The sequence below is a fragment of the Salvelinus namaycush genome, chromosome 28 (assembly GCF_016432855.1).
Source record: "Salvelinus namaycush isolate Seneca chromosome 28, SaNama_1.0, whole genome shotgun sequence".
Lineage (NCBI taxonomy): Eukaryota > Metazoa > Chordata > Actinopteri > Salmoniformes > Salmonidae > Salvelinus > Salvelinus namaycush.
The window spans coordinates 23,315,549-23,603,906 of NC_052334.1; the positions used below are offsets into that span (position 1 = coordinate 23,315,549).

The 288,358-nt window shown below is 43.4% G+C and overlaps 9 protein-coding genes across 12 annotated transcripts; 3 read left to right on the forward strand and 6 right to left on the reverse strand.

Moving 5' to 3' along the window:
* Positions 1-30,995: 30,995 nt before the first annotated feature.
* On the reverse strand, positions 30,996-46,279 carry ppm1aa (protein phosphatase, Mg2+/Mn2+ dependent, 1Aa). Its single transcript, XM_038967047.1, has 6 exons — positions 45,959-46,279; positions 40,805-41,650; positions 40,491-40,608; positions 40,232-40,343; positions 39,797-39,854; positions 30,996-34,970 (listed from the first exon to the last, which is right to left on the reverse strand). Exons 1-6 carry the CDS (start codon positions 46,067-46,069, stop codon positions 34,941-34,943), a joined length of 1,275 nt encoding a protein of 424 aa, XP_038822975.1. The 5' UTR covers positions 46,070-46,279; the 3' UTR covers positions 30,996-34,940.
* A 1,537-nt stretch (positions 46,280-47,816) lies between these two features.
* On the forward strand, positions 47,817-58,357 carry dhrs7 (dehydrogenase/reductase (SDR family) member 7). 2 transcript variants are annotated; one of them, XM_038967939.1, is made up of 7 exons: positions 47,817-48,056; positions 48,626-48,778; positions 48,968-49,074; positions 53,359-53,598; positions 53,701-53,823; positions 54,077-54,292; positions 58,217-58,357. In XM_038967939.1, the coding sequence occupies exons 1-7, from the start codon at positions 47,933-47,935 to the stop codon at positions 58,226-58,228; spliced, it is 975 nt and encodes a 324-aa protein (XP_038823867.1). In that variant the 5' UTR covers positions 47,817-47,932; the 3' UTR covers positions 58,229-58,357. The 2 variants fall into 2 exon arrangements, with proteins under 2 accessions (XP_038823867.1, XP_038823866.1); XM_038967938.1 differs by lacking the exon at positions 58,217-58,357 and adding an exon at positions 57,351-57,900 and having other exon boundaries at positions 47,819-48,056.
* pcnx4 (pecanex 4) lies at positions 56,758-68,275 on the reverse strand. The gene is given in 21 exon segments (XM_038967940.1): positions 56,758-58,753; positions 58,756-58,944; positions 59,129-59,316; positions 59,454-59,716; positions 59,718-60,184; positions 60,187-60,383; positions 60,385-60,476; positions 60,549-60,608; positions 60,611-60,647; positions 64,906-65,047; positions 65,050-65,254; positions 65,406-65,522; positions 65,678-65,705; positions 65,707-65,776; positions 65,882-66,065; positions 66,068-66,404; positions 66,552-66,725; positions 66,842-66,967; positions 66,969-67,395; positions 67,398-67,561; positions 68,056-68,275. Coding segments are annotated over 20 exon segments (3,462 nt in total). The 5' UTR covers positions 67,498-67,561; positions 68,056-68,275; the 3' UTR covers positions 56,758-58,694.
* Positions 68,276-95,948: 27,673 nt separating this feature from the next.
* lrrc9 (leucine rich repeat containing 9) lies at positions 95,949-116,790 on the reverse strand. The gene is made up of 33 exons (XM_038967720.1): positions 116,734-116,790; positions 116,423-116,641; positions 116,041-116,181; positions 115,864-115,927; positions 115,702-115,772; positions 114,563-114,745; positions 113,969-114,124; positions 113,847-113,869; positions 113,661-113,789; positions 106,441-106,572; positions 106,028-106,207; positions 105,687-105,804; positions 105,457-105,592; positions 105,138-105,278; positions 104,868-104,992; positions 104,562-104,750; positions 104,314-104,433; positions 104,010-104,201; positions 103,779-103,904; positions 103,466-103,606; positions 103,136-103,313; positions 102,714-102,934; positions 102,444-102,566; positions 102,212-102,342; positions 101,983-102,091; positions 101,691-101,830; positions 101,045-101,181; positions 99,991-100,208; positions 99,144-99,212; positions 97,953-98,078; positions 96,850-97,033; positions 96,381-96,540; positions 95,949-96,246 (listed from the first exon to the last, which is right to left on the reverse strand). Exons 1-33 carry the CDS (start codon positions 116,788-116,790, stop codon positions 96,207-96,209), a joined length of 4,479 nt encoding a protein of 1,492 aa, XP_038823648.1. The 3' UTR covers positions 95,949-96,206.
* Positions 116,791-117,842: 1,052 nt separating this feature from the next.
* LOC120023120 (reticulon-1-A-like) lies at positions 117,843-163,697 on the forward strand. Of its 2 annotated transcripts, XM_038967092.1 has the most exons (9): positions 117,843-118,267; positions 137,393-138,109; positions 138,350-139,033; positions 159,718-159,925; positions 160,058-160,196; positions 160,630-160,699; positions 161,357-161,403; positions 162,661-162,719; positions 162,876-163,697. In XM_038967092.1, the coding sequence occupies exons 1-9, from the start codon at positions 118,048-118,050 to the stop codon at positions 162,916-162,918; spliced, it is 2,187 nt and encodes a 728-aa protein (XP_038823020.1). In that variant the 5' UTR covers positions 117,843-118,047; the 3' UTR covers positions 162,919-163,697. The 2 variants fall into 2 exon arrangements, with proteins under 2 accessions (XP_038823020.1, XP_038823022.1); XM_038967094.1 differs by lacking the exons at positions 117,843-118,267; positions 137,393-138,109; positions 138,350-139,033 and adding an exon at positions 148,449-148,754 and having other exon boundaries at positions 162,876-163,694.
* LOC120023275 (ATP-dependent RNA helicase TDRD9-like) lies at positions 162,720-206,727 on the reverse strand. The gene is given in 35 exon segments (XM_038967311.1): positions 162,720-164,371; positions 164,539-164,730; positions 164,826-164,964; positions 168,356-168,452; positions 168,743-168,852; positions 168,938-169,008; positions 172,295-172,462; positions 172,676-172,933; positions 173,091-173,180; positions 173,302-173,517; positions 173,856-173,949; positions 173,951-173,965; positions 174,568-174,741; positions 174,902-175,002; positions 175,113-175,220; positions 175,765-175,881; positions 175,963-176,016; positions 176,140-176,248; positions 178,619-178,788; positions 189,543-189,674; positions 189,894-189,972; positions 189,974-189,989; positions 190,117-190,221; positions 193,292-193,349; positions 193,428-193,512; positions 193,635-193,754; positions 193,892-193,995; positions 194,090-194,254; positions 194,359-194,439; positions 194,645-194,767; positions 195,982-196,203; positions 196,694-196,761; positions 199,475-199,527; positions 204,568-204,744; positions 206,705-206,727. Coding segments are annotated over 35 exon segments (3,993 nt in total). The 3' UTR covers positions 162,720-164,272.
* Positions 206,728-216,007: 9,280 nt separating this feature from the next.
* Positions 216,008-231,076, reverse strand: kif15 (kinesin family member 15). Its single transcript, XM_038967592.1, has 34 exons — positions 231,039-231,076; positions 230,595-230,781; positions 230,394-230,470; positions 230,273-230,310; positions 230,079-230,176; positions 229,808-229,987; positions 229,458-229,667; positions 229,163-229,288; positions 228,940-229,062; positions 228,693-228,795; positions 228,407-228,525; positions 223,038-223,247; positions 222,688-222,865; positions 222,332-222,473; positions 221,999-222,140; positions 221,608-221,793; positions 221,377-221,505; positions 220,953-221,058; positions 220,517-220,682; positions 220,210-220,360; positions 219,975-220,060; positions 219,801-219,879; positions 219,514-219,600; positions 219,309-219,413; positions 219,068-219,190; positions 218,809-218,955; positions 218,565-218,660; positions 218,298-218,462; positions 218,072-218,175; positions 217,900-217,966; positions 217,748-217,785; positions 217,484-217,616; positions 217,006-217,137; positions 216,008-216,861 (listed from the first exon to the last, which is right to left on the reverse strand). Exons 1-34 carry the CDS (start codon positions 231,062-231,064, stop codon positions 216,814-216,816), a joined length of 4,107 nt encoding a protein of 1,368 aa, XP_038823520.1. The 5' UTR covers positions 231,065-231,076; the 3' UTR covers positions 216,008-216,813.
* Positions 231,077-232,028: 952 nt separating this feature from the next.
* Positions 232,029-241,641, forward strand: LOC120023522 (transforming acidic coiled-coil-containing protein 3-like). Of its 2 annotated transcripts, none has more exons than XM_038967547.1 (17): positions 232,029-232,111; positions 235,762-235,939; positions 236,243-236,373; positions 236,493-236,539; positions 236,650-238,402; positions 238,562-238,610; positions 238,696-238,897; positions 238,991-239,049; positions 239,152-239,282; positions 239,502-239,583; positions 239,665-239,826; positions 239,897-239,964; positions 240,041-240,084; positions 240,188-240,348; positions 240,877-240,983; positions 241,084-241,204; positions 241,333-241,641. In XM_038967547.1, the coding sequence occupies exons 2-17, from the start codon at positions 235,763-235,765 to the stop codon at positions 241,396-241,398; spliced, it is 3,360 nt and encodes a 1,119-aa protein (XP_038823475.1). In that variant the 5' UTR covers positions 232,029-232,111; position 235,762; the 3' UTR covers positions 241,399-241,641. The 2 variants fall into 2 exon arrangements, with proteins under 2 accessions (XP_038823475.1, XP_038823476.1); XM_038967548.1 differs by having other exon boundaries at positions 236,755-238,402.
* A 5,500-nt stretch (positions 241,642-247,141) lies between these two features.
* Positions 247,142-270,156, reverse strand: LOC120023276 (fibroblast growth factor receptor-like 1). The gene is made up of 6 exons (XM_038967312.1): positions 270,144-270,156; positions 268,568-268,840; positions 258,239-258,325; positions 257,830-258,114; positions 256,707-257,060; positions 247,142-247,932 (listed from the first exon to the last, which is right to left on the reverse strand). The coding sequence occupies exons 1-6, from the start codon at positions 270,154-270,156 to the stop codon at positions 247,502-247,504; spliced, it is 1,443 nt and encodes a 480-aa protein (XP_038823240.1). The 3' UTR covers positions 247,142-247,501.
* Positions 270,157-288,358: the final 18,202 nt, after the last annotated feature.

Genomic DNA, 288,358 nt, shown 5'->3' on the forward strand with positions numbered 1-288,358 from the left:
CCAGTGATGATCCATGGCAAGAAGCCTCCAGTGATGATCCATGGCACGAAGCCTCCAGTGATGATCCATGGCAAGAAGCCTCCAGTGATGATCCATGGCATGAAGCCTCCAGTGGTGATCCATGGCACGAAGCCTCCAGTGGTGATCCATGGCACGAAGCCTCCAGTGATGATCCATAGCACGAAGCCTCCAGTGATGATCCATGGCAAGAAGCCTCCAGTGATGATCCATGGCACGAAGCCTCCAGTGATGATCCATGGCAAGAAGCCTCCAGTGGTGATCCATGGCAAGAAGCCTCCAGTGATGATCCATGGCACGAAGCCTCCAGTGATGATCCATGGCACGAAGCCTCCAGTGATGATCCACGGCAAGAAGCCTCCAGTGATGATCCATGGCAAGAAGCCTCCAGTGATGATCCATGGCAAGAAGCCTCCAGTGAGGATCCATGGCACGAAGCCTCCAGTGAGGATCCATGGCACGAAACCTCCAGTGAGGAGTTATGGCACGAGGCCTCCAACGAAGGCCGTCAGTCTGGAGCCTCCAGCGACGCCCTCTAGTCCGGAGCCTCCAGCGATGCCCTCTAGTCCGGAGCCTCTAGCGTCGCCCTCTAGTCCGGAGCCTCCAGCGTCGCCCTCTAGTTCGGAGCCTCCAGCGACGCCCTCTAGTCCGGAGCCTCCAGCGACGCCCTCTAGTCCGGAGCCTCCAGCGACGGGCTTCAGTCAGGAGCAGCCAGAGTCTCCCTCCTGTCCGGAGCAGCCAGAGTCTCCCTCCTGTCCGGAGCAGCCAGAGTCTCACTCCTGTCCGGGACCCGCTGCGAGGGTCCGGCGTCGGCGGTAAGGGTCCCCGCTCCAGAGGCGCCACCTAAGTGGGCCAAGACTAAGGTGGAGCGGGGTCCACGTCCCGCACCAGAGCCGCCACCGCGGTGAAATGCCCACCCAGACCCTCCCCTATAGGTTCAGGTTTTGCGACCGGAGTCCGCACCTTTGGGGGGGGGGGGGGTACTGTCACGCCCTGACCTTAGAGATCCTTTTTTTTCTCCTTCTCCCGACGACGTTCGTTACAGCGCAGGAATACACAATAGAGGTTTTTAATACACCCAAAACAAACACGTATACAAAAACACTGGGCTGTACCCAAACAAAAAAGCGAGGGTAAACCTTGTTGACCGACACGGGACGATACCCGTAATACACAATATACTGTATATATAAAGCACGCAGCATAACAGCTGAACCAACGCATAGGTACTCACACCACCAATGGACATGGGAACAATAATCGAGAAGACAATGGAAACCAAAGGGCACATATATACAAATACTAATCAGTGGGAATAGGGGACAGGTGTGCGTGATGAAAGTTCCGGAGGGATCCGTGACAGAAATAAAAGATCCCAGACATTTTCCATATGCACAAAAAGCTTATTTCTCTCAAATCCCTGTTAGTGAGCATTTGTCCTTTGCCAAGATAATCCATCCATCTGACAGGTGTGGCATATCAAGAAGCTGATTAAACAGCCTGATCATTACACAGCTGCACCTTGTGCTGGGGACAGTAAAAGACCACTCTAAAATGTGCAGTTTTGTCACAGACGTCTCAAGTTTTGAGGGAGCGTGCAATTGGCATGCTGACTGCAGGAATATCCACCAGAGCTGTTGCCAGAGAATGGAATATTAATTTCTCTACCATGAACCGTCTCCAATGCCATTTTAGAGAAGTTGGCAGTATGTCCAACTGGCCTCACAACCGCAAACCACATGTAACCATGCCAGCCCAGGACCTCCACATCCTGTTTCTTCACCTGTGGGATCATCTGAGACCAGCCCTCTGGACAGCTGATGAAACTGAGGAGTATTTCTGTCTGTAAAGCCCTTTTGTGGGGGAAAACTAATTCTGATTGGCTGGGCCTTGCTCCCCAGTGGGTGGGCCAGTCTCCCAAATGGGTGGGCCTATGCCCTTCCAGGCCCACCCATGGCTGCGCCCCTGCCCAGTTATGTGAAAACCATAGATTAGGGCCTAATGAATTAATTTAAATTGACTGATTTCCTTATATGAACTGTAACTCAGGAAAATCGAAAAAATTGTTGCATGTTGCGTTTATATTTTTGTTCAGTATATAATTGTGATATCATGGATGGTCAGTCCTTGCACCCATAGCTCTGTCTATGAATTTGAAAATGGTTACATTTCTACAGCCCCAACCCCTCAGCTGTTTACAGAAACAGTGTAGATTGCCCCTTTAATGACTCCGAACACGCATTCTCAGTGGAAAATAATAATTGATCTTATGCCAAACAGACAACCTTCAGACAGTCCAACTGGTTTTAATCGGATATAGGAGTTTTGTGCAAGATGGGTTCTTTACAGGTTTTAATTAACCACGTCATGTCTTCCCACAGGTAGCCTATTCAATTATCACAAGTTTAGTGAAATATACATGTTGTGGACATAGGCCTACATGCCATGTTTGTTGGGAATGTGATTTACTGCTTGTAGGCTACATACATGAGTATATTTTGTTATTTTGAATGTTTGCGATGTCTAGTTCAACATATAGAGGGCCGGAGGATATCGATTCATGGTCATCTCGTCTCACAATGGTGTGTGAGTGCAAACCAGAGCGGCTCATCTCTTTTCAGTTCAAGTTCAAGTTTAAGTTATTTGGCAATGTTTTACTTTACAATAATACACGAACAGTGGCGATTTTAGCATGTAAATCTTGGTAGGGGGAAAAAAAGTGGGATGCATGCCAGAAAAGCCACTACACAACATTAAACAATACATTAATTGCACTATAACGGTGACAAATGGTGCCCACAAACTGTTAGGGCCTACATAAAGCTGTCCCAACAGCAGTCCCAACATCTTACCACTGCTACACCTAACTATCAGCGGAATCTTGTCTGGCAGCGAAACAGTTCACTCAGCCTCATTTACTGCCTTTAAAAAAAACATAGCTGATATGAATGACTTGCTTAAACAAATGTGGTTTCTTCTGACAATTGAGATGTACAAACTATGGCATAATGGGACAACAAGTGGATAAGAGGCCATCTGTAATTTGATATTAAGACATTAATGAGCCAGCTAGGACGGACGTAGTCAATATAACGATTTGTTAAGCACTTTTGAAATGTACAGCAATAGATTTCAGAACATAGGTCGTTCTTACAGTGTTCTCCCTGTACACCAAGTCAGAACCATAGGATAAATAATGGGGGCATATAAGTAGACAATGAAAGCTCTTACAATATTCGATGATTACATTTCTCAAAAACAGGTTATAGGCTACAATTTCACCACCAAGTCAGAACAGTAGGCGAAATTAAGAGGTGAAAATAGACCAAATTATTAGGGTGAGGCACATGGGCTACTAACAGCTTACTACACAACATACACTTCATCTTACTTTCTTAGCTACATTATACATATCTCCCTGGCATATTACATAATTTATGCAGCGGCATACAATACATTTTTGGACCTTGTTGTGCTGTGTTCACTTGAACAGGAAGGTGGTGCGGTGGTCCTTTTGGGCAAATTTTGTCATCAAACTTTGTCATCAAAGCCTGACATTCTCTGGATTTATAGTGAGTCAAGACAACTAGGAACTCTGGGGAAAAAAAGGCTGAATCATGACGACGTCAGTGATCTTCAGGTCGTAGCTCTAGAAAGAGTCCCGAGTTCCGAATTGACAATTCCGAGTTGGATGAAAGTTCAAAACCTATTTTCCCAGTCGTAGCTCATTTTTCCAGAGTTCCCAATTGTCTTGAACTCACTAAAGTCAGATTTTGCAGTTCCAAGTTAACAGTTGTTTTGAGCATGGCACAAATCATGCTTCATTGACAGCATGGCCAATGTTGAATATTTATCATTTTAAACTAGGAAAAGAGACCCTTAATCTTAGACTTGGGATCATACAGCAACTCCACTGAATAGCAGGCTAATGATTGCTTTGCAATGCTTGCAGTTATAGCCACTGATTCCTTCCAAACCAGTCATTGTTGAATTTGCGATTTCCAACTTGTTGTGTAATGTTTATGTCTAAAGGCCGATGAGCACCGATCTCTTCATATGACAAGGATTACGAAGGATTTGCCAGTAAATTGTTGACTTGATTCATGATGATGACTGCTTGCTAAGATTTTGAAAGTATGATGTCCAATCAAAGATCATATTTCGTTAATCTAGCTGAACAAAGTTACATATAAATCGAATAGACATACATTTTGGACAGACGTTTATTAAGACGAAATTAATTAATTAACCTGTAACCAGTTGCCTACAATTTCAAAGTGAGTATATAGACCGAAGGCTCCAATAATTTCTCGCTGGCCCATGGAAGGAAGATTTAACAGCAGCCTATCCCGGGGGTCAGCCTAAAATATACACAGTTAACAGTGTTTGCCTGATACTTTGACGTTAAGGTTGATCATGACCTTTATTTCGAGTGTATGATTTATCTTACATTTTATACGAAAGTTAAAGCTGGCTTCCTCTATCATGGGAGTTCTCTTTCTGTCTGTTTTCACGTTAATTGGTGGTTGCAATGGGAGCCGTAAATCAAGCACTACGGAGTGTATTAATGAGTTGGACCACCCAAGACACCATTTTATCCCCAGTTTCTTGATGGACAATGTAAGGATACTCGAGTCTTGCACGCTCTGAAAACCATTAATGAACATTCACAAGAGCAATGGTCTCCTACTGTCACATTTCCAGTACAGGCCTGTGGTGGGGTGCAGGCCTACAACTGTATTTCACAAAGCTGAAGTATTTTGGATACAAAATTAAACTAATTTGTTTATTATACATGCCATATGTTTGTCAAAATCATGAACGGTGTGCAATTGCACTGAACGACAATGCAAGAGGGATGGGCCTAGTGGCTGTGCAATAAACTGTTTTGTAGATTTTTTAAATATTTTAAATCGTGGGGAAATGTGAATGCCATTGCCATACCATGCAATATTTGAATGCGTGATATTTTACAAAAACACCAAATGTCCTTGGTGCATAATTGGGCTCATTTCAAACGAGGGAACACGTTGTTTAAACTTATACAACTCTAAATACAATTGGTTAACCGTTTCAGAAGAAAGCCTTTGGTCCGTCTGCTGTCAGCTTCTCTTTTGTTTTGTTAATAGGATTATTATTTTTATTTTTTAAATCGGCCAAAAATATCCTAATAAAGGCCTAATAAAAAAGATATAATACATATCTATAAAAGGCCGAAACGTTTTATTGCTAAAACAATTTGACATTACATTTTTAGTCAGACGCTCGTATCCAGAGCTATTGAAAGCTATTTATCCTCTTCAACCCCAATGCGTATCTCCTGGTGTTTCTTCAGAGTGCTGAGTTGTGAGAATGCTTTCTCACAGACATTGGAAAGTTGGGGCAGTTTCTCTCCGGTGTGTTATCATTTGATTCTTTAGAGCGCAAAATAAAGCATTTAAAGTTTATTTTATTTCATGGTATAAAGTAGGCGACAAATCACGTTGTACCATGAAACATCTCAATATCTCCAAGACCTCATTCCAAAATCTCATTAAGTTGTTATTACTATTCCAAGAAACGCAAGACCATAGTTACAAAATTGAGACGGCCTACTGAAACGTCAGGCAGTCAGTAATTAATTAACCTACCATTACTCCAGAATATGCCTATGATTTACAAAGCGTAATAGATGATTTTTTTTAAAGTATTATATATTTGAACTTTTTATGAACTCTTTGAATAGCAAAATTAAATATTATATCAATCAGTCACTCACCAAAAATCACATTCAACTAGTCCTACGTTCTCGGTATTTTGTCTTTTAAAGTGCACTTCATTGATTAATAACTTAGTTCAAAAAAGTTATTTCCCCAAAATGTTTTACTTTAAAAACCTGCCAGAGGTTCTTATCGGAAAATAAAGAATTAAACCTATTTTGCACACCAATGTGGAGCGCAGGCTTTTACCACCGCCCAAATTGAAAATTGTCTTCCATTATAACAGTTCACAAAGATAGACCAGTGAACTATAAAACACAAAGGCTATAATCTTGTTAAAAGGTTTTTCCTCCAGGATACAAAATACTACATTTGCAAAATACACTCATCAATATGAAGGGAAAGTATTATTAATTGAAATGTTAACCTTGATGAGCAGGCTTTGAACTTTCAACCAAGTTTGGCATTCATCATTCATAGTGAACCCAAATTAAACATCACATTTACACAAGACTGATGATTCGAAAGACTGATGATTAGTTTTTAAATATCTTTAAAAAAGATTGTTTTGTCATGTCAATGGGTAATATGTATGTCCCTGAAAATTTGTGCAGGAATCCCCACTGCTCTAACTCACCCGTTTCATCCTTCTCACCTGTCTACAATAACTCTCACTTGTTCAGGTTAGCATTCAAGATGTAGGATTTCTGCCTCCTCTCTCCTTCCTTCTTTCCCTCACACACTGTCTATTTACTCAGCCAGGCTGTCCAAGCCATTCCTAAAGTGGAGAGCGGAGGAGTCCGCATTGGGGAAGCTTAATGCCCATCTTAAGAGACTTTTGTTCTCTGACACTGTGGCTTTTTAACCCACATCCTCGTGCTGAAAGATGTCGTCTTCCCACACCTGGCCCTGAAATGTGTTCTCTCCAAACACTGTAGCTCTCTAAACACTGTAGGCCTGTGTGTGTCCCTCTCAATGAAGGGACCTCAGTCAGACAGGCAGTTCAACCAATTACCTTTAAAAACTGGATGGATGACCATAGATATTGAAAAAAGGGCTCATGCAGTTATCTTACTTGAAGCAGTTCTATCCTGAGAACACTGAAGGGGCTGTAGCAAAATAACTGCCTCATTTTCAACAACTGCCTTTTAGGTTGAATACAAATTGAAGTAACCACCCATTCTAATCATAATCACACCAAGTCTAACAGTAGTTGTCACCTAATCACTGTTTGGGTTTGTGTGTATGGTACGTCATTGCACTGGGAAATGTAGAACAAAAGACTACTGTGATAGGAAAATGGTCACACACCTGGTAAATAAATAGCACAAATAGGACAACCATGAAAAAGTGTTAGGTAGATATTCCTACTGGATTCCAGTCTATCCTTTCTTACCCACGTCATCATATTTTTCAGCCTGGTCTCATATACTAGACGTAACATAGTAAATGTAAATCCGGCTACTCAAATTAGTATGAAATGTTATTTTGGTATGGTTAAACAAAACAGATGGTTACTTAAAGCAAAAACGAATGTAGGGTGGTTGGTCGGGGTGGACATATAACCCAAGCGTCTAGCAATCCAAAGGTTGTGAGTGTGAATCTCATCACTGACAACTTTTTCATTTTTGCTAATTAGGAACTATTCAACTACTTACTACGTTTTAGCTACTTTGCAGCTACTTAGCATGATTGCTAACCCTTCACCTAACTTTAGCTAACTCTTCCCCTAACACTTTAATTTAACTCCTAAACATAACCTTAACCCTAACCCCTAGCCTAGCTAACGTTAGCCACCTAGCTAGAATTCGCAACATAACATACATTTTCATAACATATCATACCAAATGGAGTGTCTCAGATTTACGTTAAGAATTTTTTTTTTTAACCAGGTAGGCTAGTTGAGACCAAGTTCTCATTTGCAACTGCGAGCGACCTGGCCAAGATAAAGCAAAGCAGTTCGACACATACAACAACACAGAGTTACACATGGAATAAACAAACATACAATCAATAATACAGTAGAAAAGTCTATATACAGCATGTGCAAATGAGGTAGGATAAGGGAGGCAAGGCAATAAATAGGCCATGGTGGCGAAGTAATTACAATATAGCAATTAAAAACTGGAATGGTAGAATGTGCAGAAGATTAATGTGCAAGTAGAGATACTGGGGTGCAAAGGAGCAAGATAAATAAATAAATACAGTATGGGGATGAGGTAGATTGGATGGGCTATGGACAGGTGCAGTGATCTGTGAGCTGCTCTGACAGCTGGTGCTTAAAGCTAGTGAGGGAGGTAAGAGTCTCCAGCTTTAGTGATTTTTGCAGTTCGTTCCAGTCATTGGCAGCAAAGAACTGGAAGGAGAGGCGGCCAAAGGAAGAATTGGCTTTGGGGGTGACCAGTGAGATATACCTGCTGGAGCGCGTGCTACGGGTGGGTGATGCTATGGTGACCAGTGAGCTGAGATAAGGCGGGGCTTTACCTAGCAGAGACTTGTAGATGACCTGGAGCCAGTGGATTTGGCGACGAGTATGAAGCGAGGGCCAGCCAACGAGAGCATACAGGTCACAGTGGTGGGTAGTATATGGGGCTTTGGTGACAAGACGGATGGCACTGTGATAGACTGCATCCAATTTGTTGAGTAGAGTGTTGGAGGCTATTTTGCAAATGACATTGCCGAAGTCGAGGATCGGTAGGATGGTCAGTTTTACAAGGGTATGTTTGGCCGCATGAGTGAAGGATGCTTTGTTGCGAAATAGGAAGCTGATTCTAGATTTAATTCTGGATTGGAGATGTTTAATGTGAGTCTGGAAGGAGATTTTATAGTCTAACCAGACACCTAAGTATTTGTAGTTGTCCACATATTCTAAGTCAGAACCGTCCAGAGTAGTGATGCTAGACGGGTGGGCAGGTGCGGGCAGCGATCGGTTGAAGAGCATGCATTTAGTTTTACTTGCATTGAAGAGCAGTTGGAGGTCACGGAAGGAGAGTTGTATGGCATTGAAGCTCGTCTGGAGGTTAGCTAACACAGTGTCCAAAGAAGGGCCAGAGGTATACAGAATGGTGTCGTCTGCGTAGAGGTGGATCAAAGAATCACTAGCAAGGCCTCCTGGGTGGCGCAGTGGTCTAGAGCACTGCATCGCAGCGCTAGCTGCGCCACCAGAGTCTCTGGGTTCGCGCCCAGGCTCTGTCGCAGCCGGCCGCGACCGGGAGGTCCGTGGGGCGACGCACAATTGGCTTAGCGTCGTCCGGGTTAGGGAGGGTTTGGTCGGTAGGGATATCCTTGTCTCATCGCGCTCCAGCGACTCCTGTGGCGGGCCGGGCGCAGTGCGCGCTAACCGAGGGGGGCGGGTGCACGGTGTTTCCTCCGACACATTGGTGCGGCTGGCTTCCGGGTTGGAGGCGCGCTGTGTTAAGAAGCAGTGCGGCTTGGTTGGGTTGTGCTTCGGAGGACGCATGGCTTTCGACCTTCGTCTCTCCCGAGCCCGTACGGGAGTTGTAGCGATGAGACAAGATAGTAATTACTAGCGATTGGATACCACGAAAATTGGGGAGAAAAGGGGATAAAATTTATTTAAAAATAAATTAAAAATAAATTAAAAAAAGAATCACTAGCAAGAGCGACATCATTGATGTATACAGAGAAGAGAGTCGGCCCGAGAATTGAACCCTGTGGCTAGAGACTGCCAGAGGTCCGAACAACAGGCCCTCCGATTTGACACACTGAACTCTTTGATCACTGCTAGCTAGCCAGCTAGCCAACTTCTACCGAAACATTACAACGGAACGATTTGATTAGTGTAGTGTTAGCTAGCTACATAGTTGTCTTTGCTGTCTTTGTATCTAAGATAATTGTGTAGTTTAGAGTAATTATCTAGCCAGTTATCGAGGCTACCTAGCCAGCTCCACTTTCAAACAAAGTCAGCTAGCCAGCTATTTTCGTCGTCCTAACGTTGTCAACACTGCTAGCTAGCCAGCTAGCCAACTTCTACCGAAACATTACAACGGAACGATTTGATTAGTGTAGTGTTAGCTAGCTACATAGTTGTCTTTGCTGTCTTTGTATCTAAGATAATTGTGTAGTTTAGAGTAATTATCTAGCCAGTCATCGAGGCTACCTAGCCAGCAACACTTTCAAACAAAGTCAACAACGCAGCCACTGCTAGCTAGCCTACTTCACCAGCCAGCAGTACTGTATCATTTTAATCATTTTAGTCAATAAGATTTTTGCAACGTAAGCTTAACGTTCTGAACATACGAGACGTGTAGTCCACTTGTCATTCCAATCTCCTTTGCATTAGCGTAGCCTCTTCTGTAGCCTGTTAACTATGTGTCTGTCTATCCCTGTTCTCTCCTCTCTGCACAGACCATACAAACACTTCACACCGCGTGGCCGCTGCCACTCTAACCTGGTGGTCCCAGCGCGCACGACCCACGTGGAGTTCCAGGTCTCCGGCAGCCTCTGGAACTGCCGATCTGCGGCCAACAAGGCAGAGTTCATCCCAGCCTATGCTTCCCTCCAGTCCCTCGACTTCTTGGCACTGACGGAAACATGGATTACCACAGATAACACTGCTACTCCTACTGCTCTCTCCTCGTCTGCCCACGTGTTCTCGCACACCCCGAGAGCTTCTGGTCAGCGGGGTGGTGGCACTGGGATCCTCATCTCTCCCAAGTGGACATTCTCTCTTTCTCCCCTGACCCATCTGTCTATCGCCTCCTTTGAATTCCATGCTGTCACAGTTACCAGCCCTTTTAAGCTTAACATCCTTATCATTTATCGCCCTCCAGGTTCCCTTGGAGAGTTCATCAATGAGCTCGACGCCTTGATAAGTTCCTTTCCTGAGGATGGCTCACCTCTCACAGTTCTGGGTGACTTTAACCTCCCCACGTCTACCTTTGACTCATTCCTCTCTGCCTCCTTCTTTCCACTCCTCTCCTCTTTTGACCTCACCCTCTCACCTTCCCCCCCTACTCACAAGGCAGGCAATACGCTTGACCTCATCTTTACTAGATGCTGTTCTTCCACTAATCTCATTGCAACTCCCCTCCAAGTCTCCGACCACTACCTTGTATCCTTTTCCCTCTCGCTCTCATCCAACACTTCCCACTCTGCCCCTACTCGGATGGTATCGCGCCGTCCCAACCTTCGCTCTCTCTCCCCCGCTACTCTCTCCTCTTCCATCCTATCATCTCTTCCCTCTGCTCAAACCTTCTCCAACCTATCTCCTGATTCTGCCTCCTCAACCCTCCTCTCCTCCCTTTCTGCATCCTTTGACTCTCTATGTCCCCTATCCTCCAGGCCGGCTCGGTCCTCCCCTCCTGCTCCGTGGCTCGACGACTCATTGCGAGCTCACAGAACAGGGCTCCGGGCAGCCGAGCGGAAATGAGGGAGAACTCGCCTCCCTGCGGACCTGGCATCCTTTCACTCCCTCCTCTCTACATTTTCCTCTTCTGTCTCTGCTGCTAAAGCCACTTTCTACCACTCTAAATTCCAAGCATCTGCCTCTAACCCTAGGAAGCTCTTTGCCACCTTCTCCTCCCTCCTGAATCCTCCTCCCCCTCCCCCCTCCTCCCTCTCTGCGGATGACTTCGTCAACCATTTTGAAAAGAAGGTCGACGACATCCGATCCTCGTTTGCTAAGTCAAACGACACCGCTGGTTCTGCTCACACTGCCCTACCCTGTGCTTTGACCTCTTTCTCCCCTCTCTCTCCAGATGAAATCTCGCGTCTTGTGACGGCCGGCCGCCCAACAACCTGCCCGCTTGACCCTATCCCCTCCTCTCTTCTCCAGACCATTTCCGGAGACCTTCTCCCTTACCTCACCTCGCTCATCAACTCATCCTTGACCGCTGGCTACGTCCCTTCCGTCTTCAAGAGAGCGAGAGTTGCACCCCTTCTGAAAAAACCTACACTCGATCCCTCCGATGTCAACAACTACAGACCAGTATCCCTTCTTTCTTTTCTCTCCAAAACTCTTGAACGTGCCGTCCTTGGCCAGCTCTCCTGCTATCTCTCTCAGAATGACCTACTTGATCCAAATCAGTCAGGTTTCAAGACTAGTCATTCAACTGAGACTGCTCTTCTCTGTGTCACGGAGGCGCTCCGCACTGCTAAAGCTAACTCTCTCTCCTCTGCTCTCATCCTTCTAGACCTATCGGCTGCCTTTGATACTGTGAACCATCAGATCCTCCTCTCCACCCTCTCCGAGTTGGGCATCTCCGGCGCGGCCCACGCTTGGATTGCGTCCTACCTGACAGGTCGCTCCTACCAGGTGGTGTGGCGAGAATCTGTCTCCGCACCACGTGCTCTCACCACTGGTGTCCCCCAGGGCTCTGTTCTAGGCCCTCTCCTATTCTCGCTATACACCAAGTCACTTGGCTCTGTCATATCCTCACATGGTCTCTCCTATCATTGCTATGCAGACGACACACAATTAATCTTCTCCTTTCCCCCTTCTGATAACCAGGTGGCGAATCGCATCTCTGCATGTCTGGCAGACATATCAGTGTGGATGACGGATCACCACCTCAAGCTGAACCTCGGCAAGACGGAGCTGCTCTTCCTCCCGGGGAAGGACTGCCCGTTCCATGATCTCGCCATCACGGTTGACAACTCCATTGTGTCCTCCTCCCAGAGCGCTAAGAACCTTGGCGTGATCCTGGACAACACCCTGTCGTTCTCAACTAACATCAAGGCGGTGGCCCGTTCCTGTAGGTTCATGCTCTACAACATTCGCAGAGTACGACCCTGCCTCACACAGGAAGCGGCGCAGGTCCTAATCCAGGCACTTGTCATCTCCCGCCTGGATTACTGCAACTCGCTGTTGGCTGGGCTCCCTGCCTGTGCCATTAAACCCCTACAACTCATCCAGAACGCCGCAGCCCGTCTGGTGTTCAACCTTCCCAAGTTCTCTCACGTCACCCCGCTCCTCCGCTCTCTCCACTGGCTTCCAGTTGAAGCTCGCATCCGCTACAAGACCATGGTGCTTGCCTACGGAGCTGTGAGGGGAACGGCACCTCCGTACCTTCAGGCTCTGATCAGGCCCTACACCCAAACAAGGGCACTGCGTTCATCCACCTCTGGCCTGCTCGCCTCCCTACCTCTGAGGAAGTACAGTTCCCGCTCAGCCCAGTCAAAACTGTTCGCTGCTCTGGCACCCCAATGGTGGAACAAACTCCCTCACGACGCCAGGTCAGCGGAGTCAATCACCACCTTCCGGAGACACCTGAAACCCCACCTCTTTAAGGAATACCTAGGATAGGATAAAGTAATCCTTCTAACCCCCCCCCCCCCCCCCCCCCCCCCCCCCCTTAAAAGATTTAGATGCACTATTGTAAAGTGGTTGTTCCACTGGATATCATAAGGTGAATGCACCAATTTGTAAGTCGCTCTGGATAAGAGCGTCTGCTAAATGACTTAAATGTAAATGTAAATGTAGTTGGTGAACCAGGCGAGGCAATCATTTGAGAAACCAAGGCTGTTGAGTCTGCCAATAAGAATGTTGTGATTGACAGAGTCGAAAGCCTTAGCCAGGTCGATGAATACGGCTGCACAGTAATGTCTCTTATCAATGGCGGTTATGATATCGTTTAGTTCCTTGAGCGTGGCTGAGGTGTACCCATGACCAGCTCTGAAACCAGATTGCATAGTGGAGAAGGTACAGTGGGATTCGAAATGGTCGGTAATCTGTTTGTTAACTTGGCTTTCGAAGACCTTAGAAAGGCAGGGTAGAATAGATATAGGTCTGTAGCAGTTTGGGTCTAGAGTGTATCCCCCTTTGAAGAGGGGGATGACCGCGGCAGCTTTCCAATCTATGGGAATCTCAGACGATACGAAAGAGAGGTTGAACAGGCTAGTAATAGGGGTTGCAACAATTTCGGCGGATAATTTTAGAAAGAGAGGTTCCAGATTTGTCTAGCCCGGCTGATTTGTAGGGGTCCAGATTTTGCAGCTCTTTCAGAACATCAGCTATCTGGATTTGGGTGAAGAAGAAGTGGGGGAGGCTTGGGCGAGTTGCTGTGGGGTGTGGAGGGCTGTTGATCGGGGTAAGGGTAGCCAGGTGGAAAGCATGGCCAGCCGTAGAATAATGCTTATTGAAATTCTCAATTATTGTGGATTTATCAGTGGTGACAGTGTTTCCTAACCTCAGTGCAGTGGGCAGCTGGGAGGTGCTCTTATTCTCCATTGACTTTACAGTGTCCCAGAACTTTTTTGAGTTTGTGCTACAGGATGCAAATTTCTGCTTGAAAAAGCTAGCCTTAGCTCTCCTAACTGCCTGTGTATATTTGTTCCTAACTTCCCTGAAAAGTTCCATATCACGGGGGCTATTCGATGCTGATGCAGAACGGCACAGGATGTTTTTGTGCTGGTCAAGGGCAGTCAGGTCTGGAGAGAACCAAGGGCTATATCTGTTCCTGGTTCTACATTTTTTGAATGGGGCATACTTATTTAAGATGGTGAGGAAGGCACTTTTAAAGAATAACCAGGCATCCTCTACTGACGGGATGAGGTCAAAATCCTTCCAGGATATCCGGGCCAGGTCGATTAGAAAGGCCTGCTCGCTGAAGTGTTTTAGGGGGCTTTTGACAGTGATGAGGGGTGGTCGTTTGACCGCAGACCCATTACGGATGCAGGCAATGAGGCAGTGATCGCTGAGATCTTGGTTGAAAACAGCAGAGGTGTATTTGAGGAAAAGTTGGTTAGGATGATATCTATGAGGGTGCCGAGTTTACGGATTTGGGGTTGCTCTGAGACCAGGTTATATTTCTTTATACAGTATTCATACATACTGCAAATGACTTGTAACAACCAATCATTGGTCCAATATAGTGTACATTAGGTGTTTGTGTGTGTAGCCTGCCCTTCACAATGAGGACCCTTGACCCCTCGGTGAAAGGGTGAAAAGTGACCTTTTCTCAGCCCAGATACTTACCCACCACGAATACCAATGACTGTTAGCATGGCATGGGTGTCACACAGACCAATCAACCAACCAACCAACCACACACAAACCAACCACGCACATACCAACCATTCAACCAACCACACAAGAAGGGATTTGGAGAAAGCGTTTTCTGCTCACATCAAATAAAATGTTATTGGTCACATGCTTCGTAACCAACAGGTGTAGACTGTGAAATGGGTACTTACTGGCCCTTCCCAACAATGCAGAGAGAAAGAAAATAGAAAAATAATAGAAAATAAATAACACGTAATAATAAAAGGAATAGTAACAATAAATACAAAATGAGTAATGATAACTTTGCTATATACACAGGTTACCAGTACCGAGTCGATGTGCAGGGGTGCAAGATAATTGAGGTAGATATGTACGCTATATATACAAAAGTATGTGGACACCCCTTCCAATTAGTGGATTCGGCTATTTCAACCACACCCGTTGCTGACAGGTGTATAAAATTGAGCACACAACCATGCAATCTCCATCGACAAACATTGAATGGCCTTCAGTGACTTTCAACGTGGCACCGTCATAGGATGCCACCTTTCAGTTTGTCAAATTTCTCCCCTGCTAGAGCTGCCCCGGGCAACTGTAAGTGCTGTTATTGTGAAGTGGAAACTTCTAGGAGCAACAAGTAGGCCACACAAGCTCACAGTACGGGATCACCGAGTGTTGAAGCGCATAGCGTGTAAAAAATTGTCTGACCTCGGGTTGCAACACTCACTCCAAACTGCCTCTGGAAGCAACGTCAGCACAAGAACAGTTAGTCAGGAGCTTCATGAAAGGGGTTTCCACAGCCGAGCAGCCGAGCAGCCGCACCCAAGCCTAAGATCACCATGCTCAATGCCAAGTGTCGGCCGGAGTGGTGTAAAGCTCGCCGCCATTGGATTCTGGAGCAGCGTAAATGTGTTCTCTGGAGTGATGAGTTACGCTTCACTATCTGGCAGGCTGATGGACGAATCTGGCTTTTGCAGATGGCAGGAGAACACTACCTGCCCGAATGCATAGTGCTAAAAGTAAAGTCTGGTGGAGGAGGAGTAATGGTCTGGGGCTGTTTTTCATGATTCGGGCTTGGCCTCTTAGTTGCAGTGAAGGGAAATCTTAACGCTTCAGCATACAATGACATTCTAGACGATTCTGTGCTTCCAACTTTGTGGCAATAGTTTAGGGAAGGCCTTTTCCTGTTTCAGTATGACAAAGCCACCATGCATAAAGCGAGGTCCATACAGAAATGGTTTGTGGAGATCGGTTTGGAAGAACTTGACTTGCGTGCACAGAGCCCTGACCTCAACCCCATCGAACATCTTTGAGATGAATTGGAACGCCGACTGCGAGCCAGGTCTAATCGCCCAACATCCGTGCCCAACCTCACTAATGCTCATGTGGCTGAATGGAAGCAAAGGCTGAATGCGGATAGTTAAATGGTTAACCAAATAGCTACCAGAATTAACTATTTGGAAGTCTTATTGCTTGGGGGTAGAAGCTGTTCAGGGTCCCGTTAGTTCCAAACTTGGTGCATCGGTACCGCTTGCCGTGCGGTAGCAGAGAGAACAGTCTATTTTTAATTTTTAGGGCCTTCCTCTGAAACCGCCTGGTATAGAGGTCCTGGATGGCAGGGAGCTCACCCCTAATGATGTACTGGGCCATACGCACCACTCTCTGTAATGCCTTGCGGTCTGATGCCAAGCAGTTGCCATACCAAGCGGTGATGGAGACAGTCAAGAGGCACCAAATGGTGCAACTGTATAACCATTTGAGTATCTGATGGCCCATGCCAAATATTTTCAGCCTCTTCATGCCTGTGTTGGTGTGATGTTGACACAGAGGAACTTGAAGCTCTCAACCCGCTCCACTACAGCCTTGTTGATGTGAATGGGTGCGAACTCGACCCTCCGTTTCTTGGAGTCCACTCTCTGTGAGGATCAACACTGGAGATGAGAAGCAGGTATAGGTAGTGAACATTTAATTAACAACAGACATGAAACAGAACAGGAACAGCGTCTGGACAGGGGAAAAAAACGACATCATTGCTGACACAGGGAACAAACTGAGGAGCATACAAATATAGAAGGGGTAATCAACAAAGTAATGGAGTCCAGGTCAGTCCAATATTGTGAGGCTGCATGTAATGACGGTGACAGGTGTGCGTAATGAAGGGCAGCCTGGCACCCTCGAGCGCCAGAGAGGGAGAGCGGGAGCAGGCATGACAATACCCCCCCCCCCCCCTCTAGGGGCGCCACCCGGCATCCCACCTGGGTGAGCCTGACGGGCAAGCCGAGGCATGGGCGTGGGCGCTGGACAAGCTGGCTGAGGCGTGGAAGCCAGACGAGCCGGCAAAGGCGTGGGAGCCTGGCGAGCCGGCTGAGGCGTGGGAGCCTGACAATCCGGCTGAGGTGTGAAAGCCTGACGATCCCGCTGAGGCGTGGGAGCCTGACGAACCAGCTGAGGTGTGGGAGCCTGACGGGCCGGCTGAAACATGGCGTGGGGTGGGCGCCTGCCGAGCCCAAAGAGGCGAAAAGACCTCTCGAGCCAGCTAAGGCGTGGAAGCCCGACGAGCTAGCTGAGGCATCCTGGTTCCATCGGCGACGGCACCCAGAACCGACGTTACAAACCACTCCCTGATGCTTCCTTTAGTGGTGTCAGCATTCTGTGAGGAGCACCAGAGAGGGAGAGCGGGAGCAGGCGTGACCCTTTCAGCTCTTTTGCCTTGCTGACGTTGTGGGAGACGTTGCTGTCATGGCACCACACTGCCAGGTCTCTGACCTCCTCAATATAGGCTGTCTCATCGTTGTTGGTGATCAGGCCTACCACCGGGTCGTCAACAAACTTGATGGTGGTGTTGGAGTTGTGCGCGTCGTTGAACAGTATGCGAATTGGAGTGGATCCGCGGTGTCTGGGATGATGGTGTTGATGTGAGCCACGAGCAGCCTTCCAAAGCATTTCGTGGCTACAGATGTGAGGGCTACGGGGCGATAGTCATTTAGACCAATTATCTTGGCGTTCTTGGGCACAGGGACTATGGTGTTCTGCTTAAAACATGTAGGTATTACAGACTGGGTCAGGGAGAGGTTGAAAATGTCAGTGAAGACACTTGCCAGCTGGTCAGATTACGCATCCTGGTAATCCGTCTAGCCTTGCGGCCTTGTGAATGTCAACCTGTTTCAGGGTCTTACTCACATTGGCTACAGAGAGCCTGATTACACAGCTGGTGCTCTCGTGCATGGTTCAGTGTTGCTTGCCTCAAAGCGAGCATAGAAGGCATAGGATTAGTCTCCCGCTCCTTGAAAGCGGCAGCTCTAGCCTTTAGCTCAGTGCGAATGTTACTTGTAATCCATGGCTTCTGGTTGGGATATGTATGTATGGTCACTGTGGGGACAATGTCGTCGATGCACTTATGAAGTAGGTGACTGATGTGTTAACCTCTTCAATGCCATTGGATGAATCCCGGAACATATTCCAGTCTGTGCTAGCGAAACAGTCCTTCATCGGACCACTTCCGTATTGGGCGCGTCACTGGTACTTCCCGTTTGAGTTTTTGCTTGTAAGCAGGAATCAGGAGGATAGAGTTATGTCATAGTTGCCAAATGCAGGGTGAGGGGGAGCTTTGTATGCGGTTCTGTGTGTGGAGTAAAGGTGATCTAGAGTTTTTTCGCCTCAAGTTGCACAGAGTACATGCTGGTAGGAATGAAGTAAAATGGATTTCAGTTTCCCTGCATTAAAATCAATGGTCACTAGGAGTATTTCCATGTTTACTTATAACTCTATACAGCTCATTAAGTGCAGTCTTAGTGCCAGCATCGGTTTGTGGTGGTAAATAGACAGCTAAGAAAAAAATAGATGAAAACTCTTGAAAAATAGTTTGGTCTACAGCTTATCATGAGGTATTCTAAACAGGCAAGCAGAACATAGAGACTTCCTTAATATTAGAGATTGCGCACCAGCTATTGTTAACAAAGAGACACACACCTCCCCCCTTGAGCTTACCCGAAGCTGCCGATCTGTCCTGCCTATGCATAGAAAAACCAGACAGATGCATATTACCCATGTCCTTGTTCAGCCACGACTCTGAGAAACATAGGATATTACAGTTCTTCAGGTCAAGTTGTTAGAATAGTCTCGAATGGAGCACGTCCAGTTTGTTCTCCAGTGATTGTACGTTTGCAAATAGAACGGAGGGTAGAGGCGGTTTATCAACTAGCCGACGTAGTTTCATCAGTGTGCCTGCAACAAATTGAAATGAACATTCAAAGCACTTGTGAAAATACAGGACATCATAAAGAGAGAACCATTTAGAGTTTTAAGTGCTAACCCAAATACTGTGGTCATCGGAACAGATATCACATCTTTAGGGTCCCTATTTTTCTGAGAAGTTCGGCTTGATTGGCTGTTTGGAAGCCTCTCAGATCAGCACCATTGGATGGTCTTGTGGCTTAGAAGCTAGAAGGAGAAGATAGGGAACCATGTCTGCATCAGCCAGTCCTTTTAGTTACCATGAAAATGTTATTGTACTTAGCGAGCAGATAAAACCTTTAAGGGGCCACAGCCTACTCTTGAATAATCCTATTCCATTTTACTCAAACATCCCTGAGACAACATAGAATGTATTGTCCAAGTTGATGTGCTCGTCACACTATTCACAATGGGCCATACACTGACTTGAGTTGAGCACACAAACCCCTGACAATTGAGCACATATGCCATTGAAACCAGAGGTTGCACCAATGCATCTCAATTCACGATTGAGCCCATTGTTTGGAATGATTTAACATTTCTTAGGGCACCTTTTTTCTCAATTTCCGCCTGACTGACGTGCCCAAAGTAAACTGCCTGTTGCTCAGGCCCTCAAGCCAGGATATGCATATAATTGGTACCATTGGAAATAAAACACTTTAAAGTTTGTATAAATGTTAAAATAATGTAGGAGAATATAACACAATAGATATGGTAGGAGATAATCCAAAGATTTTCTCCAAAGCATGGAGAGACCATGCTCTTACAATGGAAAGCATAAGGGCATACTGAATTCTAGCTACCAGGATGCAATTTCTATGGCTTCCACAGGGTGTCAGCAGTCTATGTTCAAGGTTTCAGGCTTGTAACTTCCAAAACGAATAAGAAATATCAGTTTTAGTACAGGGACACAGTCTTAGAAATTCGTGTTTGGGCTCACGATGAAGACAAGACGCACCTGCTAAAATCCAATTCCAATTGAACATACTTCTTGCCGTAATAAATATTATAGTTTGATTACATTTTAGGGTATCTGAGGAGTAAATAGAAACGTATTTTGACTTGTTGAAACAAAGTTTAGGGGTAGATTTTCGGATTCCTTTCTCTACATGTTGAACGAGCGGATTACTCAAATCGATGGCGCCAACTAAACAGACTTTTCGCTATTTGTGAATTTATGAAACCTGTTCTGGTGGGAAAATATTTTGATGTGGGGCACTGCCCTCAAACAATCGCATGGCATGCTTTCGCTGTAATAGCTACTGTAAATCGGACAGTGCAGTTAGATTAACAAGAATTTAAGCTTTCAACCAATATAAGACCTGTACCTAAATGTTTAATATCCATCATTTTTATGATTATTTTTTAAATTGCGCCCCCTCCATTTTCACCGGATGTTGTCCCGCTAGCGGGACGCCTAATTAAGTGTTCGAATCAGACAGGAGAAATGTGTGAAAAAATTACCTAAATATATCTTCAGTTCTTGCCAAACAAGGTGCAGATAACAATTCACAGCCTGTTTGGGAGGAGGGGGGTGGTCTATATTTTGAACAGTATTCAAAGTCATAAAATATAACAGTGAGAGAAAAATCACTGATCACAGACAGTTCAAGGTCTGACAATAGACAACAGCAAACACCTCAGTAGGTGGGCGGAGATCATTGGTTTAGCTGAAACCCTGAAAGAAGAGGATGTCCTGGGGAGGATGTAGGTGAAAGATGGAGAAATAGCACAAGCAACTAACTGCATGCAGGGGCATGGATACTGAACATTATTGATGCATGTTAACAAGAGACACAAAAACGTAACAACTGTCTGCATTCTGAGGGACAGAAAAGCATACCTTCTCAGATGTACTAAGACATGTTTTTCTTTCTGTATTCCGAGGAATAAAACGACCACTGACTGAAGGCCAGAGGTAGCGGGAAAGGCGATTAAAAAAAAATCTAAATTAAATGTATTCAAACAGAGGGAAAACCTTCCACCTCACTACAGCATAGTCCACAGGGCAGAAAGCACAAACTGACAGAAGGGCAGAAAGACACGGACCATGCTTAGTCATCAGAACAGGTGCTTTATAGTACAGTCAGCCACAGAGGAAAAACACTGTCAGCCATGTATTCATCAATACATTTAAATAACAAGAACAAACAGTATAGTACACAAAAAGGAACAAACAAAACAGCAGGTAGAGCTTGAAATGATACCGGACATGCAAGGGCAGTTTCTATCACCCTTTTGTGCAAGCATATGGGAAGCATATGATTAAAGGCCCAGTGCAGTCAAAACCGGGATTTTCCTATGTTTTATATATATTTCAAACAACCATGTGGCATCACCAGGCAGTTAATTAGTTAATAGACCAATAAGAAAGAGAGTTTCAAACCTCTCTGCCAATAACAGCTCGTTTTCCCCTCCCCACTCAGATCACTCCCAGACAGTTCTAGCAAAACTCTTGCTTGAGAAATTGCTTTCTGCTAAGAAGCAATTTTTTGTTGCTTTTTGACCATTTTAATTGAAAACAATCACAGTAAGGTACTTAATTGTTACCCTGAAATGATTTGATATTGAGATAAAATCTGCTGCATTGGGCCTTTAAAGTTGTAATAAGCAGAAGGGCTGAATGGTGCAGTTTACATGAAGAAAACGTGTAAATAACAATCACAATAAACTTGAAACAATGGGCAACAGGTTTGGAGTCAATTCCATTTAAATTCCAGTCAACTCAGCAAGAATACAAAAATTCCAATTCCAATTATCTTCAATGCTTTACAATGACAAACATTTTGAATTTGAAACGGAGTTTGGTTCACTTTTTGAGTTGACTGGAATTTTAATGTAAGTGAATTCAACCCTGATGGTCAACCATAAAGTTGGGACTAAGGACAAGGCTTTTTTACAAGGCAGAGAAAGCTGTAAACTCCAAATGAACATAGGAGAGGTGATAAGAAGAGGATTTTCATGCCCCAACAGAGAACGAATCCCTGATGCAACTTGACTGTCATGCTGCATCAAAACAAGGGGGATCCTAAAAATGGATGTATTTCCCTGCAGTGCCATTTGTAGGGGAAAGGGGGGGAGGGGCGACCAAAGGGGGTGTCACATATACAAGTTGAAACCGGAAGGAAATCAATCAGTCCCATAACTGGAGAATAACAACAGTGGTGAGCTGTGGGCCATATCTGACATTAATCCTGAACCTTCCAGTCAGCGTAAAGGAATGACAGGACACAATTTGGTGGGAGAGAATCCTGATACGGGGTCTAACGAGGAAAGTGCTGATGCTAATGAGTGCATCAGTGGGCCTTAACGAGGCTGTCTTGTTTGGTATCTTAATTTACAATGAGTCGCATCTCAGGGGTTCAGGATAAAATGAGCCGGGCTGGGATTCCCAGGGCAGGGGGCGGAATAACCCACCTCACAAAGAGGACACAAACTCCCACAATGTGTGTGTGTTTGTGTGTGAGAGAGTGTGATAGAGAAAGCGGGAGGGAAACAGTGTGTGTGTGAGTATGAGAGAGAGAGAGATACAGTATGTCTGTCTGTGGGAGGGGGAAAGGGCGAGAGAAGAGGAGGGTAAGAGAACAGCTAGATGTCATCCCTGCCTGATACGCTTGTTTATACACTCACATCATTGAATCACCGTGACCAAGTGAGAAAAGCTTGTGCTCTCTATGACGAACTGACCTCGGGCAACAAATAGACTCACGGATAGAGGAATCGGGGAGGGAGGGAGTCTGAGCAAGACGAGAGAGAGGAGTATAAGCAAATAAGAGAAAAAGCCATACAGTCCTAAAAAAGGGTGAATGTTGATTCACTGCAATATTTTCATTGACATTAAGTGTTGTTGGCATTGACCTTGGTTGACTGCATTACTAGGAGCTATGGCCCACTTCAATTTGTATCAATGAAGTAAGGTCAGCATGTCTACCTGTCCATGAGCATTCTATATACTATCAAGGAGAAATGATCAACTAAAGGGATGGCATTCAGTTTCAGGTCTTTCTTACCGGACTACCCAGAGAAAATATTCTTGCACTGCGTTCCGAAGTCAGCTAACAAATACAGAGGCTCGGTGACCTCAGTGTATAAAACCAAATGCAGAGTATGCATTGAGCCCTGCCGCCCCGCCTCTTTCTGCTATGTCTGCATTAGTCAGGCTCAAATGGGTTCCTGCCATGAGTAACAGAGCATGACAGTCGCTAAACAACGCCAGGCGGATGACAGGACAGCTCCGTTTGATGATGGCCGCTGCTGATGAGCCCGCTTTTTGATTTGGAGGAATATCAGGGCAGCGTGATTAATTATGAGATGCAGGTGGATTCGGATCTAATGAGTCTGCCATATTACACACACCTCAAAATGCAAATCGAAAAATAACCACAGGAAATATGTAACATTCACAGTATATATTCACCCAATGGTGAGTTATGGTCTCTTCTGGACTTTAAGCAAAAGCTAAAATATGGGACTTCTTGGCACAAATAATTCAGACACCACTCTGAAAACTCTGATCAATCACTTTAGTGGAATTTCTCCTCACAGTCCACTACTGTCTGTGAGAATGCGTGGATCCACACAACTCTAATTGACACAGTTAATAACACTGGCCCCCTCTGGCTAGCTAGCTGGCTGGCTTAATGCAGCTCTACCAGTAACAGGCATATCGGTCATTCCTCCGGTCACATTCACAGATCTGAATAGAGTACCAACATTATGAGTCATAATACCCATAAAACCTAGTGGTCACAGGGAAATGGTTCCAATTGTCATTAAACCATTAATTTGCCCCGCCATTCATTTTTCCCATAGGGGATTTTAGAAACACTTAAAATAAGTGCTGTGTTTCGTGTAGGCTTACCCCGGCGACTGGAACCATTTCCCTGTTTGACTGCTAGGTTTTATGGGTATTATGACACCTCCACTGTGGGGCTCTATTGGAAGAGGGGTGAAAGAGATGCAATATGAATGAAAAAAAATGACCTTCGTTATCTAACTTAAATTCCAGAACTTGAGATGCACCAAAAGGGTGATCGTAAACGGCTAACTACACTGACATTAATTTACAGATGATTAACAGGATTGTTTAAAAGAAACAGACAGAATAGCATCCCCCAAAAATCTTTGGTATGTAAAGTATTCATTCATTTATGGTATTATGTTACTTTAAATCTGATACATTTACTCTATTCCTCAAATAAACCGGACAATATTCAGAGTACATACATTTCAATTACACTGAAAAAAACCCTAATGAAACATGTAAAGTGTTGGTACCATGTTTCATGAGCTAAAATAAAAGATCCCAGAAATGTTCCATATGCACAAAAAGCTTATTTCTCTAAAATGTTATGCACAAATGTGTTTATATCCATTACTGAGTATTTCTCCTTTGCCAAGATAATCCATCCACCTAAAAGGTGTGGCATATCAAGAAGCTGATTAAACAGCATGATTATTAAAACAGGTGCACCTTGTACTGGGGACAATAAAGGCCACTAAAATGTGCAGTTTTGTCACACAACACAATGCCACAGATGTCTCAAGTTGAGGGTGTGTGCAATTGGCATGTTGACTGCAGTTATGTCCACCAGAGCTATTGCTAGAGAATTGAACGTTCTGAAATAAAGCTGAAAATGTCCCAGTTGTTCCATGGCCTGCATACTCACCCATTGAGCATGTTCACTCTGAATCGACAATCATGTTCCAGACAATATCCAGTAACTTCGCACAGCCATTGAAGAGGAGTGGAACAACATTCCACAGGCTACAATCACTCTATGCGAAGGAAATGACTCGCACTGCATGAGGCAAATGGTGGTCACACCAGATACTGACAGGTTTTCTGATCCACATCCCTAACTTTTAAAGGTATGTGACCAACAGATGCATATCTGTATTCCCAGTCATCTGAAATCCATAGATTAGGGCCTAATTTATTTATTTCAATTGATTGATTTCCTCATATGAACTGTAACTCAGTAACATCTTTGAAATTGTCACGTTTATATTTTTGTTCAGTACATACAGTTGAAGTCGGAAATCTACATACACCTTAGCCAAATACATTTAAACTCAGTTTTTCACAATTCCTGACATTTAATCCTAGTAACAAATCCCTGTTTTAGGTCAGTTAGGATCACCAATTTACTTTAAGAATGTGAAATGTCAGAATAATAGTAGAGAGAATGGTTTATTTCAGCTTTTATTTCTTTCATCACATTCCCAGTGGGTCAGAAGTTTATATACACTCAATTAGTATTTGGTAGCATTGCCTTTAAATTGTTTATATTGGGTCAAACGGTTCAGGTAGCCTTCCACAAGCTTCCCACAATAAGTTGGGTGAATTTTGGCCCATTCCTCCTGACAGAGCTGGTGTAACTCAGTCAGGATTGTAGGCCTCCTTGCTCGCACACGCTTTTTCAGTTCTGCCCACAAATGTTCTATAGGATTGAGGTCAGGGCTTTGTGATGGCCACTCCAAAACCTTGACTTTGTTGTCCTTAAGCCATTTTGCCACAACTTTGGTAGAATGCTTGGGGTCATTGTCCATTTGGAAGACCCATTTGCGACAAAGCTTTAACTTCCTGACTGATGTCTTGAGATGTTGCTTCAATATAATCCACATAATTTTCCTGCCTCATGATGCCATCTATTTTGTAAAGCACCCCCACAACATGATGCTGCCATCATCGTGCTTCACGGTTGGAATGGTGTTCTTCGGCTTGCAAGCCTCCCCCTTTTTCCTCCAAACATAACGATGGTCATTATGCCAAGCAGTTCTATTTCTGTTGGAAAGACAGTACCGTGCAGTATCGAAGAGCCCTCACTGCTGCTCGATCATCCTACTTTTCCAACTTAATTGAGGAAAATAAGAACAATCCAAAATTTCTTTTTGATACTGTTGCAAAGCTAACTAAAAAGCAGCATTCCCCAAGAGAGGATGGCTTTCAAGCAGTAATAAATTCATGAACTTCTTTGAGGAAAAGATCATGATCATTAGAAAGCAAATTACGGACTCCTCTTTAAATCTGCGTATTCCTCCAGGGCTTAGCTGTCCTGGATCTGCACAGCTCTGCCAGGGCCTGGGATCGGGAGAGACACTTAAGTGTTTTAGTACTATATCTCTTGACACAATGATGAAAATAATCATGGCCTCTAAACCTTCAAGCTGCATACTGGATCCTATTCCAACTAAACTACTGAAAGAGCTGCTTCATGTGCTTGGCCCTCCTATGTTGAACATAATAAATGGCTCTCTATCCACCGGATGTGTACCAAACTCACTAAAAGTGGCAGTAATAAAGCCTCTCTTGAAAAAGCCAAACCTTGACCCGGAAAATATAAAAAACTATCAGCCTATATCGAATCTTCCATTCCTCTCAAAAATTTTAGAAAAAGCTGTTGCACAGCAACTCACTGCCTTCCTGAAGACAAATAATGTATACGAAATGCTTCAGTCTGGTTTTAGACCCCATCATAGCACTGAGACTGCACTTGTGAAGGTGGTAAATGACCTTTTAATGGCGTCAGACCGAGGCTCTGCATCTGTCCTCGTGCTACTAGACCTTAGGGCTGCCTTTGACACCATCGATCACCACATTCTTTTGGAGAGACTGGAAACCCAAATTGGTCTACACGGACAAGTTCTGGCCTGGTTTAGATCTTATCTGTCGGAAAGATATCAGTTTGTCTCTGTGAATGGCTTGTCCTCTGACAAATCAACTGTACATTTCGGTGTTCCTCAAGGTTCCGTTTTAGGACCACTATTGTTTTCACTATATATTTTACCTCTTGGGGATGTTATTCGAAAACATAATGTTAACTTTCACTGCTATGCGGATGACACACAGCTGTACATTTCAATGAAACATGGTGAAGCCCCAAAATTGCCCTCGCTAGAAGCCTGTGTTTCAGACATAAGGAAGTGGATGGCTGCAAACTTTCTACTTTTAAACTCGGACAAAACAGAGATGCTTGTTCTAGGTCCCAAGAAACAAAGAGATCTTCTGTTAAATCTGACAATTAATCTTGATGGTTGTAAAGTCGTCTCAAATAAAACTGTGAAGGACCTCGGCGTTACTCTTGACCCTGATCTCTCTTTTGACGAACATATCAAGACTGTTTCAAGGACAGCTTTTTTCCATCTACGTAATTTTCTGTCCAAAAATGATGCAGAAAAATTAATCCATGCATTTGTTACTTCTAGGTTAGACTACTGCAATGCTCTACTTTCCAGCTACCCGGATAAAGCACTAAATAAACTTCAGTTAGTGCTAAATACGGCTGCTAGAATCCTGACTAGAACCAAGAAATTTGATCATATTACTCCAGTGGTAGCTTCCCTACACTGGCTTCCTGTTAAGGCAAGGGACCTGTCCGGTGGACAGGTCAGGGTTCCATAGCCGCAGGCAGAACAGTTGAAACTGGAACAGCAGCAAGGCCAGGTGGACTGGGGACAGCAAGGAGTCATCATGCCCGGTAGTCCTGACGCATGGTCCTAGGGCTCAGGTCCTCCGAGAGAAAGAGAGGAGAGAATTAGAGAGAGCATACTTAAATTCACACAGGACACCGGATAAGTACTCCAGATATAACAAACTGACCCTAGCCCCCCGACACAAACTACTGCAGCATAAATACTGGAGGCTGAGACAGGAGGGGTCACGAGACACTGTGGCCCCATCCGATGATACCCCCGGACAGGGCCAAACAGGAAGGATATAACCCCACCCACTTTGCCAAAGCACAGCCCCCGCACCACTAGAGGGATATCTTCAACCACCAACTTACAATCCTGAGACAAGGCCGAGTATAGCCCACAAAGATCTCCGCCACGGCACAAACCAAGGGGGGGCACCAACCCAGACAGGAAGATCACGTCAGTGACTCAACCCACTCAAGTGACACACCCCTCCTAGGGACGGCATGAAAGAGCACCAGTAAGCCAGTGACTCAGCCCCTGTAATAGGGTTAGAGGCAGAGAATCCCAGTGGAGAGAGGGGAACCGGGCAGGCAGAGACAGCAAGGGCGGTTCGTTGCTCCAGAGCCTTTCCGTTCACCTTCACACTCCTGGGCCAGACTACACTCAATCATATGACCTACTAAAAGAAAAAAAAAGAAAAAAAAAAGATAAGAAAGAAATAAAGAGATAAGTCTTCAGTAAAGACTTAAAGGTTGAGACCGAGTCTGCGTCTCTCACATGGGTAGGCAGACCATTTCATAAAAATTGAGATCTTTAGGAGAAAGCCCTGCCTCCAGCTGTTTGCTTAGAAATTGGAGTCCACCTGTGGTAAATTCAATTGATTGGACAGGATTTGGAAAGGCACACTCCTGTCTATATAGAGTCCAGTGGCGTGCCGTGGGCCTGGGGCCTGGGGCCTTCAGTGAGGTACTACACAGTCCCACCCGAATTAATCCACCTCTTATTACCATCATTATGATGCCATGGCTCTAGACACTATACATTTAGACAGAAACGCAGTATAACCAGGCGTTGCATCACCATGAAATTGACAAATTGACATTTTTGGGTAAACAGTGTTTACCCAAAAACATGACACAATCAATGAGTCTTTTCAATATTTCCCTTCACCTTTTCATTGTGCAGCTCCGTTGCCCTGCGCGCTTGTTCTTTGAGCTGTAGATCCACTCCGGTGTCCCCAAAAGTTTTCAAAAGCACCATTGCTTGTAAGTGCCCAGCCGTACTTTGGTGTCTCGTTGCTGCCTTGGTTAGACAACTCAAGTTTGCAAAGCCAGTGTGGCTCCAAACACCAAATCGATCACTTGCAAATAATAGGCATTCCCAGCAGTACAGTATGCAGTGCTTCTCGGAGCCTGTGAGCCATTGACAGCGCTCGTAGTTGAAACTTTGAAAGTGGCGAGCGAACGAACCCATTTCCCGCCTGTGACAGGCTTTGTGGCGTCGGGCGACCTCTCCTTACAATGTCTAACTTTTCTTGAAAAGTTCGTCTTGAGAATGGCGTTATAATTATATCCTCGACCAAATCGATATCTTCTCCTCCTTCCGCCATTGTGGGTTGAAAAAACAGCTTAGTAGTACGCGAATTAATTCGTTTATCAAATTCAGTTTCCTAGATCTGCATAGACCTGCCCATAGGACCTGCCTCTCAATATTGGTAATCCAATCAAAAGACGTGCACGCACTACGCCTGCTAGCTGGCTCCTGTGTAACACTGGAGCCAGCCAGCAGGCGTACAATAGCCAACTCTAAAGCTGATTGGTTGACACTAAATTTTCATTTCCATTCACTATAAGCTACAAGCGCCCGCACTGTTGATTCTGAAGGCCTGAGGGCAGATTTTAGACCCCTGGCAACACATGATGGCTGAATATGATTGGATAAAAGATCTAACATAAAGACCAGCCCTCCAAATCTCAACCTGGGGCTGGAAGCAGTGCAACCAAGAGGAAAGCTATGAAATGAAGAGTATAACTCTTACTCTGGGGAATAATTTAATACATATTTGTGGGAAAATATATTTAAAAAAAAAATTATATTCTGATGATGTTTAGGCCAGCAGAGAAGGCCTTGCAGGCCCTGACGGCCCACCACTGATAGAGTCCCACAGTTGACAGTGCATCTCAAAGCAAAAACCAAGCCATGAGGTTGAAGGAATTGTCTGTAGGAATTGTCTGTACATAATTATTCAGAAACTTTACTCAGTACTTTGTTGAAGCACCTTTGCCAGCGAATACATAATCAAGTCTTCTTGGGTATGACGCTACAAGCTTGACACACCTGTATTTGGGGAGTTTCTTGCATTCTTCCCTGCAGATCCTCTCATGCTGTCAGGTTGGATGGAGAGTGAAACCACTCCTGTGTTGTCTTGGCTGTGTGCTTAGAAAGTCACTGTCCTGTTGAAAGGTGGACCTTCGCCCCAGTCTGAGGTCTGGAGCAGGTTATCATCAAGGATCTCTCTGTACTTTGCTCCGTTCATCTTTGCCTCAATCCTGACTAGTCTCCCAGTCCCTGCCGCTGAAAAACATCCCCACAACATGCTGCCACCACCATGCTTCACTGTAGGGATGGTGTTAGGTTTCCTCCAGACGTGACGCTTGGCATTCAGGCTAGAGTCAAATCTTGGTTTCATCAAACCAGAGAATCTTTAGGTGCCTTTCAGCAAATTCCAAGCAGGCTGTCATGTGTCCATTACTTAGGAGTGGCTTCCACCTGGCCACTCTACCATAAAGACCTGATTGGTGGAGTGCTGCAGATATGGTTGTCCTTCTGGAAGGTTCTCCAATCTCCACAGAGGAACTCTTGAGCTCTGTCAGAGTGACCATCCGGTTCTTGGTCACCTTCCTGACCAAGGCCCTCCTCCCCCGACTGCGCAGTTTGGCTGGGCGACCAGCTCTAGGAAGAGTATTGGTGGTTCCAAACTTATTCCACTTAAGAATGATAGAGGCCACTGTGTTCTTGGGGATCTGCAGACATGTTGTACTACCCTTCCCCAGACCTGTGCCTCAACACAATCCTGTCTCAGCGCTCTACAGACAATTCCTTCAACCTCATGGCTTGGTTTTTGCTTTGAGATGTACTGTCAACTGTGGGACTCTATATAGACAGGAGTGTGCCTTTCCAAATCCTGTCCAATCAATTGAATTTACCACAGGTGGACTCCAATCAAGTTGTACAAAGGATAATCAATGGAAACAGTATGCACCTGAGCTCAATTTCAAGTCTCATAGGAAATGGTCTGAATACTTAAGTAATTAAGGTCTTTTTTTTTTTATACATTTGCAAAAATGTCTAACCCTGTATTCGCTTTGTCATTGTATGTAGATGACTGAGGATTTATTTCACCCATTTTAGAATAAGGCTGTAACGTAACAAAATGTGGAAAGGGTCAAGAGGTCTGAATACTTTGAAGGCACTGTGTATATGCACATTATTGGATCAACAAAACACTAAATCAGTTCTTGTGTTGGGTCTTACAGTATATTGTGGGATTGAAAACATTGGTCTTTTATGAAGGAATCGATAGGTCTGAGATTGAGTTTTAGATTTCTGGTTTTAAAAATGGGGCAATGAATTGAGCAGATAAAGAGAGATGAAATGAGAAGAGCGATACAAGGTAACAACCCATTTATTTAGTGGTACATTCTGCGAAATAGAAATTTTATTTAAAACTTCAAAAAGGCAAAAACAAATTAAGGAGAAGATCAGGGAAATAGGAGAACGCATACATTCACAAGCAAGGAATGCAATTTGTTCAATCGACTCACATAGTACAATAAAGTTCAGGGAACAAAGCTTTTTAACATTTGCTTTTATCCGTCTTTCCTTTGGAGCAAGAACATAATACAAAATATACAGTTATTGAACGTTGTAGTCAATCACAGAGGCCTCTGAGAAGCAGTTGAATCAACATAGACAATACTTATCTACAGCACTAAAGCTATTCTTGAATGCATTCATAAATATAGCAGACATGTATGCACATTTCAAATGCTTACAAGGTTACCCAATTGTTTAACACTTGCATTTGCTGAAAGTAGGACATCTGAAGGAGTGAGCAATTTAAATAATATTTCAAAAGATTCAACAAGGTAACATTTGTCTTTAATATAAACCAGAAATAAAAAGGTGTACCATGTGACTACCAACATAGTATGCCACTTTGTAGAGAAGTACCCTAACTTGGAAACACTATTTGAAATTACTCCTTGAAGTGTTCCAATGAACAAGTACTTTAGGGGGTTGAGTTAGATTGGGTAAGGCAAATCGGTGAGCTTATTAGTGAGCTGAAAAAGGTCAGCAACATGGGGTTCAGGCCCCCTGTTAAAGGGGACAACTCACCACTGCCAAAGGGTCACAGTATCACCACAACTGAGGTACATCAATATTATGTACAATATGGGCGCAAGCATTAAAATCTCTTTTACTCCAATATAAACATGTTCCTTATGAGGCTTAAATAAGAATTATATGACAGAGATGACGCCTTACATGAACCTAACACCTTAGTCACTATGCAAGTCCTACAGTACGCGAGTAGCCCACTTTAAAACTAGTGTGTTGACAACAGAACGCTGACCTTAAATCCCAAACTCCTTAAACAGCAGCAGGGCAGCACAAAATCAGTGTTGAGTTGTACAGATGACAGAAAAATGTCAGGCTAGCCTAAAGATTAAGTTAATGCATTATGGAAATAAAAAAGTATTCATTTCCAGTCTTGTAAAAAAAAAAAAACTGATAGTAAAGACCGATTTTCCTTGGTTACATCATTTCGTAAATGAAAAACAATATACATACTGTAGTATTTCTGTAGAAAATACTTTAGCTTGTAAAAAGGACAACAGCGTAACCGAATGTTTGCACTCCTTAATCTAAGATCCTAAACAACTATTCACAGACATTAACAAAAGCTAGGGCTTGTGTTACAGTTGTTCACGCCTCTTTGCAATCCTAAAACTTGATTCCCTTTACACAAAATCACAGTAGAGAAAGACAACATTTACCAATTTAACCACATTTCTTTCTCAATTTGGAAAAGTGACTTGGGTACCTGTGACAGTTGAACCGAATGGGTATATTGCATCTCAACAATGACTACATAATCACTTCACTTCATCAGATTCATTCATCAGTCACGTCATTGCTGAAAATTATGAAGGCATTGTTAGACTTGTTTACCCTTTAACAAAATTGTAAGTATAATTGACATTACAGCTGTATCAATTGTCCATATGGCAAGTTCAGAAAAAATAAACATTTTAAGAGTTAATCTGTGATGTACTTCGTATTGTTTAGAATTTCTAAAAACAACTGCAGGTATGGAAAAAATACAATAACAAGGGTGGCATATCAAGCCATCTCTAAACTGTTTTTCTTGGGGTCAAATTCAGGAGTCAATGTGGTAGTTTGTTGCCAGAAGTTACATCATTAGATTGTCAGTTGGTTAAAGAGAAATTATAAATTCAGTACGTTACCCTGTGTTAGACCAGTGTTTCCCAAACTTGGTTCTGGGTCCCCCGGGTGCACGTTTAGTTTTTTGCTCTAGCACTCTGCTGCGGATTTAAAAAAAACTTGTCATCAAGCTTTGATTATTTGAAATCAGCTGTGTAGTTCAAGGGGGAAAAAAACAAAACGTGCATTGGGGGGGGCACCAGGACCAAGTTTGGGAAAAACTGTTTTAGACAAACAGGACAGAACCCTGGGGGATTAGGACACATTTACCTACAGCGCTCAATTCTAATTGATTCAACATCCAAAAACAAGAGTATCTTGCTAACCATGCATCTAACTCAAGCAACATGATTTCTTCCTTGACAATAGGTCAGAAAAGACATACATACATTTGCAGCAATGCAGTTCAAAATAAAATAAAATCTCACCAAGAAATACATGTGTGTTAAATACAGATTTAGTCTGACTATTCATTTGATTTTTTTTAAGGGAAAGATTTACAGCAAAATCACACACACTATAGAAGCATACCATATTGTGCACGGGCTCCTGGTGCAGTGGCTGAGGACTCTACACTGAGAGCCCCCCAAACCACTCATAGTAAATACAAGGTACTCTAGGACAGCTCATTGAATTCAGTGGATTTGTTCTTGGTTGTATAATTGAATATTGCAACAATTAAAAAATACCACCTCGAAATTGTTAAGGGAAGATTGAAGGTTCACTCAGACTGATGGTGATAATTAGGGTTTTTAACAAATCGGCACTTATACACTTGTATAATCAAATAATCATATAGATGTTGTGATTTGAACTCCTCTCAGTACCAAAATGCAGGCTTGTAACAAATAAAATGCAATAAATCGCAGAAAACTTCACTTGGCATGCCGGGCCGTCATAAAGCTGAAATATGTGCATCTGTGACATATTACATTTATTTACATGAATGACATGAAAACTAGTCAGACTAGCATAAATCACTGCATGTCAGTAGAATTACAAAATGGTTGTGGCAGATGTCACAAGTTAAAAATAGAAATAAGTCAACTTAATCCATCCAGTGTCATATAAAGTGTCCTCCAAAGCTCTGAAGTGAAGGGTAGTATCGTACTAATATACAAGACGGGTGCACAATAGGTATGTAGGAGTAATGGAGGAACATTTGCCATAATCTGCACCACCATAGCAAACATTAGCTTGCAGCTACAGATATACAGATCTACCTCTATACAAACATGTGCACGCACACAAGCACCTAGGAACACTTGCCAGTACCCACAGGCAGGCGCACACAGTGCAAGTGTTAAAAGGTGTCAGGTGAGCTCATCTTCATGTGCATCTAGGAACTGCTTCGTTACGTTGTTTACAGGAGATGAACAAGAATTTCCCCCAAAAGACAGAACACACAATGAAAGACTGTAGTACCATAGTTACTACACTACGTAGATTTTTTTTATACAAACAAAAGAAATGTAGATATTAAAATTGATATGGTTTAGAGAGTTTACTGTGCTGTGAACCTATACAATTGACCCGTTTCTTAAGGAGCAAAGACAAAAATAAAAAATAAAGAGCAAGAGGATAATATCACCTGGAGGACAAACAGTAATATTCACTGAATAGACATTTGTTGGAACTCCAGAAGAGCAGGAAAAGGGCTGATAGTGTAAAGGCAATTTTTTTATATATTTTTTACTTTAACTAAAGCTGCATTAAATACAGGCTTTGTACAGGACAATTGCACTTCACAAAAACAGAAATATACAAACACAAGGAAATTACAGCCCAAAATAGTTGTTTCAACTGACTTTAAAAAAAGAAAACCTAAAACATAACTACTGAGTCCCAACAGGTTAAGGGTGGGATTGAAAATAAAGGTGAGACAAAATGGAGGGGATCCTGAACTCCAGAGCTGACTGGTGCTGCTCTATCCGGGGTGTAGGGGTGTGCGTGCGTCTCCTCCTCCTCCCATCATATTCCCTTCTTACAAATGGAACGCTCAGAGTGGTGGGGAGACAGACCGCTGAATGGAGCTGCTGTGAGTCTTGAGGGTAGAGGTTTGTAAACTCTGTGCTGTGTTAGTGGTACGGGTTGTGTTACCACATGTCGTCTGTGGACGCTGAGTCCTTGAAGGATGGAAGGAAGGAAAAACCCATCAGATACTGGATCAACATCCAAGGGGTCTCTATTTCAACTCCTGGAGATGTGCTGATCACCCAAGAGGATAATTTTGTCCTAAACTAGTTACGAACTTGGACAGGCATCCAGAAAATAATTTAGGCATGAGCAAAGCTTTCTGGGAATTGAGATTGAGATCCCTGGTATAAACAGCAATTTCTTGAAGTCTTCCCTTTTGCCTAAATTTCTTACAGTATTTTATTTATGGTTAGTTTGAATAGAACATCTCACTAATGACAAGTTGTAGGAGTGAGTAGTCATCATGAAAATGTTTAGATATGAATTCTGCGTTTTTCACGCTGAAAGAAAAATATTAAAAAACATAAGAAATATATTGCTGCGTTTTGTAAAAGGAGATCTAATTTCTGCTCGGCTTCAGACAAATGTCGTGCTTCAGTTGCACATCTCCACTCGGAATAGAAATCTTTCCTCTGGCCTTCAGACCAATCAAATTCCCGCATTCAAGAACAGCATTCGATCAGCTGACAGTGAGCCGACTGATGGCAGAGAGGAATAATGGTTACTTTTAGCTGGTCGTTTTGGCAAAAGATGAGGAAATGTAGCTGGCTACATTCTTTCTATGGTAAACATAAGGAATCTGATAGCCATGCGTTGTCTTTGCAAAAAAATACCTTACTTTTTCATTGTGGCTAATTTAATTGTTTGTTTGTCTGCTCGCCAAATAGTGTTGCACTTCTGTTGTCATCTGATGAAAACAAAGCCATTTTCAGACTAATGTTTTGCATTATCAATCAATCAAGTTTATTTTATATAGCCCTTCGTACATCAGCTAATATCTCGAAGTGCTGTACAGAAACCCAGCCTAAAACCCCAAACAGCAAGCAATGCAGGTGTAGAAGCACGGTGGCTAGGAAAAACTCCCTAGAAAGGCCAAAACCTAGGAAGAAACCTAGAGAGGAACCAGGCTATGAGGGGTGGCCAGTCCTCTTCTGGCTGTGCCAGGTGGAGATTATAACAGAACATGGCCAAGATGTTCAAAATGTTCATAAGTGACAAGCATGGTCAAATAATAATCATGAATAATTTTCAGTTGGCTTTTCATAGCCGATCATTAAGAGTTGAAAACAGCAGGTCTGGGACAGGTGGCGGTTCCATAATCATAATCCAATATCATTACTTTATTTTGTGTGATGAAAAACTAGAGTTGCACGCCACTTATCACTCAATTTATAGCAACAAAAACTGTTGCCTTTCAATATCAAATGGTTTAATAAGACAGTTTTTTTTGAAGGGCTATGTTTTGAAAATGCAGATTTCTGAACGCTCATGCGACCCCTGTATAAACAGCTCCACAAAAGAACCATTGCCTTTTCAAAGTGAAGCGAAAAGCTTATTTGATCATGACAGTACCCAACTAGTAATAGAAACCCTAAATCAATCTGGAGGCTAGCTAAATACTGATTTACCTAGTTAATCAAGCACGACAAATGTGATTGCAAGTGCTGGTTTGGTTTCATAGACCTAGGTTAGGCCTAGTCTTAACATAATCTTAATTGAAAACACAATTTATTAAACTGTTTCATGGGCATGGCTGACCTCTGCTAGATATGTACACTGGCTAAGTTCCATAAAAACAGTTTGAGCTACAGTACGGAACCTGCTGTCGAGAAGAACATTGGCTGTGTTCATGCAATCTCATCTGCTCAATACAGTATAAAGCATTTTGGATCTTTACATCAAAGGCTGTCAATTCAGGAGTGAACTAAACAATACACATGAAACAGCTGTGAACTGTGGGAAGAACTAAATGCATTCTGGGATGGTATGGTAATGAGCAAAATGGATTACAGGTCAAATAGAAGTGGATTACAAACAAGGATTATATACAGTTGAAGTCGGAAGTTTACATACACCTTAGCCAAATACATTTTAACTCAGTTTCTCACAATTCCTGACATATAATCCAAGTAAAAAATCCCGGTTTTAGGTCAGTTAGGATCATCACTTTATTTTAAGAATGTGAAATGTCAGAATAATAGTAGAGAATGATTTAATTCAGATTTTATTTATTTCACCACATTCCCAGTGGGTCAGAAGTTCACATACACGCAATTAGTATTTGGGAGCATTGCCTTTAAATTGTATAAAACTTGGGTCAAACGTTTTGGGTAGCCTTCCACAAGCTTCCCACAATAAGTTAGGAGGAATAGGCCAAAATGCACCTAACAGAGCTGGTGTAACTGAGTCAGGTTTGTAGGCCTCCTTACTCACACGCTTTTTCAGTTCTGCCCACAAATGTTCTATAGGATTGAGGTCAAGGCTTTGTGATGGCCACTCCAATACCTTGACTTTGTTGTCCTTAAGCCATTTTGCCACAACTTTGAAAGTATGCTTGGGGTCATTGTCCATTTGGAAGACCCATTTGCGACCAAGCTTTAACCTCCTGACTGATGTCTTGAGATGTTGCTTCAATATAATCCACATAATTTTCCTGTCTCATGATGCCATCTATTTTGTGAAGTGCACCAATGATGTCAATTAGCCTATCAGAAGCTTCTAAATCCATCACATCATTTTCAGGAATTTTCCAAGCTGTTTAAAGGCACAGTCAACTTAGTGTATGTAAACTTCTGACCCACTGGAATTGTGATACTGAATTATAAGTGAAATAATCTGTCTGTAAACAATTGTTGGAAAATTACTTGTCTCATGCACAAAGTAGATGTCCTAACAGACTTGCCAAAACTATAGTTTGTTAACAAGAAATGTGTGGAGTGGTTGAAAAACAAGTTTTAATGACTCCAACCTAAGTGTATGTAAACTTCCGACATCAGCTGCAGCTATCCATAAGGCAATGATAGGAAAAGAGCAGTTCAATGCAAACATGAGGATTATCCTGTGCTATGTCATGCTATATGTCATCCTATGTCTGAATAATTGTGTGTGTGTATATATATATATATATATACATATACATATACACACTGCTCAAAAAAATAAAGGGAACACTAAAATAACACATCCTAGATCTGAATGAATGAAATATTCTTATTAAATACTTTTTTCTTTACATAGTTGAATGTGCTGACAACAAAATCACACAAAAATGATCAATGGAAATCAAATTTATCAACGCATGGAGGTCTGGATTTGGAGTCACACTCAAAATTAAAGTGGAAAACCACACTACAGGCTGATCCAACTTTGATGTAATGTCCTTAAAACAAGTCAAAATGAGGCTCAGTAGTGTGTGTGGCCTCCACGTGCCTGTATGACCTCCCTACAACGCCTGGGCATGCTCCTGATGAGGTGGCGGATGGTCTCCTGAGGGATCTCCTCCCAGACCTGGACTAAAGCATCCGCCAACTCCTGGACAGTCTGTGGTGCAACGTGGCGTTGGTGGATGGAGCGAGACATGATGTCCCAGATGTGCTCAATTGGATTCAGGTCTGGGGAACGGGCGGGCCAGTCCATAGCAACAATGCCGTCCTCTTGCAGGAACTGCTGACACACTCCAGCCACATGAGGTCTAGCATTGTCTTGCATTAGGAGGAACCCAGGGCCAACCGCACCAGCATATGGTCTCACAAGGGGTCTGAGGATCTCATCTCGGTACCTAATGGCAGTCAGGCTACCTCTGGCGAGCACATGGAGGGCTGTGCGGCCCCCAAAGAAATGCCACCCCACACCATGACTGACCCACCGCCAAATCGGTCATGCTGGAGGATGTTGCAGGCAGCAGAACGTTCTCCACGGCGTCTCCAGACTCTGTCACGTCTGTCACGTGCTCAGTGTGAACCTGCTTTCATCTGTGAAGAGCACAGGGCGCCAGTGGCGAATTTGCCAATCTTGGTGTTCTCTGGCAAATGCCAAACGTCCTGCACGGTGTTGGGCTGTAAGCACAACCCCCACCTGTGGATGTCGGGCCCTCATACCACCCTCATGGAGTCTGTTTCTGACCGTTTGAGCAGACACATGCACATTTGTGGCCTGCTGGAGGTCATTTTGCAGGGCTCTGGCAGTGCTCCTCCTTGCACAAAGGCAGAGGTAGCGGTCCTGCTGCTGGGTTGTTGCCCTCCTACGGCCTCCTCCACGTCTCCTGATGTACTGGCTTGTCTCCTGGTAGCGCCTCCATGCTCTGGACACTCTGCTGACAGACACAGCAAACCTTCTTTCCACAGCTCGCATTGATGTGCCATCCTGGATGAACTGCACTACCTGAGCCACTTGTGTGGGTTGTAGACTCCGTCTCATGCTACCACTAGAGTGAAAGCACCGCCAGCATTCAAAAGTGACCAAAACATCAGCCAGGAAGCATAGGAACTGAGAAGTGGTCTGTGGTCACCACCTGCAGAACCACTCCTTTATTGGGGGTGTCTTGCTAATTGCCTATAATTTCCACCTTTTGTCTATTCCATTTGCACAACAGCATGGGAAATTTATTGTCAATCAGTGTTGCTTCCTAAGTGGACAGTTTGATTTCACAGAAGTGTGATTGACTTGGAGTTACATTGTGTTGTTTAAGTGTTCCCTTTATTTTTTTGAGCAGTGTATATATATATATATATATATATTATTTTTAAATAAATATTGCCTCTCCTTGATTCATCTTAAAAAACAGATTTTTTGGGGGGGTTCAAATTCTAAAAAGTGTTAAATATGTTGAATGTTCCAAATTGAGCTGATGAAAATTGTATTTTTCCCCTTGACATACAAACAGATGTGCACAAACACAAACGTACGTACGTAAATACATATACATTCAAATTAAAAAGCTTTTGTAAGAGGATAGCAATTGTCGGGTGATACTTACTGTGTCATCACCTCGGTATGGGTTGAGTTTGTTGTACACTGCTTCAATAACATTTCGTCTAAAACATAAAAAAGTAAAGTTACCAACCATGCAGGTTTAGCTATGCAAGCAATAACAAAACCATTGTATGTAAGTCCAACGAAAACAAAACAGTTTATACAGGCGAGCTAAATGCTGAGCATAAGAGGGGAAAATAGAAGGCTGGAATTGAAGTGCAAAATTCAATTATCCCAATAGCCCAAACTTTCAAGCAAGTCCAAGCTATCAAAACCACTTAGGTGAAAAGTTATGAGTGCCTGTGCACCTGAGATCAGAAATAGATTCCTCCCCCTAAAGAAACCTTACAGTGCAAAGCATGCTACTCTATTTTGCTAGTACTTAATCGACCTCAGAAACATTCAGTTGGCTGAGGTACAGTCAAAAGAGCTCACTCACTTGCTGGCCAGCTCTCCTCCAGGAGGGAGGTTAGGGATGCTCTCCGATGCTAACGTCCGCATCACGTGGACCAAGTCTGGAACCCCTTCGTTTCCCTGCTTCTTTATGATCTCTGTGGAAATTAGCAGAACCACACATTCTCTAAGTGGAAAACAATCTATGAAATACACAATTTGTGATGCGAGCTTCAAATCACATTAAATTCATGACAAGGTTCTTGTATTATCTAGGTTTCTATACGCATATTAAGATGCTGCACCTTCTACTCTGCTTTCCAGGTACTTATCCAGCTCCGCTTCCCTTTTCACAGCTTCTGCAGTCACCTTTGGAGCCCCTGGGAGGCAGATCAGCACAGCACTCATATTGTCCCGACTCCCCTGTTCATAGAGCGAGTGCAATATAGACAGACTTAAAGTAAAACGTTTAGCATGTGCTATCCATGATGCCTATTCGTGTGATAAAAATGTTGTGAAAATTTTGAAATGGACTGTCTACATGTGAGTGGTAACATTCAAGTGCATGCAAATGCTTAACTGTTAGCGATTCTGTGAACAATAAATTGACCAATCTCACCTTGTATAAGCAAGTGTCAACAATTTCATTGCAGACTCTCTCAAGGTCATCGGTCACCTCAAGCCTGGACCTGACAAAGTTACAAAGTTCCTCATTGGCCATGACATCCCAGATGCCGTCGCAGGCTAGGACGATGAACTCATCTTCCACCTCAGACCTTTCAATGGCATACACCTCAGGCTCTGGTGAAACAAGCTGCTCTGTGGGGCCCTTGCCATGCACACACTTGTAGTCAAAGTCTCCCAGTGCCCGGGACACTGCCAGAGAGCCATTCACTCGCTGGATCATGACAGAGCCACCTGCGTTCTGGATCCTCTCCTTCTCTAGTGGGTTGCTGGGCTTGTGGTCCTGTGTGAAGAAGTGCACAGCTCCTCCACGGCTAAGAAGACCCCGGGAGTCTCCACAGTTGATGAAGTAGATGTGACCTGGGGAAATCATGACCCCCACCGCGGTGGAGCCGCTGCGGTCCACACCGTGCTTCTTCTCAGAGATGGACCGCATGTGCTCGTCAATCTGCAGGAAACCTGTGCGGATGCCAGTCTTCACACTCTCTACGTTGGGTTCCGGCTCCAGAGCACTCTGGAAGTCTGGGTTGCTGGTGATGTGCTCCAGAAGGTGCCCACAGCAGTATTTAGCCACCTGGGAGCCAGCATGCCCATCATAAACCGCAAAGAAGGCCCAAGGGTCGAGCCCATGAGGCAGGCCAATGACTGCCGTGTGGGCATCCTCCATCTCCACCCTCCAGCCCTGCATGCTGCTCAGGCCATAGGTCAGACGGTTCCCCTCACCATGAGCATTGTGCTTCTCCATCTTTGGCTTGTCCAAAAACGCCCCCATTGTGTCCCCCTTAAAACAGGAATGAAACAATTATTCTATTCAAATTAGGACAGTTGAGTTTTTATAATATTGACATTTGTTATTCTGCTAAGCTCAGCTAGCTACAAGTTCAATAAATAAACACCTAAATATTAGCCAGATAACAAAATGTTAAGATAGGGATTATTTAGAAGCAGATGACACATCTGCAATCATTTTATTGCAAAATGATTAACTAGCACCTTAGGGCTGATCTCATGCATTGCAACGTGGTCTCAGAGCATTTTGTATTATTCTGCAGGTAAATCCTAGACACTCCATTTCGTATGATATGTATTAATTTGTGGATGTCCATGATCCATTTCAAATATCTTCGAATTGAAATTCGTACAATGTTACAAATTGCAATTTATTCAACATTAAGAATTTGCAAAACGTACAATATGTTACAAGTTCCAATTTGTTATGGCTAACGTTTGCTAGGTGGCTGATGCTAGCTCTAGGGGTTAAGGTTAGGAGTTAGGTTCAAGGGTGAAGGTTAGGGGAAGGGTTAGCTAAAAGGGTTAAGGTTAGGGGAAGGGTTAAGGTTAAGGAAAGGGTTAGCTAAAAGGGTTATGGTTAGGGGAAGGGTTAGATAAAAGGGTTAAGGTTAGGGGTAGCTGAAAAGTAGTAAGTATTTTGCATGTAACCATACACTACCAAAAGTATGTGGACACCTGCTCGCCGAACATTTAATTACAAAATCATGTGCATTAATATGGAGTTGGTTCCCCTTACATGCTATAACAGCCTCCACTCTTCTGGATAGGCTTTCCACTAGATGTTGAAACATTGCTGTGGGGAATTGCATCCATTCAGCCACAACAGCATTAGTGAGGTCGGGCACTAGATGTTGGGCGATTAGGCCTGGCTCGCAGTCGGCATTTCAATTAATCCCAAAGGTGTTCGATGGGGTTGAGCTCAGGGCTCTGTGCAGGCCAGTCAAGTTCTTCCACACCGATCTCGACCAACCATTTCTGTATGGACCGCGCTTTGTGCACTGGGGCACTGTCATGCTGAAACAGGATAAGGGCCTTCCCCAAACTGTTGCCACAAAGTTGGAAGCACAGAATCGTCAGAATCTCATTGTATGCTGTACCGTTAATATTTCCCTTCACTGGAACTAAGAAGCCAAGCCCGAACATTGAAAAACAGCCAAAGACCATTATTCATCCAGCAAACTTTACAGTTGCCACGAAGCAGTCGGGCAGGTAGCATTATCCTGGAAGCCGCAAAAACCAGATTTGTCTGTCGGACTGCCAGATGGTGAAGCGTGATTCATCACTCCAGAGAATGCGTTTCCACTGTTCCAGAGTCCAATGGCAGCAAGCTTTACAGCCAAAGTTTGGCATTGTGCATGGTGATCTCAGGCTTGTGTGTGGCTGCTCTGCCACGGAAACCCATTTCATGAAGCTCCTGACAAACAGTTATTGTGCTAACGTTGCTTCCAGAGGCAGTTTGGAAAGTGGTAGTGCGTGTTGCAACCGAGGACAGACGATTTAAACACGATACGCACTTCAGCACTTTGTGATCTTGTGTGGCCTACCACTTCGCGGCTGAGCAGTTGTTGCTCCTATACGTTTCCACTTTACAATAACAGCCCTTACAATTGACCTGGGGAGCTCTAGCAGGGCAGAAATTTGACTTACTGACTTGTTGGAAAGCCGGAATCCTATGACGGGGCTACGTTGAAAGCTCTTCAGTTAGGCCATTATACTGCCAATGTTTTCTATGGAGATTGTATGGCTGTGTGATCGGCAACAGGTGTGGCTGAAATTGCCGAATCCAATAACTTTTGTTTATATACAGTACCAGTCAAAAGTTTGGACACAACTACTCATTCCAGGGTTTTTCTTAATTGTTTTTATTATTTTCTACATTGTAGAATAATAGTGAAGACAAACTATGAAATAACATATTGAATCCAAAAATGTTTATATTAAAGATTCTTAAAAAGTAACCCTTTGCCTTGACAGCTTTGCACACTTGGCATTCTCTCAACCAGCTTCATAAGGTAGTCACCTGGAAGGCATTTCAATTAACAGGTGTGCCTTTTTAAAAGTTAATTTGTGGAATTTCCTTCTTAATACTTTTGAGCCAATCAGTTGTGTTGTGACCAGGTAGGGGTGGTATACAGAAGATAGCTTCATTTGGTATAAGACCAAGTCCATATTATGGCAAGCACAGCTCAAATAAGCAAAGAGAAACGACAGTCAATCATAACTTTAAGACATGAAGTGGCGCAGCGGTCTAAGACACTGCATCTTAGTGCTAGAGGTGTCACTACAGACACCCTGGTTCGAATCCAGGCTGTATCACAACCGGCTGTGATTGGGGGTCCCATAGGGTGGCACACAAGTGGCCCAGCATCGTCCTGGTTTGGCCAGTGTAGGCTGTCATTGGAAATAAGAATTTGTTCTTAACTGACTAACCTAGTTTTTTTTTTTTTTTTTAACAGCTCAAATAAGCAAAGAGGAACGACAGTCCATCATGTCTTTAAGACATGTAGGTCAGTCAATCCGGCTAATTTCGAAGAACTTTGAAAGTTCAAGTGAAGTCACAAAAACCATCTAGCGCTATGATGAAACTGGCTCTCATGAGGACCGCCACAGGAAAGGAAGACCCAGAAGATAAATTCATTAGTTACCAGCCTCAGAAATTGCAGCCCAAATAAATGCTTCTCATAGTTCAAGTAACACATCTCAACATCGACTGAGACTTGCTTGGTCCAAGATACACGAGGAATGGACATTGGAATGGACATTAGACCGGTGGAAATCTGTCCTTTGGTCTGATGAGCCCAAATTTGAGATTTGTGGTTCCAACCGCCGTGTCTTTGTGAGACACAAAGTAGGTTAACGGATGATCTCTGCATGTGTGGTTCCCACCATGAAGCATGGAGGTGGTGGTGTGATGGTGCTTTGCTGGTGACACTGTCTTTAATTTCTTTAGAATTCAAGGCACACTTAACCAGCATGACTACCACAGAATTCTGCAGCGATATGCCATCCCATCTGGTATGCGCTTAGTGGGACTATCATTTGTTTTTCAACTGGACAATGACCCAACACACCTCCAGGATGTTTAAGGGCTATTTGACCAAGAAGGAGAGTGATGGAGTGCTGCATCAGAGGACCTGGCCTCCACAATCACCAGACCTCAACCCAACTGAGATGGTTTGTGATGAGTTGGACTGCAGAGTGAAGGAAAAGCAGCCAACAAGTGCTCAGCATATGTGGGAACTCCTTCAAGTCTGTTGGAAAAGCATTCCAGGTGAAGCTGGTTGAGAGAATGCAACGCTGTCAAGGCAAAGAGTGGCTACTTTGAAGAATCTAAAATATATTTTGATTTGTTTAACCATTTTTTTGGTTACTACATCATTCCATATGTGTTACTTCATAGTTTTGATGTCTTAACTATTATTCCACAATGTAGAAAATACTAAAATAAAGAAAAACCCTGGAATGAGTCAATGTGTCAACTTTTGACTGTAAACTTACTGTAGGTATCATACTAATTTGGCTGTCCCGGGTTTACGTTTACTATGTTACCTCTAGTCTATGCGACCAGTCTGCAAAAATAGGTGACTATTGTAAACTAAATATTTGTCTCACTACACTAGCTATGAACGTCTATAGCTATCAATGAATTACTAACGTTACCTGGTAAACGAGATATGTTATGGGTGTTGGCCATTGATTGCATGAGTTCATTACAGAACAGTCAGTACTGCAATAACCTAGCTAACGTTAACTAGCTATCTTGGTGTGTTAATGATGTTGGCTACCTAACTGGTTTAGCAATCTGTTAAATAGTTAACTAGCAACCTACATAGCTAGCTAGCTGGCAAGATTTGTTAGGTAACGTTAATTAACGTTCGCTAGCTATGTTTGCTGGTAAACTTGTATTAGTTAATAGCTACGTCACAATAACACGCTAACACTAGTTAGCTAGTCATCGGCTTACTAAATCAATGACAGAGCCAGTACTAGTTACATTTCTAGAACAATAAAAACTTTCACGAAATTACCAACAATGTTTTGAACGGCGTTTATTAGTTGGCTAACTAGCTAACTTAAATCCTCCCGCGGCAATATGACAATTAAAATAAAACATTGCGTCGTTGTGGGCCTCGGCCCCAAGAACCTCAAGCGTTCACATAACGTTAACATTGACAGGCCTTTACTCCCTCACGGACTCATCGCGCTGCCCCCAATGCTAGTGAGTATGGCTAATCGCAAATGTTAACGGACTAACTTGGTAGACAGTTTCTTACAGGCACAAACAAATGTGACTTACCAAAATCAGAAAGAGCTGTTTTGAAAGTGTAAAGACAAACAGAAGCTGCGACAGAAACACCAACAAGATTGATCGTTTGTGGGTAACGTTAGCTAGCACCTCTCTGTACATCAATTTGTGAAAGTTCGGAACTCCCTGTACTAAGTAAACCAGGGATACATTACTTTCTCATTTGGCGACGTGAAGTATATTTCAATTGTCCCTCCTTTAAACTTTTAGGCCGGAGCTGTTGAGGCCAAATAGCGTCAAGCCGAAAGCCCCAGCCTCTTCACTTGACAGACAGCCTGCACCTAGCTAGCTTAACGAAACAGGAATCGAAAAAGACCCGGATGTTGCAGGTTGCGTACTTGAAAGCATTACATCATTCCTGTGAGGCAGTCAGTGGTTGATATCCTCTAGCAGATAATATTGACAAAATTCCAGTGAAACTTTCTGCTTTTCATCGGCAGGTTTTCTTGTCATGGTCCTTAATTTATAAACACACAGATATTATATATGGAATAATCGGGATATATTGTATAAAAATACTTCTTTGTTTTTAGAATATTGGTTCCGAAATAATATCCTATTGGTGAGCCAACTGGTAAATGCAGAGGGTCTTTTACTCAGTTATAAGGAATTCTTATCTCTTTACAAGGTCCCTGTAACACCTAAAGATTTTGCAATTGTTTTAGACGCCATTCCCTCAGGTGTTGCTCTGTTATTCAGGAACGTGTCAAGACCTGACCCTCAGAGCCTACCTTCTATTGACCCTGTTGACTCATCAGTAGGAAAGATTTGTTTCTCTTTTGGCCCATTCAACAACAGAGCGATACGAACCTTGTTTCAGCAGGATGTTGTATCTATACCTTATGTCATGCCTTATTGGAATGGATTTATTGATAATATCTGTTGGGGAAACTTTTGGATGTTGCCACACACATACCTACTGGTTAACAAAATTAAGGAGGTTTCCTTTAAAATTATTCATAAATATTACCCTGCCAACCACTATATGAAGAAGTTTAAGGAAAACATAAATTCATATTGCTCCTTTTGTAATGACCACCCAGAAACAGTGTTGCATCTTTTTTGGCATTGTATACATGTAAGAAAACTGTGGCAAGACATCAGTAGATTTATAATTGAACACATTTATGAAGATTTTACACTATTGTGGAGAGATGTACTGCTTGGATTCTTTACATATGATAAAAATAAGCTGAAACATTTTTATGTAATTAATTTCATTATTCTTTTGGCCAAATTTCATATACACAAATGTAAATTTACTAACAAAAAAACACATTTTCTTACCCTACAAAAATACATTTTACTGTATTTTAAGACTATTAAATACTCTACTAACTAACAAGCTGTTAGAATTGTAAGTGTATGTATGTCCCTTAAGGTCCTTGTGTAATTGTAATGTGATATTTGTACCCCCTAGCTAGATTGTCCATTATATATAATCTATATATACTTGTGTTCCCTTATGTATTGATTTGTTGTTAATAAAAAATAATTAATTTTTTTTTCAAAAAAAGATATCCTCTAGCAGTGGTTGATGTGTATGTCATATCAAAACAAAAACCCATAAATGGATTAAACATTGTAAAGGCAAACACAGAATTAACAGAAACAAAAATACATTTCGTATGGAAATAGCTGTGGCCAATCTTATTTTTCTCACTAATACATTTCTTTCAGTCACATGATCCTTTATCACTCTCTGTCTCTATTAAAGCGGCACAGTGCGCCAAATATCAGCATGAACATTGTCTATTTATCCTGACATATATTTCTAAATTCTAAATGTCTTTAATATCTTCTAATAGAGTAAACTGTAACCGGAAGTGTTTTCGTTTCTATTAATAGTCGCTTCCGGGTTATTTACGTTTTTATTACAGCGTTTTTTTTTCTAACGCTGGAGAGCAGATAACTGTTGTTCTTGTACTGCGACTTTGATAACATTTTCACACAAGCCAGAAGACTATGGATTTGGGCGTGACGTTGCTCACAGGAATTGCACTTTACTTGCTTGTACAGTTTGTGTGCTTCATATTTGCGGACGCTGACTTGACCTTACTATGGGCAACCTTGTTTGGGAGCAAGCCAGGTAACACACCTGTCCCTTAATTAACTTGTATTGACCAATAACTCAAGGCAGTCGCCACAATGTGGCAATGTACGAGGAGTCAATCTTTCAATACAGACTGTTACACGTTGCTCTCACTTGTATATCTACATTGTTTCAGTGCAGATCCATGTTGAAGAATCCATCTAATGTAACACACAGGTTGTTTTGATGACACGTTCTGTAGTCTGAGCACCAAGCAGACTTTGACCTCTCAGGATCTCATTCAGATTTGAACAGCAATGGCCACACAATGTTGCAATGATATGGAACATCTGGAGATCCAGAGAGGTCCGGCTACAGAATTTGTCATATAAACAAAATGTCTTTGTATTACATTGGTTGCTTGCCCTCCAGGGCCAATAGGGGAAAATTACAACAACGTGGAAGGACCTGTTCTATAATGGTTGGAGAAACCAGGTGACGGTGAATATGACCGCTACAACTGTATGGCACAATATGACTGTTAACCACCCTCCTCAAACAACGTTGTAGTACTGTTACTCAGTATTTGCTGTGAAAAGTAACACAATCTGCTGCTTGTTTTCTAGAGACCAAGTTGAAAGGACTGGTGGTGTGGGTCACAGGAGCCTCCAGTGGCATAGGGGAGGAGCTGGCTTACCAACTAGCTCGATGTGGGTCTCGTCTGATTCTATCTGCCCGCCGTGTGGATCAGTTGGATAGGGTGAAACTTCACTGTTTGGGTGAGGATGATAGTTCTCTCGTCTAATGAAAACCGTATTCTCTCGCACACAATTAGGTTAATTCTCTTTACTGTTAAGCATTATAAATTACATAGCTTACTGCTTCAATGCAGTCACAGTAGTAAGTGTGATTTTATACACCTAGCCCTTTCATTTGCAGACCAGTTAACAACATTTTTCATTCCCAAGAGTGCTCCAACTTGAAAGATAAGGATATTCTTGTTCTTCCACTTGATTTGCTGGAGAGAGCGTCCCATGAGGCAAAAATGAAAACTGCTATCCAGCACTTTGGCAATGTAAGACCACTACACTTGATAATTTGTAATAACTCTCCCTTATCGCTCTTTATTTTGTCGGGATTTTAAGTTAGTTCAATTTAACTCAGTGTTTGACCATTTCCAATTGATTAACCACTCAATAAAGGTTGAAGAAGTAACCAGGCATTAGTCATGACGGACAGGGGTTCCCAAACATTTGGGAGGGGGGGGGTGGTGGTGTATGCAAGGTATGCAATGACTAACATGACAAGAGGAACTGATGATTCACTACCCAATTTTGAAATTGCACCTTGTGCGTTCAGTTTGAAGCTGGACTGCGTTCCTTGAAATTGTTTCGTGTGTGTATATGTGTGTGTATATATACACTGCTCAAAAAAATAAAGGGAACACTTAAACAACACAATGTAACTCCAAGTCAATCACACTTCTGTGAAATCAAACTGTCCACTTAGGAAGCAACACTGATTGACAATAAATTTCACATGCTGTTGTGCAAATGGAATAGACAAAAGGTGGAAATTATAGGCAATTAGCAAGACACCCCCAATAAAGGAGTGGTTCTGCAGGTGGTGACCACAGACCACTTCTCAGTTCCTATGCTTCCTGGCTGATGTTTTGGTCACTTTTGAATGCTGGCGGTGCTTTCACTCTAGTGGTAGCATGAGACGGAGTCTACAACCAACACAAGTGGCTCAGGTAGTGCAGCTCATCCAGGATGGCACATCAATGCGAGCTGTGGCAAGAAGGTTTGCTGTGTCTGTCAGCGTAGTGTCCAGAGCATGGAGGCGCTACCAGGAGACAGGCCAGTACATCAGGAGACGTGGAGGAGGCCGTAGGAGGGCAACAACCCAGCAGCAGGACCGCTACCTCCGCCTTTGTGCAAGGAGGAGCAGGAGGAGCACTGCCAGAGCCCTGCAAAATGACCTCCAGCAGGCCACAAATGTGCATGTGTCTGCTCAAACGGTCAGAAACAGACTCCATGAGGGTGGTATGAGGGCCCGACGTCCACAGGTGGGGGTTGTGCTTACAGCCCAACACCGTGCAGGACGTTTGGCATTTGCCAGAGAACACCAAGATTGGCAAATTCGCCACTGGCGCCCTGTGCTCTTCACAGATGAAAGCAGGTTCACACTGAGCACATGTGACAGACGTGACAGAGTCTGGAGACGCCATGGAGAACGTTCTGCTGCCTGCAACATCCTCCAGCATGACCGGTTTGGCGGTGGGTCAGTCATGGTGTGGGGTGGCATTTCTTTGGGGGGCCGCACAGCCCTCCATGGGCTCGCCAGCGGTAGCCTGACTGCCATTAGGTACCGAGATGAGATCCTCAGACCCCTTGTGAGACCATATGCTGGTGCGGTTGGCCCTGGGTTCCTCCTAATGCAAGACAATGCTAGACCTCATGTGGCTGGAGTGTGTCAGCAGTTCCTGCAAGAGGAAGGCATTGATGCTATGGACTGGCCCGCCCGTTCCCCAGACCTGAATCCAATTGAGCACATCTGGGACATCATGTCTCGCTCCATCCACCAACGCCACGTTGCACCACAGACTGTCCAGGAGTTGGCGGATGCTTTAGTCCAGGTCTGGGAGGAGATCCCTCAGGAGACCATCCGCCACCTCATCAGGAGCATGCCCAGGCGTTGTAGGGAGGTCATACAGGCACGTGGAGGCCACACACACTACTGAGCCTCATTTTGACTTGTTTTAAGGACATTACATCAAAGTTGGATCAGCCTGTAGTGTGGTTTTCCACTTTAATTTTGAGTGTGACTCCAAATCCAGACCTCCATGGGTTGATAAATTTGATTTCCATTGATCATTTTTGTGTGATTTTTGTTGTCAGCACATTCAACTATGTAAAGAAAAAAGTATTTAATAAGAATATTTCATTCATTCAGATCTAGGATGTGTTATTTTAGTGTTCCCTTTATGTTTTTGAGCAGTGTGTGTGTGTGTATATATATATATATACACACACACACACACACACTACCGTTCAAACGGTTGGGGTCACTTCGAAATGTCATTGTTTTTGAAAGAAAAGCAATTTTTTGGTCCATTAAAATAACATCAAATTTATCCAATAATCCAAGTTTATAATTTTAAAAGGCTAATTGATCATTAGAAAACCCGTTTGCAATTATGTTAGCACAGCTGAAAACTGTTGTACTGATTAAAGAAGCAATAAAACTGGCCTTCTTTAGACTAGTTTAGTTTCTGGATCATCAGCATTTGTGGGTTCGATTACAGGCTCAAAATGGCCAGAAACAAATAACTTTCTTCTGAAACTCGTCAGTCTATTCTTGTTCTGAGAAATGAAGGCTATTCCATGTGAGAAATTGCCAAGAAACTGAAGATCTCACACAACGCTGTGAAATACTCCCTTCACAGAACAGAGCAAACTGGCTCTAACCAGAATAGAAAGAGTGGTAGGCCCCAGTGCACAACTGAGCAAGAGGACAAGTACATTAGACTGTCTAGTTTGAGAAACAGACGCCTCACAAGTCCTCAACTGGCAGCTTTATTAAATAGTACCCGCAAAACACCAGTCTCAACGTCAACAGTGAAGAGGCGACTCCGTGATGCTGGCCTTCTAGTCAGAGTTCTTCTGTCCAGCTTTTCTTTTTATTGGCCAGTCTGAGATGGATTTTTCTTTGCAACTCTGCTTAGAAGGCCAGCATCCCGGAGTCGCCTCCACTGTTGACGTTGAGACTGGTGTTTTGTGGGTCCTATTTAATGAAGCTGCCAGTTGAAGACTTGTGAGGTGTCTGTTTCTCAAACTAGACACTCTAATTTCATCCCTTCTTACTGCGTTTGAGCCAATCAGTTGTGTTGTGACAAGGTTGGGGTGGTATACAGAAGATAGCCCAAGTCCATATTTTGGCAAGAACAGCTCAAACAAGCAAAGAGAAACGACAGTCCATCATTACTTTAAGACATGAAGGTCAGTCAATCCGGAAAATCTCAAGAACTTTGAAAGTTTCTTCAAGTGCAGTCGCAAAAACCACCAAGCGCTATGATGAAACTGGCTCTCATGAAGACCGCCAACAGGAAAGGAAGAGACACAGAGGATATGTTCATTAGAGTTACCAGCCTCAGAAATTGCAGTCTAAATAAATGCTTAACACAGTTCAAGTAACAGACCCATCTCAACATCAACTGTTCAGAGAAGACTGCGTGAATCAGGCCTTCATGGTCGAATTGCTGCAAAGAAACCACTACTAAAGGACACCAATAATAAGAAGAGACTTGCTTGGGCCAAGAAACACAAGCAATGGACATTAGACCGGTGGAAATCTGTCCTTTGGTCTGATGAGTCCAAATTTGCGATTTTTGGTTCCAACCGCCATGTCTTTGAGATGCAGAGTAGGTGAACGGAAGATCTCTACATGTGTGGTTCCCACCGTGGCTTGACCCCCTGCCGACCCCCTCAGTTTGGGAACCACTGATGTAGGACATACTTTCTTCGCATTTACTTAAGTCTAACCAGACTGGCCTTATTTATAAGACAATACATATTATTCAGGCTGTAATACACAAATAATTGGTATATACAGCCGTAAACATTTGTGTGTAAAATTTTGTAAATGTTCCTTGCAAGCCAGAATGTTAAATAAAATTACATTTGAACTTACTCTACCGGTTGTCTCTGAGACAAAATGTCCACAGCAAAGTATTGTTTACCCAACTTTTTAGAGAGCCGGTAGGTATATTCTTTACTGAGGTGTGGATTGTTCTCCATCCTCCCCTGATTCAGAATATACAATTTTAATTGTACCGAACTATATACCTACCGGCTGTCTAAAAAGTCACTTATCCAATACTTTCCTGTGGATATTTTGTGCAGCTGAAGTACAAACCGCACAGACAACCAGTAGAGTAAGTTCACATGTCATTTTATTCAATATTCTGGTTTGTAAAGAACATTTACTGTCAACGATTTTGTACACACATGTTTCTTGCTGTATATACCAATTCATTGTGTATTACAGTCTGATTAATCAGACTAGCTTACTACCAACCAGCTCCCAAAGGCAAATTATGCACATGCTCAACATGAAAATTCAAGGCTAAGTCCAGTATTAGCGCCGTCTTATTAGACGTGTTCTCTTATTCTGAGACATGAGGTTGTTTCCACTTGTAATCTGTGTTTTGATTATACCTTTGGCAGAAATGTTCACAACCAAGTCTTGATTTTGTTACCAGTGTATCATGAATTCAATGAATTCCTTTGAAGAATAAGATAATTGGTGATACATGGCTTGCTTTGTTCCGGTCTCTCTCTGCACTATGCCCATTTAGATTGACATCCTGGTTAACAATGGTGGCCGCAGCCAGCGTTCTCTGTGCCTGGAGACCAGTGTGGATGTGTACCAGGCGCTGATGGAGCTCAACTTCCTGGGCACAGTGTCACTTACCAAGCAGGTGTTGCCCCACATGACGCAGCGAGGGTCGGGCAGTGTAGTTACTGTAAGCAGTGTGGTCGGCCTGGCTGGGGCACCTCTGGCAACCGGATACTCTGCCAGTAAACACGCTCTTCAGGTTAGATCAATCATGGGCCACCCTCTGCCCGTTTGTAGTTGTACAACATCTAGATAGATAAATTGATTAAGATCTTGAGATGACAATCTACTTTTTCCACAGGGCTTCTTCAATTCTCTTCGAACAGAGCTGACTGAATACCCAAGGATACTCATCAGCACAGTATGTCCAGGGCCTGTACAGTCACAGATAGTCCAGAATGCTTTCACAGAAGAAGTGGGAAAGGTTGGTTTTGCTTCTAATTTGTGATAATTTTAATTCACATTATTGCTGAATTCATGCTTAATTTTACATCGACATTGGACATGTTGCAATTGCATCACATTTTGTTATTGTCAAGATGTCACAAACGCATTCATGGGAAAGCCATTGGTCTTTCAAATAGTTGTCATTAAAGTATGATTTAACTTCTGTTGAATTGAACATTTTTGTATGAGTGTTGACATTAATTTCCTGTCTTATCCCTTCCATATCTAAGGCCATTCCCACTGCTGGGGACCAGCAACACAAGATGGTCACTAGTCGTTGTGTGCGTCTCATCCTGGTGGGTATAGCCAATGGCACCAAGGAGATGTGGATTGCCCAGCAGCCCTTTCTGCTGTTCTACTATGTGTGGCAGTATGCTCCCACCTGGGCCTGGTTCATCACTGATGTGCTGGGCAGGAAGAGGGTGCAGAACTTCAAGGCTGGCCTGGTTAGTATTGGTTTTCTGTAGGTCTCGCAACATGATTTTGCTTAAGAATGTGTTTTCTGAGCTGCATACTATATATTGTTACAGTTTTGCCTATAGAATGATCAGAGCTCAGTGTATTCCATAGACCAGTGTTTCCCAACTCCAGTCTCCTCCAGTACCCCCAACAGTACACATTTGTTGTAGCCCCGGACAAGCACACCTGATTCAACTTGTCAACTAATCATCAAGTCCTCAACGAGTTGAATCAGGTGAGTTTGTCTGGGGCTACAACAAAAATGTTTACTGTTGGGTGTACACAAGGACGAGGTGGGTGAAACGCACTAGGCCAGGGATGGGCAACTCCAGTTCTCTGGGCTGGAGTGGTGTCACACTTTCCCTCCCATCCCACAGCTGATTAAACTAATTTCCTTCTAAACTGAAGATCATGATTATTTGATTATTGGAGTCAGGTGTGTTAGATGGGGATGGGGCAAAAGTGACACCAATCAGACCCTAGAGGATTGGAATTGCCCATCCCTGCACTAGGCATCGTTTATGCATGGTCTTGCTTTCACATTCTCTAAGGTTAACCTTGCCAGGCCAGGAATAAGGGGACACTAACCGTGTGAACAGTCAAATACTTCAGTAAAGCAGACTCTATTTAGAGCTGTCTCTTAACAGCTAGGGGGCTCAGCTGTTACTGACCTTGCTTCAGCCTGATAAAGAGAAGGGGGCGGCCACACTGGCCAGGGTATAGCAGTGGGCATGACTGCTTCCCAGTGGCAGTGACTGACTTCTACGTCTGGTGGCCTCTGCTGGACAGCTGAGGGCCACGCAGAAAGGTCATTTTCTGACTGACCAGACATTTTTGTGTCAGGATTTGGATGGACAATGTCGCCCAACCACTGTGGTTTAGTTGTGTGTAGGAATGCTCAAGGTTTGGTCAATATACACTGCTCAAAAAAATAAAGGGAACACTTAAACAACACAATGTAACTCCAAGTCAATCACACTTCTGTGAAATCAAACTGTCCACTTAGGAAGCAACACTGATTGACAATAAATTTCACATGCTGTTGTGCAAATGGAATAGACAAAAGGTGGAAATTATAGGCAATTAGCAAGACACCCCCAAAAAAGGAGTGATTCTGCAGGTGGTGACCACAGACCACTTCTCAGTTCCTATGCTTCCTGGCTGATGTTTTGGTCACTTTTGAATGCTGGCGGTGCTCTCACTCTAGTGGTAGCATGAGACGGAGTCTACAACCCACACAAGTGGCTCAGGTAGTGCAGTTCATCCAGGATGGCACATCAATGCGAGCTGTGGCAAAAAGGTTTGCTGTGTCTGTCAGCGTAGTGTCCAGAGCATGGAAGCACTACCAGGAGACAGGCCAGTACATCAGGAGACGTGGAGGAGGCCGTAGGAGGGCAACAACCCAGCAGCAGAACCGCTACCTCCGCCTTTGTGCAAGGAGGTGCACTGCCAGAGCCCTGCAAAATGACCTCCAGCAGGCCACAAATGTGCATGTGTCAGCATATGGTCTCACAAGGGGTCTGAGGATCTCATCTCGGTACCTAATGGCAGTCAGGCTACCTCTGGCGAGCACATGGAGGGCTGTGCGGCCCCACAAAGAAATGCCACCCCACACCATGACTGACCCATCGCCAAACCGGTCATGCTGGAGGATGTTGCAGGCAGCAGAACGTTCTCCACGGCGTCTCCAGACTCTGTCACGTCTGTCACATGTGCTCATGTGCTCAGTGTGAACCTGCTTTCATCTGTGAAGAGCACAGGGCGCCAGTGGCGAATTTGCCAATCTTGGTGTTCTCTGGCAAATGCCAAACGTCCTGCACGGTGTTGGGCTGTAAGCACAACCCCCACCTGTGGATGTCGGGCCCTCATACCACCCTCATGGAGTCTGTTTCTGACCGTTGGAGCAGACACATGCACATTTGTGGCCTGCTGGAGGTCATTTTGCAGGGCTCTGGCAGTGCACCTCCTTGCACAAAGGCAGAGGTAGCGGTTCTGCTGCTGGGTTGTTGCCCTCCTACGGCCTCCTCCACGTCTCCTGATGTACTGGCCTGTCTCCTGGTAGTGCCTCCATGCTCTGGACACTACGCTGACAGACACAGCAAACCTTTTTGCCACAGCTCGCATTGATGTGCCATCCTGGATGAACTGCACTACCTGAGCCACTTGTGTGGGTTGTAGACTCCGTCTCATGCTACCACTAGAGTGAGAGCACCGCCAGCATTCAAAAGTGACCAAAACATCAGCCAGGAAGCATAGGAACTGAGAAGTGGTCTGTGGTCACCACCTGCAGAATCACTCCTTTTTTGGGGGTGTCTTGCTAATTGCCTATAATTTCCACCTTTTGTCTATTCCATTTGCACAACAGCATGTGAAATTTATTGTCAATCAGTGTTGCTTCCTAAGTGGACAGTTTTATTTCACAGAAGTGTGATTGACTTGGAGTTACATTGTGTTGTTTAAGTGTTCCCTTTATTTTTTTGAGCAGTGTATTTAAAAAATTATACAAAGGAGAAAAATACAGACTGAGGAAAGGCAAAGGCAACTTAGATAGTGAGTTTGCAGGTTTTCATTCTTACATTTACATTACATTTAAGTCATTTAGCAGACGCTCTTATCCAGAGCGACTTACAAGTACATACATTCATACTTTTTTTGTACTGGCCCCCCGTGGGAAACGAACCCACAACCCTGGCGTTGCAAGCGCCATGCTCTACCAACTGAGCTACACGGGACTACGTGATTCTCTACAGATTCTTCATCTGTCAATGAACAGTATTTGAAATCTAGACACCTGAAACAGACAATGAAGCAAGATCGGCCTCAGAACATAGGACATATGGATAAAGTAGAATCAGTCACCTTTCATTAAACTGAGATATGACCCATTCCCACATCATCCTGTTGACAAGTCCATGTTCTGATGCCTTAACTTCTTGAGTGACAGAGCGTCTCCCCAGAATGTAAAATGTTTATGTTTGGCATGTGCTACAGATTTGTTTTTACAGTCGAAAAAAGATAACTTTAAAATTAAGCTTTGTTTTACAGGACGCAGACTCTGCTTACTTCACAAAGCCCAAGTCTTCCTGAAAGGCATTCCAAATGCTTGAGCTCCACCTTGAAATGGGTTAACTTGAACCTGGAAGCAATTGTCTCATTTGGAAAATGTTTTAGGACAGCCCTCCACAAAGCAGAAGAATAGGGATGAGGGTGGAAATAGAAACATTGAAGATTTTCCTCTAGCCTATGAAATTAGGATGTGTCCAGGCTGACTCAGTTGATGGGGAAAAAAGAGGAGAGAATGAGGAACATTAAAATTGATTAGATTGTCTGATAGGTGGAGTATAATTAATGCACTCCCCACAGATCTGTGATGAATGTCTATAGCACTAACCAATCTCCAGTAAACAATAGCCTATCAGGTTTCTTTGAAAACGTTATTATAAGTGTATATACAATTACACACATCAGTATGTACAAGAGAACATTAGTTAGTCTTAAAAACAAGAACTGTAAACAAAATGATAGCAAAATGAAGACCAACCGAAAGGCACATCCTTGAATTTAACACTGAATAATAAATTTAAAAAAAGCAAAATCTTTGTCCCATTTTGCCTTTGGGAGCATTACATAACTGTATTTGAGGGAAAACATTTGCTAAATAAGTTTATCATGAAATTGGCACTGTGTTGGCTGTCCTCTTGAGGGGAAGGTGGTTGTATCTGATTTAAATTTTATTTACACATGATACAATAGTTTTTTCCAGAATGATAAATGTATTCTGAACAATTATATCCCATGTAAATATTTTTTTCTCTCCAGAAAGCTGATATTCCGTTGTTTGAACTAGTACCACACCTTTGGTAATGTCGCTCCTGCATGAATGAAACCATTTGTTTTAATCTGCCTTCCAGGTACTTTCCTAAGATACCCTTGTGCAGGGGTAGGCGACTAGATTCAGCTGCGGGACGATTTTTGCCGAGGGGACGCAAAATAATTATAAACTGCCATTTGACCACAACTAAGCCCAAAAGAGATTGAATTTAGCAAAAAAATATTTCATACATTGAGACACGAGCACCTGTTTTTATTTGTAGGAACACTGGAACAGATTTCCTAAATGAAACACTTTTTGTTGAATTTCTAGTGATTTCTAGTATTTTTTTCACAAACTAAAATCCCCCAAATACATTTAATCTTGTATTTTACAAAACCTTTTGGGGCCAAAAATGAATTGCGGGCCAGTTTTGGCTCGCCTGTTGCCGACCTCTAGATGGGTTACATTTACAGCCCACAACATTGGGCTTACCCAGTGATAAAGTTAGGAAAACCAGAGGCAGGGTGGGTATAGGGGAGTCGGTGAAGATGGCGTATCCCAACAAGGGGTTGGGGTTAGAAGCAGGGGAGGTGCAGGGGGACAGAGGAGTAGATGGCGTACCCCAGAGGGGGTCGGGTGCCTGGACAGTGAGGTTCCTCAGCATGATGGGGTGGGCCTGGATGCTGTAGTGCTCCTCATCATCGTTGGTGGCGTAGAGCAGGTCCCAGGACAGGTTAGCCCACTAGCCACGCACCACCACCTCATTCAGACGGCCTACCTGAACCAGCCCTGTGGAGACAGGCAGGTAGAGGTCACTTACTGTACTGACCACTAGCTCAGTTTAAAATATACACACCCCAAAGATAAGACTACACAAAACACTCTATACAAACAAACAATTTTTAAGCAATGTTAATAGTTCATCAGTTGTTTGTTGGGTTACTTTAGTGAGAACCCTGTGAGTTAGTAAGGTAACAGAAACACAGGTGTAGTGTGGTGAGTTTGGTTTCCAGGGTGAGGTCATGGCCCGGTGAGAAGAGGAAGGGTTTCTCCTGTAGGACACAGTCCTGCCAGCCTCTGTCAGCCACCAGGCCGATGTACCAGTCCCTCTCATACTCCTCCAGTGTGCTGAACAGCTCCTCAAGACTCTCTATTGGCCCCAGACTCACCTGATCAAACAGCAGCTTGAAACTGTACCTGCAGGTAAATAGATCAGGGACAAGCTTAGTTTGGATAGCAATATTGAATATGTGTAACACACATCCAGTATATACGTTTTAGATTCCCTATGTTGGGTAGCAGCTACACCCATGTTTCACCCCTGCCCTCTTTACCTGAAAGCCTTAAGTGCAAGCTGGTGAAGTAATTTGTTTTCAGAGAGCCACTCCAGCCCCTCTGTCCAAGGCACGTCCCCACAGTAGACCCTGTAGACATAGCTGGGGCTGGTAAAGGCAGACTCTGCCCCCAGGGAGATGAGGCATGACAGGTCCCTCAGCTCCTCATCCTCCTTCAGGGCTTTGGTCACATCTTCCAAAGCCTTGTCCTGAATGGACAGTGCCAACTGCCCCAGAGTGAACCGAAACCACTCAGGGAACAAAAGCATAGGGCTGCTGCAACCGGGATGATAAGGGGGATGTCCTCTACCCAGGGGGCAGACTGAACAGCTCAGTGTGGGGGCAGCTGAAGTTTGCATGGGCCAAGATGCCGGAGGACTCTGTGGGGGTTACTTCAGGGTTCCTGCCCTTGTCCACAGCCGGGAGCCCCAGAGGCTGGAGGGACGAGAGGGCCATGTTTTCAAACCTACTGTCCATCTCCACAGAGCCTGGCAGTGAGGGGCTGGTGTGGAGCACTGTGTGTCCCAGCTGGACCACCGTACTTACCAGCACCACCGTCCTCCTGGCTGGCTGAGCCCCAAACAGGTCATCCTCATCTGACCAGTCACCGGAGAAGGTCAAACTGGAGCTGTCCCGTCTAAACTTGAGAGAGGAGACGGACTCCACCATGACAGCCTCTGCAGGCTGGGTGACAGTTGACTGGCCAAGATGGGAGGCTACTTCCCTTTCCCGGTGTCCCCAGTAAAAGTCTTATGTCTCTGGACAGAGTTCCTCAGCAGCAGCCACACCAGGGCCTTCAGGAAGTCATCCTGGAGCTTCCTCAGGTCATGCGAGTCAATGATACCCGAAAGCACATTTCAGGCATGAGAGTAGACGTGGACAGGCAGGGCAGCACAAGGGGTGAGGGCGTTACCCAAGTGCAGGTTTAATCCCTGGTTTAGGGCGCTCAAAGGCCCCCTCAAACACCTCATCCACCCTCCGAGCCTCCACTGTATGGCACGACGTCTCCTGCAGCTCCAGACCCTGAAACAAAATGGTCAAATGAGTTCACCACAAATGAGCGATTCAAACACATAACCATTAATGAACCAGTACCTTGATGTTGACCGTGCAGTAGCCATATCCTCTCTCCAAGATCATGATCCAAACCATGCGGTGTCCTGGAAGCGACCCAGGAAGTGGGAGCCAGAGAACCTTCAGAGGGGAGGAAAGAAATCAAATGTAGGCCTATCAGCTTCTTCATACACTTATCCACAGCTAAGATTTCGGGTAAGGCTTATTCCATTACGCCTCATGTCCCTATTCATAGCATATTCTCATCGCAGCCTTTGAGTGGTGTTATACTTGGTCACAGTCATCCCAGTGGTAAAATATTATTATAGGACATGCCGTCAAGAGATGCTGAAGATGAGAAAGCTTGGAGTATATACATAGATAAGTTCCCCCTGGTCACAGAACCCTTTCATTTTGCATCAGTAGTGAGTCTTTCGGCTGTGGATAACTTGGCTGTCGGATTAACTTACCATTTCAGTTGTAGAGGAAGGTCATGATACAGTTTAAACTGGCTGACTGCACAGATCTAAATAGTGAATTCCTTCTATTTCTCTGCTTTCCATTAGTCTCTAAATATTCATTCCTCTCATGGGAGTAGACTTGGGGAATTTGTAGGAGGGGGCATTTCATTTTTGGTCGACAGAGGGGAGAGCGGACAGACATTTTTAGTGAAATTGTAGTGGCAGAGCGATGGTTGCCTTCGTTTAAGTTTGACTAGTGTTCAAGGATAATGTCATATCCTAAAGCGGCGTCTCGGAATAGTCACCGACGCTGCCTCGCGATGGGAAATGACACGCTGTGCGTTCTCCGCTCCCGCTCAATGCTCACTGATGCACAGCCGCCAATGTCACAGAGGGGGCAAAGGGAAAAAAAGAACACTACACTACAAACTCTCCTCTTTCTACTGGGTATAGCATGCCCAACAAGCGCTTAGCCTAAATTAAACATCACAGCTCAGGCACCCTCAGTTAGCCAAGAAAACAATAAGATTGAGTGATGACATTACTATAGAATTTTTTTCTGTTTCGAGTAGTCAATCAATAAATAATTAAGCTTGTACTTGCTCAGTTTTTTCCTTGCCCCCTCCTGACAGCAAATAGAGCACTGAACACATTTTTTGGAAGAAGCTCTGGCTGGCTTTAGAGTATTGAGGTTAATGGTGTTGAAACATTTGGATGTAATGAATACAGATCAGAGCGATTTTGTTCGGGTCACTTCTCGGGAATCACAACTGGATCCTGCAAGCTTACATTACTGCCGGCGGCTCTACTGAGCAACTCGCAACAACATTCCTCTTAATATGAAACAATAAGAGGCTCCCCCCGCCCGGCTCTTTCATCTGCATACATTCCCTGCTCGACCAATCTAAAAGTTCACTGTCACTGCGATTGAGTCAACATACACAGTGAGTAAAAAAACAACCATGAGGACACGGAGCTGGAGCTGGAACACCTTGAGTGCACTATGGTGTTCTGTTCTAACTGCTTGTGGTTGGAAAATTAATGGCTTCTCCCAACAATAGGGGTTAAAGATTCAACTGAAAACATATGCCCAACACCTAATGCAGTATGTAATGTATACTGTAAAGTGTGGGTAAATAAGGAAGTCTGACAACATTACTGCCGGTGTAAATGTAATGTTTACCACGCCATTATCATTTCATACATTGTACATAAGCTAGAAAGTCATGTCTAGAAATTATTAAAGTTATATCAAAGTACTTTCACTTCACCCAGTACCTGGAGTCGCAAGCCAAATAGAAAAAGTAACAAGCCAGGCCTCCCCGGTTTGAAGTTTTTGCTGAACTACAGTGCATTTGGAAAGTATTCAGACCCCTTCACTTTTTCCAAAATTTGTTACGTTACAGCCTTCTAAAATGGATTAAATTGGGGGGGTTCTCAGCAATCTACACACAATACCGCATAATGACAAAGCAAAAACAGGTTTAGATATTTTTGCAAATTTTATAATTTTTTAAAACATCACATTTACTTAAGTATTCAGACCCTTTACTCAGTACTTTGTTGAAGCACCTTTGGCAGTGATTACAGCCTTGAGTACTTGGGTATGACTCTACAAGCTTGGCACACCTGTATTCGGGGAGTTTCTCCCATTCTTCTCTGCAGATCCTGTCAAGCTCTGTCAGGTTGGATGGGGAATGTTGCTGCAAAGCTATTTTCAGATCTCTCCAGAGATTTTAGATCGGGTTCAAGTCCAGGCTCTTGCTGGGCCACTCAAGGACATTCAGACACTTGTCCTGAAGCCTGCGTTGTCTTGGCTTTATGCTTGGGGTCGTTGTCCTGTTGGAAGGTGAACCTTCGCCCCAGTCGGAGGTCCTGAGTGCTCTGGAGCAGGTTTTCATCAAGGATCTCTGGCCTTGCTCCGTTCATCTTTCTCTTGATCCTGACTAGTCTCCCAGTCCTTGCTGCTGAAAAACATCCCCGCAGCATGATGCTGCCACCACCATGCATCACCGTAGGGATGTGATTGCCCAGGTGTTGAGCGGTGCCTGGTTTCCTCCAGACGTGACGCTTGGCATTCAGGCCAAAGAGTTCAATCTTGGTTTCATCAGACCAGAGAATCTTGTTTCATGGTCAGAGTCCTTTTAAGTGCCTTTTGGCAAACTCCAAGCGGGCTGTAATGTGCCTTTTACTGAGCAGTGGCTTCCGTCTGGCCACTCTACCATAAAGAACTGATTGGTGGAGTGCTGCAGAGATGGTTGTCCTTCTGGTTGATTCCCCCCATCTCCACAGAGGAACTCTGGAGCTCTGTCAGAGCAACCATCGGGTTCTTGGTCACCTCCCTGACCAAGGCCCTACTCCACCGATTGCTCAGTTGGCCAGGAAGCCAGCTCTAGGAAGCGTCTTGGTGGTTCCAAACTTCTTCCATTTAAAAATGGAGGCCACTGTGTTCTTGGGGACCTTCAATGCTACAGACATTTTTTGGTACCCTTCCCCAGATCTGTGCCTTGACACAATCTTGTCTCGGAGCTCTACAGACAATTTCTTTGACCTTATGGCTTGGTTTTTGCTCTGACATGTACTGTCATCTGTGGGACCTTAAATAGACAGGTGTGTGCCTTTCCAAATCCTGTCCAATCAATTGAATTTACCACAGGTGGACTCCAATAAAGTTGTAAAAACATCTCAAGGATGATCAATGGAAACAGGATGCACCTGAGCTCAATTGAGTCATAGCAAAGGGTATGAATACTTTAAAAAATAAAAAAAATACCTTATTTACATTACCTATACAAACATGTCTTAACCTGTTTTTTCTTTGTCATTATGGGGTATTTAATTAATTTTAGAATAAGGCTGTAACAAAGTGAAGGGTTCTAAATACTTTCTGAATGCACTGTAAATGTGTCTGTGTGCTAAGGTGCAGAGAATCAGAGCAGGTGGTCAGTCGAGTTCAAGTGTTCAGCAGTCTGATGGTTTGTAGATAAACTGTCTCTGAGCCTGTCTCTAAGGGGCGGGCCTTTACCGTGGTAACGGTGGGATTCACATGTCTGAATGAGATTCTCCGACATACCTTTGCTAGTACCAATTGAGCAAGCTCAAACAAATATTGAACAACCTAGCGTGTGAACAAAACAATGTCAAGAGCCAAGAAACACAAGGACAAAGTCACACTTCAGTAGACTTTTTGGTAAATTCGACCAACTTTATGGTTGTGCGCTTCTAAAAATATATTTCAGTGCGCACACCGCCCCAGGCACAGTTGCTACGGCCAAGGCACTGTTGTTGCGCACAAGTTGGGATATATGGGACTCTACATAGGTCTTTGTATAGAAATAAATAATTCTTATTTCTATGGTTCTTTGTGTGATTAGCTACCAGCTATGAAACACAATTGCATAAAGACATTGAAAATAGCTACGGCTGGATTTTTTTGTTGTTGCTATAAATCACAACTCGCACATGCTCATATTTAAGCTTACTTTTTCAGTTCGTACGCATCTACTTATAGGCGCATATGAAAGTATAATGGTCACATCGTAGAGCCCTGAAATTCACTCAAAGCATCATGCTCTCCCCTTCCTCTGTGTAAATAAATTTGACTACAACCAACCGAACCTCAGCGCACACAAAATCACACTGCCCACAGCAGACTGTCAAACCAGCATTGTTTCCCTGTCATCGCTTGCTTTGTGACTGACAGGCACCTGTCCTATCAATAGATCGCTAGAAGAGACATCGTTTATTGTAGCGGGAGAGGGCTCGTCTGACTTAACTTTTTTTAAAGTAGCCTAGTTAATTCAAGTGGAAAAAGTAGCCGGCTGAAAATGAGTCTAATCTGCTGTTTAGCTGACAGCCAGCGCTAGTGGAAAACACTGTTCACCAATGAATGGAAGAAAATAAGAAACAGGGGAAAATAACTAAAGAATGACACCCACAAACCAAGTGATCCCCTGGTGAAGGTACTCCTCAGAGCACAGGCCAGGCTCCCACTCATCTGCTGGTAGTAAATGGAGTCTGGACAGAGGCAGGCGGTGCCCCCGGGCCCAACCCAACTATGCTGAGGCCTAGGGAAGCCCAAAGGAAGATGGGCAGGGAGAAGAGGGGCAGCAGAGGAGCAGAGATCATGGCAGACCGGAACACCACAGAGAGCAGCAGAGGACACAGGGTCCCGGTCCCGGCCGACTGACGCCGCTGTTTCTTCTCAGTCCAGGAGGTCACCAGCACGGCCAGGGCAAACTTAAGCTTGGACAGGACATGGAGCAGCCTATCACTCAGCAGGCCCACCTGGGTTGACCAATGACAGACAAACTTTGTGCATTTCTGATTTTGGGAGATACTGAAGATTTAACCAGGACTTCAATTGCAATGTTCAACTTTAAATATTTTTCCGGAAAAATATCATGCCTATGTCATGAATGCTGAAATGTGTTGTTACCAGAAGGAGCTGGACCCTTATGCCCATACTGTCCCACCCAGGCAGTCTGGTTTCCCCTGCAGCCAGCCTCACTGACACCACCATCTGAAACAGGGCATCCTCAAAGCTCTGCCACACCTGCACAACAGAGACCCATTACTCAAATCAACATGACTTAAATCATATTGATAACAATCAGAGGATTAATTGTCATGAGGTCACCGGAGAGAGAAACTCTGGTTGATTGATATACAGTACATGCTTACGTTATACATAAAATAATCCATGTGTACCATTCTGAAGGCCCGGGTGAATCCCACACAGAGAGGCTGTGTGGAGTTGCTGAATAGAGCCATCCAGCATCAGCAAAGCAATCATTGCAAAGGGAGACACTGCAATGTAAAACACAAAGTCAATGTTAAATATAATGTATTAAGATGCATGAATAGTATGTTTCAGTAATGACAAAGCAATACTATATTGCAAGGTGAGCTCACTCGGATTGAGCAGCACCCTCCTGATGGCCCCAGCCACGGAGAGACCCCTTCTGCGCTGCTTGAACACCCGGACATTGGCCATTCCTCTTGGGTACAGTGGGTTGAGGAACACTCCTCCAAAAACATAGGCTCCCTGGATCTCTCCGAGAGCCCAGCAGACAATGAAGAGGATGAGGAGGTAGCTGACAGCAGCTTGAGGTTCTGGGGCTGAGAGGGACTGAGGAAGTGATGTAAGAGGCCTGCCTCAGCCATGGCTCCCAGCAGCAGCCCCAGGTAGAGCAGCATCTCCCTGCAGCACAACTGCCAGCCAAACCAGCGGGGAGTGGCAGAGGATGCCCCCCTACGCCATCCACTGTCGCCGCGGGTCACCCTGGGCCCTCCTCTACAATGTGCCCCAAATTGTCTGAGATCTAAACTAAGCAGAAACCCCATGGCCATGGAGAAGACGACCACACCCACAGTGGACGGGATGAAGAAGGTACAAACAGTGACACATGCAGATATGGCGAACATCCCCAGCAACCTTTAGGAAGGACAGAGAGCACAGAATCATAGGAGCTCACACAGGCATATGGTAAAGAGCTCAAGGAACTACATCAGTGACTTAAGTATAATCAGACAGCATCTAAATGTTGACAAAAAAATAACTGATGTAGCAAGCAAAATAAACCTAAGGTTACTGGACATGGGAGAGCCGCCCAAACTGAACACCAGAGCCTGCTCCATGCCCCAAAGGAGGAGGGCGTCCAGAGGTGACAGCATGCCCAGCGCCAACAGCAGAGGTAGGACCAGGAACACCACATGAAGAACCTGACTGGTTAGCTGGAGCTCTGGATCTGTAAATCTGGACACCAGCATTGGGAGAAAAAAAACAGCAAAGAATCACAAAATGTAAGCAATCCTATCAAAATATCCATACGTTTCAAAACAGTCATTAAGACCAATTTTGTTATTTCTTACCTATCAGCAAGGTCCACAGCTATGAAAGTTAATATGTAGAGTGGTCGGATGAGTGGGATGATCTCATAGGTGTCCTGTGCATGGAATGTGGCCATCGCTGTGGCCGTGTTGATGATAAGGGCGTACAGTCACCCAGCTCAGGACAAAGACTACCAAGGCTACACCCACACTGCCGTAGAGTGCAGTTAACCTGCCCAGGAGCACATACCATGTTCCCAGCCCACAGAGGGCCCCCGCCAGCATGGTGTGGAGCACCACGTTCAGCCCAAACCTCTTCCCCGGGGCGATGAACCTCACCGTCTCTGGGCCTACACAGTTGGTGAACTCCACCTCCTCGTCAGCCAGAATGTTAGGCACTCCCAACCTCTCCACCGTGCCATTCCTGCGGGCTGCATACAGTGCCAAGGCCTGGACACCCACTGCTGCCCCCAGCATGAGCATACCAGACAGCACGGCAGCGTGGAGCTCCTCCTGCAGCTGGCACAGCAGTGTGCCAATGCCACCCAACAGCCATGGTGTCAAGAACAAGACCGCCTGGTTGACATAGATATAAGGCAGTAGCCCAACTTCAAGCGCGGACCCCCCAGCACCATCTGAGGGAAGCGCTTCCAGAACTCCTGCTTGTATTCATTGAGCAAGGGCACATCTGGCCCCATCCCGACCATGCCCTAGGGTGGTGCAGGTCATCTTTCTGGGGCTGCAGTTAGCTTCTGTGTCATCCTATAGGACAAGATCAAAGAGGCAGCTTGTCATATGTCTGCTACAAAAGGAATGCTGCTTGCAGGAGATTTATTTTTATACAAACTCGCTCGAAAACCTACCTAACATCAGTAATGTATAATTGTAAACAAATTTGCTAGGTATGTTTTCAACTGCTGTCAAAGAGCTGGCTGCCTGGGTGTGTCAGTCACCCACGCACGGATGACTAAGTTCATAGTCAGGTCGATAACATTGCATAGCTACACTAATACATGTTGTATAAACTGACCTTGACTAAAACATGTAAACAGTAAGGGCTAGCTAACGTTATCGCAGCAAGGTTGCAAAGAAAACATGAATACAAGCTAGCAGCATAGCATACGCTAGCTGCATTCATATATATGGGATGGCTAGCTAGCTACTGAGGCGAATGTCAGAAATAACGTTTGTGAAAAAAATTATTTGCTAGCTACATTAGATTTAGCAATCTAGCTAACATTAGCTAGCTAACTTACCTATTGTACATTTGAATGGAGAGATAGGATATCCTTTAAATTAAGCGACTGTCTTATTAATTTTCGACAGTAAGTATAGCAATTTGTTTAGATACAAAAATGCTGTCTAAATGTGTCGTTCCCAGTGAGCAACGATAGCTAGCTAACATTTGAGGCTAGAAAACAATAATCACAACAAGAAGTGAGGGCGTGCGCTCCAACTAGGATAGGCATAGTTTGCACTTTGTGACAAATGGGTGTGTCGCGTGGTCGTGACAAAACAGTCAGCCTACCCATCAATTTCCACCCCGCTCTTCTTCTCTTCTTAGTAGTCTTCTTCGTGGTTTAACGGCGGTTGGCATCCAATAAATGTTGCATTACCGCCACCAACTAGACTGGGGTATAAATCCCTTATACCTTGAGTGGGAAAAGGGGGAAAATTACAAATACTGTGTAATCTAACCCTATTCCAATATTTAAACCTATCTAATCCTAGCTCAGGCCAAGGGCCTGGAAGGATGGGACACCACCACTCAACTGTAACTCTTCTGATGTCAAATCTCGTACACCCAAATACTTCCCCGCAGCTGCCACCACAGGCTCTATTTTTTTGCGGTACAGTTGATAACCATTGCTATGTATGCTACAAAGCCAATCTTACTGAAGCATATATCACTCGTTATATATATATATATATATATATATATATATATATCCCTCTGTACTGGCACAGATCTACCACTCACACAAATCCTTTCAGAATCCCTCCCCATTGACCCATCTTCCGCTACTTTCTTCACTGCCTCAGCATATGGACACCCTCTCCATTACTCCAACCCTGGTACACTCAACCTGCCTCTCTCGCACCAGACACTTCTGATCCCCAGCCCCATGGGCACCCCTACAATTAACATACATACTGCTTCTTTCCCCAATACTTCACATTCTTTTCTCTTGTGACCTTCTGCTCACCCCACTCACCAGATGGGACTATCTAATGACATTTCTATACAGCTATTACCGAAAGTGACTTTTTCGTAGCAAGTTAGGAGAACTTACGCAGCAGGAGAATTAGGTTAAGATTAGAAAAAGGGTTCGTTTTTAAAAAATTATTTCTTAACCTGCTGCGAAAATCACTTTGGGCGAAGTGACATGTTTTTGGGGAGTCCCCTCACCAGACAGCCCGTAAGACAAACAGAGAGAGACACACGCCCAAACACACATATCCTCATGTTTGCATTGAACTGCTCTTTTACTATCATTGCCTTATGGATAGCTACAGTTGAAGTCGGAGGTTTACATACACTTAGGTTGGAGTCATTAAAACTCGTTTTTCAACCACTCCACACATTTCTTGTTAACAAACTATAGTTTTGGCAAGTCGGTTGGGACATCTACTTTGTGCATGAGACAAGTAATTTTCCAACAATTGTTTACAGACAGATTATTTCACTTATAATTCACTGTTTCACAATTCCAGTGGGTCAGAAGTTTACATACACTAAGTCGACTGCCTTTAAACAGCTTGGAAAATTCCAGAAAATTATGTCATGGCTTTAGAAGCTTCTGAAAGGCTAATTGACATCATTTGAGTCAATTGGAGGTGTACCTGTAGATATATTTCAAGGCCTACCTTCAAACTCAGTGCCTCTTTGCTTGACATCATGGGGAAATCAAAAGAAATCAGCCAAGACCTCAGAAAAAAAACTGTAGACCTCCACAAGTCTGGTTCATCCTTGGGAGCAATTTCCAAATGCCCGAAGGTACCACGTTCATCTGTACAAACAATAGTCAGCAAGTATAAAGACCATGGGACCAAGCAGCTGTCATATCGCTCAGGAAGAGACGCGTTCTGTCTCCTAGAGATGAACGTACTTTGGTGTGAAAAGTGCAAATCAATCCCAGAACAACAGCAAAGGACCTTGTGAAGATGCTGGAGGAAACAGGTACAAAAGTATCTATATCCACAGTAAAACGAGTCCTATATCGACATAACCTGAAAGGCCGCTCGGCAAGGAAGAAGCCACTGCTCCAAAACCGCCATAAAAAAGCCAGACTACGGTTTGCAACTGCACATGGGGACAAAGATCGTACGTTTTGGAGAAATGTCCTCTGGTCTGATGAAACAAAAATAGAACTGTTTGGCCATAATGACCATCGTTATGTTTGGAGGAAAAAGGGGGAGGCTTGCAAGCTGAAGAACACCATCCCAACCGTGAAGCACGAGGGTGGCAGCATCATGTTGTGGGGGTGCTTTGCTGCAGGAGGGACTGGTGCGCTTCACAAAATAGATGGCATCATGAGGCAGGAAAATTATATGGATATATTGAAGCAACATCTCAAGACATCAGTCAGGAAGTTAAAGCTTGGTCGCAAATGGGTCTTCCAAATGGACAATGACCCCAAGCATACTTCCAAAGTTGTGGCAAAATGGCTTAAGGACAACAAAGTCAAGGTATTGGAGTAGCCATCACAAAGCCCTGACCTCAGTCCCATGGAAAATGTGTGGGCAGAACTGAAAAAGCGTGTGAGTAAGGAGGCCTACAAACCTGACTCAGTTACACAAGCTCTGTCAGGAGGAATGGGCCAAAATGCACCTAACTTATTGTGGGAAGCTTGTGGAAGGCTACCCGATACGTTTGACCCATGTTAAACAATTTAAAGGCAATGCTACCAAATACTAATTGAGTGTATGTAAACTTCTGACCCACTGGGAATGTGATGAAAGAAATAAAAGCTGAAATAAATCCTTCTCGCTACTATTATTCTGACATTTCACATTCTTAAAATAAAGTGGTGATCCTAATTTACCTAAGACAGGGAATTTTTACTAGGATTAAATGTCAGAAATTGTGAAAAACTGAGTTTAAATGTATTTGGCTAAGGTGTATGTAAACTTCAACTGTAAGTATTATGATGGGTGACCAATTGTGAAAGGATTTCCATTCCCAGTACTGTATACAAAGAGGGACCTTAGTTAGTTCACTGGTGTCAAGATCAACTTTCAGTTCAGGGTTGTTTGTGTCACCTCTGAGACTGGGGCGATTTTGACTGTGATTAGGCCAAAAACGATCAGGATGTTGGAAGGTGCAGAAGGGTAGGAGAAGTTGATTCCATACAGTGTGAGCAAACCACAAATCACATCAGATTTTGCTGTTATTGTCCTCAACAATTATTTCAAAGAGATAATTTTAGGTTATGCACGATGGCAATGGCTTCATCTCTTCTATAGGCTACAGTACAGTAAGTTCTTGTTTGAGAGTTTTATATAAGGAGAATCTGCACTGATTAAATCATCTTTCCTTCAAATGTCTAAAACAATGCTTAATCAGTAAACAAGTCCTCTAGGTATAATGAGATGGAGGGGATGGCCCATTTGTTTTAAAGAGAGAAAATAGGACAAAATGAATACTACATAAAAGTCGAATAAAAAGCACATATAGGCTACTGTTGTTCAGGCAAAGTAAAATAACGAAGGGATTTACCACCTCAGATTGTTTTCCCTCAAGAACAATGAAAATCACATCCATCGCTGTAATTAGAATGACATCAAATACATAGCTTCAGTCTATCCTTCTTATCCCAAGTAATTTTCTACCTTAACACTTGACAGTGTCTTTAATTCCTAGAGCTTATGCGCAGACCACAAATGACTCAAAGGATTACTAATATCAATATTAAATTTTAACTTATCGTTTAATGAAAAATAGCAAATCCTCAGCTCCTTTTTATAATTTGAATATCATGAAAGTGATTGCAGTTCATAGCTTGTCTGGTCCCTCCAGATGTTATATTTTCTGTCAGGGTGAGAGAGGAAGACTAAACAGGAGGATCATGGAGAGTGATCAAGAGATGAGGCTAAAATATCAACACAAAGAAAGATCACCTGGAGTAAAGGAGATTACAGTTGTTGTTGACTAGGACTGAGGGGATGGGGTTGGACAGGAGGTTATTCTCTCTTGTCTTCAAAAAAAAAAGCTATCTCTGCCCCGTGTAAAATAAACAAACTAAAAACCCCTCAGCAGCTACAACAACCCATATTATACCCGTAAATCCTGTGAAAGTGACTAAAATATAGCCCTTGACCCCTTTGTCTTTTACATATGATAGTGGGATATCCATTTATGAACTCAGACTTGCAGAGTCAGGAAAGATTAGAGACTGGGTATGGTCAGGGAGTGGTTAGAGGGGTAGTTGCAAATGGTGGTTATATGGATACAGCTCCTTGCCCTTAAGCAACCAGTTGATGTCAATACAAGCACATTCATGTATGAGATTATAATCGAAGGAATACAGCGCATTCGGAAAGTGCTCAGACCCCTTGACTTTTTTCACATTTTGTTATGTTACAGCCTTATTCTAAAATTGATTAAATAGTTTTGACATCAATCTACACACAATACCCCATAATGACGAAGCAAATACAGTTTATTTTATTTTTGCAAATGTATAAAAAATAAAAACGTAAATGTTACATTTGCATAAGTAATCAGACCCTTTACTCAGTACTTTGTTGAAGCACCTTTGGTAGCGATTACAGCCTCGAGTCTTCATTGGTATGACGCTACAAGCTTGGCACACCTGTATTTGGGGAGTTTCTCCCATTCTTCTCTGCAGATTCTCTCAAGTTCTGTCAGGTTGGATGGGGAGCGTCGCTGCAAAGCTATTTCTCCAGAGATATTCGATCAAGGATCTCTCTCTACTTTTCTCCGTTCATCTTTCCCTCGATCCGGACTCTTTCCCTCTCCCAGTCTCTGCTGCTGAAAAACATCCCCACAGCATGATGCTGCCACCACCATGTTTCACCGTAGGGATGGTGCCAGGTTTCCTCCAGACGTGATGCTTGGCATTCAGGCCAAAGAGTTCAATCTTGGTTTCATCAGACCAGAGAATCTTGTTTCATGGTCTGAGAGTCCTTTTAGGTGCATTTTTGCAAACTCCAAGCGGGTTGTCATGTGCCTTTTACTGAGGAGTGGCTACTTTACCATAAAGGCCTGATTGATGGAGTGCTGCAGAGATGGTTGTCCTTCTGGAAGGTTCTCCCATCTCCACAGAAGAACTGTCAGGGTGACCATTGGTTTCTTGGTCACCTCCCAAGGCCCTTCTCCCCTGATTGCTCGGTTTGGGTGGGCGGCCAGCTCTATGAAGAGTCTTGGCGGTTCCAAACTTATTCCATTTCAGAATGATGGAGGCCACTGTATTCTTGGGGACCTTCAATGCTTCAGACATTTTTTGCTAGCCTTCCCCAGATCTGTGCCTCGACACAATCCTGTCTCGGAGCACTATGGACAATTCCTTCGACCTCTTGGCTTGGTTTTTGCTTTGACATGCACTGTCAAATGTGGGACCTTATATAGACAGGTGTGTGCTTTTCCAAATCATGTCCAATCAATTGAATTTACCACAGGTGGACCCCAATCAAGTTGTAGAAACATCTCAAGGATGATTAATGGAAACAGCATGCACCTGAGCTCAATTTCGAATCTCATAGCAAAGGGTCTGAATAATTATGTACTGTAAATAAGTTATTTCTGTTTATTTTTAATAAATTTGCAAAAATGTCTAAAAACCTGTTTTAACTTTGTTATTATGGGGTGTTGTGTGTAGATTGATGTAATTAAAATAATTTAATCAATTTTAGAATACGGCTGTCATGTAACAAAATGTGGAAAAAGTGAGGGGGTCTGAATACTTTCCGAATGCACTGTATATATATGAACTGAAGAAAATAAATAACTACTTTTTTTTAAGGGCATGCTTTCGGAGTAGTATACACAGAATAAGTATATTTTTCCTTTCTCGCTCATTATCCCTCTTTCTCTATCCTTTCCTATTTTGCTCCAGGGAGATAGACAGGAAATTAATTACAGGGAGCCTGACAGACCACAACAACAAGACAATGACAGGTTTTTACAGAGGGCATTATGTCAAGATTATCTCTGAATGGGGTATTTGCTTGTGGGTCTGTAAAACTAACTTGCAACATAATACGTACCTTGTGAAAGATAAATATATTCACATTTTGATAATGCTACATTGTGGAAACACGTGGTTGCCATAGTAAAATTCTATTTCATCTTCATAATAATCATTCAAGGAAACTGATTTGTGTTGCGATAATTGTAATCTGTACACAATGCACACATTACACACAGCTTCGAAACGTGTTATGAATAAGTAATATATTTATCCTCATGACTTGGTCACAGAATATTTTCCTTTATAACGAATATAGAACTAGGCTATATCTTTTCAAAATATTGGTATTTCTTCATCCCCTGGATGAACTGTCACTTTTTAAGGCGCTGTAGTCTGTATTATTTGATGATTGAGCTTAAACATCCATTAATGTGCTCAACACTCTCACTTCACCTACAACCCCAACCCCCTGCCTTGGAATCTTAGTAGATAGCACAGAAAACATGGTCCATTCAGCAATTATTCACACAGTCTTGGGCTAATGGTACTCTGAATGCACAGACACAGCAGAATGAAGTGAGTCAGTGGACCAGCAGTAATGGCCCCATGTAGTGTGTGTGTGTGCAGGGGCGCAACTTTCACTGGGGACGGGGGGGACATGACCCCCCCCCCCCCACACACACACATTTTAAAATGGCATTTTTGACCCCCCCCCCAGTTTTATAATTGCAGAGTGATACAAAAAGTGGCATCGGTGTGCTTCGGGACCATGCAGACGCCTCAGAGAGTTCTGGTAGACTGTTTGGTGGTTTCAGCCGGCAGGATTTAGGACTGTGCAGACACTACAGAGCATGCTGACAGGCTGTGTGAAGGCAAAGCTATTATTATAGGACCAGCACGATGCTGCTGTCTGGAGCTGTTGTCTCTGTGTGTTGCGCTTTTTCTCCGGGTTGTAAAAGCAAGCAGAGCAGAAACTAAACAGGCTACTCTTTATTTGATTGATGTAGCTGGCAAGGTAACTGTTGTTTGACTTAACAGAAAAATAAGTATTTATTCCCAGTGCTGAGCTAGTAGTGTAACTGACATGTAACATTACATGATTCATCCCCTCTCGACTGAAGTTCCTTCTGAAGAGAATGAACTCTAGCTAGTGGGCCACCACAGCCAGTTCAGCTTTAGCCATCTGTCAGGTAGCAGTATCTAACAGCTGTTGTGTGTATGGAAATGTTTTATAGCCTTTTTGTCCCGTTTCAACAGAAGTAAATTAACTTTGCTAGTTTTTCGGCAGTTGATGTACCATTAGAGCTAGCCAAAAGTTGGCTAACATTAGCTAGCTCACTAATTTTAGCTATTATTTATGCCTCAATCCCGCTAGACCTGAATCAAACGATGAAACAAGCTGCCAAATGATTGAAGACCAATATTTTGACATTTCTTGACTGTGCAATGTGATTTTTTTATTAGTCAGTATAGCAATATAATGTTATTGATTTGTCCGTTTCCCTTGCTAATTCCCTACTTTTCTTTTACATTTAGTGTGTGGATCAGCTTTAATATTGCGGATAGATTGTAGCTTCCATCAATGTAATTGTCTGAATCATTTCAGATTGGATACAAAGTTCCAGTCATGTGTGCTCCCTCTCCGGCCTCTAGGTCACCAGGCTGCTCGTTATGGTGCACACCTGTCATTAGCGGTACGTGCATCTGGGCATAATGACACTCACCTGGACTTCATCACCTCCTTGATTACCTGCCCTATATATGTCACTCCCTTTGGTTTCTTTCCCAGTCGGCATTGTTCCTGTTCCATGTCGGTGCGCTGTTCGTGGTTCTTGGTTTGTTCATTTATTAATTAAATGTATTCACTCCCTGAACTTGCTTCCCGACTCTCAGCGTACATCGTTAGAGTTCCGTTTTGAATTGATGGGTAGGCTACAGTCTGGGGTCTGGGAGTAATGGTCATTTCAATTACTGAACCATTCTATGCTTGGATGATATAATTTTTAAATGTACACCAAGGTAATTATTTTTCATGCCTCATCTGAGCAGGATCAGATGGTGATAGGGGTCTCAGCAGGGTCAGGCAGCCAGGGAAGACCAGTCTGTGACGGCGCTGAGGGGAACTTTTGCAGAAACAACACTTTATTCTCTCTGTGCAGCAAACACTTCAAAACTGTATCAAGGGTTGATAGAGGCTTTCCCCGATGAGCCAAAACATGTCAAATAAAAATGTGAGGAAGACCTGGGACACACTGATGATGATGCATGGATACCCAGGTTTAAATGCCCAGTCATGTTCATATCATCTCAGACATAAATTACTGCAGTTTAAGTCCATCCATAGAACGTACTATATGCCAGTGAAACTGAATATCATGCACTCAGAAATGTTATTCCTCTGCTGGAGGTGTAAAACACAAAAGGGGACATATTTGCATATGGTATGATTTTGTGAAGGTTGGCTGAATTCTGTCAAAAAGTATGTTATTTTATCAGCATGTCTACAGATTCTCTCTTCTCCCTGTTTTTGTTTGCCTTGAAATGTTGATACTGGAGACTTAAAAAAGAAGAAACTGTGTAATCTAGAATTTATAGCAGCTAAGAAATGCATTGTCATTAATTGGAAGGTTGGTTATCGTCCCCCAATGTCAAAATGGATGGCAGAAATGTCAAGTTATGCATCACTGGATTAAATTTATTACAAGATTAAAGGTATACTGTTCAACTTTCTAAGGTCTGGGTGCCTTATATGGAATACTGTATGACAGTAGGGGTCTGTATTGAAAACATTTTTTTTTGTCGAGCAGACGCAAATAAACATTTTTATGGCACACAAGACACCTGTACGATTTGCCCCTGTCTCAGTGGACTAATCAAATGGAGGCCGCAGGGATGCCACAGTCCAAGAATATGGGGATTGTGGCTCAGATGCACAAGGCACATCTCTCTCCAGAATGCTCTCATTCCCAGCATTTCGTGGGTATTCATTGTTTTAGAACTTAATTGTGTCCCTTGTTTGCTTTGTCTATCAACTCCCCATTACATATATCACCAGTAGTAGTCTACATTTACCGTTAATTCCCATAATTTCTAATCTGCAATGTTTGTTACGGTGATTTCTGTTATTGCATTCAATATATTATTATTTCTACAGTCAGTTACCATTCTCATTGTCAGAGTGGACATGTATTTTGCAGAACACACAATCTATGCTACACTTGTGAGAAATACGTTTTTGTTTATTTCATTCCATTTATGAGTTGTCAATTTTGTTTGAATTCCTCTTGTCAATGTTGAGTAAGGACACGCACCTGATTATGCATATAGAGGTAGGACTAGTCTATGCCTAGCCAATGTGATTTATATGATATTAATTTTTACCTACCAGGTACAACCCCAAATCCGTAAACACGGGCACACTCATAGATATCATCCTGACCAACCTGCCCTCTAAATACACCTCTGCTGTCTTCAACCAGGATCTCAGCGATCACTGCCTCATTGCCTGCGTTGGTAATGGGTCAGCGGTCAAATGACCACCCCTCATCACTGTCAAACGCTCCCTAAAACACTTCAGCAAGCAGGCCTTTCTAATCGACCTGGCCGGGATATCCTGGAAGGATATTGACCTTATTCCGTCAGTAGAGGATGCATGGTTATTCTTCTTTAAAAGTGCTTTCCTTGCCATCTTAAATAAGCATGCCCCATTCAAAAAATGTAGAACCAGGAACAGATACAGCCCTTGGTTCACTCCAGACCTGACTGCCCTTGACCAGCACAAAAACATCCTGTGACGTACTGCATTAGCATCGAATAGACCCCGCGATATGCAACTTTTTAGCAAAGCCTAGTTTTTTCAAACATAAATTTGCATCCTGTAGCACAAACTCCAAAAAGTTCTGGGACACTGTAAAGTCCATGGAGAATAAGAGCACCTCCTCCCAGCTGCCCACTGCACTGAGGCTAGGAAACACTGTCACCACCGATAAATCCACAATAATTGAGAATTTCAATTATTGGAAAGCTGCCATGATCATCCCCCTCTTCAAAGAGGGGTGACACTCTAGACCCAAACTGTTATAGACCTATATCCATCCTGTCTTGCCTTTCTAAAATCTTTGAAAGCCAAGTTAACAAACAGATCACCGACCATTTCGAATCCCACCGTACCTTCTCCACTATGCAATCTGGTTTCTGAGCTGGCCACGCTCAAGGTCCTAAACGATATCATAACCGCCATCGATAAAAGACAATACTGTGTAACCGTCTTCATCGACCTGGCCAAGGCTTTCGAGTCTTTCAATCACCACATTCTTATCGGCAGACTCAACAGCCTTGGTTTCTCAAATGACTGCCTCGCCTGGTTCACCAACTACTTCTCAGATAGAGTTCAGTGTGTCAAATCGGAGGGCCTGTTGTCCGGACCTCTGGCAGTCTCTATGGGGGTGCCACAGGGTTCAATTCTCGGGCCGACTCTTTTCTCTGTATATATCAATGATGTCGCTCTTGCTGCTGGTGATTCTCTGATCCACCTCTATGCAGACGACACCATTCTGTATACATCTTGTCCTTCATCGGACACTGTGTTAACAAACCTCCAAACGAGCTTCAATGCCATACAACACTCCTTCCGTGGCCTCCAACTGCTTTTAAATGCTAGTAAAACTAAATGCATTCTCTTCAACCGATCGCTGCCTGCACCAGCCCGCCTAGCATCACTACTCTGGGCGGTTCTGACTTAGAATATGTAGACTGTAAACTCTCCTTCCACACTCACATAGAATCGGCTTTTTATTTCGCAACAAAGCCTCCTTCACTCATGCTGCCAAACATACCCTCGTAAAACTGACTATCCTACCAATCCTTGACTTTGGCGATGTCATTTACAAAATAGCTTCCAACACTCTACTCAGCAAATTGGATGTAGTCAATCACAGTGCCATCCGTTTTGTCACCAAAGCCCCATATACTACCCAACACTGCCAAAACTGGCCTACCTGGTTAAATAAAGGTGAAATAAAAAAATAAAAAATAAACAAAAAAATATGTGTAAATGTTTGTATGTGTACTGTATGTCTAAAATATGTGTTAAGTAAAAACCTTCCTACTGTATGTTTGTCCCTTGAATATATTTGTCTATTTTTTTCATTAAAATTACATTAGCATTAAGATTATGAATAATTCATTAGTTTTAGGTGTGCCCAGATGCACTTAGCCTTCACCCCCCTCCACATTTCTTTCCTAGCCCCTCTGTCTCTCCTCTCTCACACTCCGTGCCCCGTCTCGCTCTTATCTTACCCCCCCCCCCCCCCCCCTCTTTCTCTGTGTGTCTCCCTGTGAGTAGAACACATGGTTCATGGCTGGTTTAATTGGATGGAATGTGACAGGTTATGTTTTCATCTGCCTGATATGGAGCCTAGCCTGGGAGGAATGGGTAGAGAAAGGGAGGGATGGAGAGTGAGTGTGGGTCTGGGCAACCATAGTCTAGGTTCATCATTAGATGCTTGTCTTGAATCAGTTGGAGATTGTACTTTATACCCCTGCCCCACACACACACACACACACACACACAGCTAACTATGTAAAAATAGCCTACATAAAGCCAACACATAACAATGCACTGTCAACTGTGGGACCCTATACAGACAGCTGTGTACCTTTCCAAATCATGTCCAATCAATTGAATTTACCACAGTTGGACTCCAATGAAGTTGTAAAAACATCTCAAGGATGATCAATAGAAACAGGATGCACCTGAGCTCAATGTCGAGTCTCATAGCAAAGGGTCTGAATACTTATGTAAAGAAGTTATTACTGCTTTTTATTTTTAATAAATTTGCTAAAATATCGAAACCTGTTTTTGCTTCATCATTATGTGGTATTGTGTGTAGATTGATGAGGAAAACATTTAATTAAATGTTTGAGATATCAGCTTTGAGATATCTTTGAGATATCAGCTGATGTAAGAAGGGCTTTATAAATAAATTTGATTTGATTTAAGTCCAGTTTAGAATAAGGTTGTAATGTAACAAAATGTGGAAAAAGTCAAGGGGTCTGAATAATTTCCGAATGCACTGTAACAGCAGTTGTTTGTATGGAAATGTTTTGTAGCCTTTGTTTTTATTCACGTTTTAGAAGTAAATGAACTTGGCAAGCTCTCACCAGTTGATGTACCGTTAGAGCAAGCTGGGCAAAAGTTGACTTACATTAGCTATTGTTTTTGCCTCAATCAAACTGGACCTGAATCAAACGATGAAACCATCGGCCAAACGATTGAAGATTGATATTCCAATGTTTTTTCAGTGCAATGTGAGTTGTATTAGTCAGTGTGTCAATGTAACGTTATTGATCTTTCAGTTTCTCTAGTTAATTCCCAACTTTTCACATAATAAACAGCTTATCACAGGAGACAAAGGGCTGTGAGAAATGGGTTTGATTCTAGACACATGAAAAGTGGGATGTATATGGAGGGTACGGGGCAACAGAAGACGAACAGCAGAGGAGCTAATGACCTTGGAGATGGGGAAAGGGCCGATAAACCGGGGGATAAGTTTGCGGGACTCCACCCGGTGGGGCAGATCCCGGGTGGACAGCCATACCTTCTGCCCAAGACGATGCCAGGGTCCAGTGGCGATCCCCTTGTCATCGATGCCTGGAGGTGGTCTTGAGAAGGGCTGACCGACCTCTTCCTCTTGCTCAGGGAAGAGCGGGGGCTGATAACCCAGGGAAAACTCAAAGGGCGAGAAACCCGTGGCAGAGCAAGGAAGGGTGTTGCGGACTTATTCGACCCACAGGGATGGGTCGAATAAAGCCCAGGGATATGTGAGACCAGGGATGGTGAAGGACAGGCAGAGGTTGAAGGAGACCAGCCGGAGCTTGCCGAGGAGTCTTGTTCTGCGCACAGATCGTGCATGTGGAGATGAACGTAGAGACGTCAGGAACCATGGTAGGCCACCAAAAGCGTTGTCGCACAAATGCCAGCGTCCGACGGGAGCCCGGGTTGCAGGCAAGCCTGGAGGAGTGGGCTCACTCCAGGACCAAGGAGCGGACTATGTCAGGAACAAACATCTGGTTATCTGCCCCCCCCCCCCCCCCCCCGGGTTTGGCTGGGAACACTGCAGCTCATGAACCTGCTTCCCTATTCCCCAGCTGAGTGCCGTCGCCAGGCACGAGGTGGGAAGGATGGTCTCGGGTTCCGGGGTTGTAGCCATGGGGCTATATAGGCGTGAGAGTGCATCTGGCGTGACATTCTTGGATCCCGGTCGGTATGAGAGGGAGAAGTTGAACCGGGTGAAAAGCAGGGCCCACCTAGCTTGCCTGGAATTGAGATGCATGGCGGTGCGGAGATTTTCCAGGGTCTTGTGGTTGGTCCACACAATGGATGGATGTTCCGCCCCCTCCAGCCAGTGCCTCCACTCCTCCAATGCCAACTTCACCGCGAGAAGCTCACGATTCCCTACATCGTAGTTCCTCTCCGTGGCGTTGAGACGATGTGAGAAGAAGGCGCAGGGATGTAACTTGAGGTCCAGGGCAGAACACTGGGACAGGACAGCTCCCACTCTGACCGAAGCATTGGCCTCCTGTTACGCCGGGTGGAACAGGGGAACCCAAGAGACTCGGATGAAGTAACCAAGGTATTTATTGAACCCCAGGGGGGAGATGGAGTGCAGGTCAGGGAAGCTCGGGCGGGTTGCTGGAAACCAGGTGCGGAGACTGAGGCTGGAGCGAGAGGGGTTGAGACAGGGTAAGCAGGTCCGGAGGGGAATCCAAGGGGGTAGTAGAGTGGGGAATCCAGGACAGAGGAGCAGGATGACGAGACGTGGGACAGGAGACAGGGACCAGAGTCAGAGCGGGCAGAACTGTAGCAGAGAGAAAAACCGCGGCAGGCAAGGAAAACAGGCACAACAGGATAGCAGGATCTGAATAGTAACAAATGGCTAGAACGTGGACTGACTAAGCAGAGATTACGATCCGGCAGCGTGGAAGTGGCAGGGCTGAGTACTTGGTGGTGAAACAGTGTTTGAGATCCCGGAACGCCCGGTCAGCAGCTGGGGACCACGTGAATGGAACCTTGGGAGAGGTGAGTGCAGACTGGGGGGAAGCCAGGGTGCTGTAACCTTGGATAAATCGGAGATAAAATTTGGCGAACCCCAGGAAACGCTGCAGCTGCACCCTGGACGTAGGGTGGGGCCAATCCACCACCGCTCTCACCTTCCCGGGATCCATCTGTACACACCCTGCAGCGATGATGTAACCCAGGAAGGGGATGGTGGAGCGATGTAATTTGCACTTCTCTGCTTTCACAAAAAGCTGGTTCTCCAGGAGGCGTTGGAGAACCTGTCAGACGTGGACCACATGTTCTTGAGTGGAGCAGGAGAAGACGAGGATGATGTTGAAGTAGACGAAGACAAACCGGTTGATGGGGGTGGTATTGTGGGTGACCCAGCCTATAGCGCGCCCGTCCAGCGCTCTAACATCCATGGGAATGGAGAGGGGCTAAGTGGGGATGCCCAGCTCGGACTCCAGAGTAGCGTCCATAAAGCTCTCATCTGCCCCAGAGTCGATGAGTACCCCGGAGAGATTTCAACTGGTTCCCCCACAGCAAAATTACATGGAAAGAGGTGCGAGTAAGGGGAGAGGAAAAGTTGTCCATATGGCCCAGGAGAGTACTCGCTCCTACCGGTGAGCATGGTCTTTAAGTGGACAGGTGGAGACGAAATGATCAGTAGTCCCGCAATACAGGCAACTCTTAGTGTGAAGCCTGTATAGCCGTTCGGCTGGAGACAGCCTAGCTCTGCCTAGTTGCATTGGCTCGGGAAGAGGTGAATCGGCAGACTTCAGAGACTCTCGGGGGAACTCGGGTAGCTTCGAGTTCTCTCGGCAACGGAGCTGTCGGGGACTTCTGGGATGCCTCGGAGGCGAGGTGGAATCCTTGGGCGAGCGAGTGAAATCGAATCTCCTCTCCTTCCTTCGTTCCCGTAGTCGATGAGGCAAGTCGAGATCAGTCGGTAGTTCCTGGGCTGCAAGCTCGTCCTTTACTTCCTCCGAAACTCTGTGCAGGAACATGTCGAACAGCGCCTCTGGGTTCCAGACCCTCTCAGCTACCAACATGCAGAAATCCACCGCATAGTCTGCCACACTGCAGAAGTCTTGTCGAAGCTGGAGTAACTTCCGGGCAGGCTCTCACCCGGACAATGGAGCATCGAAAACTCTCTTTACCGCCGCCATGAACTCCTCCAGACTGAAGCATACTCTTGTTCCCATACTGCCTTTAGCCCAGGCGAGAGCCCTCCCGGACAACAGCGTGATGAGGTACGCTTTCTTAGAGCGGTCCGAGGGGAAGGAGGAGGGCTGCAGCTCGATGATGAGGGAACACTGAGTGAGAAACATCCAACAGCTGCCCAACTCTCCATCTAAGCATTCCAGGGGAGGTAACGCTCTAACGTTACAAGCTTCACTGTCATGGTGCACAGTAGAGGTCTGCGTGGGACCGATTTCTTGATCCCCGCTCCCACCTTCACCCGCTGGCTTCCTGTCCGACTCCCATCCGCTACCTCAAAAACTGGTCCCAAACCCAACCGCAGTCCCGCAATGTCATTTTAGGCGTATGTGACGCATCTCACTTGCCAGCCATGGTCCCAGCAATTGTGCCCCCTATAGGCAATATCAAATGCACAAAAATAACTTAAGAAATAGGTTAAATTACCAGAGATGTTTGCATGGCCCTTACATTGTATTACTGGGCTATATCAGCCAATATGCTAGATGTAGTTTGAGGAGAGCAGAGTTGGAGAAACTTGCACTTTCTCTTGAGCTATTTTATAGCCTACCTTTTAGGAGTGGGAAGATTTTTAGATGGAGAAATATGGGTGATCAATATTTAGGCCTATTTCTAGGGAATGTAGTAAACTATAGCCTCATCATAGGCCTATTTAGGAAGTACATTTCCTTGGAAAGTTAACTGTCCCGTTCTCTATTTAATTGAGATCACACGCGAGAATTATGACAGCGACACTTGCTACGTTTTTCATAGACCTATAGGATATAGCCTGCCGTTTAGGAGGACGATTTACAGGCCGAGAAAAATAAAGGGGTAATCCATACCCAGCTAGCAATGAGGAATCGGCCCAGAAGCGGCCCTCTTCCGGGGGGATTGAATCGGCCCGGAATCGGGTGATGGACTGGCCCGGAATCAAAATGAATGACTGCCCAGAATCTGCCCAAGTACATCGGGCCGTTTCCATTCAGCCGATATTGCTGTCATTTTACCAGAATCCCCCCATCCACAAAAAAACACTGTGTTGGAGGAAACACCATACACCTGGTGACCATGTCAGCGTACATGCGCCTGGCCCGCAACAGGACTCGCTACTGCGCGATGGGACAAGGACATCCCGGCCGGCCAAACCCTCCCCTAACTCGGACGACGCTGGGCCAGTTGTGCGTCGACCTCGTGGATCTCCCGGGCGCGGCCGGTACGGGTCTCGAACCAGCATCTGTCTGCGCCACTCCGGAGGCTCCGGATTGCCTTGCACAAAGTATCAAAATACTAAAATACTACACAGGACTCTTAAAGAATTTCATTTCAATGTTAACTGTATTTTTTGATCACAGAAACAATGAGAAAATATGGAAAAATAAATAATGAAATGCTAATTATATAAAGCAGCCCGTGAAATAATCTGACAGATAGTAGCCCCAATCGTCCCGAGCCCCAAGTAATACATTTGGGCCAGATAACTAAGATAACTATCACAGGAATCGCCCGAACACCAAGTAATACATAATAACCCAATAACTCACACCGGAATTGGCCTGAGCTCAATCCCCGCATCCTATCCATTAGTAATACTGCCGAAAGCGGTCCGAGACTCGGGCCACATGACGTCGGCCGAGTCTGACTCTCAGCCGAGTGCCCTGACTTTCAGCCATAATCAGTCCAGATCCACTGTGCTAGCTGGGTACTTATTGAAAATGAAAAGGCGCAATGCTCGCTAACCACAGTAGCCTAATCTATGTGCTCGTTGTGCCTTTTCCTTTTCAATCATGATTACATGTTTTGATTGCACCTAGACTCCTATTGGTTGAGTGCCCTCCACTTCTTTTCATTATCAATATTTATTTACAGACACTGTAGTAAACTACAGTCTAAAAATATTTAAGTTAATTTCATATTCAAGTTAACTGCCACGTGATTCTCTGTCCATGTAGGCAGCCTACTCTATTTCAATGAGACCACCACACATACTAGGCTCACTTCGACTGTCACGGCCAACAAGGAGAGGTGGGCTTCTGAAGTTGAAGCTGCGAATTCTGTGTGTGAATAATGACAAAAAGTTGTGCTTTTAATACAATAGGTAGGCTAACGAATACAAAGCAGAATAATCTGTGGGACAACAAAAATATTTTCTTCCCCAGTCATCTGTCTGACCGCCTGCTCCTGCCTGCAGCATGAAAAATGCCGACCCTGCCGCAATGATCTCCCGCAGGGTCAAACAGCCAGGGAAGACCAGTCTACGGAGCTTAGGTGAATTTTGCAGTTTATTAAGTGAATGATACAAAGTTCTATCTTGAAGTGATGGGAAGACCTACAGTAGCTACAGGACAGCAGCTTAAAGCTACAGTCTGGGATCTGGGAATAATGGTCATTTCAATTATGGAACCATTGATTCTATTATTGGATAATATAATGTATAAATGTACACCAAGGGAATTCTTTGTCATGCCTCATTTTAGGAGGATCAGATGGTGACAGGGGTCTCAGCTGAGTCAGGCAGCCAGGGAAGACAAGTCTGTGACAGAGGTGAGGTGAACTTTTGCAGAATAAACACTTAATTCTCTCTGTGCAGCAAACACTGGACAAGCTAGAAACTTGAAATACTTAATCTATTTTAAGGCAGTATGACAAACCTCCAAAGTTGATTTCCAAACTGTATCAAGGGTTGATAGAAGCTTTTCCCGATGACACAAAACATGTAAAACAAAAATGTGAGGAAGACCTGGGAGATGCTATTGATGATGAAGAATGGATACAGATATGTTAGAATGTCCAGTCATGTTCACATCATCTCAGACATAAATTACTGCAGGTTAAGACCATCCATAGAACATACTATATGCCAGTGAAACTGAATATCATGCACTCAGAAACTGTATTATTCTGCTTTAGGTGTAAAACACAAAAGGGGACATATTTGCATATATTATGGTCTTGTGAAGACTGGCTGAATTCTGGCAAAGACTATGTTCTTTTATCTCAGCATGTCTACAGATTCTCCGTTCTCCTTGTTTTTGTTTGCTTGGAAATGTTGATACTGGAGACTGTTATCAGAAGAAACTGTGTAACCTATCATTTATAGCGGCTAAGAAATGCATTGCCTTTAATTGGAAGGTTGGTTATCCTCCCATAATGGATGGAAGAAATGTCAGGTTAAATCAAATCAAATGTTATTTGTCACGTGCCGAATACAACAGGTGTAGACCTTACAGTGAAATGCTTACTTACAAGACCTACCAACAATGCTTTAAGAGGTTTTAAGAAAAACAAGTGTTAAGTAAAATAGAGATGAGTAAAAAATAGAAAATAAAAGTAACAAATAATTAAACATCAGCAGTAAAATAACAATAGCGAGGCTATATACAGGGGGTACTGGTACAATGTACGGGGGCACCGGTTAGTCGAGGTAATATGTACATGTAGGTAGAGTTAAAGTGACTATGCATAGATAATAAACAGAGAGTAGCAGCAGCGTAAAAGAGGGGTCTGAGTAGCCCTTTGATTAGCTGTTCAGGAGTCTTATGGCTTGGGGGTAGAAGCTGTTAAGAAGCCTTTTGGACCTAGACTTGGCGCTCCGGTACTGCTTGCCATGTGGTAGCAGAAAGAACAGTCTATGACTAGGGTGGCTGGAGTCTGACAATTTTTAGGGCCTTCCTCTGACACGATCTCGTATAGAGGTCCTCGATGGCAGGAAGCTTGGCTCCAGTGATGTACTGGGCCGTACGCACGAACCTCTGTAGTGCCTTGCGGTCGGAAGCTGAGCAGTTGCCATACCAGGCAGTGATGCAACCAGTTAGGATGCTCTCGAGGGTGCAGCTGTAGAACCTTTTGAGGATTTTTACATTTGTATTCTTTTTTATTTGACCTTTATTTATACAGGTTTTTTCTCATTGAGATAATATCTATTTTCCAAGAGAGACCTGGTCCAATAGCAGCAGGGGGAACAACGTTTCAGACAAAATAACTTACATACACTAACACAACATTAAACAAAACTATAAACACACATACAGTACAACAATTACATATTACATTAAAAACACAAACATCTTGACTAAAAACAGCTGGCCTAAAAACAATTACACTCTTCTATGATATATACATCGATCAAGTGTTTAAACTCCACCAACGAAACTAGATCATCACATGTTAAAATGTTCAGGAGAGAATTCCAGTACCACGGTGCTAAGTAACTAAAACTATTTCTACCATGACCTGTTCTAATTTTTGGTACTGTTAGAAGCAAATCAGAATGGGACCGTAATTGATATTTATTTACTGACCTGACTAAAAAAGAACAGAGATAAAATGGCATTTTACCCAATATGGCCTTATAAATCAGTGTATACCAGTGTTTAAGCCTACGCAAGGTCAATGATGACCAGCCAACAGCGCTGTAGAGATCACAATGATGTGTTAGACGTTTCTGATTTGTAATGAACCTGAGGGCTGCATGATACACTGAATCAAGTGCTCTCAGGGTAGTGTCTGAGGCCTGCATATATATAACATCACTAAAATCTAAAACCGACAGTAATGTACATCGTACCAGCTCCTTCCTGGCCTCAAAAGAAAAACAAGCCTTATGTGTCACGCCCTGACCTTAGTTTTCTATATTTTCTGTATTATGTTGGTCAGGTCAGGGTGTGACGAGGGTGGGTATGTGTGTTTTTGTCTTGTCTAGGGTTTTTGTTTATCTATGGGGATTTTGTATGTCTGGGTAATTTAGGTTTATGGTGGCCTGAATTGGTTCCAAATCAGAGGCAGCTGTTTATCGTTGTCTCTGATTGGATCCTATTTAGGTTGCCATTTTCCATTTAGGTTTTGTGGGTAGTTGTCTATGTGGAGTTGAATGTTAGCCTGCACTCGTTCTATTTAGCTTCACGTTCGTTTTTGTTACTTTGTTCGGTGTTCTTCCTTTATTTAAAGAAGAATGTATTCATATCACGCTGCGCCTTGGTCTCCTCAATACGACGAACGTGACATTATGCCGGTAATAAAATCCTATTTTCAGCTTGAGCTTCCTTATCAAGTTCTCTACATGCACAGTGAAGCTCAGCTTATCATCAACCCACACACTCAAATATTTGTACACTTTAACTTGCTCTATAGTATGTCCAGCCAATGTAGCAATGCCATGATTTGTAACATCCCTGGCATTTGAAAATACCATGCATTTTGTTTTACCCGAATTTAGAATCAGCTTTAAATCATACAGATTCTGTTGTATGATGTTAAATGCTCTTTGGGCATTTTCAAAAGCTAAAGATAAACTACTACCACTTGAATAAAGAACAGTATCATCTGCATAAAAATGAACATCTGCTGTTTCAATAAGATCCCCAATGTTGTTGATATACAAAATGAACAACAGTGGGCCCAAAATAGAACCTTGCGGAATACCTGAGCACACCTCTACGGACATCCGCCATTACACATTGTGTACGATTTGATAGGTAATTTATAAACCAATCTAGAGCATGTCCAGTAATTCCACAACATTTTAACCTTTGCACTAACACAGCATGGTCCACGGTTTCAAAAGCCTTCGACAAATCAATAAAAACAGACACACAATGTAACTTCTTATCAAGAGCACAGTGGATGTCATTTAAAACCTTCAATGTTGCTGAAACAGTGCTGTGGCCAGACCTAAAACCTGATTGCATTCCATTTAAGATGTTGTTTTCTTGGAAGTAGGTCTTTAGCTGCCTACTAACTGAGGATCTGAGGACCCATGCCAAATATTTTCAGTCTCTTGAGGGGGAATATGCTTTGTAGTGCCCTCTTCACAACTTCATGTGTTTGGACCATGATAGTTTGTTGGTGATGTGGACACCAAGGAACTTGAAGTTTCCACTGCTGCCCCGTCGATGAGAATGGGGGCGTGCTCGGTCCTCCTTTTCCTGTAGTCCACAATCATCTCCTTTGTCTTGATCATGTTGAGGGAGAGGTTGTTGTCCTGGCACCACACGGCTAGGTCTCTGACCTCCCTATAGGCTGTCTCATCATTGTTGGTGATCAGGCCTACCACTGTTGTGTCATCGGAAAACTTGATGATGGTGTTGGAGTTGTGCCTGGCCATGCAGTCATGAGTGAACAGGGAGTACAGGAGGGGACTGAGCATGCACCCCTGAGGGGCCCTCGTGTTGAGGATCAGCGTGGCGGATGTGTTGTCACCTACACTTACCACCTAGGGGCGGCCCGTCAGGAAGTCCAGGATCCAGTTGCAGAGGGAGGTGTTTAGTCCCAGGATCCTTAGCTTAGTGATGAGCTTTGAGCGTACTATGGTGTTGAACGCTGAGCTGTAGTCAATGAATAGCATTCTCACGTAGGTGTTCCTTTTGTCAAGGTGGAAAAGGGCACTGTGGAGTGCAATAGAGGTTGCATCATCTATGGATCTGTTGGGGCGGTATGCAAATTGGAGTGGGTCTAGGGTTTCTGGGATAATGGTGTTGATGTGAGCCATGACCAGCCTTTCAAAGCACTTCATGGCTACAGACGTGAGTGCTACGGATCGGTTGTCATTTAGGCAGGTTACCTTAGTGTTCTTGGGCACAGGGACTATGGTGGTCTGCTTGAAACATGTTAGTATTATAGACTCAGTCAGGGACAGGTTGAAAATGTCAGTGAAGCCACTTGCCAGTTGATCAGCGCATGCTCGGAGTACACATCATGGTAATCCGTCTGGCCCTGCGGCCTTGTGAATGTTGACCTGTTTAAAAGATCTTACTCACATTAGCTTCGGAGAGCGTGATCACACAGTCGTCCGGAACAGCTGATGCTCTGATGCATGCTTCAGTGTTACTTACCTCAAAGCGAGCATAGAAGTCATTTAGCTCGCGGCTTGTGTCACTGGGCAGCTCGCGGCTGTGCTTCCCTTTGTAGTCTGTAATATTTTGCAAGCCCTGCCACATCCGATGAGCGTCGGAGCCGGAGTAGTACGATTCAATCTTAGTCCTGTATTGATGCTTTGCCTGTTTGAAGGTTCGTCGGAGGACATAGCGGGATTTCGTATAAGCTTCCGGGTTAGAGTCCCGCTCCTTGAAAGCGGCAGCTCTACCCTTTAGCTCAGTGTGGATGTTGCCTGTAATCCATTCTGGTTGGGTTATTTACGTACAGTCACTGTGGGAACGATGTCTTCGGTGCACTTATTGATGAAGCCAGTGACTGATGTGGTGTACTCCTCAATGCCATCGGAAGAATCCCGGAACATATTCCAGTCTGTGCTAGCAAAACAGTCCTGTACTTTGCATCTGCTTCATCTGGCCACTTTTTTACTGACCGAGTTACTGGTGCTTTAGCTTTTGCTCATCAACCCCCAAATCTGTGCATTACTGTACTTTTCAGTGAGGGCCATCAATTGCCATTTGATGTCAAGCAAAGCAAGGTAATGACAGTGCACTCACTCGCTCAGTCATTAGCCCTGCTTAATGCTGGGAGATAACACAAATTAATTGAAGTTAAGTACATGCATTGGAGGAGCTCTTCAGGGTGCAGAGCATTCCACTCTTGCAGAAACTAAACTCAGAAATGTTCCTTTTTCAGGACCCTGTCTTTCAAAGATAATTCGTAAAAATCCAAATAACTTCACAGAGCTTCATTGTAAAGGGTTTAAACACTGTTTCCCATGCTTGTTCAATGAACCATAACCAATTAATGAACATGCACCTGTGGAACGGTCGTTAAGACACTAACAGCTTACAGACGGTAGGCAATTAAGGTCACAGTTATAAAAACTTAGGACACTAAAGAGGCCTTTCTACTGACTCTGAAAAACACCAAAAAGATGCCCGGGGTCCCTGCTCATCTGCGTGAACGTGCCTTAGGCATGCTGCAAGGGGGCATGAGGACTGCAGATGTGGCCAGGGCAATAAATTGCAATGTCCGTACTGTGAGATGCCTAAGACAGCACTACAGGGAGACAGGACGGACAGCTGATCGCCCTCGCAGTGGCAGACCACGTGTAACAATACCTGCACAGGATCGGTACATCCGAACATCACACCTGCGGGACAGGTACAGGATGGCAACAACAACTGCCCGAGTTACACCAGGAAGGCACAATCCCTCCATCAGTGTTCAGACTGTCCGCAATACGCTGAGAGAGGCTGGACTGAGGGTTTGTAGGCCTGTTGTAAGGCAGGTTCTCGCCAGACATCACGGGCAACAACGTCGCCTATGGGCACAAACCCACCGTCGCCGGACCAGACAGGACTGGCAAAAAGTGCTCTTCACTGACGAGTCGCGGTTTTGTCTCACCAGGGGTGATGGTCGGATTCGCGTTTATCGTCGAAGGAATGAGCGTTACACCGAGGCCTGTACTCTGGAGCGGGATCGATTTGGAGGTGGAGGGACCATCATGGTCTGGGGCGGTGTGTCACAGCATCATCGGACTGAGCTTGTTGTCATTGCAGGCAATCTCAACGCTGTGCGTTACAGGGAAGACATCCTCCTCCCTCATGTGGTACCCTTCCTGCAGGCTCATCCTGACATGACCCTCCAGCATGACATTGCCACCAGCCATACTGCTCGTTCTGTGCGTGATTTCCTGCAAGACAGGAATGTCAGTGTTCTGTCATGGCCAGCGAAGAGCCCGGATCTCAATCCCATTGAGCACGTCTGGGACCTGTTGGATTGGAGGGTGAGGGCTTGGGCCTGGGAACTTGCAGGTGCCTTGGTGGAAGAGTGGGGTAACATCTCACAGCAAGAACTGGCAAATCTGGTGCAGTCCATGAGGAGATACACTGCAGTACTTAATGCAGCTGGTGGCCACACCAGATACTGACTGTTACTTTTGATTTTGACCCCCACTTTGTTCATGGACACATTATTCAATTTCTGTTCTGTGGAACTTGTTCAGTTTGTCTCAGTTGTTGAAGCTTATGTTCATACAAATATTTCCACATGTTAAGTTTGCTGAAAATAAACACAGTTGACAGTGAGAGGATGTTTCTTTTTTTGCTGAGTTTAGTTGTTGTTCCATACGTTTTGAACAGGTCACGTTAGCTGTGAGCATAACCTAGGGCATTACTGAACATCGACTCAACCTGGCCTTGAATCAATGTGTTACTCAGTGGAAGATCATTTACAGTGTTCTGACTAACAGCAGGCTGAGGGCAGGGCGTAAGGAGCACTAGGGACACCTAGAGGTCAATGGCATCACTGGGTGCAGGGTTGGGTAGATTATTTTCTAAATGTAATCCTTAAAAGTTACTAGTTACCTGTTCACAAGCGTAATCAGTAACGTAACTTTTTTTTCCGCAAACATTCTTTCTGAATTTAAAAGTAATCCAATAAGTAATCACCTAGTTTTTCAAAAGTATCTGTAATCTGATATTTTTTGTTGTTGTTGCTGGTAACGTAACTGATTACAGTTTTTTGTAATCGGATTACATGTACCTGATCACATGTAATCAGTTACTCCCCAACCCTGACTGGATGTGTGGGAAAGTAACACTTTCACTTCATGTTGGTTTACATCATTAGCTCGGGAAACAGAGGGCATACATGTGCTTGTTACACCCAGGTTAATTCCAGATTTAGTGCTAATACTGTACTTATCAGAGGAGCCTTGTTTCTGTTAAAGTGTTTAATACTGGGTTACATTAACATGAATACAGCAATGATGGTAAATTAAGTCAGCTCTCACATCACCCAAAGGGCCAACTGTAAGAGATCACTGGTTTATTTTCAGTAACGGTCTATGAGAGTTGCCTATTAGAGGGAAAACCAGAGGGGGCCTTTTAAAAGAGGCTAACATGCTGAAACTGACAGATCTCTGCAATCCATTTGGATCTCATTCAAGATTATGGCCCCATCTAAGTGACTGCAGATTATTGTCCACAGAGAGGTGCGCTAAACCCAGATTATCCACTTGCTGGGGATCCATTTGACCCGATGAACACAACAAGCCAGCCTCACACGCCCTTGCATCTGTGGGTGTTTATTATTTTTTCAGTTTTGGAGGCAAGGAAAGGAGTGTAATGGACATGACTCCAAACCTCACAGTATTAAATAGATTACAGTGGTCACTGGTTGGAGAATAACAGTTGTGGATAGAAAGAGACAGTTGTTCATGCCCCACTCTCCTAACATACGGATACTGTATACACAGTTGAAGTCAGAAGTTTATATAAACCTTAGCCAAATACATATAAACTCAGTTTTTCACAATTCCTGACATTTAATCCCAGTAAGAATTCCGTTTTACATCAGTTAGGATCACCACTTTATTTTAAGAATATGAAATGTCAGAATAACAGTAGAGAATGATTTATTTAAGCTTTTATTTCTTTCATCACATTCCCAGTGGGTCAGAAGTTTACATACACTCAATTAGTATTTGGTAGCATTGCCTTTAAATTGTTTCACTTGGGTCAAACGGTTCGGGTAGCCTTCCACAAGCTTCCCACAATAAATTGAGTTAATTTGGCCCATTCCTCCTGACAGAGCTGGTGTAACTGAGTCAGGTTTGTAGGCCTCCTTGCTCGAACACGCTTTTATAGTTCTGCCCACACATTTTCTATGGGACTGAGGTCAGGGCTTTGTGATGGCCACACCAATACCTTGACGTTGTTGTCCTTAAGCCATTTTGCTACAACTTTGAAAGTATGCTTGGGGTCATTGTCCATTTGGAAGACCCATTTGCGACCAAGCTTTAACTTCCTGACAGATGTCTTGAGATGTTGCTTCAATATATCCATATAATTTTCCTTTCTCATGATGCCATCTATTTTGTGGAGTGCACCAGTCCCTCCTGCAGCAAAGCAAAGCTGCAGCAAAGCACCCCCACAACATGATGCTGCCACCCCCTTACTTCACAGTTGGGATGGTGTTCTTCGGCTTGCAAGCATCCCCCTTTTTCCTCCAAACATAACGATGGTCATTATGGCCAAACAGTTCTATTTTTGTTTCATCAGATCAGAGGACATTTCTCCAAAAAGTACGATCTTTGTCCCCATGTGCAGTTGCAAATCATATTCTGGCTTTTTTATGGCGGTTTTGGAGCAGTGGCTTCTTCCTTGCTGAGCGGCCTTTCAGGTTGTGTGAATATAGGACTCGTTTTACTGTGGAAATAGATACTTTTGTACCCGTTTCCTCCAGCATCTTCACAAGGTCCTTTGCTGTTCTGGGATTGATTTGCACTTTTCGCACCAAAGTACGTTCATCTCTAGGAGACAGAACGCGTCTCCTTCTTGAGCGGTATGACAGCTGTTTGGTCCCATGGTGTTTATACTTGCGTACTATTGTTTGTACAGATGAACATGGTACCTTCAGGCGTTTGGAAATTGCTCACAAGGATGAACCAGACTTGTGGAGGTCTACAATTCTTTTTCTGAGGTCTTAGCTGATTTCTTTTGATTTTCCCATGATGTCAAGCAAAGAGGCACTGAGTTTGAAGGTAGGCCTTGAAATACATCCACAGGTACACCTCCAATTGACTCAAATGATGTCAATTAGCCTATCAGAAGCTTCTAAAGCCATGACATCATTTTCTGGAAGTTTCCAAGCTGTTTAAAGGCACAGTCAACTTAGTGTATGTAAACTTCTGACCCACTGGAATTGTGATACAGTGAATTAGAAGTGAAATAATCTGTCTGTAAACAATTGTTGGAAAAATTACTTGTGTCATGCACAAAGTAGATGTCCTAACCGACTTGCCAAAACTATAGTTTGTTAACAAGAAATTTGTGGAGTGGTTGAAAAACGAGTTTTAATGACTCCAACCTAAGTGTATGTAAACCTCCGACTTCAACTGGACATGTAGCTCTTTTCAAGTATCATCAGCTCACTGGCCCTAAACGTGTTTGTGAAAATGAAAAGAAAAAAACGTAAAGTATAGACATCACATATATTTTGACAAAGCATACAGCAGTTCATGTTTCACATTATATGTCACAAAAGTAAATATACTGAACAAAAATATAGAACGCAACATGCGGCAATTTCAAAGATTTTACTGACTTACTGTTCATATGAGGAAATCAGTCAATTGAAATACATTCATTATGCCCTAATCTTTGGATTTCACATGACTGGGAATACAGATGTGCATCTATAGGTCACAGAAACCTTTAAAAAAAAATAGGCCTCAGGATCTCGTCACGGTGTTTTTGTGCATTCAAATTGCCATCGATTAAATGCAATTGTGTTTGTTGTCCGTAGCTTAAGACTGCCCATACCATAACCCCACCGTCACCATGTGGCACTATGTTCACAACGTTGATATCAGCAAACCGCTCGCCCACACAATGCCATACACGTGGTCTGCGGTTGTGAGGCCTGTTGGACGTACTGCCAAATTCTCTAAAATGACATTGGAGGTGGCTTATGGTAAAGAAATTAACATTCAATTATCTGGCAACAGCTCTGGTGGACATTCCTGCAGTCAGCTTGCCAATTGCCGCTCCCTAGAAACTTGAGACTGTGGCATTGTGTTGTGTGAATCTGTGGCATTGTGTTGTGTGACAAAACTACACATTTTAGAGTGGCCTTTTATTGTCCCAAGCACAAGGTGCACCTTGTAATGATCATGCTGTTTGATCAGCTTCTTGATATGCCACACCTGTCAGGTGGATGGATTATCTTGGCAAAGGAGAAATGCTCACCAACAGGGATGTAAACAAATTTGTGCACAAAATTTGAGAGAAACAAGCTTTTTGTGTGTATGGAACATTTCTGGGATCTTTTATTTCAGCTCATGAAACATGGGACCAACACTTTACATGTTGAGTTGATATTTTTTTTCAGTGTACATTTATAAATAGACAAACTAAAGGAAAGGGGGTTATCCGCAGTTCACTAATCTACAGTCTATGGAGCAGAAGTGAACCGAATTCAGCTGAACAATACCTCCCACTCTTACTCTGCATGTGTGCAATGACCTAAACAGGAGTATCAGGATCCTCCCATTTCTCTACTTCCTTGTGCCCACAGTAGTGTCCCCCATTCCTCTGCCCAAACCCCTGGGGTGCTAAATGGGTGGGGGTTTAGGAGCACCACCACTCTGGAATCTGTAAAAGAAACACAAGCATACAGGTAGGGTTTTACAGTGTATCCTCCGCTCTAGAACACGGACATCTGACCTCAAGACCAAACTAGATTTACTCACTACAACCCAAGGGTCTGAGTTTAGGGCTTTACCCACCTGCTGTCCTGCTCGAGGTTGGTAATCAGGACCCTGTACCCGTTAGGAAGGAGGCCGGTGGATGGCAGGGTACTTGCCATTCCTCTGATCTGCCTAAAGGTCATCTCTGCCTGGGCACTGCGGGCGTGGTTGGCAGCGCTGCTGTGTTTTTGCTTCTTGTCTGAGATGGGAATTAACACAGTTGTGTGGATTAAAGTGCTATCTCTGACCGGATGAGTGTCAAACCCTAATGAGTGGATAACCGAGCCTGAGTCCCATAGCATAGCCTAAGAGAGAGAGAGAAAGACGTATGCTCTCTGTGTTGGTTAACAGCTCTGCCCATCATGGAGGTGAATGAAACATGTGTGTTCCCCATAACCAGACACTTTTAGATTCTAATGTTGGTATTTGATTAATATTGATGAGGATATCATGATGTACTGTGCGGATGTGCCGTGTGTGTGACATTTAATAGGGAGTGCTAACTAACGTTTGGGCGTGTCATGGGGCAGTGCTTCATCCAAGTTGCAGGGCATCACGATCTCATGACCCAGGAAGTGCTGCAGATGCAGTCCTCCACTCAGACTGGTCCCCCGCAGAGGGGCAGTTCGGGACATGAGGGGAAGCAGGCCAGGCAGGTTCATATCCATGCCGGACCCATGAGCCATTGGGCACTGTGGGGAGAAAGGGAGAGACAGTGAATACCACACCAATACTATACCACAAAAGAGGATATACAGCCTACATAAAGCTACTTTGAGTCAGGTGATATTAATGGGTGTCCATAATAAGTGCACATGGGGACATGTTAGCAACACTGTCTCAACTCTCTGACCTCACTAATATGTCCTGCATTGGCTCCCATCTATGCTTCCTGCCTCACTACATCCTCCATAGCTAGTCTCTGCTACACCCACGTTACAGTATGGATGGCTACATTTCTATTGTCTTTCATCACGTGTAAAAATCTAATTAGAGAATGATAATGATCACTCAATAATAATAACAACTGTTGAATGAAAACAAAAAAAAGAGCTGGGTGAGAGCAGGCATAAGCCTGAAACGAACGGGATGGGGGTCAAGAGCAGGAAGAGGGTTTTGAATTTATGTTTTTAATGAGAAAGCCCAGGATCCCCCTCTCCCTCTCGCTCCCAAATACTCTCAACGAGCACAGGGGGCCGGGTTGACCCAGCTAATAGGGGGGCAAATCCATTGGTGCATTATCGGCCGTGCACATTTCATCTAATCAGCAGGATGAACTGAGCTGGCTTAGGCTGCTTTTAATTCAGCACTGGAGGAGCATTACTGCCCCCATCTCTTGTTATGTGCAGATCAAATCAGGGAGACAAACTGGAAGTTTGATCCTTGTGTTTTGGTAGTTGCTGTTTGGTTGTTGTTTTTCTGTACGCTGTTTGAGTTCAAGTTGCATTGCAGTTGACATGATATGGCCAGTTATCTGGCCTTTAACAGAAATTAGGCCTTTGTGGCTTCTTAGGTCGGAGATAGCTGCAGTGGTCGCAGGAGAAGATGCAGTTAAGAAGACAAAGCTCTTACCAACCAGGTGATACACAAAGGCAGTACCATAACTCTCACCTGGACATCTGTGCAGAGTAGCTCAGCCCTGGTCCTCTCCTCCAGGGTGACCATCACCCCATCCAGAACCTGCAGTCTGGAGAGGCGTAGTACCACTGCCGGCCTATGGAGGGATCGCCGGGCCACCTGTGACAACAGAAAACATTTACTCATGTAGGACCTCGGAGTGAAGGCTGTCCTGTAAGGACTAAACTGGCATGGGTCTGTTTGTGAGTCCAACACAGTTCTCTGAATTCACCACCCTCAGAGACCACACTCTCATCATCTCCTATGCCGGCCCCACTAGCCCTACCCTCCCCCCCGTCCAGCTGATGGAACCCTCTGCTCCCCCTTCACAGGGGACAAAGCCATCCTCTCCGGTCAGAGCCCTGTCAGTCCCTACAGGAGGGAAAACTGAACAGAAGAGAAGGAGAGGAGAGATGATCTGGCCAGGGCACATGGGTGCAGCAGTGATCTCATGCGGCTGACAGCAGGGGGTATTGTCTCTGGAGCGGCTGCTGGCTCTCCACCCTGGCAGGATTAAGCCCCATGGGGGAAGGGAAGGGATGGGATGGGTGGGGGCTGTGGGGTAAACAGGCTGGCCCAGCTGAGAAGGCCTCCATGGATGGCAAGCCCTCTGCACTGGGCAATAAGAGCTCTGATCCATGGGCTCCAGATGGGTGCTGAACCCAGGCCAATAGTGTCTGATAACGGTCCTGCCATTTGGTCAGCGGATTTGTCTCTGATGCAGGCCAGTTTGAGGCAAAGCAGATGGTCCATCATGTAATCGCTTAATTTAGAACTACAGAATTGCACTGAGTGTGTGTTTGGTAAAAGTGAGTCTGTGAGCTTGTGTGTGAGAATTTGGGTGAGGGTGTAAATGAGGTAATGTGTGTGTGTGTGTATGTATGTGTGTGTGTGTGAGAGAGTCTGTGTCTCAGTACACATATTTGAAGTGTCCTCTGGCCTCTAAATAAGAGCAGCCAGGTTTGGTCTCTTGGATTTCCATTGCGCACAGAACTCAGGGGCTTTTCAGACAAAATGAACACACACTGAAATGCAGGCGAAGGAGACCCATAATGGGAATAATTTGACAATTTTCATACTGAGCCCTTTCATTCACTGAGCCCTTGCTTGATTGTAGTAATTGTAGCTTCCGGAAGACATACAAGGTTGTAACCGACATTGGTAAAAAAACAAATAGATACTCACAGGATTCCCTACAACTGACAGCTCAATCAGGGAGGGAAGGACTTCTAGCTTGTCCAGCTCTGAGATGTCCTACAGGGAATAGAAAGGAGAGATAAGACATATTATACTGTCTGTCCTACTCACTTCATAGCAGCATGAATTTAACCCCTCCCCAATCCATTAGGGCCAAACCTCATCCACATTTTGAAGCTGTGAGAGAGGAGCGGGGCAGCTTATGGGAGAGATTACATGTGTGATCTTTCATTAATCTCATGAGAGTTTAGGCATCCAAAAGGGGAGCGGGGGCGTCTCTCTCCCCCACGGAACGTGACTGAGCCGGGCTGTGACTCACACAGACCTCCATTAATTGAAAACATGAAAAGATTAAGGAAGAAAAAGAAGCGAATTGGGGAAAAAAGAGACAAAGCACAAATCACCCGCCTGGGGTGAGAATGAGATGTAGGCTGAGACACTGATTACACGTTGCCTTGATTGTTCCTCTCTGTCCTCATACGTATAACCCTGACCTTCAGTCAATGTCGATTCTCCTTAATACTAGCTACCCCCACACACACACCACAGTGGGGTGGTAACGATCTATAATTATGGAACTATATTTCTACCCCCTAGAATACACTGTAGATCAAAATAAAACAGACGCCAAATGCTCTGCACATGATGAGTGCATCACCATAATTCAGTAACTGCTGTACAGGGAGTTTGACTTTGAACTTGGTGGACATTTCCACACTGTGAATGAATGAATTCCTCATTACAGTATATGAATGCATATGAATGGCTCAGTATTGCCAGAAAGTGCAATAACTTGCAGTTGCAGGACACTGGGGGACTGCTGGAGGAGGGGTACCTGTAGTTTGTTCATGCCCAGGAACAGCCTCCTCAGCTCGGTAAGGGGTTGGAGGTGGTTAAGTTCCCGGAGGCGGTTCTCTGCCAGGTGCAGCTCCAGCAGAAAAGCCTGACCAAAAAAGGAGTTCTCCCCCAGGGCCTTGATCCGGTTCCGGTCCAAGACCAGCTCCCGGAGCTGATGCAGACCCTCCAAGCCCTCCACCTGGCTGATCTCATTACCTGAGAGGAGAAGGTAAGATATTACATCAGTAGGTAATTACATGACTACAGATACCCCCTGTTACCAATATGATTTGACTGGGCGGCATCATTGCAAATTACAACACTGTGAATTTCAATCATTAACTCTGAAATTCACTCAGATACTTAAAGGGGAAATCTGAAGTTGAACCAACAACAGAGCGAACTCCCCGCCACTGTTTTTGGTAAACTGCTGAGGGATGGGGCTTGAGCAATGTAACCACATTCATAGACAGAGCTATCGATAGGACTGACCATCCATGCGATTAAAATAATAGTTTTAACCATATTTTGGGGCTATACAGTGTGTGTTTACAATTACATTGTTTACAAACAATGGAATAAAACAAGCTTATATTTTGGGTTCTGATAGGTAACGACAGTTGAACAAAGCTAATGAGGCATTTATAAGTTATAGGTATATATCTATAATTGAAAAGTACAAAAATGTATGTAGTAACTACAGATTGCCATTTTAAAGAGGAACTGGAAAAGGTGCATCTTCTGCCCTGAATCCGTGTGTATAGTGAGTGTGGTCTGTGGTGTGTACAAAGCTGTCTTGACAGGATTATAAACAAACATCCAGGGTGGGATTAGGATCAAACAGTCACTCAACTGAAGAAAACAATAATCAAATGCAAACAATGGCAGACAGAAAAAGGCACTGTTTTCCTGTGACTCATTGCCATGCCCATTTCGTTCCTATTCTTGTTGCATCATCTCCACCTGGACAGGTCTGAGAGAGCCTCGTCTGTTACTGTTACTGAGCTGTACTTTTCATCAGCTTTGAAACCTGAAGGAAGCTGTTACTGTACCTTGGAGGAAGAGTGCTTTGAGATTTGTGAGCCTGCTGAGCTGCAGATTGGCCATATTTGAGATGCCATTGTGGCTCAAATGCAGCACCTCCAGGCTGCTCATTAGTGGCTCTAGGCTGTCCACAGGACCCACTTCCCTGAAAGAGAGGGAAAGAATGGGCACTCTGAGCTTTAGCTGCCACTCTGACTGAATGCACTGCAACTTCTCTCCCCAGTGCCTCATTTAGAAGGCCAGACCTCAGGTGCACAGCAACTCAAGGCAAACCACACAAAAGCCTGACCCCCCCCAAACCCCCTTCACATTTTAAACCTTTTACTTTGTGTAAACTCTCCTCTGGTCTTTTTCAATAGTATCAGTGAAAAGGGAGATTTGTGCTTTTCTGAGAGCAGCTAATAGAAGCCTAAAATCTTTGTCACTTCAACAGCTTCATGCTGCCCCCAAGTGGCTGAAAGTAGAAAAATATACTCTAGTCTATTGCAACAAAGACATGAAATTAGTCCTTTGCCAACCACACAGTATACTGAGAAGACAGAAATGTTTAAAGCTATTCATGAATTGTACATTTACGACTCACAAACTAGGTTTAAAAGTAATACATTTCAATGCCATGTTCAAATAATATACTTTTATCTGTACTGCTGGTACCTGCTGCCTTTTGATGAGCCCTGCTGGCCATAGCCACTGGAGTTCACCTTGTGGTAGAGAATCTGTCTGTTAGTCAGGGGGGCCTGGGCCTTCTGCCTGGGCAGGATGGATTCTATGTGGTTATAGTTCAAACATAGTGCCTACATGGAAGAAAATAAGATTTTATTTTATTGTTGATGGTTTTAAAAAACCTGACAGTGCAACTGATAAATGTAAAATATATGGCACAGATTACATTTTAGAATGGTCGGAAAAGTCTGGCCGGTTGGTAACAATCATTTGGCAGGCCCACCTTGATGTTGGGCAGGTAGACAAGGCCACTGAAGGAGGTGAGGTTGTTGTGCTCCAGGTTGACACTGCGCATGTTGTGGAACAGGTCTGCTGGGGCCAGGTCCACCATACTGGGGAGAAAGGGAACAGTTTATACACACTCACTCTTTCTTTTACTGTCTCTTCTACTCATCTAAAAGGTGACTGAAATACTGTGATGAACTACTACACAGTACACTATGCTCAATGACCTGATGGCACTGGACTGCAGGTTGAGATCAACGACGTCGGAGTAGTTGGAGTGTCCCAGTTTCTCTGCCACCATGTCAGGGGTCAGGCGTCCACCAAACACATCCTTGGCATTTTCACACTCCGTCATTTCCTGTGGATAACAATGACGTCACTTCTGTTTCATCTCAATTCAGCAAAAGTTTTATTTATCTCTAAAACGAATAGCTCTATTTGATTATGACGTAAACATACCACTGCAACCCCATCCAGTGCCTTTAGAGAGGGTAGATGGAACACCACATAAATCCTATAGCTTTCCAGTTTCTCCACTAAAGGATTACCATACAGATCCAAAATGATTAAGTTTGTCAAAGCCTAGAAAGAAATGTAAAAAACAATTATCTTACTTTATTTTAATTTCCACATTGACTATTAGTAACAGTGTATAAAAAACAGCTTTTATGTATCCTGTGGGTTGGTGTACAGTATGTTATCATGCTTGGCTGTGTGAGGTCAGCTCACCTTTAGGTGGTAGATGTCTCGTGTGGAGGTGATGATGTTGTTGCCTATGTACAGCTCGAATAGTGAGCGGGCCCTATGCACCCCGTTCAGGGAGCCAATGCAGTTGTTCTCCACAGACAAGAAGTGGAGGTTGGGCATCCGGTCCAGGACAGTGCCGTCCAGACAGGACAGCTGGTTCCCATTCACACTGAGCTTAGTGAGCTGGTGCAGTTTGGACACACCTGAGAGGACAAAGATAGGGAGGGATATCTCATACATCTTTGATGGACATGATTCCCTTGTTAATACCAAATAATTCTCTCTTCCTTGAATAGACCTAGTGCATTCTGAACCAAGAGTGCCAAGGGTTTTCTATTGTGTTAAAATATATATGACAACACTTAATAATTTGTCATGTGGTGACCATTGAGATTAGGACTGACCGTCTAGCCTAGAGATGCAGTTGTCGTTGAGGGACAGCTCCTCTAGATGCTGGCAGTTGTCCAGACCCTCCACTTTAGAGATGTTGTTGTCATTGAAGGAGGCCCAGCGCAGGTTGACCAGTTTGTCCAGGTTGGTGAGCCTGGAGAGCCTCTGGCTGTCAAGGTTAAGGGCTGTGATCTGCTCAGAGTTCAGAGGTCACTGTTAAGTAAACAGACTGCACTTGTACCGCAGATGAAGCACCTGGAGAGAACCCATAAACCACAAGCTGAAACGAGTACATCTTTATTGTTCCTGGACTCCAGTATTGTGTATATTAGTGTTTGTTTCACCTTGGTGGTCCAGCCTTGCTCTAGGTCTCCAGTGATGTCCCAGGGCGAGGGGCTGAGTTGATCCAGGAGCTGGGCTGCAGAGAGCAGGCTGAGACTGCGGGGACGCTCACTGTCCGTCCGGGAGTGGGCCAGCAGAGATGCCTGTAGCCAGAGTGTGAATCAGACTGAGGAATTACTACTCTCAACACAGACGTTAGACCAAACTTTCTCACGCAGCATGTAACAGCAAAGGTAGCCCACTTACATTAAAGTATTCAACTTATCTGGCAAATTATGAACTAAGAAGAGAGTGATTCTCTTGTCTAACTCTTACCTGGCTGATTCTGGAGCCTGCAGCCATCTGAACAGCAGCGCCTGCCTCTTCCTCTGTCACCAGCATGTCATCCAGGTGTGTAAGGCTAATCAGACGTCCCAGAACCGTCATCCTTACCGCCTCGGGCTGGGACAAACGCATCACTTTCATCAGCACAGTGTCTTATGGTCTTACTATATGGACACTAGACTAGACCAACGTTAAAGCTGGTGGTAGTGTGTGTGGTTTTACCCTATGCCAGGGGTTGTGGCGGGTGTCCAGTCTCAGCAGGGTGGGGGCATGTTTCCGGAGCACAGCAGTCTCCTCCCTAGCGCGGGTCAGCTGGTTCCAGCGCAGGTCCAGTTGATTGAGCCGCCCCAGACCCCTCAGCCCCTCCAGGGTCAGCAGGTGGTTGTAGCTGGCGTCCACAAACTCCAGGTTGGGCTGGAGGAACACAGAGAAACATTATGGAACATATTTGCTGTATGTAGGACTCCAAGTTGAAAATGATTCATGAAGATTGGTCGACCTAAACGCCCCACCCGTCAGAACGCACCATGTGGGAGATGTCATCTAGTTGTGTAAACTCATTGAAGCTGATAGTCAGGCGGCGCAGGGCTGTCAGACGAGAGATCTCCTTCAGCTTACTCAGGCTGTTGCCATGGAGATTCAACACCTTTGACCAGGAAAGAAGAAAGATGAAAGTGGGGCACCAGCACAGTACAGAGAGGATATCAGTGCTAAACCTACTGGGCTAAAGTACCATTATGTGTTAGTCCCTCACTCAGAGGCCTCAACCCTTACTGTAATCTGACTGAGGACGTTGGCCCTGGCTACATTGAGTAAAGTCTTCTCGTCCAGGCTCAGCAGCTTGGGCCGCGGTTTGAGCATGGGCTCCATGTTTAGAGTTTCCTCGTCCAGGTTGATATCGTTGGGAGGGGTGTCGTCTGTGCCTCTGCTGTTGGGCTCTGGGAACGCAGGCTGTGCTCGGTCCTGAGAGGAGGGAACATCATAGTGGTGAGGACAAACGGTTGGTGAATATCAGCACCTGGTTGGTGGGTTTATAAAAATTGGAACATTGAAAGACAAACAGGGTATACTTTTTCCTACCTGCGAGATATACTCAAAGTCGATGAGGTACTCCGGCAGGACAAGCTCACGGTCAAATACAAACCACTGACTCTGTCTCAGACTGCAGTCACAGCCACTGTGGATCTTGGAGGAGCAAGGCCTCTCTATTTGGATAGAAGTCTCAGGTTGGTCAACAATAAGATGGAATAGAAGAATGTTGACTTTTGCTGGCTGTTTCCATTCTACTGTCACCAGTAAAAAACTGGTTGTTCTGAAAAGTAACAGTTGTGATATTTCACATGACATTACCTCCATTTGTCTTATGGACCTGCTCTGGGCTCACATTGCGGTAAACAGAGTGAGCTTTGGGGTAGTTGAGGGCGTCCACTGAATCCCCTTCATGGATGGGGAAGCTGCGGCCCAGGAACACTTTGGACACTATGAGCTGACCTTGAAACAGGAGGAGAGTTTGAATAATTCCATTTCAGTTTCTCTGACACAGGTTCATTAAAAGCAAAAAAATATAATTTGTACATTTACATTTTTATCCTGATTTATATCCTCAAGGTTTCATTAGCAATACAAATTCATTGAAGTGTGTGAAAGGATGAAATAGGACCATACAGACCATGTCTGAAAAGAAGAGGGTCTATGCTCTGCTTGGAGGTGCCTTGGTTGGCCTGTCGCTGTGTGTACTGAATCCTGGGGCTGTCCATCACACTCAGGCTGTTAGACAAGGGTACAGCTCTCTCTCTGCCCAGGGCCTAACACAGACACAAGACACATGACAGTGTCAAGAACTAAAATAATGACACAATCTCAGGCATAGTGTACAGTCTAAATAAGCAATATGTGTACCTTATACATATCTGCTGTTTTAAAGCCGTCCTCTGGAATGTGCAACATCTCATTCTTCTCACTGGTTCTTTCAGGATCAGACACATAGAACAGGTACTCCAGCCAGCGTTTGTAATTCCTGCACAGATGGAACTGCAGTCAGATAAATGTAAATACTGTCAAAATATTTCAGTTTATGTGGTCTGTTATCAAAAAACATAAATGTTCAACTACTTCTGTGTAATATTAGACATAGACATAATACTGAAGAGCTGAGGTGAATATCATAGAGAAAAGGAACGCTGTGTGTAGAAGAAAGAGGTGCCATTTTAAGATTTAACAGTCTCATCATGGGAATTCACTGTGAGAACATTGTCGACTCCTCGCTGGCCAACAGGGTATGAAGCTTGTCCTCGAAACGAAGCCGCAGAGAACGGTTATGGATGCGGATGATACGGTTGATCTTAATGCCAGTGATGCCATGAGCCTTGTAGTCCCACGCACAGAACCGTGAGAGCAGAAGGTCATAACAGGAAGTGAACCTGTTGGGAGGAGAGAGAAAACAGTGGACTCAGTAGCTAAATGCTGCAAATCACCGACATAAATCATCTACACAAATCACCTACACAAATGAGGTAAACTCAAGACAGATCAGTCCGAAAAAACTTGGATGAAACATATCATTACATGATCTAGTACTATATGATCACATAAGTAATTTCCCTGCAGGTACCCTAGCTAATGTCACTGTTATGTAAAAGGAGATCATTTGTACCAGGGGTCTGTGGAGCAGCCCTCTTCAAACCGAATATTCCCCACTGTCTCAAGCTCCATCAGCAGAAAGTAGACCATCATCTCGTTCCTTTTGGTGGCTTGGGCCAAGTCCCGCTGGTAACAGGACTCAATCCTGCAAAAACAAGATAAAAACACTCTCCTTTTCACACTTCATTATCTTAGTGCCAATAGAAAGCTTACATATAAACAAGAATGCCAAATGAGACTGTATTAAACCCTTCTAAACTCAAAGAAGTTTAGAAATTCTCAGAATGGCGCCGTTTTACGGGCTCTAACCAATTGTGCTATTTTGTGTGTTTTTTCATATTGTTTGTAATTTATTTTGTACATAATGTTGATGCTACCGTCTCTTATGACCGTAAAGAGCTTCTGGATATCAGAACAGCGATTACTCACCTCGAACTGGACAAAGATTTTTTATTTAATGAGCTGACGCGAATGATATAATGTTGCTCCCCGACAAGGCCCAAATCCCCGTCATTCGCATGAAGAAAATAAGGAAATACAGGGGGCGGAGATCAGGGTGCCTAGTGAGAATTAGTCAGCAAGTGGGTAACCCGCCTCTACCATCCGTTCTATTAGCCAACGTGCAATCACTGGAGAATAAACTGGATGAGCTCCATTCGAGACTATCCGACCAACGGAACATTAAAAACTGTAATATCTTATGTTTCACCGAGTCGTAGCTGAACAACGACACGTATAACGTACAGTTGGCTTGGTTTTCCGTACATCGGCAGGACAGAGCAGCTACGTCTGGTATGACGAGGGGTGGGGGTGTGCGTCTATTTGTCAATAACAGCTGGTGCACAATGTCTAATATTAAGGTAGTCTCAAGGTATATGCTCGCCTGAGGTAGACTACCTCATGATAAGCTGTAGACCGCACTATCTACCAATAGAGTTTATCTATATTTTTCGTAGCCATCTATTTACCACCACAAACCAACGCTGGCACTAAGACCGCTCTCAACAAGCTGTATAAAGCCATAAGCAAACAAGAAAATGTTCATACAGAAGCGGCGCTCCTAGTAGCCGGGGACTTTAAAACCTTTCTCGCTCCGGGGTTCCGCTAGCGGAACACCCACAACATTCCGCGCGCGAAATTCAAAAATATTTTTTTGAAATATTTTACTTCCACACATTAACAAGTCCAATACAGCAAATGAAAGATAAACATCTTGTGAATCCAGCCAACATGTCCGATTTTTAAAATGTTTTACAGCGAAAACACAATATATATTTATGTTAGCTCACCACAATAGCCAAACACACAACGCCATTTATTCACCGCTAACATAGCTTTCACAAAATCCACAAATAGAGATAAAATTAATCACTAACCTTTGAACAACTTCATCAGATGACAGTCTTATAACATCATGTTATACAATACACTTATGTTTTGTTCGAAAATTTGCATATTTATAGGTATAAATCGTAGTTTTACATTGTGAATACGGCGCCATAATGCACCAAATTGTCCGGAGAAATTTTGGACAGTCACGTAATCTAACCAAAAAACTCATCATAAACTTTACTAAAAAATACATGTTGTACAGCAAATGAAAGATACACTGGTTCTTAATGCAACCGCTGTGTTAGATTTAAAAAAAATAACTTTAGTACAAAGTACAGCATGCAATATTCTGAGACAGCGCCCAGCAATTCTCCGCCATGTTGGAGCCAACATATTCCACAAAAATACGAAATAACATCATAAATATTCTCTTACCTTTGATGATCTTCCATCAGAATGTAGTGCAAGGAGTCCTAGTTCCACAATAAATCGTTATTTTGTTTTAGAATGTCCATTTCTTCTGTCGAATTAGCAACTTTGGCTAGCATTGTGGAGGGCACATGTCCATCAACTCTTGGCGCATGGAACGAAAAATTCCAAAAGTCACAATAAACATCGAATAAACTGGTCAAACTCAGTTGAAAATCCATCTTTATGATGTTTTTCTCATATGTATCCAATAAATTCCAAGACGGAGTATTTCGTTGTGTATACCTAACGCATTTCAGAAGACAATGTGGGGTTCCCTGGTGCGTGGCTAAATACTGCCAATAGGGCAGACCTGTCACTCCAAAAGCTCTCATTCGGTCTCACATCAAGCTAGACACCCCATTCAACATTCTACTGCCTGTTGACATCTAGTGGAAGGCGTATGAAGTGGATACAGATCCATAAATATAAGGCAATTGAATAGACAAGGCCTGACACAGAGCCCCATTTTCAGAATTTTCACTTCCTGTTTGGAAGTTTGCTGCCAAATTAGTTCTGTTTTACTCACAGATATAATTCAAACAGTTTTAGAAACTTCAGTGTTTTCTATCCAATAGTAATAATAATATGCATATCGTATGATCTAGAACAGAGTACGAGGCCGTTTAATTTGGGCACGATTTTTTCCCAAAGTGAAAACAGCGCCCCCTATTCACTAAGAGGTTTTTAATGCAGGGAAACTTAAATCCGTTTTACCTCATTTCTACCAGCATGTCACGTGCAACCAGAGGAAAAAAACTCTAGACCACCTTTACTCCACACAATTCTATCCTCCTGATTCCTGCTTACAAGCAAAAATGAAAGCAGGAAATACCAGTGACTCGCTCAATACGGAAGTGGTCAGATGACGAGGATGCTACGCTACAGATCTGTTTTGCTAGCTCAGACTGGAATATGTTCCGGGATCCATCAAATAGCATTAAGGAGTTTACCACCTCAGTCACCGGCTTCATCAATAAATGCATCAACGACGTTGTCCCCACAGTGACCGGACGTACATATCCCAACCAGAAGCCATGGATAACAGGCAACATCCGCACAGAGCTAAAGGCTAAAGTTGCCACTTTCAAGGAGCGGGACACTAATCCGGACACTTATAAGAAACCCTGCTATGCCCTCAATCTCAATCCCACTCCACACTGCCCTGTCCCACCTGGGCAAACGGACACCTATTTGAGAATGCTGTTCATTGAAAACAGCTCAGCGTTCAACACCATAGTGCCCACAAAGCTCATCACTATGCTAAGGACCCTGGGACTAAACACCCTCCTCTGCAACTGGATCCTCGACGTCCTGACAGCCCCCCCCCCCCCAGGTGGTAAGGGTAGGGAACAACACATCTGCCTCTCTGGTCCTCAACATGGGGGCCCCTCAGGGGTGCGTGCTTAGTCCCCTCCTGTACTCCCTGTTCACCACGACTGCATGGCCAAGCACGACTCCAACACCATCATTAAGTTTGCTGACGACATAACAGTGGTAGGCCTGATCACTGACATTGATGAGACAGCCTATAGGGAGGAGGTCAGAGACCTGGCAGTATGGTGCAAGGACAACAACCTCTCCCTCAATGTGTTCAAGACAAAGGAGATGATCGTGGACTACAGGACAAGGAGGGCCGAACACGCCACTATTCACATCAACAGGGCTGTAGTGGAGCAGGTTGAGAGTTTCAAGTTCCTTGGTGTCCACAAGACCAACAAACTATCATGGTCCAAACACACCAAGAAAGTCGTGAAGAGGGCACGACAAGGCCTTTTCCCCCTCAGGAGACTGAAAAGATTTGGCATGGGTCCCCAGGTCCTCAAAATGTTATACAGTTGCACCATTGAGAGCTTCCTGACTGGTTGCATCACTGCCTGGTATGGCAACTGCTCGGCGTCTGACCGCAAGGCACTACAGAGGTTCGTGCGTACGGCTCTGTACATCACCGGGGCCAAGCTTCCTGCCATCCAGGACCTCTATACCAGGCGGTGTCAGAGGAAGGCCCTGAAAATTGTCAAAGACTCCAGCCACCCTAGTCATAGACTGTTCTACCACACGGCAAGTGGTACCGGAGCGCCAAGTCCAGGTCCAAGAGGGTTCTAAACAGCTTCTACCCCCAAGCCATAAGACTCCTGAACAGCTAATCAAATGGCTACCCAGACTATTTGCGTTGCCCCTCCCATATTCTACGCTGCTGCTACTCTGTTATTATCTATGCATAGTCACTTTAATAACTGTACCTACATGTACACTTGAAGACAGAAGTTTACATACACCTTAGCCAAATACATTTAAACATTTTTCACAATTCTTGACATTTAATCCTAGTAAAAAGTTAGGATCACCACTTTATTTTAAGAATGTGAAATGTCAGAATAATAGTAGAGAGAATGATTTATTTCAGCTTTTATTTCTTTCATCACATTCCCAGTGGGTCAGAAGCTTACATACACTCAATTAGTATTTGATAGCATTGCCTTTAAATTGTTTAACTTGGGTCAAACGTTTCGGGTAGCCTTACACAAGCTTCCCACAATAAGTTAGGTGCATTTTGGCCCATTCCTCCTGACAGAGCTGGTGTAACTGAGTCAGGTTTGTAGGCCTCCTCACTCGCACACGCTTTTTCAGTTCTGCCCACAAATTTTCTATAGGATTGAGGTCAGGGCTTTGTGATGGCCACTCCAATACCATGACTTTGTTGTCCTTAAGTCATTTTGCCACAACTTTGGAAGTATGCTTGGGGTCATCGTCCATTCGGAAGACCTATTTGCGACCAACCTTTAACCTCCTGACTGATGTCTTGAGATGTTGCTTCAATATATCTACATAATTTTCCTGCCTCATGATGCCATCTATTTTGTGAAGCGCACCAGTCCCTCCTGCAGCAAAGCACCCCGACAACATGATGCTGCCACCGCCGTGCTTCACGGTTGGGATGGTGTTCTTTGGCTTGCAAGCCTCCCCCTTTTTCCTCCAAACATAACGATGGTCATTATGGCCAAACAGTTCTATTTTTGTTTCATCAGACCAGAGGACATTTCTCCAAAAAGTACGATCTTTGTCCCCATGTGCAGTTGCAAACCGTAGTCTGGCTTTTTTATGGCGGTTTTGGAGCAGTGGCTTCTTCCTTGCTGAGTGGCCTTTCAGGTTATGTCGATATAGGACTCGTTTTACTGTGGATATAGATACTTGTACTTGGATATTTGTACCTGTTTCCTCCAGCATCTTCACAAGGTCCTTTGCTGTTGTTCTGGGAATGATTTGCACTTTTCGCACCAAAGTACGTTCATCTCTAGGAGACAGAACGTGTCACCTTCCTGAGCGGTATGACGGCTGCGTGGTCCCATGGTGTTTATACTTGCGTACTATTGTTTGTACAGATGAACGTGGTACCTTCAGGCGTTTGGAAATTGCTCACAAGGATGAACCAGACTTGTGGAGGTCTACAATTCTTTTTCTGAGGTCTTAGCTGATTTCTTTTGATTTTCCCATGATGTCAAGCAAAGAGGCACTGAGTTTGAAGGTAGGCCTTGAAATACATCCACAGGTACACCTCCAATTGACTCAAATGATGTCAATTAGCCTATCAGAAGCTTCTAAAGCCATGACATCATTTTCTGGAAGTTTCCAAGCTGTTTAAAGGCACAGTCAACTTAGTGTATGTAAACTTCTGACCCACTGGAATTGTGATACAGTGAATTATAAGTTAAATAATCTGTCTGTAAACAATTGTTGGAAAAATTACTTGTGTCATGCACAAAGTAGATGTCCTAACCGACTTGCCAGAACTAGTTTGTTAACAAGAAATTTGTGGAGTGGTTGAAAAACGAGTTTTAATGACTCCAACCTAAGTGTATGTAAACTTCCGACTTCAACTGTATGCATGCACCACTTTTCCGTTTTTATTTCTTTATTTTTTTAAACAAGTTATTTTTTTCACTTCACCAATTTGGACTATTTTGTGTATGTCCATTACATGAATTCCAAATATAAATCCATTTAAATTACAGGTTGTAATGCAGTAAAATAGGAAAAACGCCAATACTTTTGCAAGGCACTGTATGTGGGACTGATACCAGTGTGGAAGAGCTGGTCACTTTTAAAGGACTTTGTGAATGATTACCTTGCCAATAGGACGATTGAATATTATTGTCTTGCAGAAAATATTTTTTGGTGTGAGTTTCCTCCAAATACATGATGTGGTAGGAATCGTGAGACATCATCATTACACCTGTTAATACTTAGATTTAAAACAAAGTTATAAAAAATATTTCTTATTGTAACAGCAAGTAAAATATGCCCTTTGTGTTTTATAGAAATGCAAGGTGTTTAATGTGAATGATTTTATGCTTACTGCTAATGTTTTTTATACTGTCTATTTTTTCATGTTTTCTAAAAATTCATTTTAAGTATATTTCTTTTTTAAATGGTCTAGGATGGATGGATATTTCGAAGATAAATACACAACACAGAGGACTAAAGGTCAAGAGGACTAAAAGTCAATAGAGTACTAACGATCAATGGATCACGATGGATACATGTCACTCATTGCAAGGTTTTTTCTGTAAAAGGGGATTAATGATCAATGGGTCAGAGACATGGGAGGAATTTCAGTCTGGAACTCATAGCTACATGGCAAGTTCTCATTGGTCCAAATTGTTTATACATTGAGCCTGAAATAGGATACTTGTTATTTGGCCATTGGCCAAGTTTTATTGCAAGGAATTCTAATTGGTCAACCACAAGCTAGGGTTGGGTTATAAATGACATCCTGTTTCCTTTGTTCTGTGGAGAGAATCACTGAAGACAGTGAAGAATGAACATCTACCTCTCAGCATAACATCTATGATTTGTCCTCTTTGAATAAACCTATTTAATACATGTATCCATACCCTACATTACTCATCTCATATGTATATACTGTACTCTATACCATCTACTGCATCTTGCCTATGCCGTTCTGTACCATCACTCATTCATATATCTTTATGTACATATTCTTTATCCCTTTACACTTGTGTGTATAAGGTAGTAGTTGTGGAATTGTTAGGTTAGATTACTTGTTGGTTATTACTGCATTGTCGGAACTAGAAGCACAAGCATTTCGCTACACTCGCATTAACATCTGCTAACCATGTGTATGTGACAAATAAAATTTGATTTGATTTGATTTATTTTTCTCCCCCTGATTTGCTTTGGGGTCTGTGTTATTTATTTATTATTATGATTTTTTCAACTTTAATTTATTTAATAAATATTTTCTTAACTCTATTTTCTTAAAACTGCATTGTTGGTTGAGGGCTTGTAAGTAAGCATTTCACGGTAAGGTCTACTACACCTGTTGTATTCGACGCATTTGACAAATATAATTTGATTTTAGATTTATACACTCTTGGAGGTCTAATCCATTATTAATGTACATGAACTCACTCCTCCAGCTTCCTGTTCCAAAATTGCAACCTCTCCTTCAGGGTGTCCAGCTTGGAGAGGATCTTGTGTTCCAGGCCGGGGTCGCGGGTGATGTCAGCAAGGGTGTCACTGCGGTCCCCTGAGCCCTCACTCAGCGGTGACAGTCCATCCTCCCAGGTACGGGCCGAATTCCTGCACAGAGCCTGCACCTCCGACAGCTCACACTCCAGCTGCTCAAGACACCAACACAATAGTCATATTAAGCACCACTGTAAATATATGACATATGCATCAAAAGTCCATTGTTGAGGGCATAGTGTTGTACGGACGTTTTTGAGGGCATAATTGAGAGCTCTGATGCGGTCCTCTGGCAGCTGTAAGAGATTCCTCTTGTTCTCCAGCAGATTGGCCTGGGTCTCTGCCAGGTTCCTCTGGGCTGTCCGCACACGCATGTTGTAGTACATCATCTTCTTAATCACAGTGGACTGGAATGAACAGATGTTACAATGTACTGTATGCAATGGAACCCCTTTATTTATACCATAGTTCATTAGACTGTAATTACAAGATTAGAAAAAAAACAACACCGGAAAAATACATCCATCATCAGAGTTCAGGGACGACTTATTAAACAAATGCTTTAATCTCTCAGTAATAGAGAGTATCAGACATTAAGATCCTATTAAATTACTAGAGGGATTATGTCATAAACCCTCAAAGTTCCAGAATGGTGTGGTAATGGCAGCCATTTTGGTCAGGGAGAAATTCTACTTCTTTACCAAAATGGCTGATCTTTAATACTGTTATAAAATAAGTGATGTCCATTCTAGTATTCTAATTGCTAATTCTATGCTATCACAGCCCTGGAGCCTGCACAGTGACAACAGTTACGAAAGCTGACCCTTGGGACTATTGACCTGTACCTCAGCAGCGTCCTTCAAATGCTTGCTGGAGACGTCGTAGGTGTCAAGCCGCTGGAGGCCTGGCATGTGGTAGAGCACGTGGGTGGCATAGTTACACAGCAGACATACTGGGGTGGGACTTGACTGGGGGTCCTTCAGTCCCAACTCTCTCAGACAGGTCAATGGGGCCAGGAGGGTCAGCTCCTGTTACACAAGACGATAACATGATGTTGATGCTTAAGAGGGACACATTTAAAAACACTAAACTGAAGCATGCACAACCCTGATTGGCACTCAACCCCACTAATGGTTTTGATGCTGTATATCTGTGAGGAGGGCATCTCCTTAATGGATTTACATTAACATAATTGATTGATGAGATGATTGGATTTCTACTTGTTTGCTGGTGGGGAGTTACTCTGAGGTTTCAAGGTAGATCATAGAGGACCAACTGTTCCTTCACCCAAACTCAAGCCATACCTGACATTCTGTATACTGTATGTTGTAAGAATATGGTAAAACATATATTTTTTAACACAATTTTATGCATAATTTTGTGGGAATCTCCCTTTAACCCTGCCACAGTACAAAAGACACATGCAAATTTGATACAGTTAATTCATGCAGCTCAATGAAATTAGTGTTTGAGTGAATGAAAATTAGTGTTTGTATTATTTGAAAAGAGAAGGACTTATTTCCTTATTTTTCTTTTTAACAGGCAACTAAAGGAGAAATGTCATATCAAAATGGCAAAGATGGTAAGCTTCAGATGAATTGTGCAACAGTTAAAATCAGCAGATATTTCTGTACTGCCGTAGCAATAGGCCTTCGACATAGATAAAATACAGGGAATTGCTGTAATCAGCTCTTTCAAAATCAAAGAGACCCGGGGAAATAGGAAACTATCGAGACTGACGGCCAATCAATAATAATACCCAATCCTTTGTCGGGTGACTGATTTCTACATTGTTGACTAGAATAAAGGTTTGAATGAATTATCATATATAGAATCTACTATAAATTAGGCAATCAAGATGTTCGACTGAAAAGCAAGCCTGTAATTCACCATATGCAAAGGTGGTAGTCAGATATTAGATTGAGAAGGTGCAGAATTACAACCTTCCATTATTTGAAAATAGTTTCATGTTTTTTTTTCTTACCTTAAAAGAGCAGATCTTGTTCCCAGATAAATTCAGATTTTCAATGCTGATATTAGGATCAAGACTGTGTCCTGTGAAACAGATATAATAATTATCATTATAAATACATCAAAGATGTAATCTGTCAAGTTTATAGCCATTGGAGATGAACCTTCAACTCACCTATCTTCTCAATGTTATTGTCAGCTAAATTCAGCTCTCTCAGCTTTTGAAGTCTGTTTAATCCCTTTAAACAGGTATGAAGAAAGGATGAGACATCTAAAAAAAATGCAGATTTCAACAAAACCAATCTATACAGATTATGAGGTGCATTTACATGACACAGAAATGCATCCATACCTCTATGTGAGTGATGAAGTTATTGTTAAGCCACAGCACCTGTAGATTGACAAGTGACTCCAAATTCTCAATCTTACTGATCTGATTGTCATAGAGGTACAGCTTCTGTAACTGATGGCAATTCTGAAGTCCAGAAATGTCCTACAATAATGAAAATAAATACCCCCCCCAAAAAGTATTGTTGGTATTAAAGATAAAAATGCAAATCCTAGCTAGATACAGTTATTTTGCAGACATTTTGCAGTCTATTCTGAATTGAGAAATCAAAGATGCTCAGTTTTGATGGTCAATATAATTCTGTTTTAGATACTCTTTAGATGAAAACTCTACACACATCTCCAAGATGTCAGCATGAAGGAATGAAGAGAAACCTGGATCTTACTGTCAGCTGGCATTCCACCACCCAGAACTCCCGAAGCAGGGGACAGGACTCAAGGCCCTTGATGTGACTGATACTCTGGCCTACCAATGTGAGCTGGCACAGCCTTGGAAAAAGGGAGAGGCCAACCATACGAGGATAACCTGAGAAGAACACCTCCAGGGCTGTGATGCTGCTACCTTCCTGGGGTATCTTCTCATAAGACACCCCATTGGCAATACACTGTTGAGGTACAAAAAAAGTGTCTCCACAAGCCAAACAGAAAATGACACTAGTTTTAATCATAAGTATCTGGTTGACACAAAATTACTCACCAGTTCTTTGACAGCCTCCTCATCACCATTATGTCTTTGCTTTTCACTCTGTATCATGTTGTTCTGTGCTGAAATATAAGCAATTGTTGATCATGTCATGTATAGCTAAAATAAGGAACATTGCTAAACTTAGCTTGTCTTGGTTTGGGGGCTGTAGGGGGTTGTCTGGGTAATCTTACCTATCAGTAAACAAGCATCTGAAAAAAATCATAAAATTTACCGTTAGCTAAAATTTGAGGACAGATAAGAGATAGAAAACATTTAATATAAGTACAAATAGCAAGAATACGTGATTTGTGTCACGCAATAATTAGTTTACTAGCTAGCTACGTTAGCTCTAGCTAAGCTAACGTCGATAGCGGACTAGCTAACTGTAACGCCAGATAATGCAAATGTACTTACATTCGAAGTTGCAGCCTGCACAAGTTGCAGCCTGCACATTAGTACACTGTCACGGACACTGTCTGCTCAGACCACTAAGTTAACCGAATACCAGTTTTGGACATCTGTTATTGCAGCTATTCTCTTTATGAAAACAAAAATATAATTTTTGCGTGTTTATATGGTAGACATTGTGCACCTGTAGCTAGCATGCCCCAGCAAGGTTTGTCATCAACCCGTATCCAGGGAAGTGCGTTCCCGTTGCTCAGGAGTCATCTGAACTTTTTCTTCGTACTTTTGATCATCACCACACGAGGGCGCTACAGTGCAATTCATTTGAGCAGAAACTTGCATGAACAGAACAAAGAAATGGTCCTCAACTGGATATTTGCATGAGTGAAATTACTTGCATCTACTAACGTGAAAACGTTTAACAAAAAAACAAAAACTGTCGTATGTTCAAACATAACATGGTACAGGAATATTACAATTTGCGTTATTATTGTGATGTGGTTTTAAGCATTTCAAACATGATACGCTTGAAAGATGCTTCAATATGCTCAAGTTATTTTATGCGTACTCTTGGAAACATACTGCATTGACTTCCATTGTATATTCAAACACTTTAATATTAGTCATGCTGAAACAGTTAACAGAATGTTACTCTGCCCCAAATAAGTGCCAACCATAATAAGCTAATACGATGACGTCAGCTTTGAAGCGCTGAACTAAAACAATCAACCTCGCTCACTTGTGCTCTCGGACTTGACCGCGCAGCCATTAGAATTTTACAGTTTAAGTATACATTTGTAAAGGCAGTCGGCCTTCATAGCATATTTTCCTGTTTTATTCGTTTGACCAACCCACTATCCATTGTGTAGCCCGCGTTACAGCTTGTGCCTGTTATCTTTCGCGCAACCTCTCCCTAAAAGCATGTCTTCGAAGCCCAGCGACGAACTAGGTTCGGAAGGGAAATGGTTTGGGGACGATTATGAAAGAAATGGCCTGTTTGGAAGCACCCCACCCCGGTTTGATGAGCTACGTGAAGATTTTAAACCGAAAACCAGGGAGGAGACGAGCGACCTGGATCAATTTCATCAATTTGAGGACGATGGGAAAAGGCCTCCCGTTGCTATGGAAACTACATCTACAGGTAAAGCGGTTTATCAATAACATTTATCTTATCACTTATAGACAACACTTCTTTTATATAGATATACATCGTGCGTAATTTAAATTAGTCTGTTTACATTTCTCATAGCAGCCGATGCTATCACAAAGACCTATTTTTTGGGGTGTAACATGTCTGAGATGGAACCTTCGTCATCGCAGTGTACCAGACATTCTGTACTTTCTCACGGAGTCAGTGAAAAGTTTAGTAGATTGAATCTACACCAGTCATGGGTTTGGCTGGGAAATGTACTTAAGTGCAAATAATGGAATCGATTTCCTATTAGTGGGTAACTACAGAATAGAACAGAATTTGAACTTGGATAAAATAATATTCAAAACCGTTTATGGACTATGAAATCTAGGTCTACAAAACATTGAAATGTCTTAGAGAAACAGATCAACAGAACAGACCAAGAGAAGACAGCAAACAACAGGCCGACTGTGACCTAGCCATGGGCCTAGCCCTTGATCATGACTCAGTTCCAGTACATTACACATAAGAGTCATTGGATGAAGGCGAGTTTTGTTAAGAGCCACTATGCTCTGAACATTAACACTCATCGCTTGCGTTATTATTTTGGAAGCATAATGACCTTATCCTCCATATCACAGAAACAATTGTCAAAAATCTAAACGTTAAATGTATACACTATATGTATACATACACACTACTGTTCAAAAGTTTGGGGTCACTTAGAAATGTCCATGTTTTTGAAAGAAAATATTATTTTTGTCCATTAAAATAACATCAAATTGATCAGAAATACAGTGTAGACATTGTTAACCTGTTTGGGCTAGGGGGCAGCATTTTCACGTTTGGATGAAAAGCGTGCCCAGAGTAAACTGCCTGCTACTCAGTAGATTTGGATAGAAAACACTCTGAAGTTTCTAAAACTGTTTGAATGATGTCTGTGAGTATAACATAACTCATATGGCAGGCGAAAACCTGAGAAAAATCCAACCAGGAGTGGGAAATCTGAGGTTTGTAGTTTTTTAACTCTTGGCCTATCGAATACACAGTGTCTATGGGGTCAAATTGCACTTCCTAAGGCTTCCACTAGATGTCAAAAGTCTTTAGAACCTTGTTTGATGCTTCTACTGTGAAGTGGGGCGAATGAGAGGGGATTGAGTAAGGTCTGCCATGAGCTGACCATGCGCTGAAACAGTTTTCAGCTGTGCTAACATAATTGCAAAAGGGTTTTCAAATGATCAATAAGCCTTTTAAAATGATAAACTTGGATTAGCTAACACAATGTGCCATTGGAACACAGGAGTCATGGTTGCTGATAATGGGCGTATGTACGCATATGTAGATATTACATTAAAAAATCAGCCGTTTCCAGCTACAATAGTCATTTACAACATTAACAATGTCTACACTGTATTTCTGATCAATTTGACATTATTTTAATGTACAAAACATTTGCTGTTCTTTCAAAAACAAGGACATTTCTAAGTGACCCCAAACTTTTGAACGGTAGTGTATATATTATATACTGTATAGGGTTAGTGTTCCCAAACGGCCATATCTCCATGTTACTGCACGTGTTTATGGAAGACAGAGAGACCACTTGTGATAATTCGCTATATAGCATGTTCCCGAACATCTGTGTGTAACGGAAGAAGGCCGCCAGAAAAGTTGTCGCTGAAGAATACTGTCATCTGCAACTGATAAAGCCGGTTAAAACAGTGTACAGTAAGTTTGTATTTTGCATTTGTGAAATTATGTTGATGTGATAAGAAAGTAAAGGGCTTTATGTTTCTAGAACCATATCGCAATTGAGAATTTGAGTCAACCTCTAAAAATAACATAATAAGGTACTTGCACCTTAAGGAGTAATGGTAACGTTAGGCTCCTTAAGAGTACATCTTGGGCTAGCCATTGGCCTAGCAGGCTACAAACATTGGTCGGGTACAGTCCTTTTACTACATTTTTTAAATATTATTCAAGCTAGGGACAACACACTGCATAGCTATATCACTTGAATGTTAAACTGAAAGTTAAAAAATATATTCCTTTAAATCAGCACTATATGCCATTTTGTTGTGTTTGCATAACAAGCTTTTACTGAAAATGTTAGCTCCCATGGCCTGCATTTCCAAAATAGTCCTAATTGTTTGTTTACAAAGGCAGTCTTGCTAAAATACAATCAGTCACTCACATCCTAAGCAGAGTTGGGTAGGTTACTCTAATTGTAATCTGTTACAGTTATTAAACTTACATTTGTGCCTTTTTTCAGTGCTGATTTATTTGTATGTTATTGAGAAAACAGAAAGGTGTCATAATGTATTTTTATTTTTAAATGTAAAGGTAATCTTTCTAAATGTAAAAGTAATCCAAGAAGGAATTATCAATTTTTTCACAAATATTTTTTCTGGTAATGTAACTGATTCATTTTTTTGTTGTAATCAGTTATTCCCCAACCCTGAACCTTATCACCTTATCACACATGTTAATGAGGTTGGGTAGCATTGATTAAGCAGTGTGCTGTTGCACCTCAAAGCAGTGTTTTTGTGGGAGCATCATTCATGCTTCAGTTCTAAATCCATTACCCTCTTCAGCAGAGTTCAGCCTATGCTGCTATTTTTAATCCTGGAGAAACGGCTCACCATCCACTTGGAGAGTAGGGAACTGGAGCCCTGCACTTTCATTTTGATTCACAGTTCCTCTGAAATATTCATAAGGTGGTGTTTCAAATCCCGGCTCTCTTTTTAACCCAGGCCTTTTCCTTAGATCTTTCAGCACTGTAATTTAGTTTTTTGAGATGGCAAGCACATTTTTTCTACAAAAACAGAGAGGCATCTAGGCCTGTAATCTGATTTAATGCAGTGTCTTAGTAAATGTGGCATTAAATATCAGTGTTTAAAAAAACATTGTTTTTGTTGTTGAGTGGGAAATGAAGTTGTCTTCTAAACATGGCTTCAGTTCAGACAGCCTGCCAGATTCTTTGCCCTAATGGCAAGATAAACGTTTTTTTTTTAACTAGGCAAATCAGTTAAGATCAAATTCTTATTTACAATTATGGCCTACCGGGGAACAGTGTGTTAACTGTTTTGTTCAGGGGCAGAACAACAGATTTTTACCTTGTCAGCTCGGGGATTTGGTCCAGCAACCTTTCAGTTACTGGCCCAACGTTCTAACCACTAGGCTACCTGCCGCCCCAGGTTCACGTGAATGGTTTACTCACTCTGTGCCTTCACAGCTCAAGTCAGAGGATGGACCTGTTCCCAAACTCACACAGACATACACACACACACACACAATGCACGCATGCAGTCACACACGCACTAAACACAAAGCTGCCATTTCAAAATCATCAAAAGGGAAACATAACTACCTTTTAGCCTTGCCTATAACATAGAAACACTCTGTTGTGACACTTGTGGTCTTGGTAGGCACAGTGTGGATCTTTTCAGAGCTAGGCTGCTTTCAAAAACTGTAGGCAGACACTGGACAGCCAGGTCTACAATAGTGTAGGGAACAGAGGGCAGGGAAGTGAACCCCAGGTCGCTGGTGTGAAATGCAAACACCCTATGCATTGCGCCAATAGGGTTAACTCGCTTGCTGGGAATTGTAACGTGGCTCATATAGAGGGGATGATACAATAGCCTTTGGACAGAAAAGCCCTAGCCTGTTCTGACCTGTCTAGGACCCTGGCCCTGACCCTCTCCATGCAACAATGTACTCACACAGATTTCACTCTCGCCGGTAGATATCATGCTCCAATCTTTGTTGAATCACACGATTTTCTCAAGAAAATTAAACTGCATACTTCTCGGACCACATAACTCACAGAACCTCAGAGTGAGGCTACTGTACATTAGGCCCCTCCCATTTCCAGTAGCTGACCTCAGCTACACATATTCAATTGCAGCAGCAGAACTTGAGAAGAATAACCGTGAACCATACAGCATGCCTGTTCTCCTCTAGGCTAAGTGATGCCCAATCATCCCCGCCCTCTGCACATAGAGATGTTGCACACACATATCTAATACAGATTTAAAAAACAATGTAGTAATGATGAGCAGGATGTCGCTCCATCCAGAATTCTGACCAGATCTGACCACGTTGCGAAATGCACATGAGGATATCGCTCCACTTGTTCATTTATATGCATCTAATGAGTTCCCCTGCCCTCTGGGGTAGACAAAACAAACAAACACACTGTGCAGAAAGTGAGAGAATTCTGGCATTTCTTCTGTCTCTGTGAATATTGTATGTTTTGAAGTCTGTGTTTGATATTCAGAGATTTTTTTTAAGGCAATAGGACTGTTCCACTGTACACAGTGAAAGACACATTTTACTCTCTGAAGATGAAAGGTATTAGGTTAATAGTACACATTCCCTTTACATGTCTCCTATCCAGACAAGCACACCAATCATTGTTCACTAGCCACATTTTGACACAGTGACTCAGGGGTTGCTAGTCCCTCCTCTTCTGCATCTCAGCATAAAGCATGAGACTACAAAAACAGTCCTACTGTCTGGGACTTTTCCATAGTTAGGAGAGAGGAAGCACTTACAGGCTGACTACATCGCTCGTGCGCGAGCATTGCAAAATAAATGTAGAAATCTATATTATTCAATTATTGCACCCACACTGCTCGCTCGCGCCAACGAGCGTCTGCATTGCCAAGGGCTAAAATAGAAGTCAGTTCTATTTCTGACGCAGATCGCGCTGCAAGTCCTGCCTCTCCCATCTCCTCATTGGTTTATAGAAGCAGGTACCCACGTGCCATCTCCTCATTGGTTATACCCACGTGGGTGATTGAAAGACGAACGAAGTCAGTGGCGGTAATGCACCTAATTTATGAAAGTTGCCAATCGCAATATAAAGTCCAGAGAAGAAAAAGCTTAGAAGGAGGAGAGATGACTAGAAACTATTCGGTTGACCGTTTTATGTGTGGATTAATTGTCGGAGTAGAGGACCTTGTGCATTTCAGGTAAAATAACAACTCAATGTTTATATCCCAGGACAAATTAGCTAGCAACAGCAAGATAGCTAAAAAGGACTAATTAGCTAGCAAGTGCAAGCTAGCTAGCTAAATTGCCATAAATGTTTAATGCTTTTCGACCTGTACCCAAATTAATATAATTGGTGCAGTTTGTTTTGATATTTTAACCTGCGTGTCGTGATCGCGTTTGGTGTGAGGGGACAAAATACATTTATGCACGATTGCGCACGCGCGCAGCTGGTTTGGGTTCCATGTTAGGTCTACAGTACATGTTCATCAACCAGGGAGATCTCTGCTCTTATTCCCAGAGATCCAGAAGTCCTGCGATGTTGCTGGGAGGAAGGATGATGAAGATGCAAGAAACTGTGCTGCTAGTGTCTCTGTCTGTGCTGCCTCATAAAAAGACTTGGGCCCCTCTGCCTGTCCTGTTTCTTGCCAGACTGCCTTCCAATCTCATTCGTCTTCTTCAGCTTCCAGGGCCAATTAGCTAATGCTGAGGGAAGGACACAGATAAAGCAACGAATGAGAGGTTCATGAAACTTCCACTCCAGGGACAACACAGAATGTCAGCTGTCGTGAACTGTGGACCTAATTAGATTCTTCTCCAAATATTTTTCTATCCCCCCACAGACAACGATGTGCTGTCTTTGAATCGAGTCTAATGCTTTCTCAAACCTTCTCACTGTCAGTGTGCATGGTTCTCCCCAGGATTTTTTAAGAAGTTGGTGCTGCTGAGTACGGCAAGTTTATGTTTATTTTTGTTATTTTTTTTACACCTGTAACTGCCATTTCCTGCAATCTAGAGCAATAATATGACAACAAAAACATAGTGGCACAGCCAGTCCACATGGTGGCTTTATAAAAAAAAGATGTACAGAGATAGATGTGCCATGATTGTGTTTGAATTGCTCAATAGCACTAGGCTTCTCACAACACTCAACTCTCTGTCCACATTGGTTGGTAGTTGGATGCAGAGGGATGTTGGCAGTCAGTGGACTCCAACCACTGTCCTCAGCATTTTGTCCAAATTTAATAGACTGGGGACAAAAAAAGACACTAATTTGTGCATGTTGTCCTACGTGTCCTTTGTGTGTGTGTCCTTGAGTGCATGGTGTGTGTCTTGGCTATAAGTGAAAGTGAAGTGAGACAATAAAATAGTTAATTGACAACTGGGCTACAAAGCTGGCAGCTTGTAGACACTCAGTCTGGATCTTCAAATAATCTATCCTCACCATTCCACTCAGGCAAGGACTTCGCCAGGATCGATAAATGACAGGTGGCACTGGCAACCAAAGCTTCCATTGACTTCACAACTTGAATACAATAGGGCTTCTTGTGTGTAGGCTGACTGTTTTTATAGATTTTTCTCATCCCAATTTTCTGCCTGTCCAGCCATAATGGGCGTTTAAGAAGATGGTGGATAAACAGAATATTTTTACAGTTATTGTATGCCATGGATCAATCTTAATGCCCTAATATCAATAGTTAATTTGCAATTATATACCCTGACTTCCCTCTCAGCTGCCTACCTATTGACCTCCTTCTGTATTAATACCCCCGTTGTCACTTTTGAGCAACTTCTATTTGCTGTGTTTGTGAAACCTCTTGCTTACTTACTTCCCTCAATTCAACGCCTCTGTTTCTTTCTTCCCCTTTCTCATTGTCACCCTCTTATCTGCCTGAGGTTTCCGTTTGAAGAACCCTAATGTAAGGCCCCTCTCGCCCTCTGTTTGTCTGGTTTGCTGGAGAGGACTCTTGAAAAGAGATACCGCACTGGTTGAACATGGAAAAACAGTAACACGTATACTGTTCAGTGTTTATCCAGGTTCGCATACAGTATAAACACTGGCTGTACAGTGTAAGCCTACATTCACTTTTCAGTTACTTTCATTCAACAAGTCGCCATTCTAGTAATTATAGCATTGTACAGTAAAGTTGAACAACAGTGTGTGTAAAACACAATAAGTTCATTTGAAAGTCAATACAAGTAGAGGAAGAGGCATGATGGCGGTTTATTAAAGGCCTTCCTGCTCCAGAGTGATGCTGATGCAGCACAGCATCTCCTATGTCCCCCTCAGGGCCAGAAGGCTGCATGGAGGTGGGAGTGGAGAGGTTTAGGGAGTGAGGCTCCTGGGAGCTTGAGGGGAACTGACAGTTCTGTATGCAACTGCAAGACATTAGGAAAACAAACCAAGACTCGACATGACTCTTTGATTTCAAATCCCCTCGATATATGTTTTGATTGTTGTTATTTTAGAAATATCAAATTAGCGCAGCCAAACACAATAGAGAAAGATCATCAACATTGAAGACCACTATCATTATCCTGAGATCAATGGCAGAGTCTTGTGGAATGAATGCATTGGGCCACGGCCGCCTACATGCAGTTCATCGAGCCTCTGCTTCCAAGCCTATACAGTACATGTAATAGTCAATACTTTAGTTGTCATCTGTTATCACGTTTTTGTCTCCAGCCACATAATGAGAGAAGCCTAGCGTAGCAGCTATTGCCAGGGTGCATTAGGCGAATAGCTGCGTTACCTGTGTGTAGGGGCCATTTCCATCTAAAAGGAGCCATGACCACCAACAAGTGAAGTTCATAGGAGCATATCAAATGAAAGCTAACAATAAACATTTTTGAAATTAAAGTATGTATAGATTTTTCTAACATTTTCTATCCTAAAAATGTGGAAATGTGGAATAAGTACAGACTTTGATTTCTGGTCAAATAGCAAACGTCTTAAACATCAAAACACAATTAAAGACTGAATTAAAGACCCCTGCCAACTAATATCAACACTTATATTTATTTTTGGATAAATTATTTGACTTCTGTAAGTTTAAGAAACATTACCTTGTGCCTTGTAATTCCGTTACCAAAAACCCACATATCTTTAAGATATGTTGTAATTTCTCTCCCATATTAGATTAGAAGTTTGAGTAGAGAGGATAATGAAAGTTCACAGAAGTATCAAGTAAAGGTAGACCTATCAATTAGTTAGTGTTTACTAATACCAAGTAATACCAACTCTCCGGCCTCTAGGTCACCAGGCTGATCGTTATGGCGCACACCTGTCATCATCGATATGCGCTTTATGACACTCATCTGGACTCCACTCCCTTTGGTTCTGTCACGCTGGTATGAATGATTCAGGAGACAGACGCAGGAATGCGTAATAGGGTTTTTATAATTGATAAGGGAATTTATGTGTTTAAAGATAATGATTTAATAATTCCACCCTGAAACCTAACTATTAGTGATTATAGTTTATGTAGCATGTATAAGGAATAATTAAAGTATTAAACGTAAGTCCAACTAGGTTCAGAAGAGACCTGTGAGGGAGAGAAATGTGTGTGTATGTGTGTGCCTAAGAAAATACCGAGAACAATTAAACGGTGTTTGACCCGACCTGGCTAGAACTCTGAGAAACTTATGATAGGACAGGGAGTACTTCTCAAGGTTTCCCTAATCTCGGGGGAATGGAACTGTCGGCTATCTACTGTTTGTGTGGAAGTATGTGCGTAAGTAAGGAGCAAGTTATAAAATGGATGTCTTTGTATAATGGACTTCAGAGCGCTCTCGTGAATAAACATTTTCACTATTGTAAGCTGGGACTCTGTCTGTTTAAATTCAACCATAGTCTTACAAACTCTGGGTTGCAGACTGAGTAGATTAATTTAAGTTTATGAACATTGATAACGAAATTCTCATAACAATAATACCCCAAATTCCGGCGTGCCGTGTAAAGGCACGGGGACGAAGACCAAACAAACACGTATACAACACACAGGGTTGAAACCCAAACAAAAGATCGAGGAGTACCTCGAATAAATAACACACGCACACGATGATTAACACACGGGACGAGACCCGTAATCATCTGCGCAATCCACAATTGTACGAAAGCCCAAAACACACAGCACAGGTACTCACATGCACCAACGGACATTGTAACAATAATGGACCCCACCATGGTGAACAAAGGGCACATACATACAAATACAATCAGTGGGAATAGGGGTCAGGTGTGCGTAATGAAAGTTCCAGAGGGATCCGTGACAGGTTCCTTCCCCAGGCGTCATTTTTTCTGTTTCATTTTCATGTCTGTGCTGTTAGTGTTTCTTGTTTTGTTTATTAAAACACTCACTCCCTGAACTTGCTTCCCGACCCTTAGAGCACATCGTTACACTTTCTGTCATCTGGTGGTCAAAAGCAAGACTGTGAAAACAGTCTGGATATCCTCTCACACTCCCTCTCTCTCTCTCTGCCGCTGTCTCTCACTCTTCTCTCTCGCTACAGTTAACGCCACCTCTCCGGGCTCTTATTGACACCTACCACCTACCCTCTTTCCATTTACTGTAACAACCATCCTTTGGCCAGACCAAATCGGAACCAATCGTAGATGTAGATGTTTCACAAGTTTGAACACTACAGTAGAGCACACTAGCACACAGTATAATGTACTGAACTCTACTTTACTGGCTGTACTGTGTTCTACTGTGCTGTACTGTGTGATGTCCAAACTTATGAAATATAGACGTCTATGATTGTTTCAGATTTGGTCTGGTCCGGACCAACCAAATGTGGTCTTGTTTGGGGGCGTAGCTCATTACAATAATAGCCAGTGTGTAGAATAATACCCAAATATGTAGGATATTGCATATTTCTACCATTCTTTACCTATCATCAGGAAAATAATGATATTCATATCATATTATGCATTTCTATATAGTACAGATCTGGGACTTGTGCATGGAGTTATATGGTTTATGAGGCATATGTTTGGCATACATACATTTTCAAGTGACAAATCGAGTCAAAGCGTATTTCCGTTAACGTGGAATTACCCCTTCACAACGCATCCACCAGAAATGATTTCTTTAAATGTGTTATCCACTCAGAAGCATGATTATGTTATGTGGCAAATTCTGAAATGAGAATTCCCTTGCTGTCACATCTGATCTGAATGAGCTTGGTCTTGTGTTTTTTTTTCAATGTCTGACTGTCTGGGTGCTGCTGCTGTGCCACAATGTCCACTGCTGCTGTATGCTGTTGTGGCTCAGTAGACAGCTTCCCTGTCTGTCTGAGCAGACTCGTATTGCCACTGCTGCCTGATGTCTGTCTGCTGAACACTCAGCCCATCTATTCTCATCATTCTGCATCTTAGACGCCTCTGCGGGTCGTAAGCAAGTAACTGCTCAGCGCTACGACACTGTCAGACTCTAGAGCAGACAGCAGTGTGGAGAGAGAATATGGGGAGGTGCGTGTTACCCACTGCCATGAATCAACGGGACTTCTGCAACCAGTTCCAGAGGTCACCTCTGTTCACAGTATGTTGTCTTTATGAGTCCCGAGTCCTGTCCAATTCTGTCCAATGGTAGATTATGCTGCTGGTGTTGTCAGGGGGATAGCAGAATGGGCCTACAGGGGGGAAAGGAGAGCCATAAGAGGATTATACATTAGGAGCCTGACTGGCTGTCAGTATGGCTTCATGAACCCTATTGAACTCTAGAAACCACAGCAACAGCTGTTCCCATCTGCTTTAGGAACAGCCTGATAATGCTCAGACACTTCATGTGCTGCCTTGTCTACTCTATTTAACAGAATATTACCTACTGCAGTGTGTCAAAGGGCTGCCATGCTGCTCTGCTTAGGAACTCACCATGTTTTTTCATCTAGTGTTTTGTCTCGTGTCTCTGCATCATTGGTTTAGCCTAGTGTTCATGACATTGTGTTTTGTATGATGTATTGTTAAGGACATTGTAGACATTTTCTAATGCCATGAGGAGAGGGAGCAGGACCAGCAGGCACAACAGAACAGGGGGAAGGAAGGCGGCCATTCAAGGAAAGATGGGGAGGAAGGTTGCAAAAGGTCGGAAACTTTGCAGTAAATTTCCTGAATTTTTCCGGAAGTTAAGCCTGGGAATTTTGTTAGCTAATAACAGTGAATCTTTTTTTGTGGGATACATATAAGGCAATTCTAGGTCTTGTAGCATATTTTGGTTAACTATCCCCAATTCAATGGCATTGCAACCCTCTGCATGCACAGTGCATTCTTCCATCACATGAGCAGTGCACTCTTCCATCACATGTACAGCTGATTCTCAAGATCTTGCACACTAATGAGATGCTATTGAGCCCACACTACTACACTGTCTTAGCCAAGGACTACATGCTTTCTGGTAAGTTTTGATTACAATACTGGGTGGGGTGAATATATTTTATATGACGTACATGATTGTTTGTCAACTAGTAAATAGTAGCCTACAGAAAAGTGTGTTTAAATCATTTCTAACTTGTTAACAATTTCTGCTAGTTAATTTTTGCTACCATGTGGGTTTTAGCTTGCTTGAGCCTGCTAACTGAGGAGTATTAATTCACCTATTTCCATACATGTTACATTTAAACACATTTAAACACATACATGTTACTTTGTATCTTACAAAGGAGTTGTTTAATCAAACTGCTTAACTATTTATCTGTACATGGAATTTTATTTTATTTTTTGACACATTTTTTCTAATCTTTACAGGAAAATGCCACGAGCACTATCTGATGTGTGGAGACATTTCACTGCAGCTAATGTAGAAGGAAAAACAGTGTACGTTTGCAAATACTGTGCCAAATCATATGTGAAGAATGTAACAAAGATGCAGAATCATCTGGCCAAGTGCATAAAGTTCCCTCAGCGCTCACAACAAGCAACCTCTGACAAAAGTCCCTCTACTTCTATTCAAGGTGGAAATTATGAATCAGACACCTTATCGATAGCAACAGCTCATGGTCCTCCTGGAATCAGAATTTTTTTTGGCTCTGAACTGATTCCCCTCTGATGCTCACAGGCAATGTAAGCATAAGAGCACCTCCTCCCAGCTGCCCACTGCACTGAGTCTAGGAAACACTGTCACCACGATAAATCTACGATAATCGAGAATTTCAATAAGCATTTTTCTACAGCTGGCCATGCTTTCCACCTGGCTATCCCTACCCCGGTCAACAGCTCAACAGCTCTGCACCCCCCACAGCAACTTGCCCAAGTTTCTCCCATTTCTCCTTCACCCAAATCCTGATGTTCTGAAAGAGCTGCAAAATCTGGACCCCTACAAATCAGCTGGGCTAGACAATCTGGACCCTCTCTTTCTAAAATGATCTGCCGCAATTGTTTCAACCCCTATTACTAGCCTGTTCAACCTCTCTTTCGTATCGTTGGAGATCCCTAAAGATTGGAAAGCTGTCGCGGTCATCCCCCTCTTCAAAGGGGGAGAAACTCTAGACCTAAACTGTTACAGACCTATATCTATCCTACCCTGTCTTTCTAAAGTCTTCGAAAGCCAAGTTAACAAACAGGTCACCGACCATTTCGAATCCCACCGTACCTTCTCCGCTATGCAATCTGGTTTCCGAGCTGGTCATGGGTGCAACTCAGCCACGCTCAAGGTCCTAAACGATATCATAACTGCCATCGATAAGAGACAATACTGTGCAGCTGTATTCATCAACCTGGCCAAGGCTTTCGAGTCTTTCAATCACCTCATTCTTATCGGCAGACTCAACAGCCTTGGTTTCTCAAATGACTGCCTCGCCTGGTTCACCAACTACTTCTCTGATAGAGTTCAGTGTGTCAAATCGGAGGGCCTGTTGTCCGGACCTCTGGCAGTCTCTATGGGGGTACCACAGGGTTCAATACTCAGGCCGACTCTTTTCTCTGTATGCATCAATGATGTCGCTCTTGCTGCTGGTGATTCTCTGATCCACCTCTACGCAGACGACACCATTCTGTATACATCTGGCCCTTCATCGGACACTGTGTTAACTAACCTCCAGACGAGCTTCAATGCCATACAACTCTCCTTCCGTGGCCTCCAACTGCTCTTAAACGCTAGTAAAACGAAATGCATGCTCTTCAACCGATCGCTGCCCGCATCCGCCCACCTGTCTAGCATCGCTACTCTGGACAGTTCTGACTTAGAATATGTGGACAACTACAAATACCTAGGTGTCTGGTTAGACTGTAAACTCTCCTTCCAGACTCACATTAAGCATCTCCAATCCAAATGATATCTAGAATCGGCTTCCTATTTCGCAACAAAGCATCCTTCACTCATGCTGCCAAACATACCCTCGTAAAACTGACTATCCTACCGATCCTTGACTTCGGCGATGTCATTTACAAAATAACCTCCAACACTCTACTCAGAAAATTCGATGTAGTCTATTACAGTGCCATCCGTTTTGTCACCAATGCCACATATACTACCTACCACTGCGACCTGTACACTTTCGTTGGCTGACCCTCGCTTCATATTCGTCGCCAAACCCACTGGCTCCAGGTCATCTATAAGTCTTTGCTTGGTAAAGCCCCACCTTATCTCAGCTCACTGGTCACCATAGCAGCACCTACCCGTAGCACGCGCTCCAGCAGGTATATTTCACTGGTCATCCCCAAAGCCAACTCCTCCTTTGGCCGCCTTTCCTTCCAGTTCTCTGCTGCCAATGACTGGAACGAATTGCAAAAGTCACTGAAGCTGGAGTCTTATATCTCCCTCACTAACTTTAAGCATCAGCTGTCAGAGCAGCTTACCGATCATTGCACCTGTACATAGCCCATCTGTAAATAGCCCACCCAACTACCTCATTCCCATATTGTTATTTATGTTTTGCTTCTTTGCACCCCAGTATCTTTACTTGCACATTCATCTTCTGCACATATATCACTCCGGTGTTTAATTGCTAAATTGTAGATATTTCGCCACTATGGCCTATTTATTGCCTTACCTCCCTAATCTTACTACATTTGCACACACTGTATATATACTTTTCTATTGTGTTATTGACTGTACGTTTGCTTATCCCATGTGTAACTCTGTGTTGTTTGTGTCGCACTGCTTTGCTTTATCTTGGCCAGGTTGCATTTGTAAATGAGAACTTGTTCTCAACTGGCCAACCTGGTTAAATAAAGGTAAAATAAAAATAAATAAAAAATGTGTATTGGAAGAGATTTCTGAATGTTCTTCGCCCAGCGTACACCCCTCCAACCAGACATGCTTTATCTACTAATTTGCTGGATGCGGAGTTCAACAGAGTTCAAGTAAAGGTCAAGCAAATCATAGAGAAAGTAGACTGTATTGCAATCATCTCTGATGGGTGGTCGAATGTTCGTGGGCAAGGAATAATTAACTACATCATCTTAACCCCTCAACCAGTATTCTACAAGAGCACAGACACAAGGGACAACAGACACACCGGTCTCTACATTGCAGATGAGCTGAAGGCAGTCATCAATGACCTTGGACCACAGAAAGTATTTGCACTGGTGACAGACAAAGCTGCGAACATGAAGGCTGCTTGGTCTAAAGTGGAGGAGTACTACCCTCACATCACACCCATTGGCTGTGCTGCTCATGCATTGAATCTGCTCCTCAAAGACATCATGGCAATGAAAACAATGAACACACTCTACAAGAGAGCCAAGGAAATGGTTAGGTATGTGAATGGTCATCAAGTAATAGCAGCAATCTACCTCACCAAGTGAGAAGAATAAGAGCACCACATTGAAGCTGCCCAACAACACCCGCTGGGGTGGTGTTGTCATCATGTTTGACAGTCTCCTGGAGGGGAAGGAGTCTCTCCAAGAAATGGCCGTGTCACAGTCTGCCAATATGGAAAGCCCCATCAAGGGGATCCTCCTGGATGATGCATTTTGGGAGAGCGTGGTAAGCAGCCCGAAACTCCTAGAACCTATAGCAGTAGCCATTGCACGAATTGAGGGAGACAATGCCATCCTGTCTGATGTTCAGACTCTGCTTGCAGATGTAAGAGAAGAAATCCGTACTGCCCTGCCCACTTCACTGTTGCTCCAAGCAGAGGAAACTGCAGTTCTGAAATACATCAAAAAGCGTGAAGACTTCTGCCTGAAGCCCATACACACCGCAGCGTACATGTTGGACCCCAAGTATGCTGGCAAGAGCATCCTGTCTAGTGCAGAGATCAACAAGGCCTATGGTGTCATCACTACCGTGTCTCGCCACCTTGGCCTGGATGAAGGCAAGGTTCTTGGCAGTCTGGCGAAGTACACTTCCAAGCAAGGGCTTTGGGATGGAGATGCAAAATGGCAGTCTTGCCAACATATCTCATCAGCCACCTGGTGGAAGGGACTTTGTGGATCTCAGGCTCTTTCTCCTGTTGCCTCCCTCATCCTCCAAATCCCACCAACATCAGCCGCCTCAGAGCGCAACTGGTCCTTATTTGGGAACACACACCAAAGCACGCAACAGGCTGACCAATACAGGGGTTGGAAAATTGGTGAGCCTGACAACGAGCCATCCTCAACCAGGTTGGAAAGTGACATTGAAGATGAGGCCTCAGTCTGATGTTCAGGAGGTGGACATTGAGGAGGTCCAGGGAGAAGACATGGAAGCCTGAGAGGAAGACAACCAAAGCTTTAGTCTAGAAACTATCATTTTACAGATGTATGTTGAAAACGTTTTTGGGAGATGCGATGGATCATTTAATATTCCCTTTTTGTTGTTCAGTGAAATCATACCATGTGAAGAGTCGACTCATTTAATTAAAGTTCAATTCGTAACTAAATAGTTTTTTTGTATTTCTATTGGAAGGATTTAATCATTTGCAATTATGTCTACTTATTATATGGTAAAAGGTTTATCTTTCTGGCTCCATATGATATGGTAAATATATCCAATGCAAAACACATCGACATTTAAGTATTAATAATAATTTGCATATATTCCCGTTAATTTCCATATATTCCAGTTTATTCCCACAGAAGTTTCCACCTCTGAATATTCTCCAAAATGTGTAACCCTAATGGGGAGGGACGGGACATCCTGACCCGTAGGGTATTCAGCCTACATCCTCTGGGGGAGCCTGAAGGTTCCTATGTAAATCCCCGATCCCTCCCCCACCTCCTCATCCTCACCTACCCCAGCAGCTGGATCCAGCCTATTTATAGAGGTACTGCTGCTCAGTGAGAGGTAAAGAGTGGAGAGCAGCTCTGGGGAGCGAGGGGAGGCGCTCACAGCACAGTTAGCGGGGGAGTAAACTAGGCTTTGCACACATTCCAGCAATGGGCCCCACTGTCTGTGCAAGCTGTGTGGGGCAATGCCACGGTAACGTCATTGCGCTTTGACTCAGTTTTTTTTCACTTTAAAATGTGTGCCAAACTAAAACCATTGATTTAAAAGTTTAACGAATCATACATAGGGTCTACTTTTCACAATTGCCACTGAAAAATGTACTAAAACTAATTTAATGGAAGAATGTAAACTTTGGTAATGTAATTACAGTAAAATCTCCCTCAGGTTATTATGCAAACATGTTTTCCAAAAACTGTTAAATATCTGCTACCAATTAAGATTCAAAGATGTCTGCAGAAAGAATGGGGTATCAGCTGTGGCATGGCACCTAGAGTTTGAAAAAATCTATTTTGATTATGGAACTACAGTAAGTAAAGTGGATTCACACCAGGTCACGGAATTACATCATGGCTCCCTGATCTGTACTACAGAGATGCATAATTATGGATAGGAATGTCATTCTTATGTTTCACAAGTTTGGACAGCGCAGCACAGTAGAGTACAGTGCAGTACAAAACAGCATAGCAGAGTAGAGTTTGGTAGAGTACAGTACAATATACTGTATTCTACCCACTGTACTGTGCTATTCATACTTATGAAACATACTGTACGTCTATGATTGGTTCAAATTGGGTCCAGTCCAGTCGGTCTGTGGAACAGGGAAACTGACAAAATTTCAACTACTTTTCAACGTCCATGGATGTCCGGTGTCGGTCGGTGCTTATGGGTAGTAAGAGCTGGGAGAGGTGACATTAACTGGAGAGGGAGAGCGAGAGCGAGAGAGAGGGAAGGGTTGTCCAGACCCTCTTGGTTTGACCAGCAGACAACAAAGACAAGGAATAGTTATGAGCTGAACATAACCATATGCCAGAAGGGAGGACAGTAGCAGGTGACCCAATTCAGTTTCAGTAATTCCGTTACCAATTTGGTAATGGAATTACAAGTTTTAATCTCTTAATAATTCATAAACAAAATGTATATAATCAGTAAAATCACTATAACTAATTGGTAGGTCTATCATTACTTGTTACTTCTGTGGACTTGTATCATCCTCCCTCATGAGGGAGAGAAATTAAATACTCTCTTAAAGATATGTGAGTTTTTGGCAGTGGTGTAAAGTACTTATGTAAAAATTCTTTAAATTACTACTTCTGTAGTTTTTTGGATGAAAATGTACTTCACTTTACTATTTATATTTTGGACAACTTCCTAATCCAACATCACATTCCTAATTAAAAAATAATGTACTTTTTACTCCATACATTTCCCTGACACCCAAAAGTACTAGTTACATTTTGAATACTGATGCTTCATTTGTAAATGATGTCTGAGTGTTGGAATGTGCCCCTGCCTATCCGTAATTTTTTTTATTTCGAAAATGATGCCGTCTGATTTGCTTAATATAAGGAATTTTAAATGATTTTTAATTTTACTTTTGATACTTAAGTAAATTTAGGTAATTCAATTTACTTTTGATACTTAAGTAGATGTTAAACCAAATACTTTTAGACTTCCACTCAAGTAGTATTTTTCACTCAAGTAGTATTTTCAGTTTTACTTGAGTCATTTTCTATTAAGGTATCTTTACTTTTACTCAAGTATGACAATTGGGTACGGAATTACAAGGTACAAGGCAATATTTCATAAACTTACAGAAGGTAAACAATTTCTCCAAAACAAAATGAGTCTATATTAGTTGGCACTTGGCAGGGGTCTTTTTGTCAGCATTCTTGTGTTTTGATGTATTCTGATGCCTTTTAAGTCCCCTTTTCCATCTGCTTATCTAGAAATCAGAGCCTTTACTGATGCCTAATTTTTAAGATTGAGAAAGGTTGAATAATGTATCTATTCCTTCATTTCCCAAAAATATAGACTCTTATCTTTCATTTGACATGCAATTTGATGTGTTATTATGAACTTCACATGTTGGTGCTCATGGGTAATTTTCGATGGAAATGCCCTGTGCAATAACTTTCCACAGAAATGTTGGCTGGCTCCACTGTAAATATTTTCTACTGAGGTCACTGAAACCAAATATTTATTTTCACATTAAAAGCTTTGGATTTTTGCCGGTAGACGACACATGGAGGGTAACAAAAGATGACTCTTTCGTAACTTCTGTTGTTGGGATGCCTTTGCATTTTGCAACGCTCTCATACTGTGGTAGCCTTCATGCCGTACTGGACAGGCCGTACCGTAGGTGGAAAGTCACACAGAAAATGATAGGGTACAGTAGTATGTGTGTGTGGCCACCCGGACTATTTACATTGACACCCCCGTTCCCCCTTTGTTTTTACACTGCTGCTACTCGCTGTTTATTATCAATGCATAGTCACTTTACCCCTACCTACATGTAAAATTACCTTGACTAACCTGTACCCCCGCACATTGACTCGATACCAGTACCCCCTGTATACAGCCTCGTTATTGTTAATTTATTGTGTTACTTTTTATTTAATTTTTAACTTTATTTTATTTTGTAAATATTTTCTATTTCTTGAACTGCATTGTTGGTAAGCATTTCACGGTAAAGTCTACACCTGTTGTATTCAGTGCATGTGACAAATACAATTTTAGTTGATTTGAATATAGAACCCATCCCCCGTACCTCAGTGAGGATTTATAGCTGACGGGATGAGTTTTGGGGTTTGAACAATCCCCCTTTGTATGGCTCAGGGCACAAGTGCCCTCTGTTAGTGCTGCATCACTGATCTGCACCGCCATCAGATCTCCCAGCTGATTCCCATACTCTCCCTACGATCCCACACATCTCCACTATCAGGCCTGGAGTACACATATGTAACCTAATCCTGTTATTATTTTCAATTCAACATTGCAACTTGATTGGAACGTGTTTTGAAGAATTTCAGCTCTAACGCAGCATTGTCATATTTGCCCCAGTTCACTTTTGACTGAAATATATCAATGACATGTTATGTTGCCTGTGATGCTATCTTCTGCCTATTTCATCTATCCACTTTTCCATATGTTTAAGTTTGCCTTATCCAATTGAGATCTGTGATTAAATCCACTGTCCATCCTCTCCTTCTAGGTGACGCCTTGTCTGACCTTTTCCGGAAGCCCATGAGTGATGATGGTGACCTGTACACCTCGCTCCTGTCCAATCAGAGCCATCCCTCAGGCCAGGATGCATCTTACCTGTCTGATGATCTGAAGCTCTCCTCTGGCCCCTCCTCCCAGGACACCTTCGACTCCTACAGCATCTTTGGTTCCTCCAACACCAAGACGATCACTGACCTGGTTGATGAGATGCCCAAGTCCCTGCTGGAGGGCTCCGAGTCGAAGACCGAGGCCTACAACTACATCGATATCAGCCATGGTGATGATGTCCACAACCAGCACCAGAGCCAGGGGCCCCTGCATAACCTAGTAAACACTGGGCTGTCTAGCTTGGACTCCCTGGGAGGCTACATGGATAAGAGCCCTGCAGAACTTGAGGAGGAGGAAGAGGAAGAGAACCTGGGCCCGGCGCTTGACTCGCACTCCTTCCCTTACGTAGAGGAGCCTTCTGAGGATGAGGAGCTGTCTGACTACCACTCCTACCGTAACCTGGGCACCCCTCAGACCGCTAGCCCTGTGAAGATCACCCTGACCGAGTCCCACCCCCCTGCTTCTGCCAAACCCACCCCCCCGCAGGCCAATGTGTCTGACAACATCCTCAGCCTGGGCCTGCAGGGCGTTCCCATGGTTACACTCTCTGAGCCAGAGGACGACAGCCCCAACTCCTCCCCCAATGCATCCCCAACAGGTAGCTATCACCCACACTCTCCTACTGTGTTCTAGTGAGTTAGAGAGTTCACCATCAACATGGTCAATGGTCTTGGACTATGGTTTAGCTATGATTTGAAATACAGTATTTCAAGTTTGGTAAAATTTTTAAAGGTTTTAAGGTTTACAAATAAAAGGACAAAAACATTTGAAAGATTAATTCAGTGTTTCTTATTAATGCTCTAATTCCCTGACTTTCTCTCTCTCTCTCTCTGTGCAGAGAAAGAATCTCCGTCCCAAGAACTGTTCAAGGCTGTCCCCAGCAGCAAGCCAACCCCAGGCTCCACCAAGACCAGGGAGCAGGATGGCAGTAGTGCAGAGTCGGGGGACTCTGAGATAGAGCTGGTCTCTGAGGATCCTCCCCTGCAGAGCCTCCCCAGCACCAAGTCCAGTAACAACCCCAACAACCCCTTTGAGCAGCCTCCCAGCAGCAAGGGAGGTTTCAGCCAGACTGGCAACCCCTTCGACAATCCCCCCAGCGCTAAGGGGCCCATATCCTACAGCATCCTGAGGGAGGAGAGGGAGGCTGAACTGGACAGTGAGCTCTTCATCGAGTCTGCCAATGAGGAGAGCCCCAAGAGAGAGGGGTCCGGCCCCAAACAGGGGGTCAACACCCCTTCACCTCTGATCCCCACCGCTGCTCCCCCCGCCCGCCCTGCCCCAGAGGTGGTTCCAGCCGAGCCTGTCACGAGCTCCATGATGAAATCATCCAATGACAAGAGCAAGAGCCCCATGAAGATGGAAGAGGATTTCCCCACCAAGCCCAAGCCCCCCACGGCTGCCGTGCCCCCGGAGGTGAGGTCTGAGAGGCCCCTCCTGGATGACAAGCACATCACTGAGGGGAAGGGAGACCTGCCCAAACCTGCTATGCCAGTCTTTATGGAGGGCTTTGACAAACAGAAAGGTAAGTCCTGTAATTCATCAACTTGTCCTCATCTGTAGATACAGAATTTTATATGGTATTCTGTAACCTATTTAATTTGGAATAGTGCTGCCCATTAACTCTTATAGCCTGCATTCCAACATACAATCTGTGGTGATAAACCTACCTAACTACACTAGTATCCCTCCTTGAAGCCGTGTTATCTTTATATCTTTCCTTGTTGCAGTTGTGTTGCCTTTGCATTATATATCATCACAACATTCCAGAAATGTCTCTACCATCTTATGGAACAGGTAGTACGGTATCTGTCGGTGCATTTGTTTGTCAGTGGAGAATCCAGTGGCTGTGTGGTTTGCCGTTTTTTAACACTAGTAACTGCATGTCTTTTACCAGGCTGTTGCTATGACAATGGAATCCCTCTAAAACAGTAGGTTGTTCATGCACTGTTTTTACTGCCCTGAGTGTGTGATGCATCAGAAGAGATAGCATGGAAGGTCAGAGTGTTGTTATCTCGGCTGTGTTGACAAGGTTGGAAATAAAAAGGGTTGCTATGAGACGGCTAGTTCCGTTCTCTCTGTGCTGTGGTGGGTGTGAGCATCTTGAATTTTGAGCTGCTGCATGATTTCAAGATCTGCTTCCCTCTGGTGGTAGGCTATAGTTACAAAACATGTCTGAGGCCAGCATTTTTATGATGACAATCAACAGAGGCTGAGCCTCTAGATCATTAAAGATATCAACTAATCCCTCACTCTCATTGGATATGTATAGAATTGTTTTGAAACAGCCCTGACTCTCTCACTCCCACATCTCAAACAGGCCATTTGTCTCCTAACTCATTCAGACAGACATCATCACAGATCACGCCAGAGACCACTTTGCACCACATTGAGCCAGAGAGTTCTCTGTGAGTAAAGCCGGACATTTTGTGTTGGCACTTAGTTGTCTTTCTTCTGTTTGCTTCTTTTTCATCCTTGTTGTAAATAGTGGGTTTATGTAATCCTGTGATGTCAAATCTGGGGCGCACACACATCAATTTACGCTGAGGAGGATTAATTTGATGTGCAGATAGATGCAGTGACAAAAATATCACAGTTCACTTATTATCTTATGGTTCCTTAGCTGTCACAGCACAATATCCACCTATAGTATGTAACTGACATTCCTTATTCAGATGGGGAGAATAAAGAGAAATGAAAACATCTGATGTGCTTGAGGAAAAGTCGAAGCCCCTCCCCTCTCCTGGTGTTTACAAACAGACAACCACAGAAGAAGGTTCTCGAATCTCTAAAAGCAGGTCAACCAATTTGATGAAGTTGATATTCCTCCACCACTAGGTGGTGCAGGGCACCATAGACTATAACAGAGGTCCGTGTGTAAACTGGAGAGTGAAGACAAGCAGAGCAGACATTATGTACCACGGCCTGTGCAGCTCCGCAGAAGTTGCCATGGCAACACCGTCCAAGGGGGGCGCACAGCACAGACTCATATATTTTGTGCCCATTGGCTGTTGCCGTGGTAGAGAGCTTTCTCAAGGCTGCAGCTAGCAGAAAGTGTGAAGGGGATGTCGACAAGGCTGTCTGTGCACAGACTGTACCAATGTCACTGAAATAGAGGGGTCAATGTTAACATTCAAAATCCTGATGATATAGTTATTCTCTATCCAAGCACACAGACACTGTTTAGACGTGGTACTGTCTGTGTTGCACTCAGCTCCTTACAGCCTACATGCATCACTGTGGCAATTCCATGCCATCTTAGCCCGAAAATATTTTTGGTATCTCAGATTGTTCTGGCAATTCTCACATAGTAGAATTGGGAGGAAGAATGTTTGACATGGTTTGTACATTTGTATCACAATTTATTTATTTTTTAATCATGATGAAAGTGTCAATTTTGGGCCCTTTTTAGACCTGTACATGAACCATACATGATACAACATCTTGGTGTACTTATACTCCTTATAGTTTTGTCTCAAATTTCAGTTTCACATTCAAAAAATATTATGTTGTTTGTAGCAATATACTCTTCAAACACGTCAAATTTCCAGAGTGGGCTCTCTGGTCATTTTAATGATATGACCCGTTTTATACATAGAAATTGACATTATAGGTAATTAATTGCCATTGCCCCAACTGTAGACCAGGTGTTGTTAGAGCTGCAATCTGACTTTGTTGCCTTACAAAAATCCCTGGTTGGTTTAAAAAGTGTACTTAATGTGGGCAAGACCAAATATGTTGTTTACGTGGTATTGAGATGTGGGATGCATAAGAGATGTTATGATTGATTTTATGAGTTATTATAGGCCTCTGTGATCTAAGTTTTCATGAAGTCACAGCCCTCCTCTACGATTACTCATTCAGCAAATCACCCTTTGAATTCCATTTCCCATTCACTGTGTTGGTGGTGCTCATACAATGTACAATGTAGCAGAGAGCCCACTCTGGAAATGTGATGTACTTGTAGAGTATATCGTTCCAAACAATGTCTTAAAATTAACAAAATCAGAAAGGGTACTTTTCAGATATTCATATTCATATTTTTATTGTTGAATAAATGAATGTGAAAAATTATATTTCAGAATCAAGACATACTCCATATTTTAGATCACACTATAAGGAGTATAATGACATCAAGATGTTGTCTGTATCATGTACGGTTCACAGATCATAGGGCCTTACAGGAGGCATGTATAGGTCTAAAAAGGACCTAAAATTGCCACTCAAAAATGGTTTGTGACACAAATGTAAAAAGCATGTCAAACATCCTTCCTCCTAATGAAGTTTATTTGTGAGAATTGCCAGAACAATCTGAGATATCCTAAATATTTTCAGCCTTCGCTGTCATGGAAACACCCTAGAGCTTTGTCAGGTCATTTGCATTGCTAATGCATCCTGGTGGGACCTAAAGCACAAACTGAACCACAGCCTTAAAGCAGTAAACCTTTGAGGGCTATTACTGTAGGCTGCAGTGTGTATATTTATTCATTATTAAAAAGACAAGCACTTAAGCTGCTCAATAATTAGTGAGACATATTGAAAATAACTACGGTATTTGTGTCATATTGACCGCAAGCTTAAACATTCTTTTGTACAAAGCGTAGAAACAAAGGGCAGAGGAGTTGACTATTTGCTAGATTATTCCTTAGCTACGCTAGGTCCCTTCCCCAGCAGTAGCCTATAGAGTCCTCAGTCTTAACACAAAACCTTTTACCCACAGTCTCAATGCTGTGAAGGATGACGTCAGATTTGTTTCAATTGTCATTTCAATCTGGCACCTTATCCGTAAATGATCTTCTATACAATATTGATCATTATGAAACTAGCCACAAAAATGGAAGCATGAGGGGTGGGCTAGGAAATATGACAGTGCACCTGCCTGCTTCCGACTGAGCTTTATCAAAGGGCATGTTGGTTAACTCTTTCACTACCAATCCCCCAGCCCACCACCTAGTCTGCTCTGAGAATCAGGATAAGCATGAGGACTTTTATTGTGAAGGGATGCCTCCCCCCCCCCCCCCCCCCCCCCCGCAGTAAATCATTGTATGGATGATTTGCTGCGCAGTAGCGACTGTGGTGTGGCGTTTACAATTCGATCACCCCCCCCCCACACACACACACACACACCCCCTCTCCTCCTCCTGTTCTCGCTAACACTGCTCCACAGCATCATTCTGTTTTTTCCGCGAGCCAGCAGTACCTTGGAAACCTTGACTCCCTCCCTCCCTCTCGTCTCCGCATCTCATCATTCCAACTATTCGTGCCTTTGTGAGATGAGTGAGTGAATCAGTGGCACAAGAAGAGGAAGAGCTAGAAGAAAACGGAGAAGACTAAGAGAAAGGAAAATCAGGGAGATTGATCATCAGCATGCAGGCCACTGCAGACGGTACCAAGAAGGAGTGCTCCTGGAGCAGCTGGAAAGGCCAGGGTACTGATGTGTTTGCTGTGTTTATTGTGTAAATCAAATCACATTTTATTGGTCACATACACACGGTTAGCAGATGTTATTGCAAGTGTAGCGAAATGCTTGTGCTTCTAGCTCCGACAGTGCAGCAATATCTAACAAGTAATATCTAACAGTTTCACAACATATACCCAAAATACACGTAAATCTAAGTAAGGAATGGATTATCTGTCTCTGTGTCTGTGTGTTAGGAGTGTGTGTATCTAGGCTGTGAGTGGTGATCTGATTTGTGTGTATATATGTGGTGCACATGTAGCCTATTTATGCTGCGAGTGCAAAGCTCTAGTTGTGTGTGTGTGAAAGGGGGATGTTGCATGTATGGTTGTGGTGGTATCCAAGGTGTGTGTTAGTCGGGGCCTGGGTGATCAGGCTTAGCTGTTTACCCCCCCCCCCCCTCTCTGTCTCACAGCAGACACGCCCTGATCACGCTCTCTGTCTGCCGTGTGAGACAAAGGGGAAAAAGAGGGTGGGTGGGTGTGAGACGTCGCTGATTATGATGATGAATGTATACATACATGCTGTGAGACGTCTGTTGTGTTTCTGTGTTCAGTGTCTGTGTGTGTTTTGTGTGTGTGTGTGTTAAGGTGAAACTCTGTTGGACCAAGGTGTGTCATTGTTATCGCCCTCCCAGTGTGACGCTCTGTGGGGGAGCTGTTTTCATGCCGGAGACTTTGAGCTATTTTTGTGTGCGAGGCTGTCGGAGTATCCGGATGGCACTGACGGACTGTCTCCATGGCAACCAGGCCACACCTATCCTAATTACATCAGTCTCATCCATCGGCTGCCAGGGCACCTTGCAGCGACTGGGAAAGAAAGGCACAGCCTCCGTCTGCCTTTTTCTCCATCATGGTGTGCATTAGTATTGCCTGACGAGGAGAGAAAATGGTGTCCCTTCCTCCTCCTTGCCTTTCCAACTGGCTGTCATTTTCTATTGCAGCCATGCTTATTGTAGGAGAGAGATGGGGTTGATTGGTCTGCCTTTTCCTTACCTGTGAATGAAACTGAGTGATTTTAAGATTTAAAATGGAGAATAGAATAGAATCTCCAAATTAAAATGCAAGACTAATATAAAATATACAGAGAAGGAGCCACACGGGCCTATGTGGATACTTTATTTTCATTGAACAATAACCAGTTCCTTTCATTCAGTCACTGAGAGTTGTGAGCATAATAGCTTGTATTCTCTGAGCTTTCACTATAGACGGGTTGGTTGTTTAGCAACAAAAGCGACACGTGCGCAACTATGGTGCAAAACAGACTAGTTTGGCTTAGCTTGTTGATAACATACATCATTTCTCAAATACATTGTTACAGTTGTTGGTTAGCTAGCGAATCTTAGCCATATTAGCATTGACAATGATACACCTTGGTCCAACATAGAGTTTCACCTTAACACACACACACAAAACACACACAGATAAATGATCAAATTGACCAGTTGGATGTTCTTTAGTTTGAATAAGCTGTTGAAGCAAAGACACAGGTTTGGATACATGTTTGATCATGCTGGCTTTGGGGCATGGTTTGAGCCAGTGTCGAGGACTTTAGTGGTCTAACCGGGTCAGGCTCAAACTGGTTCACTCTGCCTCTACCTAAAAATGTAGAACATAATCTGACTACAAATCTGAAGAGTGAGGAATATTGCATCAGCGTGTTGAGTATCAGAAGCAGAAATCATCCAGGCCTGTATCAGTGATCATGTAACGGTCGTCGTAATCCTCCTCCTCGGACGAGGAGGAGAGGCGAGAAGGATCAGACCAATATGCGGAGTGGTTTGTGTCCATGATTATTTATTAACAAAAATAACCGGAACACTAACGAAACAAAATGACAAAAGAGAAACGAACCGACAAACAGTCCCGTGTGGCACGAATACAGACACGAGATACAAACACCCACAAAACACACGTGAATCACAGGCTGCCTAAGTATGATTCTCAATCAGGGACAACGATTGACAGCTGTCTCTGATTGAGAATCATACCAGGCCGAACACAAACATCCCAACATAGGAAATAACACATAGACAACCCACCCCAACTCACGCCCTGACCAACTAAATAAATACAAGAAAAAGGAAAAACAGGTCAGGAACGTGACAGATCAGGGTTTGGCTGTGTGCCACGGTACCTACTGTACGTTTTGGTTCAACATCATGTGTTCATGCTGGCTGGGTAGGACAGTAATCTCTACAAACCAGAGAGCTTGACAGAACCTCACCCATGACTCACTCTGTGAAATAGGCTATAGGCCTATACCAATTGTTTACTGTGCAGTACCAATGTGAAAGCAAAGCCTGCTATCTAGCGCTAAGCCTAATAAAAGGGAATTAGATGCTGAACAAATTATTAATGGGACTTGCAAACGTCTCATTCTAAATCTCTGCCATACTTCTGACTTATTGGCTAGTTATTATGAGCACTCCATCCCTCCTACACCGTTTAAGATAGAAACGTCATTCAAACTTTAAAATGTACAGACCGGTCTGGAATAGTGTGCTTAAATACTTTTGATATATTTTATACTTTTTAACCTATTAAGCTTTTTGTAATTTTTTCCCCCTATCTTCACTTAAATTGAACTTTTTTCAACATTCTAAAGCATTCCCCATTGTTAGACAGTCACATGACTTCCAACATTTCATTCACTGTAAACAATGCAATTTTTGACACAAATCAGCTACTTTGACCACTTTCCTAACAACTTAGGCAAAAAGTTAGATATGAAATCTTCCTCTGCTTGTCTGCTATTCAAATCTGAAATCAGAACAGAAATATATTTTACCAATCAAACGGTGGAGCTGTTTTAGTAACCGCGTCAACAGTAAGCTATAGGGTTCGGTGACGTCAACCTTTGTCCTATAGTGATTATGTACCCATAATTCATCATCACGATATATACTGAACAAAAATATAAATGCATTATGTGTTGGTCCCATGTTTCATGAGCTGAAATAAAATATCCCAGAGATGTTCCATACGCACAAAAAGCTTATTTCTCTAAAATGTTGTGCAGGCTGTGTAAGGGCTATTTGACCAAGAAGGAGAGTGCTGCATCCGATGACCTGGCCTCCACAATCACCCGACATCAACCCAATTAAGATGGTTTGGGATGAGTTGGAAAAGCAGCTAACAAGTGCTCAGCATATGTGGGAACTCCTTTAAGACTGTTGGTAGAGAATTCCAGGTGACTACCTCATGAAGCTGGTTGAGAGAATTGCAAAGAGTGTGCAAAGCTGTCATCAAGGCAAATGGTAGCTACTTTGAAGAATCTAAAATATTTTGATTTGTTTAACCCTTTTTTGGTTACTACATGATTCCATATGTGTTATTTCATAGTTTTGATGTCTTCACTACTATTCTACAATGTAGAAAATAGTAAAAAATAAAGAAAAACCCTGGAATTAGTAGGTGTGTCCAAACTTTTGACTGGTACTGTACACTAAACAAAAATATAAATGCATCATGTGTTGGTCTCATGTTTAATGAGCTGAAATAAAAGATCCCAGAAATGTTCCATATGCACAAAAAGCTTATTTCTCTAAAATGTTGTACCACTAATTTGTTTACCTCCTTGTTAGTGAGCATTTCTCCTTTGCCCAGATAATCCATCCACCTGACAGGTGTGGCATATCAAGAAGCTGATTAAACAGCATGATCATTACACAGATGCACCTAAAAGGCCACTCTAAAGTGTGCAGTTTTGTCACGTAACACAATGCTACAGATGTTTCAAGTTTTGAGGGAACGTGCAATTGGCATACTGACTGCAGGAATGTCTACCAGAGCTGTTGCCAGAGAATTTAATGTTAATTTCTCTACCATAAGCCATCATGTATATCACATACAACGTCGTTTTATAGAATTTGGTCGTACAATCACAGACCACGCCAGCCCAGGACATCCACATATGGCTTCTTCACCTGTAAGATCATCTGAGACCAGCCACCCGGACAGCTGATGAAACTGTGGGTTTACACAACTGAAGAATTTCTGCACAAACTGTAAGAAACCATCTCAGGGAAGCTCATCTGTATGCTCGTTGTTCTCACCAGGGTCTTGGCCTGACTGCAGTTCGGCGTTGTAACCGACTTCACTAGGCAAATGCTCACCTTCGATGGCCACTGGCATGCTGGAGAAGTTTGCTCTTCACGGATTAATCCCGGTTTCAACTGTACCGGGCAGATGGCAGACAGCGTGTATGGCGTGATGTGGGTGAGCGGTTTGCTGATGTCAACGTTGTGAACAGAGTGCCCCATGGTGGCGATGGGGTTATGGTATGGGCAGGCATAAACTACGAACAACGAACACAACTGTGTTTTATCAATGGCAATTTGAATGCACAGCGATACCGTGACAAGATCATGAGGCCCATTGTCGTGCCATTCATCCGCCACAGTCACCTCGTGTTTCAGCATGATAATGCACGGCCCCATGTTGCAAGGATCTCTACACAATTCCTGGAAGCTGAAAATGTCCCAGTTCTTCAATGGCCTGCATACTCACAAGACATGTCACCCATTGAGCATATTTGGGATACTCTGGATCGACATGTACAACAGCGTTTTCCAGTTCCCACCAGTATCCATCAATTTCGCACAGCCATTGAAGAGGAGTGGGACAACATGCCACAATCAACAGCCTGATCAACTCTATGCAAATGAGATGTGTCGTGCTGCATGAGGCAAATGATAGTCACTGGTTTTCTGATCCACGCCCCTACCTTTTTTAAGGTTTCTGTGACCAACAGATGCATATCTGTAATCCCAGGCATGTGAAATCCATAAATTAGGGCCTAATGAATTTATTTATTTATTAACTGTAACTCAGTAAAACTTTTTGAAATTGTTGCATGTTGTGTTTATATTTTTGTTCCGTGTATATCACATACGATGGTATTGACCCCTATTGGCCAACCAATAAAAAATAAATAATACTTGACTAAACCGTTGGGCTATAGGACGAAATCGAATGTTACAACTGTACGAATCATAATGACAGATAATGTTGTTGAAACCTGGGCCGAGGCTAAGTGCAAATCTTTTATAATATTCCTTTCTGGTGGAGTTCAGCATGGAACAGGTGTGTGTGTCGCACACATGACGGAGCGGTGACAGTCTGATAAGGAACGTCCCGACACCAGATAGTTGACATATCAAAACGAACTCTGAACCAATTATATTAATTTGGGAACAGGTCGATAAGCAAACATTTATGGAAATTTAGCTAGCTAGCTTGCTGTTGCTAGCTAATTTGTCCTGGGATATAAACATTGAGTTGTTATTTTACCTGAAATGGAGGTCAAGGTTGTAATATTCATATGTGTAAACATACTGAATTATAATTGGATGCATTTTACCGCCATATCATACTGTGCTATGATTGGTTAAGACCACCCAAATGGTTAGGTCATGGTCAGTTTGATCCTGGTTGGCGATACGTGAACATGCCAGTTATAGCTGGCTAATAAAGAGCTACGTTAAGAAATATCCTGTAGTACTGCATTTTATTATTTTGTACAAAGTGAGCAAAACAAGACATGGTGTCAGAGTAAAAGGTCTTAAAAGATGGATTTTTCTGGAGTTCCTTCACCTCGAATGGACTGGGAGTCTACAAACTTACCCGATGCATGGTGTAAGTTCAAACAGCATGTGGAGCTAATGTTCACGGGTCCTCTGAAGGACAGAGGAGAAGAGGGAAAATGCAGCTACTTGCTCCTCTGGATCGGTGAAAAAGGGAGAGATATTTACAACACATGGACACTTACCGAGGCTGAATCAAAGGTACTGAAAACATACTACGATCGTTTTTAAGAATATGTTGTGCCGAAGACCAATACGATTTTCGCTAGGTACAAATTCCATGAGAAAGTACAGGGAGCTAGCGAGTCATTTGAACAGTTTGTGACAGAGCTGCGTCTGCTTGTGAAAGACTGTGATTATGCAAACAAGGATGAGATGGTCAGGGACCGTATTGTATTTGGAATACACTCACCGCGAGTGAGAGAGAAACTTTTGAATGTTGGGTCTGAGGTAACGCTGGACAAAGCTATCGACATAGCCAGATCTCACGAGCTAGCACAGGCTCAGATGAAAACCATTTAGCGCGGCAGCACGAGCGCATCACGTGAACACGCAGTCAGGCAGACATCAAAGCACACCTCCGGTGCACAGAGAGCACGTTTTAGAACAGAGAGAGACATAACTCCAAAACAGAGCGACACAGACTCAACACGCCCCAAAACATGTGGATATTGTGGATACGAAGTGCATGGCGAACAAAGAAATTGCCCAGCTAAAGGCAAACAGTGTACTAAATGTGGAAAATGGAATCACTTTGCAAAAGTGTGCAGAGCTTACCGTGGAAAAACTACACACAGTGAGTGAAGATGAAATGTCAATCAAAGAGTCAAACGCTGATGAACTTTTTATTGATTCAGTGACACAGACAAGTCAAATATCAGAGACAGAGCAAGCCTTTGCTGACATTGAGATAGGAACTCAAGGCACAGAACTAAAGTTCAAACTAGACACTGGTGCACAAGTAAACATTATTCCTCTGAATAAGTACCACAGCTTGGCATCTGAATGCGAGCTACAGCCCACCACGTGCAGACTGACTGGTTATGGTGGTGAACAGCTCCCAGTAAAAGGCACATGCACTTTCAAATGCAAATACAAGGAAAGTGACATGATGTTGGACTTTTATGTTGTTGACACTAGAGCACCTGCAGTGCTAGATCTTAAAGCATGTTTAGACATGGACCTCATCAAGCTAGTTTTATCAGTGACAGCACCAGTAGAGACAGACAATGTACTGGAGGAGTTTGCTGATGTTTTTACAGGAATAGGATTATTCCCAGGAGAATGTACCATTCACCTTGACCCAGACGCAACCCCTGTGGTCTACCCACCGAGAAAGATTCCCCTTGCTCTCCGTGCCCGTCTGAAGAAAGAGTTGGAGAGCATGGAGCAATCTGACATAGTCACCAAGGTTACAGAACCGACTGACTGGGTAAATGCGTTAGTGGTGGTGGAGAAACCACGCACAGGCAAGCTCCGAGTATGTCTCGACCCAAGAGACTTGAACAAGGCTATCAAACGCCCCCATTATCCTATACCGACACTAGATGGTATCACACACAAGCTAGCGGGAGTACACTACTTCAGTGTCATGGACGCTAGATCAGGCTACTGGGCTATGAAGCTCACAGAAGAGTCATCTAAGCTCAAAACATTCAACACACCGTTTGGACGCTACAGGTTCCGTCGCCTGCCTTTTGGGATTATCTCAGCCCAAGACAAGTTTCAGCGAAAGATCGACGAAGTGTACGAAGGCCTCGACGGAGTTGTGGCAATTATGGACGACATCCTTGTCTATGGTCGAACCAAAGAGGAGCACGACCGAAACCTCCGCGCGATGCTGCAAAGGTCCCGCGAGAGAGGAGTCTGGCTCAACCCCGAGAAGAGCACAGTCGGCGCTACAGAGGTCAGCTACTTCGGACATCTTCTTACAGCGACTGGAATCAAGCCAGATCCACAGAAGATCTTAGCCATAAAAGAAATGGAGCCACCAAAGAACCGTGCAGAGCTGGAAACAGTGCTTGGCATGGTCAACTACTTAGCCAAGTTCGCACCCAGCCTCTCCAATGCTAATGCACCCCTGCGTCAACTGCTAAAGCAGTCCAGTGAGTTTCTCTGGGACAAGCAACACGACATTGCTTTCCAGAATGTGAAAGACTTGATCACGAGAGAACCAGGACCAATCCTTGCCTACTACGACCCCGACAAAGAGCTCAGACTCCAAGTGGACGCGTCGAAGTATGGACTAGGTGCAGTGCTACTGCAAGAAGGAAAGCCCATCGGCTACGCTTCCAAATATCTCACAGACTGTGAAATCAACTATGCTCAAATCGAAAAGGAGCTCTACGCCATTCTGTTCGGATGGAAACGTTTCCATCGGTACATATATGGACGACAAGTCATTGTGGAATCCGACCACAAGCCCCTTGAGTCAATTATGAGGAAACCACTAGCCGCAGCCCCGCCAAGGCTACAGAGAATGATCCTTCAACTACAAAAATACGACTTCACAATCACTCACCGTCCAGGCAAAGACATCCTTGTCGCAGACACACTCTCCAGGAAGTTTCTTACCTATAATGACAGCAGCCTCAGTGAAGGCATGGACATGCAAGTGCACACTGTGTACAGCAACTTACCAGTTAGTGACACAAAACTGAAGGAGATCCAAGCAGAAACAGAAAAGGACTCGCAACTCGCACAGCTGAGGAAAGTCATACAGGATGGATGGCCTGAGGAGAGGAGAAAATGCCCTCAGAGCGTCTCAGAATTCTGGAACCATCGTGATGAACTATCACAGATCAACGGAATAATTTTCAAAGGAGAGAAAATCATTATTCCTACCAGTGTCAGAGAAGAGATTTTGACAAAGATCCATGCTGGACACATGGGCATGGAAAAGTACAAACAGAGAGCACGGGACATTTTGTTTTGGCCCGGAATGTGCAAACAAATAGAGGACATTGTTGGTAAATGCGCCATATGTCTTGAACGACGCCCCTCAAACACCAAAGAGCCAATGTTACCTCACTGTATCCCAGACCGACCCTGGCAGGTCGTGGCAACCGATCTGTTTAACTGGAACAACGAGGACTACATCGTAACAGTGGACTACTACAGCAGATACTTTGAACACGACAAGCTTCACAGCACCACATCTGCAGCTGTGTTACACAAGCTGAAAGCAGCCTTTGCCAGGCATGGCATTGTAGAGACTTTAATATCTGACAATGGGCCCTGTTACAAATCAAATGAGTTTGAATCCTTCACAAAAGTATGGGAGTTCACACATGTCACCACAAGCCCACATTACCCTCAAAGTAATGGCCTTGCTGAAAAATCTGTGCAGATTGCTAAATCACTCATGGATAAAGCAAAAGGAAACAAGAGAGACCCCTACCTCAGTCTCCTTGAATACCGCAACACTCCAGTTGACAACTTCAAATCACCAGCCCAGCTGTTGATGAGCCGCAGACTTCACCAACCCAGCACCAACCAGCAGCTGCAACCTGAGGTCGTCAGCTACAAGGAAATGCATGGAAAACGTGCACAGAGACAACAACAACAAAAGCGATACTACGACAGGTCAGCTAGACCACTGCCACCACTGATCGACGGAGAGTCAGTTAGAATCCAAGAGCATGGCCTCTGGAAGCCAGCAGTCGTCATCCAGCCAGCTGACACTGAACATTCATATCACGTCCGCACCGCAGAAGGAGCGGTGTACCGCCGCAATCGTCGTCACCTACTGAACACAAAAGAACAACACACTGATGAGATGAATGTTCCCCTGAAAGAGAACGTGATGGACTAAACACACAGCACAACATACACCATACTTACCTGCAACACCACAAGAACTGTTGACTGACACAGAAGCATGCTCAGCATCATATCGCACAAGGTCAGGAAGAGAGGTCAAGCCCAGAGTTGTCCTAGACCTGTGAAATGTCAAAGGGTGTAGGCGGATCGCTGCCCTAAAAGAGTTCGACTGTAAACTTGTTATTGAAAGTTCACTTGAAATGCTTTGGTTTTTGGTATTTGTTTGAAATGTTAAGATGTATTTCTACTGTGAAAGCTGAGTTGCTGAGAATCCCTTGTTCGAAAAGTAACAGTATGTTGGATCATTGTTTCAGAGTCTATGTTGATTCAGTTGGTGTAGTATGCAATATATATGGTTACTTACCTTGAGTTCAAACTGCAGAGCATGTTTTCAAAAGAAACGCTTAGAATATGTAAACATTTTTCTTTTGTTTTAAAAGAAGGGGGATGTAATATTCATATGTGTAAACATACTGAATTATAATTGGATGCATTTTACCGCCATATCATACTGTGCTATGATTGGTTAAGACCACCCAAATGGTTAGGCCATGGTCAGTTTGATCCTGGTTGGCGATACGTGAACATGCCAGTTATAGCTAGCTAATAAAGAGCTACGTTAAGAAATATCCTGTACTGCATTTTATTATTTTGTACAAAGTGTGCAAAACAAGACAAAGGTCTTCTACTCTGACAATTAATCCACAGATAAAATGGTAAACCAAGTTCGTTTCTAGTGATCTCTCCTACTTCAGGCTTCTTCTTCTTCTTCTTCTTCTTTGCACTTTATATGGAGGTTGGTAACCAACTTGAAGGTGCATTACCACTACTGACTGGATTGGAGTGTCGACCTCAGTTCATCTTTCAATCACCCACGTGGGATATGCTCCTAAAAAACAATGAGGAGATAGGAAAGGCAGGACTTGCAGCAAGTTAAGCGTCACAAATAGAACCAAGTTCAATTTTAGCGCCTGGCTACGCACACGCAATGATTGAATAACATGAGTAATGCGAGCAGTGAATAACACGAGCAGTGTGGTCAGCATGTTATCGTAGTGAGTTAGGTTAACATCATGGGCTGGATAGAGGCAGTCTACCACGTTCAAAACTGAATAATAATGGATTTATTTGCCTCATAAAATAATTGTAAAATAATAAAGAAATAAATAATTTTTACCTCCTTGTTCGGGCGGTGCTCGCCGGTCGACGTCGCCGGTCTTCTAGCCATCGCCGATCCATTTTTAATTTTCCATTTGTCTTGTCTTGTTTTCCCACACACCTGGTTCTCATTTCCCTCATTATTTGTTGTGTATTTAACCCTCTGTTTCCCTCATGTCTTTGTGTGGTATTGTTTATTCTGTTTCATGTATTGCGCACGTTAGTCTGTTGCGCTGGGTTACGTTAACATCTATTGTTATTTCGTGTTCACTTTGCCGTGTGTTTTTGTTTCGCCAAAATAAAAGGCTCCGTTGGCTACATCTGCTCTCCTGCACCTGACTCCTTTACAACCATTTACGCATACCTGACAATAATAGTATTAGAGCACAAACTATCGCTTATAAAGCTGTGATTTAAGAATAGCCTAAGCTATAGACTTTCATTCTTGTTATTTTTGAAAGTGGCGACTTTAGGACAACACCTTCTTAGGCTCGAACATTTGGGGAATAAGCGAAATAACTTTAACTTGTTTTAAAGCTTTTATGATAGACCTAGTAGGAGGATAGGTTATTGGCCATTTGGTTTTCAACTTCGCGTGGAGGGATTTTCCCGGTCCGCATGGATCATCTCTTTCTTAATAAGCTTAAACTTTATTAAACTGGTCATTAGATGTTTTCTATAGGCTATTGATGTTGTTTGTTTTCTCTCATTATTACCCTGGCTACCTTTTACATTTTTAGGCTATTCAAATAACTCTTTGAGATTGAACTCTGTTACATTCATTGTTTGATCGGGAGAAAGCCATGCATAAAATGATGAAAGTGTAGCCTATAGCCCAAAGTCATATTCATAGCCTATCGAATGGAAAGAGAGGGGAATATAGGCAACCAATTTTTTTTTACAGCTAGACACAAGAAAGTCAATGAATGTCCGACAGAGAGAGAGAGAGAGAGAAACAATATTTTCTGACTGGACCTTTTGCGCTGCTTTGGTGGAATTCTTCTCTCTGTCTGGTCTACATTTCTCTCTTGCGCTCTGTATATAACAAAAAGTATTTATTTAAATAGGCTTTAGAAAATAGGAATAGGCAAATTACTCGGGAATGTCACTTGCGTGCTCCCCTGCTGTGTGCCGCGAGACGCCGTTCTTCACTGCGCAGCGCCAGTAAAGTTAAAAGGCTAAACCATCATCTGTCACATCACTGTGTCATCACCATCGACTATGGCAGTCAATCATCGTCAGTAGACGATGCTATGTAATATCACCCAACTGTAGTAGGCTAACTTCCCACTGACTGCCTTGAAACTTTGAATTTGTTAACTACAGCACAGGGGGAGCACATTCTAAGAATGACACAATTAGTAATTAATGTAACTTTTGACACATCCACTACTTTGACCACTTTCCTAACAACTTAGTGTATTAAATATTAGTCTACTTCTCTGCTATTCAAATCAGAACAGAAATATCTTCTAAGATATTATGAAATCTACTTCTCTGCGACCCAGATATGAAATCAGAACAGAAATAGTTTCGACCAATCAATTGGTTCAACTACCACAAAAATACTTTTAACCAGATAAACATTTTTTACTTAATGCAAAATTACCATTTAGTTTGAAAACGGTATTGTTCACCAATAGTCTTCCTTGATAAGAATAAGCAAAACACGTTTTTTAAAACACGTTTTTTTTTTTTCGGGTGGCAGTATTTTGTCAGTAAAAGAAAATGTAGGCTAGTTCCAGACAGTTGCATGATTTGTAATATGATTCAACAATTGGCATTTTAGATGACAACCCAAACTCAGCCATCAAATTCCATTAAGCCTTTATTATGGTATTTAAACCGTGTCAGATTCTATCAGCAGCTTTTAGAAACCATGTCCATGACATATGTGTCTGTTGTTTTGACGGCTTCCTGCCTCTATGTTAAACCATCCCTTTGTCCTTTTGTGTTGAACAATAAAGGCTGGGTGTGTGTCGGTGTAGACACGTTATGTGTCCCTCATTCCACATATTCAGAGCAAGTGAATCTGTCTCAGTTTCCCAGGGAGTGCTTTCGCTCTCTCCCGCCATCTATCTCTCTCTCACTCTCCTTCCTCTCACTCTCTCTCCTTCCTCCTCCTTCCTCTATCTGTGAGTGGAGGGGGAGAAAATGCAGCACCGTAGCTATGGTAATTGCATCAGGCAGGTGCTCACCAGATCCTCACAGAGCTGAAGCATTTTAATAGAGCAGTACATTTCAGCCTGCATCTTTCATCCTCACTGTAAGGTCATATAACACCCTCACAGACGTTGCAGATCTGCTGAGAAACCCACTCAGTAGATGGTATACTGCCAATGAAGTCACATGCTGCGGGCTATAGATAAGAGAATAAATGATCGGAAAGAATTCCATCTTCCTGTCTGGTGGAGGGAGATCCATCCACCATTTTGAATAAGATAGTCACTTTCATTTTGCCCTTGCTTGGCAGTCTTTAATAAAGAGCTCACTGAGAGGGTGTGTGTACGAGTGTGTGCTGGATCGGAGCTCAGGTCTCTGGCAACCGATCCCCTTAACCCTCCCCCAGACCAATGACTAGCCGGTGTGCTTGTGGCCACTCCCCCTTCATGCTCTTCTTTTGTCTGTGGATAAAGCAGCTGCCTCTGTCCCTGTTCAGCCATGGGAGCCGCAGGTCAGTACACACACTTCTACTGCACTAGCTAAAGATTTTCTCTCTTTGTGCAATCTGTAGATCAGATCACAATGCACATATGCTGCTGTATGTCAAGTCTCTCCGGCATTGCTGTCCTGCCTGTCTGTTTTACGGCTGCTTCGCTTGGTGCGTGTGTGAATTATTCTTTTTTTGCATCTCCATTTTAAGCAATACAGTAGATAAATGGCAGATCATAGAGTGAGTTTCTGACTAGTAACAGTGGGTTTATAGGGAGTGGCACTCAGTCAGATAGAAATTGAATATTATAGATGAAGGGGTGGTAATCCAGCCTTATTGAGTAGTTATTGATTACAGGGAAAGAGGTCAGTCCGTATTGGTTATTGAGAAGGGAAGCTCAGTATTGATGATTTGGGCAGATGATTATGGGGGTATGGCAAAATGTGCACCCATCCCTCACAAAGCGAGAGGGTCAGTGGTGGTAAAATTAGAGTCCTTTCAGCACCCAGTTTTAGAACACCTTTTTGGCATCCGCAGATGCCTGTTAGAAAATAAAGATGGCCATCATCTCTGTGCCGCTCACAGCTCCACAGCTAAAATTAGAGCAGGAAGGCGGATGGGCAGACAGGAGGGTTTAGGGAGGAAGGAGAAGACACCCAGAGCACGCAGCAGTTTTTCACTCCTCTATGGAACAGGAGCACAAACTCTTTGGAACAGGCTTCGTCTCCTCCTCCTCGTAAAACAGAGGGCTTGCAGGTGTCACATCAACAGTTGAACATTGAAATACATGAATGTACACTGAGCCACAGTCACTGGATGTGGAGGAGCTGGCTCACAACTGTGGGTGAACCAGACACTTTTCTCATGGAAACTGGGTTTCCAGCCAACACAGGAGAGGGCTGTGGGGGTCACTTGAGCTGAGCTGGAACGGTACACTGACTCAGGCCTAATCCAGGGGTGACAAACCTCTGCCGTCTTTGTTGGGGGCTGAAAACATACTGAGTCTTAGGCCCAAAAACCATAAATAGCAAGACATGGCGCCAGTCTTTTAAGACACCATTGAATTGGCTGTATACTGAACATGGCAGGTAGCTGAGTGGTTAGAGCGTTGGGCCAGTAACCAAAAGGTTTCTAGATCGAATCCCTGAGGTGACAAGGTAAAAATCTGTCGTTCTGCAGTTAACTCACTGTTCCTAGGCCGTCATTGTAAATAAGAATGTGTTGTTAACTGACTTGCCTAGTTAAATGTAAAGTGTTGGTCCCATGTTTCATGAGCTGAAAGAAAATAAATGTTCCATTTGCACAAAAAGCTTATTTCTCTAAGATTTTGTGCACAAATTTGTTTGCATCCCTGTAAGTGAGCATTTCCCCTTTGTCAAGATAATCCATCCACCTGACAGGTGAGGCATATCAAGAAGCTGATTAAACAGCATGGTCATTACACAGGTGCACCTTGTGCTGAGACAATAAAAGGCCACTGTAAAATGTGCAGTTTTGTCACACAAGGGAGCGTGCAATTGACATACTCACTGCAGGAATGTCCACCAGACCTGTTACCAGAGAATTGAATGTTAATTTCTCTAACATAAGCCACCTCCAACATCGTTTTAGAGAATTTGGCAGTACGTCCAAACGGCCTCACAACAGCAGACTACGTGTAACCACTCCAACCCAGGACCTCCACATCTGTCTTTTTCACCTGCGGTATCGTCTGAGACCAGCCACCTGGACAGCTGATGAAACTGTGGGTTTGCACAACCGAAGAATTTCTGCACAAACTGTCAGAAACCTCAGGGAAGCTCATCTGAGTGCTCGTCGTCCTCACTAGGGACTTGACTTGACTGCAGTTTGGCGTCGTAACCTACGTCAGTGGGCAAATGCTCACCGTCGAGGGCCACTGGCACACTGAAGTGTGTTCTCCATGCCCGGGCAGATGGCGTCGTGTGGGCGACGGTTTGCTGATGTCAACGTTGTGAACAGAGTGCCCCATGGTAGCGGTGTGGTTATGGTATGGGCAGGCATAAGCTACGGACAACGAACACAATTTGAATGCATTGAGATACGTTGATGAGATCCTGAGGCATATTGTCATGCCATTCATCTGCTGCCATCGCCTCATGTTTCAGCATGTTGTCAAAAGGGTCTGTACACAATTATTGGAAGCTAAAAATGTCCCAGTTCTTCCATGGCCTGCATACTCACCAGACATGTCACCCATTGAGCATGTTTGGGATGCTCTGGATCGACGCGTATAACAGCGTGTTCCAGTCCCCGCCAATATTCAGCAACTTCTCACAGGCATTGAAGAGTGGGACAACATTCCACTGGCCACAATCAACAGCCTGATCAACTCTATGCGAAGGAGATGTGTCACGCTGCGTGAGGCAAGTGGTGGTCACACCAGATACTGACTGGTTTTCTGATCCACACCCCTACTTTTTACGGTATCTGTGACCAACAGATTCATATTTGTATTCCCAGTAATGTGGAATCCATAGATCAGATCAAATCAAATTGTATTAGTCACATGCGCTGATTACAACACGTGTAGACCTTACAGTGAAATGCTTTCAGGATTTCTGATCGATTTTATGTTATTTTAATGGACCAAAAAATTAGCTTTTCTTTCAAAAACAACAACATTTCTAAGTGAACCCAAACTTTTGAACGGTAGTATATATATATATATATGCGAAAAGAAGCAGGATATAAAGGTTTTCACTTTGACACATTCACTCCTCCGTTTATTCGACAGCTCAATCAAACGCAATAAAACATAGGTTAGAGCAAAATCCCACAAGTCAGGAGCCTCTGAGGTTATCTGACCTAACTGCCTGGGGTACACTGGGATTACTGCTGTAAAGGATATCACAACGTAGACGTGGTAAGGAACACTATTGAGCACTGTGGTTATTCTATCCCTGTGTCATTCTGTAGTGACCCTACAGTTGGGTCATGTTGGGGTGACCCTACGGTTGGGTCATGTTGGGGTGACCCTACGGTTGGGTCATACTGGGTCATGTTTGGGTCGCCCTATGGTTGGGTCATACTGTGTCATGTTGGGGTGACCCTACGGTTGGGTCATACTGTGTCATGTTGGGGTGACCCCAGTCACCCCACAGATGGGTCATCAAACGGTCTCTGTAATCATGGTGCAGGGATCATCAATTAGATTCAGCTTCTGGACAATTTTATTTCTTGAGTGAATAGTCAGGGGGCCAGAACATCATTTGTAGACTGCAAATTGACCGCAAGAAGCCCAAACAGATATTTGACTAAAACAAACATTTAAAACCTTGTTTACATTTGTGTACGATCACATCTCTTTCTATTATGCGTGGGAATACTTTGGAACAGATTTCCAAGATTAAAATCACTTGGAACTGATGTGTTTTTAGTCTTTATGTCCCCCCCAAAATAGTTGGGGGGCCAAATTCGGCCCGCCAGTTGGGGATCCCTGCTGTAGTGTGTAATGCTGGTCTAACACTGGATCCTAACCCTGCTCTCCTGTCTGTCTCTGTCCTCCCCCAGCCATGGACCTGCTCTCCTGGAGGAACGTGAAGCAGTCTGGAGCTGTGTTTGGCAGCGTGCTCCTGCTGCTCTTCTCTCTGACCCAGTTCAGTGTGGTCAGTGTGGGAGCCTACTTAGCCCTGGCTGCCCTCTCTGCCACCATCAGCTTCAGGATCTACAAGTCTGTGCTTCAGGCCGTGCAGAAGACCGATGAAGGGCACCCATTCAAGTGAGTTAGGGAGGATACAGGATCTGTGTTTACTCAGCACATGAAATAATCTGACATTTAAACATTCACTATCTTTTTTGCAATGCCACTTTAGCCTGGACACTAATAGTCTGTTGTACTTCTTCCCTACAGATCTTATCTGGAGGTGGAGATCTCTCTGTCCCAGGATCAGATCGGTAAATATGCTGACAAGGCTCTGCTCTACGCCAACACCTGTATGAAGGAGCTCCGTAGGCTGTTCCTGGTCCAGGACCTCATCGACTCACTGAAGGTCAGCCTCACTCTCGCCTCTGGGCTTAAAATAATGACATTGTCTCCCAAGTGGCGCAGCGGTCTAAGGCATTACATCGCAGTGCTTGAGGCGTCACTACAAACCCGGGTTTGATCCCAGGCTGTGTCATAACCGGCCGTGACCGGGAGTCCCATAGGGCGGCCGGTTATCGTAATTGGATCGCAATTGGATATCACGAAATTGGGGGTAAAAAACATAATAATAATAATGACATGGTGGACACAACCATCTTACCAACACTACACTCTTTAACATATGTCATCTCAGTACTATTCCTGCTGTCAAACATTAAGTTACACTTAAAACATCAAATAATTTTATTATGACATACCTTCAGTCAAACGTCATAAATTGTGGGGGTGGGTTTGTTTAAGCAGTGCCAATAGTTAAATGTTTTTACCCTGTGTTGCAGTTTGCTGTCCTGATGTGGCTGCTGACCTATGTGGGCGCTCTCTTCAATGGCCTGACTCTGCTTATTCTGGGTGAGGATCCTTCTACGACTGGCTACTGTAGCTGTTATACTCAGCTCTGCACCTCTCCACTGCACACCATGTTCAGCCTGACATACAGCTCATACATTTTATCAAATGTAATATAATGAATCATATTGAAACCTCCATTTACACCATCACAGAGCCAATCTGAGTATGTACTATAATCAGGGGAGTGGGCTGTAATAAGCAAGCATCACAGTACCCCAGTGTCAGTCAATGGTTAACCCAACACAGTGAGAACACATGCTGTGGTGCAGGGAAACATGACCTGACAAGAGCAACTCAGACAGCCTGATGGTTGCCTCATCACATATGGTTCTTCATGGAACCAGTAAGAGTTTTACTGAAATATGTATAAATTCTGTATCAGTGGATTATTGATCGTTCTGCCCTTTTGAGCAAAAACAATCGATTTCCTAGATTAGGATTAGTCACATCCTAAAAAAATCAATATTATGAAATTCCAGAGGTCAATTCATTAAAGGCCTTGTTCAAAGGATTTATTCACAACTGAAGACGTGATCTCATATTTTTGTTAAGTCTCTGAGCTGGGGCTTGGTTGACACAATGTGTACATGAGAATATTCCCAGCGGGACACTCCAGGTCTAACTGCTTCAATACGCGCTCACTCTCTTCCCATACAGCCGTGGTGGCCATGTTCAGCATGCCCATTGTCTATGAGAAAAACCAGGTAAGAACTTCCCCTCACTCTCTAGAACACATGTACTGTACATGTAAAAAAAAATACAATACAAAACACACACATACATAGTCATACAAACATCAACATCACACGTGCCCAGACTCACACGCCCATCTGCAGCGCCCGCACACTCACCGCCATATGTCCTCAAACTGTACCATTTTGATTCTCACTGTCACCCGGGCTCTTTAAACATTTCGATAATAAAGCATTTGACCTTTCCATTGTGTTAACCATGGAGGATTGGTTGATTTCCAGTTCAGTTTTTCAAAAGGATTGACAAGAAAAGTATCATCCAACCAGTCAGGTATCTCACTGCACCCTCATATGCCATGTCTTGAAATATGCAGATGGATTAAAAGTAAATAAATGTACATTGTAATACTTCTGACAGCCACCTTTCTAACTCTGGCCATAACTTTTGAATTGAATAATCCATGCCTTCTGGGAATGTTATAGTCATTGTTAGTTTTACACTTACGACATGACTTTGCTGTTGTGGTGTAGAATTTGTGAATTTTGTCTTGTGTAATAAATTGTATATATTAATATACTGGATTAAGCATACAGTTTAGTTAACTGTAATTTTGGTTAGTTATGTTCCAACATTGCCTCCATTTTATACCAATATCAGTTATTTTTAAGTCTAGGTTCCAATAGTTAATTCTGAAAAGCTATCCAAGGATTGTTTCATAGGGTTGTGTTTTTAGGGAGTGATATTGGTTCTTGTAGAATACATTTAATTTTCTTCCCTGTTGTTATAGTGTTAACTATGAAGTTTAATGTTCTTAGCTTAATCCTTTGAAAATACACACAAAAATATTTTGGGGATAATAATGTGCATCTTCAATATGTACCCATTGTTACTCTTTAGTGCATTTAACAATATGTCACAAGTAAAAGCCCTGGGTGGTGAGTTGATACAAGTCCAAGTCTGGAAGGTTAAAACCACCCTCAGACTTAGGAAGATCTAAAACGTTCCTTTTTATTCTGAGTTTTATTTGCCCATATAAAGTCTTATGACAGAGTATACTTTTTTTAAAGAATGTCTTCGGTGGGGTAGTTGGTATTACAGAGAAGTATAAACTCTGGCAGTCATGCCATTCTGAAGAGGTTTATTCTACCCATTAGATTTATAGAAAGACTGTTGCTTTTAATTAGGTCTACTTTCATATTGTTGAGTAATAGGATAAAGATTTATTTGTATTTTTATGAAATCCAAATAGTTTCTCTCTTCACCCTCAGGCACAGATTGACCAATATGTGGGACTAATACGGACCCAAGTGAACTCTGTGGTGGGGAAGTGAGTAGTAGTTATGACCTTTTTTACTCGAGAATAATCACACTAGTCCCTGGAACATCCCACTATAAAATAGATTGGAATGATGTTCATATTGATACAAACTAGAAAAGTTTAACACTGTATCAGAGTGATGACCTCCATGTTTTGTCTTGACAGGATCCAGGCGAAGATCCCTGGGGCCAAGCGAAAGGAAGAGTAGACCTGCGTCTTGCTAACAGTGGAGTCCAGCTCAGACTCAGTGGCAGACAGCTTGATCATTGTTGGATAGCCTTGTCATTATCTGGGGGTAGTACTATGTCATCTAGAAGGTGTTCTCTAAAACCAACCACTGGAGAAGCCTTGACCCCAAAACTGTCTAGAATGGTTAACACACACACAGTCAATCACCCATGTTCAAGATAAGTCTAGGTAGACAAGTACACAATTTGGAAGAAAATGTATTTTTGTGTTGCTTGTTATTAAGCGCATGAAGTCAAGCCTTGAGTAAATATTATTTTGTATCTTTCGTGCAGTTTTCACACTAGTTTTTATTTTCCTTCAGTGCTTACAACAAACTAAGGTTTGGCACAAAAAAAGCGATATGCCTACAGAAATGCTCTGCTGCCAATGTTAAATACTGCTTCATGTTTCTGAGTTAGCTGGTGGGGCTTCTCTCAGTATATATATATATAGTCAATAAATATCAATGATTTCCTTTGTTTTCAAGCACGAAATCATTTGATGTGGTAATTGTAGTTTTTTTTTGCATAACTACACACAATATCATGTTTTAGGTACTGTTGGTCAACTACTATGAAGACAAGGAGTATCTGATGATATTTAGCTTGTTTGAATTAACTGTCCAACTTTGTACTATGTTCACCTATACTCAATGTAGTTCTTAGACCCTGGTCTAACTATTTGCACTTACAGTATGTATTTAATTACAGAAGACAAATAAATGTTCCTTGATGTATAATGTTATCATTTTTCAGATGCATTACTAAAAATAGGGTCCAAGACAAAAAAGAAGTTGACGAGAGCAGTCTCGTCTTGAGTTAGAAATATTAGGACATACGAGATGTTTCGTAATGGTACAGAGTGCATACAACACTGGATAAATATCCAAAGTGATTTGAAATAACATTCTATGAACAAACATAGATACCTTCTGGCACAGAAGGCCCTTTCCTGTTGCGTGTATGCTGAGGTGACAAATTTAACTTGGCTGTCAGGTCACTAAACTAAAGCTAGCACCATACCTTGACTTTAAGTCGATTAATTTATACAAAAGAAAAGGAGTTCCATTCCTTGAATATCAATGATTTATATCCTAAAATTAGAAAGTTATACTTTCCAAACACCTAACACGCAATAGTAAAGCTGAAGAAAAACTCAGGACATGAGAAGCATGGCAGGACCATGTGCAAAAATGATCCAAATAAATACCACAATTATCAAAAGAGAATGTCCTCCCTGAGGGTTCCATAAGAAAATCTTGTAAAACATAAATAATGGTAGTCAAGGTGAAAACAACAGCATGCTGTGCTTCTGGTTGCTGCTTTAGAATGGCCTCACATGTTGAGCAGTGTGACAGGGTGTAGCTGGAACAGGACACCTTTGTTCTTTCCATCTTCCTTCTGGACAATCTCCATCTTCTGACTGGGATCCACCTGCACACAAACACCACGCACACAAAATAGTCACACATACACGTTCAATATAATTGTTTGAACACTAGAAATTATAGTTAAGTATGGGCCTTACTTTCTATATAAAATCAGGACTGATTTGATTGAAGTGGGGAAAAATAACATTACACCATGAATTCAAGCCATACCTGGTTCCATTTATTTGGTTCCTCATAGTACACAGGAACGAGGTCTTCCCGAGGGGGTGACTTGGTAAATAACCTGACGAGGCATTCGCAACAGTCCTTCTGCAGGCTGTTGATCCTGTCAGGCCCCAGGTGCAGAGGACCGTTGGGCCCCTCACACACCAGACGGTTGATGGCACCACGCAACGCATTGATCTGATCCAACACAAAACACTGGTTATGACACTCATGTTTTATGATAAATATTGATTTAAATGGACTGACGCAGGAACTACAAGGGTGTTAGCTACCTCTGTGATGTCCTCTACATTGAATTTGACATCAAAGGCGAGCTCTATGTCATGTTCAGGCAGGACAGCCTCCTGAGACTGGACGTTCCACCCTAGATCACAGAGGGCGCCAGTGTAGCTGGTCCTTTCCTCGTTGGTGCTGCAGAGAACAGGCAAGGTTACATTACAGACCTGTAGAACTTAATGCATGATTTGAAGTGAATATTACAACATTATTTATGTTATCACTTAGCCCCCTAGAGTCCGCGTGGAAGTATAATAAGCAAAAAATAAAAGCTGTCAGTTTTAGCTAGAGGTGTTTTTTTCCGCATGAGGCTGCGTCTCTATCCACCGATGTCGCCCTTCCGCATCTGCAGTGAAGGGTGGCAGAGCTAGAGCCGTGTTTGTCAGACCATGAGACATCCCAAAAATCGGTCTTCTCACGAACACAGCTGTAGTGTCCGAACGGTTTGCCAAACAGTTTATATAAACTAAACCTCTTATGGAAAGATGACTCTCACGAACACAATGGTGTTCTCCGTTTTGCTCTACGACAGCCACAAGCGCCTTGGGACTCGTCTGAAGTCGGTACAGCCGATCTGCCAACTTCTGTCTGTAGCGTCCGAACTGTTTGGGCTGCCCACTAATATGACCCCTCTATGGAAAGGTGAGTCTCTCACGAAAATGCCTGTTTTGCTCTAGGACGCCCACACACCTAGTCTGGGTAGGTTAGGTAGGTTAGGTGCGGTCATGACATTTTGTCAGCATGTTATTGTCATGCAAAAGACTGCTGGTCTCACGGTAATTGACCTTTAATTAACAAACACGTTTAGTATCTCCTTGCCTCCACGCATACAAGCCGCTGATGCGTGCCTTTGGAACATCAATTTACGAAAATAAGTATAATAAATCAATTTAATATACACCATCACAATAAATCCATTATTTATTTTAGCCATGTCTAAAGACACATTATGAAAAACAGAATATAAGTTGGTCTACTGTATGTTATCTGGCTATGCTCCATGCCATAGGCTTTAGGCGTGTTCATTTAGCTGACAAAATATGCCTTTAAGTCCCGTGCCATTATTTTCAATTATATTCCTATAAAATAATATAACTTAGCGGAATAAAATAAAAGGGATATTTTTTCCATTACGGAGCGAGTGCGCATATGAAGTGGTTATGTTGAGCGTAAAATGTATCATTTGAAACAGGTCCTATATGCTAGATTTAGAGTTATTTGGCAACTTTAGTTGTGAATGATATAAACCTTAGAATGTCTTCAATAAAAACATAAGGGCTGCATGGTGCGACTGTAGGCTATTGAGGATTTGAGAAAGATGCAAAAAAAAGCTTGCGCTCTGTTATATGCCTCAGGCTGCACAGCTGTTCTCTCATCAAGTGATCGTATTTTCACCCATCAGACTATTGTCAATTTAAATATATAAAGGAGAGATGAGATGGAAACGCAAGGTGGTGAGATTCTATATAGCTAAAAAAGGTAATGTGTCAACCAATTAATTATGAAAATATTAAAAATATATATTTTACTTGGCTATTCGAAAATCAAACTCAGTATAATTGTAGGCTAACTAAGCCGCCGTGCACAATCAATGAACAAACAGCATCGCCTAGGACTATACGTTCTCTTCCAGATTCGACGATAGAAATTTTGGAGAGTAGCATAAGGCAGTGGTGTAAAGTACTTAAGTAAAAATACTTTAAAGTACTACTTGGGGTATCTGTACTTTAGGAATGTAGTAAAGTTAAAAATATCAATAGTAAGGAAATAATGTACTTTGTACATTTTCCCTGACAACGAAAAATATCAAGAGAACATCCCTGGTCATCCCTACTGCCTCTGATCTGGCAGACTCACTAAACACACATGCTACGTTTGTAAATGATTGTGTGTTGGAGTGTTCCCCTGGCAAAAAAACAAGAAAATGGTGCCACCTGGTTTAATTTATGTAAGGAATTTGAAATTATTTATACTTTTACTTTTGATACTTAAGTATATTTAAAACCAAATACTTTTAGACTTTGACTTAAGTAATATTTTACTGGGTGACTTTCAATTGAGTCATTTTCTATTAAGATATCTTTCCTTTTACTCAAGTATGACAATTGGGTACTTTTTCCACCATTGGCATAAGGTAACCAGTCCATCCAGTATGCATAATAACAGACCACACTCAAAGGCAATCACTTGAATTTGTTTAACTTGAGTATAGACCAATTATGTACCAAAGACATCTTAAATCAGTTTTGTTGAATGTTTTTCTGCCATGAGTAATATGCAGTAGGCTGTATTGTATAACGGCACAATCATAATATTAACTCCGTTTCCCCCCCCCCCCCCATATGCATAAGCTCTAATATGAGCATGTATTTTGAATTAATCATCACCTTAGAAAGAGCTCTTCATTTCATTGTGTTAGGCTTTGAAACATTCACAACGACCATGTCTTACAATTGGTTTCAAATTGATCATCACATGATTTTCCATTCCACCGGTCTAATGTCTACTGCTCATGTTTCTTGGCTCAAGCAAGTCTCTTCTTATTATTGGTGTCCTTTAGTAGTGGTTTCTTTGCACTAATTCGACCATGAAGGCCTGATTCACGCAGTCTCCTCTGAACAGTTGATGTTGAGATGTGTCTGTTTCTTGAACTCTGAAGCATTTATTTGGGCTGCAATTTCTGAGGCTGGTAACTCTAATGAACTTATCCTCTGCAGCAGAGGTAACTCTTGGTCCTCCTTTCCTGTGGCCGTCCTCATGAAAGCCAGTTTAATCATAGCGCTTGATGGTTTTTGTGACTGCACTTCTTGACATTTTCCGCATTGACTGACCTTTATGTCTTAAAGTAATGATGGACAGTCGTTTCTCTTTGCTTATTTGAGCTGTTCTTGCTATAATATAGATTTGGTATTTTACCAAATAGGGCTATCTTCTGTATTCCACCCCTACCTTGTCACAACACAAATGATTGGCTCAAACGCATTAAGGAAAGAAATTCCGCAAATTAACTTTCAACAAGGCACAACTGTTAATTGAAATGCATTCGAGGTGACTACCTCATGAAGCTGGTTGAGAGAATGCCAAGAGTGTGCAAAGCTGTCATTAAGGCAAAGGGTGGCTACTTTGAAGAATCTCAAATATAAAATATATTTGATTTGTTTTAACACTTTTTTGGTTATTACATGATTCCATGTGTTATTTCATAGTTTTGATGTGTTCACTATTATTCTACAAATGTAGAAAATAGTAAAAAATAAAAACCCTGGCATGAGTAAATGTATCCAAACTGACTTATGTGTGTGTGTGTGTATATATATATATAATTTTTTTGGATACCTTCAGGTGTCCTAAAATTCAAAATTCAAATAGCTAAATTATCCTTGTTATGATCATCTTAAAACAATTCCACGTTAGCTTGGTAGAACCCCAATCATTTCACATTTCCTATAGGACCTTAAGGTACGGTTTTCTGATAGGTAATTTGATCGAATGTGGTGAGGAGCATACTATCTCCAAGCAGACTGACCGTAGCTCTATGACAGGGCTGAAGAGCATGGTGATGAGAGCAGGCAGGCCGTGGATGTGAGGCATCAGCGTAGTCTCCTTCAGTAGAATGCATGCGCCTAGAGCAGCACACACACGCATCTTACTGTTATAACAAAGTCAATGTCTGGTAGGGTCTCACCCTTATTCTAGAGCCCTCAAACTCAAGTGTGGACCACGAAGCCAGTTCACTTGCATTCCCCCCCTCGAATCAGGGACTGATTTAGACCTGGGACACCAGGTGGGTGCAATTAATTACCAGCCAGAAAATAAAACCCATCAGGATCCGGACCTCATAGGGTAAGAGTTGAATACCCCTGTTCTAGAGTGTGCTTACATCCAAGATCACATCCCATTCCCAGTACTGTACCTGTGGCACTGACAGACACTCCGCCAGCCACCAGCATCCTCTGATGGCTGTCCTGAGGACTGTCATTCAACGCCACTGAGTTGATGCTGTCCTTTTCTATGCGCACCGACCTGTAAGGAGTTGACATTAGCACTGGGATATAGTGTCACCAGAAGTGGGCCAAACTATAACCTGATCTGGGTGACACTGACTAACCTGTAGTGGCTGACATTGCAAAAGCTGTGGAAGTTGACTTTGTGAGGGCTGGATGGGCCATGCACAGGAACCTGTTGGGAACAGCATCAGCAACACTTACTTAGCCACAAACAATAACGCCACCATGCTTTAGTCAGTATGAGGTTCTTCTGTTCAAAGGCTGTGTTTCATTTTCGCCTGGCATTGCGGCCAAACTCCACCTTTGACTCATATGTCCAGAGCACATTGTTCCAGTAGTTTTGGTCTTTACCCAGGTGTTGTCTGGCAAACCTCAGTCTTGATATTCTTTTTTTGAGAGCAGAGGCTTCTTCCTTCCTGACCTCCCACGTAGGCCAAGTTTGTGCAGTCTCTGACAGTTGACTCATGCACTTCGATATTGATTGTGACAAGAGAGGCCTGTAGATCCCTTGATGTTACCCTGGGGTTCTTAGAGACTTCTATGAGCATCTTTCGGTCAGCTCTTGGGCTGAATTTGGTGGGATGACCCGATTGCCAGTGGTCTGGAATTTTCTCCATTTGTGGATGATCCGTCGGACAGTGGAACGATGTACTTCGAATTGCTTGGAAATGGATTTGTAACCCCTCCCAGACTCACGGGCATCAATAATCTTTCTTCGGAGGGCCTCTGAGGTATTTTGATCTTTGCATGACGTGTTACCACACACCCATATGGTTAAGGCGGCGCACAATTGGCCCAGCGTCATCCGGTTTAGGGTTTAGCCGGGGTAGGCCGTCACAGTAAATAAGAATTTGTTCCTATCCAACTTGCCTAGTTAAGTAAAAAGGTTAAATTAAGATAAAAAAGGCCAAACCAGACAACGTTTCAAATCTTTATGGAAGGCTGGACCCTCGCAAGGTGCTCTAATGATTTCCTAATCATTTGCACCTGTTTTGGTGCACCGGATCCTAATTTTAGGTGATGGTAAAGGTAAGGGTGTACACATTTTTTCTGCATAAGGAAATTGCATTTGTTTATTTTAATTGCATAACATTTTCAAAGTAAAACATTGTGTGTGGTGTGTTAAATTGGGTTACCTTTATCAATGAATGTGGTTGGAATTTTGCAAAAATATCCATGTGTCCAAATATGTTTAAAAAAAAATACACTTTCCAAAGGGTGTACTTACTTTTTCACAATAAAATTGACAAATTGATTTAAAAACTGTGTTTAACACTATCATGGTTGGCGTCTAGATGGGTTTGTCCAACATCGTGTGACGTAAAACTTTACTTTTCTGTCTTTGCATTTATGGTATTGTAAGTTGTTATCATATATTAAGCATTAATCAATTAAATGAGGCATTGAACTTGAACAGTGTACAAATCCTGGATCTAGCTGTTGGACAGTTTTTTGTATAGATCTCAGAAATGCAGTGTAACATTCTGTCTCCTTATGTTACGCGGTGTGAAAACAGTTCATGGGCATACAAACCCAAAATAATAAAAACGATAGCAAAATCGAATACTTCTAACTGAAATAGTCACCTTTATACGTCAAACCAAAATCAATACGGTCAATAACGTGGTTCTTTAATAACTATGCATAATACTAGGATGTGCATTTGGTGTCCAGCTGATCAGTTACGCCATGATATTTTCACATCCTCATCTGATCCAGGAAGGAATTTTCCAAATGAGAGTCAAGTGACAAACAGCTGTTGTGATGTTGCGTCGCGCACACGCCAACAGGCCAAACTGCAAAAAAGGTGTTTGCGAGGAATGTCCAGAATATTTTGTTGTCTCATTTGTTACGGCAGTGCAGACAGTTGTGCCTGGATCCACGTTGGATCTAATATCCCTAGCGTATTGATGTTGCTCATCGGTTGTCTGATTTACAGCAGCGTCTCGTTAGTTTTAACAGAGAAAGCATCACGATAAAGTGTTCATATATTTTTGTGCCTCGGACTAGACTAGAAGTTGTGTAGTATATGTTATTGTGCGACACCCAACGCTATTCCAATTAAATGGCATTTATTCAAATGGTGAGATTAATGCTACCAGTATTCATGGCTTTATTATGCGTACCTGTGGCGGCCACATAAGCTCCAGAAAAATTGGCATGCATGTACCCCATCTATTTAGTCAGGCAATGCCCACAATATTCTCACATTTTAGAATATAATTATATACTAAACAAAAATATAGAACGCAACATGCAACAATTTCAAAGATTTGGCTGAGTTACAGTTCATGTAAGGAAAATCAGTCAATTGAAATGAATTCATTAGGCCCTAATATATGGACTTCACATGACTGGGCAGGGGCGCAGCCATGGGTGGGTCTGGGAGGGCATAGGCCCACCCAATGAGGAGCCAGGCCCAGTCAATCAATTTGTTTTTCCCCACAAAAGGGCTTTATTACAGACAGAAATACTCCTCAGCACCCCGCCCCCCCAACGATTCCGCAGGTGAAGATGCCAGATGGAGGTCCTGGGTTGGCGTGGTTACACATGGTCTGCGGTTGAGAGGCCGGTTGGACGTACTGCCAAATTATCTAATAACCGACGTTGGAGGGGGCTTATGGTAGAGAAATTAACATTAAATTATCTGGCAACAGCTCTGGTGGACATTCCTGCAGTCAGCTTACCAATTGCACGCTCCCTAGAAACTTGAGACATTTGTGGCATTGTGTTGTGTGACAAAACTGCACATTTTAGAGGGGGCTTTTATTGTCCCCAGCACAAGGTGCACCTGTGTAATCAGCTTCTTGATATGCCACACCTGTCAGTTGGATGGATTATCTTGGCAAAGGAGAAATGCTCACTAAAGGGATGTAAACAAATTTGCGCGCAAAATTTGAGAGAAATAAGCTTTTTGTGCATATGGGTTCTATATTAGGCCCTATATGTACAATTATATAAATTATACAATTGTGTAACATTGAGGTCCTTGAAAATGAAGTCCCTGAAAGTCCTTGAATTTGACATACATTCTTTAAGCAGGTTTCATACAGACATTGTATGTTGTTGTATAGGTGGAGATATGGGCCAATTTGCATATATTCACTTTAAATCCTCCAAGTACACATATGGAACTCCATATTTTTGTTGTTTCAAACCATTCAGAAATGTTTTTCCCAATGTTAAATAATGGGCCCATTATTTATAGAAAGACGTGTTAAATAATAGGAAAAATAAAATAAAAAATATCACCAGATACCTATTGTATCCCAGGAATTCCTGACAGGAAGGTGTGGCCCTGGCCCACTAATACACTGTAGAACAAAATTTACACGAGCTCACATGCTACCAAAATGACGATGACGCCATCTTGTGGTGAACTAACACCGTCTGGTTCAACCAGACAGGCAGTCTATTTAACAAAACCTATGAGTCAGCCGTTTGGCCAGTGTTCTTGCCTTGCTCTTCAGAAAGGACCGTCTGGTCTTGGAGAAGGACTGGAGCAGGCTGTCGATGAGCTGCTTCTCTTTCTCCTTGTTGGTCTTCCAGGAGCTGCTGGTAGCGTTGGGGGTGAAGGTTCCGTCCTGCAAGTCTTTCTACAGAGACACCAGCACCTCGTGGCTCTGCTGCAAGACACACAACGACACAGCACTGTCAGGGCCACAGCCTCTGTTTCTACTGCTGGACAGCTAGGACACACTGAATGATATATGTTTATAGCCAAGCCTTACAGGAATACCACAATTGAACAATTCCCCATTAGCACAACTTTACAAAAAGATACATGGCAGTTGATTCTGCAGTGAAGACAGAAAGCTGGTCTGTGTTTCTTAAGGTACCTTGGACTCAAAGCTCTCTTCGGCCTTAACGGCGTGTCCCTCCTGTATCATGATATCAGCCACACTGGAGGTGACCGTGTCGGTGTTGATGAGCAGCTCCACGTGCATGATGCCGTGCAGGATAGAGAACAGGGAGACGATGAGTGAGCGGCCGTTCACTAGTGTTATGAAGAGGTTGCGTGCGCGGCTGCTCCACTGGTCCCCCAGGATCATGGACTGGGCAGATGGATGCATCCCCGAGATACAAAACTCCTGTGCCTGAGGAGGACACAGGGCAGAACACAGTCACACCAGAATACAGGGCAGAACACAGTCACACCAGAATACAGGCAAATTTTATCTGGTTAAGATGTGGCCAAAATAGGGTGGATCAGGAAAATACAGTATGTTGCCTATATAGACTTTGTAGCTGTACCTGCAATGGGTGGGCCATGATATCAGCAGGTAGCTCCCTCAGACAGCTGCATGACACCAGGGTGGTGTTTCCGTAGTCCAAAAAGAACACCTGGGATATTCAAAACACATACTTTACATGGTTCATCCACTATAACTGCAACTATAATTAACCTGTATTAGGGAGGGAGTGATTGTGTGTGCCAGTAAGCTTGGCGTGCATGTGATTGTACCTCCACAGAGCTGCCGCGGACGTGCAGGACCTTGGCACGGTAGTAGAGGCCCTGCTCGTCGCCCTCAGAGAAAGGTGCCAGGCACAGTAGGTTGGGGTAGAGGGAGACAGGAACTGGACACAGTTCACGAGAATTAATCTCAGCTGTCAGATAGCACTGCTTCTCCATGCTGGCCTCGCCTGCCTGGAAGCCCCAGAAGTGGCCCACCTCCACCACCTCGGGAGCCAAGATGAAGGGGGGCATGCTCGGTTACCACCTCCACTGTAGACACAGTTCACGAGAATTAATCTCAGCTGTCAGATAGCACTGCTTCTCCATGCTGGCCTCGCCTGCCTGGAAGCCCCAGAAGTGGCCCACCTCCACCACCTCGGGAGCCAAGATGAAGGGGGGCATGCTCGGTTACCACCTCCACTGTAGACTGTACATAACCAACATGGAGGGTATGTGATCACCTAAATTCAGTTCCTCTAGATATAATCTTCACCACAATACTCATTTACACAAACAACTCCCAGAAATGTGACTGAAAAAGGAGTTTCAGCCTGATGACTAACTTCTGTGATGTTGACCACGAAGATGGGGTTGGAAGGCAGCTTGTTTGGGTCGATGGTACTGCTCAGCACCTCCACTGGGTAGACAGTTGTCCTGGAAGTCCACATTCACCCTGCAAACCACAGGACTGGATAGAATGAGTGATGCAAAGAAAACCTGGAGGATCCCTCCAAGGGGGGAACACAGTGCAAGTGTAACAGTCAGTCACTGAGCTGCATCATTGCATCAGTGAGTGAGTCTATGAGACTGACCCAACTCACTAACATGACAGCCCAGTCTCTAAATGTGTGTAAGGAGGAGGAAAGGGGGAAGGGGGGTCTAGCTCGGCCTAAATCTCCCCTCTAAGCGGCTGTGTGATGGCTGTGGAGTGTTAACCATAGTGCTATAGCACGTCAGGTTACATCAAGGCATCAGGTTACATCAGGTTACATCAAGGCCCAGTGTGGAGGGGTGCAGCCTGTGGGTGGCTGCAGGGCCCACTCCCCCCAAACAGCCACTGACAGGACACCTCCACCCCCCTGAAGAGGTACCTGGCCCTGAGCCAGAGCTGACATTACCAAGACATCAACTGACCGCAAAACACATTTATCTTGAGAAGTTGGGGTAAGATGCTTCACCCATGCATAAAACTGTATTTTGTAGCATACGAGAGGGTTAAAACTACAGCTCCTAGCAGAGTATTATTAGCGTGAGAAGGATGTATAGGCTTTCTACCGAGCGCATCTCATGTGGCAGACGGTTCTGCTCCCAGCGCGGGCCTCCACCTCGTCACTGGGGTGCACAAACAGGTCCAGAGGATGCCTCTGGTGGGCCAGGAGGAGGGCCAGTGACACCTCAGGGAGGACCCCCGACCCCCGGGTAGTCGTCTGGTAGAACTCCACATGCCCTCTGAACGAACACACAACAAATGTTCATCATCTTACCAATGAACTATGTGTATACTGTTAGACCATTTAGGTCAAAACATCTAAGAAGTATTTATCTATGAAACAGGTAACATGATGAGTTATGGTACATCTAGTCAAGGTTTCATCCATTAGTTTGTTACCTGGATCCATCAAAGGCTATGGACTTGACCTGGCCACACTGGCGGAACAGGGACTGCAGCTGCTTATAGTACAGGAAACTATAGGGGGGCAGGTTCCTCACCTGAGACCAAACAGTCAAAGAGCCTGTCAGTGGGCTAGCATTCACAAGATACAACACGGTTCATGTATAGGAATCTGATGAATCGGGGATAGGGGGTAAAGGCATCATACCAGCACTGTTGTTTTGGGATCATGGCCAGACAGGTCTTTGGAGGCCAGCTCTTCATCCATTTCCCCTTGGGCAAAGTAGTTGGGGTAGTAGGCACCAGCGATAACCACCTGAGAAAAAGAAAGATGAGATTCTATCAAATAGACAAGGCCAGAGTGATAGTCTGTGTAGAAGGGCTAGGTACACAAGGTGAAATTAGTGTCATAACAATAATCATAAAGTAGTTGATAACGCAGGTTCAAATCAGTAAGGCTGGTCTGAATGGAGAGCTCACTTCATTCAGTAAGCACAATATAATTGACATGGCTTCCTCTATGGGCACAGCAAGAATTTACATCTGATGTTTACAATGTTCTCATCAACAGCAGTGTCATGTCGCTTTTCCTCCTTTACTATTAATTAGCCACGTGCGGAATGTCAGTCACCTATTACCCTACGGCCAATAAGCACAGCTGAATTATGCAATTTTACCACACTTGCTAATTCATCTATGGGCATACCTGTGCAATAATCAACCTGCTCTCTTCTCACCAATCTTATGATGTATTTAAATGAAGGCTTACTCTATTCAGTTAAGCCTTCCCTCAATTTAATAGAGATAAGTTGGAAGTAAGGTGTAGAGCTCCAGAATGCTTGCATGTGCCTCGGTCTCACCTGCAAGATGAATCTCTGCTTGTGGAGGCTGGAGTAGTCCATGGGCAATGGGTTCTCAATCACGTGCATGTTGAACTGGGACGCCCTCTTCTTCAGGTCCTCATAGAGCTCGGCCACCTGGGGGTCACAGAGTCGGGGTCAGGTGGTCAGAAATTGGGGACAACTGGTGTGTGTTTCGTGAGATGCTGGTCTCTATACCTCTCTTATCCTCTTGATCTGGATGCAGTTCTCCTTGCCCCACTCCAGCGCATCCTGGGAGGAAGAACACACACACCTTGTCTGATGTCTTTAGGCACCTCCTTTATTACATACGCTTCTATGTATTATCCATGTTGGGAGTTAATTTATGTAACATAACAATCTAAATGCTCTCACCTTTGGGTGCCTCAACTCTCCCTTGTTTCTGGACGTGTGCCAAGCCTTGAATGCGTTGACAAAAGCAATGGAATCACTCGGCACACCGTGTGCAAAGGACAGCTTGCTCCTAAATATTCAAACATTTAAGAGAAGACAGGGACGAGTGTTATAGCTAGCACTGTGATTGTAATTTAATAACTGACTGTTATGGATGAAGACTCAAGAAAATAAAATAACCTTCAAAACCTTCTAAATAGGACTAGAGTCATTATTTTTACTAACTGTATTTTCATGTAAACTTTACCTAATAGTGGGAGTGTTTAATAATGATAAGCTATTGTTTTGCTATCTTAGTCTATTCAACTTTTCTACATCTCCTCGTCTTCCCAACTGTCCTTCGATGCTGGAGCAGCTAATCCGGCTAGATGTGTGTGGGTGTAGAGAGCTATAGGCTATGGCACTTCAGTCCAATTTTTTTTTTGATGTGTAAACTTTCTTTTATACAACGATCGTTTTCATTGCTTGTTAGTAAATAAATAGGTATTTAAAAAGTTGGATGTGTCCAACTCTTCATTAATAAAAGGTTGTTCTGGCTCTGAGGGCTATAGTCTTAACGCGCTAATGATGTGTCAAATGGACAATGTGCCAATCCTCTCCAACCTGGCATGGTATAATTTGATACGGAATCTTCTCTTAATTTATAGACTAATCAACGCGGATCAGGTCCGGTCCTGGACGATATGCGGCCATAGGCAAAACAAAGAAAAATGTATTACGCCCTCCTACCCCCGCAAATTAGAATAGCAGCCTAGGCTATACAGCGTCGGCCTACAATGCACTTCTACGAATGCCCATGTGGTAGCCTACCATATGTAAAACAGGCAATTTACCCTGTCATTTGGTTACATTAATTTCTGTTAATGCATGTATTACTTACAGTAATTTACCATTCTCATTCTCAGAATGGAAATGCTGTTTGTAGAGTTCACAACCTGCTACACTTGTGGTTTATTTCATCCCATCATTTACACGCTCCATGTGAGCATGTGTCTGGTTTCCCTGTCCTGTTAATGTTGACGGCGCACGCCTGAGCACAAATAGAGGTACCTGGCCTGCTTCTCGCAAAATGTAGGAAAGTGCCCAGCTGAGCTTCTGTCATTTTCTCTTCACCTCACACAGTAAGTCAAATTATAATAGTTCATCAGTTTTTGAAAAACCTTTTCCAACTCTCTCTCCCTTGACAATCAGCATCGCTGATAAATAGGCTATGGACATGCAGTGTGTGTATTTGTTTCCATTTTAATCATTGTTAATTTCATACTATAGCTGTCCCTTTCATACTTTTATGTTCAATTCCTTATAGCCTTTCTTCGAAAAACCTAAGGTAGGCCTAGGTTTTTAAATACATTTTAAGGAAAATATATATATATATATATATATATTTGCTTGTGTCTGACATATGCTGGTTGCTTTGATTGACGGGTGCTTTTACAGGGGTGTGCGAGTTTGCTGATTCTCTCTATAGTCCTATTCTGTCCATTCACCAAGTTTCCTAAAGTAACCTGTATGGACTCCATCTCTTGTAAAAGGACTATTTTCAGTAGCTTTTGCTACAGTACATTATTTCTCATTATGGCGTCCTCTCTTTGAAAAACATATGCCAATGTCGTCGAATGACTGCAGCAGCGTAGATTGTGACGTTATGCAAATATTTCGGGAAAAGCGGCCTTCGTTTTAATGGTTTTGCACGTCGAAATAGGATATGTATTTTATTTATTTATATGCAAAAAAAGCCAACAGACAAGAAAAAGGTAGGCACATAGAAGTAACGGAATCAAAATAAAGCTGTGTCAATACGAAAATGCTACAGATCCTCTCCAACCTGGCATTTCTTAATTGATATTTAATAACCTGGAGGGGAAAAAATGAAATGCCATGGTAATAACGAAGTGTAATGGCTTGTTTAAAATAGGTTTTATTAAGAAGCATATGCATGTAAACAAGTGTGCAAACAAAACTGTAACCTACCCTTTTCTGACTCTCCCTAATGGTTATATTGGTAACTGTGTACATTGGCCTGGCCAATTACCATAACCTCAAATTCCAAGACCATCACAGCCCTAGTTACAACAGACAATAGGTCAAATGGCAGTGCCTAGGTAGATTGTGTAGAATTAACCAATAAGGACAGAGGAGGTATGGTATATGGCCAATTAACCACGGCTGAGTGCTGTTCCAACGCAACACATGACAGTCCTGAGCCGTGGTATATTGGCCATATATCACAAACCCGAGGTGCCTTATTGCTATTATAAAAATGGTTATCAACATCTGATATACAATGGCTGTCAGCCAATCAGCATTCAGGGCTCGAACCACCCAGTTTATAAGTGCAATTATATATTTTTTGCTGAATGAGAGAAAATGAGAGAGAGAGAGAGACACACACGGAGAGAAGTCGTTGACCAAACACACAAAGCATAAACCCAAACCCCACTGACCTATGATGAGGCACTCCTCCAGACAGCCAAAGACATGTCCGAGTACGATCATCTTCCCCAGGTGCAGGTCCACAGGCAGGTGAGCCAGCATCCGACCCAGGAACGTCAGCTCTCCATCAAAACGCTTCTGGCCCTGCCCATTGTTCCCCAGGGACAGTGCGCCCATCTACACCACAAACACATCATGACGATTCTCTTTCCTTCAATGATAACTGACTGCAAGAATGCTTAGTGTCACACATACACACACTGATTCACAGTCAAAATGTCTCTATCCATCAATCCTTCCAGCCAAAGAGACCTGACTGTCCTGTCTGCTACCGCACAGCAAGCGGTACCGATGCACCAAGTCTAGAACCAACAGGACCCCGAACAGCTTCCACCCCCAAGCCATAAAGACTGCTAAATACAGTGGACAAAAATATAAAAATGCAGCATGCAACAATTTCACTGAGTTACTGTTCATATAAGTCAATTAGTCAACTGAAAAAAATTCATTAGTCCCGAATCTATGGGTTTCGCATGACTGGGCAGGGGCGCAGCCATGGGTGGGCCTGGCTCTCAAGTGGATGGGCCTTCTTGATATGCCACCCATAGCTGCGTCCTTGCCCAGTCATGTGAAACCCATAGATTAGGAGCCAGGCCCAGCCAATCAGAATGAGTTTTTCCCCACAAAAGGTCCTGGGCTGGCGTGTTTACATGTGGTCTGTGGTTGTGATGACGGTTGGATATACTGCTAAAACCTCTAAAACAACGGAGGCGGCTTATGTTAGAGAAATTAACATTCAATTCTCTGGCAACAGCTCTGGTGGACATTCCTGAAAGTCAGCATGTCAATTGCACGCCCCTTCAAAACTTGAAACATCTGTGGCAATGTGCTGTGTGACAGAACTGCACATGTAATGATCATGCTGTTTAATCATCTTTTTGATATGCCACATGTGGGGTTTTTATAAGGTTTTTTTGACATGCTTAACTAACTATAAGCTAGTAGGGCTTCTTATGCATTAAAGTTTGAATTGCTGACTCTTGTGAACCTGCATTTTCCATTGTTCTCACTTTTACCAGTGCTCAGGGCCTAACCATGAATATCAGCCTGAAATGTGTGTGTGTATGAAATATGTGTGTGTATGCAACAAAGTATCAGTAGTGTGGGCGCTGTACTGTGTGACGAGACTGTGCTAATCTTAGAGAGACACAGGAGGGGGGTGAATCAGGAGACTGCTGACCAGACAATAACAGATAAACTATACACACGAAAAACATATGTGAGGTTCTGAGTCATGCACTATAACCCAATACTATAACAAACGTGATTAGCAACTGTATTATATGTGATTGAATACTATAACAAACGTGATTGGATATTGACAACCTGTTGGCCTGGGCGCCTGGATGTCTGTGTGTGTGTGCTGGAAGTAACAGTTAGCTCAGATAAGAGTGCTGAGAAGCTGTAGTTAGTCTTGAGCGAGAACAGTGGACATTGTATACAGGTGCGAATATCTCAGACAATGTTATAAAACTGTCTGACCCCAGTCTCTGGGGTGAGGGAGCATAATCTACACAGCAACAGCGAAAGGACACCAGAAAGCGCAAAGAAGCTGGGACCAGCTTATGTGCCAACATCAACGATAGGCTGGGTAAGTCTAAACCACGCCCAGTCTCTACTCTGACAGGCCGGCTCGGAAGCGGGAACTATCTCTGTCACGAGTATAATATACTATCTTTGTCAGAAACAAATCAGTTCCTTGTTCCACCCTGCGGGGTGGTGCAGTGAACCCGTATATACGAAAAATGTATTTGCCATTTATTAACTTTTGAATTAAACAATTATTTTAACCAAGTTCAGGTGTGGTATTGTTCCTATCTCAGTTGAACTTTCGCAACCCTAACAAATGGTGACCCTGACGTGATCTGAGGGAACTTCGCTGGACATTGAGTCATCCAGCCTTTGGCCTAGACTGTCGCCAGACGGGGTCCTCTCACAAAAAGACCGGTCTACTAAAAAACAGGTAAGCAGAGCCTATTGTTTCAAAACTGAAATTCTGCATATTGACGTTAACCAAATTTATTTTGTGAGAAAACCTAACTGGTGTAAGTTGCTAAATTTTCGAACCATATGTTCATTACAGTAAAGTAAGGATAAAACGAACTACGTATTATTTCATTACGTACTACTTGATGGCGAATGCATTTTCAGTTGGCCAACAGAATAACAATGGAATGACTGTATGTGTATGACGTGATATTAAAAGCCTGTTTGTGTGTGTGTATGTATCTAAGCTAGGGTTGTTTTATTAAAAGTCTATAAGACTTTAGGGAAGTGATTGAGGACAATGGCCACATAACCACCGTGACGGGCGGAATATTGGACATAAGACAAGTTCTAATATTGAACGGCAATATACCGACTTCACGGATTTTTATGTATTTACATGGTATGTGGGATATAAGATAAATTGTCGATTAATAAGTCTAGGTGTGTTGGACCCTCAACTAAAAGTGGACGGCAACATAGTCCAGGGGAAGGCAGAAGAATTGGATATAAGACAAGTCTAGGTCGACCCTCGACGGCAATTCACTGTATAAGACATGTCCCCTGTTACAAGTAAACGGCAAAGCATTGATGAAGAGAGGTTACGTTATATGCGCAAATAATTTAACGGCAATGTTTTGGAGATAAGATAAGTTTACTGATTGAATAAGACGTGTTGGAAATAAGATAAGTCACACTGTATGTCTGTTGCTTTATGATTGTATCCCTCTGTATGTACTGTATCAGGCTTTTATGTGAAAGGGAGTAAGGACATATATACATAACGTAACCATATATACTTAAGTTACACATTAACCACATACTATATTCTCATATTATTAGTCACAGACACACTAGTCACTGGGTAATAATAGATAAGAACAAAATAACGATAAAATTAAACAAAAAATAAAAAATGAATAACTACCTCATATGGCTCAAATTGAAAAGGTGGATGGGAGAAAAGCTATGCAGAGAATGGACAGAAGATGGCAGTATTGCAGCACTCAACGGTCTCCCAGTCGACGGGGAGCCTGTTTGAATGCTGGTGACATAGAGAAAAACTTAAAACCAATTCGGAGTAGAGAGAATACATTTAATAACTTATTTAGGTTAAATTTACAGACTAATGTTATTATTGTTATGGATTGGCTGACATGCGATATAAATTTAGCGAAGTATATGGTAAGTTTACACTTTGGAGTGGAGAAAGTTGAGAAGTTGGTTTTACTTATACGATAGTTTTGCTGCTAAACTCAGTTGGAGTAACTAGATGTTTTGCCTAGAGGCATGAATAAGACAGTTATTTTTGGTATTGTATTGGCTACTAATTTTCTTAGTACGTTGCTAGAGACAGGATGATTTGTTTTGTAACGACGTAAAACAACGTCACTAGGGGGGATACACGATTACGTTACTCGAATGGATTTGGCCATTGTTCAGGTACACTATTTTCTTTACTTCTTGCAGTATAGTTTTGATTAAGAGATGTTGATTGACGTTGTATATTCTATTCAAGATCCAACCTTTGTGATAAATTGGGTTTGGTTTATCGAACCCGTACTATTGCCTGTTACAGTTAGTTAACAGTGATTTACAGTGAACACAGGTTGAGCGCTAGTGAATGCATGTCTTGATTTGAACTATACTAATCTATTTGATAAAATTACTAAACCTATATATTCAACATTTGATAATGATTGGCAAATCCGTATATTTAACCACAACTTTGAATTTAGCATTGGGTATTATAGGAGGAACGGGATACAATTTGTACTTTCCCCACCGGGTGTAGCCGTATGACAGAAAAAATTGTTTGTGTCATTTAGAGGGAAAATGCGTGCATTATAGCTTTGCTTCACTTTTCAAAAGTGGCTAAAAGTTATTGGTTTTTGTTTGGGTAACACAAGGGATTTCGAACAAGAGGTAAACGTATTCTGAACGTGATCTTTTTCATTATGGGGTACAATGACCGGCCCGCAAACTGGTATGGCTGGCTGGGAGTTTTTAAAGGGACAGTACACGTTTATCACAGTTGTGTGAATGAGTTACATGAAACATCGGGGAAATTTCAAACGAATGATTTGAGGGTATTATCATAATTATTAGGTTTTGTTTTTGTAGTAAACGTTTGGGTTAAGGGGTTTCCGTGTTTCCAGAGACAAGATATCTTAAAGGGGTACACCCATATATATTAGGAGTTTTATTTTCTGAGTTTTATTTAGACAAGGGACTTTTTTAAGATAAAGGGTTCTTTTGGTATGTCTAGACATGGGATGGAACACGAATGTAAGGGGGTGGTGTAACCTTTTGACCTGTTTTCATTGCATTTTCCTGTGGTTTGATCACCCACGGGGGGATGTAGTGAGGATAATGAATTTGTGGTCATTTGGGATACTAATTTTGAGGTAAATCATATAAAGGAGTTTATAGCTCTTGAACATAATTGTAGTTTGAACCACTGAGGAGTCAGGATTCTGTTTTTAAACATTGGCTATGAAGGTTTTGAATTGGCTATTATTGATTTGGTATTACAACAGAAAAAATCCCATTTGTCATCGATAATAAATATGGGATGATATGATACATTGAGGTTTAAACAGGAGATATTTTAAGCCAATAGGGCAGGAAAGTATATAAACATTTAAATTATTAATGTAAAGAAATAGGTTTCAGTTCTCAGAGGAGTGATCCTGGAGGGAAAGAGAGCTTATTAGTAAAGACAGGATTTTATATGGTTAGCATTTGTTTTGGCCATTAGAAGATTTTTATTTAAATAGTATTAAAATTGACAGGGGTATATGACATATGTGATGATTTAGGATTCGATAGGATAGAGATAGGTTTATTAAGGTTATGTAAGGACTTTAGAGATTGACACTATAAGACATGTTGTTGTTATTTTTAAATCCATGATTTTAGATAAAGTCAAAACAGTGAGACACTTAGTTAATATTTCAAAGGAACACATAGTTGTTATTGACTATTATGAGAAAAAGGCAGACAGATGGGTCTACCCCGCACTGTTGAGACTTTGAAGGTTTGACAGCAGAGTAGAGAGGGGGGACCAGGAAATGAGCAAGGTAGGCTGTGGAATAAGATAGGAGAGAGGGGGGTTAACATATATAAGCAGCACAGATACATTTTAAAGTAGATAGGTCACTTGACGGTTCAATAATGTAGAACATAAGAATATTTTACTAATCTTACCTAAGTCATTATTTAGAGTAGGTAAGGTTGTTACCTGGCCAGAGCCAGGTATCAAACGGGGGAGGGGTACATTGTGGTCTAGGATAGGATGGGGCCTATTGGATAATAAACTAATTAAATAGGATGGGGCCTATTGGATAATAAACTAATTAAAAAATTAAAAAATTCTAGCTAACAAATCAGATAGAACAAATGAGAAACTGTTTGTTAACCAAACCTGTATGTCCAAGATTTTATGCATTACAGGTGAATTAAAGGAGAAGGTGATTCACTCGACCTGGGGGCATATCGCACTTGGAGGGTGAGACACACTGACACTGTCGAATGATCACAGAGTTAGGGAGAAGAACCGTTACTAATAGAGTTCGGGGATCAACTCCTTAATGAAGAATCCCTGACCCCGACCTATCATCACTGTGTACATTCATAGAAGTGAAAGTGTTGCTTGATCTCTGGCTGATGATGTGTTCTCTGGGAGAGGGTGGGGCTTTACAGGACTGCTTGTAGTCCTGAGCTGTCTGATTAGGATACGATGGGGATGTTACCATCACAGTACTGCCAGAACCACCACCAGTTCCAACAGACCGGGGTTCAGCCGGCCTCCTCCACCACTTCAAGACCAAGTCCCACACCATCACCTAAGCTCTCCAATCTGGTACAGGTAATAAATGTGAAAGACATCTCAGATAGTGACCAATCTGATTCTGGTTATGAGGGTGGGGAGAACATGTGGTTGGCCTATAAAACACTTAATAGAAAGGACTGTGTCGTATGTGGACATGCCAGACCTATTCTGGCTGCTCACCCATTTGCCCTAAGCAATGGGAAAGGTTGGATGTGCATATTGGAAAGTTTCTATTATAATAAGCCAAATTCAACCCTGTGTAAAACTCTGAGTCTTGTGTTCCCAGAAGTCCCTCCCCAGAAGACACCATGGGGGGTTAAGGCATATGGGGGATATTACAGCTGTAACACTGGTACAGGTAGAGGTATAGACTATGGGAGGCTCCCTACTACTGCCTGCATCACTAATGTCACTATGAACTAGAGGTGTTGCTGATGTATGGTGGATGTGTGGACCTGCCAGGCGGTTGACCCCCATTTTGAAAGGAGATTGTCAGGGCACATGTGCTTTGGCCAGTCTGATAACACCATTGACTATTATTGAGGTTACAGCTAACCAACTCCTGGGATCTGCACATGACACAGAGGTTCAGGACCAACCCAGGAGTCGGCAGAAACGTGACGCTCCTTGGTCCGAGGGTACAGATAACATCCACACCTACCTGTTGGGGTCCCAATAGGGGTCCCCCACGAATTCCAGACATTAAACAGGAATGATGGCCTGTGGCATTTATTGCCCATTATTGGCCCAGATATTGTTGATGCTAAGCAGAATGCCTGGATCAATTATATCTACTATAATCAACAATGATTTGTTAACTACACCCACACTGAATTTATGGGGATGGCTGAACAATTGGATGCCACCTCTCGAACTAGTAGACAAAATAGACTAGCACTAGACATGATTCTGGCCAACCAGGGGGGTGTTTGTAAAATGTTTGGAGAACAATGTTGCACGTTTATCCCTAACAATACCAGTCTGGATGGGAGCATTTCAAAAGCTCTGAGCGGGTTGGAAAAGTTATCTGTGGGGATGAAGGGTCTTGCAGGTGTGGAGGAGAGTGGACTGTTCTCCTGGCTGGGTGGTTGGTTTGGTGAGTACACTGCCATGTTGGTTACTGGATTTCTGACCCTAGTAGTCGTGTTCCTTTTGCTAAGAAGGTTATAAGTTCCTGGGTGGTAACGAGCCCACCTAGTATATGGAAAAGGGGATGAAATGTTTATTGTATGTGACACCTTTCAGGTGTCAAACGGGGGAATCAAAAATGTCTATGTTACTCAGAAATGTCTATGTTAATCAAAAATGTCTATGTTGACACCTTTTAGGTGTCAAACGGGGGATTGTGGGGTTTTTATAAGGTTTTTTGACATGCTTAACTAACTATAAGCTAGTAGGGCTTCTTATGCATTAAAGTTTGAATTGCTGACTCTTGTGAACCTGCATTTTCCATTGTTCTCACTTTTACCAGTGCTCAGGGCCTAACCATGAATATCAGCCTGAAATGTGTGTGTGTATGAAATATGTGTGTGTATGCAACAAAGTATCAGTAGTGTGGGCGCTGTACTGTGTGACGAGACTGTGCTAATCTTAGAGAGACACAGGAGGGGGGTGAATCAGGAGACTGCTGACCAGACAATAACAGATAAACTATACACACGAAAAACATATGTGAGGTTCTGAGTCATGCACTATAACCCAATACTATAACAAACGTGATTAGCAACTGTATTATATGTGATTGAATACTATAACAAACGTGATTGGATATTGACAACCTGTTGGCCTGGGCGCCTGGATGTCTGTGTGTGTGTGCTGGAAGTAACAGTTAGCTCAGATAAGAGTGCTGAGAAGCTGTAGTTAGTCTTGAGCGAGAACAGTGGACATTGTATACAGGTGCGAATATCTCAGACAATGTTATAAAACTGTCTGACCCCAGTCTCTGGGGTGAGGGAGCATAATCTACACAGCAACAGCGAAAGGACACCAGAAAGCGCAAAGAAGCTGGGACCAGCTTATGTGCCAACATCAACGATAGGCTGGGTAAGTCTAAACCACGCCCAGTCTCTACTCTGACAGGCCGGCTCGGAAGCGGGAACTATCTCTGTCACGAGTATAATATACTATCTTTGTCAGAAACAAATCAGTTCCTTGTTCCACCCTGCGGGGTGGTGCAGTGAACCCGTATATACGAAAAATGTATTTGCCATTTATTAACTTTTGAATTAAACAATTATTTTAACCAAGTTCAGGTGTGGTATTGTTCCTATCTCAGTTGAACTTTCGCAACCCTAACACACACTTGTCAGGTGGATGGATCATCTTGGCAAAGAAGAAATTATTACTAACAGGGATGCAAACAAATTTGTGCACAAAATTTGAGAGAAATAAGCTTTTTGTGCGTACTATACGGAACATTACTGGGATCTTTTAAATTTAGCTCATGAAACATGGGACCAACACTTTACATGTTGCGTTTCTATTTTTGTTCGGTATACAGCGTATTAGGAAAGTATTCAGACCCCTTGTCTTTTTCCACGTTGTTATGTGACAGGCGTATTCTAAAATTGATTACATTTTAATTTTCCTCATCATTCTACACACAATACACCATAATGACAAAGCAAAAAAAAAGGTTTTAGAAATGTTTTAAATTTGTAAAAAAAAAATATATATATATATATATATATATTACATTTACATAAGTATACCATTTACTCAGTACTTTGTTGAAGCTCCTTTGGCAGCGATTACAGCCTCGAGTCTTATTTTTTTTACCCCTTTTTCTCCCCAATTTCGTGGTATCCAATTGGTAGTTTACGGTCTTGTCCCATCGCTACAACTCCCGTACGGACTCGGGAGAGGCGAAGGTCGAGCGGGGTGCGTGCTCCGAAACACAACCCAGCCGCACTGCTTCTTGACACAATGCCCGCTTAACACGGAAGCCAGCCGCACCAATGTGTCGGAGGAAACACTGTACACCTGGTGAGCATGTCAGCCTGCATTGCGCCTGGCCCGCCACAGGAGTCGCTAGTGCGCGAATTGACAAGGACATCCCTGCTGGCCAAGCCCTCCCCTAACCTGGATGACGCTGGGCCAATTGTGCGCCGCCCCATGGGTCTCCCGGCCGCGACAGAGCCTGGACTCGAACCAAGATCTCTAGTGGCACAGCTAGCACTGCGACACAATCCTTTCTCTGAGCTCTACAGACAATTCCTTCAACCTCATGGCTTGGTTTTTTCTCTGGCATGCATTGTCAACTGTGGGACCCTGAATTTACCACATGGGGACTCCAATCAAGTTGTAGAAACATCAAGGATGATCAATGGAAACAGGATGCACCTGAGCTCAATTTCAAGTCTCATAGCAAAAGGGTCTGAATACTTATGTAAATAAAAGGTGTTTTCTATTTTTAATAAATCAGCAAAAAAAAAATCTACAAGCTGTTTCCACTTTGTCATTATAGGGTATTGTGTAGATTGCTGAGGAAATGTTTTTAATCCATTTTAGAATAAGGCTGTAACGTAACAAAATGTAGAAGTCAAGGGATCCAAATACTTACCAAAAGCACTGTAGTTAGTTAAAATAGTTAATCAATAGCCACCCGGACTATCTGCATTAACCTTTTTGCGCCAACTCTTGACTCATCACATTCGCTGCTGCTACTGTTTATTATCCATCCTGTAGCCTAGTTACTTTATCCCTACCTATATGTACATGTCTACCTCAATTACCTCATACCCCTGCACATCAATTCAGAACTGGTACCCAGTGTATATAGCAAAGTTATCATTGCTCATTGTGTATTTCTTCCTTGTGTTATTATTTTTATATTATTTGTTGGGAAGTGCCCGTAAATAAGAATATCATCCTGTTGTTTAGGAAGCATGTGACAAATATTGTATTTGAAGAGCCCATCCACAGCACGCCCCCCCCCCCCCCCCCCCAAATCACACCTGACAACCACCCTCACAAACACCACTGACAGAGCTAATTCTAGCTGACGCAGAGGTCCTGATACAGCAGAACCAACGTTAGGAAATCATTGCAACATCACAAACACACAGTGACAGAATTGGGCTTTCAGCACCGCTGTATCTATACTGAACAAAAATATAAACGCAACATGTAAAAGTTGTGGTCCTATGTTCTCAAATTTTGTGCACAAATTTGTTTACATCCCTGTTTGTGAGCATTTCTCCTTTGCCAAGATGATGGCCAATGGCACGCTGGAGAAGTGTGCTCTTCATGGATGAATCCCGGTTTCAACTATACCGGGCAGATTGCGTTGTGTGGGCAAGCAGTTTACTGCCGTCAACGTTGTGAACCGAGTGCCCCATGGTGGTGGTGGAGTTATGGTAAGCTACAGACAACGAACACAATTGCATTTTATCGATGGCAATTTGAATGCACAGAGACACCGTGACGAGATCATGAGGCCCATTGCCGAGCCATTCATCCGCCGCCATCACCTCATGTTTCAGCATGATAATGCACGGCCCCATGTCACAAGCATCTGTACACAATTCCTGGAAGCTGAAAATGTTCCAGTTCTTCCATGGCCTGCATACTTATACTCATTGAGCATTTTTGGGATGCTCAATGATCGATGTGTACGACAGCATGTTCCAGTTCCTGCCAATACCCAGTAACTTCGCACAGCCATTGAAGAGGAGTGGGAGAACATTCCACAGGCCACAATCAACAGCCTGATCAACTCTGCAAAGGAGATGTGTCGTGCTGCATGAGGCAAATGGTGGCCACACCAGATACTGACTGGTTTTCTGATCCACGCCCCTACCTTTTTTTAAAGATATCTGTGACCAACAGATGCATATCTCTATTCCTAGTCATGTGAAATCCATAGATTAGGGTCTAATGAATTTATTTCAATTGACTGATTTCCTTATATGAACTGTAACTCAGTAAAATCTCAGAAATTGTTGCACGTTGTATATTTTATTTTTTTAAATCTCTCCATAAGTACAGGAATCCAATTCCATCAATGTATGTTTGGGATAAGGATGTCAGCAGGTCCACAGTGAGGTACCTCTTTGAGCTGGAGCACAGTCCTCTCGATGTCGTTGAGGTTGGGGGGTGAGAGGGCAGTGGAGAGGAGGGAGCGGGGGTTACCCATGTCCAGTAGCTTCACCTTCAGCATGATGTTGGCCAGGGGGGCACGCTGGGAATAGTAAAAAAAGAACCTAGTTACTGGCAGAATAAACTAGCAACTTTATAGGTCTAGTTGAGTAGCCTGCCTAGTCTTTCAGTAATCACATCCGGTGCATAAATCAATCAACAAATGAATCCAACTTCGCAGGTGTTAATCATCATACTATCAATCATAGTTATGAGCTTGGTTCTTTGCCATCAGGGCTGACCTAATGTATGACTCTCTTACCACCAACTCAGGAACCACATAGTCTGGGATCTCATTCCTCCAGAACTCCTTGGTCACCAGCCGGTAACAGTAGCCCTTACACTCGCCCAGCCCTGCCTGAGGGAGAGAGGATTCACAAATCCTCATTGGGAATTCTATTCTTGAATTGGAATTTCAATTGCTTTCTTGAAATGGAATTGCCTCCCTGATGGGCAGTATGAGGTGGAACTGCATAGTACTGTACCTCTGCGCTGGTTGCAGTTGGTCTTGGAGGCCCAGGTGAGGCGGAGGGACTGGTAACTGGTCTCTTTGTCACAGACCATGTGACGCGCCAGACAGAAATCAATCACTGTCAACAGGAATACATCAAATTCAGACACATGGAGTGAATACAGTACGCAGTACATATAGCAAGGAAAGTCGGTAAACATTATGAAAAAGGGCCTCCTGAGTGGCACAGTGGTCTAAGGCACTGCACAGCAGTGCTAGCTGTGCCACTAGAGAACCTGGTTCGAGTCCAGGCTCTGTCGCAGCCGGCCGCGACCGGGAAACCCATGGGGCGGCGCACCATTGGCCCAGCGCCGTCCAGGTTAGGGGAGGGTTTGGCTGGCAGGGATGTTCCTGTCCCATCGCACACTAGCGACTCCTGTGGCGGGCCGGGTGCAATGTACGCTGACACTTTGGCCAGGTGTACAGCATTTCCTCCGACACATTGGTGCGGCTGGCTTCCGGGTTAAGCAGGCGTTGTCTCAAGAAGCAGTGCGGCTTGGCTGGGTTTCGGAGCAAACACGTCTCTCAACCTTTGTCGGTACGTGAGTTGCAGCGATGGGACATGACTAACTACCAATTGGATACCACGAAATTGGGGAGGAAAAAGGGGTATATATTTTTTATTAATAATATAAACTCAAAAAAATAAATGTCCCTTTTTCAGGATCCTGTCTTTCAAAATAATTAGTAAAAATCCAAATAACTTCACAGATCTTCATTGTAAAGGGTTTAACCTTTCTGGCGCAGGCGTTCCGCTAGCGACCCACCTCGACAACATCCGAGGAAATTGCAGAGCACCAAATTCAAAATACAGAAATAGTCATAATAAAAATTCATAAAAAATACAAGTGTTATACATCGGCTTAAAGATTAACTTCTTGTTAATCCAGCCGCTTGGTCAGATTTCAAAAAGGCTTTACGGCGAAAGCATACCGTGCGATTATCCGAGGACAGCGCCCCGTTTACAAAAGCATACAAACATTTTACAACCAAGTAAAGGAATTACAAAAGTCAGAAACAGCGATAAAATTAATCACTTACCTTTGAAGATCTTCATATGGTTGCAGTCACATGAGTCCCAGCTACACAATAAACGTTCGTTTTGTTCAATAAAGTCCCTCTTTATATACCAAAAACTCAGTTTTGTTGGCGCGTTTTGTTCAGTAATCCACTGGCTCAAAGGCGGTCAAAACATGCAGACGAATACATCCTAATAGTACCGGTAAAGTTCATTGAAACATGTCAAACGATGTTTATAATTAATCCTCAGGTTGTCAATTGCCTAAATAATCGATAATATTTCAACCGGACAATAGCGTATTCAATAGAAAGGAAAAACAACGAAGGGCGCACACTCGGTCACGCGCAAAACCAGCACTGCATGATTCTACAGTCCACTGAGAGAAAGGTCTCATTCTTCTTCATTTTTCAGAAAACAAGCCTGAAACAATGTCTAAAGACTGTAACAATGTCCAAAGACTTGACATCTAGTGGAAGCCATAGGAACTGCAATCTGGGTCCTAACCCATTAGATACTTTAAAGGCATTCAATTGAAAATACCCACATAAAAACAAATCCCACTTCCGGGATGGATTTCTCAGGTTTTTGCCTGCCATATCAGTTCTGTTATACTCACAGACATTATTTTAACAGTTTTGGAAACTTTAGAGTGTTTTCTATCCAAATCTACCAATTATATGCATATCCTAGCTTCTGGGCCTGAGTAACAGGCAGTTTACTTTGGGCACGCTTGTCATCCAGACATCGAAATACTACCCCCAAGCCATAAGAAGTTTTAAACACTGTTTCCCATGCTTGTTCAATGAACCATATACAATTAATGAACATGCACCAGTGGAATGGTCGTTAAGACAATAACAGCTTAAGACAATAACAGGTAGGCAATTAAGGTCACAGTTATGAAAACTTAGGACACTAAAGAGGCCTTTCTACTGACTCTGAAAAATACCAAAAGAAAGATGCCCAGGGTCCCTGCTCATCTGCGTGAACGTGCCTTAGGCATGCTGCAAGGAGGCATGAGGACTGCAGATGTGGCAAGGGCAATAAATTGCAATGTCTGTACTGTGAGCTGCCTAAGACAGTGCTACAGGGAGACAGGATGGACAGCTGATCATCCTCGCAGTGGCAGACCACGTGTAACAACACCTGCACAGGATCGGTACATCTGAACATCACACCTGCGGGACAGGTACAAGATGGCAACAACTGCCCAAGTTACACCAGGAACGCACAATCTCTCCATCAGTGCTCAGACTGTCCGCAATAGGCTGAGAGAGGCTGGACTGAGGGCTTGTAGGCCTGTTGTAAGGCAGGTCCTCACCAGACATCAACGGCAACAACATCGCCTATGGGCACAAACCCACCGTCGCCGGACCAGACAGGACTGGCAAAAAGTGCTCTTCACTGACGATTCGCGGTTTTGTCTCACCAGGGGTGATGGCCGGATTCGCGTTTATCGTCAAAGGAATGAGCGTTACACCGAGGCCTGTACTCTGGAGCGGGATCGATTTGGAGGTGGAGGGTCAGTCATGGTCTGGGGCGGTGTGTCACAGCATCATCGGACTGAGCTTATTGTCATTGCAGGCAATCTCAACGCTGTGCGTTACAGGGAATTCTCCTCCCTCATGTGGTACCCTTCCTGCAGGCTCATCCTGACATGACCCTCCAGCATGACTATGCCATCAGCCATACTGCTCGTTCTGTGTGTGATTTTCTGCAAGACAGGAATGTCAGTGTTCTGCCATGGCCAGCGAAGAGCCCGGATCTCAATCCCATTGAGCATGTCTGGGACCTGTTGGATTGGAGGGTGAGGGCTTGGGCCATTCCCCCCAGAAATGTCCGGGAACTTGCAGGTGACTTGGTGGAAGAGTGGGGTAACATCTCAGAGCAAGAACTGCCAAATCTGGTGCAGTCCATGAGGAGGAGATGCACTGCAGTACTTAATGCAGCTGGTGGCCACCAGATACTGACTGTTACTTTTGATTTTGACCCCCCCTTTGTTCAGGGACACATTATTCCATTTCTGTTAGTCACGTGTCTGTGGAACTTGTTCAGTTTATGTCTCAGAGGACATTTATTTCTTTGCTGAGTTTATATATATAAACATTATGAAAAAGAAAACACCCACCATATTTGACATCTGGGACTGTAACAGAGCTCTCTGCAATGTTGGTGGAGAGGATGATCTGTGGAGACAGACAGAACATTAAAAAAACAGAGCTACGTTCTAGAAGTCCTATTCAGTAGAGTGGTGTGATAGTTACCTTCCTGTACCCTGGGACAGGCACCAGAAACACCCCGTTCTGCTCCTCCAGAGTGACAGAGGAGTGGAGAGGGTACACCTGCAGTCTGAAACATACACCATAACAGCACCATCAAGTTTCTACTAAGTACCGGACACACACACACACAACCTACCATAGTCATGCCCCAGAGACATAACCAATGAACGTCAGACACACAACACCCACCTCTTGCGCACCAGCTTAGACAAGGCCTCTTGCATGTAGTGGATCTCACCCAGACCAGGAAGGAACACCAGCACACTGCCTCGGTCTGGCAGAGAAAGGCCTCCCTCCCGCTCAGTCCTGCTGTTGAGATACACACAATGGGATAATTATTGGACAACTATAGGACATCTAAAATCAACAGTAACTAATAAATAGTGAACAAATTGTTAATTTATCAAGCAAGCTAAGATGAAGAGTACTGCTGCTTGAACCCTAACCTCTGATCTTTGGCCTCCAGCTCGTCAAAGCTCTGGATAAGGCTGACAGCCACGTTGTACATCTCCACAGTGATGTAAGGTTCATCTGGATGGTGGGTATCCACCTGATAGATAGATAATACACAGACAGTGTTAGGTTAGTCTAAACTGTGAGTACCAGCTACATCCACAGACAAGGCTTGATGCTTCCCCACCCACCCTGTAAGGAATCAGGCTGCAGACGTCATCCAGGTAGAATTCCTCGATGGCGTAGGGAGCCCCCTCCACCTCAAACACATAGGCTGGGTTCATCTGGCTGCGGATAGGCGTGCCAAAGTACTCTGCAAACTCCCTGCAGTTGATGGTGGCTGACATGAGGATGACCTGCATAAAGGGGGAAGGGAGGCGGTGTGTCTGTTCAGTCAGTACGGTTTAGGATCACATGGTGGTGAGTGCTGAGAAGTGTGGGCTGAGAAGCGTGGGCTCACCTTGATGTAACGAGAGTTGGAATGGAGGAGCTTCCTCACAACCAACAGGAGAAAGTCCAACTCCTCCGTCCGCTCATGGACCTGAAATACACAGAACCACCCTGCTTACTGACTGGCTCATCCACTGCCATGGCAAGATATTACTCACCATCAGCTAGTTTGATGTTACTGGGTACTAAGATACACTGAACACCAGATAGGACAACATTATTAGCGGTCAAGTCATCTGTAAACTACTTTGAAATGACGACCAGTCTGTCTCAACAGGAAAGTGAGTCTTGGTTACCTCATCTATGAAGATGTGGGAGTACTCAGTCAGGCTCTTGGCTCCGACCAGTTTCTGCAGCAGCACCCCAGTGGTCATGTAGATAAGTCTGGTGTGTTCAGTGGCCATCTTCTCTAGGCCCACCTGAAACGAACCAACAAACATAATGGCTAAGTGGCAAGTGTACATTCACACACAAGCACATAAACACATCCATGTAGGTCAAGAGGAAAGGTGAAGCCTAAATACTGTCAATTCCATCTGTGACGTCAAACAATCATTACCCAGAGCACTCTCTCACCACACAACGTGACTCTCTATCAGACAAATTACCTGTCCTAACAACCACGCCCCCCCCACCCCACCCCAGGGAAGATGCCATCATGTTCTACTACTCAACTCTAAGTACAAATTCCCTTACGGCTTGACTTTCATAAAACTCTCAGAGAAACTAAAGATCGAGAGAGAGAAGGCACAGTAAATATCCACTACAATCCCCCTAGGACAGACAGAGCCAAAGCTAAGAGTACTGGATAAAAGCAGCCCTCCATGTTAGTACTGACAGGGGAAGGTCACTGTTAAAGTAGAAACTCTCCATACATCCTCAAGGCCTGGAACCCATCAGTTTCTCCAGCTCTCCACTGGAACCTTTACAGTGGTAGGAACCTATCAATTGAATAATAATCATTATATGGTAGTACATGAATGGTATAAATAACACTTTATAGCTCCCACAAGGTGCAGAGTATGAGTACTTGGCTACCATTATCTTCTAGTGTCTCCTACAGCTCTGCTTCACCCCTTCATCTTTCATTAGTTCACACTCTGCACTATACTGTGACCTCCCATCTATATTTATTCTGACAAGCTTTCAAGCCCTTAGGTGTTCATCAGGTCAGCCCATCACTGTATCACTCCTCAATCACTGTCTTTCTAGCAGTGACATCACCCCTGCTGCAGTCCACAGCAGAGCAGACAGAGGCGAGGAGCAGGGAGTTATAATTAGACTGTGTCTCTTGTTTCAGAGCTGGACACAATGCAACCAGACAGCCTGGAAACAGTCCAGCATGGAAGCCTGTCCACCCCACTCCTTCCACTCCTCTCTCTGTGAGAGAAACGTCAAGTGGGCTTTTTGTACAGCGCTTCATCGAGAGATAATAGTATCGCTAGAGGTGCTAAACTCAGTCCACTGCCACTTGTTATGCAACCTGATTTCTTGTTTCTTGCATCTTTTTCTCTCTCTTCTTTCCACCAAGGGATGTGTATGGTATGCATGGTAATATGTTTTTTGGGGTATAGATATCGAAATGGTATAATTAACAAGGTATGAGTGAGTGTGGTGTGAATTCTTCACTAACCTGGTATCCCACCAGACTACCCAGGCTGCACTTGCGCTCTCTGGCAACCCATCGGGCAATGCTGCTGGCGCCTATTTTGCGAGGCTGGGTGACCATGAGGTTACAGGGGGCATTCTTCTCGCTGTAGTAGTCCAGGATGAACTGGGGCAGCTGGGTAGTTTTCCCACTGCATGTGGCTCCACGAATGATCACCACAGAGTTGTTCTCGATCAGAGAGATGAGCTAGAAATACACAAACACATATCAAACACAACAGAGGAGAGAACATTATATTTGCCATTTTAAAGCTGAACATCAAAATATGATTCAACAATCTAAATTACAGTTTATAATAAAGTATTCTAATCTGTTGTTTATCTTCAGTCACAAAAACATCCAAAACATTCAGATTCTGCTCTTGCTGGACAATAAATGTGAATCTGAGTAGGAAATGAAAGTCTGAAACACAGATATTTTCAATAATGGCCCTACTCCATCAGACTGTTACTTGAAAGCATGTGATGACAGTCACAGTGAGTTAGGGTCCCTGCTCTTGTTGCGCCTATGGCTCCATCAGATAGAATCAGTGCTCATCTGAAGCACAGTAAAACCTTGAATGGAGTTACGACCTGAGGAACTGTTGCCAATGACCATCTCTATTCAAGTCTATGACCTGAAAAGGTCTGAAATGGCAGGAGTACCTAAAGCGTGTGTGGCTACTAAAGTATTTTACCTCCTGTCTATTCTTTGTGATGGGCAAGCTGGGGTAGTCATAACTGGCCAATGGGGGTGGAGGCACACCTAGAGTTGGAAAGAAACACAAAAAGGTTTGCTCATTGACTTTCTTAATTGTTTGGGAAAAAAGGAATCCAATTGAAAGCCAAATTAATTAGAAAGTTATATCAATGTGTAACTCACCTCGCAGAAAAGTCAGGCTTTCCTGTCTTGTTCCTCAGTCCCCCACCTTCACTCTTTGGGCTGACCTGCTGTTGGGGAGCTTTTGCAGGGCTAGAGAGAAACACAGATTCTCAGGTAAATCAAAATATAGTTGACTGTGCACTGAAATGTCAGACTAATGTCAATTCCATGGCTCTTTGGTCTGGCCAAACGAGAAGAGAAAATTGCTGTATGGTGTTTCAGTCCAGCCACTGTCGTGGATAATCGTCTCAGAAATATAACACTCTTACAAGAACTTGTAAATTCAATATAGACTTTTAATATAACATATCAGAAGTCGTGTCAGTCCGCGGAAAGACCCCCTTCCATAAGCACTGGCTCTGTTCTTATACACACACACAGCACATGGGTTCATCACATACGTTAATTAAATTACTTCTCCTAGGTCATCTGCCACTATTATCCTTCATTTCAGGCTTCCTGCTTGTTTACGCCCAATAACGCCTGTATCCGCTCTTGATTAGATTATAATGGTGGCAGGACCCTCGTGTCCTAAAATTAATATATGTCTATCTTACCCTAAGCACTTATGGCCTTTCCTCTCTATTTAATCTTCATAATGATGTCCTGCTCTTTCCATAAATGCACTTTAAAGCACGTATGGCTTTGGCCATCTGCTAATCTTTGGTTTCCTGTTTTTACCAGAATGGCAAATGCACTCACATATTGCCTTCTCCTCCTATATTCTAATGTACACTTCTATGTCTGTCCCTAAATGTATCATTCACTCCCACACCACCCAATCCTTTTAGAAAACCAAACTTATCAGCATTTAAGTGTCAAGGAGAGACAATGCAGTTCTGTAAGTTCATGTACACTCTTACAAAAAAAGGTTCCAAAAGGGTTCTTCGGCTGTCCCCATAGGATAACCCTTTTTCGTTCTAGGTACAACCCTTTTTTGGTTCCAGGTAGAACCCTCTGTGGAAAGGGTTCTATATGGAACCCAAACGGGCTATTTCTACTTGGAACCAAAACAGGGTTCTTCAAAGGGTTCTCCTAGGACAGCCGAATAACCCTTTTAGGTTATAGATACACCACTACACTCTTAGAAAAAGAGGTGTTATCAAAGCTAGGTGAAACAAAGCGCCCCCCGTTGCACTCATATTAGGCAGCCGCATCCTAGTAGTGATAATGTGGCTTTTTCACTGAGTAAATAATGTTGAGTACTGCTAGTGTGTCTTTGTCAAATCAAATAGCTCTCCCCCTACTTTCATTCTGAATTCCCTCCCCCCAAAATTATCTTTCCCTTTTTTCCTCTGAGTTTCTAACATTCCTCTCTCTTACTCGTCCTCCCTGTCATCTCCCCCACTCCTCTCATTCCGTGGCTGGGCCAGTCAGGCCTGGGGCAGTGTTGCAGAGAGAGCAGTCCCAGTCATCTCAGCTTCTCTCCGGGCGAGAGGAGGACTTTATCTACACAGCAGGCAGACACACTGTCAGAGCTGGGAGCAGCTCACACACACACACATCTAAAAATGCACAAGGGTTGACATGCACACACTCACTTCAGCATCTAACAAAGCAGCTGACCTTACAACAAAGCAGCACCAAAGGAAAGGAGACAGCATTGAGTCAGAGGAGAACCCCGAGTAACTCCGCTGGACACAGTCCACAGGACAGGAGAGCAGGGACGAGTGAAGATTACAATTACAAGTACAGAGAGGACAATTTCTTACAGACAGACAGCAGAGGAGTGCAGACAGCGTATGAGCCACTCTCGATCAGGACTACAAGTCCAGTAAGAACCAGAGAATGGAGACTTCACTGACAGACCCATGGATACAGAGTCCTGGAGATGCTACTCTGAGGTGCCTGTGTTGATCTCTCTGCCTACGTCTGGCTCTCTCCCTCAAGCCTCCTCACTGCAGCATTCAAGAGTAAGTACCAACAACCATGTGTATTTTTTTAAATTACATTTCACACTACATAGGCTATTTGCCATTTATGGTCAGAAAGTTCCAACAATAAAATGGCACTCATCTAGACAATAGCCACAAATTATTTGGCCCATTATTTTTAGACATTTTCTAGGACAGTCAGGTTTAATAAAACAAATGACTTTTCTTGTGCTTTGAGACATTGATGACAGGTGTATAGCACTACAGCACCCGTTACCCCAGGCTGCCTAATCTGAGTGTAGCTAAGGTGTGAGGTACAGAGAGAACCATCAGTCTGAGGAGTTCAGTACACACCCACACCTGGGCATCCTCCTCAACAGAGTGAGAATGCCACTGAATGCTATCAGAACACTGATGACGACAGAGGTCAGCTTGTATGGAGGTGATCAATTTCTCACTTTCCACCATGTCAAGTCTTCAACGAGTGCAGATCAAATCAATACAATTGCAATTCTTTCAACAGTTCTGTTAAAACAGACTTCAGGAGAACAGAACATCAGTGTCAATACTTTTGATTCAGGATGTACAATACTTTATTTTCTCACTGCAGTAACCACAGTATTCCTCCGCCATGCCCCTATTCAGCTGGATGAAATGGTTGCGTGCTGAAGGAGAACAGGCTCAAGATGAGGGGACATCTGCTAAGTCCACAGGGGTATTACCCAGCTGCACACTGATCAGGGAGCTGCTGTGGCACGTGGAGGAGAGGGAGCGCCTGGCACGGGAGGTGGAGCGGGAACACAGGTTGGCCCACAACACCGTGGGATACCCGCACTGGCTCCAGAGCTACCCAAGGTTACGTACGCTGATCCCCGCATCGGAGCGTCACCAGTTGGAGCATTTGTGTGCCCAGATCCAGCCCATACACACCGCCACGGTGCTCTCCAGGTACATTGTACACCCATTTTCATACAGTAGTACCCTTTTCATATAAGCACACTGTGTCCGAAATAGCCACTGCCACCACACCAGGGTGACAATAGGCGAAGGAGACGAGTCTCAAGGAGAGCGGGTCAGAGCAATCTGCCAGGGAAGCCACTGTGTTATTGTCACAGAAGTAGGTAACATGGGGTGTGAATATGCAACAGTGAAGTGGATCCTTTGGGGCTAGGCACAGCGAAAACAACCTCAGGGAAAGCACTCTGCATCAGCAATATCATATCCCTATTAAAATAAAAACATCCCACAACAATGTTTTACAGTGATGGTAACATTTGTATGAACACAGATTTGGTCTTTTGGAGGGCTAAATGAGAAATCATGACCCTTGTAATAATGCTTGAAATAACCTTTAAATCCACCATGGGTCTTGCAAAAATGAATGTACATGAACTAGATGTACATAACCACATCCACATGGTTGAGCTTCACGGCTGTCAAAGAAATTGTTCAAAGCCAAGTTATACCACTGACGGAAGTGACACAAACACTCGACCCCCCCCCCCCCCCCCCCCAAGAACTCTCCATACAATCCTGAGGTGTGACTAGGTTTGCATAATCACATTACAACAGTAACAAGATCACCCAATTATTCAAGGGATATTATTCGGTGTGGAAACTCACTGCAAGCATTTTTCTTCTTTGCAAAATGTCCTCCTGACAACTAGATTGGAGTGAGCTCATAAATATGCCCTCAGCTTTGTCACCTCACACAATGCATGAAACTTTGAAATAGCCTACATCATTATCAGCATAACTTGTCAACTAGGCCTAATGGATAATTGAAAGCCAAAACAGCTTCTCCCAAATGGCCTCATTATTGTGGATAATGCAGTTTGGGTTAAAGAGTTTATTAACCCACTATATCCCTCTATCTATCCCATTCTCAGGTTCCGCGAGGTGCTGGCCAGCAACAACATCCTGCCCTGGGAGCTGGTGTACGTCTTCAAGCAGGTGTTGAGAGACTTCCTCAACAAAGAGGAAGGGGAAGAAGAGGAGGAGCATCTGCCGCAGCCAGCACTGCTTGGGCCAATGGAGGCCTGGACCAACCGATACCAAATGAAGCAGGGCTTTGTCACACCCACCGTGCCGGACTGTGGTGAGCCCCCGAGAGAGGAGATCCCAACCATCTCTGGATATGTGGACCGTACTATGAGAGGCTCTAGTCCTTTCACTGCCCATAGGGACTGGGACCTTCCCTACTACTACCACCACCCAGTGCCACACAACTCCACAGAGGCCTACAGTACCATGCTGTGAGAGGAGGCAGGGTGGTAAAGTAGTCCCCAACTCATGACCATGCTTACCTTCTATCCTTGTTATGTCATGCCTGAAAGAGTTGTAATCCCACCCCAAAATGTGCATAAAATATGTTAGATTTATTCATTTGAATGTATGAACTGCAACACAATCTTGCACAGGACAAACACTTGGGGACAGATTCAGACATGCAACAATGTATACTGCTATCTACCTGAACTAGGGGTGCATCTCAATACTAGCTACTACAATAGGCTAGTCTACTAGCGAGCCTACTTCATTTGCACTGACAAGTCAACCCGTATTAGACTAGAGGTCGACCGAATGGCCGATTAATTAGGGCCGATTTCAAGTTTTCATAACAATCGGAAATCGGTATTTTTGGACACCGATTTGGTGGCCGATTTTTTTTTATACCTTTATTTAATCTTTATTTAACTAGGCAAGTCAGTTAAAGAACACATTCTTATTTTCAATGACGGCCTAGGAACGGTGGGTTAACTGCCTCGTTCAGGGGCAGAACGACAGATTTTTACCTTGTCAGTTTGGGGGATTCAATCCTGCAACCTTAGAGTTAACTAGTCCAAAGCTCTAACCACCTGATTACATTGCACTCCACGAGGCGCCTGCCTGTTACGCGAATGTAGTAAGCCAAGGTAAATTGCTAGCTAGCATTAAACTTATCTTATAAAAAAACAATCAATCATAATCACTAGTTAACTACACATGGTTGATGATATTACTAGTTTATCTAGCGTGTCCTGCGTTGCATATAATCGATGAGGTGCGTATCGTTGCTCCAATGTGTACCTAACCATAAACATCAATGCCTTTCTTAAAATCAATACACAGAAGTATATATTTTTAAACCTGCATATTTAGCTAAAAGAAATCCAGGTTAGCACTTCTCTTGAGTTCATTGCACGCAGAGTCAGTGTATATGCAACAGGTTGGGCCGCCTAATTTGCCAGAATTTTACGTAATTATGACATAACATTGAAGGTTGTGCAATGTAACAGGAATATTTAGACTTACGGATGCCACCCGTTAGATAAAATACGGAACGGTTCCGTATTTCACTGAAAGAATAAACGTCTTGTTTTCGAGATGATAGTTTCCAGATATCGACCATATTAATGACCTAAGGCTCGTATTTCTGTGTGTTATTATGTTATAACTAGGGTCTATGATTTGATAGAGCAGTCTGACTGAGCGGTGGTAGGCAGCAGCAGGCTCGTAAGCATTCATTCAAACAGCACTTTAGTGCGTTTTGCCAGCAGCTCTTCGTTGTGCTTCAAGCACTGTGCTGTTTATGACTTCAAGCCTATCAACTCTCGAGATTAGGCTGGTGTAACCGATGTGAAATGGCTAGCTAGTTAGCGGGGTGCGCGCTAATAGCGTTTCAAACGTCACTCTCTCTGAGACTTGGAGTGGTTGTTCCCCTTGCTCTGCATGGGTAACACTGCTTCGAGGGTGGCTGTTGTCGATGTGTTCCTGGTTCGAGCCCAGGTAGGAGCGAGGAGAGGGACGGAAGCTATACTGTTACACTGGCAATACTAAAGTGCCTATAAGAACATCCAATAGTCAAAGGTTAATGAAATACAAATGGTATAGAGAGAAATAGTCCTATAATAACTACAACCTAAAACTTCTTACCTGGGAATTTTGAAGACTCATGTTAAAAGGAACCACCAGCTTTCATATGTTCTGAGCAAGGAACTTAAACGTTAGCGTTCTTACATGGCACATATTGCACTTTTACTTTCTTCTCCAACACTTTGTTTTTGCATTATTTAAACCACATTGAACATGTTTCATTATTTATTTGAGGTTAAATTGATTTTATTGATGTATTATATTAAGTTAAAATAAGTGTTCATTCAGTATTAGTGTATTTGTCATTACAAATACATTATTTTTTATATATTTATTTTATTAAATCGGCCAATTAATCGGTATCGGCTTTTATTGGTCCTCCAATAATCGGTATCGGTATCTGCGTTGAAAAATCATAATCGGTCGACCTCTAGCTTAGACATTTTGGCACCTGGCTACAGAGTACCACAGTATGAGTCATAATACCCATAAAACATACCGGTCAAACAAGGAAATGTTCCTATCGTTTTTCCACCATTCATTTTTCCCATAGGGGATTTTAGAAACACTTAAAATAAGGGCTGTGTTTTGTGAAGGCTTATTCTGGCATAACAATAATCCATCCACCTGACAGTTGTGGCATATCAAGAAACTGATTAAACAGCATGATCATTGCACAGGTGCCCCTTGTGCTGGGGACAATAAAACACCACTTTAAAACATGCAGTTTTGTCACAACACCACAGATATCTGAAGTTTAGAGGGGGCGTGCAAATTGGCATGCTGACTGCAAGATGTCCACCAGAGCTGTTGACAGTTCATTTAATGTTCATTTCTCTACCATAAGCTGCCTCCAATATCATTTTAGAGAATTTGGCTGTACATCCAACAGGCCTCACAACAGCAGACCACATGTAACCACGCACAGCCCAGGACCTCCATATCAGTCTGCTTCACCTGTGAGAGGAGTATTTGTCTGTAATAAAGCCCTTTTGTGGGGAAAAACGAATTATGATTGGCTGGACCTGGCTGCCAAGTGAGTGGGCCTATACCCTACCATGCACACCTATGGCTGCACCGTTCCCAGTCATGTGAAATCCATAGATTAGGGCCTAATGCATTTATTTAAATTGATTGATTTCCTTACATGAACTGTAACTCAGTAAAATCTTTGAAATTGTTGCGTTTATATTTTTGTAAAGTATAGTTTACTGTGTTAGTAAATCATAACATTTTTGCTAGTTAATACAGTATTTCTTGAAAATTATGTAGGTAGCTATGTAGCCTGACGATCCGACGTTGAATCGCTTAGAATTCTACATCAGCGAGAAATGATCGTTTGGGTCAGGAAAGTTTCCTCTCATTACCTCTACAAGCAAGAATGTTGAATAAAATAATACTTTACCGGTTGTCCGTGAGGCTGGTCATTTTGCAAGTAGGAATACGAGACAATATATCCACATGAAAGTATAATTACGTCAACTTTACAAAACTCGAAGCATGCGCACAATATGAAAATATACAAACGTATGCATACTTAACGAGCTCGTGCAAGTGTGTACATGGTTCTACACATGCTTCAGGTGAAAGAAATCTCAACACACTATAAGCGTTTTGAAAAGTTGATGTAGTTTTACTTGTAGGTGGATATATTGTCTCACACTCCTACCTGCAAAAGGACAAACTGCACGGACAACCGGTAAAGTACGTTAAAATAAAATATTATTCAACATTCTATCTTATGAGAAGACATTTCCAAACGTATGTACAGCATTAATCTCAGACTGAACCAGAGCAGAGGTATCAGTCTGATTGTCAGGCAAGTAGCAATGTAGCTAGCTAACACAAAAGTATAAAGTTCCAGTCTGGTAAATTAGCTAGTGTGCTACAGTGTAAGGGAACATGTACAGTTTAACGGGCAATTCAATTCTACATTTAGCTAGCTAGCCAGTTTACTTACCTCGGTCTTGATGACTCCTCCGACTTTACTTTTTTTGGAGGTTCATCTGTGATTCTAATGTTAGCAAATTGGGTGCCCAATGTAAACCATTCTGTTATCTGTTCTGCAGTTATTGCTTTCTTAATGTTTACTATTTTGTGGACTCCGCTTCCGTTGGGTCTGTGTTCAATGGTGATGCTGCAGAATTCTAAATTAGTTCAAAGGCACGTGACAGTACACCTGCTAAGGGGTTGCCACAGTCATAAACCCCGCCTATTAAAATGTTATTTTAAACCTAACCTTATCCACACTGCTATCCGTATGCCTATCCCTAACCTTAAATTAAGACCAAAAAACGACTTTTGGTTATCATACATTTTTTACAATATAGCCAATTTTGACTGTGCTGTGGTAACCCTTTAAGGAGTCTGGGTTGGTCTGGATCCCCTGCAAAGGAGTCGAGAAGTCTGGGTTGGTCTGGATCAAACATCCATCTACTGCAGAGGTTGTCAAAACTAATTCTGCCCTGATTTAGCCTCGGGAGCCGCATTGGTGGAAAAAGTACACAATTGTCATTCATTACTAAAAGTCAAAGTATTTGGTTTTAAATATACTTAAGTATCAAACGTAGCCTAAAAGTATGAATCATTTTAAATTCCTTATATTAAGCAAACCAGATGACACAATGTTATTGTTTTCTAAATGTACGGATAGCCAGGGGCACACGCCAACACTCAGACATCATTTACAAACGAAGCATTTGTCTTTAGTGAGTCCGACAGATCATATATAGGCTGTAGGGATGACAATGGAGGTTCTCTTGATAAGTGTGTGAATTGGACCATTTTCTGTCCTTCTAAGCATTCAAAATGTAACTAGTACTTTTGGGTGTCAAGGAAAATGTATGGAGTAAAAAGTACATTATGTTCTTTAGGAATGTAGTGAAGTAAACGTTGTCAAAAATACAAATAATAAAGTGCAGATACCCCCCCCCAAACGACTTAAGTAGTACTTTAAAGTATTTTTATTTAAGTACTTTACACCCCTGCATTGGTTATATCCTTGGGATATTGGGTCCCTACACCTAACCTTAAAAGGTGCAATATGCAGAAATCGCTCTGCCATTTCCAGGTTACTAAAATTCAAATAGTTAGTCTAATTTTTGTTTGTGACAAAACAAGCAATGGTGTAGAGAATCACTGTATCATCTAATCCACTGTGAAATATATTTTCAATAACCACAAATATTGTATTTACAGCTGTTTGAAGCTGGGTGTACAAAACCAAAAGGAAAATATGCAAAAGGAAAACGTAAGCATGGGAAGCATAGAAATAGCGCACATAGAACATATCTACCACTTCTTGCTTTCAATGAAAATGACAGATCTATAACTCACATTTATATGTGAATTTGGTCAGGTAGCCCAAAAAGTTAAATATTGCAGCTTTAAACACCTATCCCTTTTCAATTTCAACATGGTAATGTCAGAGTTGGGACATACCAAGGATTCCGTTTAGACTTTTCCAGGCCTTATTCGGTTTTCAACAGGTGCGAATGGCTGCATTGAAAATGTGTTATATTTCCTCACTGTCCAAATGTGGGGGGAAAATCCTCTATCCATAATTTTTAGATTTTTGCAGCCTGGTCTCAGACTAGACGTAACACAGTAAATATAAATCCGAGACACTCAAATTAGTATGATATGTTTAGTATGGTTACATAAAACAGAAGAAACAAGAGTGGTTGGTATAATGCAAACATCTAGCGACCCAAAGGTTGTGTGTTCAAATCTCATCATGGACAACGTTTAGCAACGACATACTACTTTTTAGCATGTTAGGTTAAAGGGTTAGGGGAAAGGATAGCTAACTCCTAACCTTAACCCTAACCTTGCTAACACTAGCCACCTAGCTAACGTTAGCCACAACAAATTGGAATCCATACATATTGTAATGAAACAGGAAGGGCATGCGGCTTGAACCCTCAACCTTCTGGCCCAAGGCACAGTGCACCATCGAATGTGCCACAAAAGCATGCTCGAGTGGCAGATTTGATATCTGCGCTTATAAACCAGGGTCACTACACAACTCCCTCCTTTCAAAGAGCGTGTCCTCACGCTAGACCTCACAGGACGCTGTCTTACAGGAACGCGCTCACCGGCTAAGCACACGCACGGTCATGGATGCGAGGTCCGATCATTTTCACTTCCGACACCAATGCAATGAAACGGGCAGGGAGCATGGCTTGAAACCCTCAACCTTCTGGCCCGAAGCCCACCGAGCCATCGACTGTGCCACAAAAGCATGCTCGAGTGGCAGTTACTATCTGCGTTTAAAAATGTTTTTACTTTTTTAAAATGTAACCTTTATTTAACTAGGCAAGTCAGTTAAGAACAAATTCTTATTTACAATGACTGCCTACAGTTGAAGTCGGAAGTTTAAATACACTTTAGCTAAATACATTTAAACTCAGTTTTTCACAATTCCTGACATTTAATCCTAGTAAAAATTCCCTGTCTTAGGTCAGTTAGGATCACGACTTTATTTTAAGAATGTGAAATGTCAGAATAATAGAAGAGAGAATGATTTATTTCAGCTTTTATTTCTTTCATCACATTCCCAGTGGGTCAGAAGTTTACATACACTCAATTAGTATTTTGTAGCATTGCCTTTAAATTGTTTAACTTGGGTCAAATGTTTCGGGTAGCCTTCCACAAGCTTCCCATAATAAGTTGGGGGAATTTTGGCCCATTCCTCCTGACAGAGCTGGTGTAACTGAGTCAGGTTTGTAGGCCTCCTTGCTCGCACATGCTTTTTCAGTTCTGCCCACAAATTTTCTATAGGATTGAGGTCAGGGCTTTGTGATGGCCACTCCAATACCTTGACTTTGTTGTCCTTAAGCCATTTTGCCACAACTTTGGAAGTATGCTTGGGGTCATTGTCCATTTGGAACCGATCTTTAACTTCCTGACTGATGTCTTGAGATGTTGCTTCAATATATCCACATACTTTTCCTGCCTCATGATGCCATCTATTTTGTGAAGTGCACCAATCCGTCCTGCAGCAAAGCACACCCACAACATGATGCTGCCACCCCCGTGCTTCACGGTTGGGATGGTGTTCTTCGGCTTGCAATCCTCCCCCTTTTTCCTCCAAACATAGTGATGGTCATTATGGCCAAACAGTTCTATTTTTGTTTCATCAGACCAGAGGACATTTCTCCAAAAAGTACAATCTTTGTCCCCATGTGCAGTTGCAAACTGTAGTCTGGCTTTTTAATGGCGGTTTTGGAGCAGGGGCTTCTTCCTTGCTGAGCGGCCTTTAAGGTTATGTCGATATAGGACTCGTTTTACTGTGGATATAGATACTTTTGTACCTGTTTCCTCCAGCATCTTCACAAGGTTCTTTGCTGTTGTTCTGGGATTGATTTGCACTTTTCGCAACAAAGTACGTTCATCTCTAGGAGACAGAATGCGTCTCCTTCCTGAGCGGTATGACGGCTGTGTGGTCACATGGTGTTTATACTTGCGTATTATTGTTTGTACAGATGAACGTGGTACCTTCAGGCGTTTGGAAATTGCTCCCAAGGATGAACCAGACTTGTGGAGGTCTACAATTTTTTTCCCTGAGGTCTTGGCTGATTTATTTAGATTTTTCAATGATGTCAAGCAAAGAGGCACTGAGTTTGAAGGTAGGCCTTGAAATACAGTACATCCACAGGTACACCACCAATTGACTCAAATTATGTCAATTAGCCTATCAGAAGCTTTTAAAGCCATGACATCATTTTCTGGAATTTTCCAAGCTGTTTAAAAGGCACAGTCAACTTAGTGTATGTAAACTTCTGACCAACTGGAATTGTGATACAGTGAATTATAAGTGAAATAATCTGTCTGTAAACAATTGTTGGAAAAATTACTTGTCATGCACACAGTAGATGTCCTAACCGACTTGCCAAAACTATAGTTTGTTAACAAAAAATGTGTGGAGTGGTTGAAAAAACAGTTTTAATGACTCCAACCTAAGTGTATGTAAACTTCCGACTTCAACTCATCCCAGCCAAACCCGGATGACGCTGGGCCAATTGTGCGTCACCCTATGGGACTCCCAATCACAGCCGGATGTGATACAGCCTGGATTCGAACCAGGCTGGATTCGATGCAGTGCCTTAGACCGCTACGCCAACCAGGGTCACTACAATGTCCTACATTTTGCAAATTTGTAACTTATTGCAATTCGTAACATATCATACAAAATGAATGATGGACATCCACAAATTAATACATACCAGGGGTTGGAACCGGTTCAGGGAACAGAACCGAAAACTGGAAATTAACTAAATGTTTTGAGGAACAGAATCAGAACCGTGAACAAAAGTGATCTATACTGTTTAGGAACAGAACCATTATTTTAAATGCACGGGAACCGGTTAATGACATTCTTATATTCTGGGCATTTTTTTCCAGTCCCACAAAAAATGCCTTTGCAAAGCCCTCACTCTGTCACTCAGAAATGTATTCCAGTGTATGCCTGCCAGCTGAAAATCTTTGCCTGTGCGTGTATAGGCAACCCGCCTCTCCCCCTCCGAAGCATAGTCTAGTAGCCTACTGATGTTACCAGCATGATTCAGAAATTGGGGAGAGTTTTTTATTGGAGAAGAATGGATTAACCTTTTCAATGCTAGTTAAGGATTCTAGTTAATACGTTTCACATTGGATTTATTGACTACAAAAAGGTTTAAAAAAGTGTTTTTATTTTAATTCTGGCACCGCTCTGCACACACAAGCTTGTTAGCTAGCTTCTCTGGTCCAACGTTAAGGCGACTCTGAAGTTCAAAGACATTCAAAGTTCCTTCATAGAAGACACTCCTCCGTAGGTATAATTATGTTGGCCTAATTCAAATAATGCAAACAAGATGCCCAGCGCTTCAAGCCAAGCCTCTTCCACCCTCACGCTCTCTACCCACCTGCAACATTTCAGTTGCATCTCGCGCCGTACACTTGTCTGTCCAATGCATGCAAATAGCTTGCCCGCTCCTTAGTAATTTCTAGCTAATTTCTTTTTTTTAAACAAGAGTATATTTTAGATTTTAAAAGGAACAGAAAAGAACGATATAAACCACTCTTTATTTTTCTGGTCAGAACAGCGGAACAGAAAAAAACATTTAAAAAATGCTTCATAACGAGACGGTTGGTAAATAATTTTGGTTCCAACCAGATACATACCATACAAAACATATACTAATTGGAGTGTCCCGGATTTACATTTAATATGTTTAGTCCAGGGTTGTGGAGTAACGGATTTCATGTAATCCGTTACATACAGTTGAAGTCGGAAGTTCACATACACTTAGGTTGGCGTCATTAAAACTCGCTTTTCAACCACTCCACAAATTTCTTGTTAACAAACTATAGTTTTGGCAAGTTGGTTAGGACATCTACTGTGTGCATGAGACAAGTAATTTTTCCAACAATTGTTTACAGACAGATTATTTCACTTATAATTCTCTGTATCACAATTCCAGTAGGTCAGAAGTTTACTTACACTAAGTTGACTGTGCCTTTAAACAGCTTGAAAAATTCCAGAAAATTATGTCATAGGCTAAATGACATCATTTGAGTCAATTGGAGGTGTACCTGTGGATGTATTTCAAGGCCTACCTTCAAACAGTGCCTCTTTGCTTGACATCATTGAAAAATCTAAATAAATCAGCCAAGACCTCAGGGAAAAGAATTGTAGACTTCCACAAGTCTGGTTCATCCTTGGGAGCAATTTCCAAACGCCTGAAGGTACCATGTTCATCTGTACAAAAAATAGTACGCAAGTATAATGTCACGAACCGGCTCAAAGTTCATAACAAAAAAGGGAGATAAGGAATAACAAAATATATTTATTAACTAAAGTAAACTAAATACAATTAACAATGGTGTGTGTGTAATCAGTAGTGTAAGTGAGTGGTTGCATGCATAAAGGTGATAAGGAGGGGTGTTGAAAGGTGCCAACGCAAACAAACAAAAACAGCCAAATAAAATGCCAAAACCAAAATCTATCAGTGTCTGCATGGAGAGAGTCTCCTCAATGAACGCAGAAGAGGTGCATTTATCCTGGGACACACCCAAGCCCAGGGGTGTCCCATTTTGCTGACGAACCTCCCGGCTCCGCCCACCGACATCCTATTAAGATTAACAAGAGCAAAGAGAAAGAATTCGGCAGACAGAGTGGGAGGGTCGTCACCCCCCCCCCCCATAAGACCGGTGACCAACAAGGACCCCGGAACACCCTACCAGTCACACAAATAAAATTGACCCAGCCTCTGCATCTCAAATTGATGAGTGTTCACACTTCCACTTGCCCAGGCCAACCTCGTCCTGCCCAGACCTCAGCAACCTTTGCGGACAGGAAGCAACTTAAGAGGAAATAAGAAAACGAGACCAGAAGGGAACAGACAGGAGCGACAGAACAGGACAATACCAAACACAAAATAACAGTGGTCAGTCACGTGGACATTCAGGAACAGGGCACACGAGAGAGCGCAACAGCAACGACATTATCCGTCCCCCGGATGTGCCGCACATCGAGATGGAATGCTTGTAAAAAATAAACACCATCTCATTATCCTCTGATTAGGACACATCATGGACCTCAAAAAGGTGAGAGGGTTATGGTCGGTGTAGACCACAATAGGTACTACTCCCAACCCAACATACACCTCGAAGTGTTGTAGCGCCCATATGAGTGCTAGCGCCTCTTTTTGAATGACAGAGTAGTTCAACTGATAATGGTTAAACTTTTTGGAAAAGAAACTAACAGGCATCTCAACACCAGACACATTTGCTTGCAGCAAAACTGCACCTGCCCCCACATGACTAGCATCCACGCGAGGAGCAGCCAGCACCGGAGTTGAGGTAAGCAACCTCTTTGCATCTTCAAAAGCCTGTTGACAACGAGAAGACCATACGTAAACAGCCTTAGCTTTCAGCAAATCTGTCAAGGGAGCGACCACAGTAGAGAAGTTCCTACAAAAACTACGGTAATAGCCAATCATTCCCAAGAAACGCATCAGTTCCTTTTTAGTAGTTGGTGGTGGAAAAGCATCAATAGCTACCACCTTAGCCCAAACAGGACGCACTTTACCCTGCCCAACCACCTTTCCAAGGTATGTAACGGTCGCCTGAGCAAACTCACATTTAGCCAGATTGATCGTTAGGTGACCTGCAGCTAGGCGGTCGAACAAGGCTTGAATACGGGACAGATGTTCCTCCCAAGTATCTGCATATATCACTACATCGTCTAGATAAACAGTGCACCCGGCCAGACCGGAGACAACCCTGTTCATAAGTTGCTAAAAAGTGGCAGGTGCATTACGCAGGCCGAAACTCATAACCGAATACGAGTACAGACCAGAGTGTGTAATAAAGGCAGAGATTTCACGTGCCCTACTCATCAGTGGCACCTGCCAATATCCCTTTAGCAGGTCAAATTTGCTCACAAACTTAGCTGCTCCGACTTGATCAACGTAGTCCTCCATCCGAGGAAGAGGAAATTAATCTGGCTTAGTGACACTGTTTACCTTACGGTAGTCCGTACAAAATCTGTTTGTCCCATCCGGTTTACTGACCAAGATACAGGGAGAAGCCCAAGTGAAGAAAGAAGGCTCTGCTATATCACTCTTCAGCATCTACCTGACCTCAGCATCCAGACAATGCAGTTTCTCTGAAGAAACTCTATAGAATCGCTGACGAATGGGGTTAGCATCTCCAACGTCAATATCGTGTTCTATTAAGTTTGTACGTGTAGGTGTATCAGAAAATAAACCTGGAAATCTCCGAATCAGACTAACCATCTCTTTCCGCCCATCAACAGGTAGATGAGCGAGAAGGCTGTCTAAAATATCCAGTGTCTCTGAATTTTTCAATCTACCCTGCAGTATGCAATCGTTGGGACCAAGAACATCTTCCTCCTCATGCACAGACCTAGCATGACAAGAACCCAGCGAAATAACAGGTTTACCGTCCTCTGTAGATTCCCACTGTTCAGCCTCAGAGGAACGTGCATAATAGGGTTTTAACAAATTTACATGGCACAGTTGGTGTGCTTTTCTCCGTTCTGGAGTGGCAACTAGATAGTTTTGCTCAGTGCACTGGCGCACAACCGTATATGGATCTTGAAACTTGGCTTGTAAAGGAGAGCCAACAATTGGCAGCAGAGCAAGAACCTGGTCACCTGGACTAAAGTGACGAAACTCAGTTCGCCGATTAAATATGCCCTTCATCCTCTCCTGTGAAGATGATAGCTTCTCTTTAGCCATTTCACCAGCGGCGTACAAGCGTTGCTGGAAATCACACACATAGGATAACAGGGACTGAGGGGGCTCGGGAGACTTCCAGCCATCCTGGAGAACAGATAGAAGTCCACACACCCTATGTCCAAACACAAGGTCATTTGGACTGAAACCTGTGCTCTCCTGTGAAACCTCCCTAGCGGCTAACAGTAACCAAGGCAACCCCTCCTCCCAATCCTTATCCATCTCAGTACAATAAGCTCTCAACAAAGACTTAAATGTTTGATGAAAACGTTCCAGCGCTCCTTGACTTTGCACGTGATAGGCGCTAGACAAATTGTGTTAAATATGGAGCTTTTCGAGAACCTGACCAGACAGATTATGTTTATGTTTGGTCCTTATATTAGGTGAAATTAGATCCTTGATCGCTCTGAATGACCTTAGGGATTCCAAACAGTGAGAGAAACTGAGTCAAAGCTTTTAGCACAGACTTAGTCGTGATAGACCGGAGAGGATAGGCAGCAGGAAACCTAGTGGTCTGACACATCACAGTGAACAGGTAACTACTACCCTTTTTAGAACGAGGCAGAGGACCAACACAGTCAATAATCAGATACTCAAAAGGTTGGCTGAGTACAGGAATAGGAAACAGTGGTACCGGCTTAATAGCTTGATTAGGTTTACCAGTTAATTGACAGGTGTGACAAGTTTTGATGAACTCAGAAACATCCCTCTTTAACTTAGACCAAAAGAAATGTCTTAATATGCAATTGTAGGTTTTCCTCACACCCATATGTCCAGCAACGTCGTTGTGGGAAGTTGTCAACACCAACTCACGAAGCTTAACTGGTACAATAACCTGACTAACCGCCTCCCCCAGAAAACAACTACCATGAGACACCCACTTTCTCATCAGGACATCCTCTTGGAGAAAATAGCCATGGGCGACATCTCCCAACTATTCCACAGGCACAATTTGGTCACGCAACTCTTCTAATGTGGGGTCAGCCCGTTGCGCCTTGATTAGATCGGAGCGGGGTACAGATAACGGGATAACATGGAACGTAGTGACAGATTTCTTTGACATTCTCGTTAGCCGGCGCAGTGACCAGGTCGCCACGGCTCATAGAACGCGTCACTGCACACACAGAGAACACCTCTGGGAAACTCTGCGCACTCTCATCAGGAATCCCTACAAATGACGGCTTAACGGAAACCACTAGAGATGGAAACACGACATGCTCACCAGCCAAGTTATTCCCAAGGATAACGTCAACACCCTCAATAGGCAACGAAGGATGCACCCCCACAACAACCTCACCTTTCAACAGTCCACAATCCAACATCAGTTTATGCAATGGAACTGACAGAGTGTTCAAACCTATTCCCCTAATTAGAACACTATTCCCTGAATCATTCTCAACAGAGAAGGGTAACACAGACTCTAACACAAACGATTCAGAGGCACCTGTGTCTCTCAGGATCTTCACTGGCACTAGGTCCTTACCTCTAAAGAATGTCTCAGGGTCCTTCTCATTAAATTTAGGCAACAACCGTAAGTTCCCAACAATATCAAATGTGTCCGGGGCACGACCAAAAGAGGAACGACCCCGGGCTAAATCTGGGTCACCTTCCCAGAGCAAACTCTCCCCTGAGAGCTTTCCTTCCCTAACCAGCTCTAGCCGCTCTTTTGCAGCTTGATTTTAGCACGCTCCAAATCCTGTTTAAATTCCAACTCCTTTTCATACTTTACCCGATCAGCACGCTCCAAATCCTGTTTAAATTGCAATTATTTTTCATATTTTGCACGATCATGCTCTAGCTTCTCACAAGCATGTTCTAGCTGTAACAGAAGCAGTTCTTTCTGCTGTTCAAAAAGAAGACTACTAGGACTAACAGATGGAGCGGCCATTGTAACCTTATGGCAGACGGTGAGTCCTCAACAGAGGCTGCCCCAGTGGTAACTTCAAGAATACCACTCTCCATCAGATTGGCCTTCAATATTAACCTAATTTCAACCTTGTAGTGTTCAGCGATCTTCAACAGATGTTCTTTAGTACATAATTCTAACAGTTCCCCTGATGGAAAGCGAATGAACTCGTCTATATTAAAACGCCATAGTCAGAAATACAAAAAAATATATATCTCGCTCTTCCTCTCTGCTGAACACACCAGACCGGACCACAAGAGAAGTGACAATCACACTGGGCACCACAGAAGAGAGATGAGATATATATGGAGCTTCCCCAAAACTTACAGTAACTCAACCCTAGTCTTCGTGCAGATTTGCGTGGGTAATTATGCACTGTAGCCCGCTGGCAAGGAAATAAAAAAAGCATGCCATTCCATGAGCGCAGCATTTATGTTTCAACTCGAATCAATGAGCCCAATCAGTCCTCCATGACAACATAATCATAAACAGTAGAGCTGGCTAATAAGTCCTTAGTTTTGGAGTCATTCTCAAGTAAAACAATTTGACTAATCTATACATCCATATTTCCAAGTCCTATTCTTGAAGATCAAGGGGTATAATATTTATTGCAATGAGTGGAATTCTGATAGACTTTAGTTTTCAATGTAAAGATATAATTTAATCATATTATTATATGTAGTAGAAAGTGATGGGTTAGAAGAAGCCAATATAACCAACCCATAAAGTAAAATGTAACATCCAAATATGGCCAGCTATGTAATTAACATTGATTTATCCTGCAATAGATGTCATTCAATTGGTAACATACATTTGTCTTATTCTAATGCCTCTTAAAGAGAAGCTAATCTAAAAGTAACAGAATGTAATCAGATTACGTTAATATTTAATCAGTAATTTTACTTTTACCCAATTTGACATAATTAGTAGTGGATTACATTTAGAAATTAACCTACCCAACCCTGGTACGTCTACTCTCAGTCCAGGTTGAATTTGATTCTCCCTGACTATCTAGCTTTCATTTCGGATATTGAGGATTATAATTTCTTCAGTTTAGATTTAGTTTGAGTAATTTCAAAAGTATATGGAGTTTGTCCCTCACCCCCACGGCCTGTATGTTTGACACCTCTGATATACTGTAATGTGTTCCTAATGCAAACCACAAGAAACATAAATATACATTTGGATTTCTTTATCTCATTAACACATATTACAAATAGTAGAAATGGTAGAAAGAAGCAGTACACAGTTTAGCATAAAGTAACAGGAAATTATTTGCACCCTGTCCAAAGACATGATCCTGTCACTTATTCTAAAGCCATAGATGAGACTAGTAGAAAAAGTAAAACAAGACACACATTGCGCCAACAGACAAGATAATGGTAACAAAAACAAATTCTATATTTCGTTTATGATCAAGTGGACAAAATAGCAAATTCACCCGTATTACTTATTATTCTACTACAGAGAACATCTATTTACAGTTTTGAAATATATTTAATCCAGCAGATCAGTTGTTAAACAATGTGACTACCCTATTGTGGCATCTCTGGTAGCCACTGTGGTAAACACTAGGGCTGGGCGATATAGACCAAAATGTATATCAAAAGAATTACAATACAAAGGATGATATCATATAAACGAGATATGAATGCAGATGACGCTGTGGCATGGCCTTCATTTAAATGTGGCCTAGGGGGCTACACTGGCTTCAGGTGAGAACAAGTAGCCTATGTTTTAGCCTGCAGAGGTATAGTGGAAATATCATGGGATACTAAGATCCAATGAGATGCATACCTACCTCAATTATACATATTGCAGTAAAAATAAACACAATGTATTGGCCAGCCCAGCCTTAGAAATAGGAGTATATTCATATAGAAATATTAAAATACATTTGAGAGAATCACAGTTTTTGAAACAGGTCATGTTTATCCTATGTGATGATACAATAGCATGGTTATCAGTCAACTCAAAATGGGAAAAGGTTATGTTTGGGGGACATGTTCGCAGTCAACAAGAAATGTTGAGTGGCCAATGAGAATCTCTCCAAGCTTCATGCATTTTCTCGCACACTCATTTCCGATCTGAGTTTTTCATTTTCCTTGAATAAAAAATAAAATAACAATTGAGTTAATTATAGTCTATTAATGCAGTGAAATGACCCCTCAGTATTTCACTGCCGAGGCCAAGTTTCTTGATGGTACACCATGCAGGCATGTGATGAAATGTTAAATATGATTATTACCTCTTGAAGTTTGGTATTCTCCTTTTTTAGCTTAACCAGGTACTCAATCCTCTGCTTATGGTTCTTATGGCCCACAAGCTTGCCGTTCTCCTCAGACAAGTGGTCAACCTGCTTCCGAAGAACCTCCACTTCCTGTAGGGGACAGTCGGGCAGATACAGACATTTCCCACATTCACACTAAAACAATGTCCATACATTAGCTAGATTCAGTACAGAAGGACCCTCCTAAAACTAATCATGGACTAGGACAGCTCCTGATATCATTGCTGTCTGGAGGAGCATGGAGATCGATGTCTCCCATAAAATGATCCAGCCTGTCAACTAGTGCAAGTTGATATTTTCTGCATTCCATATAAATTACATGTATTTATTTAAATAAGAATTTGATCATAATTGATCTTCCTGCTCAAATAAAATAATTGTTTCTATTCAAAATTACAATAACCAGAACCCCTACAGACCCTGATGCCGTTCTCACCTGAAGCAGTCTCTCCTTGTCGTGCTCCTTACGGCTCAGCTCTCTGAGCTCCAGGCAGCGATTCCTCAGCTCGTTAGTCAGCTCCTGGACACAGGTCTGAGACTGGGCCAGTAGGGATTCCTGACTCTGCAGTCTAATCAAAAACAGAAACAAACAAAAACAGATGTCAAACTTTAACAAATGCATATTAGGGAAAGTATATTTGCATACACATGCAGATTACACATAACATACTTTGTTCTCTCACACATTCTATTTGCATACCTTTCCCGAGCTTCAGTGAGCCTCTGTATTACTGTGCTCTGAAAATGAAAGGAATGAGGAAATATGAAAAACCACCTTCTGCAAACAATGGCATTTTCTGTTTACAAAAACTACATTCAGGTGAACAGGAGAGTTGAGTGATTGATACACACCTTTTCATGCCTCTCCTCCTGCAGCTCCCTCAAGACATTCTGACTAATGGCCTCATTTAAAACATCACTGTCAATTAATATATATCCATCAGACACTTGACAAATCAACTGTCTGATAACACTTGGTTGCAAAAATTAATTGGTGAAAATAAGTGATTTTGAATGGACTAACCAATTTGTGTTTTCATTCTGAGCCAGTTGGTTCTGCTTGGTGTAGAACTGGTCAAGAAGAACTTGGATCTCCATTCGCATTATTTCCTTCTCATTCAGCTGACCCTGTGGGAAATCAACAGACTTGTTAGATGCCATATGTGTTATATCAATGTGTTAAATAAGTGTCTCAAGATTGGATGTTTAGCATTCATCATGACATGCCGTAAACAACAACAAAAAAACACCTTGAGCCTCTGGATCTCCTCGTTCTTGGCGGCCCTTTCAGAGTTGAGCTCAGTGAGGAGCACTTCCATAGTCAACATGGAGGAGCGTCGGTTCTCCAGCTCCCTCTCCTGGCACTCCAGCACCTGGCTCAGATCAGTGTTGAAGCTCCGGGGGTTGTGAGGTGTCTGAGAAATCAATAAGATTAGCTAACCCTCTCTTGATCAGACAGAGTTCCTTCCTGGTAATGCATACAGGAGGGAAAACCATCAGACACAAGTATCTGTTACCTGTGGCAGCACTTTAGGGGTGACGGATGACTGTGGAATACGATTGGCACTCTCGCCTCGGACAGTCCTCTCAACCGCTTCTTGCTGTTGTTTTAACTGGTGAAAAGCAGGCAGGGAAATCCCATGAGTAAAGTAGAGATCTAATCTATTTGGTCTGGTCTCAAATCTACCGTTTTCCATGCTACTGTAGCCCTTAATTCATTTTCAGTGGCTCTTTGTATATGTATAGAAATAGGTCTGTTACCTTCTCCTGGAGAGTTTGGATGATAGCCTCCTTCTGAGCAGTCTGATCCTGTGAAGCTTGGAGAAGACCTGCCTGCTCGTCTAACACCTTGGTGAGTCGCTCCACCTCCTCAGTGGCATAGACCACCTCCTCCTGAAGCACCTCTACCTGAGGACAAACATCCATCCAGACATTGTCATAATGATGGAATTCAGGCACATGTTATCGTATCAAAGCTCAAGAGGCCATATTGTTGTTTAAAATTAACTCCAAGTCTTACCTCTATCAGATTAGAAGCTACCTTCCTTTCGGCTGCTTCTCTCAGGTCCTGGAGCTCTGCTTGCATCCTGTTGTTGTGTTCCTTGATCTCCTCTCTCTCAGAGCAAGCAGCACTGTACTTAACCTATCAGAACAAAACAGGCCAAAACTAAACACGTTGATAAAATACAGTAAGAATTGAGAAGTATACAAGTTAAACATGATAATTAATTAAAAGATAAACAAATGACTTGAGTCAGTACCGTGAGGTCCTTGACATCTCCAGACAGCATGGCGAGGCACTGGTCCTTTTCGCCCAGCTCACTGCGGAGGTCCCTGGTCTGGTTGATCAGCTCCAGCACAAACTCCTGTTAAACACAACAAGAGACTTCTGAAATAAGAGGTATCATATCCATGCTATAATCCAAAATAATAAAAATGAATGGCAGGTCTTATGGCAGGACTTACTTTGTCTTGTTCAATCTTTTGCTCAAGACTGGTTATGGTCCCATTGGCAGTTGTCAGATTTTGTTCAAGGCTTTCCATATTAGAAGCCTTTCAAAGTAAAATACAAACGGAGAGGGTCAATTACAGTTGATTGGAGATTAAGATTCAATATGTCAAAGAGTGTTCAACTAAACTGAAACATACTGGTGATAGCAATTTCTAAGAAAAAAGTATAAAACTTATACTCAACTCTAGGGCACTATAATACCAACAATGTATACACTAAACACTAACGATGAAAAACAGACCTGTTGTCGGCTTTGTGTAGTCAGCTCAGACACTTTCTTCCTTAGCACTGCATTCTGCTCCATTGTCTGAACAAGCTCTCTGGGGAGAAACAAATCAAATATGTCAACATTTCAAATACACTTCAAGAAGGTCTCATCATCCACAAATCAAAAACAATCCTTTATACAACTCACTCTAAAGTGCTCTCTTTATCCTCTTTCAACTGGGAGGTCAGATTACTGGTGTGTTCTCTTTCAGACTGCAGAGCGTTTGTCAATTCCTACAATGCAAGCAACATATTCATCAAGAAAAAGTAATCACACAAAACCCTCAAACGTTTAACTGTAATTTAATACAAATGAGAGACGTGTTCTGAATGTCCTTAACAGATAAGCAGTGCTTGGTTGGTTTAAAGAGATGCTGACTGACCGTGATTTGGGCCTGCTGAGCTGTGACCTCCTGCCGTTTCTCCTCTAGCTGCTGCCTGGACTGGTCTGCATCAAACTTGGCCTCTGCCTGGAGCTGGTCCAAGGCATCCTGCAGGGACCGCTGCTGCTCTAGGAGCTGCTCCCACTCCCGCCTGGGGGAGAGAGGGAAAACATGTGAGGGGGAAGAGATGGAGAGTCTGCTAACTACTATGGTGACATTGAGTTCGCAGGATTTCCATCAAACTGAGTAAATCTCATCCGACACACACACACAAAACAACAAGACAGCTGTAGCCATGCATACGTACTGGACTTCTTGGAGCTGTAGCTGAGTGCTGATCAGGCTGCTAGAGAGGTGTGCCGTCTCCTTATGCTGCTCACTCTGGCCCTCACACAGCTCCTTCTTCACAGCAGCCAGCTCCCTATCAGAGGACTGAAGCACCAGGCGCAGGTCATGCACCTCGCTCTTCAGAACTACAAAAGAGAATGGATCGTTTTGATAACCATATAATACCCAGGAAAAAGACAAACCCTCCTGTCCTCTTACTCAATTATTGGTACATTATGGTTTTAACAGTGGGTGCCTGGGCGGTGAAGAAGGGGTTTCTTTAGACTAACCAACACTAGTAACACTTGAGTATTACAGTTCTGCCCATAGTGGATGCATACAGTCTTCGACTACTTTCGCCAGAGAACCCTGGGTAACTCAGTATAAACTAGGTGAAGTGTGTGATTGGTTCTTACCCTCCCTGGTGCTTCTCTCTGCCTTTAGGTTCAGCTCCAGGTTGCTGATAGTCTCCTGCAGGCTCAGCTGTTCTCTGTTCCAGCCACTTCGCTCAGTGGAGAGCAGCTGGACATACAAATAAAGAATTCATTACCATAGTCATTAGCTGTAAACCAATACAGCTCAAGGGATGACTTTATTATCTTCAAGACAGGGCTTGAATATCACATGGAATGAAACACCTCAGGCAATGTATTCAGCTTAATCTGTACATAGTTATGCAAGTTTCAAGTTTAATTAAATCAAATGTACAGGATACACATGGTATACACCATCCAACGAAATTCTTACTTGCAGGTTCCTTCTCGACAATGCAACAATAAGAAATAATAAAAGATAAGAATACTAACATAACATATCCAGAACATAACGGAAGTTTCCTACCTCATCCTTGCAGCTGAACTCCTCTATCATCCCAGTCACCTGCTCCTCCAGCTTGACAATCTGCTGCAGCAGCTTCCTGCTCTTCAGCTCCTCCTGGTCCAGCAGAGTCTGCACCTGACTGGCTTGCTCCTGCCAAGCAAAAGGGAAATAGATTTGTAGATTCCACCAAGAGAATGACAAGTATAACGTTACGTTATTTGTTTTATAATTGATGAAGCCTGGGTGCTATACCTGGACCTGTTGCAGCTCCTCAGTCAGCGCCTCACAAGCCATCTCAGTCATAGCTGGTGGAGGCTGCTCACTCTGGATGTCATCCACGTCGTCATCTCCTCTCCCGTTCACATTCAGATGGTCGGGGCTGGAGAGTGGCACCAGGCGGGTCCGCAGGTTGTAGGCCTTGGTGGGGGTGGTGAGAATCTGGGGAACAAAACAGTCACATAAAATTAGCATGAGAAATAAAGTATTAGTCATTAATAGGCTATCTTCATAGAATTAAACCAAGGTTGAGCAAACTCCTGGATCTAGAGGTACCCCAACCCGTGACCCTCTATAGTAGCTCAGGCACAGCCCTCGAGGGGCATTGAGCCATCGGCGAGCTGCTAAATAACGCAAATACCCTCACCTTGATAGTTTCAAAGTGGATCTTGTTCAGCTGAGAAACCTCCAGTTTCTTGTGAGCCTTTGTGGCCTCCAGAATGTTCTCCAGGTGCTTGTTGGACTTATCCAGGTACCTCTTCTCTGATTCCAACTCTGACATCTGTTTCCTGGAACATAAGGAACAATCCTTAAACCTCTGAAGCACAATATGGGCCTATAACAAAAAAACATGGTGCCAATAAACTTCAAGTTCCAAGAGCTAATTACAATTTAATGCAACAATTTGTTTTTGTCCATGAAGTCAAGGGTTCATACTGAATATCATGACAGCATGCATGTCTCTAGAGAGCCTCCTTACTTGGTGAGTTCCTTATACTCTTCGAAGGCTTGGATGGTGGCTGTGAGTTCTGTCTGTTTCTGGAGAAACTGGGCCTTCAGCCTCGCCATGGATATGGCAGAGATGTTTTCTGCAGTTACCGGAGTGGAGTAAGACGGCTGAGCTGTGGAGAAATGTCAAATTCACTTTACTGAATACCCTTGCATGCTTTGATTAATTACATCACTAGTATAATCACAACAAGAATAATAAGCATAATACAAACATATTACTACAAGCACACTTGATAAGCATAATGCAAAATTGACAGCGCTACAATGCGGTACTTTCACAATGATGTGCAGTCCCTTCATCTCTTGTGCATCTCCTGTGCTTACCTCCATCAGACCACTCAGTCTCCAGAGCCCTCTGGAATTCCTCCTCTAGCTCTGCAGCAGCTTGGCCTGCAGCCCCCTCAGCTCTACTCACAGACTCAAGAGAGCGGAGCTGCCGGTTCTCCTCCCGGAGGCTGTAGTTCTCTGCTGCATACCGGGTCATCTTTGGGTGATGCGCAATCTGTAGGACAGAGGGAATGAGAAGTAGCCACAAATGCTAAATTCAATCAAATTAAGGAGTTGTACATGTGGTTGTTCATTTTCTGAAGTGTTTTGTGAAAGTGTGAGTTGAAAAAAAATGTCACAGATTCAGATTGGGGTCAACAGTACTTTAACGGGGTAACATATTGTACCTGGTCTCGAAGGATCTTGATCTCCTCCTTGAGCTGGTCGACGAGGGCTTGGCTCTGTGGGTCAGAAAGTAATCCCTGGCCACCCTTTAGGCTCTTCTCTAGGCGAGAGATGTGTTCCTCTCTAAACTTGAGAATCATGCGGTTGGAGTGAATAAACTTCTCCTTCTGGGACCAGGCCTCCTCAAGCTGAGACACCTTCTGGAGCAGCATCTAAGGAGGGGAGGATGTACAGTATGTGTATTAACTACCATCCCTCTCTAACAAACAATATTCAGACTAGAGGTTGACCTATTAAATCGGCATGGCCGATTTCAAGTTTTCATAACAATCGGTAATCTGCCTTTTTGGACACCAATTATGGCCGATTACATTGCAATCCACGAGGAAACTGCGTGGTAGGCTGACCACCTGTTACCGAGTGCAGCTTCAAAAGGATATTGTGGCTGCAAGGAGCCAAGGTAAGTTTAGCTAACATTAAACTGATCTTATAAAAAACAAATCAATCTTCACATAATCACTAGTTAACCTAGTAATATCATCAACCATGTGTAGTTAACTAGCTTGTCCTGCCTGTTAATTTATCATCGAATCACAGCCTACTTCAACTTCGCCAAACGCGTGAGGATTTAAAAGCGCATTGCCGAAAAAAGCACAATCTTGACACAAATGTCCCTAACCATAAACACCAATGCCTTTCTTAAAATCAATACACAGAAGTATATATTTTTTTAACCTGCATATTTAGTTAAAATAAATTAATGTTAGCAGGCAATATTAACTAGGGAAATTGTGCCACTTCTCTTGCGTTCAGTGCAAGCAGAGTCAGGGTATATGCAACGGTTTGGGCTGCCTGGCTCGTTGCAAACTGTGAACTAATTTGCCAGAATTTTACATAATTATGACATAACATTGAAGGTTGTGCAATTTAACAGCAATATTTAGACTTAGGGTTGCCACCCGTTCGATAAAATACGGAACGGTTCCGTATTTCACTGAAAAAATAAACGTTTTGTTTTCGAAATGATAGTTTCTTGGTTTGACCATATGAACAGAGGCTCGTATTTCTGTGTGATTATTATAATGAAGTATATGATTTCATCTTTGATAAAACAGTCTGACTGAGCGGTGGTAGGCAGCAGCACACTTGTAAGCATTCATTCAAACAGCACTTTACTGCGTTTTCCAGCAGCTCTTAGCAATGCTTGAAGCACAGCGCTGTTTATGACTTCAAGCCTATCAACTCCCGAGATTAGGCTGGCAATAGTAAAGTGCCTATTAGAACATGCAATAGTCAAAGGTATATGAAATGCAAATGGTATAGAGAAATAGTTGACACGTCATAATTCCTATAATAACTACAACTTAAAACTTATTAACTGGGAATATTGAACCACCAGCTTCATATGTTCTCATGTTCTGAGCAAGAAACTTGAACGTTAGCTTTTTTACATGGCACATATTGCACTTTTACTTTCTTCTCCAACACTGTGTTTTTGCATTATTTAAACCAAATTGAACATATTTCATTATTTCTTTGAGACTAAATAGATTTTATTTATGTATTATATTAAGTTAAAATAAAGTGTTCATTGTTCATTCAGTATTGTTGTAAATGTCATATATACACACTTGAAGTCAGAAGTTTACATACATTTAGGTTGGAGTCATTAAAAACGCGTTTTTCAACCACTCCACAAATTTCTTGTTCACAAACTATAGTTTTGGCAAGTCCGTTAAGACATCTACTGTGTTCATGACAAGTAATTTTTCCAACAATTGTTTACAGACAGATTATTTCACTGTATCACAATTCCAGTTGGTCAAAAGTTTACATACACTAAGTTGACTACCTTCAAACAGCTTGGAAAATTCCAGAAAATGATGTCATGGCTTTAAAAGCTTCTGATAGGCTAATTGACATAATTTGAGTCAATTGGAGGTGTACCTGTGGATGTATTTCAAGGCCTACCTTCAAACTCAGTGCCTCTTTGCTTGACATCATTGAAATTTAAAGAAATCAGCCAAGACCTCCAAAAAAAATTGTAGACCTCCACAAGTCTGGTTCATCCTTGGGAGCAATTTCCAAACGCCTGAAGGTACCACGTTCATCTTTACAAACAATAGTGCGTATAAACACCATGGGACCACACAGCCGTCATACCGCTCAGGAACGAGACGCCTTCTGTCTCCTAGAGATGAACGTACTTTGGTGCGAAAGTGCAAATCAATCCCAGAACAGCAAAAGGCCCTTGTGAAGATGCTCGAGGAAACAGGTCCAAAAGTATTTATATCCACAGTAAAACTGGTCCTATATCGACATAACCTTAAAGGCCACTCGGCAAGGAAGAAGCCACTGCTCCAAAACCGCCATAAAAAGCCAGACTACGGTTTGCAACTGCACATGGGGACAAAGATTGTACTTTTTGGAGAAATGTCCTCTGATCTGATGAAACAAAAATAGAAATGTTTGGCCATAATGACCATTGTTATGTTTGGAGGAAAAAGGGGGGAGGCTTGCAAGCCAAAGAACACCAAACCAACCGTGAAGCACAGGGGTGGCAGCATCATGTTGTGGGGGTGCTTTGCTGCAGGAGGGACTGGTGCACTTCACAAAATAGATGGCATCATGAGGCAGGAAAAGTATGTGGATATATTGAAACAACATCTCAAGACATCAGTCAGGAAGTTAAAGCTTAGTTGCAAATGGGTCTTCCAAATGGACAATGACCCCAAGCATACTTCCAAAGTTATGGCTTAAGGACAACAAAGTCAAGGTATTGGAGTGGCCATCATAAAGCTCCGACGCTCGTCTTATGTGGCAGGGCTAGCAAACTATTACAGACTACAAAGGGAAGCACAGCCGCGAGCTGCCCAGTGACACGAGCCTACCAGACGAGCTAAATCACTTCTATGCTCGCTTCGAGGCAAGGAACACCGAGGCATGCATGAGAGCATCAGCTGTTCCGGACGACTGTGTGATCATGCTCTCCGTAACCGACGTGAGTAAGATCTTTTAAACAGGTCAACATACACAAGGCTGTGGGGCCAGACGGATTACCAGGACGTGTGCTCAGAGCATGTGCTGACCAACTGGCAGGTGTCTTCACCGACATTTTCAACATGTCCCTGATTGAGTCTGTAATACCAACATATTTCAAGCAGACCACCATAGTCCCTGTGCCCAAGAACACAAAGGTAACCTGCCTAAATGACTACCAACCCGTAGCACTCACGTCCGTAGCCATGAAGTGCTTTGAAAGGTTGTTAATGGCTCACATCAACACCATTATCCCAGAAACCCTAGACTCACTCCAATTTGCATACCGCCCAAACAGATCCACAGATGATGCAATCTCTATTGCACTCCACACTGCCCTTTCCCACCTGGACAAAAGGAACACCTACGTCAGAATGCTATTCATTGACTACAGATCAGCGTTCAACACCATAGTACCCTCAAAGCTCATCACTAAGCTAAGGATCCTGGGACTAAACACCTCCCTCTGCAACTGGATCCTGGACTTCCTGACGGGCCGCCCCCAGGTGGTGAGGGTAGGTAGCAACACATCTGCCATGCTGATCCTCAACACTGGAGCTCCCCAGGGGTGCGTTCTAAGTCCCCTCCTGTTATCCCTGTTCACCCACGACTGCATGGCCAGGCACGACTCCAACACCATTAAGTTTGCATACGACACAACAGTGGTAGGCCTAATCACCAACAACGACGAGACAGCCTATAGGGAGGAGGTCAGAGACCTGGCCGGGTGGTGCCAGAATAACCTATCCCTCAACGTAACCAAGACTAAGGAGATGATTGTGGACTACAGGAAAAGGAGGACCGATCACGCCCCCATTCTCATCGACGGGGCTGTAGTGGAGCAGGTTGAGAGCTTCAAGTTACTTGGTGACCACATCAACAACAAACTAGAATGGTCCAAACACACCAAGACAGTCGTGAAGAAGGTACAACAAAGCCTATTCCCCCTCAGGAAACTAAAAAGATTTGGCATGGGTCCTGAGATCCTCAAAAGGTTCTACAGCTGCAACATCGAGAGCATCCTGACTGGTTGCATTACTGCCTGGTACGGCAATTGCTCTGCCTCTGACCGCAAGGCACTACAGTACATCACTGGGGCTAAGCTGCCTGCCATCCAGAACCTCTACAACAGGCGGTGTCAGAGGAAGGCCCTAAAAATTGTCAAAGACCCCAGCCACCCTAGTCATAGACTGTTCTCTCTACTACCATATGGCAAGCGGTACGGGAGTGCCAAGTCTAGGACAAAAAGGCTTCTCAACAGTTTTTACCCCCAAGCCATAAGACTCCTGAACAGGTAATCAAATGACTACCCGGACTATTTGCATTGTGTGCCGCCCCAACCCCTCTTTTTACACTGCTGCTACTCTGTTTATCATATATGCATAGTCACTTGAACTATACATTCATGTACATATTACCTCAATTGGGCCGACCAACCAGTGCTCCCGCACATTGGCTAACCGGGCTATCTGCATTGTGTCCCGCCACCCACCAACCCCTCTTTTACGCTACTGCTACTCTCTGTTCATCATATATGCATAGTCACTTTAACCATATCTACATGTACATACTACCTCAATCAGCCTGACTAACCGGTGTCTGTATGTAGCCTCACTACTTTTATAGCCTCGCTACTGTTTATAGCCTCTTTTTACTGTTGTGTTATTTCTTTACTTACCTATTGTTCACCTAATACCTTTTTTGCACTATTGGTTAGAGCCTGTAAGTAAGCATTTCACTGTAAGGTGAATTCGTATTCGGCACACGTGACAAATCAACTTTGATTTGACCTCAATCCTATAGAAAATTTGTGGGCAGAACTGAAAAAGCGTGTGCGAGCAAGGAGATCTACAAACCTGACTCAGTTACACCAGCTCTGTCAGGAGGAATGGGCCAAAATTCACCCAACTTATTGTGGGAAGCTTGTGGAAGGCTATCCGAAACATTTGACCCAAGTTAAACAATTTAAAGGCAATGCTACTAAATACTAATTGAGTGTATGTAAACTTCTGACCCACTGGGAATGTGATGAAAGAAATAAAAGCTGAAATAAATCATTCTCTCTACTATTATTCTGACATTTCACATTCTTAAAATAAAGTGGTGATCCTAACTGACCTAAGACAGGGATTTACTAGGATTAAATGTCAGGAATTATGAAAAACTGAGTTTAAATGTATACACAAATTTTAAAAAACGTCTGATTAATCGGTATTGGCTTTTTTTGGTCCTCCAATAAATCGGTATTGGCATTAAAATCCTAATTGATCAACCTCTAATTCAGAAATAACATAGACTTATGTCAGCTGTTTCAAAGTACAGAAAGCTATACCTGCTTGTCGTTTTCACACTTTTTCCACAGACGCACAGCTTCTAAAAACTGTGTCTTGTATGAGGCATCAAGACCACCTTCAGTGAGGTCTGGGGGAAGAATGTGTAAAGACAATAACACTTTCCACAATGAATGTTACAGGGGAAAATTGACAGTATACACACATGTAAGAATCAACCAGAGTGAGCCAGTGTGGCAAAGCCTAGGTCAGATGTTTTTAGGGGAACCTGAATTGTAACCTTACCAATGGGAATCTGGGGCCCTCCTGGGGCCACATCTCCCCCACTGTGTGTCTGGGCAGAGAGAGCCTGAGCTAGCTGCTCCTTCAGCTTTTTCACCTCAGTCTGAAGCTGCCTCACATTCCCCTGCGTGTCTTCATTGATCATGGCCTGATAAAGCACCAGAAATCACGAGGAGATGCTCACTAAACTACAAGATATACAATATATATTACAATCAGTAGCACTTTATATGGAGAAAACGTTTTGCCTATTTAATTACTGATTGTGAAAAAATTAACTTTTCATACTAACCTTGTTTTTGATCAACTTGGCTCTCTGGGCAAACTGTAAGGTGGATAGAGTTTCCCCAAAGCACTTAGAGCCTGGGTGCACATTGGCTATAATGTAGGTCTTAGCATTTCCTCCAAGAGAGTCCTGCAGAAAACGGTTCTCTGTTAGCACACATCAGGAACATGAAGAAAGCAAGAGCTTTGTTTTTATTTTTTTAATCGAATTAGACACAAGTGTATTTTACCCGAAGCAAGAAGGTGAGTTTGGAGTCCCTGTAGCAGATATGCCGGCTCTTCCCATTGGACACATCCACCAGCGCCATGATCACCTGACCCAGGCACATGAGGGAGCGGTTGATGCTGCTGGCTTCCTGGAAGAGAAGATAGGGGGTATATGTCAGGAGTGATAACAATATAACAAATGAGTGTACACAGCACACAATAACACATACAAGTTGGAATGTAGCCCTCTAAAGGCTTTGTTGTGTGCAGTGTTGTGAATGTTCGTTCAGTCAGCGGACAGTAGTCCTGGAGCATCACCTTGAGTCTGGAACCCTCTGTGTGTGTGTCTCTCTGCCTCTCTGACCCTGCCAGGTCCACCAAGTTCAGCTGGGATGTGCGAATGTTCACCACCTCCTTAGCAGTCTCCTTGGACTCCAGAGTCATGGTGAAGACTGCATGGGACCGTGAGGACTCTCTGTTCATGGAGGTAGAGGCCACGCGCCGATTACGCCAGCCCATCGACAGCACCTGAGAGGGAAGCAGGATAAGTTAACTAAACGCAAACAATTCAATGGCAGTCAAATCAATCTTGCACAATAAATTAATGCTATGACCAAAGCATTGTATAAAGCAAGTCATTGAATCAATCACATTGAATTATTTACTACCTGGTAAGCTTCAGCAGCTGAAGTGACAAACTTCTCTACAGCCCCTTCCACAAACACCCCCTTCTTGATGTTCTCTCTGAGGAACAGGCTGGCTGAGGCGCTGTCCAGCAGGTCATAGATCTGCTCGTTGTAGATCTCAATGAAGGAGCATTTGCACAAGAAGCTTTTGGCATTCTCAGACTGTCAGGAAAAACAATGCATATTAAATCCTCAGAGAAAAAAAAACAGATAAACAACAAAATCACTTCAATGTCAGTTACTTTCTGCTCACCCTTTCTACCTCCCTGTTGATAAGGAAAAACAGGTACTCAAAACTTCGAGGGATAACCCCCCGTTGGTCATCAGTAAAGTTGTCGAAATCAGACGGACCTAGGGAAAGAAAACAGGCAACATTTAGTACCGAGGCACTGCAAAGAAAATAAGGTGTCTGTGCAACAAAACAAAATAATTCAATGCAGCACTCACCAAGCATTGTGAATGTTTTTCCAGAGCCAGTTTGTCCGCTGTAATAGGAAAACATTTGTGAGATATTACAGCACTTAATAAAACATGAATGAACTGTAAAACAATAAGAAAAATCACTCACTAGGCAAAAATGGTGCCATTGTATCCATTAATACATGACTCAACAATGTTCTTGGCCACACTGGAGAATACAGAATCCTGTTACACAGAGAGGAGACGGACGAAAAATTCAGTTGGTTTGATTTGAGCCTCTATCTACCAATGTGTGAATTACTCCAGGTTACAGCAACAGTTAAACTATAATCTAAACACCAACACTGACCTGAGTGATGTCCATGTCAGCAACATGGTCATAGGTGAATGTCCGTGGCTCCGGCTTGGAGTGCAGGCGAATGGTGTTGGGAGAGGTGACTGTGAGACAGAGGCCTTGGTCTCCATCAGTGGTCAGGCCAGTCCCCTGGGTCAGAGGTCTCACCCGCACAAACACTTTGATCGAGTCACTATCACCACTACATTACAGAAAACGAACATTCAAGGGTTAATACACTTTACCAACAGACGGTGCCAGTTTCTGCTCTCTTGCCAACTTCTGCTCTCTTGCCAACTTCTTATGGAATTGTCGTGACAAACAAGAGGTACTGGCAGTATAAGTTGCCAAATGAGGCAGGGCAACTCGTGTGTCAGTATGTGTAGAGTGAGTATGTATTATTAAATTGAAGACAATAGCCAGCTCTTGCGAGAAATAAGCATTATTAAGCCACATTACCTGTGGGTTATTTGTTGATGCTGCATTGAGCAATCGACAGATTCTGGTAACAGAGGAGACATACAGTTAGCTAGTTAGTCAAGGTTGATCAAGGAACTAGAGACACTGTTTTAAACAGAAACCCAAGTTTAATCAGATGTCTAAGTTTCATACAGCAAATGCATGCTAGGTAACGTTAGCTCGCGAATAATATTAACGGAAGTAGCTAGGTAGCCAACAAACGCCAAAATATATTTTTTTAAATCACTTGCAAATATTAATGTTTAGGTGACGTACCCTTTCCCTTCGTATTCATGTTGAATCTTTTCAGACAAGTAGCTTTGCTACTAGCAAACCATTCACAATAACTGATGGCAAAACTCCGCGATAGTGTGTTAGCTACATCTACTAAAATCCATATTCGAATTTGGCGGGTATGTACTCGACCATCGACTGCTCGTGCCTTTAAGAATTTTATGGAATCAGTGAATTGTTTATCGCCGTCAGCTGGACGAAGTCTGATTTACATCAACCTCTTATTTTTGAGAGCATCGAGAAACCGAGCTACAAATTATACACCAGATAATATAATAACAAAGATGTTATCATTGTTCTATCTGTGGTGATACTGTACAACCAAAGATTTGTGGTATACCCATTACTGGGCGTTACAGGTTTGCCTATAGAAAAGGTTACCATAGATTTTCAACTAATCTGGTATATAATTATCTCCCTCTCCCAAAGCAGAAGCTGCAGATATAATTTTCCATTACTGAACAGACAGTTATCATAAATACTATTTTAATAAAATGTACACTCTCCTATAATACAATGTGGACTCTTTTTCGGTCGAGACCAGCACTTCACTTTGATGCTGGTTTGGTTCAAAGTCATGCAACGCTATTGGCTATTTCGTAAGCAGCTCCGCCCTATTTCATTTTTTTCTGTTTATTTAATTGGTCCAAATCGAGGCGTTCAAATTCGAAATCTACTGGTCACTTGCTCATCGAGGGCATTTCGAAAAAGTGAACTGTGTGTGGAGGTCGATACCGGCTACAGAAGTTATTTTCAGTTTATCTGACTTCTTAATTGAGGTATGTAGCTATCTGGCATTATTGGGAAAATTATCTTGCTTTGACATCCACGCTGCTTTTAAGTTAATCTATCTCGCATCATTTCTTAAATTGTAGCCTGACGCTAGTAACTTAACTAACGTTAACGTTGCGTACAGTAACGTTAGCTAACTCGCTAACTGACTTTAGTTCCCTTCCTGCCTGAATCCTACTTACTGAGGTCAAAATATAATTCAAAACGGGTAATTGTTGTTACGCTAAACTTCCTAACTAGCAAAACGACATTAGCTAACGTTAGTTGTCTAGCTGGTTATAGTAGTCTCAACGCGAACGTCTAACCCGCATTGGCAGCAGCTGACAACGTCCGATAACGTTTAACGTTAACATTTAATATTTTTATTTAACCTTTTATTTAATTAGGCAAGTCAGTTAAGAACATTCTTATTTACAATGACGGCCAAACCCGGACGACGCTGGGCCAATTGTGCGCCGCCCTATGGGACTCCCAATCACGGCCGGATGTGATACAGCCTGGATTCGAACCAGGGAATGTAGTGAGTCCTCTTGCACTGAGATGCAGTGCCTTAGACTGCTGGGCCACTCGGGAGCCCACTAACGGTAGCCAACTAGGGTAGTGCGAACTGCCCAGTACATCACTGGGGCCAATCTCCCTGCCATCCAGGACCTCTATACCAGGTTGTGTCAGAGGAAGGCCCTAAAGTGTCAGACTCCAGCGTAACAGAGAGCTAAGTCTAGGTCCAAGAGGCTTCTAAACAACTTCTACCCCAAAGCCATAAGACACCTGAACACCTAATCAAATGGCTACCCAGACTATTTGCATTGCCCCCCTTTTACACCGCTGCTACTCTGTTAACATCTATGCATAGTCACTTTAATAACTCTACCCACATGTACATAATACCTCAACTTACCATTGCCCTCGCACATTTACTCTGTACTGGTATCCCCCTGTGTATATAGTCTCACTGTTATTTTACTGCTCCTCTTAAATTATTTGTGACTTTTTTATTTATTATTTGTAATTTTTTTTAAACTGCATTGTTGGTTAGGAACTAGTAGGTAAGCATTTCACTAAGGTCTACACCTGTTGTATTTGTTAATGTTAGTTATGTAACGTGAGCAAGCTCTATTTGAGTTGTTCGTTAACGTTACTTAGGTGATGTCTTTACATTGTGAAAAAATGTCAGTGCAATGACAATCAGACATTACTGCACTTACACAAGACAATAGCAAAACTAGCTCATGGAATTGTTCCAAACCTTGCTAAAGCTTCTAAAGGATCTGCCCCTTTTTTCAATTTTCACCTAAAAGGACATACCCCAATTCTAACTTCCTGTAGCTCAGGACCTGAAGCAAGGATATGCATATTCTTTATACCATTTGAAAGAGTCTTTGTAGTTTGTGGAAATCTTAAATGAATGTAGGAGAATATAACACATTAGATCTGGTAAAAGATCTGCCCAAATGTGCCTAATTGGTTTATTAATACATGTTCAAGTTCATAACAGTGCACTCTCCTCAAACAATAGCATGAGATTCTTCACTGTAATAGCTACTGTAAATTGGACAGTGCAGTTAGATGAACAAGAATTTAAGCTTTCTGCCAATATCAGATATGTATGTCCTTGGGAAATGTTCTTGTTACTTACAACCTCATGCTAATCGTATTAGTCTGTTAGCTCAACCGTCCCGCGGGGGACCCACCGATACTGTAGAAAAATGCTGCAGTCGCGTTAGTTTAGTTGACTATGCACCAAGGGAAATTACATTTTAGCCAAACTGAAGAATTCCAAATGAAAAAACACTACAAAGAATACTACGGTAAATACTATAGTATACTACAGTTGTCTGCAAAAAAAACACTACAGTGAATACTATAGTATACTACAGTCATGTCTGGAATTCACTATCTGGTCATATGAATTCAGCCAGTACCTCGGAAATTAATTAAAATGTTAGTAAACATTTGTTTCAGAGACGCACCTCTTTGTGGCCTGATGAATATGTATTTCTCCTCACTGGTAGCCACATGACTCTTAAACCTTTTCTCTCAAAGTTAATTGCACATGACTTCTGTGTTGCGGTTTACACGCATTCATTGTCAACAAGGATCCAACGCCATACATGTATACGGTGCATTTAGAAAGTATTCAGACCCCTTATGTTACAGCCTTATTCTAAAATTGGTAATTGTTTTCCCCCAATCTAAACACAATACCCCATGACAAAGCAAACAGGTTTAGAAATGTTTGCTAATATGTTAAAAATAAAGAATTGTCACATTTACATAAGTATTCAGACCCTCCACTCAGTACTTTGTTGAAGCACCTTTGGCAGTGATTACAACCTTGCGTCTTTGTGGGTATGATGCTACAAGCTTGGCACACCTGTATTTGGGTAGTTTATCCCATTCTCCGCAGATCCTGTCAAGTGCTGTCAGGTTGGATGGGGAGTGTTGCTGCACAGCTATTTTCAGGTCTCTCCAGAGCTGTTCGATCGTATTCAAGTCCTGGCTCTGGCTAGGCCACTCAAGGACATTCACAGACTTGTTCCGACACCACTCCTTCGTCTTGGCTGTGTGCTTAGTGTCGTTGTCCTGTTGGAAGGTGAACCTTCGCCCCTGTCTGAGAACCTGCACCAGAGCGTTCATCTTTGCCTTAATCCTGACTAGTCTCCCAGTCCCTGACGCTGAAAAACATCCCCACAGCATGATGCTGCCACCACCATGCTTCACCGTCTGGATGGTGCCAAGTTTCCTCCAGACCATAGGACCACAGGATCTTCTTTGTCGTGGTCAGTCCTTAAGGTGCCTTTTGGTTAACTCCACGCAGGCTGTCATGTGCCTTTTACTATTTGGCTTCCGTCTGGCCATTGTACCATAAAGGCCTGGTTGGTGGAGTGCTGCAGCGATGGTTGTCCTTCTGGAAAGTTCTCCCATCTCCACAGAGGAACTCTGGAGCACTGTCAGTGACCATTGAGTTCTTAGTCACCTTCCTGACCAAGGCCCTTCTCCATTGTTTGGACAGGCAGCCAGCTCTAGGAAGAGTCTTGGTGGTTCCGAACTTCCATTTTAAGAATAATGGAGGCCACTCTTATTGGGGACCTTCTATGCTGCAGACTTTTTTTTTTGGTACCCTTTCCCCAAATCTGTGCCTGTCTGAGATCTACGCACAATTCCTGATATCATGGCTTGGTTTTTGCTCTGGCATGCACTGTCAACTGTGGGACCTTATATAGACAGGTGTGTGCCTGTCCAATAAATTGAATTTACCATAGGTGGCTCCAATCAAGTTGAAACATCAATGGAAACAAGATGCACATGAGCTCAATTTTGAGTCTCATAGCAAAGGGTCTGAGTACTTATGTAAATCTATTTGTAATTAGCTAACATTTCTAAACTTGTTTTTGCTTTGTCGTGATGGTCTTGTGTGTAGATTGGGGAGGGGTGGACAATTTTTATAAATTTTAAATAAAGGTGTTGTTTTTTTACACAACATTGAAGGTGTGGTGTCTACAGCTCAGATATGGGCTTCAGACAAGACCAATCTAAATGATGTGCTTCACTCACTCTTATCACTGTTCCCAGATGTCTATTAGATGTTGACAACTTTTGCCTCAGTAACCTCACTTCTGTGTGCCTTTCTTTATAGGATGAGTTCTACTGCTGTAAACGATGAGAATCGTGGGGTCTGCCCTGGAAGAAAGCAGAGCAATTCAGAGACAATTTGTGACATCTTTTCTTTTGATCAGCCAACTGGGAGGCCCTCCATTCTTCGCCAGTCTCAGGCAGAGAACCTGTCAAACAAAACTATAGCAAAGGGAGGGAAGGTACAGAATATGTTATCATGAAGCCTAGGCTTGCAGTCGTTTCAAATGTTCCAGAATAATTCCCTCTGTATAATCTTGTGACTATGAGGATCTATGCTTGACTGATTAGTCTAGTAAAAAGCATGAGATGACACAATGTTTTGGAAAGGTGTTGACTCACGGCGAGTAAACTGTATAGAAAGAAACTTGCACACACTAACCAGGTTAGGTTTACCTGTTGTGCACATAGTGTGCAAATTTCTTTATTTGACTGTTTTGAATAGAGCATTTGTTTTCAGATACGCTTTTGGGTGTTGCTTTCAGGTTTGTTTTCAGACTCCAAGAAGAGACCCTCTCACTAAGAGAATAGTATCACCAACAAAGTCCCTTAATATGGAAAGCTTGGATGACTGTAGTAAAGCCCTGGAGACTTTGCAGTTTACATCACCCGAAGAGTAAGTATATGCTTTAAAAAAAAATATCTGTAGATGTGTCACATCGGCAGAATGCTGATTCATATTCTGGTATCAAGTTGAGAGAAACCCACATTATCTGTCCTCTTGTATTTTTACAGGGTGGTACCTATAGAAATCAATGGGCTTGTTGATGTAGCAAAATCAGGTAAAGCATCTGATTGGCTAAAGGTTCAAGATTCATTACCCTATGCTGCCTTGTCACATGAACTACTTCAACCATAATGTTTACTTGATTTTCAACTTATTTTACTACAGACTTCACAAATGTGTTGTCCTATCCTGATGATGATATGCCAATTCAGAGTAAAGGAGGTTGTCAGCTGTATTTTGACAACCTTGATGCCATCAATCTCTTCCAAGGGTCTACTAAAATGGTCCTCTCTCCAGCAAGGCCCAGTGAGCTAGCTGAAACTCCCAAGGCTGAAGAACAGCGTGAACGTAATGTCATTGAAGCAGTTTCTGACAGGAATGAAAAGGCACTGGATGATACACTCCCGTTCATGCCATCAGTGGAAAATTTTCTTGCTGACTTCTCAGCCGATATGTGCTCAACAGATAGCAGTGTGATTACCATGATGAAGGACCCAGCCGATGAGTTATCCAACGCTGGTGAGGAAGAAACTGTACCATCAGTTAACCTTGACCCAGATCAAGCTGTGGCTATCATCTCTACAGCTGAGGAGACTCCTCTGCCGCCAAAAGGTACATACGAATTTGATTTTGACAACCTTGATTCAGTCAACCCTTTCCAAACGGGAGGCTCCAAATTGCAGAATTCCCCTGTGCTTGGAAGGAAGCGGCCATGCGATGACTCTCAAAAGGTGGAAGTTGAAGAGCCTGTAGTAAAGGAAATGGAACCAGCAGCCATGCTTGAGGTGGTTCAGCCTGTCCTAGAGGCACCTGTCCAGCCAGAGATGAAACCTATTGCACCGAAGACTACCAAGCCAGCTGAAGACGCTGTGGCCAACACCTCTACAGCTGAGGAGACTCCTCTGCCGCCAAAAGGTACATACGAATTTGATTTTGACAACCTTGATTCAGTCAACCCTTTCCAAACGGGAGGCTCCAAATTGCAGAATTCCCCTGTGCTTGGAAGGAAGCGGCCATGCGATGACCCTCAAAAGGTGGAAGTTGAAGAGCCTGTAGTAAAGGAAATGGAACCAGCAGCCATGCTTGAGGTGGTTCAGCCTGTCCTAGAGGCACCTGTCCAGCCAGAGATGAAACCTATTGCACCGAAGACTACCAAGCCAGCTGAAGACGCTGTGGCCAACACCTCTACAGCTGAGGAGACTCCTCTGCCGCCAAAAGGTACATACGAATTTGATTTTGACAACCTTGACTCAGTCAACCCTTTCCAAACGGGAGGCTCCAAATTGCAGAATTCCCCTGTGCTTGGAAGGAAGCGGCCATGCGATGACCCTCAAAAGGTGGAAGTTGAAGAGCCTGCAGTAAAGGAAATGGAACCAGCAGCCATGCTTGAGGTGGTTCAGCCTGTCCTAGAGGCACCTGTCCAGCCAGAGATGAAACCTATGGCACCATTGTCAACTGCTCCCAAAGAGACCAGGAAGCCAGCTGAAGAATCCATAACTCAGCCCAGTGCAGCCCCTTCCAAGGATGGTGCAGTGAAACTTGAGTTCAATTTTGATGATGGCGAGGTCAAGTGTAAGCCTCCTCCCAAAAAGTTTGGCAAAAGGCCTGTTTTGAAGCCGACATGGAAAAAGGCTGTACCTACAGAAAAAAAAGAACCTGCTCAATCCAAGGAATCGCCAGTGAAGCCATTGGTCAATACTGATTATGAAATTCCTCTTCCCAAGGGCAAGTACAACTTTGACTTGGATAAATTTGACCCAAATGTCAATCCATTTGGTACAAATGTAAAAATGACTGAATCTACAGTCTGTAAGGTGAAATCCAGTCCAGATGCCAAGGCACCAACCTCAGTCAGGGTGGCTGTCTCCCCTGAGAAAGTGACAGAGCCTGTTCAGCAAGAAACTGCCCCATCACTATGGTAAGTTCATTTTAATTTTGCTGCAACTTTATTATCCCAATTTTTTAATGAAGTCTTGATTTATATGTAAAGCATTATCAGTTTGGTTGTGAGCATGTAGATATCACCTTATTAATGTAGCTACACCACACCATTCTCTTATGTTGGTTCTATTTTCAGTGTTTCTATTACTGGATATGAACCTGATCGTTCTGCTGTAAAAGGAATTGTAAGCCTTTTAAAACTTGTTCAAAAAATGTATATTAATGAATTGTAGTGTGACTACTTGGGTGACATCCTCTCTCCAATTGTAGGACAACATTCCACAGAATCCGAAGCTTCAGATGGACTCTTGTGAAGTTCAGGATCCTTCCTCTGGAAAAGAGCAGGAACCTCCAACTAAACCTGACCAACCTTCGCTAAGAACTCCAGAACCCTTGGAACTCTGCCAATTTGAGCAGACCCCACAGAATGGCATGTCAGAATTTAATGAGGACTTTGTTCCTGGAAACACATGTAAGTCAAATAAATTGACAAATGCATTTTAGTTGCGGTAATGTTGACTTCACCTTAGCTTTTTGACTAACTACAGTCCACCCTTCCCTCCAGTCATGGCGAGTGACTTTGACAGACAGATGGACTACCTGGAGCAGTTTGGGTCCAGCACTGTAAGTATATGCTTTGTACTTTTATAAATTGACTGTTATTACATGGATTGTTTTGCATTTTAGGCTTTGGGCTTCCTCAATTACTTTGCGTTTTATATTCAGTTTAAGGAGTCGGCACTGAGAAAACAATCACTGTACCTCAAATTTGACCCACTAATGCGGGAGAGCCCCAAGAAGTCTGGAGTCCCTGCAGGACTCAACAACCTCCCACGACCTGCTCCCTTTGCTTCACGGTATGTTACTCTCCTGGTCCTGATCACAGGCTTTTTTTTAACCATCTGACTGAAAAGAAATGCCTTGTGTTCATCTTAAAATGCTCTAGTTGTAAATAAGTGTTTATTTGGCCTAGAATTGAGAGCATACTTAATCTGTAGTTTGTAACTAAAATGAGTTTGAAATGCAATGGTGAATATCAAGGTGTTTGCTCCAAGTCTGAGGGATGTTTCTTTCAGTGTGGAGACCCAGAAGACTGGAGACGAGGAGGTGAATGGACTAAAATCTGTCAACCCTAAACTGCTTTATGACCTACCACCTGTAAGTTACCTGTCCTCAAAGATCCTACTATAATGTAGTAATGTGGGAAAACTGTTAAATGGAGGTCTTCACTCCCTTTAGGTTCAAGTTGTTGGTCCTCGGACTCTTGTGGCGAATTCCCCTGTGCTTGAGAATCTGGTCCCTACTTTCCCCCAACCAGCCAACCCTGACGATAACATCATAGAGGTGCTGAAATACAGTCAGCAAGACATGAATGCTGCCATTGCCAAGATCCAGAAACAAGTAGGTGTTTGTTTCACTCATCCCTTTTCAATCCAATCAGCATTAATTTATAAGGGTTTATTTTTTATAGGCAAAGGAGAATGCGGATGAATGGAAATCGAAGCATGACACGCTATCTCAGGATAATCATGAAATGGGGTAAGCATTTAAGCTCACTGATTTCTGATTTCAGACCTATAACAATTGTAAATGTCACTGCTTTTTGTTTTTGCAGGAAAATCATGTCAGCATTTGAAGCCACAATTGCTCAGATATTGGGTACGTTGTCATGCAATTTTGGAAAGTTATCAGAGGAATGTTTTGAAGTGTCATTTTCATGTAAAATGCATGGCTTGGTGTGACGTCATTGTGTCTCTGGCAGCTGATAAACAGAGGGAGACGGAGAAGGCCCAGGCTGACATCACTAAAGTCCTGCAGGAGAAGGAACAGTTATCACAGGACCTAAATGCCATGGAGCGGTCCTTCTCAGATCTCTTCAAGAGACTAGACAAATACAAAGAGGTCATCGAGGGTTACATAAAGGTCAGCATGAAAAAGGATGTCATGCCCTATGCATTGGGCCCAGTGTTTTGCACAATCATGTAAAATGCTTGGATTTAAATGGGATACTGCAAGATTCTGGAAATTAAGCTGCTTTTCTGCCTTGCTGAGAGTCGATGAACTTGTGGATACTGCTTTGTGTGCAGTATTAAGTAAGTTGGAGGTTGTTTACTGTTCCTGTAGACCTCCAGTCATTGTGCTGACGCTAGTAACATTTAATCGCAAAACTATCTCCAACTTGCTTCTATTGCACGCAGACCTAACAGTGGTATCCAAAACTTAATCTGACTAAGTAGAAAAATGGCTTAAATGCCAGAATCCCTTTATAGCTCTTTCATTACAGGGTAATCTTTCCTTTCCACATGATTGCGCAAAACACAGGGCTCAGCTTTGGTGTAGGAAAGTAACATTGCTGTGAAGGAAGAAATTAAAAGGGTATGTGTAGGTCCAATACTTTGCTTTGCCAACATCATGACCTAGGGTTTTAAATGTGTGTGTGCCCCTATTAAGAATGAAGAGATGCTGAAGAAATGTGCTCAAGATTACCTGGCTAGGATCAAGGAGGAGGAGCAGCGCTACCAGACCCTGAAAGCTCATGCAGAGCATAAAATTAGCCTGTAAGACTCATCAAACTATACTTTGTGCAAAATAGTTACAGAATTGTTTAGTTGCTGGGCTTTGTGTAGGTTCACTGGGCTGACTTACTCTTATTCTCAGGGCGAATGGAGAGATTGCAGAGGTGCGCTCCAAACTAAAGTCTGAGGTCGCTGCACTTCAGGCCCAGCTGCGCAGGGAGCAGCTAAAGGCCCAGTCACTGGAGAAGAGCCTTGACCAGAAAGTAAGTCACCCTCAATCTGAAATAGTCATGAGGCTGCCTTTATCAGTATCATTTGTTCAGAAAAGTGTTTTGCACTTATCATGGTTGATTTTTTTTTTTCCCTCCTTGCTGATTTTCTGTCCCCTCAGGTAAAAGAGACTGAAGAACTCACCAACCTTTGCGATGAACTAATAGCTAAAGTCCAGAAGGGCTGAGTTCAACCATATGACTATATTTGTTGTTTGGTAGTCAAGATTTTTTACAAATCTGAGTATGTGGTGGTCCTGATGAACAAGTGTGTGAATAGTGCGTTGTAAATATGTTTTGCTGCTCTTGATTGGAGTTTAATTAAGCGCCGTAATAGTAATTCACTAGATTTCAATTCTACTGATTCATGTTGGTTTGTTTTATCAATGTCGGTCTTTATTACTGTAATAAAATTGTTTCACTAATCAAGATCAGTTGTAGCGCCTTGCAAGTTTATTTGAAATTCGTTGTACACCAAACCTTTCGACCACAAGGAGGCGCTGTTTACCATTGAGTATTTTGTAGTGCCGTCTTGGCAAAGGTAATTTGGACTTCTCTTAAGTTTCATGCATTTTATTGCAAGTTCCAATTGAGCATAGCTGTGACATTTTTACTTATTTCAGAACAGTAGCTAAAAGTGTACTTCCTAGACGTTTCTACTGGTGAGCTGTGCTGTTAATGTCAACCATTCAGTAGCTTCCTTATCCCTCTTCTCTCTAGAGCCAAAGCTCATCCCGTTCTACAATGCGTACAAGAAAACAAATGGGCTGCCCTTATACAATGCTTTTCTTCTTCCATGGGCAGCATAGTGTCATCACTCCCTGAGCAGGACAATGCACATCCTAAACGAAAGAAAATCCTTCCTAGATTGAAGTTGAATGTGGTAGTGAGGGGAGAAATGCTAGTCAGTTGGAGGACTATGAGAGCGCTCGTTCTGTCTGTGTCTTACAAAAAAGTGTAAATTTGCTTGTCCTTTAATCAAACTTCAAATGACTTTCTACTTTTAATGGGGTACATCGATAAGATTGTCAAACATAACCAATTGTAAGTACTTGCATATAAACTAAATATGATTAACCTGGTTGGCAATGTCAAAGGTAGACTCAGCAGAAAGTAAACCGCAGTGGGTCAATTTCTGCAACAAAGAGCGTTGAAGCATGAGGCTCAATGTCTCCACTGTTTTGATCCTGTGGCTACCACGCTGTGAACAGCATGAAGTGAACTCCTGCACATGGGCAGTGCACAATTGGCCCAGCATCGTCTGGGTTTGGCCGGGGTAGGCCGTCATTGTAAAATAAGAATTTGTTAATGGACTTGCCTAGTTTAAATAAACATTCAATAAAAAAATGTGCAGACACTGACAGAGCGGTCTTGCATCTCGCTCATCTACATATCTGCGGTGCTGCTTGTGGAAAGGTCATGTCGCTGAGTCTACCTTTTAATATATGAAATACAGTACATTCGGAAAGTATTCAGACCCCTTGACTTTTTCCTAGTTTTGTTACGTTGCAGCCTTATTCCGCAATCTACACAATGCCCCATGACAAAGCTCAGTTTCTTTAAAAAAAAAATGCAAATGTATTAAAAATAAACGTATTCACATGTATTCAGACCCTTTGCTATGAGACTCAATTGAGCTCAGGTGCATCCTGTTTCCATTTGTTTATCCACAGCTTGATTAGAGTCCACCTGTGGTAAATTCAATTGATTCTATGTGATTTGGAAAGGCGCACACATATCTATGTAAGGTCCCACAGTTGACAGTGCATGTCAGAGCAAAAACCAAGCCGTGAGGGCGAAGGAATTGTCCGTAGAGCTCCGAGACTGTTAAGGCACAGATCTGGGGAAGGGTCACCAAAAAATGTCTGCAACATTGAAGGTCCCCAATAACACAGTGGCCTGTGTTATTGGAACCACCAAGGCTCTTCCTAGAGCTGGGCATTTGGGGGAGAAGGGCCTTGGTCAGGGAGGTGACCATGAACCGGATGGTCATTTTGACAGCCCTCCAGAGTGCCTCTGAAGATGGGATAACCTTCCAGAAGAACAATCATCTCTGCAGCACTCCACCAATCAGGCCTTTATGGTAGAGTTGCCAGACGGAATGACTCCTCAGTATAAGGCACATGACAGCCTGCTTGGCGTTTGCCAAAAGGCACCTAAAGACTCGGACCATGAGAAACAAGATTGAATGTCAAGCGTCACGGCTGGAGGAAACCTGGCAACATCCCTACGGTGAAGCATGGTGGTGGTAGCATCATGCTGTGGGGATGTTTTTCAGCGGCAGGGACTGGGAGACTAGTCAGGATCGAGAGAATGATGAATGGAGCAAATTACAGAGAAAAGGCTGATACACCCCCTTAAAGAAAGTACAGAGAAATCCTTCATGAAAACAAAACAATGCAGGTGTGGCTTCAGGGCAAGTCTCAATATCCTTGAGTGGCCCAGCCAGAGCCTGGACTTGAACCCGACCTGAAAATAGCTGTGCTCCCCATCCAACCTGACAGCTGGAGAGGATCTGCAGAGAAGAATGGGAGAAACTCATCAAATACATGTGTGCCAAGCTTGTAGCGTCATACCCAAAAAGACCCGAGGCTGTCATCACTGCCAAAGAAGCTTTAAAGTACTGAGTAAAGGGTCTGAATACTTATGTAAATGTGATATTTCAGTTTTCAATTTTTTCTGAATTTGCTAAAATGTCTAAACCTGTTTTTACTTTGCATTATGGGGTATTGTGTGTAGATGAGAAAACAATTTAATACATTTTAGAATAAGGCAATAACGTAACAAAATGTGTAAAAAGTCAAGGGATCTGAATACTTTACGAATGCACTGTATACTTTACATTGCAACTACAGCAAACATAATTAATCTTACACATTCAACATATTCAAAATGCCTGACTTTGAAAAATAAACAATACATTTCCATAACAAAATAAATTAAATACACATCTCTTTTAAAATGCATATAAAATGACTACATCTATATCAATTGTTGGATTGGACTGCAGTCCCAAGTACTTATTATTATGGTGTTACATATATTCACTGCAACACTGGGGATATTTTTGACCTCATACCTCTTGCAAGGATTCTATAAAACACATACAAAAGGCTAATAGTGGTGGTAACCTAAGTAACAGTTGGATTCCGACAGTGATATGTAGCAAGTCCAGTCAAACAGTCAACATTGGCGCAATATTATTCTTTGCAGTCTTCGATATGGACATGATTCAAATATCCCCAAAAATGCTACCTATCTATTTTCATATAGGCCTTCAGGGGTGACTGAGTGAAATGAAACAGGATTATTGATGGACACTAGTGGTCAGGGTTAAATGGGTGTGCATTCAAACAATGAAACATTTTTTTCCATCAAAGGGACTACCTGAGTATGAGTGTAAAACCAGCCCTTTTGTATTACATTCCATGCGTCCTTCAACATCATCACCTAGCAGAGCTTAAGTACTGTATCTTGTGCCCTACAACAGGTTTAGAGGTAAAGGTCTAAACTGACCCTAACCCCTCTAGGTTAGTTGAGATGGGTGAACAGCACAGTTACTGATGGATATGGGTTGTTCCACGAAATGAGTGCCTCTTGAAAACCTGTTATAATAAATGAAATACCCCTTTCATATAGACAACTTGGAGAATCCCTCCATGCACCCTCTATGACTTCTAGGAAGATTTTAACACACTTAACCCCAAGATTTCACCAAGTTTTCACCATCAATCTTAAACCCTAGTTATAAACTGAGGGATGTGCCTGTGTAACGGATGTGAAATGGCTAGCTAGTTAGCGGGTACGCGCTAATAGCATTTCAATCGGTTACGTCACTTGCTCTGAGACCTGAAGTAGGGTTTCCCTGGGTGGCCTTTGTAGGGTGGCCTTTGTGGAGCGATGGGTAACGATGCTTCGTGGGCGACCGTTGTTGATGTGTGCAGAGGGTCCCTGGTTCGCGCCCGTGTCGGGGCAAGGGGACGGTTTAAAGTTATACTGTTACACCTGGAGAAATGTAACCACTCTCAAATTCATAAACAGAGGTATGGATGCAAGAACTGACCATCCATTATATACAAATTCATGTTTTGAGGCAATTCATTTTATTTATTTTTTTTACAAACATTGGAGTAAAATAAGCTTATATTTTTGGGTTCTGATGGGGTACGACAGCTAAACTAAGCTCGTGAGGCATTTATACGTTATATTCTTTTTTTTTTTAACTATGAATATTCCCTGAGTATACAAATTAGGAACAATTTCCTAATTTTGAGTTGCACCCGCTTTTGCCCTCAGAACAGCCTCAATTCGTCAGGGCATTGACTCCCTGAGTTCCACAGGGATGCTGGCCCATGTTGACTTCGGTGCTTAATTTGAGCCGGATCCTGCTAGAACAGGATCATAAATGTGACTCGATGACAATGATTGATTCCAACATTAGGGCTGTTGTCGTAAATAATTGAAATGGGCTATGTGTTTTGTTTCCTTGCTATGATACTAACCAAAGGCTTTTACCAACATCCTAGGAATTATAATTTTCAGACTAGCTGTGCCACTAAATATCCTGGTTTGAGTCCAGGCTCTGTCGTAGCCGACCGGGAGACCCACGGGGCGGCGAACAATTGGCCCAGTGTCGTCCGGGTTAGGGGAGGGTTTGGCCGGCAGGGATGTCCTTGTCCCATCGCGCTCTAGCGAATCCTGTGGCGGACCGAGCGCATGCACGCTGACACCGTCGCAATGTGTACGGTGTTTCCTCCGACACGTTGGTGTGGCTGGCTTCCGGTTTAAGCAAGCATTGTGTCAAGAAGCAGCACGGCTCTCGACCTTCGCCTCTCCCGAGTCCGTACCGGAGTTGCAGCGATGAGACAAGACTGTAACTACAAATTGGATAACACGAAATTGGGGATAAAATGTTTTTGTTTTTTTAAGGAATAGAAATAAATAATTTTCCCAGTCGGAGCTCGTTTTTTACCGATTTCCTAGTTGTCTTGAATGTACTGAAGTTGGAAGTCGAAGATTTCCCAGCTCCGAGTTCCCAAACGCGGCATTGAAAAAATATATGCAAACATCTCCAGTCATGTAAAATGATATAGAATCGCACGAAATGCGTTTATAAAAGGCCCAAAAATAACTGGACCCTTGGCCACAACATTTTCTTGCCCATGTGTGAAACTTCTGTAAGTGCCTCTACTCTACGTCACTACGCAAATGTGATGATATGCATGCGTGATTTTTTTCCTCATGTGTTCAGGTACCTCAGAGCTCCTCAGGTAATCCCCCTCTCACGCTCACTTTTTGTTCCAGCACCTACCGATTTTTAAGCACTGGTTGACTCCAATGCCTCCCACAGTTGTGTCAAGTTGCCTGTATGTCCATTGGGTGGTGGACCATTTTTGATACACACGGGAAACTGTTGGGTGTGAAAAACCCAGCAGAGTTGCAGTTCTTGACACAAACTGGTGCATCTGCACATACTACCATACCCGTTCAAAAGCACAATATTTTGTCTATCCCATTCACCCTCTGAATGGCACACATCCACAATCCATTTCTCAATTGTCTCAAGGCTTAAAAACCCTTCTTTAACCTGTCTCCCCTTCACCTACGCTGATTGAAGTGAATTTAACAGGAATTTAATAAGGAATCATACCTTTCACCTGGTTAGTCATGGAAAGAGCACGTGTTCTTAATGTTTTGTGCAGTGTATATCATTCATTTAAAACTCCAAAAATGGATGTAGCAACTAAGAATTCTACCTTTAACTCTCGAGATGGGAAAACTTTTTTTATGAAGTCGAACATGTGATCTTTATGACAGAATGTAAAATTAAATTTAAAAAAATACTTCTCAAAAGGCACTAAATTGGTGGAACGACCCATAGCCTTCTTAGTAAGTCTGAATAGCCGTTAACACATTGCAGAATCCCTTGGAGATTTGTGTACAAAGTGCACATCAGGGTTTGATGTCTTTTAGTGGTGTTGATATGAAACAAGTAGCACCAAGGACCAGGCAGGTATGCAGGTACAACCAGAGAGCTGTTCTCTGAGGTTCAGTCCACAGCTCAGACCCTCACTGTACGATGCCATTCTTCAGAGGCACAGAGAAGGGGACAACATTACATTTGGTCCTCTGTAGCTCAGTTGGTAGAGCATGTTTCTTGCTACATCAGGATAGTGGGTTTGTTTCTTGGGACCACCCATACTTAAAATGTATACACACATGACTATAAGTTGCTTTGGCTAAAAGCTTCTGCTAAATGGCATATATTATTATATTTTATTTGGCACATGGCTAACACTGAAAGTGAATGTGCTGGTGCTGGTGCACCTTCCCGTCCACGTGGGAGTGGATGTGAGTGTGGATGTCTGGGTAGGTTTTGGGGGGTAGGGCAGAGCCCCCCTGAGTGAGGAGAAGCTGCTGCTGAGCCAGATACTCCTCATAGTTTATGGAGCCCAGGCAGTCCTTCTCTGGGCTGGAGGAAGTGGAGAAGTGGGCCACACAGCTCCTGTCCCTCTCCTGGTAGGGCAGCCGGTGGGAGGCCTGCAGGACCTGGGCAGCTGCAGCCGGAGTGCTGGGAGGGGAACAGTGCTTCTTACTCTGGCAGAACCACAGCAGCACTGTACCGAAGATGAACACCATGCTAGCAGGGATGCCGATGATGACAGGCCAGGGTAGGGTGCTGGAGGCTGGGGTGAACATCGGGGGGATGGGTGGCTTGGTGTCTGCAGGAGGAGAGGACCCGAAAAATAATGATGGACATGGAGTCAATCATTCTAAAGTGAGGAGTTACTTTGTTCTCCAACACTGTGTTTTTGCATTATTTAAACCAAATTGAACATGTTTCATTATTTATTTGAGACTAAATAGATTTTATTTATGTATTATAGTTAAAATAAAAGTGTAAGTAAGTTAAAATAAAAGTGTTCATTGTTCATTCAGTATTGTTGTAATTGTCATTATATATATACACATATACAGTTGAAGTCAGAAGTTTACATACACTTAGGTTGGAGTCATTAAAACTCGTAGTTCAACCACTCCACAAATTTCTTGTTAACAAACTATAGTTTTGGCAAGTCGGTTAGGACATCTACTGTGTGCATGACACAATACATTTTTCCAACAACTGTTTACAGACAGAGTATTTCACTTATAATTCACTGTATCACAATTCCGGTGGGTCAGAAGTTTACATACACTTAGTTGACTGCCTTCAAACAGCTTGGAAAAATCCAGAAAATGATGTCATGGCTTTAGAAGCTTCTGATAGGCTAATTGACATAATTTGAGTCAATTGGAGGTGTACCTGTGGATGTATTTCAAGGCCTACCTTCAAACTCAGTGCCTCTTTGCTTGACATCATGGGAAAATCAAAAGAAATCAGCCAAAACCTCAGAAAAAACATTGTAGACCTCCACAAGTCTGCTTCATCCTTGGAAGCAATTTCCAAACGCCTGAAGGTACCACATTCATCTGTACAAACAATAGTGCGAAAGTATAAACACCATGGGATCATGCAGCCGTCAAACCGCTCAGGAAGGAGACACATTCTGTCTCCTAGAGATGAACATACTTTGGTGCGAAAGTGCAAATCAATCCCAGAACAACAGCAAAGGACCTTGTGAATATGCTGGAGGAAAGAGGTACAAAGGTATCTATATCCACAGTAAAACGAGTGCTATATCGACATAACCTAAAAGGCCGCTCAGCAAGGAAGAAGCCACTGCTCCAAGACCGCCATAAAAAAGCCAGACTACAGTTTGCAACTGCACATGGGGACAAAGATTGTACTTTTTGGAGAAATGTCCTCTTGTCTGATGAAACAAAAATAGAACTGTTTGGCCATAATGACCATCGTTATGTTTGGAGGAAAAAGGGGAAGGCTTGCAAGCCGAAGAACATCATCCCAACCGTGAAGCACAGGGGTGGCAGCATCATGTTGTGGGGGTGCTTTGCTGCAGGAGGGAATGGTTCACTTCATAAAATAGATGGCATCATGTGAAAGGAAAAGTATGTGGATATACTGAAGCAACATCTCAAGACATCAGTCAGGAAGTTAAAGCTTGGTCGCAAATGGGTCTCCCAAATTGAGAATGACCCAGAGCATACTTTCTAAGTTGTGGCAAAATGGCTTAAGGACAACAAAGTCAAGGTATTGGAGTGGCCATCACAAAGCCCTGACCTCAACCTATGGAAAATTTGTGGGCAGAACTGAAAAAGCGTGTGCGAGCAAGGAGGCCTACAAACCTGACTCAGTTACAACACCAGCTCTGGCAGGAGGAATGGGCCAAATTTCACCCAACTTATTGTGGGAAGCTTGTGGAAGGCAACCCGAAACGTTTGACCCAAGTTAAACAATTTAAAGGCAATGATACCAAATACTAATTGAGTCTACGTAAACGTTTGACCCACTGGGAATGTGATGAAAGAAATAAAAGCTGAAATAAATCATTCTCTTTACTATTATTCTGACATTTCACATTCTTAAAATAAAGTGGTGATCCTAACTGACCTAAGACAGGGAATTTTTACTCGCATTAAATGTTAGGAATTGTGAAACACTGAGTTTAAATGTATTTGGCTAAAGTGTATGTAAACTTCCGACTTCAACTGTAGCTACACATCAGAGAGTCTTGTTGATTAATTAAATCACTGCAGGGGGTCAATACTACATTATTCACCAATGCAAAGTTCACAAGAATCAGTGGATGAAGAAAACTGGAAACAAAGAGGAGTTTTATCATGTTCATTACTCTGAGTAATCTTGGATTACATTCACTGAAAATATTAATATCTCCCTGTACAGGACAATATATCCCTGTACAGGACATAATCCCAGGATCTTGGGGATTTGAGAAAGCCAAATTAAGGTTTAGGGGAGCTCTAGTGTTAAATCAAATTATATTCGTCACGTGCACAGTTTACAGCAGGTATAAATGGTGCAACGCAATGCTTGTGTGCAAGCTCCTGCAACATTGCAGTACAATGATCAATATCAATAATGATAGGGCCATACAGTAAGTAATAGAATAGGTAGTATGTGTAGTAGTAAGCTGATGAGTACACAATATACACTTAGTGGCCAGTTTATTAGGTACACCCATCTAGTACTGGGTCGGAGCCCCCTGTAGCCATGAAGAGATGCACCTGGTCAACAACAATGTTCAGATGCGTACTTTCGTGCGTGAAAAGCCCAGGAGGCCGGAACCGGCCTGCCTGGCATCGACAATCGTACCATGCTCAAAGTCGCTTAGGTCACTTGTTTTTCCCATTCTCACGTTCAATCAAACAATAACTGAATGCCTCAATGCCTGTCTACCTGCTTTATCTAGCAAGGCACAGCCACGTGACTCACTGTCTGTAGGAGCGAATCATTTCATGAACGGGGTGGTGTACCTAATAAACTGAGTGTATACAGTATAAATTATGGATGTGCTATGTGTATGTGACAAATAAAATTTGATTTGATTTGATTTAAAGAGTCAAGTATGAATGTATTATGAATATAAAGTGGGGAGTGTCTTGGTCGCGCAGTTGAACAAAAAGTATATAATAGAACAGCAGTGTTGAGAGAGAGAGAGAGTGTGTGTGTGTGTGTGTGTGTGTGTGTGTGTGTGTGTGTGTGTGTGTGTGTGTGTGTGTGTGTGTGTGTGCGTGCGTGCGTGCGTGCGTGCGTGCGTGCGTGCGTGCGTGCGTGCGTGCGTGCGTGTGTGTGTGTTGGATGGATGTGTGGAGAGTCAGTGCAGATAGTCTCAAAAGTGCAGATAGTCTCTAAGGTGCAGATTGTCTCTAAGGTGCAAATACAATGCATTCGGAAAGTATTCAGACCCCTTCCCTTTTTCCACATTTTGTTACGTTACAGCCTTATTCTAAAATTGATTAAATTAATAAAAATCCTCATCAGTCTACACACAATACCCCATAATGACAAAGCGAAAACAGTTTTTTTAATGTTTGCAAATGTACATATAAATATATACACTGCTCCAAAAAATAAAGGGAACACTTAAACAACACAATGTAACTCCAAGTCAATCACACTTCTGTGAAATCAAACTGTCCACTTAGGAAGCAACACTGATTGACAATAAATTTCACATGCTGTTGTGCAAATGGAATAGACAACAGGTGGAATTTATAGGCAATTAGCAAGACACCCCCAATAAAGGAGTGGTTCTGCAGGTGGTGACCACAGACCACTTCTCAGTTCCTATGCTTCCTGGCTGATGTTTTGGTCACTTTTGAATGCTGGCGGTGCTTTCACTCTAGTGGTAGCATGAGACGGAGTCTACAACCCACACAAGTGGCTCAGGTAGTGCAGCTCATCCAGGATGGCACATCAATGCGAGCTGTGGCAAGAAGGTTTGCTGTGTCTGTCAGCGTAGTGTCCAGAGCATGGAGGCGCTACCAGGAGACAGGCCTGTACATCAGGAGACGTGGAGGAGGCCGTAGGAGGGCAACAACCCATCAGCAGGACCGCTACCTCCGCCTTTGTGCAAGGAGGATCAGGAGGAGCACTGCCAGAGCCCTGCAAAATAACCTCCAGCAGGCCACAAATGTGCATGTGTCTGCTCAAACGGTCAGAAACAGACTCCATGAGGGTGGCATGAGGGCCCGACATCCACAGGTGGGGGTTGTGCTTACAGCCCAACACCGTGCAGGACGTTTGGCATTTGCCAGAGAACACCAAGATTGGCAAATTCGCCACTGGCGCCCTGTGCTCTTCACAGATGAAAGCAGGTTCACACGCACATGTGACAGACGTGACAGAGTCTGGAGACGCCGTGGAGAACGTTCTGCTGCCTGCAACATCCTCCAGCATGACCGGTTTGGCGGTGGGTCAGTCATGGTGTGGGGTGGCATTTCTTTGGGGGGCCGCACAGCCCTCCATGTGCTCGCCAGAGGTAGCCTGACTGCCATTAGGTACCGAGATGAGATCCTCAGACCCCCTGTGAGACCATATGCTGGTGCGGTTGGCCCTGGGTTCCTCCTAATGCAAGACAATGCTAGACCTCATGTGGCTGGAGTGTGTCAGCAGTTCCTGCAAGAGGAAGGCATTGATGCTATGGACTGGCCCGCCCGTTCCCCAGACCTGAATCCAATTGAGCACATCTGGGACATCATGTCTCGCTCCATCCACCAACGCCACGTTGCACCACAGACTGTCCAGGAGTTGGCGGATGCTTTAGTCCAGGTCTGGGAGGAGATCCCTCAGGAGACCATCCGCCACCTCATCAGGAGCATGCCCAGGCGTTGTAGGGAGGTCATACAGGCACGTGGAGGCCACACACACTACTGAGCCTCATTTTGACTTGTTTTAAGGACATTACATCAAAGTTGGATCAGCCTGTGGTGTGGTTTTCCACTTTAATTTTGAGTGTGACTCCAAATCCAGACCTCCATGGGTTGATAAATTTGATTTCCATTGATAATTTTTGTGTGATATTGTTGTCAGCACATTCAACTATGTAAAGAAAAAAGTATTTAATAAGAATATTTCATTCATTCAGATCTAGGATGTGTTATTTTAGTGTTCCCTTTATTTTTTTGAGCAGTGTATATATAAAAAAAGAAATACATTATTTACATAAGTATTCAAACCCTTTGCTATTAGACTCGAAATTGAGCTCAGGTGAATCCTGTTACCATTGATCATCCTTGAAATGTTTCTACAACTTGATTGGAGTCCACCTGTGGTAAATTCAATTGATTGGACATGACTTGGAAACGCTGTCTATATAAGGTCCCACACTTGACAGTGCATGTCAGAGCAAAAACCAAGCCATGAGGTTGAAGGAAATGTCCATAGAGGTCCAAGACAGAATTGTGACGAGGCACAGATCTGGGGAAGGGTACCAAAACATTTCTGCAGCATTGAAGGTCCCCAAGAGGACAGTGACCTCCATAACTATTTAATGGAAGAAGTTTGGAACCACCAAGACTCTTCCTAGAGCTGGCCGCCCGGCCAAACTGAGCAATCGGGGTAGAAGGGCCTTGGTCAGGGAGGTGACCAAGAACCCGATGGTCACTCTGACAGAGCTCCAGAGTTCCTATGTGGAGATGGGAGGACCTTCCAGAAGGGCAACCATCTCTACAGCACTCTACCAATCAGATCTTTATGGTAGAGTGTCCAGACGGAAGCCACGCCTCTGTAAAAGGCACATGATTGCCCGCTTGGAGTTTGCCAAAAGGCAACTAAAGGACTCTCAGACCATGAGAAACAAGATTCTCTGGTCTGTTGAAACCAAGATTGAACTCTTTCGCCTGAATGCCAAGCGTCACGTCTGGAGGAAACCTGGCACCATCCCTATGGTGAAGCATGGTGGTGGCAGCATCCAACAGGACAACGACCCTAAGCACACAGCCAAGACAACGCAGGAGTGGCTTTGGTACAAGTTTCTGAATGTCCTTGAGTGGCCCAGCCAGAGCCCGGACTTGAACCCGATTAAACATTTCTGGAGAGACCTTAAAATATCTGTCCAGCGACGCTCCCCATCCAACCTGACAGAGCTTGAGAGGATCTGCAGAGAAGAATGGGAGAAACTCCCCAAATACAGGTGTGCCAAGCTTGTAGCGTCATACCCAAGAAGACTCAAGGCTGTAATCGCTGCCAAAGTAAATGGTCTGAATACTGAATATGCAAATGTGATATTTCAGTTTTTATTTTTTTTTACAAATTTGCTAAAATGTCTAAAAACCAGTTTTTGCTTTGTTATTTAGGGGTATTGTGTATAGCTTGATGAGGGGGGGAAACGATTTAATCCATTTTAGAATAAGGATGTAACGTAACAAAATGTGGAAAAAGTCAAGGGGTTTGGATACTTCCCAAATGCACTGTAGTCTTTAAGATGCAGGTCTAAGCAGGTGGAAAGCTAGGGTTAGTTATTCAGCAGTCTGATGACCTGGTGGTAGAAGCTGTCTTGGAGCCTGTTGTTCCGAGATACAATGCTCCGATACCGCTTGCCAGATAGTAACAGAGTGAACAGTCCGTTGCTCGGGTGACTGGAGTCCTTGACGATCTCCCGGGCCTTTCTCAGACACCGCCTGGTGTATATGTCCTGGAGGGCAGGGAGCTTGCTCTCAGTGATGCATTGGGCCATCCGCATCACCCTCTGTAGAGCCTTGCAATTGAGGACGGTGCAGTTGCCATACCAGGCAGTGATGCAGTTGGTCAAGATGCTCTCGATGGTACAGCTGTAGAACTTCTTGAGGATCTGAGCCAGCAGCATACAACCCTGCATCCCACTGCTGGCTTACCTCCGAAGCGAAGCAGGGTTGGTCCTGGTTGAGACCAGATGCTGCTGGAAGTGGTATTGGAGGGTCAATAGGGGGCACTCTTTCCTCTGATCTAAAAAAATATCCCAATGCCCCAGGACAGTGATTGGGGACATTGCCCTGTGCAGGGTGCCGTCTTTCAAATGGGACGTTAAACAGTTGTCCTGACTCTCTTTGGTCTCATGGCACTTATTGTAAGAGTAGGGGTGTTAACCCCGTTGTCTTGGATAAATTCATACCATCATCCCCATCTTCGAATTGGCTCATTCATCCTCTCCCCGGTCCTCTATGATGTACATGCCGAGAAAGTTTAAGCATTTGACCACCCTGGGGGGCCCCTGTGTTGAGAGTCATCATGACGGAAGAGGTGTTGCCTACCCTCACCACCTGGCGTCTGCCTGTCAGGAAGTCAGGACCCTGAGCTTAATGATCTTAGAGGGGACTATGGTGTTGAAAGCTGAGCTGTAGTTGATGAACAGCATTCTCAGTGTGTTTGGAAAGGCTTGTTTCAGGTCGCAGAGGTACTCATTTGAAAGATCAATATAGGGAGTTTGTGTGGTACAGTCGTGGCCAAAAGTTTTGAGAATGACACAAATATTAATTTTCACAAAGTCTGCTGCCTCGGTTTGTATGATGGCAATTTGCATATACTCCAGAATGTTATGAAGAGTGATCAGATGAATTGCAATTATTTGCCAAGTCCCTCTTTGCCATGCAAATGACCTGAATCCCCCAAAAACGTTTCCACTGCATTTCAGCCCTGCCACAAAAGGACCAGCTGACATCATGTCAGTGATTCTCTCGTTAACACAGGTGTGAGTGTTGACGAGGACAAGGCTAGAGATCACTCTGTCATGCTGATTGAGTTCAAATAACAGACTGGAAGCTTCAAAAGGAGGGTGGTGCTTGGAATCATTGTTCTTCGTCTGTCAACCATGGTTAACTGCAAGAAAACACGTGCCGTCATCATTGCTTTGAACAAAAAGGGCTTCACAGGCAAGGATATTGCTGCCAGTAAGATTGCACCTAAATCAACCATTTATCGGATCATCAAGAACTTCAAGGAGTACGGTTCAATTGTTGTGAAGAAGGCTTCAGGGCACCCAAGAAAGTCCAGCAAGCGCCAGGACCGTCTCCTAAAGTTGATTCAGCTGCGGGATCGGGCACCACCAGTACAGAGCTTGCTCAGGAATGGCAGCAGGCAGGTGTGAGTGCATCTGCACGCACAGTGAGGCGAAGACTTTTGGAGGATGGCCTGGTGTCAAGAAGGGCAGCAAAGAAGACACTTCTCTCCAGGAAACATCAGGGACAAACTGATATTCTGCAAAAGGTACAGGGATTGGACTGCTGAGGACTGGGGTAAAGTAATTTTCTCTGATGAATCCCCTTTCTGATTGTTTGGGGCACCCAGAAAAAAAGCTTGTCCTGAGAGGACAAGGTGAGCGCTACCATCAGTCCTGTGTCCTGCCAACAGTAAAGCATCCTGAGACCATTCATGTGTGGGGTTGCTTCTCAGCCAAGGGAGTGGGCTCACTCACAATTTTGCCAAAGAACACAGCCATGAATAAAGAATGGTACCAACAAATCCTCCGAGAGCAACTTCTCCCAACCATCCAGGAACAGTTTGGTGACAAACAATGCCTTTTACAGCATGATGGAGCACCTTGTCATAAGGCAAAAGTGATAACTAAGTGGCTCGGGGAACAAAACATCGATATTTTGGGTCCATGGCCAGGAAACTCACCAGACCTTAATCCCATTGAGAACTTGTGGTCAATCCTCAAGAGGCGGGTGGACAAACAAAAACCCACAAATTCTGAAAAACTCCAAGCATTGATTATGCAAGAACGGGCTGCCATCAGTCAGGATGTGGCCCAGAAGTTAATTGACAGCATGCCAGGGCGGATTGTGGAGGTCTTGAAAAAGAAGGGTCAACACTGCAAATATTGACTCTTTGCATCAACTTCATGTAATTGTCAATAAAAGCCTTTGACATTTATGAAATGCTTGTAATTATACTTCAATATTCCATAGTAACATCTGACAAAAATATCTAAAGACACTGAAGCAGCAAACTTTGTGGAAATTCATATTTGTGTCATTCTCAAAACATTTGGCCACGACTGTAAGTGATGGGGAAGGTTTTGAAAGTTGGATTTTTGGGAGGCCAGGTTAAAGGTAATGATGTACTAGATGGCTGGCATCCTGGCTCTGGTCTTACCTGGCAGCACGGTGAGGAAAGCACTGCGGAAACTGTAGCCCATGGTGTTGGCACCCAGACAGATGTACATGCCAGCATCCTCCTCCTTGGCGCGGGTGATGAGCAGCTTGTTGAGGTAGGAGCCGTCAGGGCGTGACCACACCTCTCCCATTGGCAGCACCATGAAGCGATGGTCGCCCACCTCGATGGTGGAGTTGTACCGACTCTCCTCGTTGGACTCCACACGCTTGAGCCACTGGATGACGGGTTTGACATCGCTCCTCACTTTGCACTGGAATGCGGTAGTCCCCCCATAGTCCACTGTGGTGTTGACCGGGTGAGTGCCCGTCAAGATGGGTTTGGAGTTGGTCCGCTCTGCAGAGAGACATAATGAACGAACTGTCACAACTATTCCATATTTCAACAAGGCTGACTCTCTGCATGTACCAGCGTAATGGCAGTTATTGGCCTCAGGCTTAGAACTTGTAATTGTAACAGAGAGAGACGGAGAGAGAGAAATACCACATGTAACACAAGAAGTATGTGTGATTAGTTTCCTCTCTCTCTGCTCCTGGTTGTACAGGACACACGTCTCAGGGGGAGGAGGGGTTCAGGGGGGTGGGGGGCTGGCAGACAGCTGGATCCTAATCAGCTCAAGATTGGAGGGGCTTGTGGTTGAGCAGCCCCCTCCTCCTCCCCCCACACACCAGAACACAACCCTCATTCTCAGACCTGCCTTCTCAATATGCTTCTCATATACGTACATGATTAGACAAGCACATTCATCCATGGAGTAGGGATATGAGTAAGACTTACTGATCAAACGCAGCCGTCTGACGAAGGTAGATCAGAGAGCAAGGATCTCCAAAAGGTTATGGTTCCTCCTCAAATCCAGACCCGACGTTACTATGATTACGTGGCAATTGTATCAACGTTCACATTGAGTTTCCATCCTTGATAGCCAACATTTATCATTATCACAACGTCCATAGAACTCAGTCTGCAGGACTGTGATACAGTATATAATACAGTATTTTATGGTTCTTTCCCCTGAGGAGTCTACCTCATACATTAGCTATGAGATCTTGGACTGACTCGTTAAGTGTATTTATAACTCAGGCCTCTGTGACTGTATGATACTTACGTATGACCTCCACTTTGTAGGTGGCGTTGATCTCCCCGGCTTGGTTGGAGATTCTGCAGGTGTACCTGCCGCTGTTCTCCGGGGTCAGGTTCCTCAGGCTCAGAGTCCACTTCTTCTGGCGCCCCTCGCCAACCTCGCGCTCCGTCAGCGGCCTGTCGTCCTTCAGCCACACAAGGTCTGGCCGAGGGTTACCGCTGGCTGTACACTTCAGCCGCACAGAGCTCCCCACTGGGCGGGCGATCACCCGTTTCCTCATTTTAGCAGGCTGTGTGAAGCGGGGACGCACTTTGGGAAAGGAGGAAAGAGAGTTTTGGGTTTACGACTTTGCAGATATGGATAACAGAATCATAAAATATGACTCAATCTAATGCAAATAACTTTAGTAATGTTGCTTTTTTTATGATCTTACCTAGTTTTCCTGATAGGTGGTCAGGGTCATACTCTGACTCCACCCCACCAGGGACCCCTGGCCCAGTCTTATCAGCACCAGAGTCATCTGTAGGGGAAAGGGAACAGAACATTTATATTTTAACATTGCAAAGAAAATATGCAGCATATAATTGAACATGGTATAAAAGTTATGCCCAATACTCAAACAGGAAAGGCCTTGGAGGTCTTAACAGAGGGTGATGACAGAGATTATGAAGTATGCCTATTAGGGTTTCACGAGTGTTAAACTTGAAAGACTTCTGTCGCCATTTGGGCTAACATCAACTGGAGTGACCTTCCAGTTCTGATCTCAGAGGGGTATTTTTCTTAGTTATTTCAAAGCAGTTTATATAATTAATTCACATTCAAAGCTGAACACTATCAAATATGTTGTTATTATGGAGTAGACACACGTTTTTAGTCAGATTTACCTCTCCTCTAACTCAGGACACAATTATGATGCTTATGAGTATTCCCTTACAAAATAAATTGTGGTTTTGAAACTGCAGTAAAAGTGCAGTAACTGCAGTCGACTGTGGTATTTTGAACTGAACTGCAGTTATACTGCACTCTAACTGCAGTTACACTGCAAAATTACTGCAGTAAAAAAAACAGTGTTATTTTGGATGCAGTATTTTCAGCATACTACAGTTATACTGTACTCTAATTGCAGTTATACTGCAGTGTACTGCAGTTATACTGCACACTGACTGCAATCTTTTTTTCGTAAGGGATTCAGCAAGCAGTGGAAAAATGTTTCAGTTCAATTCAATGCTTTTTGTTTCACACTTTTTACATTTTCATTAACATGGCCCCCAGCCAAACAGGCACAGTAAAACACGCTTGGCTCCATCTGAGTAAATGTAGCATTTATAGATAGGATACACTGAGGGGGTACATGCTAAGGTCACACGCTGTAACATTTGGGAGTAATATGATCAGTTTTCATAAGTGCAGCTCTGGGAGACAGCTGTGGAGTTGATGTCATTGACTGACTGACTTCATGTGGTGGAGCTGAGACACGGCTTAGTGAATCAGTGAAACATAATAGATCATTTGTAATGCATATCCACTTTGTGAGGTGGACATTGATGAATTTATGGAATGTATCAAGTTCCTTTCCAACTACTACCATTCCTCAGAATACCAAACATTATGACCAATTATAGAAGTTCAACCAAAGCAGAGCAGGGTGTCAGATAGATAGATTACACATGCAACTACTGCACTGAATCACTTCATGCTAGTAGAGTCATTCACAAGTTTCAAATATTTTCAAATATACCAGCACTGAGCTTGTCAGTTCTAACGTTGCCTACCTTCTAAAGCTGCACATTCTGAAGTATCCACTATACAATTCTGATAGTGACGTCAAACACATTTCATCAATTAAGTGAATGTGTTACTCAGTACTTAGAAAATATGTCTTATGGGGTACATTTCATAAATAAATATAAAATATATGTTCTATTGTCATACACCAGGGGTTCCCTAACTTTTTTGCCCACAACCCCATTTTGATATTTAACAAAAATGTCCGACCCCACCATGTAAAGAAAGTGATGTAATCAACGGCCATTATTTACTTTTTTAATTGGGGCTATGACAGTCTATTGTAAATCAATCCGACAGTACTTTTGACTGTATTTCAATCTGAAGATAGTATGGTTTGAAGTGACTGAAATGCATCAGAAAGGTATTGCGAAGTTGTGAAGACCATCAGGCAATAACATTTTGATATTCTTTTCCCCACAGTCTGATTTAGTGCCTGGTCTACTGAGTCCTGCACGGCTTGTGAGCATTGTAGAGGGAAACAGAAGACACCTGCTACTGGGGGAAAAAATTATGAATCAACGTTGTTTCCAAGTAATTTCAACCCCCAAAATCAATGTGATGGCATTGAATCAACATGGAAAACTAATTGGATTAGCAAAAAGTCATCAACGTAAGGGGATTTCGTCTTTTTTTCACACAACTTTTAACCTAAATCCAATGACATGGTGAATTTTTCTGTTGATTTCACTTTGAATTCACGTTAGTTGACAACTCAACCAAATGTAAATCAAAAGTAAACGTTGAACTGAAGTCTGTGCCCAGTGGGATACGTGTTCCTAAGTGATGGGGTCATAATATTTTGTAGCTTAAACAGTTCAAAAGATAGAGCAACATTTGTAGGAAGAAAACAGACACCGCTCTGTTTATTATAACCACATCTAGCAGCTACCGGAGGTTACTGATGTAACCCCGCTTCTACGAACCAAGCACAAGTTTTTTTTTCTTTTTTCCAGAGTTTCTCTCACGACCTCATTTTCAAATCAGGCGACCCCAAGTTTGGGAAACACTGCCATACATCTTGTACAGAGCCTGAATCCAGTGTAGCCTCCAGTAAAATTCGTCCAAATCCAGTTTGGCGCACACTCTGCGTTTGAATGGGGCAGGTAAAGGGACCAGATGTGGCTTCTAACCCCCCACTCCAGGCACCCTCCGACTTTCCCCAACCCCCCCAAAGCTGTCTATGGTTCTCTGGGCACAAAACTTCCATTGTCTGCCACCTCCAGCACCAGGCCCAGTCATGATGTCATGACTATTTGAAGGGCTTAAACTGGCCAACTATAATAACCCATTCCCTTTAAAAAACAGCCTCCATTGGAAGATATATTTTTCTGCTGCTCACTTGGACTCTCCACATTCCTTCCAGTTCCTGAACTTCCCAATCCAAACAGAACATGGTCCCACGCTGCCCGGATTTTCTTTTCACATTTTTTTTGTTCCTGAATCTCTTTCCTCTCTATTTTCTGGAGGTCCTTAGGAACAATGGTACCCTTTATGAGTCTGGGCCTAAACTACTATCCTAGGCTGCTATTGTCTTTACACAATGTTGGCTCACTAGACCTGCAGACTGGGGGAAGACAGGACATCTCAGTGCTGCTACATAGTTGTTATTGTTGGAATACTGAAAAATACAATTACCAGTAAAAGGAGAGGACTTGCAGGCCTCCCTGTCAATCCTTTTTGTGTCCTCTCTCTCTCCTTGAGAGGGGCCCTATCCTCCCTCATCAAAGAGTAACTAAGAACAGCAATCCACTCGGATTCTGCAGGACACAACTTTCAAGCAATAAAACATGTAGACTACTTTGTATTCCAATTGCATTACCAGAATGGAATATAACTTCTAAATAAACACAGCACATTTGTACATTTAGAGATGGAAGGGAAAGGCAAACACCCACGCACCCAGACACATTTAGTTACAGACATAATGTTGGGAAGACAGGCAAAGTAAGCGGCTAACAACAACCAAAGAATCCATTGAAACTGTCTCTCTAGCCTACTGTACCACTGGGTCTGGTGCCCTCCCTTCTTTCTCTCCTCTTCATTCACAAATCCAGCCAAAGGTAGTAGGTCACTCTCACTCCCCTGGCCTTGAGCTTCAACTGAATCTCAGGAAAATGCCCCATCATTCTGTGTGTCACAATGAGTTTCAGATGTAGTTAGGGACATTCTAATGTCCAGAGAAAGTAATGAGTAGTGGCCTTACATCATCACTACATCATCAAACAACCACCATATGTTATCAGCCACACATAATACAGTGTATCTGGACAGTCAACAAAGTCTGTACTATCACTTCCACTACAGCACTTCTACTATCACTACCACTGTACTATAGAGATTTAAAGTATCCATGTAGAAATGAAGGCTACCATGATCCTCTATCTGTTTACATGGTCTGTGCTGTGTCAACACTGTGTTACAATATAAAAAACGGATCAGTGTAGATCGTGTATCTGTCTGTCTGTCAGTGTGGCAGTCATGTCCCTATCTATTCCAGTCCACCAGCAGGAGGGGTGAGGGTGGGGGGGAGTTTAGGAGGGTCGGGTGGGAGTCAGTTGTCAGGAGACCACCCCAAACAGGGCACAAACAGCCAGCTGGGGGGATTGAGGAGGCGCCATGTTGCACTGGCTGACCAGATTCTTGGGATAGCTCAGGGGAGGACAGGCTGCCCACTGGCCGATTGGGAGAAGGATTGCTTCTACAGCCGCGGCTGGATGGAGAAACACCCTTATATCACCAGGACCACCCCCTTTTCTTTCTCTCACTCTTTTCTCTCTTTCTTCCTTCCACATCTTCCATTTCTTTCTTATACCCCTATCCCATTGTTTCTCCCCTACTCGCCCTCTCCTTCTCCTCCCTGCCCTTCTTTCTTTCTGTCCTGATTAAAAAGTGAGTTGTGCACTACGGGCCTTGAGCTTCAAAGCCAGCCAGGATATTGAACAGCACTCTTTCTGAGCTCCAGTAAAAATAATCCACTCAAATGATGGATGCTGTTTGCAGAGCTACGCTGGAAGCTAGCCAGTATTACACCTCCCATTTACAACACTTCAAATAAATAATCTCTGAGAAGTCTACCAGCCTTCCCCACCAGGCATTGAACTATATACAAAAAACTATTAAAATGTCTAACAACTAGGTACATCAAGAGGTACAAACATTTCACCATTGATTGGAAATGTTCCGCTCACAATAATTATGGACCATTCTACCGTTTTTAGGCTGTCAGTTCTCCCAATGTATGACTTCCGTCCTGTAAATGTTTTAAAATGAGGCTCCCCTAATCTCTGTAGCCAAAAAAGCCTCTGACTGCACTGCACGCCTGATAGGACTATTATAAAAACAAACAAACTGGTGATGTGTGCCAGTCCCTGGCTGGAATGATGGATTAGAGAACGACAAGGAGAGAGAGAGAGTAGAGCGAGGGAGAGGTCTCTGTGGTCTTACAAAACAGAGATGTGGAATGACTGCTGAGAGACTAGTGTTGGGTTGTCACGCATTCACCACAAACAGTGGGAAAGAAAAACAGAACCAACTCCACCAGGCTTAAGAGCGAAGCCAAACAGTTTGTGGTGGAGATCAGAGAGGGTGAAAATAATGGTGTTCAGTTTAATAAAATACACATGAGAAAACAGTATCCCTCAAGAAAAAAAAATGCCTTTGAACTTTTAAAGGTAAGAGACATCTCTGTCCTGTATGGGAGTAGATAATAATACAAGCAGGCATGTTGAACTTATCTTATAAACCTCCCCCTGTTTCAGCACTACTGAAAGCCTAAATACTTTTCATTTCATCAAACTGCAGACGCCAAGCTAAATAAATCAGTTTTGAGTTGCAAACACTACTACAGTATGTAAGCAGCAGGGTTGGAGAGTAATCTGATTACAAAAACCTTTAACTGTAATCAGTTACAATACCAGCAAAAAATATTGTAATCGGGTTACAGATACTTTTTAAAAACTAGAGGATTACTTCTTGGATTACTTTTAAATTCAGAAAGGATGTTTGCAAAAAAATACACTATGACACCTTTCTGTTTTCTCAATGACATTTAATTCAGCATTGAAAATAAGTTTGTTTGTTCTACCTGAGCGAGTCTGACCACAAATCAGAAACAACTATGATAACACACCAAATGCGTTTGATGGATCCTTCTTGTTTTCTTCGAATGCCTCTTCAGGGAAAAGTAATCCAAAAGTAACGGAAAGTAACCAGATTACGTTACTGAGTTTGGGTAATGACTGATTACAATTTTGGATAAGTAGGCTAACTAGTAACTGTAATGGATTACATTTAGAAAGTATCCTACCCAACCCTGGTAAGGTGAGAGGGAGAGATGCTATCTATCATTTGGATACATTGACTTGATTTATACAAATGGTGCTGTACTCTGCAATCATATGGATTGTTTTGAATTTAGCATGAACCACTGTAAATCATGTGGGCAACCTGAAACTTTGCACATTCGATAAATGTCTGCCAAAAGTAGTGCTCTTATTTTACATGTACAGTAAAATAATGTAAGTACAGTACAGTCATACACAATCATGAAACCATGACTTTCATGAAATACAGCTCTAGTGTGAATTTTGACATTCCTCCTCTTGGTATGTGTCTATAAATCTATTTTTATTGTCCAGGAACAGTCAACAGATAAAACATTTTTTGGGGGGAAGGTGTACTTTTACCCCTTTTTCTCCCCAATTTTGTCATATCCAATTGGTAGTTACAGTCTTATCTCATTGCTGCAACTCTCCAAATGACTCGGGAGAGGTGAAGGTTGAGAGCCATGCGTCCTCCGAAACACGATCCTGCCAAGCCACACTGCTTCTTGACACACTGCTCGCTTAACCCGGAAGCCAGCCACACCAATGTGTCGGAGGAAACACCGTCCAGCTGGCAACCGAAGTCAGCTTGCAGGCGCCCGGGCCCGCCACAAGGAGTCGCTAGAACGCGATGGGACAAGTTAATCCCGGCCGGCCAAACACTCCCCTAACCTGGACGACGCTGGGCCAATTGAGCCGCCTCATGGGTCTCCCAATCATGGCTGGCTGTGACACAGCCTAGGATCGAACCCAGGTCTGTAGTAATGCCTTAGACCGCTGCGCTTCTCGGGAGACAATCAACAGATCTACCCTCTCTCTGACCTCTCAGTCAACTTCATCTTTATCGTGAGCCAAAATAACTATGTTAGAATAACACTTCCCCAGATCCGCATCTCGACCCTATGATACTACACTACACAACGGACACCATTCTCTTTACTTTCTGTTGTCCTGGTCTGATCTATGTGATTAGGGTTCTACCCCAAAACAAGGCCAGTTTGAAAAGCCATCACCTTAGTCACTGTTGTAGCCAGCTACCACTCGGTACTGCCCTATAGAGTAATGGAACACTGGTCACTTTAATAATGTTTAAATACTGTTTTACGCATTCTAGCGATGGCTCATCCTACAGTATATAACTACTGCTGTAAACACCTTTTATATTCATATACTGTCTTTACACACCATTATATGTATATATATTTATATTCCGTTCTCTGACATTGCTCATTCTGATATTTCTTCATTTCTTAATTTTTTAATTTTTTGTGATTATTGTGTTTTTTCTTAGTTCTTTTGCTTGGTATTATTACACTGTTCAAAGCACCAGCGATAACATCTGAAAATCTGTGTACGCGACTAATACAATTTGATTTGATCACAAGACCAGGAAGCAGCTCCTCCAGTCGGCCCCTGTCATCCACCCCCCTCCCCTGCAGGAGGTTCTGGACCTAATTAGGCATCTTAAACTAAACAGTGCTATCACACTCCAGTCCTCTCATTCATCACGCTCTACTCTAGCACAGAGTAAACTGTACTGTACAGTTGCTTGACTTAACTGAGAGTTACAAGTATGTCTCTTGCACATGAGACCATCATGTCCTCTTATAAGCTTTATGAGGCTTAATAGGTTAATGTTAAGGGGAATATGTTTCTTGTTGGACAATTCCAAGTTAAGGAGCCCCTGCTTTGACAAACCACAGCTTAGCCTGGGGAGAGGGAAGAAGTTAAGATCCGCTTGAGTCACAGATGATGATGTAGTATGAAACAATATCCCATTCTCTCTGTTGACTTTGGGCTTAAGTGGTGAATGATATAACAGATATAGAAGAGGAAGGTATCAACTACAATCCCCCTTCCTAAATCCCCTTATTTCAAAGCCATGACTCCATGGTGCATGGCGTTGTCTTTTAACATCTGTAAATCGACAAGATCTTGACCTGAAGGAAACGTTAATTGACTGACTTTGAAACATTTCCTTCGAAAGATGATGGCACGGTCTGAGTCATATGCATGGTTTCTGGGTAGCGTCATATTAAAAGTGATTTCACTATGAATGGTATTACTTGGCAAACTACATTTCGTCAGCCGGTGATTGTCAAGCAAATAACTGTCGGTCTCATGGTAATTGACAGTGATAAACACATTTAGCATCTGCTGGCTTCCACACATAGCCTACAAGCTACTGATGCTGACCTTTGGATCATCTACATTTTAAAAAGTCTAATAAATCCATGTAATATAGCCTACACCTTCACAACAAATCCATTATTTATTTTAGACAGGTCTAAAGAAGCATGATATGAAGAAAATGTAGTCTATTTCAGAAGAACAGAATAGCATACTCTGAGTTGTCCTTATGTGTCACGTTCCTGACCTTATTTTCCTTGTTTTGTATTTATTTAGTATGGTCAGGGCGTGAGTTGGGGTGGGTTGTCTATGTGTGTTTTCCTATGTTGGGGTTTTGTGTTCGGCCTGGTATGATTCTCAATCAGAGGCAGCTGTCAATCGTTGTCCCTGATTGAGAATCATACTTAGGCAGCCTGGGTTTCACGTTTGGTTTGTGGGTGTTTGTTTCCTGTGTCAGTGTTTGTGCCACACGGGACTGTTACGGTTAGTTCGTTTGTTATTTTGTATTGTGTCTTGTTTTCGTGGATATTAAAATCATGGAAACTTACCACTCTGCACATTGGTCCTCCGATCCTTCTCGCCTCTCCTCGTCCGAGGAGGAGGAAGAAATAGACTGCCGTTACATTATGTTAGGTCCTGATCTGGCTATGATAAATGGCTGTGGGCTACACTAGTTAATTTAGCAGACAAGATTTTCTTCGAATTCCGTGACATTATTTTATATTATGAAGAATACAATTTAACAAATATTTTCTCAAAACGATTTGAGGGAGTGCGCACATGCGGCTATTCTGTGTTGAGAGGTTAACAAAGATATAGGTATTCCTATATGCTTAATTTAGAGTTGTTAATGTAACTCATTTTTAATACATTGTAAGGCTGCATCATGCGACTCTAATGATGATTTGAAAAAAGTTGCTTGAAAGGCATGAGCTCTGCTTTGTTTTTTGCGTAGGCTGTACACACTACATCAGTCACTCATTCACAATTTGACAAGCACTTGATAATCTCTAGAATTTCATGGCGGCATTCCCTTGTGACCGTAATGCACCCTAAAAAAATCCATGCCTTTTGCGACCAGTGGCCATTGTGCCCTTCTCCCTGAGTGCTGCGTGCTTCATCACGTGATCGGGTCTTTCTCACAGGCTACAAGTGAAGACAGACACATCGGGGATGCAACTGTGCCAGTCCTTATCCAATTCCGATATGCATATTGAAGATATTGGAAGAACTGTCCATATTTACTTTTCGTCAGCCAACAAGATGAGTACACCTAACGAACAGCAAAAGCACTAGCCTATGTCAATCTACTATCCCCCATAGTACAAAAGTTGACCTATTTTATTCTGTGCGAGAAATAAATATCGCAAACATAGTCTGGGACAGTTGTGGGATGCGATAGATCTCAAATTAATACAACCACTAGCATCAAAAAAAGTTTTTACGCAATATGGCTGACGCAACAGATCAGAACGTTTAGCTTAAAATGTTGATAAACTATTAGACTATTTCTTAACATTATAAGCGCAGCAATGCACACATGGTAGTAGGCTATAAGTGCAAATGTTCCATTAGCGGAAAATACCATTATCAAAAGTGACTGCAAACGCAATTATGCATGTAATGCTTTTATTATAAAGGTGCATTTTTAGGTGAAAATTATCTTCCTCAAACTTGAAACTCACGTGCTGCTTATGTATACCAGTTAGGCTCTACACCCCTTGTAAAGTGGATTAATGTGCTGAATTTTAAAAAGTTATTTGGCCACTTTAGTTGTGATATAAATCTTATTTAAACATATAGGCCTGTGGGCTAGGCGACATCAGGTGTGCTACTATGATTTGAAAAAGTCGCAAAAAAAGGCATTGTTTCTTATGCTGGGCATCATTCACAAGGGACAATATATAATTCACAAGTGATAAAATAATATTGTCACCCATCAGAATATTCTTGATTTAATCTGTTCTTTACATATACTAAATAATATATGTGTGGAATTTGTTTTGATTTAGAATGAACCATTATCATGCACCTGTATCGAAACAGGGGCATCAGAAAAAATACATGTCATCTATGCACTTAAATAGCGAATGGAGAATGCTTTTACCCGCGGTTAATTTTCATGCCAGCCAGGCAGGCTCTACTCCCGTTGTAAATATAAGCAATGTGCTTAATATTAGGAAAGTTGAGAAATAAATATAGTAGGCCTAGCCTTGTCTCACCCAATTCCATAGCCTATTGAAATGTTCCGCAACATGAGCTCATGGGCTCTCATTAAGTGTTTGATTAGATTTTCCAACACATTTGCATTAATGTCAGAGTGATTAGAGGGACAATAGAGTGCTGAGTACCAGGCAGTTAGCAAGTTTGGTAGCCTAATAATGGCCAGCAGCAACATCAGAGCTTAGAGAAACCTAATTACCGTGACTAAACGGTCACATGGAATTTGACTACCTTGACTCATGACTGCCGGTGTGGCAGTCACCGCAACAGCCCTAACCGCAAGACACCTTTGTACTTACCAATGACAATGAGGGTATAGTTGATACTGACGCTGCCAAAGCCGTTGGTGGCTTTGCAGATGTATGTTCCAGCATCCTCAACCTCCACTTCCTTGATCTTCAGGCCCAGGCGGAGGATGCGGAAGCGGGTCCAGCCGCTGTGGATGTTGCGGCCGTCTTTGGTCCACATGATGAGGGGTGGCGGGTCTCCTTCAACAGGGCATGGCAGCTTGATGGAACTCCCCAGGTGCACTGACTGTCTATGGGCCACCCTCTCAGCCACCCGCGGAGGTCCTGGAGCAACACACAAACAATCGATGAGTTTAACTTTTGGCCTACATTTTATTTAAACATTAAATACAAAGACTAGATTGATATACAGTACTTTACTTTAAGACATGAAGGTCAGTCAATACAGAAAATTTCAAGAACTTTGAAAGTTTCTTCAAGTGCAGTCACAAAAACCATCAAGCGCTATGATGAAACTGGCTCTCATGAGGACCGCCACAGGAAAGGAAGATCCAGAGTTACCTCTGTTGCAGACGGTAAGTTCATTAGAGTTAACTGCACCTCAGATTGCAGCCAAAATAAATGCTTCACAGAGTTCAAGAAACAGACACATCTCAACATCAACTGTTCAGAGGAGACGGCGTGAATCAGGCCTTTATGGTCGAATTGCTGCCAAGAAACCACTACTGGAGGACACCAATAAGAAGAAGAGACTTGCTTGGGCCATGAAACACAAGCAATGGACATTAGACCGGTGGAAATCTGTCCCTTGGTCTGATGAGTCCAAATTTGCGATTTTTGGTTCCAACTGCCGTGTCTTTGTGAGAGGCAGAGTAGGTGAACGGATGATCTACGCATGTGTGGTTCCCCCAGTGAAGCATGGAGGAGGAGGTGTGATGGTGTAGGCGTGCTTTGCTGGTGACACAGTCAGTGATTTATTTAGAATTCAAGGCACATTTAACCAGCATGGCTACCACAGCATTCTGCAGCGATACACCATCCCATCTGGTTTGCACTTAGTGGGACTATCATTTGTTTTTCAACAGGACAATGACACAAAACACACCTCCTGGCTGTGTAAGGGCTATTTGACCAAGGAGACTGATGGAGTGCTGCATCAGATGACCTGGCCTCCACAATCACCCGACCTCAACCCAATTGAGATGGTTAAGGATGAGTTGGACTGAAGAGTGAAAGAAAAGCAGCCAACAAGTGCTCAGCATATGTGGGAACTCCTTCAAAACTGTTGGGAAAGCATTCCAGGCTGGTTGAGAGAATGACAAGAGTGTGCCAAGCTGTCATCAAGGCAAAGGGTGACTACTTTGAAGAATCTAAAATCTAAAATGTATTTGGATTTGTTTAACACTTTTTTGGTTACTCCATGATTCCATAAAAAAAAGAAAAACCCTTGAACGAGTAGGTGTGTCCAAACTTTTGACTGGTACTGTACATCCATAAACGACATATTACACTCAGTCATATTTCATTTGAAATTAATTGAAAACAATTTATATCTGAATTGGGCTGAATTGAATGAAGCAACATCTCTTGGATGCTTTTAGGGAAGATGTGGGGGCTCATTCATTACCTCCTTCCTTCATCTGATTACCCTGAGATGAAACCAGATTGTAATAATTGGACTAGCCTTGTCATCCATTGTAGACAGAGAGAGTTGAAGGCTCTGCCTGTGTGTAGCGTGTGGGAGATCAAAGCATGTGGACCATAACTTGTGAGTGGTATCATCACACTTATATCCCTCTAGTGGTGTGGGGGCTGTGCTTTGGCAAAGTGGGTGGTGTTATATCCTGCCTGTTTGGCCCTGTCCGGAGGTATCATCGGATGGGGCCACAGTGTCTCCTGACCCCTCCTGTCTCAGCCTCCAGTATTTATGCTGCAGTAGTTTATGTGTCGGGGGGCTAGGGTCAGTCTGTTATATCTGGAGTATTTCTCCTGTCTTATCCGGTGTCCTGTGTTAATTTAAGTATACTCTCTCTAATTCTCTCTTTCTTTCTTTCTCTCTCTCGGAGGACCTGAGCCCTAGGACCATGCCTCAGGACTACTTGGCATGATGACTCCTTGCTGTCCCCAGTCCACCTGGCCGTGCTGCTGCTCCAGTTTCAACTGTTCTGCCTGCGGCTATGGAACCCTGACCTGTTCGCCGGACGTGCTACCTGTCCCAGACCTGCTGTTTTCAACTCTCTAGAGACAGCAGGAGCGGTAGAGATACTCTCAATGATCAGAAGAGGACTGGCCACCCCTCATAGCCTGGTTCCTCTCTAGGTTTCTTCCTTGGTTTTGGCCTTTCTAGGGAGTTTTTCCTAGCCACCATGCTTCTACACCTGCATTGCTTGCTGTTTGGGGTTTTAGGCTGGGTTTCTGTACAGCACTTTGATATATCAGCTGATGTAAGAAGGGCTATATAAATGAATTTGATTTGACTTAGATACTAGCTAGGTGGTGCATAAAGTGGACAGACAAACGGTGAGTGTACTGTAACCTTCCACTGCACTCTGACCGCTCCATGAGAGAAGGTGAACCCTATGCTGTGTTAAATCTTCCTAACTAACTTTAAGCATCAGCTGTCAGAGCAGCTTACCGATCACCGCACCTGTACACAGCCCATCTGTAAATAGCCCACCCAACTACCGCATCCCCATATTGTTATTTTTTTTGCTCTTTTGCACCCCAGTATCTCTACTTGCAAATCATCATCTGCACATCTATCACTCCAGTGTTAATGCTAAATTGTAATTATTTCGCCACTATGGCCTATTTATTGCCTTACCTCCCTAATCTTACTACATTTGCACACACTGTATATAGATTATTCCCATGTGTAACTCTGTGTTGTTGTTTTTGTCGCACTGCTTTGCTTTATCTTGGCCAGATCGTAGTTGTAAATGAGAACTTGTTCTCAACTGGCCTACCTGGTTAAATAAAGGTGAAATATATATATTTTTAAATAAATATACTTCTGTCCTTAAAATCAATATCTAACACACAGACATTCTCCCAGATACACACACAAGGAGTGCACAGGCTCTGCCATCCTCTCTGATCTTCTTGTTCTGAAGCATGCACAGGAAATTGTAAGTGCCACTGTTTAGGTCTACAAGGAGGACGTGAGGGGACTTGTCAGCCGGCCCATATCTCACTCCTCTGCTAACAGAAGAGCAGAACAGAGGGGCTCAGTGTTCAGTCCTCCTCAGCAGACTATCTACTCACAACCACAGAGAGAGAGGTCACAACACATGGTGGAAATACCCACTGCCCTGCCTGAGTCCCACAGCTTCACTAACTCATAGAGCTAATGGGTGTTAATCTAACGCAATCAACTGCTTCTCAATGTGCAATTACAACAGAGAAGCTATATTGTACCACATATTAAATAGAACAACTAACTAATTTCTGAGGTCTGTATCAAACTGTTAAAATGCACTACTTCAACATTAACAGAACAAAGCCTTAAGGGTCAAGTTTTTCTAACCCTACATTCTCTTTCTTCTATAACATGAGTTAAAATACAAATGATCTTTTGAGAAATTGTATTTTCAAAAAGGGCATTGTATGCAAGAGGAAGCACAAAGCAAAGTATTTCTTTAGTGTTGTTAGAGCACTCCAGAACACTTCTTTGCAACAACATAAAACCAAGCTCTTCAGTTTTTGGCTTGGCCGCCACGCCAGGAGCGTGGAATGTGCAACAAATTATTTCCTCCCTCCGTCTCTCCCCTTAAAAAGCCTTTTGATGTGCTTTGAAAAAAACAACATGAAGAAGTGCTGAAAGTCAAGGCCACCGTCTGAATAACATAATGAGTATTTGTGCTGTATGCCTGACCACCATCCTCTCCTCAACAGGAAATACTCCTCCTCCGTCTCAAGGAGAGGTTCTCTTAACCTTGTAACTGAAATGAAGCATCAGATAACATGCTTAGAGAGGCCCTCACTATGAAGTTAATACTCAATAGGTCCATTACAGTGATATCAGTTTGTAACTCTCTTACACACTTAGATTCAGTTTGTTCTTTTACATGTTCTATGACACATAATTTACTTCGATCTACCCTGAGGAAGTCCTTTCATGTCAGTGGAGGAACTCTGCTACTAAACAGTGGGATGACAAATGGATCTCTGGATGATTTATATCAAACTGGTCAGCACTTCAGTGTTTACACAAATGGTTTGCCTTATTAGCATCCCTGTAAACGGAAAGCGATACACATGACCGCATGCATGGGCTTTCCCGTGTTGCTGCAATGGTGAAGGACCTTACTTTAGCAGAGCTCTGTGTGTGAACGGAATCTTTCATAACGCAGGAAGAGGAGAAGGAGGCCCGGCGACATAGAATTAGCTCCGTTTTTCTTTGCTCAATTTGGTGATAGATTATTTTAAGAGAAAGTGGTACATTCAACAGGAGGCATTCATTCTTGTGATTCAGGCTAAATATAGCTCTGGTTTCATGAACCGTTTTGAGGGGTTAAGAAACTGTTGATTCAACATGAGGACACATCTAGAGAGAGAAAAAGGAATAAGAAAATAAAAAAGAAAGAGAGAGGAACACACACAAGCAGACTATACTAGACTGAAAGTCTTAGGTGATGTTCAGATGTGCTGGCAGCTCTTCCATCCTTTCTGTTTTCTTCTTCAAAACACCTGTGGATTTCTATACGAGTGCTTTGGTCTTTCTAGTCAACGCCAACAGGTCAATAATGGATTGGCTGTTCTGCTGACAGACATTAGAATAGAGAACAGATGGGTCTCAAGAAACCGCAGTGAGACATACTGGGTGATGCAATACAGTAAACCCAACTGACTTAGGTCTGTGTACCACACTAACTCATAAAAGTATTTCCTCTCCATTTATCGGTTTATTTGATCCCCATTAGCTTTTTCAGAAGCAGCAGCTACTCTTCCTGGGGTCCCCAAAAAACACGACAAGTAACAAAACACTGATTCACTGATAGACAAGGAGAGTCACACAAATGTAAAATATAACAATATACAAACAATACAACAAAACAATTATGTGTGTGTGTGTTTTTGTCCCCTCGTTCCATGAGATGTTGTTTAATCCGTTTTTTAAAGGTAATTTTGCTGTTTGCTTGAGTAGTTGGAAGGGAGTTCCATGTGATCACGGCTCTGTGTAATACTGTGAGTTTCCTTGAATTTATTTTGGACCTGGGAACTTTGAAGAGATCCCAGATGGCATGTCGTGTGGGGTATGTATGGGTGTCTGAGCTGAATGTTATTTGATTTTGCATAAACAAAACAATTTTCTCTCAAACACCATGAGCCATTGACAGAGATTCAACATTGATGAGATTCAATATTTTGACTCTAGCAAGACATTGTTCAGAAACACTAATCCAAAATCAGCTTTACTCTCACCAATCCTAACTTTAACCATTTGAAAGTATTAAACCACTCTTGTTCTGGATCAGTGAGCGAGAGGCATTTCTCCTCCTCACTACTGCTTGTCTGTTTCCTTAGTGAAGCATACCAGTCTCCAGACAGGGGCAGGCATCAGTCTTCACTAACTGCCCAGCGGTATCAGTGTTCAGTGGAAGCTGTGGTTCAAGGGAAACATCATCTTACTATAAATCTCTTAAAACCTCAGGGAAACTTTTATATTACAAAAAAACAGTGGGATAGCATGTTACACATATTTAATCTATCCAAGCCAGCCAAAACAGGAGGAGGAGAAAGGAAGGTGGATATGAAAATAAATAAATAAATGAAAGCAAGAAACCGAACCCAGGACCAGTGGCTTTACTTGAGACTTTAGAGGTTGAGTATAGGGGAAAGGTGAGGCAGTCATCATGGCGTGGGGAGTGTGTGAAAGGCCAGAGCTTCTGTTCTGAGACCACTGCTGCGCCAGGCTGGGCTATACATTTCACAAGCACAGATAAAAATCATTCAGAGAAAGGGACACCCTGGCGACTCAAGAATAGATGCCAGGTAACAGAGAGAAAGAGGGGGGGGGGGGGGGGGCAGCGATAGGGTGAAAGGGGAGGGCAGAGAGAGAGAGGGAGAGACAGAGGGAGAGAGAGGGTTCTCTGACCGCAGTGGGTAAAGAATGCTGTCTTTTCTTATCAACCCCAGACGCCCTGCCCACCAATTTCACCTCGTCTGGTAATCAATACCTTTTATTTTACCCTTTCGCCTTTCCAATCAATAGATAAGAGAAGGGTAAGACTACACCGGGGGGGCAATAAGGCTTTCTTCGGCACCATCTGATGTGGGCTGAATAGCCACAGGTACAGTGATGGGAATGGCAGGATAGTAAGAGCTATTAGGTGACATGAGACTATGTAGAGAAAGAGAGAGAGGGAGGGAGAGGGAGAGAGAGAGAGAGAGAGAGAGAGAGGGAGGCAGTGAATGAGATGGGTGGAAAAATAATGAGATGCTCCTGCCAATCTATGTTATCAATGTTAATGAATTTAAATACAACTGCTGCCACTTCAAAGCTGAGAGGAAGCTGGGTCTGACAGTGATGAAGTTCTGCCTCCACTTCCCCTCCTATGGCCCCATGCAGAATAACGGGCTCCTGCAGGCTCCATCAAGCAAACAGGAAGAAAGGCAGAAATGAGTCCAGCGTCATAAAGCTTCTGGAAACATCTCCATCACACGGAATACTTCTAACAGGCCCCACTGTGGAGCCTTTGAACTCTGAGCTGCTATATTTCATTAGGCTTGAAGGCCTTCTACCAGCCGCAGCTGCTGCTGAGGGGAGAAGTGTGTGTATGTATGCTGGGGTCCATGCTGCAATCACCACAGGACCACTGGACCAAGGACATTATCACATATCCGCTATACTCTGCCATCCTGTCTGAGTGACTGTAGCTGTGCATGAGAACCATGTATCAATAACAATTACTGGTGCTATATAGCTTTTAACAGGTTCATTTGAAAAAGCATGCATTGAGTGCCGGAACAAATGGAAATGTTAACCCCTTTGGACATAGCCATATATGTTGTACTGAATATCAATACTATAACAGAGAGCACATTTGTTTATGAAGCATTGCTTTACTGCTCATCTGAGTATGAGTAAAGGTCTGGTTTGTCGCAGGGAGAGCACAGTGAGTGCCATTCACTACACCACGCAGCTTTATCTCACTCCATTAGACCACGGCATGGTGCACACACAGGAGCAGAGAGTGTGCTTAGGGGTACTTATCAGAGGAGAGGGAAGGAGGGAGAGAGAGAGGGAGGGAGGGGGAGAAGGGCAAGAGAGGGGTAAAGTTAGGAAGAGATTGGAGGGAAGTGAGAGAGAGGATCACAGAGGGGGAGTTAAAGATGGAGAGAGAGAATGGAAGAGAAGTTAGAAAGAGAGGAGTAGGGTGAGGGTTAAAGTAAGAGAGAGGTTGATTTAGAGAGCCGAGGCTAAGATAGCAGTGAGGTGTCCTTTAACACACAGCTCGTAGGGATGCGTAGAGGAGAGTTGGAGGGAGTGAAGGGGATTAGGAGGGCCCAGGCGGCAGTAACCAAGAATGTCAACAATCTCACACCCTGCTCCCTGCACCCTGGTCTGGTCTGGGCTCAGCCTCTGGCACATGACACAATAAAACAGAAAAACGATTTTCTCTCTCTCTGTGCGTGTGGGTAGGGGGACAGTAGAGGGCATATGTGCACCTGTTTATTGCTATCCTTATCAGATGATTGGAGAGGAGCGAAACATGTCGAATTATTGTGGCCTCCCCCACACACACACACCAATATAGACACATAGATAGAGTTATTCATCTGTACGTCAATCTGTCTACCTCACAAACCACAGTGGGTTAAAGATTAAACCCATTCGGGCCTCCCGAGTGGCGCAGCGGTCTAAGGCACTGCATCGCAGTGCTTGAGGCGTCACTACAGGGAGACTTATGAGGCGGTGCACAATTGGCCCAGCTTTGTCTGGGTTAGGGGAGGGTTTGGCCGGCCGGGATTTCCTTGTCCCATTGCTCTCTAGTGACTCCTGTGGCGGGCCAGACGCATGCACCCTGACACAGTCGCCAGTTGTACGGTGTTTCCTCTGACACATTGGTGCAGCTGGCTTCCGGGTTAAGCGAGCAGTGTGTCAAGAACCAGTGCGGCTTGGCAGGGTCGTGTTTCAGAAGACGCATGACACTCGACCTTCGCCTCTCCCGAGTCCGTACAGGAGTTGCAGTGATGGGACAAGACTGTAACTGTAACGGTCGTCGTAATCCTCCTCCTCGGACGAGGAGGAGAGGCGAGAAGGATCAGACCAATATGCGGAGTGGTTTGTGTCCATGATTATTTATTAACAAAAATAACCGGAACACTAATGAAACAAAATGACAAAAGAGAAACGAACCGACAAACAGTCCTGTGTGGCACGAATACTGACACGAGATACAAACACCCACAAAACACACGTGAATCCCAGGCTGCCTAAGTATGATTCTCAATCAGGGACAACGATTGACAGCTGTCTCTGATTGAGAATCATACCCGGCCGAACACAGAAAATAACACATCGACAACCCACCCCAACTCACGCCCTGACCAACTAAATAAATACAAGAAAAAAGGAAAAACAGGTCAGGAACGTGACATAACCCCCCCCTTAAGGTGCGAACTCCGGGCGCACCAGCATAAAGTCTAGGGGAGGGTCTGGGTGGGCGTCTGTCCACGGTGGCGGCTCTGGCGCTGGTCGTGGTCCCCACCCCACCATAGTCAAACCCCGCTTCCGTGGCCTCCTCCCAATGGCCACCCTCCATGTCAATCCCACTCTACCAAAGGGCAGCACCGGACTGAGGGGCAGCACCGGACTGAGGGGCAGCACCGGACTGAGGGGCGAATCCTGGCTGGCTGGCTCTGGCGGATCCTGGCTGGCTGGCTCTGGCGGATCCTGGCTGGCTGGCTCTGGCGGATCCTGGCTGGCTGGCTCTGGCGGATCCTGACTGGCTCGCTCTGGCGGACCCTGACTGGCTGGCTCTGGCAGCTCCTGACTGGCTGGCTCTGGCAGCTCCTGACTGGCTGGCTCTGGCAGCTCCTGTCTGGCTGGCTCTGGCAGCTCCTGGCTGGACGGCTCTGGCTGGTCCTGGCTGGACGGCTCTGGCAGCTCCTGACTGGCTGGCTCTGGCAGCTCCTGACTGGCTGGCTCAGGCAGCTCCTGACTGGCTGGCTCTGGCAGCTCCTGACTGGCTGGCTCAGGCAGCTCCTGACTGGCTGGCTCAGGCAGCTCCTGACTGGCTGGCTCTGGCAGCTCCTGACTGGCTGGCTCTGGCAGCTCCTGACTGGCTGGCTCTGGCTGGTCCTGGCTGGACGGCTCTGGTTGGTCCTGGCTGGACGGCTCTGGCTGGTCCTGGCTGGACGGCTCTGGCTGGTCCTGGCTGGACGGCTCTGGCTGGTCCTGGCTGGACGGCTCTGGCTGGTCCTGGCTGGACGGCTCTGGCTGGTCCTGGCTGGACGGCTCTGAAGGCTCAGTACAGACGGACAGCGCTGGGCAGGCAGACAGTTCAGACAGCGCTGGGAAGGCAGGCAGTTCAGACAGCGCTGGGAAGGCAGGCAGTTCAGACAGCGCTGGGAAGGCAGGCAGTTCAGACAGCGCTGGGAAGGTGGGAGCAGCTGGAGAGAGAACCCGGAGAGACAGCCTGGTGCGGGGGGCTGCCACCGGTGGACTGGTACGTGGAGGTGGCACCGGGTATACCGGACCGTGAAGGAGGACACGCGCTCTTGAGCACCGAGCCTCCCCAACCCTACCAGGTTGAATGGTCCCCGTAGCCCTGCCAGTGCGGCGAGGTGGAATAGCCCGCACTGGGCTATGCTGGCGAACCGGGGACACCATCTGTAAGGCTGGTGCCATGTATGCCGGCCCGAGGAGACGTACTGGAGGCCAGATACGTTGGGCCGGCTTCATGGCACCCGGCTCGATGCCCAACCTAGCCCTACCAGTGCGGCGAGGTGGAATAGCCCGCACTGGGCTAAGCACGCGTACTGGGGACACCGTGCGCTTTACCGCATAACACGGTGTCTAACCAGTACGACGCCCTCTCACCCCACGGTAAGCACGGTGAGTTGGCTCAGGTATCCTACCCGGCTTTGCCACACTCCTCGTGTGCCCCCCCCCAAGAAATTTTTGGGTCTGACTCTCGGGCTCCCAACCGTGTCGCCGCGTTGCCTCCTCATACCAGCGCCTCTCTGCCTTCGCTGCCTCCAACTCCGCCTTGGGACGGCGATATTCCCCTGGCTGAGCCCAGGGTCCTTTGCCGTCCAGGATCTCCTCCCAAGTCCACGAGTCCTGTGTTTTCTTCCACTGCTGTTGCCGCCCTTCTCCACTCCGCTTGGTCCTTTGGTGGTGGGTGTTTCTGTAACGGTCGTCGTAATCCTCTTCCTCGGACGAGGAGGAGAGGCGAGAAGGATCAGACCAATATGCGGAGTGGTTTGTGTCCATGATTATTTATTAACAAAAATAACCGGAACACTAATGAAACAAAATGACAAAAGAGAAACGAACCGACAAACAGTCCCGTGTGGCACGAATACAGACACGAGATACAAACACCCACAAAACACACGTGAATCACAGGCTGCCTAAGTATGATTCTCAATCAGGGACAACGATTGACAGCTGTCTCTGATTGAGAATCATACCCGGCCGAACACAGAAAATAACACATCGACAACCCACCCCAACTCACGCCCTGACCAACTAAATAAATACAAGAAAAAAGGAAAAACAGGTCAGGAACGTGACAGTAACTACCAATTGGATATCAAAAAAGCGGCAAAAAGCAACAAAAAAAACAACAATGAAATAAACCCCTAATTAGGTTTGAACTAATACTCCTTCCTCCTCAGAAATCAGTCTGACAACCCTGGCAGGTAGTTTTCCTACCTGCTCTCTTCCCTTCTCTAGCTGCAGGGGTTTGAATTCTCTGGTGCTTCATGGGCCCTGACAGTCAATATAGAGGTTGTCTCTGTCTGTGTACTCTGCCAATCCCTGCACCCCCTTCCTCCTCTTTTCTCCTCTCCTTTGCCTCCCCTGCATTCCAACATGGGTCTCAAGCATGGCCAACACTATTTAATCTGCAGTCAACTGATTGGGTCTGTTGGTTAGGTCATAGTCTTCCTACTTTATCAACACGTTAACGGTCCCTGAAAGCCATATGGAGATATAGATCTGTACAACTGGTCCTTCCCTAACTACTATAACACCAAAAGTTCACTGACCACTAACCACTAGGCCTGTCTAAGCACTAGGCCTATCTAAGCACTAGGCCTGTCTAACCATTAGGCCTTTCTAAGCACTAGGCTAGTCTAACCACTAGGCCTGTCTAAGCACTAGGCCTGTCTAAGCACTAGGCCTGTCTAAGCGCTAGGCCTGTCTAAGCACTAGGCCTGTCTAACCACTAGGCCTGTCTAAGCACTAGGCCTGTCTAACCATTAGGCCTTTCTAAGCACTAGGCTAGTCTAACCACTAGGCCTGTCTAAGCACTAGGCCTGTCTAAGCACTAGGCCTGTCTAAGCGCTAGGCCTGTCTAAGCACTAGGCCTGTCTAACCACTAGGCCTGTCTAAGCACTAGGCCTGTCTAACCATTAGGCCTTTCTAAGCACTAGGCCTGTCTAAGCACTAGGCCTGTCTAAGCGCTAGGCCTGTCTAACCGCTAGGCCTGTCTAAGCGCTAGGCCTGTCTAAGCGCTAGGCCTGTCTAAGCGCTAGGCCTGTCTAAGCGCTAGGCCTGTCTAAGCGCTAGGCCTGTCTAACCGCTAGGCCTGTCTAAGCGCTAGGCCTGTCTAAGCGCTAGGCCTGTCGAAGCGCTAGGCCTGTCGAAGCACTAGGCCTGTCTAAGCGCTAGGCCTGTCTAAGCACTAGGCCTGTCTAAGCGCTAGGCCTGTCTAACCACTAGGCCTGTCTAACCACTAGGCCTGTCTAAGCATTAGGCCTGTCTAAGCGCTAGGCCTGTCTAACCGCTAGGCCTGTCTAAGCACTAGGCCTGTCTAAGCGCTAGGCCTGTCTAAGCGCTAGGCCTGTCTAAGCACTAGGCCTGTCTAAGCGCTAGGCCTGTCTAACCACTAGGCCTGTCTAAGCGCTAGGCCTGTCTAAGCACTAGGCCTGTCTAAGCACTAGGCCTGTCTAACCACTAGGCCTGTCTAACCAATCGGCCTATCTAACCATTAGGCTTGTCTAACCATTAGGCTTGTCTAACAATTAGGGCTTTCTAACAACTAGGCCTGTCTAACCATTAGGGCTGTCTAACTACTAGGCCTGTCTAACCACTAGGCCTGTCTAACCATTAGGCCTGTCTAACTACTAGGCTTGTCTAGTAAACAAGGTTGATTTCATCAGCAGTACCAGCAGTGTGTGTCTGTATCTGAGGTCAGAGGGGGCCCATAGAAGATCTGTGTGTGGTGACCCATACTGTACACTGGCTCTGTGTGTGTGCCCCTCCATTAGCTGCCCCCTGCAAGGAACCCTACACCACTGTTACTGTACGTTCTGAGGATCACCGTCCCCTCCACATGACACAATGAAGCGTTTTACACCAGCGCCTTTGTCAACCAGGCCTTTACACAGAGAGAGCCAATGACAGAATGGGATGTAACAGCAATGTCTGGGTAGAAAGGGAGAATTCAGACAGGAAAGGGAGTAAATTAGGAGGGGGGGAGGAAGAAAGGGGGGAGACTCAGATGAGACAGAGAGAGAGAGTGAAGACGAGAGAAACAGACAGGCAGACGGGATGGGGGAGTTGGAAAAGCTCCTACTGACAGCCATGGGGCCTCTTGACAATCCACGAATATTGTCTGAAATCAATCTGTCATTGTGGAGCTGTTGTGCCTGTCATTACCAGGAGGTACCCGCCCTTCCACAGTGACAATTTGTTCACCGCTTTACCGGTTCATCTTACAGGTCTTCCCCACAAAGGTCACTCCACTCTATCCATCTCTGTCTGCCAGTATCTCTTTCTTTATTTGATCTGTCTCTGTCTCCTTCATTCACCAACCTCACACATGGAGTCACACAGTCCCTTTACCAAAGCACCTGCAGAAATACATTTGCAAAGTGAACATGATACACAAAAAAATTATTACGTAACTTAGACGGACACGGAAATCACACACAATCACAGCAAATTCAGCTAATGGCCAATTTGCAATTCATATAGTGACAGTTCATGGATATTGACATTTGCAATTCATGTACTGACAATTCATGGATATTGACCTCATTTCGTCAGTAGAGGATGCCTGGTTATTCTTTAAAAGTGCATTCTTCACCATCTTAAATAAGCATTCCCCATTCAAAAAATATAGAACTAAGAACAGATATAGCCCTTGGTTCACTCTAGACTTTCCTTGACCAGCACAAAAACACCCTGTAGTGTACTGCATTAGCATCGAATAGCCCCCGCGATATGCAACTTTTCAGGGAAGTTAGGAACCAGTATACACAGGCAGTTAGAAAAGCAAAGGCTAGGGCCTCCCGGGTGGCGCAGTGGTCTAGGGCACTGCATCGCAGCGCTAGCTGTGCCACCAGAGTCTCTGGGTTCGCGCCCAGGCTCTGTCGCAGCCGGCCGCGACCGGGGGGTCCGTGGGGCGACGCACAATTGGCCTAGCGTCGTCCGGGTTAGGGAGGGTTTGGCCGGTAGGGATATCCTTGTCTCATCGCGCTCCAGCGACTCCTGTGGCGGGCCGGGCGCAGTGCGCGCTAACCAAGGGGGGCGGGTGCACAGTGTTTCCTCCGACACATTGGTGCGGCTGGCTTCCGGGTTGGAGGCGCGCTGTGTTAAGAAGCAGTGCGGCTTGGTTGGGTTGTGCTTCGGAGGACGCATGACTTTCGACCTTCGTCTCTCCCGAGCCCGTACGGGAGTTGTAGCGATGAGACAAGATAGTAATTACTAGCGATTGGATACCACGAAAATTGGGGAGAAAAGGGGGTACATTTTTTTTTTTAAAAGAAGAAAAAAAAGAAAAGCAAAGGCTAGCTTTTCAAACAGAAATTGGCATCCTGTAGCACGAACTCCAAAAAGTTCTGGGACACTGTAAAGTCCATGGAGAATAAGAGCACCTCCTCCCAGCTGCCCACTCCACTGAGGCTCGGAAACACTGTCACCATCGATAAATCTACGATAATCGAGAATTTCATGCTTTCCACCTGGCTACCCCTACCCCGGTCAACAGCTCTGCACCCCCCACAGCAACTTGCCCAAGCCTCCCCCATTTCTCCTTCACCCAAATCCAGACAGCTGATGTTCTGAAAGAGCTGCAAAATCAGCTGGGCTAGACAATCTGGACCCTCTCTTTCTGAAAGTATCTACCGCAATTGTTGCAACCCCTATTACTAGCCTGTTCAACCACTCTTTCGTATCGTCTGAGATCCCAAAAGATTGGAAAGCTGCTGCGGTCATCCCCCTCTTCAAAGGGGGTGACACTCTAGACCCAAACTGATACAGAACTATATCTATCCTACCCTGCCTTTCTAAAGTCTTCGAAAGCCAAGTTAACAAACAGATCCCCGACCATTTCGAATCCCACCGTACCTTCTCCACTATGCAATCTGGTTTCAGAGCTGGTCATGGGTGCACCTCAGCCATGGGTGCACCTCAAGGTCTTAAACGATATCATAACCGCCATCGATAAAAGACAATACTGTGCAGCCGTATTCATTGACCTGGCCAAGGCTTTCGACTCTGTCAATCACCACATTCTTATCGGCAGACTCAACAGCCTTGGTTTCTCAAATGACTGCCTCGCCTGGTTCACCAACTACTTCTCAGATAGAGTTCAGTGTGTCAAATCGGAGGGCCTGTTGTCCGGACCTCTGGCAGTCTCTATGGGGGTACCACAGGGTTAAATTCTCGGGCAGACTCTCTTCACTGTATACATCAATGATGTCGCTCTTGCTGCTGGTGATTCGCAGACGACACCATTCTGTATACTTCTGGCCCTTCTTTGGACACTGTGTTAACAAACCTCCAGACAAGCTTCAATGCCATACAACACTCCTTCCGTGGCCTCCAACTGCTCATAAATGCAAGCAAAACTAAATGAATGCTCTTCAACCGATCGCTGCCCGCACCCTCCCGCCCGTCTAGCATCACTACTCTGGACGGTTCTGACTTAGAATATGTGGACAACTACAAAATACCTAGGTGTCTGGTTAGACTGTAAACTCTCCTTCCAGACTCACATTAAGCATCTCCAATCCAAAATGAAATCTAGAATCGGCTTCCTATTTCGCAACAAAGCATCCTTCAATCATGCTGCCAAACATACCCTCGTAAAACTGACTATCCTGCCGATCTTCGACTTCGGCGATGTCATTTACAAAATAACCTCCAACACTCTACTCAGCAAATTGGATGCAATCTATCACAGTGCCATCCGTTTTGTCACCAAAGCCCCCACCATTGCGTCCTGTATCCTCTTGTTGGCTGGCCCTCGCTTCATATTCGTCGCCAAACCCACTGGCTCCAGGTGATCTATAAGTCTTTGCTTGGTAAAGCCCCGTCTTATTTCAGCTCACTGGTCACCATAGCAGCACCCACCCGTAGCACGCGCTCCAGCAGGTATATTTCACTGGTCACCCCCAAAGCCAACTCCTCTTTTGGCCGCCTTTCCTTCCAGTTCTCTGCTGCCAATGACTGGAACGAATTGCAAAAATCCCTGAAGCTGGAGACTTATATCTCCCTCACTAACTTTAAGTATCAACTGTCAGAGCAGCTTACCGATCATTGCACTTATACATAGCCCATCTGTCACGCCCTGACCTTAGAGAGCCTTTTTATGTTTCTATTTGGTTTGGTCAGGGTGTGATTTGAGTGGGCTTCTATTTTCTTTATTTCTAGGCTTTGTGTTTCTATGTTTTGGCCGGGTATGGTTCTCAATCAGGGACAGCTGTCTATCGTTGTCCCTGATTGGGAATCATACTTAGGCAGCCTGTTTTGCCACCTTAGGTTGTGGGATGTTGTTTTTGTTAGCTCTGCGTAGCCTACGGAACGTGACGTTCGTTGTTCTTTTGTTGTTTTGTTTGGAGGTCGGATTTAATAAAGAATCATGAACACGTACCACGCTGCACCTTGGTCCACTTCTTCCGACGAGCGTTACAACATCTGTAAATAGCCCACCCAACTACCTCATCCCCATATTGGATTTATGTTTTGCTCCTTTGCACCCCAGTATCTCTACTTGCACATTTATCTTCTGCACATCTATCACTGCTAAATTGTCATTATTTCGCCACTATGGTCTATTTATTGCCTTACCTCCCTAATCTTACTACATTTGCACACACTGTATATAGACGTTTTATTGTGTTATTGACTGTATGTTTGTTTATCCTATGTGTAACTCTGTGTTGTTTGTGTCGCACTGCTTTGCTCTATCTTGGACAGGTCGCAGTTGTAAATGAGAACTTGTTCTCAACTGGCCTACCTGGTTAAATAAAGGTGAAATATATATATTTTTTAATAAATATACTTCTGTCCTTAAGCTGTTCTTGTCTATTAATGTTCTGTATTATGTCATGTTTTATGTTTTGTGTGGACCATAGGAAGAGTAACTGCTGCTTTCGCAACAGTTAATGGGGATCCTAATAAAATACCAAATACCAAGCCTGGAAGGAATCCTCACAAAAAATATCCATGTGTAAGCCAGTCCCCCTCCCCCACCCCAAGTGTATCCTGGACCAAAGCTGTAGCCAGAGCATAAAATCACATCCCTGTGCACGAGGAAATCAAATCAGTTTCACTGCAGGGTGCAGAATTCCAGGCTGGGACAGCAGTAGCGCAACTATAAAATATGACAGATCATACTCTCAGCTTCTGAAACATTTTCCTCTCCTGTCCCCAGTCTCCTCTATTCTTCATGTCAAAGCCGGACATATTTTTCCATTCATCGTAAACCATTCATCGTTAAGTGGGTCCCTTACAGTTATATAAAGTTCACAACAAAAAGGGTTCCTTACAGATATAGGATCTTAATTTGATCACTCTTTTATTGCTGAGATGAGCTTCGAGATAGACATAAATTCATTGAGAACTCGCACCAACACATGGTTATATCAACAGTATTGCACATTTCATGTAGTCTAATTTTGGCTAGCTAATAGCCTAACCACCGATCAACCAACATTATGGACTAAATGTTAAAATTCTGTTGCTGCAAGATTATTTTGCTTCAACAATACTGGTCAAATTAAGAACCTACATCGGTACTTTTGGTTCCTGAGAGTGATGATCGATATTAAAAATAAAGAATTTCAACAATTACAGTAGGGTGATATTTGGCATTGTCGCAAATTCCACTCCAACAGTCTCCCCCATCAGAACTCAATTTCTGACATACTACGACAACATTCCCCAATTAACAAAGGCTATCCAACACAATGCCTATTCCATTCGACAGAGACAGAATACAGAATAGAACTTGCGAATTCTATAAAGAATTCCCAAAGTAATTTTTCTGAGTGAAAAGGCAAAAAGCCATGCTGGGTCTCATTGATGCCCATCAGAGGCCAACTGCGATTGGGGCAGAGAGGGATGTTGATCAGAGCAGGGGGGTATGGTGGAAGCTGTGGAGGCCTCATTCAGCCCTTGTTATCCCAGCCATCCCTTGGCTCTGCTTTCTTCCAACCCAGCAAGGCATCGCTGTTGCCACCATAACATTTCAATCAACCTTTTAAGTGCAGAACAAAATGCGTGGAAGGGGAGGCAGGGGAGAGGTTGGAGGGGGGGAAGGAGTCAGTACTGCGGGTGATTTCCAGTGAATACCTCTGAGAGAAGATGAGAGGACCTAGGGAGGATTTTAAGAGAGAACCTAGGGACGATTTTAGGAGAGGACCTAGGGAGGATTTTTAATCAGTAACTGCTTGTAGTGGGTTTTGCTCCATGCACCGTATTGTTCTGTTGTGATGGAGTATAAATATAAACTTGTGAGATGCCATTCATTTTCAGAACATTTTCAAGAGATATCCCAGTGATTTGGAATTCTGATAACTAAGATCAGCATACAAGATTACAAGATGAGCAATATAATGTTTAAAACGTCCCCTTATCCTACCATTGAGCAAAATGAGAAGTCTATACGTGCCTAAAAGAGGGAGAAAGCAAAGGGGCAGAGAGAGGAAGAGCTCTGACATCTGCCTTGTGCACAGCTGCATAGAAACTCCAGGCCCCAGCATAAATCCACACGCTAACATCTACAGGAAAATGAGACTCTCCTGTTGAGGGGTGAGAGGCATCAGATTCTCAACGTTTCGTTTGTTGAGTGACTGAGAGAACAGCTGTAAAACAGAGGTGTGGGGGGCTCTCCACTCCTTGAAAGAAAATAGAAAATAGAGAGGAGAGGAGAGAGCAGGGGAGGAGGGGAGGGCGGCAAAGAGGCTGAGAAAGGAGAGGTTGCGCAAGATAAACACTTCCCACTGCGTAGCTGAAATGTTATTGTAAGGTCACTTGTAAGGGTCTAACAGGGCGTCCCCTAACACCCACCTCCGGGCTCCCTCCCTCCCAATGGCTACGGCCCGTCTTTCTGTCCAAGGGTGTAACACAGCAGCCATGCCCTCCAGATCTACAGGGACATATGCAGCTGGAGCTTGGAACTCTTATTGTTTGTTATAGTGATACTATGACATTCTATAACTTGGAGACCAGTGGGTGAAGGATTTAATAAGATATCCCTCAATTCCAATATTGAATCGAATGAAACTGTGTTTTGTTAATCTCAAACAATCAAACCAAAAAACACATGCAGGTGAATACCGTTTGAATGATGACATGTCAATCAGACCAGCTCTCTGGCCCATTGTAAACTACTCTGTGAGATCAGTATGGGTTAAGTAGGGCACCATGAATCCTATTTGTCTGTCTATCACTCTATTCACCAGCAGGGATAGAGTGTGTGGCCTGAAGTCACGATGTAGGCCTACACAGACAAACATTCATATGACAGGCAGATTATAAACAATCCTATTCACTCTTTATTCTACCAATTTCCATACAGCTGAGAATAACAACAGTGAATGGGAGCAGACAATAAGTCAATAATTGAGATTCCATCAGAATGCTAATTAGAGCGCCCATTAAGTAAGACCTTTAAACAGGTCAACATTCACAAGGCCGCAGAGCCAGACGGATTACCAGGACGTGTACTCAGAGCATGTACTGACCAACTGGCAAGTGTCTTCACTGACATTTTCAACCTGTCCCTGACCAAGTCTTTAATACCTAAATGTTTCAAGCAGACCACCATAGTCCCTGTGCCCAAGAACACCAAGGTAACCTGCCTCAATGACTACCGACTCGTAGCACTCACATCTGTAGCCATGAAGTGCTTTGAAAGGCTGTTCATGTCTCACATCAACACCATCATCCCAGAAACCCTAGACCCTAGACGTGTTAACCCTCGCAAGGCTGCCGGCCCAGACATTATCCCTAGCCGTGTCCTCAGAGCATGCGTAGATCAGCTGGCTGGTGTGTTACGGGCATATTCAATCTCTCCCTATCCCAGTCTGCTGTCCCCACATGCTTCAAGATGGCCACCATTGTTCCTGTACCCAAGAATTCAAAGGTAACTGAACTTAATTACGATCGCCCCGTAGCACTCACCTCTGTCATCATGAAGTGCTTTGAGAGACTAGCCAAGGATCATATCACCTCTACCTTACCTGCCACCCACTTCAATTTGCTTACCGCCCCAATAGATCCACAGACGATGCAAATCGCCATCACTCTGCACACTGCCCTATCGCATCTGGACAAGAGGAAAACCTATGTATGAATGCTGTTTATTGACTATAGCTCAGCTTTTAACACCATAATACCCTCCAAGCTCATCATTAAGCTAGGCCCTGGGT

Excerpts from the sequence above, each read along its gene's own strand:
- ppm1aa (XM_038967047.1), bottom strand. The coding sequence starts at position 46,069 with ATGTACAGAGAGGTGCTAGCTAACGTTACCCACAAACGATCAATCTTG. Across the intron at positions 40,609-40,804 it reads TTGACACTTGCTTATACAAG|GGGAGTCGGGACAATATGAG; the intron begins GTGAGATTGGTC and ends CTCTATGAACAG. Across the intron at positions 40,344-40,490 it reads CCTGGAAAGCAGAGTAGAAG|AGATCATAAAGAAGCAGGGA; the intron begins GTGCAGCATCTT and ends TAATTTCCACAG.
- dhrs7 (XM_038967938.1), top strand. The coding sequence starts at position 47,933 with ATGGATTTGGGCGTGACGTTGCTCACAGGAATTGCACTTTACTTGCTT. Across the intron at positions 53,599-53,700 it reads CCAGTAAACACGCTCTTCAG|GGCTTCTTCAATTCTCTTCG; the intron begins GTTAGATCAATC and ends CTTTTTCCACAG. Across the intron at positions 54,293-57,350 it reads AGAACTTCAAGGCTGGCCTG|GACGCAGACTCTGCTTACTT; the intron begins GTTAGTATTGGT and ends TTTGTTTTACAG.
- lrrc9 (XM_038967720.1), bottom strand. The coding sequence starts at position 116,790 with ATGATACAGAGTGAAAAGCAAAGACATAATGGTGATGAGGAGGCTGTC. Across the intron at positions 115,928-116,040 it reads ACTTCATCACTCACATAGAG|GGATTAAACAGACTTCAAAA; the intron begins GTATGGATGCAT and ends ACCTGTTTAAAG. Across the intron at positions 104,434-104,561 it reads ACGTCCTCAGTCAGATTACA|GTGTTGAATCTCCATGGCAA; the intron begins GTAAGGGTTGAG and ends TCCTGGTCAAAG.
- LOC120023120 (XM_038967092.1), top strand. The coding sequence starts at position 118,048 with ATGTCTTCGAAGCCCAGCGACGAACTAGGTTCGGAAGGGAAATGGTTT. Across the intron at positions 139,034-159,717 it reads GGGCTTTGACAAACAGAAAG|CCATGGACCTGCTCTCCTGG; the intron begins GTAAGTCCTGTA and ends GTCCTCCCCCAG. Across the intron at positions 162,720-162,875 it reads GTGAACTCTGTGGTGGGGAA|GATCCAGGCGAAGATCCCTG; the intron begins GTGAGTAGTAGT and ends TTGTCTTGACAG.
- kif15 (XM_038967592.1), bottom strand. The coding sequence starts at position 231,064 with ATGCAGCATCAACAAATAACCCACAG. Across the intron at positions 229,289-229,457 it reads CAGAGGGTTCCAGACTCAAG|GAAGCCAGCAGCATCAACCG; the intron begins GTGATGCTCCAG and ends CTTCTCTTCCAG. Across the intron at positions 217,786-217,899 it reads AGGAGGAGAGGCATGAAAAG|AGCACAGTAATACAGAGGCT; the intron begins GTGTGTATCAAT and ends TTTCATTTTCAG.
- LOC120023522 (XM_038967547.1), top strand. The coding sequence starts at position 235,763 with ATGAGTTCTACTGCTGTAAACGATGAGAATCGTGGGGTCTGCCCTGGA. Across the intron at positions 236,374-236,492 it reads CAGTTTACATCACCCGAAGA|GGTGGTACCTATAGAAATCA; the intron begins GTAAGTATATGC and ends GTATTTTTACAG. Across the intron at positions 240,085-240,187 it reads CACAATTGCTCAGATATTGG|CTGATAAACAGAGGGAGACG; the intron begins GTACGTTGTCAT and ends TGTCTCTGGCAG.
- LOC120023276 (XM_038967312.1), bottom strand. Across the intron at positions 258,115-258,238 it reads CCACCTATCAGGAAAACTAG|TGCGTCCCCGCTTCACACAG; the intron begins GTAAGATCATAA and ends CCTTTCCCAAAG. Across the intron at positions 247,933-256,706 it reads TTTCCTCACCGTGCTGCCAG|ACACCAAGCCACCCATCCCC; the intron begins GTAAGACCAGAG and ends CTCCTCCTGCAG.